The sequence below is a fragment of the Solea senegalensis genome, linkage group LG7 (assembly GCF_019176455.1).
Source record: "Solea senegalensis isolate Sse05_10M linkage group LG7, IFAPA_SoseM_1, whole genome shotgun sequence".
Taxonomy (NCBI): Eukaryota; Metazoa; Chordata; class Actinopteri; order Pleuronectiformes; family Soleidae; genus Solea; species Solea senegalensis.
This window is the reverse complement of record NC_058027.1, coordinates 7176554-7424803: the sequence shown is the minus strand read 5'-3', so window position 1 is coordinate 7424803 and position 248250 is coordinate 7176554. Positions and strand designations below refer to the sequence as shown.

Below are 248250 nucleotides of genomic sequence, written 5' to 3'. Positions count from 1 at the left end.
ATTCATTTGGACGGCCTAACCAAAGTATCTAGTACCTATCCCCCTTTTTAACCAAACTACAATTCACATGTTAACCCTAACTAAAACTAGTCACTCAGAATTGAGGTTAGTGTTTATGCTGGTTAATACCAGAAAGGGTCCCAAAGAGGTACACACACACACACACACACACACACACACACAGGTTTGAGCAGCTGTTCTCCAGGACATTAGGCATTTGGACAGCCTAAACAAAGCTTCATCCCTAACCTTAACCATAACCAGTTCAGCCCTAACTTCAGTACCAGGTTTTTGTACCTTATGAGGACTACTGGTCCTGACAAGGTCCTAAAGAGGTCACAAATACACACTCACACACACACACACACACACACACACACACACACACACACACACACACACACACACCCTTCCTCTTCCTACCCCTCCCCCCACTCAACACTCTACATGTCAGAGAATCAGGATGCAATGAAATATAAGCAGGGACTGGCCTCAGCTGGAGGTCACAGTCTCCCTGTAAAGCCAACTATATGGGTGAGAGTGGATTAACACATACACACACACGCAAAAAAAGACCATATACACACACACATATATATATATATATAAACACTTACATACATATATGTATATCTATTTTGTATTTTCATGTCTCATAACTCCTTTACTTTTCATTTAAATGAAGCCCACTGTGACCGTCACAATCTCATAAACCCCTAAATATTTTTTTTCCACTTTCATTCGTGAGATCGATTTGTCAGAGTGTCAAACAGCGCGCGTCCATTCACATTTGGCACATAAATAAATAGTGGGTCGTGCACAAAGAGGAAGTGTGTAGTTTTCTGGTTTCTCTCTCTCTGGTGCTTCCAGAATCAATTATAAGGTGGAGCAGTTGCTTATTTATGCTTTAGAATCACTACACCACTACATGTCTGATTTGCGTTTGACCCCTTCGCTTTGTCAAACACAGGCTTGAAAAAGAAAAAAAAGGGCTTTTGCTTGTTGCGCCCAGAGTGAGGAACAGCCTCCCTAATTACACCAGGTCCACCCCTTCAATAGAATTTGAATTGGTTATGTTCCAGGTCTATTCACTCTCTGTTTACTGACCTGGTTGCAAGTTTGTGTTGTTGTGTGAGGCTTTGTGTGTGTGTGTGTGTGTGTGTGTGTGTGTGTTCAAAGCTGTAATCATTATCATATGTTGAGCAGAAGCTCAATATATTCTAAAATAATCTTTGTTATTGATACATTTTTAAAAATCTGACTCGGTCAACGAAAGTCAATTGTGAATCTTTTATTTCCATTGTGTAAATTAACTTAATTAGGTATGACGATACAAAATAATAACATCACTATAGTTAGTAAAGTGTAACTAGTTAGTTAGTTAGTAACTACCAAACCTTACATTCAGCATGTCGGCTCAGTCAGGCTTTGTTTAAACACATAATTCTTTATTTTAGATACCACATTTCTTGAATTCATGTAGCACATTCTGAATAATTAACAATGCAAAAAAGGAAAAGATTGATTCTTGGGATTGAATGTTTAAGGATTTTTCTTCAAGGAGTTTTTTGTTAAGTAAACATACAATACAAAGGGATTCAAATGACAGCTTTTGCATCACAGTATGTTTGAGCATGCTACAGAGTTTAGGTTTATTTAAGCTGAACTGGCTGACGCAGATGCAGTGGAGCACATTCAGACTCCACTGACGTACTGTGTTTGTGACCCTGGAGGTGTTGTGGCTTAACTGTCTGCTGTCATTCACTTTTCACCTAATTAGACTCATTTTATATACACATACAAACACGTTTAGGGACTCAAAGCAGTGTTGCTTGCAGCTCCTGCTGGAGATTTATAGAGCAGAGCTAAATCCAAATTCCAGCAGGGTGCAGAGAAGCTCTTAAAGCATCAGATTTCTCCTCCGTATTTCCTCTGCTGGTAGGATTAAGGTTTCATGCCGGTGTTGTGTTACAAGCTGCCTCTGATGTTCCTCAAAAAGTCATTCCTATCTAAATAATCGGCAGCAATAGTCTTTATACGGATGACATCCTGTGCTTGCTTGTTGTTTCCCAGCTTGGCTGCTCATGGGGACAATTTATTGATCACGAAATCCATCACATCAAATGTGGCAGCAGATGAGGGATTTGAATGTGAATATATTACAAAAACACACATCTAACCTGCTTTGTTTCAAACTCATCAATCCACTGTTTGTCCCGGTCATTTACAAATGACCTCTCTGCAACAACATGAATAGGTTTTGGGATTGAACCACTGGGAAGGTGTCAACCAATCATAATCAGCGTAGTATTCAATGAAATAACCCGGTCAGCAATAACGATTCACTAACAGAAAACAATCCATCTCCGAGGGGGAAATAACGACAGACCTCCTCGTGTATTGTCTGAACTCATCCACTTATTGCTTACATAATATCCTTCAGTGGTGCGTGTCGCCTTTTTAAGTGTCATTATAAGAGGCGACAAGAGTTAGATAAACAATGACGCCTCTGAATTTGGAGGCAGCATTAATAATACATGCCTTAATAACGTAGGCTGAATCAAATGGAGAAGCAGTGCAGTCCATCGAGAGGAAGTACATCCCTGGTTTAAACACAACAGACATTGTATATATATATACATATATATTGAATTGTGATGAGGTGCAGCAGGAGGTCGTGTGGGGTGTGGATTGGCTGGGACTGAGGAATGTGGATGATTATCTGCACCAAAGAATTAGCCTGCCAGCTGACCCATCTGGCAGCAACACTGCTGGGTGAGATTATTGAAGAGTTGCTCTGCAGGATTGGCAACTATCTAATGCATGAAACCAAAGAGAGCTCCTCCACAACACCAGTGATGATGATTGTGGTGGTTCGGCGCAGAGTTTGTGGCTCCTCTGGGAATAATGAAATGCTTGGATGTTGAAATATGAGAAACCACGCAGACATCACAGCAACGCTCATTCTTTTTTGGTATTAAAAGGGAGGCAAGACCAAGAGGTGTGTTTTTACACTCAGTTCATTTTTATAATGTGTAGCTAATCGCTCTAACCTTATATTGACTTACAAATGAGGGAGCGCAGAGAACTGATACAAGACTTTCTGCGGATTCACCTCCAGAACACTCACTCTCTCATGGTCTACCACTTTATCCTCCACACAAGAGCTGCGAGGGCCAATTCCAGCTGACATAGAGCAAAAGGTGGGGTTCACCCTGGACGCGGTGTCTTCATAGAGACGAACCATTCACACCTACCAAATTTGCATGTTTTTTGATTGTGGGAGGAACCTGGAGAAAACCCACACATGCACACACAGGGAGAACATAAAACTAAAGAACTGGTGGTGGATGTTCTCGTAGGAGGAGCCATCCAAGGAATGGATTCTGTGATGGTGACATCTTATAAGCACCTGGGTGTTCACCTGAACAATAGACCTGGACTGACCATGCTGATGCTGCCCCCTACAGGTAGTGTCAGAGCTGACTCTGGCAATCTGTTGTGGAACCCGAGGTCTTTTGGAGTGCAGCGGGAGCCCTCTTTACGACTCTGTGGTGACATCTGCCATCTCTTCTGGAGTGGTCTGCTGGAGCGGTGCCATGTCGATAGCAGACAGAAAGAGGATGGACAGACTGATAACACCCCACCCCCATAAAAAAAACTAGATTGGTCCTGGGATGACCCCTTGACCCAGAGGAGGCGGAGAGGAGAATGATAGCCAAGCTATCATCTATGATGGACAACCTGTCCCGCCCCCTGAAGGACACCATCACAGCACTGGGCAGCTCCTTCACTCCTTCAGTGGCAGACTGAAACAGCCCCCCCTGCTGCTGTTGGACGGTACAACAAGCACTGCTCTCAACATGTAACATGCAATGATAACCATTGTAATTATATTACAATATATATATATTTTTTTGTTGGCTATACTGTGTATTATATTCTATTTTCTATAATCTTTATGTTACATTTTAGATGTGAAAATGCACATTTATTATTTATTACAGTTACCTTGACTGCCTTCGCTGCTGTGACAGTAAATTCCCCCCACAGTGGGATCTTATCTTATCTTATCTTATCTTATCTTATCTTATCTTGTCTGGTGGTACTTGGAGGAAAATCACTACCAGGGTATATGAGTGGAGCTGAGGAGTTTTGACCAGAGTGTGTAGAAAGCTAAACAAAAAACGAAATAATATTAATTAGAGTCACCTTATCTCTCACTCCATTTCAATCTAATTTCACTTTTCCAGTGTGTGAAGTATATGTGAGAAAGAGGAGGATGATGAGAGAGCAAATCCAGAATAAATCTGCCTACTTTTTATTAGTTTCAAAATGAAAAGACATTATAGAAGTAAAAAGATTTTAAGATTAATTTTCTTTTTCAAAAACTGTGATATTTTTATGATGTTAAAAACTGCTCAGCCACTCCTGCTTCATCTTAATCCTGTGCATAATGTGGTTAATAATCCCTTGCACATAATTAAAATTTTATGGCTGTTTTAAGATAAATCTATAATATTTGTTTTTTTTTTCTTTTTTCAAATCTTTTGGAAGGCAAATTGAATGACACCCTATATGTAGTTTATAATTTAAAAAAATTATAAACTAATTATACACGTCTATACAATTACATTGATAAAAAAAGGAAAACATTAAATATCTGCCATTAAAAAGACCAGATACTGTGAAATATTATTATTAGTGGTATTCATATTCTTATTAGTATTGTTGTTGCCTTCATGACTCCTTGTGTCTTATTTATTTATTTTTGAATGGTATAATATTATAGCTATTATAATTGCAGCACATATGGAACAAGGGATGTGAACATCATGAAAATAAATAATCACATTTAAAGAGAAAAAAATGTGAAAGTAAAGGGAAACAATATTAAACTTCTTTTTTTATTATTAATTAATTAATTCACTGGTGGGAGAGAGAGTGTTGTTGATGTTTGTAGGGTTCAGGACAGGCATGTTTTGTGCGCCTCCCTGTGTCTGGATCTGGATCTATGGATGTGTTCACAAGAACAAGAACTAGAGCTCCGCCCCCTCTACCTTTCTCTGCATTTCCCCCCAGTGGCCACTCGTGGTACCGCAACAAAAATACTAATGCGGCCCAAAAAGCATTTTTTCCCATTGAACAAAGATGCCTGTAGAACTGTTCACAGGACACATCGAAACATGGACACAAGCATTTATAGAGTCACTTCACCAGTGAATTCTAGGGAGGCTGCTTGTCTTATCATCTCTATCAGTTCATAGAGTTACTGATAAATATGATGAACACATGAATCAGAGTCGAACATAAACACGTTAAGTGAAAGAATGTGGGACTATAAAACTATAAAACTACTTTTGACGACGTTGTTATTGTTCTTAATAATTGGATCGTCCATAAATACATCCATGTTTTGTTTTTGTTTTTTTTACAAAAATGCTTTATTGAAGTATAGAATAACAAAATAAAATCATTCACGAAAACAGCTTATACTTGTGAACATAACAAAAAATAAAGAGCACCGGGGGAGTATTTTACAAGGAAAATACAACATTTTAATACAAATCTTATAAAGTTTACAAAGGTTATATGTTTTGACAGTTTGAAGAGACATATACAATACAATATAGTTATACAATACAGTTCCAAAAAAAATGTTTTTTTGCTTCAAACTGAAATTGTGAATATAAAAGTTGGTTAGTATAATAGATAAATGAATCAAATAGACTCCAAAGTCTTTTTGTAAATTGGCAGGACCAAAAAAAAGAACCAGCGTTTCTCGAGCTTATCCATGCAGCTTACATCAATGTCTATTTTAAGTTTTCGCACCAAACACTTCCCCAACGCACATTTTCAGTAAAGGTGTATTTACAATGTCTTGTAGAAAATGTTCTTATTTAAAAGTTCTTATAATACACCCATATCTGGGTCAGTCGTGACGTAATGGAAGCGACGGAAGCTGTTTTTTCTTCACATTATATTCTTCTTCTCATAATAATTTCCGGCAGTCTGAAAGGTGCGATGCTGCCCTCCACAGTTTAAAGTTATTAACCAGCAGTTCGAGGAAAAAGAAGGACTTTGATCTGCGATGAGGAACTTTGTACAGTACATTACACCTCTCATTATACAGCCTAATTAATATTATCAATATGATTATTATTGTTGAAAGAAGATATTGAAAAACGGCGAGAACTGTGATAAAGAACTGTGACTGTTGAGACAGCTTCGAACTGTGGGGGCAGCATTACACCTCTTAATGTACAGCCTGCCGGAAATTATCATTAGAAGAAGAAGACATCCCTGGCTGATTCATTGTTGTCAGTCAATTTAACGCCGCTTCACACAGAAAAACACACTTTTCGGGACGCCGGATAGTTTTGAAAAACAGGTACGTGGCGTCAGGTGTTTTAGATAGGCAACAGGTTTCGTTAAACTGCGGTGAGACGGAACCAATGCTAGTAAAAGTCGCCTCTGTGGTGCAAGATGACACAGGCTAAATTAGCACGAGTAAGCTAACAGCACGCTAACACTGCTTTCTCTGACAGTTGATATTAACTCATTGAATCGAGTGAGTTAGTGTCAATCGGTTATTGATAAGTTAATCTTCTGTTATTATATTGCAGCTAAACACATACATTGTCATTTGTATAAATTGTTAAGAACAAAATCTGGATATTTATGCTGAATTGAAGCTAACTAGCAGTTTGGTTGCTAATTTCACTTCAATTAAAGATTCCCTATGACCCTTCACTGTCACAATAATATGTCATCTTTGAATGTTTGGCTCTAAAAGAGACGCAACTTAATACGGTTGTTAAAACAATTGTACGACAAGAGATGCATTGTATGCTAATCTAACTTTAAATAAGCCTTCAAAAAGTACAGTGTTAAGTTTGTATCAAAAATAGTTGACTCATCTGCACATAATATCCTTTTTTAAACTAGATTATTTCGATTATCTATTATCTATCTCGTTTACTTCAGTACTCATAGGATAAATATTGTATCAAAACAACCATGCTTCATAGTAAATGTATCTGCATCACTAACTACATGTACCGTTCATACAGTGATTTATGCATTCATTGCAGTAAAAATAGGTAAATCACTGTACAATAGTACAGATATAAATAGTAGTATATAACTTAGTTTCATGCAAATAGTGTAATATCTTATAGAAAAACAGCAGAAAGGACAAATCCTCTACATAGCTGCTCCAATTCCCGCAATGTTGGTACAGATCAAGATGCATTTGACCGGTTAAAAATGTATTGTTAATAACAAGGAACAACAAGAATGGTGGGAAAGTGCAATTTTTGAAAACCAATACAACTCAAGAGCCAAATCTACAGGTACATATCTACTGAGATTATTTATTATCCTAAAGAGATGTGATAGTTCTGGAAGTGTGTGTCAAGATTACAGTATTCAATAAATATGTCTGATACCTTCTGGTTGCTGATCAGCTGTATAGTTTATAGATGGGCTGATGGTTTACTTTTGTCTTTTTAACAGATACTGAAATGGATCGGCTTCTGAGGCTTGGAGGTGGAATGCCGGGGCTTGGTCAGGTAAGATATGCTCTAACCTTATCATACATAAAATAAAACCACCTGTTTTTAGCTTTTACTAAATGACTGCCAACATTTTTGCTAAGATTACAACCAACTGCACACGCCTGTGCTTTCATTTTGCTTTATTTATTTATTTTTAATTTACAGAATTGCAGGTTTGAGACAAACCCGCAACTCAGTAACTTTTGTTGATATGCAGTCTCACATTTTGATCTTATGGTTTAGCGCAGTCACAGAGTTTGAAAGATTTAAAGGTACAACTCAACCCAGTAAATTATATGTGTATAAATTCTACGCAACACTTGGATTGTAGCGTTTGATCTGAGAAACTACTGTGTTTTAAAGGCCTGAACGACCTGTAAATAAAGTCTGTTTTGACTTCTCAGGGCCCCCCAACAGATGCACCTGCTGTGGACACAGCAGAGCAGGTGTACATCTCTTCTTTGGCCCTGCTCAAGGTAATTACTTTTTATCTGCAATCACAAAATGTTTCTATTTATGTTCATTTTTGCTTATTTAATGACTCCTTTGTGACTGCTTGTTCATTAGATGTTGAAGCATGGGCGTGCAGGTGTACCAATGGAAGTCATGGGACTGATGCTGGGAGAGTTTGTTGATGATTACACAGTGCGAGTGATTGATGTGTTTGCCATGCCTCAGTCAGGAACGGTATGTATCCTCCCTAATGTCAGCAATTTGAACACGAAAATGAGTTTAGGTGAATCCACTGAAGTTTAAATACTTTACTTTGTGAAAATGATGACGTTATAGTCCCATCTCTCTTGTGCTTGCATTTATCTTTGTGTTCGCCACCTTCCTCTTATGTCTGGAGATTATTTGGTCTGTTCGCTTTATTATAACTTTTATTTTCTTTCCTTAGTCGCCCTGACTTTCTTTAATTCGTCTCGGTTTGTGTGATTGTGTTAATTAATGTATACTTGATCGAATAAAGCTTTGTTGACAATAAAGTTTGTACATGGTGCGCATGTTCAACATCTTCTACTCCAGTTTTGGTGTATTTTAGTTGCACTGCTACAGCACCATGTACAGGCCTGGTATATCTACAGTATTAAGAAGCAGCTCTAGAAAATACCTGATCCATATGTCTCATGTAACATGCTGTACTGCATTAGGCTTTGCTAATGATACGTTGTTGGATAATACATTATTTGTACATATGTGTGTTTGTGTGTAGGATGATATGTTTATGTTTACGTCTGTTCTGTTAAAGTTGGACTTTGCTACATGTCCTAACATAATGATTCTGATCCTCACAGGGTGTGAGTGTTGAAGCAGTGGATCCTGTGTTCCAGGCCAAGATGTTGGACATGCTGAAGCAGACCGGCAGGTAAAACTGACGCCGCTCTCAGATTTGCATTTAATATTGATACATTTTCAGAAATTGTTTGAAAATATGCCTCTTAAGTCTCTCCCTTGACATTTAATGCAAAATTCAGACTGTGCCCACATTTCAAGTGTCCTTACTGAAAATACTGCAGTAAAATCTCTCATGAGTGGATGTCCTGCTTCCTGTGTGCTTAATGCAGGGGGCGTCTCTCATACATTGCAATACATTTTTTTTATCACAACAAATAACATGAACCACATTTGTGGTTTCCTCATCAGACCAGAGATGGTGGTTGGGTGGTACCACAGTCACCCTGGCTTTGGCTGTTGGTTGTCCGGCGTTGACATCAATACGCAACAGAGCTTCGAGGCCCTGTCAGAGCGAGCCGTCGCAGTGGTGGTGGATCCCATCCAGAGTGTCAAAGGAAAGGTAAAGATGTTCGGGCGCTGCTGCTGAAGCCTGTAAATCAGTAACCCTTATTTTAGATACACTACACAATATTAATGATTAATTGTGACACAGTCATGTTTAGTAAACTTGTATGTTCTGTTGTTAGGTTGTTATCGATGCCTTCAGATTGATCAACGCCAACATGATGGTTTTGGGTCATGAACCAAGACAAACCACGTCCAACCTGGGGCATTTGAACAAGCCCTCAATCCAGGTAACACATTGTACATGGCACTACAGCTGAGCAATATGGCTTTTACATAATATATGGATATTTTTAGTCTATATCCTGATATATGGGATAAATGGGGGTTATTAAGCTGCACACAGGTTGTTTCTCTGGACTCATCAAAAGTTTTCTTTTGAGATGTTTGTGCTTTTCAGAGAATGATAGTGACTAAGAGTAAATATTCTCTAAATTAAAATGGCTACTGTTTTTACATGATCTTAAAATAGGCTTTCATTCAGGTAATACCTGGTTTATTTCTTTGGCTTTTTAATGCTAAAAGAAGGATATTTTCGTTTTGACCATATTTACTACAAATGCGGTCTCCCATAACACACGATTTGGCCTAAAATTAAACAAATGTTATAAAGTGACTTTGTAAAAATAATCTTGTCAATTCCATTTATGTTTTAATAAATATATATAATATTTAGTGTATTTCAGAATTTCACAAATGTATTCACTGGAGATGGCTGTGAGGTAATATAGGAGGACACTGCTCTAGTTTGCCGACAAATACGAGGAGTTTTGTTAAATGTTTGTTGTTTGAAATGAGATGATAACTGGATTTATTCTGTTTTTCTAAGCTGTTGGTGAATATTATAAGGTACAAATTGATGATGTGCACATCAGCAATTGCTGCAATGATAATCTTGATACTTCAACACTGGGTGGCAGCAGAGGTCAATTTAAATGGTGCAGGTCCAATTCCCTGATTCTCAAAGTTTAATAAAGCAGCTTTTGTAGTAAAGTCTGTGTCGTCTGTATTCAAAACAACTGTGTAATGTAATATGGGTTGTGTTGTGGTCTCTGTATAGGATGATTTATAGGATATATCCAGCTATTGTCTCTGTCTTCTCCTCTCACATATTCAAACATAAATGATCAAAAGTTGTTGAACATTAACACTTGTGTTTAAAGTGATGGTCATTCTCAGGTCAGAGTAAAGATTAACTAAGTGTTTCTTTTGGTTTTTTTAGGCTCTGATTCATGGACTTAACAGACATTACTATTCCATCACCATCAATTACAGGAAAAACGAGCTTGAGCAAAAGGTTTGATGATTCTCTATTCATATTTCACTCACTGTAACATATAATACATGTTTTTGTTTTTACTGGAAAAAATAACAACATGTCTTTTGCTGTTGTGCAGATGCTGCTGAACCTGCATAAGAAGAGCTGGATGGAAGGGCTCACCCTGCAGGACTACAGTGAGCACTGCAAGCTCAATGAGACAATTGTCAAAGAAATGCTGGAGCTGACAAAGAACTACAATAAGGTGTGTTTGATGGATCTCATATATGATGAATAATCAGTATGAGTGTTTTTTTTTTAGTCTTTAAAACAAGCTCTTAAAAGTGAATCATTTCATTAAAACCTTTTAAAGTTGTGTGGCCCAGACAAAGTGTCCCCACAGAGAGACACACACGCACACGACATTGTGCTTTGAGATGTTGACACTGTTGTGTTTTTAAACTCAGGCGGTTGAAGAAGAAGATAAGATGACCCCAGAGCAGCTGGCAATCAAGAATGTTGGAAAACAGGTAAAAAACAGCAACCAAAAAACTGTCAGGTTGCACCGACACTACATCGAAATAGAAATTTAATGTAAAATTGAATTGAGCCAGGTTACTTTGTGATTAATCCCAACGTCCCTATCTTTTGTTTCTGTTCAGGATCCCAAGAGGCACTTGGAGGAGCACGTGGATGTTCTAATGACATCTAACATTGTCCAGTGCCTAGCAGCCATGTTGGATACTGTCGTTTTCCAGTGATGATTCCAGTTAAAAAACAAAAACAAAGGATGTATCATTTAGGTTCAGTGTCTCTACATGCTACATACTTTGCACCTGTAATGTTCAGTAAACCGACATCATGACGTTAGAGGTGAGCAAATGAGCCGCGAGCACGACGTAAGAGGAGTTTCATTCTAAATAATTTCCACACAAATGCACCGAGTGCAGCTTTAGTTATTTTTTACTTTCACAAAGACGTTATAAACCCCCGGTGTTTGGTCTGAACAAAAGACGCTGAGTAATTGTCTGGATGCACAAAGACGTGTATCATCTGTTACTAAAAAAAGAAGCATTTACAGATTGTTGACAATAAAACTGTCTGAATTCTCATTCAGATTTCTTGTTCTGAGCCTTAATACGAAAAAGTTTATCACAGGGAGAGGAAAAGCAGCTCAATAATGGGTTTGCAGGATCTCAGCCAGAGAAGCAGCTTGTGTTGCAGTGACTCCAGTGAGCATATGGTCTTTCTCCTCTCTCGAGTATACACTAACTTGACGCAGAGTTATGACCGATGAGGCCTTCTGCCATTATATTGACGTCGGGAGGCTTCAGGTTACATCATTTCTGTTCCTGCCTGAAATCCCTGCAAACAACTCGGCATGTGAGGCTGTGATATGAAATGAAACACCTTCCTCTGGTGATTTGGGGGAGTGTGATTCCTTCATAGGTTATAAAGAATGATGACCTCAAACTGAACTCTTGCTGTAAAGAATTTATTGAGCTAACCCAGCCATTACTAAAGAATTTAAACTTTTAAAAATCTACAGCCCACCATATCTTTAATTATATGACTTCATAAACACTCAGAAAATAACGTTTCAATTTACATATTTGATGTTTTGATGGGTTCATTTAACTGAAAATAAATCTAGGAAAGTGATTGCTGTAAATACGCTATGTTTACTTTATACCTACTTGTTGAGTTTGATCAACTAAAGAGTTTGTAAAGCTTTACAACTTGACTAGTTTTCAACTACATTTGTGGTACAAAACATGGTACTCTTAACAGTACACTTAACAGTCTGCAAAGCAGCTTTTTAAAAATGAATTCTTAATATTGTATCATCATTTCAAGCTCAGAAATAATAAAAAAAAGATTTCTTGCTGCCCATGTGCAATACCTTTACTGTGCACCAGGGGGGCATGACCCACACTTTCGGAATCACTAACCTGATCCAGCTAATTTAAGACTTTATCAGAAGGATCCAACAATAAAATCAAGTGTTTTTATAGCTAAAGTGGAAGAAATCAGAGAAACGCCCTTTAAAATACAGTTTTTGTCATGAAAAATACTCATTGTCAAACCAGTGTTAATGAATAATACTGTGTGTAGATTACAGGTAGAGTTTCCAGCTTTAAAACACTGTCTAATGTCTAATTATATTTTTTATATTTGTACCCATTTTTGTTACACACAGTAGTGAACACACAAACTGGGTGCAGGAGAAATGGGCAAAACATCTGCTACCCGGGAGCAGTGGGGTTATGTACCTTGCACCTGAGCCCTGGGATAAGAACTGACAAAGAACAAGCGTTGATTGTATAAGGCAGCCATATTTTCAATGAAAACCATTGATGCTCATACTAAAACAAAAACTTCAACTGTCCCTTTAAGTGTCTTTCCTTGTATGTGCATTGTTGTTACTTCCCCAAAGTTCCTAAAAGCTAAAAGAAGGCATTACAAAATGCATAAAATGTACCCAAACATATGAGAATAATCAGAAATTATAATTATTCGTCGTTGTATTCATACGATCCATGAAACTCCTTTTATAATCCTTTTATTGCAGTTATTTCAAAGATATCCCATTCTCATACCACGTTAAACCACTTCCAACAGGCAGATAAACTCAGTGGGGGCGGCTGTAAACAAGCTTTAATAGCTTTAATTAAAGCCGGTGTTGCTTGGTGTGGCTGAAGTGGACAGATCACTCCCATGAGGCTGCAGCCAAGTACACAACAGTCTGTCCTGGATCCTCAGCACTCTCACAGACCAGTGTTGCACATACGTAAACAATAGCAACACAAAAATGCATATGAATCAACTTTCTTGTTTTTGTGTATGCGAACCGCTTTAAATTCTTTATTGTTGAATCACTGAGTTATAAAATAAGACGAGAAGACGACGAGTGTTTAAACCCCCAGAATCATTTGCTTTAGAACTATAAAGTTCCAGTTCATTACTGACCTTTAGACTCAGGTTTTGAGGAAACCAAATTCCACTTCATGGCCCATTTATTAGCTTTTATGCAGTTTTTTTATCCTGTGAATGATGGGATGTTTGTTGTCAGTCCAGCACATTTTGTACAGACTGAAATATCTTGTGTAGATCTGCTGGTTGAGGCCAATCAGGAAGTGAGAACACACTGTTTATCCACCAGGGGGCCACTCTGCAAAAAAGAGTTCAGTTTAACCCTCAAAATGTCCATCTGACTTTCTTTTGTTTATTTTAACCATAAAAGGACCAGAAAATGTCCTGTAACTAAGTGTTTTTGCCCATTTTTCCAGAACAATATCCAATATCTGGTGGTTATTTTCAATTTACTGCATGTTAAAATACTGTTTTAACTATTTAAAATGAAGAACAACAAAAAGGTTTATTTGGAAATACACTGCAGGTATATCTAAACAACAGATTTTGCGTGTTAAATTTGAAATTTGAACAGTATATAACATAATTACAATAACTACAATAACAATAGAAAGTGAAATTACCATAATAACCACATGATGGCTTTGACGTGCAACTACTTTTTTCCATTACCACAAACTGTGGCGTAACTACGGTAATTAAAAGAACTTCTATGGGCAAAAAAGGAGCTTTAACTTCTCACTTGAATTGTAATGTCTGTCAACAGTTTCCTGAGCACTTTATAGTCTCAGTCAATAAGATTTAGCTCATTTTCAATAGAACCTGATGTCAATTTTGTAAATCTATGTTCCCAATTAGCTCAAGATGAGTGGACACCAGTGTGATTGACAGCTGGGATCGTCCAATGGGAGCCTGGTTGTGGGAGACATCTGTGAATTTCCATTTCAAAAAGCTCAAAATGCAACTTGTTGTCATTCCAAAATCATTCTAATTAGACACTTAAGTTAAGGTTAGGGAAAATACATCTAACACTGCTCATTTATGGGAAAATTAGCCTAATTTTCACTTGATTTATAATGTCAGTAAACATTTCCCGAGGACCTGGAACAGTGGTTAGCACTGATGCTTAGCAGGTGCTGGGTTTGCATCCTGGTCTGGGACCTGTCTCTGTGGAGTTTGCATGTTGTTGCATGCAAATTGTGGGTGTATAATGACAAAAAGAACATTTCTGTTCCTAATGTACTTAGTAACTGTAATATTATCACTGTTTTGTAAACATAATCCCTTGTTACTGGGTGTGCGATATGGCCAAACAATAATACCTCAATATTATGCATAATATGCAAACTCCATGCAGAAAGGTCCTTGTTCAAAACTCGGGTCTTTTAGCTGCAAAGGCAAGAATGCTAAACACTCCACCAACCGTGTGGCCCAAAATTTTGATTTTAATTGCTTAAATTGATTTAAATGAAATGTTTCTGGAAAACTACCTTCATTTTCTTTCAACTTTCAAGTAAAAAATTTAAAGACTTGAACTGAATAACTGAACTAGAAACATTGAACTCTGGGTAAACATTCAGATGCTCTGCTTTATTGAGGTAAATTGCGCTGTGTGTATAATAGCGAGAGGTCATGTGATCATGTCGGCGCACTAGTGGTCATGTGACACTGTATCCTGCTCACATTCTGCTGCTCCTCCACCCAAACTGTACTTCACCTCTCCTCACTGCCTATTAAAGACAGCTGTGTTCTATCACTATAGAGTCTTCACTCCCCTCCAGTAAACCCTGCCCCGCACGTTCTACCTGCAACGATCCTTGTTCTCTAAACACTAGCTATGAAATAAACAGGGAAGCTCATACCCACAGTGTTTTCTGGCAAATACTGGAATATATATATATATATATATATATATATATATATACAGTGTACATGAATGAAAAATGGTGCCTGCTACGGTCATAAATAAACGGCAGAGATGGTAAAGCAGTCATTCCGCCTCCGGCATGCCAGTGCAACCACATGTTACCTCAGGAATATTTGTGGTGCGACTGAATTTGTTCCATAAAAGAGATTTACTGGAGCAGAATATTTTATATGGTTTTAATTCATCAGAAAACGTGGGAATATAACGAGTGCATGTGTTTGTGTTTAATATAAACAATGTTCGGGGAGGTCGGGGTCACGAAGCCGCGGAAAGTTGTTTGTTTCCTCAGTGATGGGGGAGGAGTGGGAGAGCGGGTCGTCTTTCAACTGGGAAGTTGGTGGTTTGATTCCTGGCCCCGTTGGTCGTCATGCCGACGTGTCCCTGGGCAAGAAACGTATCCCTGAGTTTACGTGTGTGGCAGAAAAAATCTGAAGTATGAGGCAGCTTTAAGTGATCGTCAACGTCATGTAAATACAGACGGTTTTCCATTTGAATGAATTAATATTCTACACGAGCAAATTGTGGATATAAAACAGCCGACTTTCCCTTTTGCCTTTTGACTTTACACTTTATTTGTGAGATTAACACAGACAATCATCAGTCATCTTAACTGATGACCTGAAAATACATCAGATTTCGCTTTACTTGACTACAGTACCAGACGGATGTGGTTTGGAAATTATTATTGTTGTTGTTGTTCTTGTTCTTCTTCTTAATAATAATAATAATAATAATAATAATAATAACAATAATAATGATAAAATAATCATAATAATAACAATAATAATAATAATAATAATAATAACAATAATAATAATACTATTAATAATAATAATAATAATAATAATAATAACAATAAAAGTTTTGTTATTATTTATCTATTGAAACTGAAGGAATTCTTCTTATTAATATTTTTCTCTCAAGTTAATCATGTTTTTGAGGGCCTGGTGAAAATTGACGTCAAAAGTCAAAGTAATTCGTTGAAACAGTGTGGGGGAAATTGGTGTCCGAAAATTAAAATTCAGCTTTCACTTTTTGTCGTGTTTTCGCGTAAAGTTGGTCCACATGTCAATCACGTCCAAAAAGTCAATGACGACTTTGCCGTATGTCCTTCAGGAAGGCCGCCATCTTAAACTGAATGGCCATTTTTGGCCATTTTTAATAATATTATTATATTAAAAGTGATGAAAAACTGCAAGCTTTTGGTTATAATTATAAATATATAAACCCCCCCCCCTTGTATCACAGAGAGAAGGAGAACAGGGAGAGAATTCTCCTGCTGTTTCCATCATGCGCCTGTCACTCCTGATATCAACACTGTCAAAAGAAATGCATACGATATTTAGCACTCTGCTTGTTGCTCCAGGGTTTCAGTGCTGCGTATATCATTTTCTAAACAGCCGCTTTTGGGCTAATGCATACAAAAAGTTTCATTTTCAACAGCCTACTCAATCATTCTGTGCTGGTGCCAGGCTGGAACAGTCTTCCTCATTCCTTCTCCTCTGCACAAGCATAATTATGTGTAACATTAGGCCCTTTTCCTGACCAGACTGTTCGCTGTTATGGCCTTATAAGACAGGGTGACCTGCTATGACCCATTTCTTGACAACATGATTCACGGCACTGTCGTACGTGTGTTTTGTTTTCCAGACTGAGTCAGACTGAGTAGAGCCAACAAGACAAACGTCGCGAGATGAGCCGATACCATGCTTAGTATCGGTCGGATGCTGGTCTCAATCACTGGCTCGGCTATAAGAAAGATGAGAATTTAAACTGTTTATCTCATGCTTCACTATGCACAGACTATAAACATGTAACAGCATTTTAGCTGAGTCATGATGTGGAGTGTTTATTCCATTGGATGATAAGAAGAATATTTGTGACACAGGAGAATTGTGTCTTTAAAATTGCATGGAATGGCTGTAGATTTGTAATACTGTACCTAAGCAGAAATGTGAACCAACGCTGGAATTTAAAACATGTGAAATGACTGTATTGGACCGTTATATATCAAAAAAGTGACATTTGTTGACAAGGAAAAATTCTGTGAATCAATCTCAGGGTCTCATGAGTGAAGGAACAATGTAGCGTGAGATTGGCATGAGCAGTAGCGGTCCTTGGCTTGAATGACGTCCCTTCTTGGTTTGGTTTCATCCACTTCATGTGAGCAGTGAGGGCCCCAGCATCCAGCCTTGTGGTGCCCCCCAGCAACTTCTACAACTGCTGCATCACCGCGTGGTACAGCAGCACTACTGCTATGGACCGCGTGCGCTTACAGAGATGCTGAGCAGTGGGGCCCCAGCATCCAGCCTTGTGGTGCCCCCCAGCAACTTCTACAACTGCTGCATCACCGCGTGGTACAGCAGCACTACTGCTATGGACCGCGTGCGCTTACAGAGAGTGCTGAAGACTGCCGGGGAAGATCATCAGAACTCCACAGAGTCCACAGAAGAGCTCCCTCATGCTCAGAGACCCCCAACATGGACTGTTCACACTTCTGCCCTCAGAACGGAGGTACAGGAGTGTGAAATGTATAACCTCCAGCCTCAAGAACTCCTTCTTTTCCACTGCCACCAGCCTCCTAAACAGCAGAGTTAGAATTATGGACCCGTACTCTAATTTTGCACTTTGAGGTTCTTTTGCACATCTACTTCGGTTGGCACAGTTTGCACAAGGATAAAGCAGCAGATAGTGAATGAGAGATAGGTGAGTGTAATGACTGTGTGGAACGCTATTTGTTGATCAGTCAGTCAGTCAGTCAGTCATCATCTACCAATTTATCCTCCACCAGAGGGTCCCGGGGGTGCTGTGCCAATCTCATCGGGCGATAGGCGGGGTACACCCTGGATAGTTCGCCATTCCATCGCAGGGCCACACACAGATAGAGACAAACAACCATTCACTCTCACACTCACTCCTATGGTCAATTTAGAGTGTCCAATTCACCTAATTCCCACATTGCATGTTTACGGACTGTGGGAGGAAGCCGGAGAACCCGGAGAGAACCCACGCACACACGGGGAGAACATGCAAACTCCATGCAGAAAGGCCCTTGTTCCAACCGGGGATCGAACATGGGTCTCACCCCCAGGCGAGTGCTAACCACTACACCACCGTGTGGCCCCTATTTATTGATCAGCTCTTTGAAAATTTAAATCCCTTGTTTTTGTCTATTCATTATTCAAACCCTGTTGTTTGCAGAATTAAGTGGGAGTGATTCGATGAGGAACTATTTGTCCTCCGTGCTGTCAGTCGGAAAACTGCTGATTGCTGGGAAAAGGAAACACTGACTAAGACCCCGTTTGTTTTCAGGCATGTGCAAAAGAGCTCGGGGTGTGCAGCGGAAGGCCACTGGCCAGAAATCAAACCTGTGGCCATGCAGAGGATCGAGCCACCAGTCAATTCTTTATAATCACGTGAAGTCATTTCTCCTCATGTTATGCAACATGCAGCCATATGCTTCCAATCCACAGGAGAAAGTAGAGAGCAAATATAAGCACAAGAATTTACCAGAAACTCTTATCTAAATACAGATAAATGAATCGGGGCATAGACCCCCGCACCCCTCCCCTCTATCTCACTGTGTTTGTTTAAAAGTAGATTTGGAGACATTGGATTGTCAGATGATAGGAAGGGAGGACATAATTGTGAGCGAGTACACAACGACTATCCGGTGCAGCCCATGCACAACATGTCATTTAAGTTCATGGGATGACTCATCGCTTAATGTTTTGTATTCTGGTGCCACATTTTTTTGGAGAGCAGAAAACAATTTAAACCCTAATTGAGTTCCTCTTTGCATTTCATATGTGGGTGTGTTTGTTCCAGGTTGTACTCATGTTGTGGGGACCGACATCTGTTCACACAGTCACATTATGGGGAAATTGTCATCAAATCAAGTCCTCATAATGTCATTTATTACATTCTAAAGTGAAGACATGTTGTGTGGTTAGGGTTAGGCCAGTATTAGTTATGGAAATGAACGTAAATGTAATCTAAATGTCGTCTGAAGTCATGGAAACCAGACCTTGTCAGGACCAAAACCTGGTCCTAAAGAGGCAGAAATTATATTCTGAGAAACTGTTTAAGTTTAGGTCTAAGGTTATGGTTAATGCTAGAGTGTCCTCAGCAGAATAGCTGCACTCTGTGTGTGTGTGTGTTTTGTGGGTTTCCAGTATTGTTGTGTTTCTCGGTCTCGCATCCTGTGCTTCAAAGGCTGCGGTAGTTTTAACGGCCGTGAATGTGCCGCCGATGTTGTGATGTTACCGGTTGCCTGGGACTACATTTCCACTCTTGCCCGATGATGTCACTGTCCACAGAGTTTCCGCCACAGCAAAGGGGTCTGCACTTCACAGATGAAGTGTGTGTGTGTGTGTGTGGGGGCGTGTGCGTCTGTGACTGCGTTTGCACAGGGGAGAGGGTCAGCACCACAAAACAGAGGCGGTATTTTCATGGGTCTGGTCAGTGTGGGACTCGTCGTCTGGGTCTGGTTTCAGTCAATAAGGAACTCTGTAACACACACACACACACACAGGGAAATATGCAATTTTCTAGTAAAAGTCCATTGTGTAAGAATTAGCGACATCTGACGATGAGACTGCAAACTGCAACTGACAATCACCTCTACATTTCCAAAGCTATTTTCTATGTTCTCCTTCTTCTTTGTTGGCTTATGCATCTGATTAAGAGCAGAACTTTAAATCTTTCTGGTCGCTTTTTCAACCTTTTGAGTGTAGTGTCATAAAGACTTCAGGAGGAACTCTGGGTCAGCGGCCCTGGTCTCGCAAGGTTGGTTTTCCACTCACAGACAGTAGGGGGCAGTGGAGACAGACTCCAATCTCCCCGCTACAAGACATTTAACCATCACAATGACTCCGAAGCTGTTAAATTAGTAATAAATCCTAAATAGGTCCGCTTTTAAGCCATTCATGCAAAATGCAGATTGTGGTTGGTTTAGTTTGTGTTTATTGTAGACACACAAACAGCATCAAATACAGAATAAAATGATTGAGAAGAGGTAAAGAATCCGCAGGTTTATAATGGACTTAACATCTCTTTAAAATAAACAAAGTAACACAAATTAGGGAAACTATAGTCGCAAAGAAATAACACAATATAATGAAATAAATAGCAAAAAACAAACCAACACGTCTTACACAGTATATGCCCATAAAACTCCTAAATGTTACACATAGGAGCTTTAAAAATGGGTTACATGCTGACTCTTACTAAGGTTTGGTAAGTGAGGAGATATGAATATTGTATAGCGCACGGGTAATAAAAATAATTACATAACTGACTTTAAGAATGCTCACTTATAGTGAGACACCCCTCTGTTTTTATCGTTGCATTACTGCTTTATTTTCAGAGGAAAGGCGATTATTTTCAAAAGAGTTTGGCAAGGAGTGTTAAAACAATAAAAGCACATGCTACACATAATGCTGGATAAGAATCATAACACTTTGAGAAGGCTGTATGTGCTTAGTTTGACACTAACGGCGACAAAAGGAGCTGCATATTGTCAAAGACGGTTCTACAGCTTTTCCACATCCTTATGATGAGATATGTGTTGTGCAACAGTGATGTAAGAAGTACTTTATCAGTAACTACAGCTAACTTTAACATTTAAATAGGATCATACCAATTATTAGCATTAAATACACAGTATTTAAAGAAGACTTTAAAAGCAAAGTATAACGTTTTTCTCTTTTCCTCTGACATTTTCTATTCTTTATTCTATACAACAATTTTTGTAATTTTTTTTTTATCATTCCGAGCCTATTTTCCCCTTATTTTACAGTTAGATAATTATTTTGTTAATCAAAGTTATAGAACTCCGAATGCATGTGACAGTTTGCTTAAATCACCATGTATGTGTGGCCCTTTAATAAAAATGATGACACCGAACCCTGGAGCCCTCCTAAAAGTTGCACACTAGACCTAAATATAAAAACTGACTTTCACGCATCTAACTTCCTATTTTCACATTTGTCGTACGTAAGAAACCTCTAGACTTCTCCTTTGGCTCTGAGACACTCACTTTTGACCCAAACATCTCCACAACAAATATAATAACCCCCCCTCCGTTTGGAAAAGCAGAACTCGTATTTAGATTTCATTTCTGCAATGCGTAGGTCAAGCTTAGTTCGAGCTGATATGCTGTATCTGCATAAATATCAGGGCTAAAGTTTGTTCTAGGCAGGTATTGTGTGCTGGTTAATCACTGATTTGCTACTTCCTTTACCTGTGTGTGCACTTCACAGCCTCCAGAGAGCCGGATGATGAGCTAGGCCAGCAATCGGCCAGCAATTTGATTTTGCTTTGCAGACATGCCTGGCAAGTTTGCTGTTTTAGCCAACGACGGTCTCTGAAAAAAGGGAACAAATCATTAATGGGTGGCGATGACAACAGAAAATCAGCTTTTGAAAACATCCAACACAGCAGCCAACGAAGATAGATAGTCATCGCTCCTAGAAAAGTACAACAAGCTTGTTTGTTGACCGGTTTTATGTCGATCTGCATGTCATGTGGATGGTTTTAGGTCTATCCAATAGCGTACAACTGAGAACAGTACCTTTGCTTGGTAGGCGGGGTGTGGTTTTCTGCGGCAGTCCCATGTGGATTTTGCGAGTCAATTCTATTTGCTTGTACATTATACACTGTAAATAAAAACAGTATTAAAGCATTTCCCTTTTGCAGGAAATGCCACTGTTCCAGACCCACACGCTAACACTTATCAGTCCATGCGACGTGTGAACACCTGAAAATATTCCAGCGTTGCACCTTTAAACAATTGACTGGCTTGTGGTGCATGTGATGTCATGTGCTGGATTCCTGCAGGGTATGATGCGCTGTGTAATTACAGGACATAAAAAATGGAGAGAGAGAGAGAGAGAGAGATCAAACACACACATGCATGCCCATAAACACTGCGATGATGTCATGCTTATTTCATGCCCCGGGATGAGATCGTTCACCCTGCAATGACAGTCTGTGTTTTGTCTGACAAAAGTCGGCCAAAGTGAATGTGAGGCGCGGGGGGGGGGCCAGCTTTTTGGATTTTTGTAGCCTCGCTCTCCTTGATTTTAGCATTTTCTCGTCACAAACCAGACATTTCATTTACCGGCACAGCTCAGTGACGATAGAGAAAGTTACACACCAACATATTGTGGCTTCATTCCACGGCCGTTTTGATTTCGGGGAGTATGAGGATGTTTTTGACAGGCTTGTAACTCTGTAAGTCTCATACAACAGTGTTGTGCCTGTTTTAAAGCTTTGGGAATATCCTTTCCGTACATTCTTGATGTTTTCTCCATGCACTTCTAAGTAATCTGCTGGGAAATCATTTAATACGGTTTACCAGTGTGCCTGTGAGTCATTCTCCCACAGATTGGGGTTTTTTGTGCGTGCATGTGTGTGTGTGTGTGTGTGTGCTGCACTGCATTACATGTAAGTCATAGAGTCTGAGGTATTGTTAGAGCCATAATCAAATGAGCCCCGGGGTTTCATTTTACGGTAAGTTTGCTTCATTCCGCTGTCCATCTGGGAAGTCATAGGTATCCTCCACTGTTGGAAGTCACATTCAAGCAGCAAATACTCTGAAGTGATGTGGTCATGCTGTTTGGTTTTCTGTGGCACATTCAGTAAAACATTCTGGCACTTCCCTCAGAAAACAGCACTGTAGTCTCACATTGGGCCAATTGGAGAGACGTTTCAGACCAAAAAAGGTAGTAGAGAGAAGTGCGGGGGATGAATAAATGTGAAAAAATGAAAAGAAATTATACATGACAAGGTGGAATGATATCCATATTAACTTATTCTTTGATGCTGCTGCTGTGTAGTAACCAGCTCCAATTCCCCTTTGCCTTAAAACGTTTTAACTTGTTTTTACTATTAATACAAAAAGAGATTAATTGATCATTTGACATCAACGTCTAAACAACTCATTGAGGCTTAAACGTGTAGAAAGTGAAAGTAAATATTGTAAAAATGTAGTTTTCTATTATTTTTGTTAACAAATTGCTAATATTACCACAATATAACATGTCTATATACCACAGGTGTATAGCAGAGTCGTACCAACGGGGTTGGTAATCTACCTAAGACCTGAGAGGACAACTGATACAGTCCCACAATCCGGTTTATATGGGTGTCCAGTAATGGTATGTGCTGGTCTAGGCACAAATCTTCAGTTTATGGTCAGTAATTGAAATTATACATCTGGAAGTAGGAAGTAGATACAAAAATCCGTGTATCTATTTCCTCTCTCTGGTCAAACAGCGGCTACTGCATTCAAATTTTGCAATTTATTTGTCCATGCTTGCATCACTGGTGCGCTCTTATATTACCCTCTTGTCCAACCAGTACAAAGTGTACTGTCCCAGACTCCTCCCCCTTTCATAAATGCCAGAGGTGATGCTTCATTGCCTTTCTCTTTTCATTGTTGGAAGTGCGGTGTGAGTGACTGAGATACTGGTCTCACTGAACACCTCAGATTTCACTACCGGACCACTTGCCCCACTCAGCTCTCAACCCACTTCTTGGCATTTTTAACCACAGTCCTACAAGACACAAATTTACTTTACTTTTTAAAATATGACAAACCACCATGTCCCAATTCACAATATAAACTGTGAAAAGAGTATTTCTTATTTTTGTGACTGTGCTGAAATATGAGCATGCTCCCTCGTGTGGTTTTAAAGTAAAAGTAGCAGTGCCTTTATGTTGTCCGCCATCTTGGCATGCCATGTCAGGTTTGGTGAGTTTGCTCAGAGTTTGACTTGGAAATTCTGAGTTCCGACTACAAATGGAACACACCATGGGCCACACGGCAGGATTGGGGTGGAGTGGCTCAGTGGTTAAGACCCTACCTTGTGTACCAAAGACATCATGGTCGTAAGTTCGATTCCACCCCTGGCTAATTGTACTTGATTCCATTGTAAGTCGCTTTGGATAAAAGCGTCTGCTAAATGACATGTAATGTCATGTAATGATAGTGGCGAGCCCTTTTGCCTTGCTGCAAAAAGACCAAGTCTGCCTGAGGGCCGTTCTGCATGTTCTCCCTGTGTGTGCATGGGTTTTCTCTGGGTTCTCTGGCTTCCTCCCATAGTCCAAAAGCATGCAGAGGTTAATTGGACGCTCTAGAGTGACTGCAGGTGTGAAAGCAACTGCAGGTGTGAAAGCAACTGCAAGCGACCTGTCCAGTGTGTATGTACCCCTCCTTTTGCCCTATGTCAGTTGGGACTGGCTCCAGTGGCCTACGCCCCCCTCATCTCGACAATAAAGTCGTAAATTAATGAATGAAAACAAGTCATAAAGGGCTTGAAAAAAATCAGCAGAATTATTTGGGCACCCAATTTGGGCACCCAATTTGGGCACCCAAAAAAATTCTCTGGGAATGAATGGCCTCCCCTTGTCTTCTACTTCTACTTATCACAATCACAAGCTTTCCCTCTCATGAACTGTCCAATAGTTGCAGTCAGGCAGTTAAGAATATATTATTATAAAAGAAAGGCTAATTATCCAGTGTTCTTGTCTGCTGACAGGTTTTTGATATCAACGCCCATTTGTCTTCATAGGAGAGATCAAACTTTACAGCCTCAACATCATCACCATCCTACCAATGCTAAAGAAATGCCATTATAGCCCTCCTGTTAGCCACCACGAGCATCATTGTCTGGGTGCGAACTGTGACCCATCGTTCACTCAGCAGACTGCAGCCCTCCCTCCACAGTGGCAGCCTCTGAATCAAACCTCCCCATCCCTGCCGTGCACATCACAGCACGGCCAATCATTTCTCGTAGATGTGTCAAAGCAGGATCCTAACATGAGTGTGTCTGCCAGATCAGAGCCAGAGAGTAAAGATTCTGCTATGGTCTTCTTAACATTTGAGCGAAATCCTTTGGTGACCTCCTGCAACACACAAATATGTGGCAGCGGCTGAGAACAAACATCCCTGTCACTTGCTGGCTGTGTTTGTTGAGGTGTCTGTGTATTTATGTGCATGGGCATATTTGTGGAGATGTCTGACTCTGTGTGTGTTGAAGGGGCCGTGCTGGTCTGCACACGAGCACTTTCCTTTTTCCTGTTTTCTTTCAGTCAATCATGAATTTCTACTAAGCAATAAAGTGAAGAGAATCAGTGGGTCTTGTAACGCATTTCCCAAAACTGTCTGACTTCACCTGGGATGGATCAGGTGGGCCCTGTCCTCTGTACAGGCCCAGGTGAGCTGGCAAATCCATGTCATCAGCTGTAGACGGGAAGGAATGAGTAATGTTGCTGCCTGCAGCAAGGTACACAATTAGGGATATTTCTCTTGTGGAAAATGCCTATAGGCTCAGTTGCAGAAAATATTTAGGGGGGTAGCAGGAATTGCACGTATGTTAATGTGTTACAAAGTGGGTGATTTTTGAGAAAGGTTTGCAGCTTTGGCAGGAAAAATTTTGGTTTTTATTGGCAAAAAAAAAAGAAGAGAAAAGTAAACTTGGCTTGTGAGTCGAGTCCCTGCCAGTTCAAAGGATGGGGTACCCCTGGGCAACTCCCCTGGGTTCTCCTGGTGCTGGTCCCAAACCCAGATAAATGCGGAACAGCACTCGGCGTAAAAATCTGCCAAATCAAATATGGGGACCATTCCTTATATTAAATGTAGACAGTATGTTTAGATGATAGTATAGATATCGCTGTATATAAAAAAACTCATGTTGAGTTCTGCCTCCCTTCTGAACAGGAAGCCACCAGGGGGCAACTTCAGTAAAATTTTTACAGTTTTTACAGTACTCTCAATCACAAGTCTTCATTCGTAGGATTCCCATTTAGAGGAAAATAGATGATAAAGTGCTGCATTTATGAGATGAGAATAAAGAACTACAACTCTTTGTGTATGAAGATTACTATTAGAGGAAGAAAAAGTGTGATTGACTACTAGTTCACAGGTGAGGTCATGAATCTGAAGTCTTCAAAACGGGAGATGGTATTTCTCAGGGTGAGATCACAACCGGCTGTTATTGTGACAGTCTGACTTCAGTCAGAACATGTAAACATGTACGTCTGGTTGAAATTGCACTAACATAAATTTCCAAATGTCCCAGCTAATGAGACTGGGGGACAAATTACCGTTGCATTTAATCAGACCCAGATTAAACGCTTTGCGTATTTTCCACAGTTCCCGATTCTGGACTGCGACCCAGAAATAAAACAAGAAGCTGTTTCACAGGAGAGGACAACAGTGAGAAAAACATAGCAACATGCAGACCAGTACAAGTACAGACATCAAGTTTATGCTCTGCCAGCTTAAATAAATACATATTTTAAAGTTCTGGGAGAGTAGAAAGATTTGGAATAGCACTTGATATGCTAACAACTAGCCAGCTAAACTGGAAACCACGTAATGCAAACAAGCGTCTTGCCATGTAGCATAGGTGGAAGACACTTCTTTCAATTCCTTGCTAGTGCTTGTATACTAGGACAGTCTAATAGTCTAATTATACACAGAAGCTTGTTTTATTTGTGCATGGAAACAAACTGTGTGTCTGGATAACCTGGGCTGAGTTGGAAAAGATATTTAGGGACGTAGACTTGCACAAGGCTCCGACAAAACACTCCTGCTTTGGCAGGGAAAAGGTTTTGTTTTTAGTCCTTACATGTGCGAACTGGCAAAAAGAGAGGAAAAAAAAAAATAGACGTCTCATAAACCTTTATTCTGCTTCACATGAGGTCACTGCTCTGAAAGTCTGCTTTATGTTGCTTATGTCGTCAGGCAGGAGAACTCTAATATAACCCTTCTCTGAGATCCTGTTATTGAACAATCGCCGCTATTGCTATCCAAAAAAAAGAGCCTATTGTGTAATAAAATAAAAATGGTAAAAGAAAGCATAATGGAAAATGCACAGCTGAGAGTACTGAAGCTATGATGCGGAGCCAGATTGGCTCAACATTCTGGGCACAACAACTTTTACTGCACAATTTACTGGAATTAATTAATCCAGTGGACCGTATGTTGTGTTTTCCTGTTTATGTCTATTTTTTTGTGGCATTCATTTGAGATCTTTTGGAAACTTTTACTTTTTCTCGATGGCCAGTAAAAGGTGTGGCCTCCAGGAGCTCGACCAGGAGGGATGACCAGGCAGGCGGATTGTGGTGACGGGATGCACGTCGCAGACACACACCAAAAGTATGAGTAACAAGGTTGTCAAGGGTCAGCTCAGAATGATTCTCTACCTCAGTGCCTTTGGAGCTTCCCCAAGGTGTTTTGGAAATGTGCCCTGTCTGTGTGAAGATTATCACCCCTCCAGTGGCAGCTTAATCAGAAATTCATTAACGAGAAGAGCCGTAGACGCAGTTTTATAAGACAATCAGTCATAGTCGCCGTGACAGCAGGAAAAGTCCCAGACGTTTTCACGTGGGGACCAAATTCTGTGCGTGTCTGTGAAGCTCTTTTTGCATCGCTAACAAAGTAGCTCGTTTTTCGTTCCAGTGAGTAAACAAGTTGCAGACTGGATTCCTCTACTTCTCCCATTTGACTTTTTAAAACCATGTTATGTGAGTACATGAGCGTGTGTGTGTGTGTGTGTGTGTTTGAGGGCAAAAGTTAAAGAAAGTCTCACACCACAGCAGAGAAAGAAAAACACACGTTACCCCCTTAAGGTCACACTTATTTACGCCTCATGTCATGGTGTGAAAACCCAGACGAGGTTTCCAAATCCCTGACTTCAGACGGAGAGCCACAAGCGATTGCTGTCCAGGAAATGGACGTACAGCTATGCTGTCAGGTTTAAATTGTGGAGTTATAAACCGTGTCTGAGCCGAGGTCACACAGATGTCTGCAGAGGTGGCGGCCGTCGGTCAGCACGCACATCGCTTTGCAATGACAGTGCTTGTCTCGGATCAGGGTGGAAAAAAAGCTCAAAAAGGTGGAGGAAGTTCTTAATATTCCAGCAACATACAAACAACCTCCAGAGAAAATCAAGATTTGGCCATGAACTGCTTTTAGATATATATTAGCACTGAAATCTCATACTACTACTACTTACTACCAAAATAACCAGTCCCAACCATTCTTTGGCACCCTTCCCTGGGCTTCCAGAGTAAATTCTCATACAAAGCTTGACGTTTTGTAAATCGAGCTGAAAATAAGTGCTGTTGGATGTCCTCCTTTGTTGTCTGTTGTGTCGCATTTGATGTTGTAGTTTGTACCAAACTGAAACACAGCATTAAAGTGGTTCCGGATATTATCTGAAACCACTGTTGCCAGCTTCCAGTCACTGGGGGAGCCACATCTGGCATACTCCTAATGCCATGTCCCAAGGTCGAATAAATGGGGAGGGCATCCAGTGTAAAACCTTTACCAAATCAAATATGCGGATCACTGAGGACAATTTCTCATGGACGTTGGTGAGAACAGAAGAGGACACAAGGGACAGGGCAAGATGGAGGCAGATCATCTGCTGTGACGACCCCCAAACGGAGACGTTGCAAAAAGAGGAAGTCAGAGAGAGTGAGTAGAAGCACAGCTGGAAAAGAACGTGGATAATTCACAGCAAACAACTGTCCTCCCTGCATCAAACCAGGTGCCACCCCATGCTGAATGTTTCAGACGTTCTACTGCTGATGGTGCTGCGTTTATGGTATGTGAATGGCAAAGGCTGGAGTCCAGACCCAGTTCATTTTCCAGAGTGTATGCCTTAAATCCTTTTTAACAAGCCAGAGAAGCATATACTGCTCAAGCAGTACTCTCTGAACAGAAAAGAAGAAATACATTTTTTCACCCAATACAGCTAATTATTTTCGGCTCAAAATTCACTGCATATGACCTGCCTGAAGGCCCTGGTGTACTTGCGCACACATGGCGCGATATACGCCAGAGTGCGCGACGAATTGCGGGGTGTCAGCCAATTCGAGGGTTGCCAGGTCGAGGCTCGGATGACTATCCTTTGTTTTTCTTTTGAAATCCTGCATTTGGACTTACCAAACGAGGCAGAGAGTAGAACAGTAGCTACTGTATCCCCTTGAGATAAAAATGCAGATTTTCTCAATGGACCTTGGTACGGCAGAGTGAGCTGTCTAACGACAAGATAGGGACGTTATCCTATTCTTCAGATAAGCAGACTTTATTTGGTTATCCTTTTGTTTAGTGGCTAAAATCGTGCTTTTCTTTGTGTTAAACGTGAGCATTTGCAGGCCTGAAGGATAAACTTGATTTGCTTACGAACAAACGTCAACAGCTGATTTGCATGTCTGATCACTCTGCTCCCTCTGCGCTCCTCACCCATGCCGTGAGCTCATCTCCAGGGTGTGAGAGCGCCTCGCTTGACTCAGCGCGTAATTCCGTCGATGAAGCACCGCCATCAGCACTCGTCCGCCTCCGTCCTTCGCTTGTCAAGTCAAACCCCCGCTGTCACTCCTCAGCAGACCACACCCAACCCGGTTTCCACGGCGACCCTGTATTGTAGCACGCTGTTGTGGAATCTTTTGAGACATGAGTGTTCGTCTCAGTGACCTCTAGCCTTTGTCGTCAGCCGAGAAGCAGATGCTCTTCACATCCTGTGCAGAGAATTCAGACTGATTCAGACCTGACAAGCAGTGCTGACTGAGAATGCTGACAACCTCAAATTATCTTGCTCAACCGTTCTCCCTGTGGCAGTCTGCAGAAAGAACATTAATACATGTTTATTGGCGTCTTCTTATCAAGCCAGTGTTGCTTGTTCAATTGTTTTCATGTCATCGTTTTATATATCTTCTGTATTTTCACATTACTGCATTGAACCTTGTAAAGCACTTTGTAAGTGCTATAATGTGTATGATTATTGTCATTATTGTAATAGCAGGGAGATGGAGTGGAGCATAAGTGGAACAGCCAGACATGGGTGTGACGGTCATGGTGTTCATCCTGCTCTCTGCTCTTTCCCCACTTTTCTAACTCCGTTCTTCCAACTGTCTTTTCACCTATTACCTCACACATTCCCCAGTCTCCCACTCCCTGCCCCAGTTATTTCATCCAGCTGTGGCCATCTGGCGGCTCTCGCTCTCCAAACTGCCTATCCAACGTTTGGTGAAGCCAGGGTGGAGTAACACAAATTAAAAACAAGCATGTGTGTGTGTGTGTGTGTGTGTGAAACCTGGTACACATTGCACTACACGACAACATCTTTTTATAAACTGATTAAAGAGTTTAAAAGATTAAAGCCGCTTACTGGTTTCCCTGCTGCCATAAATATCTGGAGAACTTAAGTCACATTAAGTCACATTAAGTCAACCCTAACATAAGGTTAGGGTTAAGATTAAAAAACATAGGGGGTGAGGACATTTTGGGAACGTGAGGACATTTTGGCTGGTCCTCACCAGTGAAAAGGGCTTTTTGAAGGTTAAGAATAGGTTTTAGGGTTAAGTTTAGAATTGGGTTTAAGTTAGGGTTAGGCAACATGTTTATAAAAAGACAGTTTGCCTAACCCTAACCTAAACCGGACCAGGACCAGCCAAAATGTCCTCACGTTCCCAAAATGTCCTCACTCGCTATAGTTTTTAACCTTAACCCTAAACCCAGAACCCAAACACTTTAAATGTGGGGCTCAAACAAAAATGTCCCCACAAGGTCAACATGTCCTCACAAAGATGGGTTTGCTCATGTTTTGGACCTCACATAATTAATCGGTTCCTCAGAAATATGATTATGGCTCATTTAAAAGGTTTAAAAGGCTTATGTAGAAACGTGGTGGCACAAAATGGTGGCCAGGCCCTTTGCCTTAAATCAGGGGTGTCAAACTCATTTTTGTTCAGGGGCCACATACAGCACAATTTGATCTCAAGGGGGCTGGACCAGTAAAAATAGTAAAATAATTGCATAATAACCTATGAACAACAAGAACTCTTTTGTTTTTTCTCCTTTGTTTTACATTTAATGAAGGATAATTTTACAAAACATGAAATTTCTTGAGAAATATAAGTGCAATTGCAACAATATCATGCCTAAATTTACTATTTACACAGCATACTGGATCTATAAAGGCACAAACATTTAGTCACGGGTCTCTGGAGCATTTGACATTACGTTTAGATCAGTGTGAAATTTTAACAAATTCATCCTGTGGGCCGGATTGGACCCTCTGGCGGGCCGGTTCTGGCCCCCGGGCCGTATGTTTGACACCCCTGCCTTGAATATACATACGAAAGGCTGATTCTAAGGCTACAAAAACCAAATAACAAACAATTTAAATTGAATATACACTTATACAAACTTACTTATGTTTGATATATTCACTTTCTTCACGTTCTCAACTTCTTTCACGTTACTGTATCAATTTTTACAGGTAAGTTATATATTATCAAACTCTGAGAAAACAAATACTGCATATATCCAGATGCGATTGAAATTATTCAGCTCCAAATTTATTGCATACCATGATACAACGTGCAGAGTAAACATCGCGTTCTCCTTGCAGATCTGTCAAATCTGTGTAACTCGCTGCAGTAATGTCATTTCCAGGTCTCACATCAGGATGTTCAGGTTTCACTATTCTGAGCTTCCAAATACAAATCACTTCGAGTAAAACGGGAGTTGCTATTTTTGAAAGAAAAAGAAAGAAAGAAAACAGATAAGGTGAATAACCGTGATTGAAGCCAGGCTCTCTCACGGAGGCTTCGACAGAGACGGCTCGTAAATCTGACCGTGAGAGCTAACAGGCCAGGAAATTAAGTCATAGAAGTGAGAACACAATTCTAGTGGGGAACCCAGCGTCTCCTTTGTTCGCAGATCTGCAGTCGTTGTTGTACAGCAGTTCCTTCACTGAACTGCATGAGCGAAAGTCTCAGGAAACATCTGCGTGTACAGATGTTGCACTGTTACAAAAATAATAGTGATCCGTGCAGTGTTGTGATCCTCCACACTCTGGTGCCTCTGAATGGAAACTCTGTGGATGTGTTTTTTCCACACGGCACATGTTGGTGACTCAGTTGCACTCACTTTAAAAAACAACAACATTTTTTCGGTGCTGTGTTCGTCCTCTGTTTCTGTTCCCGAAAACTGTCTGCTCACTGTTCGCTGTCAGGCACGACTCATTCCTAGAGTCCTGTGACAGGAATTACTGAACCACAGTCTCTCCCTCTCTCCCTCTCTCTCTCTCCCTCACTCTCTCACAGTAGCTGCTTTCCAAAACCAGACCCATGAGTAAGTTCTGTGCGAGCAGCGACTTCTCCTCTGTGGTACTTTGTTTATACTCCCCCTTTTTTTTCATGTCCACAGAGAAATTAAGTTTGTATAAATTAACGCCACGTTTTGCTTTGTGGGCACTTACCACCAGCTTGTATAGTTCGAGTCACTTTAACAAGCCAATAAAATGGTTATAAATAGTGCCAAAAATACAAGGTAAAGTGTATAAATTGTACCTGCACTTGTCGGTTAAATGCAAAAGTGCAGCCAACAAAAACTGCGTGTTTTTCTTGCACTTTTACAACATATTTCCTGCTTTATCGCACCATTAGACAATGGAAAATGAAGTTTGTAAAGTGTTAACGCTCCTGCACCAAAGACACATGAGATGAGACATGAGGTCACTTTGTGTCCCTTTGGGAAATGTGAACAAAGGATTTCAAACACCAAAGACACGAGATGGCACATTTGGACTCGGTGATGGAAGCAGCAGATAACGCACTGAAAAAATACCTGTGTGCCTTGATGTGAAAAATGCTGGGGTTTGTTTTTTTATATGGAAAAGGCTGTTAAACAGTGTGATAACGTGGGAAAAAATATTCATAAGATATCATAGAAATAAGCAGGTGTACAGGCTGGTGTTGATAATGTGTGAAAACCTCATATAACGACACATTAAAACACCTGAACTATACCTTTAATCCTCTTAAATATCATAAAGCTCTATTTTTTTATCGACTCAAAAACACAAATATCAACCTTCATATTTAGGTTACACCACTGAATAATAATACTCACTTTATGAGTGGAAATATCTTTTTTTTCTGTTTCCCTGTCCGACATAAAACGTCACACAGGCTAAATGTGAATTACAGACACGAGTAACACACTTGGCTAAACCAGACGGATGACAAATAAAGAAAGGGAAAACTGTGATGAATGTAGAGCAGGTGGAGGCGGAAAGGAGCGAGACTGTGTGTGTGTGTGTGTGTGTTTATACGGTGGGAGATTAATAGGATTGAACTAAGACTTGACCAAATTAACTTAATAGATGTATTATTTTGCGGTATTAAACAAACAGTGGTCATTTCTGTCTTTGGGAATTGGTGGCTGTTAAACAATGACTCGAGAACATCTGGAGAAAAATGATAACTTACGGTGGTGTCTGGACAGTGGGCGATAACAGTCTGGACTGCTCAGTGACCAGCTGCTGTTTTCAGCTCTCAAAGATCTCTTTGTTTTTGCAGCAGTGCGTTTAATGTGCGTGATCTGTTAGTCTCTTTAGTTTATGATCATCTAATCATTAAAGATCCAGCAATGAATCATTAACTAATGATCAAGTAATACACTATCATTAACAAATCATCAACTAATGACTAATTACTGATTAACTTACCATTACCTTGTGATTACTTCACTTTTTTGTAGGGACTAAATGATACACGTTTCATTATCTAATAATCACTAATTAAGCATAACTGACTAATGGTAAGCTTACTATTACCTAGTTAGTTGGTTGCTTGGTTAGTTAATTAACTTTTTTGTAGGGACGCACAATATCTGGTTGACTAAAAAATAAGGAAAACAAAATTCATTACTAATTCTACTAATCTTCATTAACTAATGACTTGATGATTTACCTTTTACCATTTCGTAGTTAGTTAGTTAAAATGTTGGTAGGTACGCAGGAAATGATTAATGACTAAAACAAAAGGCTGCTTCCTCCTCTACAACTATCTTTTTTGTTTTTATTTATTTCACTTCATGATGAAATCTGAGTGTAAAAAACATGATGTTATTATTTATTTTTTTGCTTTTGCAGCAGCATCATGAAGCCAGACTTGTTTTGTAAACCTCTGACCCTGTTTGACCCTTTTTTTTTTGAACGCCCTTTGACCTCGTCTTTTTAATCTGACCTCTGGGATTCTCCTCTTTCATCTCCATAACTTGATGTTTGCGTCTGTCTTGGTTCACTTTTCTTTTCTTCATATCTTAAAAGTTTCCAGTGTCAGCATTGCTCACACTCAGCCCCGCCCTCCACTCGGCTGTGGCGGTGTGCGCGGGTATAAAAGCAGCGCGCTCCCCTCTCCTCAGCCTGGTACACCAGCTGCAAGGAGCAGCGCAGGAGGGACACAAACCAAACCTCACTTGTTTTTGTTTTTTTCCACCCCAAGCAAAAGTCCAGTCCTCCTTCTTTCATAACTAACAATCCTCAAGTTTCCTTTGTAAGATCCTTGTTTTCCTCCCCTCACAATGACCGGTAGCCCGCTCACGGGGCTGCTGGTTGCGCTGTGCGTAAGCAGCGCAGTCCACTGCGTGCCAAGCAAGAACAAGAGACAAACTGGACAATATCGCGTGTATCCTGAGCTCCAAGACCCAGCGGCCCTCGCTCCAGGTTAGTACATACACTTCACTGCACATCTGGAAACATCATTGGACATGATTTTATTTCTAATGCGTGTTTTACCCACACTAATGTCACGAAAATGACTTCATTCTGCAATAGATCTAACATTTCCTTTAAGATCAATCAATCAAGGCAAGCATTTTATTGTGGATCCAAACAAATTTGCAGAATGAACACACACACATTAAATGTTATGTAAACTTTCCTGACACCGCTATATTCCTTATGTTATTTAATTGTATTAAATGCCATTATATGCCATTACTATTACACTTTTATATTATGTATGTTATTGCTTTATTATGGTATTTTAATAGCTATGTTCTTTGTTTCTGTGCATTGAGCCACACAACAACATTGTTTACTCTTTTGAGCATTGAAACAGGTTAATATGATACAAATGGTTATCATGACATCATTTGACCAAAAGTAAATTCAAGTAAATAAAAGTCTGGTTATGATTAACTGTAAGAAAAACAAAACAATTAAGTCTATAAACAAGAATAAAAGATTACATTTGGTTTAATCAGAGAAAGATGGCTGAAGAGGAAGAGTAAAGTCATTTTTTGGCACCGCTCTGTCCAGCTTCAGTACTTGTTGTATTTGGCTCCACTTATTTGCTGTTGTTTTGTGTTCGTCTGTAGTCGGCTGTGAGGAAAACGGTCGATCATACAGGCTGAACGAGCAGTGGGAGAAGCCTTACCTCGGCAGTACACTGGTGTGCACCTGCACTGCGGCCTCGGACATCAAATGCAAATCCAAGCCTGACGGTCAGTGAGCCCTCCCCTCCTTACTTCAGGGCCATTGTTTCACGCACAAAAACACCACATGTAGTGACTTAAGTGGCTATTCAAAACATCTGGGGACTCATTTAGCCTGTACTTGTTCTCATCATTGTGTCCTTAAGCAGCCACAGAGAAAGCCACAGTGCGTTGACCTTTGGCTGTTTCCTCTGTTTCTAATCTCAGTGGTAGAGTCCTGTTATGACAAGTACAATGACCGCACATACCGGGTCGGTGAAACCTACGAGAGGCCAAAGGATGGAATGATTTGGGACTGCACCTGCATCGGCTCCGGTCGAGGCAAGATCAGCTGCACCATCGCAAGTGAGTTAAAAAGAAAATGCACTTTTTTAATATAAGATAGTGAGTGAAAGACAAGTGGATTTAAGCTCCGTCCGTGTGTGCCATTCACAGATCGCTGCCATGAAGGTGGGAGGTCGTACAAAATCGGAGACACCTGGCAGAGGCCTCACGATACCGCCGACTACATGCTGGAGTGCGTGTGTCTTGGGAATGGCAAAGGAGAGTGGACCTGCAAACCTGTGGGTGAGTGATCAACTTTATACCTCACGGCTGCCACCACACACACACACACACACACACACCCGCACTTGGGCTACAGTGTCACCGTGTTTGACATCATTCTAAATATTTGACAGCAGTTAAAGCAAACAAAGTGTGTGAGTGCACTCTTTCCTCTTAGGCCACATTTTTATTGATTGTTTCTCGTGTAATCGTCCAGAGTGACTCAGACTTAACAGAATAAAAAGAAAAGAATCAATGTTTTTAGGCAAATATTAGGAGCTATAGTCAGAAAAGTTTGAAATAGACGATGTAGGCTTTTCATTACTGCAGTATTGTTTGCTTCTTGCACTAATTGGAGAAATGTTGTAGCCACACATTCCTCCTCTCGTCCACAGTTTCCCACATTTTTCTCCTTGTAAAAGTCATCCTTTATTCACTGAATCTGTTTCCACTGCTCTTTCTATCATTTTTCAAGGGTTTTTTCCAATTTACTATTTCCATAACATTTTTTATGCACCAAAAATGTGCCTAAAAACAGGCGAATGGAAACCCATCTTGTTTTGTTTTATATAGAAACAGCTGCTGCACAAAGAGTTTATATCCCAGTCCCTAGTTTGCCTTTTATATTGTTAAATACACTATTTAAAAACCGAGATTGTCCAAACGTAGATTGTGAAAACCTAGATTGTCCAAATGCAGATTGTCCAAATGTAGATAGTCCAAACACAGATTGTCCAAACCCAGATAGTCCAAACACAGATTGTAAAATTTAGATTGTCCAAACCTAGATTGTCCAAACCTAGATTGTCCAAAATAGATCGTCCAAATGCAGATTGTCCAAACGTAGAACGTCCAAATGTAGATCGTCCAAACGTAGATTGTCCAAAAGTAGACTGTCCAAACGTAGATCGTCCAAACCTACATCGTCCAAACACAGATTGTCCAAATGCAGACTGTCCAAACCTACATCGTCCAGACTTAGATTGTCCAAACGTAGATTGTCCAAATATAGAACGTCCAAACACAGATTGTCCAAACGTAGACTGTCCAAACACAGATTGTCCATACGTAGACTGTCCAAGCGTAGATTGTCCAAACACAGACTGTCCGGATGATTGTCCAAATGTAGATCGTCCAGACTTAGATTGTCCAAATGTAGATTGTCCAAATGCAGACTGTCCAAACGTTGATTGTCCAAACCTACATCGTCCAGACTTAGATTGTCCAAGCGTAGATTGTCCAAACACAGATTGTCCAAATGCAGACTGTCCAATCGTAGACTGTCCAAACGTAGATTTTCCAATCGTAGACTGTCCAAACATAGATTGTCCAAACGCAGATTGTCCAAATGTAGACTGTCCAAACGTAGACTGACCAAACGCAGAGTGTCCAAACGTAGACTGACCAAACGCAGACTGTCCAAACGTAGACTGACCAACGCATTGTCCAAACACAGATTGTCCAAACTTAGACTGTCCAAACGCAGACCGTCCAAGCGTAGATCGTGTAATTGTAGATTGTCCAAACATAGATTATCCAAACGTAGACTGTCCAAACGTAGACTGACCAAATGCAGACTGTCCAAACTTAGACTGACCAAACGTAGACTGACCAAACGTACATTGTCCAAACGTTTTGTCACATTTGACAGGATCAGTGATCTTGCGTCAGTGACAGTTGCGTTGAATGACATTGTGCCGCGTTCTCTGCGCAGCTGAGCGTTGCTACGACACCACCGCTGCATCATCGTATGTCGTGGGGGAGACCTGGGAGAAACCGTACCAAGGCTGGATGATGCTGGACTGCACCTGCCTGGGCGAAGGAAACGGACGCATCACGTGTACCTCCAGGAGTAAGCAGATACATAAACACTCACACGCGTAGAGAATGAACGCGCGTACAATTTACATCCATAATCAACCATTTCTGTTCCCCCAATCAGACCGCTGCAATGACCAGGACACCAGGACGTCCTACCGTATCGGAGACTCGTGGACAAAGACTGATGCAAGTGGACAATTCCTGCAGTGTCTGTGCTTAGGAAACGGCCGTGGAGAGTGGAAATGTGAAAGACACAACACAGGCCGAAGTGAGTCCTAAAGCTTGTGTTGAAAGTGTTAACTAAATGTCAGTAATCATGAATCAGACCCTCTCAGTCCTGACATCCACGCACTGCTCGCTGTTGTTCAGCCACAGGTGTAGTCGCGGTGAATACCGCCCACACCGCGACCCAGAAGCAGATCGATCCCCCCATTGAAGGAACCTGCCGCACGGACTCTGGAGCCAGCTACTTTGACGAGCAGCGCTGGATTAGGACGCAGGGCAACAAGCAGATGCTTTGTACCTGCCTGGGAAACGGCATCAGCTGTCAGGAATGGGGTGAGTTCAGGGGAGAAAGGGAAAAAAAGCAGGATCCAGACTGGAATTTTTCATTCCTTCTTGCTTAAACAACACTCCTCCCTCTTTTGTCTGTGTAGAAGCCAGAAGCCAGGTTTACGGTGGTAACTCTGATGGACGGCCGTGTGTTTTCCCCTTCGTCTTCATGGGAAAGACCTACTACTCCTGCACCTCAGACGGACGCACAGATGGACAGCTCTGGTGCTCTACAACCTCAGACTATGAGACGGACAAGCAGTACTCTTTCTGTACTGAGAAGAACGGTGAGATGTTCACTTGAGCTCAACCATTTTATTAGTTTCTGCAACAACATTTATCATTTCAACCTTTTTTTTTGTCTCCTCCTCAATTGTAGCCATCGTGGCAACACGCGGCGGGAACTCCAACGGCGCCCTGTGCCACTTCCCCTTCCTCTACAGCGGCCGCAACTACACCGACTGCACCGCCGACGGACGCCGCGACAACATGAGGTGGTGCGGCACCACGCACAACTACGACGGAGAGCAGCGGTTCGGATTCTGCCCCATGGCTGGTGAGCACATGGCCACTGATTTGACTTGCTCCACCTCATGCAGTGATGAATGGGAGAGAAATGTTATATTAGCATTATTTATATTGTGAATGGCAATGATCTTTAAAGAGTTGGTGACCATGAAAGACGTTGGTCAAACCAGGCTGTGAACCATCAACCTTTTTAAACATTTTGAGCCGTATCTTGCTCTCGTGGGTGATTGCGTTTAATGGTTTCACGGCTCATTTGTTGACACTTTGGGTCTAAATAAGTGGGTTTGGTCACGGGAGAGTTAAAAAGTCTATTGAGGGTGTTACATAACACCATCACACACACACACACACACACACACATTCTCATGCTCATAGACATAATGCATTCCCTAGCCTGGGGGTCGCCAACAGGTCGTCCTAACTTGTTAAATCATTGTTAATAATTATTAATGAATCAGACAGTGTCTTCACGTGAATATCCTAAATCAATAACAATAGTGATAATAATATTGATAATATATAATTAAAGATAGACCGTGCAACTTTGTTATTTCAGAAAGTGACCCCTGGCCTTACCCTCACAACTAAATGCCTAACCCTTAACCTAAACCTTAACCATAACCAGTTAATGATTAACTCTAACCTTAACCATAACTACAGGTCAAAATCTTAGCCCTAAACTTAAACCAGTTCCTCAGAAATGAGGTTGTGCCGAATTAGGACCAGGTGTCAGTGTTTATGACAGAAAAGGTCCCGAAAGAGATTACACACACACAAATTAAGAGAGACGAAATCTAACAGTTTTTCTTCGTCTGTCTGTGCTCATGCAGCCCACGAGGAGGTGTGCACCACCAACGACGGCGTGATGCACCGTGTGAACGACAAGTGGGACAAGCGCCACGACACCAACGGTCACATGATGGAGTGCACGTGTCTGGGGAACGGCCGCGGCGAGTGGAGCTGCATTGCGCACTCACAGCTGCGAGGTCAGAGGGAGAACTCCAAGAAAATAGTCGTATGACGGGACAGTAACACGGAGGAGTGTGTGTCATTTTCACTCTCTTTTCTCTCCTTCCCGTGTGCAGACCAGTGCATTGTGGACGGCTTGACCTATGAAGTAAACCAGGAGTTCTCCAAGCGCCACGACGAGGGCTACATGATGAACTGCACCTGCTTCGGGCAGGGACGCGGACGCTGGAAGTGTGATGCTCTCGGTGCGTTTGTTGGACAAATACATTTATTATTGTTGTTAATATAAAATCATCCTATCGTCTGTGCTGTTGTCTCACTGTGTGCCTTCTATCACAGATCAGTGTCAGGAGCCGCAAACCAGAGCCTTCTATCAGATCGGAGACTCGTGGGACAAAGCCATCCACGGCATCCGTTACCGCTGCTCCTGCTACGGCCACGGCATCGGTGAGCTGCGGTGTGAGCCCCAGCAGACCTACCAAGGTAAGACATATAATCTATATATAATCTAACATCATTTCACGTGCATCCAGTGCTGCGTTCACTTTGAAAGTCCAGTGTTTAGGAATTAGTGGCATCTAATGGTGAGACTGCAGATTGCAACAGATGGAGTTTTTCTCAAGCACATAAGGGAACTATGTTGGATTTAGAAAGTGTCTTCTTAATTTTGGTAGAAAGCTTCTGCTTCAAAATGCCAAGTGCTAACTCTGGCCGGTTTTGTCTACTGTGGATACACGACGACACAAGATAGCGGGCTTCATTAAAGATCGGCCGAGACGCCCAAAACCAAATGATTTTTTATTTAAAGCCATTAAAAACATAGTTCCTAAATGTTACACACTGTTACGTTTAATCTGTGCCAGAGTGATGCAGCTTCTTAGAAAATCAAAATAACAGTCCTGCACAGGTCAAATCTAAAAACACTGACACACTTTTTAGCATTTGCTTCACTCTCGCTCTAATATATATGTATATATATATATATATATATAAATATACATATATATTATATTATATATATTATATATATTATTATTATTATATTATTAATATCACATGTATATATATATATATATATATATGTATAATTATTTTCATTATTTTCATCTTCTTAGATATGTTACTTATGACGTCAGATCCTCCGGGTTCAGATTTTTAAATTTTCTTCAAAATTAATTTAATTTCTTTTAATCCTTGATTTTAAATGAGTCAGTTGAATGGCTGTTTGTGTTCCAGAGCAAACAGGACCATGTCATGAAACCTTTCATGGTGCAAATCTGTTAAAATGTGTAAAAAAAAGCAAGTAAAAAATATAGAAATGTGATGACTGCCAGTTGTTTGGCTCAATCAAGGGCTCAATCCGTGCTCACTGCAAGATAAAGCTGCAATTATTATGTTTTCACAACCAAATAAGGTCAATTGTCTCAAACAAGACAAACATCTTGCAGCTGCTAGAGCTTTGTTTGTGTTTGATTTATTTATTTATTCTTTCATTCATTTATTTATTTATTCATTTATTTATTTTTTATTTAACTTTCTGATGACATGCTCCCTCACTCCACCCCTCCCTCACCTCCTGTCACACGTCAGTGAAAATGAAACGTCCACCTCAGCTCGGGTTGCCGGGAATCAGGGGGTCGGGTCCAGGTCGCGGGGGTCTTTGCGACTTTGAAGTGAAGTGAATGACGAACTGTCCTTTATGAGTCTTGTTGTTGGGTGTTGTTGTGCCGGGGTGAAAGGGATGCTGGGGTTAGTTTGGTTAGCTTTAAACACACACACACACACACACACACACACACAGTCTCCAGTATCTCCCTGCTGGTTGGGTAAATGTTGCTTAATGTGATACTTTGCTCTGTGTGTGTGTGTGTGTGTGTGTGTGTGTCCTGAAATATTGACCTGAAAAGTTACAGTTGCAACCTTTATCTCACCGTGGTGAGCCACAGACGAGTGTGTTGTGTGTGTGTTCTGTGACAAAGTGTGATGAATATAGTGCTGTGGTGTTATTTCACACTGTCAGATGTCAGTGGGTGTTTGAGCTGTTTCAGCACCGTCTGGTGGTTTGGTTTTATCCCAAGACAATCAATCGCTTTAACACCCCCCCACTAAAAGAGCAGCCCGACTCTCGCCCCCACACCGTCTCCAGGTAACACTGTCGTATTATACGTCTTGGACAAAGTGTGAGTCTTTGTTTCCTTTGTGTCCTTTTTCTCCCACCTGAATCCTCAGACGGCCACAGACCAGTCCAGGTGATCATCACGGAGGCGGGAAAACAGCCAGACTCACACCCCATCCAGTGGAATGCGCCTTCATCTGTTCCCATCACCCAGTACATCCTCAAGTGGAGAATTGTGAGTCATTCTCGAGTCATTAAAGGGACAGTTCACACTCGTTTAAGCCACTTGGAATACTCACATAATAAAATCTACGTCCGCTTAGGTCTAGAATATCGATGGAACCTGACATGTGACATGTGTCCAATCAATCAATCGTGGTCGATTTTCCCGAGCTTCCTTTGTCAATGACGCACAGTACAGACATTTATCACAGCAGCAGCTTGTGAATGTGTTTGTTTCCCAAAACCCTGCTCTTTTTAATAATTCAATTCACTTTTATTTATTTTATTTATATATCAAATCACAATATACACTAGTAACGTGTGCGGTTCTGAACGGGTTCGAGCCGACTAGTTATTTTCAGCGGCGTCCCCGCGCATGTCGTTCCAAATTTCGAGGGGGATTGGGCAGCGTATGGCAACGTTATAGGGCACTTCCTGTTTAAAATGGCAGACTTCCTGTTCAGTCAAATGCGTGTCCGTAAACCTGTTCAGGGAAGTTCCCTTGCCTTACATATCAAGTTTTGTGCATCTTAGAGTTTACTTCCTGTTTCGGGCATTCCACTTCCTGTTGGGAGGTCATCTTTTGCAGACATGCTCAGGACAGGTCCCTGGTGTCACATATAAGGTTTTGTGCAGATCGGACAACGTATGGCAAAGTTAGAGGGCACTTCCTGTTTAAAATGGCCGACTTCCTGTTCGGTCAATGGCGTCTCCGTAAACATATTCAGGGAAGGTCCCTTATCTCAAGAGCAGAGAAACCCAACATTTCACACAATGGGGGACAGAGGAGAGGTGGAGGACAGAAAAGGGGGGCAGAATAAATAATAAACAAGAAAAAAATATAAAACATCTCGTCAGGTGTGCAAACACCTTTACAGTCAGACAGCTTTTTTCTGGCTGAAAACATAAGTTTTGTAAACCGTTCACTCAATTGCACCAAAGTCCACACAGGAGTTGTTCATCCACAGTTGCCCGGGGGTTCAAATCTGTCTTTTTTGTAACCTTAATGACACAAACTCACCAAATGAGGTGGCAGCAGAACAGCCACTCCTGTGTCACTATGAGCTTAAAAACGCTTATTTTGTCTATGGTGCTGGGTGTGGTAGAGGGAGTGGCTTACAGAGGCTTAAAGAGCTGTGTAACTGTGGGAAACATATTCTTAAAATACCGTACACTTGATCAGACTGAGATTTTATTCCATGAGCATTTTGTGAAGGCTCAGTAGTTGACCTTATGTATTCATATTATTGCTATAAATGTGTTGGCTGGCAGCGTCACAGAATGTGGGCAAAGAGACTGAATGAGGGCAAAGACCTTTGAGTGCTGTTGACTGAAGTCTGAGCGTGGACCAACAGGAAGATTAGAGGACGCATAAATACCGTCATTTACACTGTGCCGTCTTTAGATACTCCAAGGAAAACATCCTCCTCCCTTTCATTTGCATGTTTTTGCTCCCGAGGCTTCAAAAACAAACTGGTTGAAAGGTTTAACCCAATTTAACCCAATCCAAACAGGTTTCCTTTGAAGGGATTTGTACGTTATGTACATCCAATTAATTCAAAGAGTTTTCCAGCTGCACGCAAACACAGCGGGAACACTTCTGAATGAATGAATGAGTCAAAATGAGTTCAGCAGATAAAGATATTCCACTTTTCCAATAGAAAAATGCACGAGCACCCTGGCGTGAGACCGCCATCCCTGGCCACCTCAACTCCTACACCATCGGCGGGCTGCGTCCAGGCGTCACGTACGAAGGTCAGCTGATCAGCCTCCTGCGCTATGGACGCCGCGAGGTCACGCGCTTCGAGTTCACCACCACCCACGGTTCTTGTGAGTAGACGTGGTCTGGCAGACGTTCTCTCGGAGACGAAAGATTCGAAGGAGAATTCACCGGACCGCGACGTCCACTTTTCTTTTGTCTTTTAAAGTGGAGACATCGGAGGGAGAGACGGACCAGCCGGCTCCAGTCGTGGACACATCTGAGTCCGTGACTGAGATCACCTCAAACAGTTTCGTGGTGTCCTGGACGTCGGCCTCTTCTACCATCTCTGGCTTCAGGGTGGAGTATGAGCTCAGCGAGCAGGGGGCAAAGCCCAAAGTCCTGGGTGAGAGTCTTTTACCACCAGCACTGAGACCTCTGTAAATGCCCTGTTTTTGAGTTTGAATCACAGTTTAACCCACGAAAAAACAAGATGGCCCAACAATGCCATGATTGACAGATTGTGAGACAGTTACATTACGATGCGTCATGATATCAGAATACAAAATATTAGCAATCCACAATATTATCGGCACGATATTGGCATTTGGACAATATTGGCCCATAATGAGTGATGGCTAAAACAGGAGGCTGAATTGGCCGCTACCTCTCCAACTATTCTTTTTTATGTTTATTCATTTTAGTAGAGAAAACATTACATTAATTTCACTAGAGCCGAGACAACATTATTATTATTTGTTGTTAGGTGAAGGGAAAATGTATCGGTACTGGTATCGTTATCTGCCCTGGTATCGTTATCTGCCCTGGTGTTTGCGATATATCAACACATCAGATATCGGCACAAAGTCCTACAAACCTCCTTTTCTGTGTCAACCTCCAACTTGACATTGTCCAACTTGGATCAACAAAATTATTGCATCAAAAAAATCATCATCATTCATCAGGCAAAGGCTTATCAACCACAATAATAGAAGTTATCCATGTCAATAAACAGACAAGTTAATGAATTAATATAAGAAAATACAGCATACCTTTTCTGTAAGGTCCAGTGTTTAACATCCAGGAGGGCAAAAATTTAATATGGTACCCATAATTATGTTTTTTCCTGGCATATTCTTGCTTTAAAATGAATAGAATTTGTTTTTGTAGACTTACAATAAACCTTTTATTAGTACTTTAGGGCCAGGGCCTTGCATTATTGAGGTACTAGGTATATTTTGTATTTAAAGTGGAAGTTTAGTACACAAACAAAGTTGAGTGACATTGTTTCTGGTACACAAAGGCCACCGTAGTTGCCTGGGTGAGTAAAACTGGTCTATTTAAGGGAATAGAAATAATAGAAAACATAATGTACTGTACACTGTGCTGTCCCTACTACACTTCAGACAGATGATATACTAACTCGTGGTCTTCATCTCCTCCAGATCTTCCCCGCACAGTCAGCTCCGTCACCATCAGTGATCTCCTGCCAGGACGCAGATACAACGTCAACGTCTACGAGCTTCCGGATCAGGGACAACCGAACCTTATCCTGACCACGTCACAGACCACGGGTAGGCAAAGGAGCTCCTTCCTCCACTTGTGTCATGACGTGAAATGAATCTCAGGATCCTGCAAATTGATTGTCTTTGTTTTCCCCAGCCCCTGACACGCCTGCTCAGCATGTCATCGACGACGTGGGCGAGACCTCCATCCGAATCAGCTGGACCAGACCTCAGGCTCCAATCACTGGTAAGAAAACCACCATCGGAGCTTTCTGTTAGTATATGGGATTCACGGTCAGATTTAGAGGCGTCTTTTACTCTGGCTGCTGTGTGAGCGCGTACTTGTACCTGCCAGGTTACCGCGTGGTGTACACGCCGTCAGTGGAAGGCAGCAGCACTGAGCTGAACCTGCAAGACACAGAGACCTCGGTGAACCTGGTGGACCTTCGCCCCGGTCTGCTCTACAACATCAGCATCTACGCTGTGGAGGGGAACCGGGAGAGCGAGCCTGTCTTTGTGCAGGTCAACACGGCTGGAACTCCTCCTCCTGGTACACGCATTATGACACACACACACACACACACACACACACATTGAAGATAAGACTCAGCTGAGCCAATCAAATTTATATTCAAAGCTGATATTCCTGACTTTTTACTCCTTCAACCTGGCAACGCAAAATACAGATTTATTATTCTTGGAAAAACAAAACCAAAGTGTTGCAGAAGAATACTTTATTTGCACATTTTATGTTATATTATTTAATATGGATTATTAATCATTTACTTATCAATTACTAAATGAATCCTCAACTTTTTTTTTTTAGTAATTAAAACAAATCTGAGATTCTGAGATGTTTAAGATGTTTCTTAAATGTGGATATGTTCTGGTTTCTTTGCTCCATATATCAAATAAATCTGATTCATTTTGGTTTATGGACAAAACAAGACATTGGAGAACATCATCCGAATACTCGATTAATTGAGAAAATAACCGACAGATAAACCGATGATGTAAATAATGGTTAGTTGCAACCCTAATTTAATAACAGATGGAATTCAACAGATACTTGGATTAGCAAAAAATGAATTAAAGTTTTTCCTCATGAAATATGGTGTTGAGCATAGAGAATTTTTATTTTAAAGAGATTATGTACAATATGTGCCTATTCTTTTACTGATATCTCTTGCAAATTTGAGTGATTTCCACTGATATAAGTGGTCAGTGCACACACTGGTGGTCTTAGAAAGTCACCTGGCAAGTTTGAAGCCTGTTTTTCTGCCAATAAACCCTCCGGAAAATGATAAAAATGGAGCTTTAAATGCATGTTGAAAATAGATAACCGACATACAACTCGATACACTAACCCCTGACAATCAATCTATCACTTCCTGTCCACAGAGGAAGTCCCGGCACCCACCGACCTGCAGTTCTATGAGGTTTCCGACGTGAAAATCACCATCACGTGGACCGGTCCACCCAACGAGGTGACCGGTTACAGGGTGATCTTCTCCCCCGTCGGCACTGACGGCACTGACACCAGGCCTCTTCAGCTGCCCATCTCGCCCAACGCGTACGCTGATATCACCCACCTGCAGCCGGGCAAACTCTACCGCTTCTACATCTACGCCATCAGTGGCGGAGTAGAGAGTGAGCCTCTTGTGGGGCAGATGTCCACAAGTGAGTGTCGCTTTGCAATCGTGAGCCTGAATTAGACAAAGGGAGATCACTCAGATTTGTGCCTTACGTTTTTTTCATGTTGCCAGAACCGGACGCACCCTCCGACGTGCGTTTCTCCGACATCGGCCCCGACAGTGCGCTGGTCACCTGGGAGGGTCCTCGTGCCGTTGTCACTGGATACCGTCTCTTACTGAGCATCGAGGGCTCCAGCCCCGTGGAGAAGAGGATTCCAGGCAGGGTCACCCAGTATGCTCTGAGGAATCTGCGGCCAGACACGCAGTACACTGCCATCCTGCACTCTGAGCTGAACAATGACCTCAGTGAGGGTGTCACCAAGTATTTCACGACCGGTCAGTATTCGAAAAAAAACAACCAACAGAACATCTGCACAGAGTATGTTTGAATTTGTTGTTAAAATGATTGTTGTTCCAGCTCCTCAGATGGGAAATGCTCCCGTCTTCAGCACGGAAGTCACTGACTCTGCCATCACCATCTCCTGGATACCTGTCCGCAGGTTCAGCTACAGGGTAAGAGCCTGCGGGGATGTCTAGAGCAGCCCTTACCCAATGTAAGGCGGTTGCTGCTCATTTTGGAAAAATTGAAATATCTTCTGCATTTCACCAAGAGCCTGTAGGGTGATAAAACGTCAGGAAATAACATGTAAACTTTAAGTCAGGCCTTTACCTGCCAAGGGTTTAAATCAGGGTTGTCAAACATACGGCCCGGGGGGCCAGAACCGGCCCGCCAGAGGGTCCAATCCGGCCCATAGGATGAATTTGTTAAAATTTCACACTACGATTACAATCTAAACGTGATGTCAAATACAATATTTTTCACTTCCAGATACCAGTGACTAAATGTTTGTGCCTTTATAGATCCAGATGTGATGTGTAAATTATAAGTTTAGGCATGATATTGTTGAAAAAAACAAAGGAGTTCTTGTTGTTCATAGGTTATTATGCTATTATTTCACTATTTTTACTCGTACGGCCCACTTGAGATTAAATTGTGCTGTATGTGGCCCCTGAACAAAAATGAGTTTGACACCCCTGGTTTAAATAATCAATACACATGAATGTAACTGTTTGGAAAACAAAGAAAAACCTGCAACCAATCAATATTTTAATGCAATTAGTGAGTCAAATAAGCATATGAAATCAACCATGTTCTCGACAGTTAGCAGTTTGGTAACTGATAAAATTGTCATTACCGTGTTTACACTTAGTCGCTCTGCCCCCATGTGGTCAAAAATAACCAATGAGTGTAGCCTGTAAGTGTGTTTTCTTCTAATTTTGTCTGATCTTCGCACGTCTGCCTCCTTCCGTCCCAGCTGTCCGTGCTCCCCAGTCAGCAGGGCGAGTCACCCAGAGAAGAGACCTCCGACTCCGGGCGCATCCATATTCCCGATCTGATTTCTGGAAACCAGTACTCCTACACCGTTCAGCCCATCTTCAATGGCCGCAACCGTGGAAACCCCATCACCCGCACCGTCGTCACATGTGTGTATTGTGTTCAGTTTAACAGAGAGAGAGAGAGAGAGGGAGAGAGAGTTGTCTGCTGAACAAAAGCTTCCAAAAAAACATGTTGTGCAACCAGATTGAGTTCATACTGTCGGCGGCCCACGTAACACTGGACAAGCCATTTGGCCGTGAGCTATGGGAGAAGTTTCTCATGCTTGTATCACGGTCTGCTTCTCTGTCCTCACAGCTGTGTCCCCTCCGACTGACCTCAGAGTGGAGTCCAACCCGAACACAGGAGATCTCACTGTCCACTGGGACGCCTCCAAAACACCAGGTAAATATTGACTGTGCTGCCCACGTACTGGCAGCCCATTGGCTCACACCAAGTCTAGACCTTGGCCTTCAAATGGTTTTCCCCTTTTTATTTATTTAATTTTTTTGACCCTGACAAATGTCTCTTCCCGGTATGTCCTTTCCACTTCTCACAGCGACTCAACCTCTTGACACAATGTTCTAGCTCCTGCATATTTGTCGTGTTCCCACAGGCGTCACAGGCTACCGGGTGACGAGCACGCCCACCAACGGACAGCTCGGAAACTCTTTGGAGGAGTTCGCCCGCGCAGATCAGACCTCCATCATCTTAGAGAACTTGAACTTGGGGATGGAGTACAACATCAGTGTCTTCGCCACAAAGGGTCATTTGGAAAGTGTGCCCATGTCCAGTATTATCACAACAGGTAGGAGCCACCAGGAGGGCAAACAGGCTGCGAATGCACAAAACAGTTAAAAAACTCACCACATTTCAGTCATATTTTCATTATTCCCAAAGTTGCACTGTTTTCCTCGTTATGTCAAAACCTCTCCCCCATTCCCACCAGACAAATTAATTCATGTTTTTAACATTCCTTAATTCTTAAAACTTGGGACCGTCAATCGTATCACGTGAACGGCGTCAGCAAGCGCCGTCAAACTGCATTGTGGGTTCCGTTGCGTCGCTTGATAGAAGTCGAGAGCCAGATATTCAGATTTAAGTCAGCTTACACACAGTCAAGTGCAGCTTTGGAGGTCCGTTGTGTAAGAACTGCTGACATCTACTGGTCAAACTGCAGATTGGTAACGACTGCAGATACGCTAGCCTTCACATACCAGAGAGGGCATCGTCTGTGCAGTTAGTGATTTGTTTGAGTTTTTATTTGAACCCTTTTTAACCCATTACTATGTTAAAACGCACAGTATATACAGATGCTACAAGAATGTGCAATATAAAGTGTCTTATATCCTTTTTTTCAGCACAATCAGTCAATATGATGGAAAAAAAAACAACATTTTCACCAACTATATAAACACACCCAAGCAAAATGTACTTAAAATGTTTAAAATTGGATTGAATTTTGTGACATTTGGAAATACGTGACAGTTTAAAGTTCACTAGGCTAATTTTTATGGTCAAAAAGAAAAGAAAAACGGTCTAATTTTGTCACTTCTGCACAATCATGGTCGCACAAAAATGTCACACACTGGACCTTTAATTATCATCACCTATACTAACATGATCATTGGCTGATGCATGGAGATCATAGATGATAAATGTGTTGCATGCTCAGAACTGCTTTGATTATAATGTGTTTATTTAATTCTGAATGTCTGTTGGACTGAAGTCATTTGGCATCGTCTCTGTCCAGCATGGCTCCTGTTACACCACACTGGCTGCTTCATTTTGGGAATGAAATGAATGTTATTGGTATAGTCACTGTAATTTGTATGGCTTCTGTCTGTCTGACTGTCTGTCTAATTTTTGCTTGCGCTTTACACCTGGCCTAACCCTTCCAGACATTCCCAGACCAAGTCACATTGACTTTGTCGACATAACTGACACCACCATTGGCCTACGCTGGACGCCCCTGAACTATACCGCCATCACTGGTTACCGGATAATGGTAGTCACGTCAGGCCAGAACATGCCCATTTTTCAAGATATGGTGGACGCGTCTGCTGGTTATTACACCGTTCACGGTTTGGAGCCGGGCGTGGACTATGACATCAGTTTGGCCACTGTTACCGAGGAAGGGGAAAGCGAGCCGACCACATACACAAAGCAAACGCAAGCTGGTGATTTAACTCTTTCACTCAATCACTCAATAATTAAGAACAAGAAACAACGTACAGAGGATGATAATATTGATAATAACAATCTATAAAGGAGTGGGAAGAAGAAAATACATGTAATCCCACTCCTCATACCCACAATTAGAGAAAAAAAATGATATAATTCATAATACACTGTAAAAATCGCTTCCTAAAAATAAGCCAAATATTCTTAAATTGATTTAAATCTTGTTTCTTCTCATGGGGCAAACAAAAATACACAAAACTGAACACAATTTAAGAAAGTTCAACTGGTTCTTCCCAATTAAACCATAATAATTTACATCTTAGAATTTCTTATATTTGTACGCACACCAATGTGTGACAGTGATTGTGTTTCACGTGTTTTACTTTATTTTATTATTTGACACTTCATAGACAGCAGTGGTGTTACTGGTAATTAAAGCTCAAAACTAGCTGTGGTTTATTGTATTGAGACAAAGTTTGGTATTTTTTTCTTAAAAGTAGAACAAAGAAAGAAGCAAAATAAAATAATGCAAGAAATAATAAACAATAAACCCTGAAAGTAACTAAAAAAATCATCAATTGTCCCTGTAATCCCTTTGTTTAAAATGATTTAAGCTTGGACGTACAGTATATGAAGATTAGTCATGTATGTCATAATATGCAAAAACTCTTCCTCATAGTGTGTAAGTTGAATTATTCCCTCTCTCTCTATCCTTGCGCATGTTTTCTCTTTATTTTGATATTTCATCAGATCCGTAATTTTGATGTAAAAATATCAATAGAACAAAATTATATTTGAGTGTTTTTAATGTACATTTTCCCCCCAGAACAAAGAATAGATGTTTCAAGTAATTTGGTAAATGGGAGAATGGGCCCACCACTTTGGGAAGCACTGGTACAGCAAACCTCAGAATTGACCACTGAACGACAGTTCTTTGCTGTTTCGATATCAGCTCTTAATATTTAACCCCTTGTCCCTTCCAGCCATTCCAGCTCCCACCAACTTGCAGTTTGGAGGTGTGGGTCCTGACCACATCAGGGTGACCTGGACAGTCCCGCACGTTGCCACGCCGAGCGACATCGCCCGCTTCGTCATCCGCTACCACCCCGTGGCCACGGATGACGACATCAAGGAGGTTAATGTCGGCGGCGCCACCAACACCTTCCTGCTCCAGAGTAAGACCACGGCGAGACCACATTGAGACTGAACTCTGTCCACTCCGGCTGATTAATCCTCTCTCTCCGTATTCCGTTCAGACCTGCTGCCCAACACCGACTACAGGATCAGTGTTGTGTGTGTGTACGCTGAACGAGAAAGTGAACCAGCCTCAGGAACTCAGAGGACGAGTGAGTCTGACTCTGATTTACAGTCTTTGTTGAACATTTGTGTCCAGTTAAAAATAGTGTTCCATCTTTAAAGTGAGAGGATATGCTATGGTATGTATTTCAGTATGACATCGTAAACGGGGATTTTATTGGCCTAATAATGATATCATGAGGATTTAAAAAGTAAAACTGTGATATAGTTGTAAAAAAAAGTTCAATGATTTAAGTAGATTATTTTTTGATTTCGTTAGAATTATATGATTTTGATTATCAGTATTTAGTAGTGCTCTATTTAGCTGTGTTTTTCTTCATGAAATTGCTAGTCCTGTTGAGCCTATTTTAAAGTTTTTGATATTTAAAAAGTTGGGTTTTGGAGGGCGTCACACATTATGTATGTCATTTATTGGATGGGCCTATGTTTTTGTTTTTTTTACCAGAGTGAGAATGCAGGCAGACAGGATTCCTTTGGACAATAAAATCTCACAAAACAGCAAAACTGATAGGACATGGTTCATGGTTCGTTAGTGGTCTTTTGGTTAAGTTTAGTTGGACTTTGATTGGGATTTGATTTAGTTTTCTAGATCTAAATCTAGACATTTCGTCATTGTGCCATTATCTACATCTACATAGAAATTATATCTGAGACCTAATGCAGCAGAAAACAAGGGGTATACTGGCTGGCAGTAATGTACTTTATTTAATTGTCCTTTACAACAACCCATAGGTGACCAAAGTGCTTTACTAATAAGTAAAGAATTAAAATTAAAAGAATAAAAAATAAAGAGAATAAAACTTTGATCTAAATGTTTCCCTGCAGCTCTGGACTCTCCCACTGGTTTGGACTTTTCTGACATCCGCACCAACTCCTTCACCGTCCACTGGCTCGCTCCGACCGCTGTCATCAGCGGCTACCGCATCCGCTATCAGAAGACCAGCGGCGGGCGAGCCAAGGACGAGCGGCTGCCGCCAACCAGGAACTACTTCACCCTGACTGGACTGACGCCAGAGACCGAGTACCGCATCGATGTGTATGCCGTCAACAACAATCAGGAGAGTCAGCCTCTCACTGGCACACAGGCCACCAGTGAGTTTCCATACTGGTCCCCACAATCACCTGCTGAAATCAGACGTCCACTCACACAATAATGCATCTTCTTCTTCTTTTTTTTTGTCAGTCTCTGATGCGCCCACTGATCTGGAGGTGGTATCATCCACCCCCACCAGCATCACCATACGCTGGGACGCCCCCTCTGTCACTGTCAACAACTACAAGATCACCTATGCATCGACAAGTGTGTATTATTCAGTTCCCGAAATGAAATGAAAGCCTTCGTATTCTAAGTTTCCTCTCTTTCTCCAGGCGGCGAGACTCCTCAAGAATTCAATATCCCGGGCACTCAGACCACGGCCACCATTACCGGTCTCAATCCTGGCACCGACTACACCATCACGGTCTACGCTGTCACGGCACGAGGAGACAGTCCTGCCTCCAACACACCGGTCTACATCACACACAAGACCGGTACAGCAGCGTGACAGAACATTTAAAGTTCTTCTTAAAAAAGAAATTGAGAATTTCAACAAAATCTAAAGCTCATTTTGTTCTTCTCTCCTTTAGATATTGAGCCGCCCAACAACATGAAACTGACTGACGTGAGTGACAACGCCCTCACGGTGCGCTGGTCTCCTGCTCAGGGACCAATCAGAGGCTACAGAGTCACCAGTGTACCAAAGAACGGCCGCGGGCCCTCCTACTCTGAGGTGGTGGCGCCTGGTAAGACGGCACAAAAGAACTGCTTTTTTCCATCAACACAAACACCTTCCCCCCGATCCCCTCCATCATCTTCTGCTTCCCTGCTCTTGTGTTCCAGAGCAGACACAGATGACATTCACAGGTCTGATGCCCACTGTGGAATATGTTGTGAGTGTCTACGCACTGGGTAACGACGGACACCCCTCTTCCCCCGCGGTGGAAAACGCAGTCACGGGTGAGTTTGGTCCAAGATTTTGAAAGTTATTTGGTGTTACCAATTTCTAGTTAGTGAAATTCAACGTCTGCATTCAGCCTGTCACACCAGTAGTGAATACACACAAGCAGATAATTGGGATTGGGGATTGGATGCCTTGCTCAGGGGCCCCCCAGCCCTTGGGTCAAGGACCTAGAGGAAACACTTAGAGAATGCAAGTGTCCAACAATGTGACAATCAAACCATTTGATGATGACTCCATCATGATCCATCCTTTTCAAATGACAAACAAACATGGCCATGAACATAAGCTCCTCTTTGGCAAAGGTAATTGTAAACTGAACTCTGAAACTGTCTCACATTTATTTTGGCATTGGGAATTCACTTGCGCAGAAATGTTATATTTGGCTGTTATGATCACAGACTTTTTTGCGTACTTCTTGCTCAATTTCACATTCATAAATGCAAATCCTCAAACAGGAAACCACGTTTTCCTGCTGCTCAAGGCAGAATTGGAGCGGAACATTCCAACTGCCCCTGAAAGAACAACAGTCAACAGTCAATCAAAGACAGTTGATATTTGCAAGAAGTTGAATGTCTTTACTGTCTATTTATTTATTTCTGTGTCCATTTACTTTTGAGTTTATCTTTAGCTTGTGCTTTTCTTTCTGTGCCTTTGTCAAAGTTTGTTTAAAAAATTGTAATGAGAAATGACCCCTTATCTCCTGCAGCTATGGATCGCCCCAAAGACCTGGCGTTCTCTGACATTGACTCCACCTCCATGCGCATCACTTGGGACAGCCCAGACGGCACCGTGACATCATACCGCGTCCTGTACTCCAGCCCAGAGGAGGGCGAGCGGGACTTGCGTCCAGCGCCCAGAGGGGACCAGGACAGTGTCGTGCTGAGAGGCCTTCGCCCCGGGACAGAGTACACCGTAAAAGTCATCGCTCTGCACGGCCAAACAACCAGCACACCTTTGGTGGGAACCCAGGCTACAGGTAGGAATACAGTTGTTTTTTTCTATTTTTGTAATTCTTGACTGATTTTGTTCTCAAAAACTAAACCAGAATAAGTTAGTTTTTGGATTACCTGTTTTAATTCAATTCTATTGTATAGCGCCGGATCACAACATACATTATCTCAAGGCTCTGCCCATAAACAATATCATCAAGAGCAGAGAAACCCAACAATTCACACAATAAGCAAACACTAGGCATCAGTGGCTCAAAGACTCAAAATTGTGGCGGCCATCTGCCTCGACCGGTTGTGGTGAAAGGAAAGATGGGAAACGCTAACCCCAGAAAGGGAGCAGAGAAAGGACAAGATGGAGGACAAGATCGCTCAGTGATGACATATTTATAGAAGTACAATGTCATTTATACAAGCAGCAGCAGAGATTGTTGATAAAAATGATACTGATATCGACTTAATATATGAATGATATAGTAATTATAGCCACGGAACTGGATCTGGATCCTGCAACCTGCAAGATGAGAACACAGAGAGGGTTAATATTTATAGTTTATTTATTATTTTTATTGAAAATATTTAAGTGACAATAAAAAATAAATGCAGGTTAGAGATGTGTTCAGTGAATTTTGATTTAACGCCCATAACTAAAATCAAGGCTTGATATCTGGAAGTTTTAATATTATTTAGAACTAGGAGCAGTGGGCAAAAGTAGGGGAGCAATGGGGGTTGGGTACTTTTCTCAGGGGCACCCAGCCTTTAACCTGTCAGGATTTGAACCAGCAACCCCACCGGGTTACAAGCTGAATTCATTTTCTGCTGAATTTTGACGAATGAGACAAACACTCATACAGTATGTGCTAGTATTTGTTACCTGTTTAGGAGCTTTTCTGTCATCAGCACTGACCTTGGCAGGACCAGTAGTCCTCATGGAGTCCTCAAAACCTGGTCCTAATGAGGCAGAACTTCATTCCTTATGTTTAGGGCTAAATTTGAAATGTGGTTAGACTAAGAGTTCCAAGAATAATTTATGTTTACTTTAGGTTATAGTTGAAGGTTATGAAAGGGTTCCATGTTTGTTTAAAAGCTTTAGTAAACTGCAAAGCTTGAATCCTTGAGTGATGTGGCAGGATTTGTCTTGTGACGACTGTTTTCTCAGCAGCAGAGCGATGAGTGAGGGGTTTTTGGTGTTTTTGTGGGAGGTGAACTTCTGATAAAACACTCAAGAGGCAAAGTGTGGGAGACTTTTAATGGGACCCTGCAGGCCCAGAGGGTGGAAAGTGTCTCGGTGAAAACGATCCAAACAGAGTGAACCCGCTGACATATCCCGATGGCGTGAAGATAAATGTGGTGTCTGTGGTCAGGTGTCTGTGTCTGCCAAACCCTTTTTAAACATTTAACTCTGTTTGATGTGGGTTCTATGAATAGGTTTAGTTTGTATAAGTTTATATTAGTGGTTCATATGAAAGGTGTTAGTGCAACTGTCCGTCCACAAATCCAGGTTGGGAGGGAGAGAGCCAGGTCATTGAACCTCTTTATTTCTGGTAGTGTTTGAAGTTTTGAAAAGTCTTGTGATTATTTATGAGTTCCTTCAGCTCCAACCTTAAACTGTATTATTATCTTGATGTAAAATTCATTTCAACAGTTGGTGTCATGTAAAGTGCTGCACAGCGGCAAAAGATGACACATTTAAAGGTCCAGTGTGTAAACCTTAGGAAATTGAAGAAAAAATTGGACAATGTATTATACACAAAAAAAATAAGTGATTCCTTACTTAACTCAGGCTGCAATGTGTTATTGTCCACCTCTAATATCAACACATGCATGATTTAAGTTATACCAGGATTCCCACACCTTGGTTGTTTAAATTTAAGGACTTTTCAAGGTCTTTCCATGACCAATTTACTCAAAATTCCAGGACTGAATGTGCTGACACAGCTTAAGATGGGAGGGCGTCTTGTAAGAGCTGCTTCGCCCATGGCATCCACTTTTTTTTGCATCTGGACAAGTGATTGTCCTTGATGCAGTCCATGTAACATTCTTTGAATTTTCTTTGTCAGAGATCTTGAAATGTGCAATGTCCTGTCTTGCTATGGAATTACTCTTGCTAGTAATTACAACTTGTTTGTTCTGCGTAGGCCTAGTCTACGTACATCAAGGAACCCTGTTTTACATTCCTTAACTATTGTTTCTGTGCCACAGTGATCCCTGCTCCGACCAACCTGTTGATCTCAGAGGTCGGCCCGTCGACCTTCACTGTGTCGTGGCGGGCGCCCACTGCGCGCCTCACCGGCTACCGCGTGGTGGTCATCCCCAAGAACATCAACAGCCCCACCAAAGAGATGAACGTCGCCCCAGACACCACGCGAGTCATCGTACCAGGCCTCATGGTAAACACGGTTTCCTGTCTCTGTATCGATCCATAGATGGATTCAAAGTCAGCCAGTGAGTGTACATTTCCCTGTATGTGTCTGTATCTTAGGTGGCAACCAACTACCAGATCCATGTGTACGCTCTGAAGAACTCAGTGTCCAGCCGACCACTAGAGGGAGAGGTGACCACACTGGAAGGTAACTATTTCCACACTGGAAAAAAGGCCACTCCAAAAATAAGCAAAAAAAAAATCTGCCAATGGAACAAGTGAAAATTATCTTGGTAAGATTTCTTGAAATAAGACATTATATTTACGCCTTACAAGATAAGAGTGATCTTGAAATTAGCAGGGAAAACACATTTTTAGCTATGTTTTACTAGTATTGTGATGTTCTGTGTCTCAAAGTTCTCAAAGTTAGTTCTATAATAGTGACACTGTTCTAGATTTAAGTCCAACACCTCCTTGAAATTAGATTAGAAACTGGCATTTTGAGACAAAATGTCTTGACGTTAGCATTCCTGACTCGTATTAGGCAGCGTTGGAAAAATAGCCACACTGTGCTGTGCATTGTGAGTTGTGAGCTGGGCATGTTGACCATGCAGTTTTCAATAAAGCAGATTTGTTGTCCCAGTTCAAGTTAAGTCTATGTCTTGAAACAAGACGATTCATCTTTTTACAAATAACACAGCAGCTTAAACACCTTATGACGTGTCAGAAAAGCTTGTTTCATCTGAGATATGACTCAAAACAAGATATTCATATCCATCTAAAACAGAGGTGTCAAACTCATTTTGTTCAGGGGCCACATTCAGCACAATTTGATCTCAAGGGGGCCGGACCAGTAAAAATAGTAAAATAATAGAATAATAACATATGAACAACAAGAACCCCTTTGTTTTTTCTCCTTTGTTTTTACATTTAATGAAGGATAATTTTACAAAACATGAAATTTCTTGAGAAATATAAGTGCAATTTCAACAATATCATGCCTAAATTTACTATTTACACAGCACACTGGATCTATAAAGGCACAAACATTTAGTCACAGGTATCTGGAGCATCTGACATTACATTTAGATTAGTGTGAAATTTTAACAAATTCATCCTGTGGGCCGGATTGGACCCTTTGGCGGGCCGGTTCTGGCCCCCGGGCCGTATGTTTGACACCCCTTGTCTAAAAACAAGCTCCTTTATCTCACTTAAACTTCTCACTTCATGCCAGTTTTTCCTTCTCTTCCTCTCTGCAGACGTGACTCCTCCTCGTCGCGTGCGCATTTCTGACGTGAAGGACACGTCTTTCACGCTGAGCTGGCGCAACAAGATAGAGACCATCACTGGTTTCCTCATTGAGGCCACGCCATTGGGCGGCTCGCAGCCCACCGTCAGCAGGACCATCCCTGGAGAAACGCGCACTTACACTCTCGCAGGTATCCCACGCACCTTTCTGCTAAGCAAACAATTTAAAACAGCAGGAGCAGTTTGTGGATTTGGTTTTGTTTCTCCTCAGGTCTGCAGCCGGGCACCTCATACTCCATAAACATGTACACTCTGAATGGCAACACCAGAAGCGCTCCATTCACCCTCACGATTCAAACAGGTACTACACGAGGTCATACACCCCTGCAATACCTGCATAGCCCACCAGGGGGAGGTTCACAGCCCTCACATTGGGAGTTGCTGCTTGAGAACTAAAACTGATCAAAACTTGATTTCCCTGCACACAGGTCAACCAGTGGTCCAGGCTCCCAGCAGCCTTCGCTTCACATCTCTGACCCCCACCTCCATCTCCTTCACCTGGCAGCCTCCTCCCACACAGATCACAGGATACTATGTCACCTATGAGGAGTCTGGTGGAGCGCCGCGGGAGCTCCTCCCACGACCACATGCTGGTCAAAACTACGCCACCGTATCTGGTATGAGCTTTTTTCAAGCAACACCACACTGCCACTGAGTTTGCTTTACTATACTGCTTTGTATTCATTTGGTGTGTTTTTCTTTAATATTTGCTTGAACCATAACTGAAAAATATGCTGGAATGATTCAATTCAATTCAATTCAATTCAATTCAATTCAATTCAATTCAATTCAATTTTATTTGAATACATTATCTCAAGGCAGTGTACATAGACAACATCAAGGAGAGGAGAGAAACCCAACAGTTCACACTATGAGCAAGCAGGTGTGCGGTCATCTGCCTCGACCGGTTGGGGTGAAAGGAAAATGGGGGACAGCGAAGAGGTGGGGGACAGAAAGGGAAAATAATAATAATAATAATAATAATATTGATAATACATGTTACAAAGTACTTCCCAGTCAAATAAGTTAAGGACAGAATAGAAGACATGGTTTTGTGCTTTTTCTTTTAATTTGTCTGAATAGAAATTAATTAATTCATTCATTCTGCCTTCAGGTCTGAGACCAGCCACCGAGTACATCATCAAGATCATTGCCGTCCAGAACACACAGAGGAGCACACCTCTAGTGGGCCGCATCAGGACCCGTGAGTATAATCACGTTTCTTTACCGTACTGTGGTAAATGCAACGGTGAAGGAGATGCATTCAAATTATTTCAAGGGTAAACATCTCGTTGAATGGATGGCAGCTTTATTCTGCTCAGAGTTTGGCTCAGCAGCTCAGAAGCCCCTCAAATAATAAAGAAATAAAAATAAAATAATAATACCACCTCTACTTATTTTGAATGCCTTCAGAAATGTCATTCAAAATATCCCGTGTGTGTATTATAATGCTGCATTATGACACACTTTGCCACCAAGTAGCGCCACAGCAATGCTGCATAGCCATCGCCCCCTGCTGGCCAAGATGTGTTACAGCAGCTCTGCGCTCAGCCCCCCTCTGTCTTATCTAACCTGCTTGCTTCCCTAACCCCGTCTCTCCCGCCCAGAACCAGACTCCCTGCTTCCCCTGCCGCTGCCCCACTTTCCCGGAGGGGCTGATGACAAGCTGGATGTCCCCGAAACTGACTTGGACAACAGTGTCCAGGTCGTGGGCACCAGTGGCCAGGATGCGCTTGGCGGTCAAGGCCAGAATGTGGAGTACACTGAGTTTAACAACAATGGAGATAACAGGTTGAATGGGAACAGTGGTAACCCACTGTCTCCCTATGGGCAAGTGCGTGAGCCGCTGGTGTTTGTGCCCCTCCCTGACGCAGAGGGACGCAGGCTGCCCATACTGAAGCTGAACGTGCCCGTCGGCACCACCTTTGGTAACGAGACGGGAGTGCCACAGGAGGCCCAAACCCGCACCAGCATCTCCTGGGAGCCTTTAAGGCAGAGCAGCGCCTACCTGGTGTCCTGTCATCCTATCACACACTTAAATGAGAAGATGTTCCAGGTAAGAGACCTACTCAAGTCTCCAGTGCAGGTTATTTATGTTATTAATCATTCACGTGGAGAGGAAACCTCTGATTCCATGTGGACAAACCTCACTGTTTTCTCTCTGTGATGCGTCCCAGGTCCGTCTGCCAGGCACAGCCACCACTGCCACCCTGATAGGACTCACTCCTGGAGCCAACTATAAGGTGCTGGTGGAGGCTCTGAAGGGGGCGCTCAAACAGAAGATTCTGGAGCAGATCGTCACTGCTGGAAACACCAGTGAGTACAGTGAAGAGTGTGAGAAAATTTAACCTTTTAAACTTCACTGAGATCAGTATACAGTATAAATGTCAGCCCATGGCCAAGTGGAAAGAGATCCTGGCTTGTCACCAAAGGGTTACAGGTTCAAATCCTACGTCAAGGGCTTGTGTGAACCTCACTGATCACTTGCTTCTTACTGGTTTTAACATAGAACATCCCATCACTCCAAACATGGCTTCTCTTCACTCTACAGTCTTCTTGTTTTTATTTTTTTGCATTTGGTGTTCTGAATTTCTGAACACTCAGAAATTGTTGATAAAAGTGCTGCATAAATAGATTTTTTTTATTTTTTTTTTTAAACATACTAGTTCAGCAGAAGTCACTTAATTCATCCTTGTGGACTTAAAGGGCTGTTTCGGCCTTTTTTCCCACTTAGTCAAATGAAGAATACACTTAAAATCAATATGATGCTGCTGGGTTTGTTTAATTCACATTCTATCACAGAGTTGGATTAAATTTGACCATTTTTTTTTGTTTTATTTATTAAATGTTTTCAGATCTTTTACTCGTAAAATGTGTTATAATTGACAGAAACACAGTGAAGAGCAGTGCAGGGCTTTTATTTTCTTAGAAGGAAGTAACTTCGACGTCGTCCTTTTGTCAATTTAATTTATTATTTTCAATCCCGACTTCCTCTGTTGTTCAGATCCACTGTCTAATGATCAAATAACACATTTGTCTCTGGAAATTTGGAAAACAAGTACAATTGCTGTGGTTTATCATTCATCTTCACATTTCATTCTCCAGTTCCAGACGGAGTGCCCTCTACTGGGGACACATGTTATGACGCCTTTACTGCAACACACCACGATGTCGGTGCCGAGTGGGAGCGAATGTCCGAGACAGGCTTCAAGCTGTGGTGCAGGTGCCTGGGGCTGGGGAGTGGACACTTCAGATGTGATTCATCAAGTAAGTTTTAAGAGGTTTTTTTTTCTCACAATCATGTTTAATAGTTGAATTCAAATCACTGACTGTTATTTCGTCCGTTGTCAGAGTGGTGCCATGACAACGGCATCAACTATCGCATCGGAGAGAAGTGGGAGCGCCACGCAGACAACGGTCACCTGATGAGCTGCACTTGTTTGGGAAATGGCAAAGGAGAGTTCAAGTGTGAGCCACGTAAGTAACCCAAACTCTTAGGTTATTATAGTTAACGAAAACTAAAATTGAAAAAAACATTTTCGTGAACTGAAATAAAAAATCTAGAGTTAAAAAAAACAGTGCTAACTAACTGAAACTAACTAAAATTGTAGTGAAAATGTGCTGAGTATTCATCTTTGTAAATTTATTTCATACATAATCTTTTTGGGTTCATATAAAGTGTATTTAGTGTTGGTGTAGTGGTTAGCACTCTTACCTTTCCAGCAAGAACACCTGCATTTGAGCCACGGTCAGAACAAGGGCCTTGCAGCATGGAGTTTGCATGTTCTTCCCGTGTGTGCGTGGGTTTTCTCTGGGTTCTCCGGCTTCCTCCCACAGTCCAAAAACATGCAATATGGGGATTAGGTAAATTGGACACTCTAAATTGACCGTAGGTGTGAGAGTGAATGGTTGAATGGTTGTCTCTATATGTGCCCTGCCATGGACTGGCAATCTGTCCAGGGTGTACCCCGGCTATCGCTCTATGTCAGCTGAGATTGGCACAGCACCCCCTGGGACCCTCCTGTGGAGGATAAAGTGGTAGAAAATGGATGAAGTGTATTTATTTTTTCTCTGCCAGCAATTTTGAAAGGTTGTATTTTCATTCATAATGAAGTAATGTTGAGTTGGTTCATCTAGGTGAATCAACCCTCTAGTAATTTATTGGTTTTTTTGATTACCCACAGAGTGTGAGTGAAGTATTGTTTTTGTGGCTCTGTGTGTCTGTCTATGATTCCACACTTCCTTGCACTTGCCAATATGAGCAACAGAAGCCAAAGGAAGGTTGTTAGAATTTGTGACAGACACACATTTACGTACATTGCCCAGTAATTGATTTGAACACACAACCTTCTGATCGGGAGTCAGGCATGCTACCATTGCACCACATGGGCTGTTACATATATAAAACATATCAGGTTTTGTGCTTAGGTCTAAACCCAGAATATTTAACTTTATTTAGTATGTCGTCAAAAATCGGTCAAAAAAGTCATAGTATAGTATGTCGTCCAAAATCACCCATAAATTTCATAGTACAGTATGTCGTCCAAAATCACCCAAATAAGTCATAGTATAGTATGTCGTCCAAAATCACTCAAAATTACGGATATCAGTGTTTCAAGGAATGTGCGTCAAAAAATGGAAGAGGGCGGGGCTAAAAACTGACGCAAAAAACTTCTATTAGGTCATCTGCTCTCGGGTTTAACGTACATGAACGAAACTTGGCACACATGTTCATGAGGTGGGGACGGTCAAAAAAGTCGATGACAACTTCCCTGTGAATCCTACAGGAAGGCCGCCATCTTGGATTGCACGCCAAAACAGAGGCGATTTTGGCCATTTTGCACCATCGGTATTTGAACGAACTTGTCCCAGAGCTTACATGGGATCACGTTCAAACTTGGTGAGGTCACTGTGGACAAGTTGGGGATCTAACGATGCTTATGGTTAGTTGAAATGTCGCATGGCGTAAGAGAAAAGGGCCGGCAAAGTTGGCGAAAATTTGTAATTTCTCGCTACACGCAACGAAACTCTTATAACTTTGTGATGGAAGGTCCGATCGTAACCAAACTTGTGGAGATCGATGATGGGCCCTTGCTGAAGATGCCTATGCAAAAACTGTTAAGTTTGTAAACATCGCCTCCTGGTGGTGGCAGAAAATCTAAAAAAAAAAGTTACTTTTACAATTTCGGGAATAACTTTTACAGAAATGATTGTATCAAACTAAAAATTGGTTAAAAGATTCTAAACACATGGTAGACTATGCGTGCTCAATATGATGGCGTATCGTTACATGATGTTGCCATGGTAATGATGCAAAGTCGGATTTTTGCGACAAAAAAACAAACTGCTACCACTTTGCGAATCCTTGTCCAATCTGAACTAAACTTGCCATGATTGATGATAGTCCGGCCCTGAAGACACCTATATGAAAATATTCACTTTCAAAAACAGCACCCCCTGGTGACGGAGACAATATGACCTCTGGTATTTGAAGGAATTAATCCTAGAGTTCTTGTGCGAGCACCTTTAAACTTGGTCAGGTCACTGTGAACCAGTTGAGGAACTTAAGTTATCAAAAGTTTTTTAAAATGTCTCATGGTGTACGAGATAGGGGGCGCCAAAGTGGGTGTAAATTCCTATTTTTCACAACAAAAAGCTAAACTCTTATAACTTTGTGATGGAAGATCCAATCCCAACCAAACTTCCTATGATTGATAATGGGTAGTTGCTGAAGGCGACTATATTGCCGAAAACAATAAATTTTGAAAACAGCGCCTCCTGGTGGTGGTAGAAAATACAAAAAAAAAAAAACTGTCACAACTTTGCCAATCCTGGTCCAATCTGAGCCAAACTTGCTAGGATTGTTGATGGTCTGGCCCTGAACAAACCTATGTGAAAATATTTCATGTCAAAATCAGCGCCCCCTGGTGAAAGTGGACGGGCCAAAAAACTGCTCCAACCCCTAAAACTTGTGGTCCTGAGGCGCACGTTTAATGTTCATGCACGAAACTTGGTACACGCCTTCCTTAGGTCGGGCCGGTCAAAAAAGTCAGCGTAGCCTATGCTCTAAAACGAACAGGAAAGCCACCATCTTGGATTGAAAGTAAATGCTTTGCTGATTTTGGCCATTTCACACCAATGATATTTGAACAGATTTGTCCTAGATCTTTCATGGGATCACCTTCAAACTTGGTGAGGTCACTTTGGACAAGTTGAGGATCCAAAGGTATCAAAATCATTTCAATAGGTATTATGGCGTAAGAGTAAGGGGCCGGCAAAGTTGGTGAAAATTTTAATGTTTCGCCACAGGCAACAAAACTCTTATAACTTTGCGATAGAAGGTCACATCCCAACCAAATTACCTAGGGTTGATGATGGACCATTGCTGAAGAAGTCTGTGAAAAAAACGCAAATTTTGAGCACAGGGCCTCCTTGTGGTAACAAAATATACAAAAAAAAACAATTTCGGTTATAACTTTTACAGAGTTAATCGTATCAAACTCAAAAATTGGGAAAACATTTAAAACACATGTTCGATGATGCGCGCTTAATATGATAACAAATCGTTCAACGGTGTTGCCACAGCAACACTGCAAAGTCAGATATTTGTGACAAAAAACAAACTGCTACAACTTTACGAATCCGAGTCCGATCTGAACCAAACTTGCTTTGATTGATGATAGTCCGGCCCTGAAGACGCCTATATGAAAATATTCACTTTCAAAAACAGCGCACCCTGGTGACAGCAGACACTATGACACCTGATATTTGAATGAACTAATCCTAGAGTTTTTATGCGATCATCTTGAAAGTTGGTGAGGTCACTGTGAACAAGTTGCCGAGCATAAGTTCCTGAAAGCTTTTAAAAATGTCGCTCGGTGTACGAGATAGGGGGCGCCAAAGTTGGTGTTCATTCATATTTTTCACAACAAAAGGTGAAACTCTTACACCCCGTAAAACTTGTCCTCCTGAGGAGCACGTTGAATGTACATGCACAAAACTTGGTACTCACGCGTTCCTTAGGTCCAGACGGTCAAAAAAGTCAGCGTAGCCGAAGCTCTAAAACGAACAGGAAAGCCGCCATCTTGGATTGAAAGTACATTTTTGGCAGATTTTGGCCATTTTGCACCAATGGTATGTGAACACACTTGTCATAGAGCTTTTATGGGATCACCTTCAAACTAGGTGAGGTCACTGTGGACAAGTTGAGGATCTAAAGTTATTAAAAGTTTTTCAAAATGTCGCATGGTTTTCGAGATAGGGGGCACCAAAGTTGGTGTTCATTCATATTTTTCTCAACAAAAGGCGAACCTCTTACAACCCGTAAAACTTGTCCTCCTGAGGAGCACGTTTAATGTACATGCACTAAACTTGGTACTCACGCGTTCCTTAGGTCAGGACGGTCAAAAAATTCAAAGCAGCCTATGCTCTAAAACGAACGGGAAAGCCGCCATCTTGGATTGAAAGTGAATTTTTTGCAGATTTGGCCATTTCGCACCAATGGTATGTGAACGCACTTGTCATAGAGCTTTCATGGGATCACCTTGAAACTTTGTGAGGTTACTGTGAACAAGTTGAGGATCCAAAGGTATCAAAATCTTTTCATTAAGTATCACGGCGAACAAGAAGAAGGTCAGGAAAGTTGGCGAAAATCACGATGCCTCGCAACACACAACAATCTCTTATAACTTTGCCATGGAAGGTCAGATATTAACCAAACAAGTGACAATCGATGATGGGCCCTTGCTAAAGATGTCTATGCAAAAACTGTAAATTTTGAAAACATCGCCTCCTGGTGGTGGCAAACAATAGGAAGTCTGGTATTTCGCAACACACAACAAACTCTTATAACTTTGCAATTGAAGGTCAGATCTTAACCAAACTTGTGATGATCGATGATGGGCTTTTGCTAAAGATGCCTATGCAAAAACTGTAAATTTTGGAAACAGCGCCACCTGGTGGTAACAGAAAGTACAAGTTCACAATTTCCCTTATAACTTTAACAATTTTCCTTGTATCAAACTCAAAATTTGGGAAAACATTCAAAACACATGGTAGATGATGCGTGCCTAATATGATAACAAATTGTTCAACAGTGTTGCTATGACAACACTGCAAAGTCAGATATTTGCGACAAAAAACAAACTGCTACCACTTTGCGAATACTATTCCAATCTGAACCAAACTTGCTAGGATTGATGATATTCAATCCCTGAAGATGCCTATGTGAAAATATTCACTTTCAAAAACAGTGCCCCCTGTTGACGGCAGACAATATGACGTCTGGTATTTCGCTACAACAACAAACTCTTATAACTTTTCGATGGAAGGTCAGATCTTAACCAAACTCGTGACGACCGATGATGGGATCTTGCTGAAGATGCTTATGCAAAAACTGTACATTTTGAAAACAGCGCCTTCTGGTGGTAACATAAAATACAATTTCACAATTTCCCTTATAACTTTAACAAATGTCATTGTATCATACTCCAAATGAATGAAAACATGTAAAACACATGGTAGATGATGCTTGCTGAATATGATAACAAATCGTTCAACGGTTTTGCCTGGCAAAAATGCAAATGATTCCCTCAACTGAGTGTTTTGTTCATGCAGTAACCATTGTTCGCCACATGATGGAGGCATTTGCCTACAAATCTATCAAATCTAACATTTACAGTTTCTCATGCTGCTCTAATTGGGATTGTTGTATCCACTTGAAACTTCATACGTGAGACCTCAGACCCGTCCGGAACATGTCTGTAAAGCAGTAATGCCAAAGTCAAATACACGGGGGGCCAAAATAAAAAAAATGGTACAGGTGGAGGGTTAAATATTTATTAAACCTTGCAATTACTGCACATATTGAACCAATACCAATACAAAAGCCTATATTGCTCTCAATCATTAAATTAATTTAAATTAAATTAAATTAAATTAAATTAAGCAAAATATAAATAAAATCAGTTGCAATATTTTCTTAAGGCTCTTTCATTAACAAATTGAAAACATTTTTCCTTCTTCTTTTTAACAGGTAAACAGCAAAATGTTATTTTCCTTCAAAGCTCAATGGCAAGATAAATGCAAAAATGAAACAGCATGTTACAAAACAAATCAGTGTGCTGCTCTGATCCTCACCAATGTTTGTCTTTTATAATAAAATTATAAGTTAATGCAAACTTGAAAAGTGCAAAACAGTTGCAAGTTTCATAGTGCCTTCTTAAGTTATATTCTTTCATAACGACACACTGTCTCCACACACAAGACACACAGGCTTTCCTTTTACTTCGGTGAACATTATTCTGCCTCCCACCTCTCTTGAAAACCCTGTTTTCACCGTCTACTTTTCTATTTGTCTATTTGGGGGAGAGGGAGATGAAAAATGACAGCAATGTTTAGTCCTCCACTGTGACTGTGATGCTGTTCATGAATGATGACACGGGAGCGCACTCGCAGTGCATCTTGGGATTTGTAGTATTATGGTGCTGAGGGCACATAATAGTGCAAGCCGGTTTTAATAGTAATTCAAAATCATCCCGCTGGCAGACATAACTCATTCACGGGCCTTGATTCTGACATATGTGCTGTAAAGGATAACCTCCCTACAGGAAGTAGAACTCCCGAAACAGGAAGTCAAGTCTAACATTTTCCAATCTTCACAAAACTTGATATGTGAGGCAAAGGAACGTCCCTGAACACGTTTACGGACACACCTTTCACCAAACAGGAAGTCGGCCATTTTAAACAGGAAGTGCCATCTAACTTAGCACATGGACGCTGAAAATAGTCTAAGCTGAAAATTACTACTGCCGCAAGCGGTGAATGAACGGAAGATGAGCTAGACGGCTCGCACGGCGAGGTGGGCGCAGGGAGACCCGCGAGCCGTCAAGCTCGAACCCGTTGATTACCGCTTGCGGTACTAGTTATTATTATTATTATTCTTATTATTCCCCCAAATGAATCGCATTTTTGAGGCCTTTCCCATACCCCAAAACTCACAGATTTTTGTGACCGCATCAATCCTGGTGTAAATTTACGTCTGAAAAAGGTTCGGGGAATGTGCGTTGAAAATTGAATGTGGGAGGGGCCAATAAGTGCGGCGCCACCTGTCCAAATTCACCATGACCAACACAAATATCGCACATGCACGAAATTCGGTACACATGTGTAGTGGGTCAGGATGAAGAAAAAATTACATTATGACCATGATCCAAACCCAACAGGAATTCCGCCATCTTGGGTTGATTGGCGATTTTTTGGCGATTTTGGCGAATTCGCAGCAATGGTATTTGAACTAACTTCTCCTAGAGTTTTCGTGCGATCACCTTCAAACTTGGTGAGGTCCCTGTGGACCAGTTGAGGAGCTCACGGTATCAAAAGTTTTTTCAAATGTCACATGGCGCGCGAGATAGGGGGCGGCAAAGTTCGTGATGATTCTGATGTTTCGCATCAGAAAAACAAAACTCTTATAACTTTGCGATGGAAGGTCCGATCCAACCCAAACTTGCTATGATTGATGATGGGCCATGGCTGAAGACGTCTATGAAAAAACGGTGAAGTTTGAAAACAGCGCCTCCTTGTGGTGAAAGAAAATACACAAAAAAAAAGTTTTTTTACAATTTCGGGAATAACTTTTACACAGATAATCGTACCGCACTCAAAATTGGTGACAACAGGCAAAACACATGGTAGATGATGCGTGATCAATATGACGACAAATCGTTTAACGGTGTTGCCATGGCAACGACGCAAAGTCGGATTTTTGGGACAAAAAATCAAACTGCTACACCTTCGCGAATCCTGGTCCGATCTGAACCAAACTTGCTAGGATTGATGACAGTCCGGCCCTAAAGACGTCTATATGAAAATATTCAATTTCGAAAACAGCGCCCCCTGGTGACAGCAGACAGTATGACAGCTTGTATTTCAATTATCTCCTCTTAGAGCTTTTGTGCGATCACCTTCAAACTTGGTGAGATCAATGTGGACGAGTTGAGCATCAAAAGTTATCAAAAGCTTTTTAAAATATTGTATGGCGTACGAGATAGGGGGCGCCAAAGTTGGAGATAATAATAATTTTTCACAACAGACAATGAAACTCTTATAACTTTGCAACGGAAGGTCTGATCCCAACCAAACTTGCTATAGTTGATGATGGTTAGTTGCTGAAGACGACTGTGTTGCTGAAACGGTACATTTTGAAAACAGCGCCTCCTGGTGGTGCTAGAAAATTCTAAAAAAACAAACTGTTACAACTTTGCCAATCCTGGTCCGATCTGAACCAAACTTGCAAGGATTGATGACAGTCCTGCCCTGAACACGTCTATATGAAAATATTAATTTTCAAATACAGCGCCCCCTGGTGACAGCAGACAGAATTACATTTATAGTTTTTGATGCTGCTCCAACAGGGATTGTTGTATCCACTTGAAACTTAGTATGTGGGACCCCCGCCCCTTCCTCAACATGTCCGTAAAAGGTCACCTCCCTACAGGAAGTGGAACGCCCGAAACAGGAAGTAAAGTCTTACATTGTCCGATTGACACGAAACTAGATATGTGAGTTACAGGACCTTCCCTGAACATGTTTACGGAGACGCCGTTGACCGAACAGGAAGTCGGCCATTTTAAACAGGAAGTGCCCTCTAACTTTGCAGTACATTGTCCGATCTGCACAAAACCTTATATGTGACACCAGCAACCTGTCCTGAGCATGTCTGTAAAAGGTCACCTCCCTACATGAAGTGGAACGCCCGAAACAGGAAGTAAAGTCTTGCATTGTCCGATTGACACAAAACTAGATATGTGAGTTACGGGACCTTCCCTGAACATGTTTCCAGAGACGAACATTAAGTTGGCCATTTTAAACAGGAAGTGCCCGCTAACTTTGCCGTACGTTGTCCAATTTGCATGAAACCTTATATGTCACACCAGGGACCTGTCCTGAGCATGTCTGCAAAAGATGACCTCCCAACAGGAAGTGGAATGACCGAAACAGGAAGTCAACTCTAAGATTGTCCGATCTGCACAAAACTTGATATGTAAGACAAGGGAACTTCCCTGAACACGTTTACGGACGCGCATTTGACCGAACAGGAAGTCGGCCATTTTAAACAGGAAGTGCCCTATAACTTTGCCATACGTTGCCGATCCCCCCCGAAATTTGGATCGACATGTGCGGGGACGCCGCTGAAAATAACTAGTACTGAAAATAACTAGTACCGCGCGCGGTGAATGAACGGGTGAGAGCGCGAGGCGCGCGGGGAGCCGTGGCACACGGCGACTCGCGCGGGTCGGCTCGAACCCGTTCAGAACCGCGCGCGGTACTAGTTATTTTCAGTACTAGTTATTTTCAGTACTAGTTATTTTTATTATTATTATTCTTATTATTCCTTAAAGTAAATCGCCTTTTTGAGGCCTTTCCCATACCCCAAAACTCACAGATTTTTGTGACCGCATCAATCCTGGTGTAAATTTACGTCTGAAAAAAGGTTCGGGGAATGTGCGTCGAAAATTGAATGTGGGAGGGCCAATAAGTGCGGCGCCACCTGTCCAAATTCACCATGACCAACACAAATATCGCACATGCACGAAATTCGGTACACATGTGTAGTGGGTCAGGATGAAGAAAAAATTACATTATGACCATGATCCAAACCCAACAGGAAATCCGCCATCTTGGGTTGATTGGCGATTTTTTGGCGATTTTGGCGAATTCGCAGCAATGGTATTTGAACTAACTCCTCCTAGAGTTTTCGTGCGATCACCTTCAAACTTGGTGAGGTCCCTGTGGACCAGTTGAGGAGCTCACGGTATCAAAAGTTTTTTCAAATGTCGCATGGCGCGCGAGATAGGAGGCGGCAAAGTCCGTGATGATTCTGATGTTTCGCATCAGAAAAACAAAACTCTTATAACTTTGCGATGGAAGGTCCGATCCAAACCAAACTTGCTACCATTGATGATGGGCCATGGCTGAAGACGTCTATGAAAAAACGGTGAAGTTTGAAAACAGCGCCTCCTTGTGGTGAAAGAAAATACACCAAAAAAAAGTTTTTTTACGATTTCGGGAATAACTTTTACACAGATAATCGTACCGCACTCAAAATTGGTGACAACAGTCAAAACACATGGTAGATGATGCGTGATCAATATGACGACAAATCGTTTAACGGTGTTGCCATGGCAACGACGCAAAGTCGGATTTTTGGGACAAAAAATCAAACTGCTACAACTTCGCGAATCCTGGTCCGATCTGAACCAAACTTGCTAGGATTGATGACAGTCCGGCCCTAAAGACGTCTATATGAAAATATTCAATTTCGAAAACAGCGCCCCCTGGTGACAGTAGACAATATGACAGCTGGTATTTCAATTATCTCCTCCTAGAGCTTTTGTGCGATCACCTTCAAACTTGGTGAGATCCATGTGGACGAGTTGAGCATCAAAAGTTATCAAAAGCTTTTTAAAATATTGTATGGCGTACGAGATAGGGGGCGCCAAAATTGGAGATAATAATAATTTTTCACAACAGACAATGAAACTCTTATAACTTTGCGATGGAAGGTCTGATCCCAACCAAACTTGCTATAGTTGATGATGGTTAGTTCCTGAAGACGACTGTGTTGCTGAAACGGTACATTTTGAAAACAGCGCCTCCTGGTGGTGCTAGAAAATTCTAAAAAAAGAAACTGTTACAACTTTGCCAATCCTGGTCCGATCTGAACCAAACTTGCAAGGATTGATGACAGTCCGGCCCTGAACACGTCTATATGAAAATATTAATTTTCAAATACAGCGCCCCCTGGTGACAGCAGACAGAATTACATTTATAGTTTTTGATGCTGCTCCAACAGGGATTGTTGTATCCACTTGAAACTTAGTATGTGGGACCCCAGACCCTTCCTCAACATGTCCGTAAAAGGTCACCTCCCTACAGGAAGTGGAAGGCCCAAAACAGGAAGTAAAGTCTTACATTGTCCGATTGACACGAAACTGGATATGTGAGTTACGGGACCTTCCCTGAACATGTTTCCGGAGACGAACAGGAAGTCGGCCATTTTAAACAGGAAGTGCCCTCTAACTTTGCCGTGAATTGTCCGATTTGCACAAAACCTTATATGGGACACCAGGGACCTGTCCTGAGCATGTCCGTAAAAGGTCACCTCCCTACAGGAAGTGGAACGCCCGTAACAGGAAGTAAAGTCTTACGTTGTCCGATTGACACGAAACTAGATATGTGAGCTACGGGACCTTCCCTGAACATGTTTACGGAGACGAACAGGAAGTCGGCCATTTTAAACAGGAAGTGCCCTCTAACTTTGCTGTACGTTGTCCGATTTGCACAAAACCTTATATGTGACACCAGGGACCTGTCCTGAGCATGTCCGTAAAAGGTCACCTCCCTACAGGAAGTAAAGTCTTACATTGTCCGATTGACACAAAACTAGATATGTGAGTTACGGGACCTTCCCTGAACATGTTTCCAGAGACGAACAGGAAGTTGGCCATTTTAAACAGGAAGTGCCCTATAACTTTGCCATACGTTGCCGATCCCCCCCGAAATTTGGATCGACATGTGTGAAAATAACTAGCAAGAACTAGCACTGAAACTGGACGGTTATTATTATTAGGGTGAAGCAACAAGGCGCAGCGCGCGGGGAACGGAACATTATTATTAGGGTTCGAGCAACAAGGTTGCAAGAACCCTCGCGCGGTGGAAGGATTATTAGGGTTCGAGCAACAAGGTTGCAAGAACCCTATTGAAACTGGAAGGATTATTAGGGTTCAAGCAACAAGGTTGCAAGAACCCTATTGAAACTGGAAGGATTATTAGGGTTCAAGCAACAAGGTTGCAAGAACCCTATTGAAACTGGAAGGATTATTATTATTATTATTAGCAACAAGGTTGCAAGAACCCTATTGAAACTGGAAGGATTATTATTATTATTATTATTATTATTATTATTATTCCCCCAAATGAATCGCATTTTTGAGGCCTTTCCCATACCCCAAAACTCACTGTAAATTTACGTCTGAAAAAGGTTTGGGGAATGTGCGTCGAAAATTGAATGTGGGAGGGGCCAATAAGTGCGGCGCCACCTGTCCAAATTCACCATGACCAACACAAATATCGCACATGCACGAAATTCGGTACACATGTGTAGTGGGTCAGGATGAAGAAAAAATTACATTATGACCATGATCCAAACCCAACAGGAAATCCGCCATCTTGGGTTGACTGGCCATTTTTTGGCGATTTTGGCGAATTCGCAGCAATGGTATTTGAACTAACTCCTCCTAGAGTTTTCGTGCGATCACCTTCAAACTTGGTGAGGTCCCTGTGGACCAGTTAAGCGGCTTACAGTATCAAAAGTTTTTTCAAATGTCGCATGGCGCAAGAGATAGGGGGCGGCAAAGTTCGTGATGATTCTGATGTTTCGCATCAGAAAAACAAAACTCTTATAACTTTGCGATGGAAGGTCCGATCCAAACCAAACTTGCTACCATTGATGATGGGCTATGGCTGAAGACGTCTATGAAAAAACGGTGAAGTTTGAAAACAGCGCCTCCTTGTGGTGAAAGAAAATACACCAAAAAAAAGTTTTTTTACGATTTCGGGAATAACTTTTACACAGATAATCGCACTGCACTCAAAATTGGTGACAACAGTCAAAACACATGGTAGATGATGCGTGATCAATATGACGACAAATCGTTTAACGGTGTTGCCATGGCAACGACGCAAAGTCAGATTTTTGGGACAAAAAATCAAACCGCTACAACTTCGCAAATCCTGGTCCAATCTGAACCAAACTTGCTAGGATTGATGACAGTCCGGCCCTAAAGAAGTCTATATGAAAATATTCAATTTCGGAAACAGCGCCCCCTGGTGACAGCAGACAATATGACAGCTTGTATTTCAATTATCTCCTCCTAGAGCTTTTGTGCGATCACCTTCAAACTTGGTGAGGTCCATGTGGACGAGTTGAGCATCAAAAGTTATCAAAAGCTTTTTAAAATATTGTATGGCGTACGAGATAGGGGGCGCCAAAATTGGAGATAATAATATTTTTTCACAACAGACAATGAAACTCTTATAACTTTGCGATGGAAGGTCTGATCCCAACCAAACTTGCTATAGTTGATGATGGTTAGTTGCTGAAGACGACTGTGTTGCTGAAACGGTACATTTTGAAAACAGCGCCTCCTGGTGGTGGTAGAAAATTCTAAGAAAAAAAACTGTTACAACTTTGCCAATCTTGGTCCGATCTGAACCAAACTTGCAAGGATTGATGACAGTCCGGCCCTGAACACGTCTATATGAAAATATTAATTTTCAAATACAGCGCCCCCTGGTGACAGCAGACAGAATTACATTTATAGTTTTTGATGCTGCTCCAACAGGGATTGTTGTATCCACTTGAAACTTAGGATGTGGGACCCCAGACCCTTCCTCAACATGTCCGTAAAAGGTCACCTCCCTACAGGAAGTGGAACGCCCGAAACAGGAAGTAAAGTCTTACATTGTCCGATTGACACGAAACTAGATATGTGAGTTACGGGACCTTCCCTGAACATGTTTCTGGAGATGAACAGGAAGTCGGCCATTTTAAACAGGAAGTGCCCTCTAACTTTGCAGTACATTGTCCGATCTGCACAAAACCTTATATGTGACACCAGGGACCTGTCCTGAGCATGTCTGTAAAAGGTCACCTCCCTACAGGAAGTGGAACGCCCGAAACAGGAAGTAAAGTCTTACATTGTCCGATTGACACAAAACTAGATATGTGAGTTACGGGACCTTCCCTGAACATGTTTCCAGAGACGAACAGGAAGTTGGCCATTTTAAACAGGAAGTGCCCACTAACTTTGCCGTACGTTGTCCAATTTGCACGAAACCTTATATGTCACACCAGGGACCTGTCCTGAGCATGTCTGCAAAAGATGACCTCCCAACAGGAAGTGGAATGCCCGAAACAGGAAGTAAACTCTAAGATTGTCCGATCTGCACAAAACTTGATATGTAAGACAAGGGAACTTCCCTGAACACGTTTACGGACGCGCATTTGACCGAACAGGAAGTCGGCCATTTTAAACAGGAAGTGCCCTATAACTTTGCCATACGTTGCCGATCCCCCCCAAAATTTGGATCGACATGTGCGGGGATGCAGCTGAAAATAACTAGTACTGAAAATAACTAGTACTGAAAATAACTAGTACCGCGCGCGGTGAATGAACGGGTGAGGGTCGGCTCGAACCCGTTCAGAACCGCGCGCGGGTCGGCTCGAACCCGTTCAGAACCGCGCGCGGTACTAGTTATTTTCAGTACTCGTTATTTTCAGTACTAGTTATTTTCATTGCTTCTTATGTCTCCTGTGTTTCACCAGCTGGATAGCCAGGGCAGTAATTCACTTCAGCGTTCTTTGGTTTTTTCACCCCATAGGCAGGGCTACATAGGTTATGGGCATCCAACTCTCCTCAGTTTTGTTTCCTGTAGTGAGCAAGTTTATATTTCAAGCTTGTCTTCCAGCTGCCATATCCACTGTCTGAACCGGACTCTTTCAAACATGGATGAGTTTAAATTAGAGCGTCAGCTACATCCTCAAAATCACTATCGGAGGGGTAGGTAGACTTTGCACTGTATAATGGCTTCAGCCAAGCCAACCAGCATACATGATTTAAGATTACAATTAGGGCTCAACAAAGATCTGGTTTCTTTAAAACCAGCGGTGGGCCAGCTGGAGGATCTGGAGGAATTGGACTCTGGAGAGGACAATATGTCGGTATCAAATGAGGTTGAAGATGAGGAAGATGAATCCTCTACAGAGCGTACGGCAGCAGCAGCAGAGGGCAAAGCAAAACCTCCAGGATTGGCAGGGGCAGCAACTGAGTAGGGAGGGGGAGGACAGGATCATCAGACCAGTCGAAGATGACCTTGATGGTACTTTTATCCTGAATGTCCGTTGACGTCAAGTTGGTAAATTGGTTATCAAATTCAGCATCCATGAACTGAAGCCTGAAGTTCCCAGACTCTGGAATCCCATCAGGGAGTAACAACCTCTGCAAACTGTTGACTGCCAGTATAATACGGAGCTTCACTGAGGCAGGAAAAAAAGAAACAAGAATAAACAGTGTTGTTAGTATATGCATATTAAATGAAGCATTGGTAAATATGTGGCACATTCATGGGCGGGGTACACCCTGGACAGGTCGCCAGTCCATCACAGGGCCACATTGAGACAAACAACCATTAACTCTCACATTCAATTTAGAGTGTTCAATTTACCTAATTGTTACCTAAATCTGCATGTATTTGGACTATGGGAGGAAGCTGGAGAACCCGGAGAAACACACAGACACAGGGAAAACATACAAACTCCTTGCAACCACTACACCAACTGTGTGGCCCCAATACAAGACATGTGACACTGAATTTAAAGGGGACATATTATACCCTATTTCTCCAAGTTAAAATAGTTCCTGTGACATGCTTTGGTCAAAATACTGTAAGGATGAAGCACCATAGCAGTTCAACAACCCTGCCAAAACCACCCCTTTCAGAACGCTTCGTTTTGTGCCTGGTAAACACACACACACACTTCTTCTCATTTGTCTTTTTTAATGTGCTCACTCAGCTCCTGTTCCCTCCGCTCCATTCCTCTCCCCCTCCCTCCACTTGTTCTCTGACAATATCAACATGACAGCGTGCGCAGAAAACAGTTTAAGTGCCGTCACAGGATGAGACGTCTGACACAAGGATCAAGCCGAACTGTAAATCAGTTAAAAAGACTTAGGGACAGCACTGCTGATTGCCACCACTGATTGCCAGCGGCGAGCTGCACAAACTGCCACTATATGTGACTGTATCAGACTGAGTCTGTGCTCCAGTCATGGAGGACGTACTGAACAAATATTTTTAATTAGGACGTGTCAGAATGGTCAGTTATGAGCTCAATTTGACCTTTTCTTAAAAATGTGTGTGTTTGTACGTCAGTGAAATATGGCAACCGCTGGCCGCAGTCTGATGCGAAGTGGTGCGAACACACGTTTGCTGACTTTATCGGGCACATTAGTTTCATATATAAAATGTATCCACTGGACACGCAAATCCTCTGAGGCTGGAAGTTTGTGTAAAACACTGTGCTCCACTGTGCAGCCACAATCAGCACACTTGTCCCTCCGTGTTGACATAATACTTCCTTCCTCGCCTGCATTCTCACATTTTATGGGGACAAGGTGGAGCTAAGGTGGAGCTCTCGAAGTAAACTTACTGGTGGGGTGGCAACATACTTGGTGAAATGCGCATGCTGTCGTCATAATGCGCAGGGAATTCAACATCGCATGTTTTATCGCCTATACTTAGGAGACCACGAAAAAAGGACTGAGTATTCTTTTTCCATACTTTGGCGACTGGTAGGGCCACCAGAGTCCCAAATATAAGTATTAAAATTATTAAAAAGTTGATTTTGCATAATATGTCCCCTTTAAAGATGACCTGATCATCCAGGGGTCCAGACTAATATGAAACTACTACTATATTTTCAGTGAAACACATCCCATAATATTTTTTTCTGTTGGCACACATTGCTTAATGTATGGGAAACTCTGGAAAGGATAGGTGCACCAGTTTAACCAATGCACTCTGGAGCTCTGCTATAACTATGTGTGAATGTATGTTTTCAAAGTAAGCATTCTCTGAATTCTCAGCTGCTCCTTTCCACACTGTAGGGCGCACTTAAAAGCCAATTTTTTTTTTCAAAAAACGACAGTGCGCCTTATAATCCGGAGCACCTTATATATAGATTAATTCTGGTTGTGCTTACTGACCTCAAATTGATTCTGTGTGGTACATTACGGCTACCGTAGTCAGGAGAGAAATTTACGTCAAGAGACCGGATGGCTTTTTCCACAAATCACCGTCCCTAATGATCTGCGACTCCATGCGTGCCCATCTCACCGACGCTGTCAAAAACCAAGTGAAGCAAACTAATTCGGAGCTTGCCATTATTCCGGGTGGATTAACTAAAGAACACCAGCAACTAGATATTGGTGTCAACAGGGCGTTCTAAGCTAAACTGCGAGCTGCATGGGAGCAGTGGATGACAGAAGGCGAACACACATTAACCAAGACAGGGAGACAGCGCCGGGCGACTTACGCCACTATCTGCCAATGGATCGTGGATGCCTGGGCTCAGGTATCAGTCTCAACTGTGGTCCGAGCTTTCACGAAGGCCGGAATCACCACTTAACTGCCAGGTAACAGCAACAACACTGACTCGGATAATGACGAGAGGGATCCGGGCATGTTTCATAAAGTTTGACTGACTGACTTATCTGACTGTTTTGTTTTGCTTAAGGCGCCTTATAGTCTGGTGCGCTTTATATATGAAAAAAGTTCGAAAATAGACCATTCATTGACATTGCGCCTTATAATCTAGTGCGCCCCCAATAGTGTGGAAAATACGGTAACTAGAATCTGAAGAATCTCTCCAAAATCAGGCAGTCCACTAGTAGACCCTATTCTACACCTTTGCTGCTTGTCACACATTTACTAAGATGAACTTCTGTTGTATCAGGGAAGTTCTGTTCAATAGTGTGTGCCATTTCTTGTTTCACAGGAACTGTTGCAGCATTTGTGATCTCAAGATCAGTTTTCCCAAAACTAGATAATTTCATGTGATATGAAATAATTAGTTGATGCTTTGAAGCAAGTGCACATTTTTGAAGCAGTTTGTGTGTCGAACCTGTTTAAAAAAAATATGCTTTGCTTCGAATCGCAAAGTCCAGCGTCCGACAAGAGGACCAAATGTCCTAATCAGTTGGGGATAGTGCTCCAAATAATGTTGTTTTGGTCACAATGCCACATCAGGGAAGAGCTCTTGATACTTATGCCTATGCTCTGAAATTTTCCCCTCAAGATAGGCAATGGAGTCATCTGTGAGTGTCGGAGCCACCACAAGCTCCACAATATCTTTCAAGTCTAGCAGAATTTGCCATGCCATTTCACTTTGTGGTACCAAATGTCCAATCATGAATGGCAGCAGTCTTAGCAGAGCCCAATTTTCATGGGCATTCCCATCTATTGATTTTTTCACAGAAAATGTCTTTGGGACCTAAGGCTTATTCGAGGCTTATTGTTCTTGTCTCCCCACTTGTATGGGAAATGCAAGATGGATTTTTTCAGTATTTCAAGAGTGAAATATTTCTTGGATATCAGGTTCAGGTTTTCCAAACAACGAGCAAGCTCTACTGGCACTATACCCTCGAAAATACCATGCATGACATCTGGACGATATCCTGAAAGAACCTTACAGGATATGGCTGATGTACTAGGAAGGAACAACATAGTAAGGAAATCTCAGTGTAACTCAGTGGACACTTGTAACCAAAAGCTGTGTGAGAGAGTTAATTTATTAACATTAGACATGGTAATACATGATCTTGGTAAATAATAATAATAAGATCCACAACATTTCTAGAAATCATTTTGATGTCAACTTTTAGCTACTTTTGTCTGATAAGTCCAAATATGACAGTAACAAGTGGACACTAAAAGAGACAGAAATGGGATGACATGTAAATTATCTCAGCCAAAGGTTTAAATTTAGTTGACTTCTAAGCTTAAATTCTTCAAGCATAAAATAGATGTACAACTTAAGTAAACATAGCAGTGTGCTAAATACTTTTTTTTGGGTGAACCAGTTTTATTATGAAGTTCCTCATTTGTGATTTTGTTGGGTCCGAAGATGTTGCATATGTAACTATGTGTCACAACCGAACAAGGACTTGAACCCAATAGCACGACTCAGAGACAACTTCCAAAAATATTCCAATTTATTGGACAAAGTAACAAATAAAAATCACTCTCAAAAGGAGGAAAAGTATCAACAGAAAATCACTCTATCGAGGAATCACTAGATAAGCAAAAGGCAAAAGTAACAAATTATAATCACTCACTGGGAGGAGATAAAAGGTTTGGGCAAGGTGCCAAATCAAAATCACTCTTCACGAGGAAAAAACTCTGATGGCTCAAAAAGGGACAAAACAAAGTAGCAACTAAGAAAAGCAAAAACCTTACAAACAATTGACGTGGCATGGATTGGCGTGGATTCTCTGGCATGACAGACAAGACGAACTGACGCAGGGCAGAGGGAAGCACAGGCTATATGTAACTCAAAGTAAATGGGGAACAGGTGGAAACAATCAGGGCGGGGAAGATAATCAGACTGGCGGGAAAACTACAGGGGAAGGGCAAGTTATCTGAAACAAGAGGAAAGAGAGATGTCAAAATAAAACAGGAAGTCACAAAACAAATAGAAGGCAAAACTAAACATAACTTAACACAACTTTCTGGATATGACACTATGCATTACAATGTATACAATCATAGAAAAGTGCAAGATGGGGCAGGGGCTATGGCATCATGATCTTCCCAAAATTTTGTACTGGTTATATAGACAAAAAACACAAGGGAGCCATTTTGAAATATTTTTCACTCTGGGACCCATTTCCAAAAATTGCGTTTTAGGGATAAAATGCCAGGGGCCACACAGTTGGTGTAGTGGTTAGTACTCTGGGTTCAAGCCCAGGTTGGAACAAAGGCCTTTCTGCATGGAGTTTGCATGTTCTCCCTGTGTGTGCGTAGGTTTTCTTTCGGGTTCTTCGGCTTCCTACCACAGTCCAAAAACATGCAATATGGGGATAAGGTAAATTGGTCACTCTAAATTGACCATAGGTGTGAATATGAGAGTGAATGGTTGTTCATATCATGGTTTTCTGTTTGGTTATTTTGGATAAATGCATTTATGCACGATTTACAGATTTTTTAAAATCAGATATGCTTAAGGACATGTCATGCTGTTAAGGCCATTTAGATAAAGAACAACAATCATCATGTGAGTTCGTCAGGTAAAGGTCCAGATGAGGCTATATCTGATAATGCAATCATGCAAGAAGTGAAAAAAATGGGGCAGCTTGATTAGGCACATCATTGTAACAACTTAAATCAAAGTGATATGGTATTTTTTAACAGCAAGAGCTTTGCATTTAAACATTTATTTATTTGGCAAAAAAGGTTAACAACTGTTTGCCTTCTAGGTAAGAAAATAAACTATGCTCTATTAAATCTTAAAAGAAGGTTTTCTTGTCACTAAAAAACAGACTGACAAAAATCACTGAACAGACTGAAAGATAAACAGCCCCATTGCTGTAGTTATGGCTTTTTTCAATTTTTGTCCATCTGTCTGTCGCAAACGTTGTCTCCATCACTGCATCACTTTTTTTTTATTTTTCTGTTGTTGTTGATATGGACAATACATCATGAACTGAATGGTGACCAAATGGGACATATTTTTTAAGTGAATCATTCCACCACTAGCCAATACAATACGAGCAAGCATTTGGTTTCAGCTTTTCTGCAGGTTTTGGGTGTGGCATGTAAAACAACACCCAGGGCTATGAATGCCATGGAAAAAGCTCATGCAAATTTATACTGTTCTCTTACAATACACTGCTCGGTCCCTTACCCAAAGTACCAGGGGGTTTGTGTTTCTGTCAGCAGTTTTTCAATGGCATTCAAAGTGACACCTATCTGGGAAAACATTTTAAAAATAGCACTCGATGGTTTTAATTTAGCACTGTGTGAAACAGCCAGGAAAGTCTACTGGTTCCAAAACGTCCTGAAGCTGTGTTTTGGTAGGAGAAATTTAAATGTTGTTTTAGCCAGCTAATAATATAATTCAGGTGTAATTACTTGTCGAAGAAGTGACTAGGACTGTGAGTATAACTCTGCATGTCTGGACAAGTTTTCCCTGAATGTAGGCAGACAAGCAGCTAGACATGCCTATTCAAACTCCCAAGGAGCAACGTGTAGGTCTGGGAGAATAAAATTCCTCACTCATTTGATATCTTCATTCAGGATGCAATTTCTTAAGACCTCCCACACACTCGACTTCAGTAAATACCAAACAAGTTTCAGCTTTTATTTCAAGTTATGCAATATATAGTGCAAGTAATTTCGCATTTTATAGGAAACATCATGTTTTGCTCTCATAAAGCATGTGCAATGCTAAAGGAGATATGATGGAGGGCATTAAAACTAATTTGACCTGATAAACCAGCTCTTAATTAAGTTTTTATCAATTTACCAAACATATCTTGGATAAAATTAGTTAACTAATTCAAAATGGTATTAGGTTTTACACATGGCTGTAAATGGGTCACTAAATTATGCAGAAATGTACTCTTGTCAGGATTGATATTGGGATTGGGTCATGATAGTATGGTAATCTGAATTCTAAATTCATCTTGTTCGAGTCATGGGGGAAGCTGGAGCCAATCCCAGCAAATATAGGGTCAAAGGCTGGTTATATCCTCACCGTCACAGCACTAATAGAGTCAGACGACCATTTACTTTGCTTTGTAAACACACACAAACCTCGTTTGGTAAGTTTGTGCCACTGATGTGTGGGGAATGAGCAGCAGTACAAAGAAACACAAACTCAAGTTTCCGGTTGGAAAAGACTAATGAAAGGATAAAGCGGCAAACAAATTCTATTCTTTTATATAAATATATATGTATATGTATATATGTACATATATGTATATGTATATATACATATATATATATATATATATATATATATATATATATACATACATATATACCTATATATATATATACATACATACATACATTAGGTCACCCTTTTTAATAGGCTAAAATCAGTTTCCTCGTGCCCCCCTGATGGCTGTTTTTTTCTTTTTTTTTAATTCTTCAAATCTTTGTGAAGCTTGTTCTTGGCACAGGGGGCATGCACACACAACACTACATGTCAGTACATGCATACGTTGAATAAGTAAATAAGCATTATGTTAAAGCACTTGGAGCTGTATTGCTGCTTGATTAGTTCAAACTGATTCTATGCTCTGCTGTCTGTCTCTCACTCTGTGTGTGTTTGTGTGTGTGTCCATGCCTAATAAAAGCTCAATGTGTTTGCTTTGTATTGAACTGTGTCTGTGAGAAGAGAGGTAAGTTTGTGTTTCAGAGCCAGGTAACTACAGTCCACTGCAGGTCCACACATGCCTCTCACCTGAGCGGTATTACATTTCTCTGTGTGCTTGCACATAAAACACACATCTCTCTCCCTCTCTTATTGTGAAGATTCAAGATCAACTTTGTCCCTGAGTGCAGTTCCACTGAAGGGCACATTCAATTGAAAAACACATAATCAATCATAGAGAATCTAACAAATTATTTAATTATGCAAGAGCAGCAGCAATTGAGGTGTTTGCATTTGGTTTCCTTGGTGGAATAGTGTATTTAAAATTTGATTTAAAAAAAAAAAATTCTGAAACAAGATAAAAACAGATAAGATGTCAAATTATAGTTATATTCTTGCATTCCTGGGCAGCGAAAAAATAGTTTTAGTGGTTGAATGTTATTCTATATAATTTCTGCCTTCTCAGCGAGTCAGCTCAAATTCTTTGAAAGATTTCTAAAATATTTAAGTTCTCATATTTGTTATGACAGCTGGTGTAATACACATGTTGAGTACTGTATGTGTATGCGTAAGTGTATGTGTGTCACCATAAACCCCCACTCACATGTCCTTGAGTTGCAGTATGTGAGTAGGAGGAGATAATTTACCTGATGCTGGGAGCGCTTCCTCGTCTGGCCAGTCTCACCAGGTAAGGGGGAAGTGTTGCTAGACTTTGTGTACCTGCTGCTACTGGAAGGAGACCGGCTCACTCGGGAGGAACGGTTAGCACTCTTTTCTAATATGTCTTTATTTTACTACGGAATCAACACTTATTGACTCTCTTTTCAACCATGTTTTGAGTTCTGAGCAGAAGTCCTGGGCTTATTTGCCGTTATGGACAGGACAGCACAGTGAGATGAGGTGGGGGTTGGGGGATCAAACCGGCGGCGCAGCCGGACGCCTTACTCGATAGGGCGTCACCATTACCAGCTTCATCTGTGTCACCGTGACTGTTGGACTTTCGGGCAAGTACAGCATCAGCGGCCGGTGTGCTGCTGACAGCAGGTTTTCTTGATGTGCACAGAGAAGCGGAAAGAGGAATCTTTCTCTCTTCCAACTCGCGCGTGGGCGGCACCTGCTGTCGTAGTGATTCTGCGTTCATGTTATATTGCACAAAAGAATAAGGCAGTGTAATTTTTACGTATTTCTGTCAGTAATCACGGAACACTCTCCGCTCTCACCGAAACGTTTGTCTCAAAATACAGTAACCGTTTGTACATGATTGTTGTAAGTTAGAGGTACATGTGGTCAGGGGAGACAGGTGTGGCTCTAAACTCATAATGATAACATGAAATACATGTGCAATACATTTGTTTTCTGTATGATTTATCAGTTGCATAGTCAAAATCACTGAATTTGGACATTTCCTGTTCAAATACAGGGGAGAAATGCAAGGAGTGACCAGCCTCACCTCCACTCGGCACTGTCCCTCGATGAGTGCCTGTTGCTGTGTCTCTGTTTGTCGGCAATATAATGTTTGCAGACACGATTATTATACACCCTGACTTTCCACAGTCTGGCTATTATCTTTAATGAATGTGTCTGTACATAGGGTTTCTGATTGGACATAAAACCACAGTGAAAAGGCACAAGGTGAAGTACACAGTACCTTGTCCACTGTAGGGTATCTGACTATAAAAAAGTAATTAGTTATAGTTACAAATTACTTCTCCCAAAAGGTAATTAAGTTGGGGGGGTGCAAGGCTATTTCAGGGGGTCCACAGACTATGACAATGAATTTGTTTCTCGACCAATGAATTGCAATCTGAGTTTCTTAATGTTAAAATTTACATACTAAGCACACAGGAGATCAGATTTGTGTGAATAATGTATAATGTGCAAAATTACTGAACTGAGCATGTGATTGTGACTACGACTGCTTCTGTAGATGCTCTGATCTGGTGATGATGGACTGTGTTGTGCCTCACATTCTCTCTCCTGACTAGTCCCAGGATCTCAGAGCTGAGTTCTGTCTGTCTGTCTGTCTGCCTCATCTTTGCCTGACTTGCTTCTCTTTAAGAAGAAGTCATGTATCTTGTCCCCGTCTTTTCATTCTCAACTGACCATATGAAAAAATAAGCCAGTCTTGTTACTCCCTAGCATCACTTATATTTGCATAATGTTATTAAATCCCCACTTCAAGCCTAAAAAATGTCAGGAGCAATAGACCACTGTAGATGTAAGTTTAATATTCAAACTTTTCAGCTAGTTAACAGGCTGGCTACCATCTTCACGTTACGTTTTTAATATATTTTATTTTCAGATTTATGTAATGTATACAAACATATCAGTAACGTATACCAACAGTATAGAGACATAACAAAGGGCAAGACGTGAAGGATAAACAGAGCATGAAACAGCATTATTTCATTCCCCGGCCCCCCCTCTAGCTCCGCCTCTGTCTTTAACATCCTACATGACAAAGATGTTTAGAATACCTGAATGAAGAATAAAAACCCTATGTACAGTATTTTAGACATTTGGTATTTATTTGAACTTTGAATTGAAGGGCACACTTGAGTAAACTTGGGTAAAGAGAAACAAAAGAAAAATTTGGCCTTTCAGTAGTGCAAATCTCTGTATCTGTATACCATTGCACAATAAACAGGGCACTATCCAACTCTTAAATATTCAGTAAAGTAACAAAATTAAATATTGAAAATAAACATAGGGCATAGTGTGCATGTTACATATACATTCTTTCCTTTTACCTCGGTAAGGGAGAAGTAGTGTCGATATTTTCACTTAAAAAACGCTACGCTTCCCTGGCTCGTCGCCATTGTCTCTGTCTTAGAGCGTACAGTGAGACAGCGTCAGCAGGGCACCTGTCCACGCAGCCAAGTAACGCACCACTTTACGTTCTCAGTAACGGCAACGGCGTTGCAACGATAGGAAAAGTAATTAATTAGATTATTCTGTTACTGAAAAAATAACGCCATTACATACAACACTGACCTTGCCACACTGAGGGGGGCAAATGAGAGCCCAATAGGTGCTTGTTGCTGTTCTTGGGACAAAAATTTGGCCCTGGACTTTATAAATTATAAATATACAATGCGTTGCTTACTGTACTTGCTCTTAAGAAGGATACTGGAGAAAGGATTTAAGATTCGAGAGTGTTTATTTATCACTCAATATCACACAGCTGGACATGAAAAGTACAGGAGTAGTGTGGAATAGGTTAAGTTTGAACAAGATTACATGCAAAGAACATTGGCTATTTGACTAAAGTATGGAAAACAATAGTCTATAATGATCTGAAAAATGGACAAACACTTAATTTTCAACAGACAGTACAGCTCAACATAATGTACCTATTAAAATATATCTGCATCTTATGTGCAGATGTTTTATTGTCACAGTATTTAATCAGTATGTTATTCATTTTAACTATGTATATAATGTGAAACTGTTGAAAGGACAATAAACTATTAATTTTGTTTGTCAAGATTGTTTCTGCAGCTGCACACAAGAGCATATCCGGTAGTTACTGGAGTAAGCTATGTTTAGTCCAATGAAAGCTCAAAGCCCTCCCCTCGCTCCTCGGCCCACCACTCCCCTTCCCTCCCCAGGTTATCACATTTTGAGTTCGACCGGAGTTGAAGTGAGTGTCTGACGGAAGTCGATAAAAAGCGCAAAGGGGACACAGCAAAACTTAGAGAGAGAGAGCGCGCAAGAGAGAGAGAGAAAGAGAAAGAGAGCGCAAGAGAGAGAGAGATACCCTTATAGCCTTTGTTTTCAAATGCTATGAGTAGACTTGGTGTCCAAATTGCAGTGTAATTTTAGGTTGCCATAAAGTTTGCAGTTATTATTGTCATGTAATATTAGTAAACTAAATTAGTTTGTTAGTAGTACTAAATAGTAGACTAAATTAATTGTCAACTATTTTGATGAACTATTTAAAATATAGTTCATCTCAATAATATTATAATATTTTCTGTTTAATTTGACAAAAAAAGGTTGACACTGATTGACATTTTTCAACATTTTAACTACATTTTATGGACACAATAATACTCAATTAATGAGAAAATAATCGACATGTTAATCATTACAAAAATAAAGAGTAGCTATATTTCATTAAACACTTAAAAGAAAGACTCTGTGTGTAAAATCCCATTAAACGGAGCACATACTCACACAGACAACAGCGACGTGTCTCCGCACAGAATAGATCATGTCACGAGGCAGAATTAATGATAGCTGAAGTAGCTATCATTGACTGTTTCTTGTTGTGCGTGTGTGTGTGTGTGAGAAGAAGCGTTAGATATCCAAGTGTCCGGTGTTTCTATGCAACAGAGGCAGCGACGCTCTTCGCTCTCACGCAGGAATATATAGCCGTGGCTCCGTAGACATTGAAGGAACTGTGCGCCTTTTTTAACCCAATGGAGCGACACGGGGATGGAGGTGAGGCGGCTGGCAACTCACAGCAGCAGGGGAGTGCGCGGGAGCCTGGTAAGAGCGCTTCGTTCTTGAGCCGATACCTCTCTCCATGTTATCAGGAATGCAGGAATGTGATGATGATGTTGATGATGCACCGATGTGTAGCGTAGTGAGAACATACATCAACGCGTGTGTTTGCAGTAGGGTTTCCCTCTGTCCTCATATTTGCTATGTTGGATTTAAGTGAAGTGTAACTGAAGAATTGAAGCCAAGGCTTTCAATAAAAATGATTGTCACAGGAGGATGCTGATGGTGATCGTGATCTGCTTTAACAACACAGATGGAGGTTTGTATGGGGTGCAGTTTGTAAAGCAGCACATGCTGAAAATAACTTCAATCGTTTTGTCACGTTTAGCTTCAACCAATGTATGTAAAGTGGTGTGAATTTTTAGCACATTTACAACACTATTTGTTAACTGTATAAAATTGTTAAATCTAAATATTAAATGTTACACCCAAATATTAAATCTAAATGCTAAACATAAATCTAAATGGTAAATCTTAATGCTAAATATAAATATAAATGTTAAATCTAAATGCTACATTCTAGCGTCCACAGAAAATGAGTACATGACTTATTTCTTGCCTCAAATGATCTTAAAATTGCATTCCAGGACACAGAAAAAATATTTATTGCAGGATTTGTTTTCTCTGCTGCAATGTTCCGGCAAAACGCATTCTGGGATACATGACTTTCCCAAGTGTGCTCAAGTCACCACCCAGTGCATACTTTGTAAAACGGGTTGAGTGAGAACACTTCTGAACATGTTTTTGTTATTTTAGGAAGTTGTTGTCACGTTAATGTATGTTTAAGTGTTTATTTCCCACTAAGGTGATTTTAATGTGTTATTTCATTCTATAAACACAGCCTGATCTCCTCAAGCTTTTATTTTGGTACTGACTGGTTACCGACAGTGTGACAGTTTGCATATTAGCTTAATATTTTGTTTCACCCGAAAGATGTAGATTTATATTCAGCATTTAGATTTAACATTTAGGTTTATATTTAACATTTGCCATGCTGAGGCCAGTCGAGCCGGTGAAAACACGCCAAAACATTCACATTCAGACACACAAAGCAGCACTCTCATGACAGGTGAGACAGAAACATTCACATTCAGACAGAGAATGTGTTTGAGAGCCCAGCTCGTAGCACATCTCCTGTGTTCTCCTTCAAACGTGAATTAATATAAAGATTAGTTGGTTAAAAGATTAGGTATCTGTTTTTATTCAAAAAAATAGATACATACTGTTCATGTGCATTTAATTAATTGAGTCTGAGCATAGACCTCCTTAAAGTGTAAACAGTAGATATTATATTAGAATCATCAATGCCCCATCAGAAAGTTGATCTGGTGAACAAGTTAAAAGGTAAATGGGCTGCAGATACTTTACTATAATCCTAACAAGTGTCTAATAATAATAATTAATATGTAGTAAACTATGAATCACATTCATTAGCGCACATATTTTACAACACTTTGTCACACATACACACCAGTAGCACATCAGTGGTAACTTGGTATTCAATCTTGACCAGGGCACGTAAGGGCATGTGTGTGCTCTTTGTCTGCTTGTGGGAATTTGTGTCTGGGGTGAAATTCCGCCGTGTTGGATACAGAGAGCAGATGAGAATTGTAAACGTGTGACCATAAGGCTATTTAGTTTGTTTAATGAAAGGATAAGGTATAGACCTGTTTATAGGAAAGGTAAACTGGAATGACGTCTGTTGTGATCTGTATAGAAAATAAAATTCTATAAAATTATCTTGACCTTAGGCACTACTTGCCTCTGCGCGGCAATACACGGCACGATTAGGTGGCATCTCTACTACAATAAAGTACCTACTTAACGTGGGCGGAATCATCACTGCATGGCTGCGTGAAACTGCGGTGACTTCATTTTATACGCCACACACGCACACACGAGTGACTAGTGACTTTACACCAGACTTCTGTAGTTGTTGGAGATTAACCCATGTTTTTAGGATTGTTAAATTGTTTTAACTGATCTACAGTTGGGCACTGTTCAGCTCGATTTCTGTCCACACGTCTCTGGAGCACAGCCTCCTACTCCACAGACTACAGTGGCAGCGGTCTGTAATGCAGCTCGCGATCGCTGGCACTGTCCCTGTCCCTAAATACACCAGACTCCTCTGTGAAATATAGAGATTTCCTGGTAGATGTTGGAGATTAACCCACTTTTTTAGGATTGTTACTGTTACTGATTTACAGATCTACGTTTTAACTGATCTACAGTTCGGTGCTGTTTGGCTTGATTTGTGTCCCTAACCCTAACGTCAGCACTCTGGCCAGTCAGTGGCCGGCAGTCTGACCAATCATCGCATAGTACCTACTCAGCACACTTTTGGAACCTCACTGGAAAAGGTACTAAAAATAGTACCTCGTACCATGTACTATGCTAGTGGAAACGCTACTTGCGCTACTCTCTCTCACTGTGCCATGGTGTGGCAAGGCGAGGCGAGTAGAGCTGGTGGAAATATGCCACTAGTAGTCATGTGACTCACTCAGTGCTCACTGCTGCAGTGAGGGGGACTTCTGCTGCAAATTTTCTGCAAATGTGTGGAGTGTACGAGCACATTTCATTAGATTTTGCAAAGTCATTTACATATTTGATAATATCAATTTGCACATCGGTAAAACAAACATTTTGATACTATTGCAAACAATATATCTATATTGCCCACCTCTACGTACTGCATATCCCAGGCCTTCTTTGCTATTTCCTACTGTTTACCGCCTGCCATCAATTTGAACTGCAAGGATGCCAATTTACCCCATCTCCAATTTTTTTTCTCTCTCTCTGTCTCTCTTTCTTTTTTTTCTCTCAGTATTGATTAATAGTTAAGATTTGAAGTCCTGCTTCACCTTAAGAATACCACAATGACTTCTTGTTTTCTCTTTAGTTTGGGAACTTTGTTCTAATAGGAGAAAGGCAGAGGCTCAAGGGCACATTTTATTATAATGGCTACATCACAATGCCTTTGCTACATGCAGACTTGGAAGAAATGTAGAAACATCTCAAAAACTTCATCCGACATTTAAAAACAGGAATAACACACTGGATTAACTGCCACTATCTCTATTCCTCTCTCAGGGTTTCCTCCTCTGGCCTGTGAGCTATCAGATTGTCTGTCACAAGAGGAAGCCACCATGATGAGGAGGAATGACCACTACTGGCCAGTTCCTGGTGAGGAGAAGAATTTGGATATGGACTATGTGAACACCAAGCCCAGCGAGTCCATAGTAAGACATTCCACCCATGTTAAGCAGGATTGATAATTCTCCCAAACTGTTTGATGTTGATGGTCAGATGATATTGTATGTACCCCAGCACACAATGTCAAATATTGGGAAATCTATATCAGACCATTGCTGTCAGTGCTGCTTGGTTATGGATTTTTTTGTTTTATTGCAAACAGTTCATGGTTTTGCACACTTTTCCTGGGAACAGTATACACATATTACTACTAAAATATCAGTAACAATACTGTTCGCGATTAAAAAGTTGATTTTGCATAATATGTCCCCTTTAACAATTTTCTTCTGCTTACAGATTTTATTTTCATTAGTTTCAGGGGAACAGGAATTAATTATTCAGTGGCATGACACCATTTGGATGGATTTGAGAAGTTGTCCTTTACAATTCTGTTTCACTTAGTTCTGTTTGCTTTCAGAACTTCCACACCACTAAGAGGGTCAATAATACGGGTAGTTCATGGCCACGAAACATGAAAGAATATGGTGATCTTCCACAAAAAAATTAAACATATTAAAGAGTATGGTCTACAAGACTGTATAAACCTATTTTGTTATGTGATAAACACAGCTCAAATAACAACTAAATTAATTACTTCATATCAAACTCTACGGCACCTTTCCAACAAAGCCATAAACTGTTATTTTGAACACCAATAGTGATATAAAAGTACATGGGAAAATACAAATGGCACAGATGGTGCCAAAATGTGCCAAATGAGACCTTAATGAGAATAAAACCTCTCTAATTTTGTTTTTGCTTATCAGTAGTAATAGTATTCTTGATTTTAATTCAATTCAATTCAATTTTATTTTATTTGTATAGCACCAGATCACAACAAACATTGTTTATTCAAACAATAAATAGAACTGAATGTCAATGAAAAAGAATGTCAAAAAAAAATGCAACCAAACTGACTCCAAACATTACATTACATTACATTACATGTCATTTAGCAGACGCTTTTATCGAAAGTGACTTACAATAAGTGCATTTAAACATTTGGGTACAAATAAGTAGTAGTAGAAGTAAGTAAGAGCTTCAAGTAAGCCAAACTATGAAGTGCCTGTCATACGTGCGATATAAGTTTTTTTTTTGTCGCCGTCGTCTTAGTCAAGGTAGAGTCGGAAGAAATGTGTTTTTAGTCGGCGGCGGAAGATGTGGAGGCTTTTCGCTGTCCGGATGTTGATGGGGAGCTTGTTCCACCATTTGGTAGCTAGGACAGTGAACAGTCTCGAGTTCTGCGAATGCCTCTGTGATCCTCTCAGTGAGGGGGCAGCAAGCCGGTTTGCCGATGCAGAGCGGAGTGGGCGGGCTGGGGTGTAGGTTTTGATCATGTCCTGGCTGTTGGCTGGACGGATCCGTTTGTAGCATGGAACAAAAGCACTAGAGTCTTGAAGCGGATGCGAGCAGCTACAGGAAGCCAGTGAAGGGAGCACAGGAGTGGTGTAGTGTGGGAGAATTTTGGTAAGTTTAAGACCAGTCAAACTGCTGCATTCTGGATGAGTTGCAGAGGTCATATGGCACACGCAGGGAGACCAGCCAGGAGGGAGTTGCAGTAGTCCAAGCGTGAGATGACAAGAGCCTAGAACCTGTGCCGCCTTCTGGGTTAGAAGAGGCCGTATCCTTCTGATGTTGTGCAACATGTATCTGCAAGATCGAGCTGTTGCAGCAATGTTGGCAGTGAGGGAGAGATGGTCATCAAGTGTCACACCCAGGTTCCTTGCGGTATGAGAAGGACACAGGAGTGTGAAAGACAAACACACAGGAGTTCATCAGGGGCAAGAAGTGGAAGGTTTTAGACGGGCCAAGACAATCTCCACACTTAAACCCTATAGAGCATGCATTTTAACTGTGGAGACTGAAGGGAGTAAACCCCCAAAACAAACAACAACTGAGGCTGCGGTGAAAGCCTGGAAGAGCATCACAGCAGAAGAATGCAAACGTTTGGTAATGTCAGTGGGTCACAGGCTTGATGCAGTTATTATTGAAATCAAATGATTTGCAACTAAATATTAAGTCATATTCACTTAAATTTTTTTCAGTCTATCCATACTATCCAATACTTTTGCTCACATGAAAATGGGTGGGTTCAAACAAAAGATTCTATGTTGTGTATCAGATCCAGATGTAAATACCTGTAAGTAAAAGCTGAAAATAAAGGAATTGGCCTCACTGTTCCAGTGCTATAGGAGGGTACTGTACATTATCTCAAGGAATTGCACATATAGAACATTATCGAGAGCAGAGAAACCCAACAATTCACACAATGAGCAAGCAATAGGCATCAGTGGAGAGAAACACTCCCTTTTAACAGGAAGAAATCTCTGACAGAACCAGACTCAGAGATGTGCAGCCATCTGCCTTGACAGGTTGGGGTGAAAGGAAAAATGAGGGACAGAGTAGAGGGGGGGACATAAACGGGGGAAAGAAAGGTCAAGACGGAGGTGAGGTAGAGACAGAAGAAAGAGACCAGGAGCAGATATACAACAATTGTATCAAGATATAAGTTCAGACAAGACAGTTCTGAGTCAGTGATGACATGTTTATTGAACTACAATGTCATTTATACAAGCAGCAGCAGAGACTGTTGATAAAAATTATACTAAAGTCAACTTTAATTATAGCATAATAATAATAATAATAATGATGATAGGAATTCCCCCAGGAGTTTAGGTCTATAGCAGCCTAACTAGTGAACTGAGCCAGCTCTAACTATAAGCTTTGTCAATAAGGAAGGAAGGCTTTAAGTCTAACTTCAAATACAGATAGAGTGTCCGCCTCCCGAGCTGTCACTGGGAGCTGGTTCCACAGGAGAGGACCCTGGTAACTGAAGGCTCTGCCTCCCATTCTGCTCTTACAGACTCTGGGAACCAAAATGCAGTAAGCCTGCATTTTGGGACCAAAGTGATCTGTTAGTATGACATGGTAAAACTAGTTCTTTCAGGTATGAAAAGGCCTACTCATTAAGTGTTTTGTACTTGAGGAAGAGGAATTTAAATGGAATTCTAAACTGTATGGGGAACCAGTGTAGAGAACTAACACTGGTGTGACATGGTCTCTCTTTCTATTTCCTGTCAGAACTTGTGCTGCAGCATTATGAATTAATTGAAAGGTTTTAACAGACTTGTTGGAAGATCCATGTTTTTTTGTTTGCGGGCGGGCCTTAGGAAGCTGCCTGCTGATTGGCTGGAGTATTGGAGTGACAGCTCAATGGACCAGAAGTCGTCACAGGCTTGGAGTTGCTGTCCGTCTGGAAACCGCTCCCCATCGACATACGACAATCAGCAGATGGCTTCCTAAGGCCCGCTCGCAAACAAAAAACAATGGCGCAAAGAACAAACAGGGATAGGGCTGGACAATATGGACTAAAAGTCATATCTCGATATTTTTTAGCTGAATTGCTGACAAACATGACTAATAAAATAAAAATTGTGTCTGTGAAAACTAATGCTTAATTGGGTTTGAACAATTTTCTCAATTATTTCACATAGATATTTAACACAGCTTGTTGATATGATAATTAAATAACGTCTTATATTTAATTATCAATATTGACTACTTCAGGCTTCCATATGTCCAAAAGTGACTGACAGTAATGGAAAATAAGTCAAAACTCTAGTGTGTGAACCAGCTAGTTCCCACCTCCTCAGCACAAGCTGAACGATAAATCTAACACACCAAGAGAGGCGGGACTTAAGGCAGAACAGCCAATCATGTTTGATGTGTCATGTTTGAGGCAACAACAGGAGAGGAAGGGGGAGAGGAGGCAGCCGCAGCGAGCGCAGAAACAGCGGCCAAAGAAACGGAGCGACTGTCGTGAGGTGTTTGTGCAAAACTGAGGAAAAACTGCAGAAAAAGTGTAGGTGTTTAACCCTCTCACCAGGAAAAGTGCGGGTCGCCCCGGTATGTGTGTGTGTTGGGACGCAGGAAGAGGGAGTAAACTTGCGGCTCATGTATTGTCATTTTAACGCAAAATGAACTATATCGATACAAGCGATATTGTCCCATGTTATATCTCGTTTAGAAATATATTGATATATATTAAAATATCGAGATATCGCCCAGCCCTAACCTGGGACAAACAAATCACAGAGCACAAAGAACAAGTGAGGGAGTGCAAAAAACAAATCAGCGTATTTTCAAACAATCAAATACAATATTTTTGAATGATTAAATTGATTTTTTTTTTGCTTCTTAAAATGTTGTTTGAAAATAAGTGTTGTTTGACTAGTGAAAAGTGTTGTTTGAAAATAAGTGTTGTTAGAAAATATTGACACAACTCTAATTCCATAGGTTAAGAAGTCCAGTATAATTAAACAAGCTTGAATCATCACAGCCATATGACATCTGTATGTCAAATGCTTTGTAACAGAACAGCTCTTTAACATCAACCACATGAGTTCCCTTAGTTGTACACACTACTTTGAATGCATTAAAATGCTCAACAAGACATATTGTTTGTAGTGCAAAAGTAATCTCATCTTTAACAACAACGTTGTGGATTATGTGAAAAACTGGCATCTCACGTTGGACTTTTAAGACAAACAACTAAACCTGCATAATAAATATTTCCATGGTGTTTGGCCCATCTAACTTTCAAAACCTCTATTTTAATTGGTAGGGGTGGGCGGATCGATCCAAATATCGATAGTATTGATAACAAGGTGAGTATTGGTATCGAATCGATACTAGCGTGATGAGATCTTTATTTTTGTTGTAGTTTCTCTTCTAGAAGTTCAGCAAATCACTCAAAAGTTTGTGTGAGAGCAGCATCTCTCTCAGTCCACATGCACAGCGCTCCTCTCCACCTCTCAGTCCGCTCACTCAGGTCCACTAGGCCCCTCCCCTCCTCTCCCTCTCCCCCGCTGCCTGCCAGTCAGAGCAGAGACGGACTGGTGAGATGGCGGAGCGGAAGAGGAGTGCTGTGTGTAGCTATTTTACAGTGTCAGACAGAGAAACTGCTAGCTGTGACATATGCAGTAAAGCTATATATACATTAATTAATATTTAATTAATTTTTTCGAAATATTTAATAAAAAAAATATATATACAGTGCTGTGCAGAAGTCTTAGGCCACCATTAGATTTGTTGTTTTAGCAATGCTATAACGACAATAGAGGATAATTATTTATATTTCACTTTACTGGAACACATCCAGAAGATATGTATGCAGTTTTTTCAAAAATCAAAATCGCAGGATTTGACAAAATTTTATTTTTTATTTTTATCAAACAAATTATTGCCACTATTGTTGATCCCCAACACTAGATGTACTAATTTGCATCAATATGTTTAGGTTTGTGAGGTGTGTGATCAATACAATGTATTTCTAAAAACCCATTTGTGAGAGTGAAACTTCATAATCCAATACACCTTTAAGACTTTAAGACAACTGCAGAAACCCTGCTCATAAGATATAAGAATCAAGGCTTGGACAGTCAGAAAGGAAGGCCAAACATGCAGTTGTCATCAGATGATAAGTAGGATTCAAATGCTTAAAATACACAATTAATAAGAGTGACTAAAACAGTAAGACTGAAAAAAACATTTGCTTATGCAGTAGTTTACATACATACATACATATCATGAGTGGAATCCAAAATTGCACATTCAATTTGATAAGGATTTGATTAGATTTGATAAGGTTTATCTGCTCTTCTGCACCACCCCTTCTCGAACAGTTTCCAGGGGTGGTGCAGAAGAGCAGAGAAACCAAGATAATTTCAAAATATAAAAAATGAGAAAGAAGAAACTCACCATCAGGATTTGGGTCTTGCGGTAAACAAATCTCCAGCACACCAAGGGCTTGTTTTTTTTTACAAGAAACTCAAACACCTCTTTGTCAACTTCAGTCTTTCAATCATTGTAGACTTTTAAGTCCAGAGTTGGGATGTCAAATTTGGTAACTAAAGACAAAAGACAATTGCACAAGCTTACTAACAAATTAGATGTGTATTGTTACAGACATTATAGTGGTAACTATAGGGGAAAAAAATCGCAGACATTTTCTTATGATGGCATTTTAGGGCCATTTTCCACATTTTTGTCTTTTTATAATTCAAATTGCCCTCCTATTTCATTGGGTTTTTAGCCCTAGTTGAACTTTTTTTTAATTTTGATTTGATTTGATTTGATTTGATTTGATTTGATTTCATTTCATTTCATTTCATTTCATTTCATTTCATTGTGCACAAAGACATTGTGTATTACTGCACTATTTTAGTGCTTGGGTCACGGCTTAATGGTCAAGAACTAATCAAGTTGACCTGCAGCTGCTAATTGAATAGCCCAGTTCTATATAGCTCTGTTCAGAGTAAAACACACGTGTTGCACCAGAAAGGGAGCACAATTAACTTCTGGTCCAAATTAATAAATTTAATGCTCAAAATTTAGACCAAACTACAGGTAAAAACGTCTTTCTCCAGCGCTCTGTTTAGAGTAACATAGTGTTTCATCTGCTCAGCAATGCCTGCTAATGTTAGCTACAAACAACTGATACTGCTTTGTGTATAATTTACATTAGTACAGGTGTTACACAGAGTCACCTGGCATTAATACAGTCTATAAAACACTAAAGGCACAATAGTTAATAGTTTTAATTATGTAGACTTACTGCACAATTAGCGTTGTCAAATGCTACCGTTAGCATCTAACGGTGCTTTTCAGCAGGGATGTCAATCAACACTTTCAGCTTACATACAGTAAATTAACTACTTAATGTTACAATGAACTTACCTGACATATGAAACCAAGGAAATATTGCAAACACAAGCTGTCGTTCCTCTCTACTCGTCCGCGTCGTCGCTGCCCGCTTGGTCTGCTCATGGGTCTGCTGCGTAATAAGAGACTTGTAATGGCAGCAAAAAGTGGAACATAAGTGGGTGTGGTTGTATGCTGTTTTACTCCAGTAGAATTTAATCTGTATTTTTGCTCCTACTTTATTGGCTGCAAGTAATAATTGATCGAATAACTGATTAAATACAACTATTTCAGAGGAAAAGTACTCTTCTGTTTTTCCTGTGCCAGTCTAAGTCTTAATATTATTGTCCAATCAGCAGCCTGAATATCGCAGTGAGTGTCACTTTCCAAAAACAAACAAAGAAAACAGTAGCCCCACCCCCTTGGGTCAATATTTTGATCAAAATTCGATTTACTATCGAGATTGTGACACCCCTAACCATTAGATTGTGAAAATGAGATAACTACTGCAATGGAGAATTTAGAATATGCTTTTGGGTTATTTCTTGACCTAAAATGCATTTAATACTGTTGATCACCATTTGTTACTGATAATATTTAATTAGCAAGAAACTGACAACATGCATAGCTTTGGAGGGAAGTCTGAAGAAAGGGGCTTGGACCTTTGAATTTAAAATCGAACATTTTTTCCAGTTCTACAACCCTACCTTTAAATCAACCATCACTATGCACCATGTGCCACTCCTTGATACACCCATGCATGACCTACTGTGTGGATATTCAGGGGAATGCATACAAAACAAACACAGATCCCATCTTCATCCTGTGAAAAAGAGCCATTAGGGCTGCACATAAAACTTCTTACAGAGTACAAATCCAGTCTTTATCCAATCAAAAAGTTCAAGGATCTGGTTGACTACAAAACTTTTAAAAATCATGTACAGCACCATGCGCCAAACTCAAGGCCCCTTTTTTACGTGTCTTTCCTCTTGACTCTTGGACCTCCAGTCCTTACTTGAATCTTCCTGTACACTATTCCAACCAATTGGTTGTAGCATTCCTGCATGCCTTCGAAGCCAGCATCTTACAACCTGTTATGATGTGCTGCACTGTCTCAGGGGCATCTTTACACAACCTACACCTAGGTTCCTTTGTGGTTGCTTACTCACTAAGAACAAACAATAAAACAATAAAATACTGTAGAAAGTAGAAATACAACACAAACTAGTACCGCAAGCAGTTCTGAACGGGCTCGAGCTCGAGGGCTCGCAAGTCTCCGTATGCCCACGTCGCCACACGAGTCATCTAGCTCATCTCCCGTTCATTCACCGCTTGCGGTACTAATTATTTTTAGTCCTAGTTATTTTCAGCAGCATCCCTGCGCAAATTTAGAGGGCACTTCCTGTTTAAACAGTACAGTTTTTGCATAGACGCCTTCAGCCATAGTCCATCATCAATCATAGCAAGTTTTGTTCAGATCGGACCTTCCATTGCAAAAAAATCGCAATTTTCACCAACTTTTGCCCCGTTCTCGTAAGCCATGTGACATTTTTACTAACCATAAGCATCGTAAGCTCCTGAACTTGTGCACAGTGACCGCACCAAGTTTGAAAGTGATTACATGAAAGCTCTAGGACAAGTTTGTTCAAATACCATTGGTGTGAAATGACCTGAGATGAGATGACCTAATAGAAGTTTTTTGTGTCAGTTTTTAGCTCTGCCCACTTTCATTTTTTGACACGCATTCCCCGAACCACTAATATACGTAATTTTGTTTGCGGTTGCAAAAATTTTGGTGTTTTGGGGTATGTTCAGGGCCTCAAAAATGAGCGCCCCCTATCTTGTATGCCATGCAACATTTTCAAAAACTTTCACCAACTTTAGATCTTCAACCTGTCCACAGTGACCTCACCAACTTTGAAGGCGATCGCACAAAAGCCTTAGGAAAAGTTTGTTCATATACCAAATGTCATATTGTCTGCCGTCACCAGTGGGCACTGTTTTCCTAATTTAATATTTTCATATAGACATCTTCAGGGCCGGACTATCGTAAATCCTAGCAAGTTTGGTTCAGCTCAGACCAGGCTTTGCAAAGTGGTAGCAGTTTGTTTTTTTGTCCCAAGAATCCGACTTTGCATCGTTGCATCATTTACCATGTGTTTTGAGTGTTTTCACCAATTTTGAGTTTGATACGATAATCTCTGTAAAAGTTATTCCCGAAATCGTAAAGAAACTGCCATTTTTTGTATTTTCTGTCACCACCAGGAGGCGCCATAGCAAGTTTTATTCAGATCGGACCTTACATTGTGAAGTTATAAGAGTTTCGTCCTCAGCTGCGAAAAATCATAATTTTCCCCAACTTTGCCGCCGCTTTACTAACCATGAGCATCGTAAGCTCTTGAACTTGTCCACAGTGACTGCACCAAGTTTGAAGGTGATCACACAGAAGCTCTAGGACAAGTTTGTTCAAATACCATTGGTGCGAAATGGCCAAAATCGCCTCCAATTTGGCGTTCAATCCAAGATGGTGGCCTTCCTGTACAATTCACAGGAAAGTCGTCATCTACTTTTTTGACAGTCCCCACCTAATGAACGTGTGTACCACGTAGAGTTGTCACGATACCAAAATTAGTAACCACGATACTATACCAGACAAAGTATCACGGTTCCGGGTAGTATCGTGAAACTGCTGCCTTATTATTATTATTTTTATGAACTGCAGTGTATTTGTACAAGTTATAAATACTTATTAATTACTTATAATGTTGTTTGGTGCATTATAAACATAATACTGTATTAGTCAAACTTTGAGGTATATAACTTAAAGGACAGAATTTATGCAAAGGCATATCAAAGGCTACTTCATTGAACTGTAGCCGTGTGCCACGCCTCCTCTCGCGCCTCGCGCTCTCACCCGTTCATTCACCGGGTGCGGTACTAGTTATTTTCAGTACTAGTTAGTTTCAGCGGCATCCCCGCACATGTCATTCCAAATTTCGAGGGGGATCGGCAACGTATGCCAACGTTATAGGGCACTTCCTGTTTAAAATGGCCTACTTCCTGCTCGCTCAAATGCGTGTCCGTAAACGTGTTCAAAGAAGTTCCCTTGTCTTACATATCAAGTTTTGTGCAGATCGGACAATCTTAGAGTTTACATCCTGTTTCAGGCATTCCACTTCCTGTTTGGAGGTCAGCTTTTGCAGACCTGCTCAGGACAGGTCCCTGGTGTCACATATAAGGTTTTGTGCAGATCGGACAACGTATGGCAACGTTAGAGGGCACTTCCTGTTTAAAATGGCCGACTTCCTGTTTGGTCAATGGAGTCTCTGTAAACATATTCAGGGAAGGTCCCATAACTTACATATAACGTTTCGTACAAATCGGACAACGTACGGCAAAGTTAGAGGGAACTTCCTGTTTAAAATGGCCGACTTCCTGTTCGTCTCCTTAAACATGTTCAGGGAAGGTCCCGTAACTCACATATCTAGTTTTGTGTCAATCTGACAATGTAAGACTTTACTTCCTGTTTCGGGCGTTCCACTTCCTGTAGGGAGGTGACCTTTTACCGACATGTTGGGGAAGGGTCTGGGGTCCCATATACTAAGTTTCAAGTGGATACAACAATCCCTGTTGGAGCAGCATCAAAAATTATAAATGTAATTCTGTCTGTTGACACCAGGGGGCGCTGTATTTGAAAATGAATATTTTCATATAGATGTGTTCAGGGCCGGACTACCATCAATCCTTGCAAGTTTGGTTCAGATCGGACCAGGATTGGCAAAGTTGTAACAGTTTGTTTTTTTAGAATTTTCTACCACCACCAGGAGGCGCTGTTTTCAAAATGTACCATTTCAGCAACATAGTCGTCTTCAGCAACTAACCATCATCAACTATAGCAAGTTTAGTTGGGATCAGACCTTCCATCGCGAAGTTAGAAGAGTTTTATTGTCTGTTGTGAAAAATCAAAATTATCTGCAACTTTGGCGCCCCCTATCTCGTACGGCATATAACATTTTCAAAAGCCTTTGATAGCTTTTGATGCTCAACTTGTCCACAGTCATCTCACCAAGTTTGAAGGTGATCGCACAAAAGCTCTAGGAGGAGTTAATTGAAATACCGGCTGTCATATTATCTGCTGTCACCAGGGGGCGCTGTTTTCGAAATTGAAAAAAAAAAAATCCGACTTTGCGTCGTTGCCATGGCAACACCATTAAACGATTTGTCGTCATATTGATTACGCATCATCTACCATGTGTTTTGACTGTTGTCACCAATTTTGTGTGCTGTACGATTATCTGTGTAAAAGTTATTCCCGAAATCGTAAAAAAACTTTCTTTTGGTGTATTTTCTTTCACCACAAGGAGGCGCTGTTTTCAAACTTCACCGTTTTTTCATAGACGTCTTCAGCCATGGCCCATCATCAATCATAGCAAGTTTGGTTCGGATCGGACCTTCCATCGCAAAGTTATAAGAGTTTTGTTTTTCTGATGCGAGACATCAGAATCATCACAAACTTTGCCTCCCCCTATCGCCAAAATCGCCAAAAAATGGCCAATCAACCCAAGATGGCGGATTTCCTGTTGGGTTTGGATTATGGTCATAATGTAATTTTTTCTTCATCCTGACCCACTACACATGTGTACCGAATTTCGGGCATGTGCGATAATTGTGTTGGTCATGGTGAATTTGGACAGGTGGCGCCAAACTTATTGGCCCCTCCCACATAAAATTTTCGACGCACATTCCCCGAACCTTTTTCAGACGTAAATTTAGACCACGATTGATGCAGTCACAACAATCTGTGAGTTTTGGGGTATGAGCTTCAAAAATGCAATTCATTTGGGGGAATAATAATAATAACAATAATAATAATAATATTAATAATCCTTCCAGTTTCAAGAGGGTTCTTGCAACCTTGTTGCTCGAACCCTAATAATCCTTCCAGTTTCAAGAGGGTTCTTGCAACCTTGTTGCTCGAACCCTAATAATAATAATAATAATAATTCCCTACGCGCGCTGTGTGCGTGCCCGGTCCTCGGTCCTTGCACACTTCTGTGTTTGTGCACGGTCCTAGGTTCTTGCACACTGCTCCGTGAGTGCTTGGTCCATGTTGCTCGAATTACAATAGGTCCTCGCACACTGTGTGAGTGCTCGGTCCCTAATTAAAGCTGCAAGCAGCATCGTACGGGACCTCGCGGCCGCCACCCTCTACCGGCATGTCATGTATAATGTGGGCTCTGGCCGGGTTACTTATTTTGCATGTGAAGTTTAGTGCAGATTGGTCGACATATGGCAATGTTACGGGTCACTTCCAGTCTGGGAAGACCTACTTCCTGTGTGCAGATCATGGCTTGCAGACATGTTCAGGGTGGGCCCTTGGTCTCACATATCAAGTTTTGGGCTGATTGGTCAATGTTTGGTGAAGTTACAGGGCACTTCCTGTTTAGCGGCGACACATGCAATTCAAAATGGCTGACATCGCGATGGGGTCAAGTTCGCATTTGTAGACGTGTTCAGGGGCGGTGTCTCGTGTCACATATAAACTTTTGTGCCGATTGGTGAATGTGTGGCGAAGTTATAACACACGTCCTGTTTCGTGGCGAGCCGCCGAAATTCGCCAAAATTCCAATGGCTGCCGTGGCCACGCCCCTTTGAATCTGCAAAAGTTTCCTATAACTTTTGATCTTGGATGGGTCTAGAACAATTTGACGCGTTTTCCGCGTCGCTACGATGAACGCCCTCAGACAAGTTCGTTCAGTTACGAAACTTGTAAAACGCCAAGATGGACACCAAATCCAAGATGGCCGACTTCCTGTTGAGTCGAGGTCATGGTGTGAAGAGGATTTTTTGTTCGGCTTGCGCCGAACAATCGCCCCACCAAGTTTCGGCAATTTAGGTGAAACTTTTTTTTTTTACCTGTGGGGGCGCTACTGAGCCATTTTGCATTGTTTTTTCGCAATTCCACTATTTTATAGAATTTTTCGGCAATTCTGATGTGCGTGCCAATTTTCGTCCGTTTTCACGCAGGTTCAGGTCATGAGCCCTCCAGCAGTGCTGATCTCTGTCATTCTGGTATAGACATCAAGCTCATGTTTGATTTGCTGTGCATTGGTCATCCTTTCCCCAGATCCGGCGGAGCAGGGGGGGGCACTGATCTCTGCTTTTTTTTTTTGTTTTAATGCTTACGAGGAGCCTTTGCATGTCTGTTCTTGGCCGCTTCTCCGGTGAATCTACCTCAACTTCAGGCTTAGTGTGTTACAAAGCCTCCTGCTCCTCGATGTCCTTGATGAGACGTTCTTTCACCTCAGGTTTCATCGCCGCAAAGGTGTCTTTGAAACGAGGATCAAGATATGTGGCACAGTTAAGAATAATCTGTAAATCCTTGTCTGCGTATCTTTTGTTGAGATCCTGTAGAACTTTCTCCTTCATTTCACGGCACAGGGGGGCATCATCTTCAGATGCAGCAAGGCAAGAGAATATGTCCCAAATGACCACTTGAACTGCAGAGATTGTGGGGAGTTTCTCTCCACTGAGAACATCTGTGAACCGTCGCAGTGGTCCAAGCACCTTCTTCACTGTTTCAAGTGCGGTGATGTCACTGTCCTTAGGCATGAGATGCCATTTCTTCCTCTCGGTGGCCAGGGCAGCAGTCTGCTGCTGCTCCAAGAACCTCTCTACCATGTCATAACCAGAGCTCCAGTGTGTTGGTGTATCATGAAGCAGCTTTTTCTGAGGTAGACCCAAGTCCGTCTGTTTTTCTAGCAGTAGCCTGGACATCTTTGTTGACCTGGAAAGAGCAGAGACAGTTTTCCGTAGTCTGGATAAGGCAGATGACACCCTGTCGACAGCCAGCGCTTTGTCAGTGGCCAAATTGAGATTATGTCCAAAACATGGTATCCAGGTGTATCTTTGTGAAAAGGCTTTTATGTTGTTTTTTGTCAGTAGATCAGCTGCTGTAAAACCAACAGCAGACAAGTTTTTTGCGTCATTTTTTAGCGCCGCCCACTTTCATTTTTTGACACGCATTCCCCGAACCACTAATATATGTCATTTTTCACCAGGTCTGATGCAGCTGCAAACATTGGTGAGTTTTGGGGTATGTTTAGGGCCTCAAAAATGCAATTTATTTGGAGGAATAAACTCCTTCAGTTTCAATAGGTTTCTATGCACCTTGTGCTCGAACCCTAATAATTTTAAAATTAACTCTAAAATGCAGGGGCAGCTAGTGGAGTGAGGCTATAATAGGTGTTACGTGCTCCAGTTAAAATATGTGCCGCAGCGTTTTGGATGAGCTGGAGATGTGAGAGGGACATCTGACTGACTCCAAGATAAAGTGCGTTACATTAATCTAGGCGAGACTTAATAAACACATGAATTACAGTCTCACAGTGCTGTGTTGAAAGAAAATGTCTTACCTTTGTTAACTTTCTTAAGTGAAAAAAGCAGTAGATAGTTGAAACACCTCTAAGATATCATGGTTGTCCAGAAATAACTTTAGCTGACCATAAACTATTTTCTCCAAGATTTTGGAGAGAAAGGTTTGCTAAGCTTGTAAACGGGCCTAAAATATGCCAAGACAGAGTTATCAAGACCCGTTTTTTTAATCAGGAGTTGCATGACAAAAAAGTCATCCATCCATCCATCGCTTTATCCTCCACCAGAGTTCTACAGAGAAGGGCAAAATGGCAATATACACACTTGGGCAATATTAATTAGACCATATTATATATTTAAAAAATATTAGACATCAAAGATTGAAACAAGAAAATCTACTAATTGTAACGATATACAGTATGTGCGTGGAGGAGAGAGAGAGAGAGTCTGTGTGTACAGGTCAAATGGTCAAAATTAGATGCCAGGTTAGATGAGAGGTTAGAAGCATGAACATCTAGACCTGAAAGCTAAGAAGCATGGACATCAGTAACATAACATTAACTTAAATCTAGACATTACAATGACACTTTACTGTATATGAGCAAGCTCAATACAACATTTCATCTATGCTTAGCCAAGTAGGATGATGCTATCCTAGGCCCAGTTACTTTACAAAGTCCTTAAAAGATGCAAAAGTGTCCTTCTGAGGTGCTGTCTATTGGTCCAGGAACTGTAGATAGTTGACTGTGTTTCTGTTGCTCAGGTTCCTCCTCACAAGGTTAACTAGTTGGAGCTAACCGGGTTGATCCTTAGGCAGGCTCTGTTGTCACTGCCTCTGATGGGAGGATAGCAGGCTGCTATGAGCAGGCCTGCTTGAAGATCAGAGAGGATTATCTTGCTCCTGGAAGCTTGTTTAGTTCTTGAACACAAGTTTTGAGGATTAGAATCAAGATTTCTTAAGATATTTACAAATGAGACACAATGTAAATTAAATTGAACAAGAGGGGTTGGAGAAAGCAGAAGATGGTATACTGAATGTCTTAGTCAGTCATCAGTCATCATCTACTGCTTTATCCTCCACCAGAGGGTCGTGGGGGGTGCTGTGCCAATCTCAGCTACATCGGGCGATATGCGTGGTACACCCTGGACAGCTCGCCAGTCCATCACAGGGCCTGAATGTCTTTGTATCACTTTATAAATCAGGGAGTGGATGTAAAATAATATCAAGATTATACTGTATAAAGGCTTTCAGAAGTCTTTAAGGGGGCAACACCCTACAAGTTAAAAATACATGGGAAAGAGAGGGAGGAATGCAAATATCAGAAGATGAGTGGGAAAATATATGTAAAGCCCAGTGGATGACTACATATTAACACTGTTGGGGGGAATTTGGGTGGAGGCTGTGTGGGGCAAATGTAGGAAACCATTATGTTCTGGGACTGCACAACAATTACACCGTACAACAGTTTTTCAGATCAATATTCCATTTGATGTATATGGGTACGATAACATAGATTATTAAGACTAAGGTTGACAAATGCTTAATGAAAATATTACTTATTGCAGGGAAAAAAGCTGTGACTAAGAAGTGGTTGCAATTGGATGCTCAGTCATTAGAAGAATGGTTTAAAATTATTTATGAATTTTACATCAACACATGGAGATCTGACTTGATCTGATGGACATTGTCATTACTAGTCATTTATTACAGAGACTGGAAGAACTTGAACTTGCGACCATGAAGTCTTTTGTACACAGTCTTTTGTCATGGTCAAATTGTATTAGATGTAATATCAGCACAACTCTTGCTGTTTCTAAAATCAAATGTCAGTAATTTATTGAGTTCAACCTGTAACTTGCAAAATCATGCAGCTCTCTGTTGCTGTGAAATGCATAATTGAATGGGAAACTGCTGGGTTTATCTCAGCCTTGAACTTGCTACGATTTAGAACTCTCTCTTCTCTCTTTCTCTCACTCCCACTCGCTCTCTCTCTCTCACACTCTCTCTGTGTGGGGAGGAATGGGTAGGTGGGTATCCATGTGCATGTCGAAGTGGAGAACCTCTTTCCCAATGGTTTGATGAGAAAACAGCTCCAATTGGTGGAAGATGCATGCACCACCTCATTCTCATGTGCCCACAGAGAACTGACCTTTGACCTTTTCAGCTATGACTACTTCCCGATGAGAGAGAGCTGAAGATGAACATATTTGTGTGTACATGTTGCTGTGCAGTGCGTTGTTGACTGTGAAGAGACAGAGCTTTTTTGTCTCAGTATAAATGTTTAATACAATGCAGATCTATGAACCTGAAGGACATTCAATTGAGTATATATGTGCATCCAACGGTGGCCAACAGTGGCAAACATACTGCAACAACCCAAAACACATCTGCAGAAGGTGAAACGAGTTGCATATTTACAAACGAAGCAGTTTCAAAAGCACAAACGAAGAACAAAAACACATGCAAAAATCCCAAATCAACTGCAGCACCAGCAGGAGAGAAAACACTAGTATATTCAATAATGGAAGTACTCTAGGCTTGTGGGGGGCGCTGTCATGCAGCTCTACAACCAGCTGTTACGATACTTGAGACTACTTAATTATTACTTTATTAAAATACCTTGTCATGTTGAACAAAAGGATTAAAGTTCTCCTGTAACACCACAGTTTTTTTGATCAGATTTCTTTAAATTTGGTAGTAGTTTGCTCTGGGCGTAGTGAGATTTTGTCCACAAGTGGTAAAGTGGCCTTCACTTGACTGACAGGAGAACGCTAGAGGATGTCTCATTATGGGATGTGGTAGCTCTCATATTGCCAGACAAGCTTATCAAGCGTCTACCAACCCACAGGGAAAAGTACTCTGCTCCTATGAGGAGAGTAAAACCACGCATGCCAGGCACGGAGCGGAAATGTCCAACATATAGAAACAGACAAAAGTGAGAGGCGAGGACCAACTCGCTGCAGCACATGTGTCCTGAACAGAAACCTCCCTGAATAAGGCCCAGGATGTGGCCAAGCCCCGAGTCAAGTGCGCTCGCAGGCCCACAGCTGGCTGCAAACCCTGACTAGAATAGGCCATAGCATCACCAGTGGGACAGGCGCTGCTGTCTCGTGGCAGGTTTCCCCTTATGAGGATCAGCCCAGGAGACGAACAGCTGATCACTCCTCCTGAAAACCCTCGTCCTATCCATGTAAGGACACAGCAGGACAGGACACAGCACCTGTGGCCACTGCCCACCCGGTGAGGTGGCAAAGGCAATAAGGTCAATAGGAGAACACAAGCCCACCACCTTAGGCACAAAGGTTTGGCTTCAAGATCATCCTCAATTCGCCCGGGAAGATCTGAGCGCATGACGGATACACTGAAAGAGCATGAGTGTCACTAGCTTGCTTAGCCGAAGGCAGAGCCAGTAACAACACTGCCTTGAGAGACACGTGTTTCAAGTCTGCCCCCTCCAGTGGCTCAAACCGGGGGGCCTTTAAGCCCCTCCAGAACCACAACCAGATTCCATGGTGGCACCAGTGGTCTCGACATGGGAAGAAGCCTGCACGCCCCCTTCATAAAACGGTAAACCAGCGGGTGCTGGCCTGCAGTTCACTCCTCAAAACCCACATGACAGGCGGCGATAGCTGCCAAGTACACCTTGAGCGTGGAGAAAGCTTTTCGTCAATCAGGTCCTGCAGGATGACAAACTCACTCCCACTGGGCACTGAAAAGGAACATGGCCATTTTCGTGACACCAACTCTCAAACAGCTGACAGATTGAGCCACTCGGGGGCCAAGCCCACAGCGCCATGCGTTCCGGGCGTGGGTGGAATACCGCCTGGAACCGACCTTCTGCCGAGGGGGGACAGCGAGTGTCGCTACTGCGCTGTTTATATTGATCAATTTTGGCTTTTATTAGCTGCGCCCTCGGCACTCAGCCTGGATGCAACAGCGGGACACATTTTCTTTTCTTTATGAAAACAAGGGCGTGTGTGTGTGCGTGCTTGTGGACATATGAGAGGGGTAACCGCTGAACCCTCCGCCGTCAGATGTCCACCTCTCCCGGCTCGTCCTGGCATGGATCGTGGCAGCTGGGAGACAGGGGCGTGGCTGGCCCTTGCCCGTACGCTCGAAAGCCAAACAGGTCAAGCTGGAGAACGGGGAACTTCCAACTGCAACACCAGAGGAGAGAGGGGCTGTCATGCCGCTATCTTCTTGGAAAGTTTCATGTTATGATCAATACTTGGACGTTTGTTGGTCCTGATGTTTCATAAATATGGTGGTTTTGTGCATGTATTGCCTCAGAAAAGCATCTCTATGTAATTAAACTTTCACCTTCATTGCTTCTTCGTAGCTCTCTCTTTTATCTCTGTAATGTATATATAATGTATATAGCTCTCTTTTATAAACCAGAAAACACATATTATTTATGGTAGCTCAATGTTTTTGCTTATCCACCTTTTTGACCAGCAATTACACTGGCTCTGTACCCATAAATAGAGCTACCACCAAAGAACTTCAATGACATCTGCTCTTACTTTTGATAAAGATGATGATGGTCTTGGGTCTTGTGGTATTAAACATGCAAGCAGAACCACCAGCATGTGATTTTCATTTTTTAGCTACCAGGGTTAGGGTTAGGCTTTCTAATAAACAAGCATCCAAAGAGCATATCTACTGCTGAAATAACATAATACATATTTAAAATACAGTTCAAAATACATGTATACAGTGGGTACGGAAAGTATTCAGACCCCCTTAAAATTTTCACTAATTTGCAGCCATTTGCAAAAATCATTTAAGTTGCAGTGTTCCTGTTGGCCATCATAGCATCCATCATGTTTTTGCAACCTTTGAGTAACGCATGTAAAGACAGCTAGTTGACAGGCAGACACAAAAAATACACATAATTTACATGCTGCCAGCACAGCCACCAGGAGCACTTTGGGGTTAAGTGACTTGCCCAGGGACATATTAGCAAATACACTAGAAGAGCTGGGCTCGACCTCAGGCCTTCCAGTTGGAATAAGCTGCAGCTGCCCCAAACACATAAGGGTAGTTTGGGGATTAGGATGACTATTTAAGCATTAAACAAAACACAGTCTGGTGTTCATGTTATTTCCTGTACTGGTACTTGCTACAGAAAAGTTTTATGGAGAAGGTACCTTCATATGCAAGTTCAAATGTGCTATTTTGTGTTATTTGTGTTATTTTGTGATTGAAATTATTTGTTTTAATGTACCTAAGTTACACACCTACTAAGGGAGGCAGCAGTAGACCAGCAGCTGCGGTGTCCCCATGATTGTGGGTTGGGTTGGATTTGAACACAAATAACAAAAGCACGACAGGATTTCGGCTTGGATAGAAAAATTCACCGCAAGCTGCAATGTAGTTTGTGTGTGTTATATATCTCAGTTGTCAGACTATTACAGTGCTTTCAAAGTGACTGCTATAGTCATCTAAGATAAAATGCTTCTGTTTTGCTTCCAGCCAATGAAAAATCTCTACATGGACGATGTCTCGCCCCACTATTCACAGCTGGGCCCATACTTTTCTGATGGGCAGAGGCGGGTGGACTATATCCTGGCATACAACATCCAGAAACCCAGCAGTGACAGGCGTCGGTCATCCAGATTTGGTGAAAACAACTTCATCCGACGGCTTCGCCGCAGCCTGAGTATGAGAGGCAGCCGAGCTCCGCTTCAGCCAAAGGAGGACCCAGAGATTGCGGCCCAGGACCAACAGACAGACTATCATGAAGATGACAAGCGCTTCAGGAGGGAGGAGTTTGAGGAAAACCTCCTGGAGACAGGGCTGGAGCTGGAGAAGGATGAAGGGGTAAGAAATGGGATAGGAGTTTATAAATGGGGAGATTGTCTAGCTGGATATGATAAGGTGTTGAGACATCACAGAAAGGACAGGGATGGGAGACAAAAGCAAGTGTAACATGCAGTGGCCACAAGGCAGGTTCAGCTCATATGACTGAATAGGATTGGAAGCAGCTTAAGCTGTGCTTACCAGTGGGTTCAGAAAAAAATATGGACTTATTTATGATAACAAAATTAATACTACACATCATTTACTCAAGAGAGAAATATTAAAATGTGTGCTAGTGAAGAGAAACAAAAAACAAGTCTATGTGTACCCATGTTCACCACCAACAAAAAGCTACCTAACTTTGGCTGTCCCTCTACACCTAATCTGCATATAGTTGTTATCAGTGGAACGATTGCTACTTTAGCAGTGGCAATAACTGCCTGTGCTGCAAAGAAACCTTTAAAATGGTTTCTGTCATTTGGCTTCTAGCAGTGTGTGTGTTCTGTATTTTGAGGGCAGATCTGTAATGTGAGAGCAGCATGTGTGGAGATGGGGGTGGGGTGTAAGGTATCATAATAGTGTAGTCTGCTATTATTGACACCATTACTGTAGTGGTGAATCAGTAGCATGGAGAGTTGGATTGAGAATATTCGGCAGTGTCTTTTTACAAAGTTGAATTTAACAGCTGTTTGAGCAGTCAAGAACGACATAGGCTTTTACTCACAAAAAGCAAGATAATCTTAAAGACAGACATTTTTAGGCAAGCCACAACAGTAATAATGGCTTGCTTACTTATTGGGGTTCGCCAGATTCATGATTAGTGTTATAAGTCAGTGTCCAGTTTTGTCCAGTTTTGACTCATCCAGACTTTCACCTAGACAAATCCGCGCAGCAACATGAACATGCAGAAACCATGAATCAAATTTTACTAAAGATTTAATGAAAAATACAATTATTTCAATGGAAATTAAGATAATTACTCATGCTGCTGTAGTTTTTATAAAAAAAACTTGACAACCACAGTCCAGAATAACTAATGACAATTAAGATATAGTAACTTGTCTTGTCCCTAGTGGCTCTCTTGGATCAAAAGTGACAATGGCATAGCTTCTCTTGGAAACCCTCTTTTTAGTGACCATGACTGTTTTGCACTGCACCATGGATTTTCACTCATATTTAAACAAAGCTTTAAGGTATAAATACATGATAGATGAAAAAATGTATATGTTTGAGTTTCCAATGATACAATATCATGTTTACCAAGATCTCAGGAGGAAAGCTGTGTCATGGAGATTTATTTCCAGTCAACTAGGTGCAATATAGGGAATATAGTGCAATATAAAAGTTAATGGATGAATTAAAATACAGTGAAAGGGGTTGTGATGCGGCTCACGATTGCCAGCTTTTGGCTGTGCTGTCGCTAAATACACCTGATTCCTCTGTTAAATATTAATAATATACAGTGCCAGTTTGAATTGTACTGTACTATGTATTTCTGTATATACCATAGATGTGTCACTGTGCTGACCTGTGTGGTGTGAAGAGAGTCTAACAATGTAGGAGTGATTTCACAGAAGTGAGAATGCCTGATCTCATATGCAGCAATAAAGACAGGATTTTGTGCTGAAGGGACCCTACCAACTCAGTTTTACATTTACATTTATTGTCCATGTCGGGCTTTTGAAGGTATTTTGGCAAACTTGCAAACCTTATATTTCAGAGTAAAATCCCTGGTATTGGCTTCTTGAAGATCCATGCTCCTTGGAACGTTCTGTGTCGAGAGGCTGAGTTCATGAAGCTCAAGATGCCAACAAAGAAGGTACTTCTTTTTAATTCACTGCCACTTTAAGCCTGGTTTATACCAAACAAACAGTAGATTATGTGACCAAGGATGCACTCAGCAGAAATAAAGCCATTGCATTGACTCACACCTCTCAATAAAAATGTTATTTATCAAACCATGCGCATGCACATTCCACGCCAATTTCTGTTTTTTAATCACATTCAACTCGTAATGTGGCGCAGCTTTGCAGGATTCATGTAATGCCCACACTTATAAACTTATAAATAGTCATACAAATGCCCCGGATTAATATTTATTGATCGAAAGTGACTAGAAAATCATGGAAAAACAGAGAGAAGAGGAAGTTGCCATCATTATCATCACTAATATCAGAAAAAAAGCAAATGCTGTAAATACAGAAGGTCAATGTTGCTTCTCCTCAATAGCACACACTTAAGTCCCGCTCCTCTGCACACTGTGGGTTCAAATGGTGATTTGTACATACACTAATCGCCATATGTAGAAGCCAGTTCCTGTGCGTGCTGACACTGGATCCAGTGCGGCACAGAGATGGTAAATCGCACATTTATATAGTGCTTTTCTAGTCATGATGATCCCTCAAAGCTGTTTTACAATACAGTTTTGCCATTCACCCATTCAAACCCGTTCACTCACACTTTCATACAACGCTTATCTTTCATTACATTACATTACATTACATGTCATTTAGCAGATGCTTTTATCCAAAGCGACTTACAAAAGTGCATTTAAACATTTGGGTACAAATAAGAGCTAGAAGTAAGTAAGAGCTTCAAGTAGATCAAACTATGAAGTGCTAGTCATAAGTGCGATGTACAAGTTTTTTTTTTTGTTTTTTTGTTGTCTTAGTCGAGGCAGAGTCGGAAGAGATGTGTTTTTAGTCGGCGGCGGAAGATGTGGAGGCTTTCAGCTGTCCAGATGTCGATGGGGAGATCGTTCCACCATTTGGGAGCGAGGACAGTGAACAGTCTCGAGTTCTGCGAGTGCCTCTGCGATCCTCTCAGTGAGGGGGCAGCGAGCCGGTTTGTCGATGCAGAGCGGAGTGGGCGGGCTGGGGTGTAGGTTTTGATCATGTCCTGGATGTAGGCTGGACCGGATCCGTTTGTAGCATGGAACGCAAGCACTAGAGTCTTGAAGCGGATGCGAGCAGCTACAGGAAGCCAGTGAAGGGAGCGGAGGAGCGGTGTAGTGTGGGAGAATTTTGGTAAGTTGAAGACCAGTCGAGCTGCTGCATTCTGGATGAGTTGCAGAGGTCGTATGGCACATGCAGGAAGACCAGCCAGGAGGGAGTTGCAGTAATCCAAGCGTGAGATGACAAGAGCCTGGACCAGAACCTGTGCCGCCTTCTGGGTTAGAAGAGGCCGTATCCTTCGGATGTTGTGCAACATGTATCTGCAAGATCTAGCTGTTGCAGCAATGTTGGCAGTGAGGGAGAGATGGTCGTCAAGTGTCACACCCAGGTTCCTTGCGGTATGAGAAGGAGTTACCACAGAGTTGTCGAGGGTGATGGTTAGGTCTGTGGTGGGAGAGCTTTTTCCTGGGAGAAAAAGAAATTCAGTCTTGTCGAGATTGAGTTTCAGGTGATGGTCAGACATCCACTGAGAGATGTCAGTCAGACAAGCGGTGATCCGTTCTGCTACCTGTGTGTCGGAGCTGGGAAAAGAGAGAATGAGTTGGGTGTCATCGGCGTAGCTGTGATAGGAAAAACCATGAGAGCGAATAACCGAACCAAGAGAGTTGGTGTATAGAGAGAAGAGGAGAGGGCCCAAGACAGAACCCTGAGGGACCCCAGTAGATAGAGGACAGGGTTCCGACACGGATCCTCTCCAGGTTACTCTGTATGTTCGGTTTTGAAGATAGGACGAGAGTAGGGTAAGTGCAGACCCTGAGACACCTAGTTCTTGAAGGGAGGAAGTAAGGATCTGGTGGGTAACGGTGTCAAACGCTGCAGAAAGGTCCAAGAGGATGAGCACAGAGGAGAGAGAGGCAGCCCTCGCAGTGTGGAGTTGCTCAGTGACAGCAAGAAGTGCAGTTTCGGTCGAGTGACCTGCTTTAAAACCCGACTGAAGAGGATCAAGAAGGTTGTTCCGGTGAAGGTAGGATGAGCGTTGATTAAAGATAGCGCGCTCCAGAGTTTTGGAGAGAAAAGGAAGAAGAGAGACAGGTCTGAAGTTATTTACTTCAGACGGGTCAAGGGTGGTTTTTTTAAGGAGGGGGGTCACTCTGGCCTCTTTAAGAGAGTCCGGAAAGCAACCAGATGATAGAGATGTGTTAATGAGGTGGGTGAGGAAAGGAAGAAGATCAGAAGCAAATGACTGAAGAAGGTGAGAGGGGATAGGGTCAATGGGGCAGGAGGTGGGGCGGGCAGAGGTTATTAGGGAAAGAACTTGATCCTGAGATAGAGGGGAGAAAGAGAATAGAGAAGGAGCTGAATGTGTGGTTGGTAGAGTGGTGAGATCAGGAGGTGGGGTTGAGAAAGAAGAGCGAATGTCATCTACTTTTTTGTGAAGTAGTTGACAAAGTGAATTGGTAGAAGGGAGGAAGGAGGAGGGGGTGGGGGGAACAAGGAGGTTAGAGAAGATAGAGAAAAGTTTTTTGGGGTTAGAGAAAGAGGATTGAATTTTAGTCTGATAGAAAGATTGTTTGGCTGCAGAGATAGAGGCAGTGAAGGTGGAGAGATGAGAGTGATAGGAAAGCAGTTCATCAGGGTGTTTTGATTTCCTCCATTTTCTTTCTGCTGCCAGTATCTGCTGCCCGAGGACAGAGTAGAGAGGAAGGTGTCTGTGGCAGAGTTGGGATGCATGAGGGAGAAGGAGTCAGCTGAAGGAAGTGTTGATAGAACAGTTGAGGAGAGAGAGGAGGGAGAGAGAGAGCGAATGTTACGACGGACAAGTGCAATATCTGATGAGATGAGATCATCAGATTGGGAGAGAGTAGGAAATGAAGAAATTATCAGAGACATGAAGTGGGGTTACCTTGAGGTCGGAGGTGGAGCAGTTTCTGGTAAAGATGAGGTCAATGTGGTTTCATACCCACTTATACGTTGCTGGCACAGCCATTAGGAGCAACATGGGTTTAAGTGTCAGGACACATTGGCAGTGTTGTAATGTAACAAAGTACAAACACTTCATTACTTTACTTAAGTATAATTTTCACATGTCATTCTTATCTTGAATTATGCAGAAGACTACCAACCAATGCACAAGTGTCTGGCTGCACTCTTGTTCTCTCAACAGAGCGAACACTCAACAACAAGGGGCGTCATGTTTGTTTATGTTTTTTAATTTTGGTTTTGACTTTTTTCCAAAAAGAAATGTGTACTTTTACTCCGATGCATTTCCCTTAACCATCTTCATTACTTAAATACAGCTAAAGCTGCAACAGATTTTGGCTCCAAGTGGACTTAAAACACACCAGCTGTAACGCAGTGTGTGGGGAGCGTGTCGTCCTCGGAGGAGGAGAGACCCTCAGGACTGTCAAAAGAATTGAGATCCATAGGAAGGAGATCGGAGTCAGCTCAGTGTCCAAACAAGGGTTTAATCTTGTACAAGAGGAGCATTCACAAAGCAACACACACAGGCCAGTTACAAAGTGAAGACTCCCTGTCTTGTAGGAATCGCAAGGTATTTATCTGTCTCAATGGGTCAGCTATCACCCTGCCATAAGGTGCAGACCCCCGCCTCTGTGGGTTTGTTATCACCTTGCCCTCAGTCGCAGACCCATTGTCTCTATTCACAAGTTACTTCAAACAGTTCCTAAAACAATACATATGGTCACTGGCCAAAATCGCATCCAACAGTTACATTAACAATACAAAGAGTGAGTGGTCTCAGGTCACATCAAACGGTTGCATTGAGCATTTGTCTTCATGTATTACATGAGGTGCATAATTCCCATAACATATCCCTCCTGTTTATGCTTAAGCATAATTATAACAAATGTTTTAGAGTGTGAGAGCGAAAACCCTATCGAGCAGTTCAAAACATTCCAATTATCAATTTTCCTTCTAGATAGGGAAACTCTCTCACGGTCCCGCTGCCCCGGCAACCACACGCAGGTACTCCATTTGATCAAGGCATAAAAGCATACATTCAAAAACATTTTGATTATATTGTTACCCCAAAATGAATTCAATGGTGACCAATTCAGAACACTACAACTTCTAGATTTCCTGTAGTACCATCATAATCAATAGAGTAAACAGCAATTATCCTTTAAACCATGGTGTTATCTTCATCTAACATGTATCCATATAGATCATCATTTGTCAAATCAGTCGAACATTTCTGGTGCTGCATTCTTGTCGTCCTCTCGGTGGTCATCAGTGGTTGGGACTCTTTCATGCAGCATAGTTGTTTTTTGTTTTGTTTTTTTTCAAAGCGGTGTCCTGAGTCTCTGTAACAGTCCTTCTACATATAGGGTGATTAATCCATTCATTGCCTTAGATGCTGCCATCAGGTGCTGTATTAGGAATAAATGTACAACACATATCTCCAAACATTCTACATTATACAGTATTCCTCCCTTTTCAGCAACATCATGTCTCAAGCCATCCTATTCTGCCATGCCATTAAACTAGTCTTATCTAACTCTTGATGTATGCTTCCAATTGCTTCCTTAGTGAAGTCAAAAATCTCTGTTGATTATAATACACATTTTTATCAATCCACATTTTTATTAACAGTTCCCCATCAAGCCAGGAGTGATCAAACCAACCTGCTGGTGCATTTCTCTTTATAACACTCCTTGAGTATTTTACACATATTTTACACATCTCTTGTTTCCCTCAGGACACAGGGAGGATTCTCGCTCTTGATACCAAACGAGGCAGTCTTTTTCAACCCCCCAAAACTTTATTTTCCAAGGTTTGGATCTCACAAGGCCCCCTGTGACGGCCACAGCTCTAGGCTGCCCCGGAAACTAAATCTAACTTAAACTCACTTAATTGTGACAATAGCACACGCATTGTCACTGCACCTCTCCTAGTGTCTCACCTAGATTGTGTTCCTATTGGTCTATTCCTCATTTTATCATACCTGGCCTTATGTCACTATATTTAAAATAAGGAATGCAATTGTGGTCATACATGAAACAGTTATTAAACACAGCTTTAATTCTGGCATGGTGAATGCTTCTACTTATCTGACTGGCATTTGTGCTCTTTTGAAGTGTGTGATCCACGTCTGTCTTTCAGCTATGTGTACTGCTGTAGGTGTCGACAGTAGTAGTTGATAGGAGCCTTCCCAGCGTGAAGCTGACCACTTTACCAACACCCAATCTCCTGGATTGATTGGCCCTCCTGTGGGTGCTGGATCTGGTTTTTGATGTAGTCTGCCTTGAGCATTGTGCTTAGAATACATTAATCATGAGGCACAAACACATTTTAGTGGTTTTAACATCCATGTAGTCTAGTCTATCATGGATACCATCCCTCCTGTTGAGACATGGGTAATCCCATGACTCAATATTGTAACAAATTTAAACAAATTCTTTTTGTCTTAGATCAGTGTCTCAGATCTCACCTTCATACCATTACAGTGTTGAAGTGGCAATTTACTACCGCCTTCATCTTCTTCAATTATTATTCTGCATGCTTCAGTATCGTTTAGAAAACAAGTTTTACGATTTTTTTAACCAACAGGGTGACTATGGCTTTTGGTCCATACTCAAAAATACTTCAGTGTTTTCTAGTTAACATACTTCTTCTTCCTCATCTTATGTGTCCTGGTATGTATGTGTGTGTGTGAGTGCATGACCTGGTTTATTGACTAGTAGCGCCGATGAATCATCAACTCGTCTGGGTCCTCCATTTCTTCTTTGCTGTGGAATTCCTGAAGAGAACACAACATCCTACGTCTCTCCTCATAACTTCTGATATCTCCTGAGCTAATTGTCAAATACACTTGAGAGATGTCTATGGAAATATACATTTTATATTATTTCAGCCCTATAATGACTTAGTTTATGACCGCTTTAGTTATCTTCTTACCCCAATTACTTTATTTAATGAATATGTTATTTTATTAGTACTGTTGTTTTTATTTCATTTTAGTATTATTATTATTTTTAAACATTTTTATCAATCCGCCAATCTATTCTTTGGTTCTTGGTCATTTCTAGTTCTTCTTTTGACTTTACCTCTATCTTTTCTACCAGTTTTTTACATTCTTCTACCTGTAATTTTCCTCTAAATCCATATTTATTTTCCCATCTTTTTATATATTTTACATTATCTAGTGCCTTTTGGCCCATTCGTTTTGCATCACCTTCATATTGAACCTCGTCAGGTTCACAACAACATTTATAACAACTATTACCATTTCCCATTTTGATATAAAAATTACCTTCAATTTTATTCGTACTTTTATTTTAGAGTTCCTTTTTATTATTATTATTATTATTATTACTATTATTATTATTATTATTATTATTATTATTTTATTTTATATATTTTCCCAACTTTTAATCTGGATTATCAGTGTTTGCCTGTTTTTTTTTGTTTTTTTTTTTCCAAATATTGTACATATAATTTCTGTCCAGACTCTAAATTTCTATTTATTTATCTATTCTTGTTTTTAACAATGCATCCACTATCAGGAACAAATCCCAAATAAAATTTGGTATTTTGATTGTCACTGAAAAGGACCAACACTCTGCAGCCTGAGCCTATGCCACCAGGCACATAAAACAACACAAAGCCATGGCGCACACATTAAAACATCACAAAACACAAAACAACACAAGACAACATTTAACACACAACATATATATGTCGACTTTAAAAGAGTTTGTATCCTAAGTTTTCCAATTTTATGCTACATTTTCACTTCAGTAGAAGAATACCATGACTTACAGCTTCTTTCGTTACTGGCACCGCATATTCAACTAACTGTTGTTACTTATTAGCGGAAATTTGATCTATATATTTTACCGGTTTGTCTAAGAGAGTTCTGCTCCCCCAAGTCCCTGACTTGCTTGGGTCCCGGACCCTGACGCCTGTTGTTTTCTCAGCCCTGAGGGATTAGTTTAAACCTTGTCCTTCCAAAGACAGTAATAATTTTAGGTCCCTGCCCTAAATCTAAGAGAGTCCTGCTCCCCCAAGTCCCTGACTTGCTTTTAAATATAAGAGAGTTCTGCTCCCCCAAGTCCCTGACTTGCTTTTAAATCTAAGAGAGTTCTGCTCCCCCAAGTCCCTGACTTGCTTTTTATCTATTTTAAATGAGCTAGGATCGATCCGTTTCTGTACCGGTTTTTTCACTTCAGTAGAAGAATACCATGACTTACAGCTTCTTTCGTTACTGGCACCGCATATTCAAACTTACTGTTGCTACTTTTTATCTGCCGAATTGCTATGCTCAATTTTCACTTCAGTAGAAGAATACCATGACTTACAGCTTCTTTCGTTACTGGCACCGCATATTCAACTAACTGTTGTTACTTTTGAGCCGAATTTGTTTTAAATTTAGAAATGGTTATTTCTTACCCTTTTGAAGATTTGAGTCCCTGACTCAATGTTTGTCTGGCTGATCCGTCTCCCCTCCTTGGTTGGCCCCGTCACTGTCCCACTCTTCACGGAACCTGGCCTCCCTGACCAAACGGAGCTTTAAGAGCCCTGAGGTGGAGGACTTTTAGGAGGATTTATTTTTCTTACCCCCGCCTTGCAAGGTCTTCAGGTCCGCTGATGTGAAGAGAGCGACAGATATTGGGGCCCCACGTTGGGCGCCAAGTTGTCAAAAGAATTGAGATCCATAGGAAGGAGATCGGAGTCAGCTCAGTGTCCAAACAAGGGTTTAATCTTGTACAAGAGGAGCATTCACAAAGCAACACACACAGGCCAGTTACAAAGTGAAGACTCCCTGTCTTGTAGGAATCGCAAGGTATTTATCTGTCTCAATGGGTCAGCTATCACCCTGCCATAAGGTGCAGACCCCCGCCTCTGTGGGTTTGTTATCACCTTGCCCTCAGTCGCAGACCCATTGTCTCTATTCACAAGTTACTTCAAACAGTTCCTAAAACAATACATATGGTCACTGGCCAAAATCGCATCCAACAGTTACATTAACAATACAAAGAGTGACTGGTCTCAGGTCACATCAAACGGTTGCATTGAGCATTTGTCTTCATGTATTACATGAGGTGCATAATTCCCATAACAAGGACCAATGTCATCAGCATTGGGTGGGCGGAGTGGAGGAGCCCGTGGTTTGGGGGTATGACTGGTACTGGCCGGCTGATCCAGGTGCTGTTGATGGAACTCTCTGATGAGGGTGTGGTCCAATACGTGCCTCGCAGGGACCCAGGACCACCCAGGAAGCTGTTTGCGGGAGTCAGGGGCGGGCCAGCCAGTGACGGTAGAGACCTTGGCAGGATCCATCTCAACGGTCCCCCTTCCCATGACGTACCCCAGAAAGGAGACAGATGAGGTGTGAAACTCACACTTTTCTGCCTTGACAAAGAGTGAATTCTCGAGGAGACGTTGCAGTACAGCCTGGACGTGGTGAACATGCTCAGCTCAGGACCGGGAGAAGATGAGGATATCGTCCAAATAGACAAAAACAAACTTATTGAGCATGTCCCTTAGCACATCATTCACTAAAGCTTGGAAGATGGCAGGAGCATTGGTAAGGCCGAAGGGTATCACCAGATACTCGTAGTGGCCGCATGGGGTGTTGAAAGCCGTCTTCCACTCATCGCCTTCACAAATACAGACCAGGCGGCAAGTGCTTCGAAGATCGAGTCTAGTAAACACAGTGGCCCCCTCCAGAAGCTCAAAGGCTGGGGGGCAGGGGATAGCGGTTCTTAATGGTGATATCATTCAACCCTCTATAGTCGATGCAGGGGCGGAGTGTCTTGTCCTTTTTTCCCACAAAGAAGAAGCCTGCACCTGCCGGAGATGATTCGCCGAAGGATGCCTGCCCCCAGAGAGTTATTTATATACGTGTCCAAAGATTCTCTCTCAGGGGAGGAAAAGGAGTAGAGGCGACCTCTGGGCAGGGTATAGGGCATAGGACCTGTGCAGTTGAGAGGGAGGTCGCTTTAGCCTTACTGAAGACCTTCCGTAAGTCCAGGAACTCGGGAGGGACCCCCATGACGTCTGGTGCTGGGTTAGAGATGGTAGGTGATTCAGGAGCGGAGGCTTGCTTCAGGCAGACCTGGTGGCATGATGAGCTCCTACCCAGTATAGCCCCTGTGGACCAGTCAAGGTGGACGTTGGAGCCAGGGGAAGCCCAGAAGAAGACGATGACGAGGAGAGTGCAGGATGTGAATCTGTGTGGTTTCGTGATGGTTGTGGAATAGCAGTATGTGGCACTGGCTGATGTGTGACTGTCCCCAGGGGGCAACAACCCGGCACATTGGCGGGCACCGGATCAGAACCGACACCTCACTGATGTGCTAGGTCATCGTCGATGATATTACTGTCCGAACCACAGTCTATGAGGATGGCTAGGGTCTGGGAACCCTGGGGCAACAGCAGCCGTGCTTGACACAGGGGACGCATGTTGGAGGAGGGTTTAGCAGTATGGCTCACCAGGACCTCCTCCCTCACTGGTGAGCCCGATTTTTACTGAACACTTGGAGATGAAGTGACTGGCCTGACAGAGGTGACAAAAGCAGAGGTTTGCCATGCAGCGTCTCTCTCGCTCTACTGGGGTGAGACTGGCACGGCCCACCTGCATTGGCTCAGAGTCTCTCGGAGGTTGGCTGACTGGGGAAGACGATGGCTCGGGGTCGTGTGCTGGGTCCATGTCTGGCCAGACAGTACTGTAATGCGTCAGAGTCATATTTGTCCCCCTTTAGTTCATGCTGAGCATCATAAAAGCACTATGAACATATACAATGTGTGAAGACAAGAAATGCTGAATTTAGATATTTGAAAATCTGTTTTTTCTCCTCTGTAGGTCTATGAAGTAAAACAAGGCAGTAATGTGGTAGAGAAGACCCGGCTCTTCATTCACAAAGTTACTGCTCCACTTCATCCAAAGGTTGACACCAACAAACCAGAGACTGCCAAATCCCTCTCTCATCCTTTCTCCAGAGAAAAGCAGCATCTGTGAGTAAAATAAACTGTACTGACTTTATGCTTTTACTTGCACAGACACTATATCTCTCAGATGTGGTGATGTTGATAATCAGGTCAGGTCAGTTTAATTTAGTGGTACCCATAGGTAGATATGTTATACAGCAGAGGTCACTAACAGGCGGACCCTGGTCCGAGTCCGGACCCAGACAATAAATTATTTAAGTGTTTTAAATTTTGACGTGGCGCTACTATTTTGACTGGCACAGCTTCTCTAGACTTTAGGGTACTGGTTTAGCGAATGAGGAAATCCACTGACCCACGTGATGCCACTAAAGCCAATCAAATCTGTGCATTCCGCTAAACCTTGCAACACTGAATATGGACAGATGAAGGAGGTGAGAAGTGAGTGACAGACAGAGAGACGAATACAGGGTACAGGGTGAGAAGACAGAGAGAAGAGTGAGCGATACAGGGAGGAAAGACAGAGAGGTGAGCGCGAGACAGAGAAAAATAACTAAACATGGCACTCTCTAAGAATCCCAGAATGGACAGACCCATTCATGTTCATTCTGTCTGTCTCATATGCTCAGAGACCATGACAACGCGAAATGCCACTTTGAGACAAAGTACAAAGTTTTTTAAGATGGGTTGTGATAGATCTGTTTAAAATTAGTTGAGACTGTTCAAACAAACAAAAAGGGAAACTCATACTGCTACCGTCTTTTATTTTATTTCTCAAAAATTAAATAATTTTTAAATTTATTTTAAGATTATTTTTCTATTTATTTTCACTATTTTAATTTTAAATGCAGCCCTTCTTTTCCTTAAAGAGAGAAGAAAATAATACATGTCTTCAGTATTATCAGTATAATTGTATAAAAGTGACAATAAGAGAGAGGGAGCAATTCTAAGTCTTGATTTAAAGGTGTGAAGGGAGTCAATATTGTGGAAATCATGTGGGAGAGTGTTCCAGGGGCAGGGGGCAGAGTGGCTGAAAGCCCTGGAGCCCATGGTGACAAGACAGGCAGTCCGGTTCTGGTGTGTAGGCGTTCCAGGCAGCGGCCATTGGTTTTGAGTTGTCGTGAGTAAACCAGAGTGTGAGACAGTCACACATCTTTCATAACTATGCACCCGCTGCTGGCACAGCTGTCAGGACCAACGTGGGGTTAGGTGTGTGGCCCTAGGACACATAGGCATGCAAACTAGCAGACCCGAGAATCAAATCCACAACCTTCCAGTTGAAAGATACCTCATTCTACCATTGATTTATCCATCCATCCATTTTCTACCGCTTATCTGAGGTTGGGTCCCGGGAGTAGCAGCTTGAGCAGAAAAGCCCAGACTTCCCTCTCCCCAGCCACTTCGTCCAGGTCTTCCGGGGAATCCCGAGGCATTCCCAAGCCAACCCAGAGACAGAGACTCTCCAACGAGTCCTGGGTCTTCCCCGGGGCCTCCTCCCAATAGGACGTGACCAGAAAACCTCACCAGGAAGGCGTCCATGAGGCATCCTAAACAGATGCCCAAGCTAGCTCATCTGGCCCCACATAAAAAAACCTAGTCTTGCGACTCCAGCTATGTGAACCAGAGCAGCACGTCCAGTCTGCCGAGCAACAGTGAATACTATTTTTTGATTGGTCGCTAATTCAAGACAGCTGTATCTAAATCTTATACTTTATTAATCCCCTTAGGGAAATTATTTCTCTGCATTTGACCCATCCTAGAATCAGGAGCAGTGGGCTGCCCTGGGAGAAATGAGGGTTTGGTACCTTACTCAGGGGTACCGCAGCCCTTTTGACCTGGTGGGGACTTGAACCAGCGACTCTCCAGTTACAAGCCAAGTTCCCTTTCCACATGGCCACGTGCTGTATGTATGAACTACGCAGAGCAATCTGCTTTCGCATCATCGATTCATTCATTACTAATTCATATGCATGACTTTTGTCACTTATCAGAGTGAAAAATATCATGTGTGGTGTGTGAGTGTGTGAATCGCTATTTGCACTTGCTGTCACACGATCATCACGCCCCCAGCGGTGCTCACTCACCCCTCCTTCCCCTCCCCACTCACTGATAACTCCCTGCACACTTTTTGTAGGTTTTCAAAATCAGGCATTGGGCGGAGTCAGTATCAGAACATGGGTTTAGTTCCTCTTAAATTCATAGAGGATATCTATGTGAGTTTGTATGAGAGTATGAGAGTTTGCAGTAGGTCCAGATTGAATTAACCTAAAATTAATTTCACTGCAGCTGCTTTGATGTAGTGTTTCAGAGACCACTCAAGCTAGTATAAAGTGCATGCACAGGCAAAATGGACATATGCTATAGTATTGTAAATTCAATGTTAGGTAACTGAAGGATGAGCCTGTGTGCTTTTTTACAACCATGATGCATTCTATGTCACATCACATCAGTCAAATCAACTTTGTTCCCTGTTCTGATCCTCGGGTTGGACTTCAGCAGGTTGTCTTGTTCAACATCTTGTTTTGTTGCGCTCCAGTACTTTTCCCTCCACCTGTGGGTGAGTAGTGTAGGTCATATGTGAACTATGTTGCTATGTTCCTTATGTTGAGAATAATTGAGAATGAAGTCTTGAAAATCCTCACCAGTTGTTAAACTTGATTTATTGGTCATAAAATGCAATTCCAGATTATTTGAAATCCAAAATTGTTACATCATGTTTCATCTTGTAGAGTATTTTCTCTCAGCTACAGTGACTTCACAGAAATGTGAATTAATATGAAGTCATCTGTTCTGAGCACAGCATTAAAGACATTCCTCCTCTAAGTTGCGTGTACCTCACCTTTCTTAAGCACACAGGGCACAAATCTAAATCCAAACCTACAAAAGTAGTATATAGTTATTATATTATAACATTTGTGTGACCAACTGGTGATTTTGTGTGACTTCCTGTTCAGCCGTAACAAGTAAAAACACCTTTAAAGGCAGTGATTAGAGAACAATGTCTTAGCATAAAAAACAACCTCCTGGGATGTGTGGAGAAGAGAGTGGGCAGTGAATAGCTATATATACCCTGTATACCATGTTTTCAGCTGCTCTGACTAAGAGCTAGCAGAAAATCTCCCTCCATGTCTTTCTCTTTTCTTCATATTTATCCAGAGTACATTCCAGTCAGTCACCTCAAAACAGCCCTGCAGTGCCTCATAGCATGTCCTCAATGTCTTTGTGGTCACAGACAGCCTCTTCGCTAGAGGTACACCAAGTTGTCATCTGCTCCTCCCAGCGGGGGAAGGGACGTGGAGGTGTATGCGTCCTTCACATTAGAATACAGCAGGTCCAGGGTCTTCTCCTCTCTGGTTTTACAGGTCACATACTGGGTGAATTTCAGGAGTGTTTTTTTTAATCGAGACATGGTTGAGGTCACCAGAGATTATAATGAGAGCACTCGGGTGCACATTCTGTAGTCCACATGTCGGGTTAACGGATTGGCGGAATATATAGTAAGTAAGTAGGACGGAGTGCCACAGCTCACAGTTCAATATCCGGGCTGCAGATGCGGTCTTTGATGGTGATGTGCCCAGGATTGCACCACCTGTTGTTCAAATAAACAGCAAGCTTAGTGCAGTCCCTGTCAGCCCGCACAGTGTGGAAACCCTCGGGGGAAACATTGTGGTCAGGAACATCCGTGTGTAGCCATGACTCCGAGAAAATCGTAAAGCTACACAGGGAGACACTTTTATGTCTTCCTCTCCATAAGTCTCCGATGTTTGGCTCCTTTCCTCTGCCATAGTGATCCGTTCCCTCTGCATCCCTGGTGTGTTTTCCTCAGAAGTTCCGCAGGGATGTCCTATGTAACTGTAGCCAAGCCAGCCGGCTTCAGTTTTATCAGCTGATCCTGGGAGTAAACAATGCGGTGATGCTGAGCGACTGTCGAGTGGCAGAGTAAAAGGAGCGATTCCACCACAAACAAAACAACAAAAACTCTCCACATAAGCATGTTTAGAGAGGACGTGGCTTAATAAATAAAGTAAAAACAGGACAAGAAAAAAAAGGTAAAGTTGAAAACAAAGTTAAAGTAAGCAAGAGCGACTAGGACAGGCTACATACGCCGCAAGTTAACATGGTCGTATGTGCTCAAGTTCAGGATAAGGGCAAACAAAGATACAAAGGAAAAGGAGGTAGTGAGAGATGATAAATCTAATGGATAGTGCCAATTCAAGGCAGGGCAATGCAGTTTTATTAGTAAACAGAGATACATTCTAAAATATGTACAGCGTGTTGAAAACAACACAGATAAATCACTTCAAAGCCAAAAAGCAATTAAAAAAAAAATTAAATAAAATGCCTATAAAGTAATACAAATAAAATAGACAAAATACAATATATAGAATGAGAGAATAGAATAAAAGGATGGTAGTAAGTTCGATTTTTTGATAAAGTTCTCAAAAAAGTGTTTAAGCTCCATGTCTATATATTAATACAACTGATAAAATGTATGACATGACTGTGCAGGTGGGCATGTAGGTGCCACTGTAATCAGCAAGCAGGATTTCCTCCTCTACAGTTGTTTCTACTAACAAGAAACAGCAATTGTAAGATAGGGATGTCTGTTATAAGACAGATGAAAAGGTGAAACTGGCCGTTCTTCAAGTTTTTACCATAAAGAACCAGTCAGCAAATGCTGCAACTGCATTCCATTCCTACTAAAACCCCATTCAGACCTAATATTAACATCTATCCCCAGTGATCCCATCACATGTAGATCACACAAAGTTCAAGTCTGAACACATCCAATGCGTTGCAAATGCATAATAATCATAATAATGACTTAAATTTATAAAGTGCCTTTCATGAAACCCAAGGTCGCTGTACAGTTGAAAACAGAAGACAGATCCAAAAACACAAACGCTGACAAACAAACAATCAGGTGGCAAAAACTTGCAGGAACAAGTGTCGATTCAGCAGTAATCTAAATGACTCCAGAGTTGGTGCCTGGCGAATAGCCAGAGGGAGCGAGAGGGTTGGAGCAGTGATACTGAAAGCCCTGTTGCCAAAGCTTTGCCTGCAGGAGTGGGGAATGGAGAGGAGACCGAGGTCAGCAGACCACAGGTTCCGGGAGGGACGGTGCACATGGAGGAGGTCGGACAGATAATGTGGAGTAAGTGAATGGAGAGACTTGTAGCAAAGGAGGAGAAGCCTAAAGGTGATCCGGAACTTAACAGGGAGCCAGTGCAGTTGTTTCAGCATGGGGGTGATGTGTTGCCAAGCATCCTCAGATCAGATCACAAAACAATATTCCACTCGGTCATTAGGTCACGTCAGCTGACATCCTCTTACTGGCATAGTTCCACAGTTTTGTTACACTAATCAGTGTCAGTATGGTAATGTATTTGCAGCCACTGCCACAATATTAACATTGATTAATATGATTTAATCATTGTTAACATTGATTAATATGATTTATTTTGGTTAATATGATTTCTTCTTTCTAATGGTTAAATATAGTTTTTTTTTTAATAGTTTTCAGTGCGAGAAGCTTTCATTCATTTAAGCTCTTTTTTTTTAAGCTCTCTCTCTTTGTCACTTGTGCACTAACATTGAGACTGCAAACAACTATTCGACACTCGACATGTTTACTTAAAACCTGGCCTCTGGCAACCCACATTCAATAACTGCAATTCACTACAGGATGTGAAACAAGAAGGAAGCAGTACAACTGCTCTCTAAACCAACAACAAAGAATTAATAAAATCAAACAGAAACAGGGTTAAATCACAATGACAGCCTCACTGCATGTTATTCCACTATATATTCCAAATGTTCAACTTCAACTTTTTTATTGTCAAATATTCTATTCATGCATGACAAACAGCACAAATGAAATTTCAGTCCTCTCGGAGCAAAATATATAAATAATACAATATAATAAAATAAACACTCTCAGAAAGACATAAAAGGGCCATTCTACCGAATTCGTGCAAAGTCCAGAGTTGGAAACACATTTTCAAAAGTTGTTTTTTTCCAAAAACCTTGTCCATACATATATTGTACCATATTTCTATGGTACATATCTAGTAAAGGCGCAGTCAAATTTCATATATTAATGTCTGCTTGTTCTTGAAATGTTTTTCAACTCCTAAAATTTGTCACTACCGTAACACAGCAACACACTGCAATAAAAACCATTATATTAATCTGTTAATATTGTGTGTCCATACACCCTCTAAAGAATAATTTTAGTAATTTATTATGAAGGGTTTTACAACTAAATCAATTAAAATAATTTTTTTAACAAATTTCAAAGTTTATTTTCTAAGACTCATCAAAATGTAAATGCAATCTTTTTTGTAAAATGAATTACACTGATCATAGAGATCTCAGAGTTCATTAGTTATTACATTGAATGTATATTTAACCAATAGTTATCATAAAATGTTATTTAATGACTCAATTCTTATTTTATTTTACAAAACATTCAGTGTTACGGTAGTGACCGCACTGTTACGGTAGTGACTGCACTGTTTTGCTCATGACCACAGTATTTTGTTTGCAAGGTTGTATTATATCCCCTCAACCTTATTGCTTAATATTAACTCATAACCTGCCTTTTAATGTGAATTTTACAAACACAAATGTTATGTCTCTGATATGTGAACTTTAGATGTGGGTTGTCTGCAGTCGTGTTGAGAGCTGCCTGTGGGAGCTGCCTAGTGTTTCTCTGAGCATAGAAACAAGATTGTATTTTCTGAGCAACCTGCTTGTCAATGCGCTTCTTAATCCATGTTTCTCTTTATAATTGGCAGACTTGTATTTTTTTCTGCAAATTGTGGATGAGTGTGTTATGAAAAAGAAGGGTATTTCTGCTATGCACAGGAACTCTGTGCTTCCATACTTCCTTCTGAGTTTTTGTTCTTGCAGAACATTTTGACTTCTCTGTACACACAACAAAACATAATATTTTGTTTTGAGCCCCCAAAAGTGTATTTACTTGCAGATAATATGTGTACGGTTGTGACAATTATTAATGCAACATGCTGATTTTCAGACTTTGGAACCCATTTACTTAAAAATTATGAGAGGTAATATCTCACCATGCAGCCATGAGGGACAGGGATGCAGTGTCATTTCTTGGTCAGAAATTCTGGGGTGTGACTAAAACCAGGCTCCACCCATGTGGTAAAACAACTCGTGTTACGGTTGTGACGTGAAAGTGTGGGACAGCATTTTTTAAAGCATGTTTTGTAATTTTAAAAAAAACTTTAAAATGAATCTAAATGTTTTACATTCTGTTTAAAAGAAACCAAACATATATTTTAAAATACACTATTGGAAAAAATGACAAAATTCTTTTAAGTATTATTTTCATGGATTGAAATTTAGGGCTTAGAGATTGGGACAACTACTTCCCAATAGAAAGTACCTAGGAAGGTAGCATAAATGATGATTTTGTATATATTTAGCTCAATTACTAAATAGTTACAGTCTTGTGTTTAACTAGATCATAACATCATCTTAGTAAATATTGAAGGTCTGAATTCTTAATTGTTTTGTTAAATAGTTTTTTTATTGTGGGACAGCAATTTGCACGAATTCGGTAGAATGGCCCAAAATAGACAGTCAACAGTCAAGGGCACTAGTGGTATTTACAAGATAACTTAAGATACAAACTTAAGATAAACAGGTCTGTTGCTGTTAAGGTGGGTTAGTGCAGAATAGTGCAAATGAGCAGGGGAAAGTGGAATGTACCGTCCCTGAGATCAGTGTGCGTGTATGTTTTGTGTATGTGTGTGAGGGGCGGGGGTCTATGCTGATGGCTTTTGCAGGTGAGGCGAGTGGTGTAAATATCCATAAGGGAAGGGAGAAAGACAGCAATAATCCTCTCAGCTGCTCTCACGGTGCGCTGCAGAGTCCTGCGGCAGGACACGGTGCAGGCTGGTCATGCTGGTCAGGATGTTTTCGATAGTGGCTCTGTAGAAGGTGTGCATGATGGGAGGTGGGCTTTTGCTTTTCTAAGTTTGCTGAGGAAGTACAGGCACTGTTGGGCTTTTTTGGCCAGTGATAGTTAGTGAAGCATGCCCACATACTTGCATACTTGAGTATTGAGAAAAGGGCCAATGACACGAGTGACAATCTAAAAAAGACACTGGGAAGGGCAGGCATATGTAGAGAGGAAGGTGAGTGGAGAACAGAAATCAGGGCCCGTTCTCAATAGTACTTGTGTACTTGAGAAGTACGACTGGAGTACATACTCACCAAGTACGGGAGTACACAAGTATGATTCTTCAATTGGAACAGCAGCTACTTCCTTGTTCTTCTGTTTGAATGGCAGGTGGCGCCAAGTGCTTAAACCTTATTACCGCCACCTACAGGGTTGATAAATTAACATATGAAATACTATAACAATAATAATAATAATAATAAAGGCATATATATTGTTATTATTTTCACATTTAAAATTTTGAACTTAATTCATTAATTTATATTTATTAAAATATACAGTACCATGTGGAAAATATTACAGCAGTGTAGAGTAGTATATATGTACATATTATATTTAAATACAGATACAACAACATATCTATTGATCACACCAAGCATCTAATAACGTCTGAGCCAATGGATCCCAAGTACACTCAAGTTACCACCCGATGCATACTTGGTAAAACGGGCAGAGCGAGAACACTTCCGGGTATGAGAACCGTACTCGTTGCTCGCGTACTTGAGAATTGTAACAGAACTTGGACTGAGGCTGATGACGTTTCACAAGTACGGACAAAAGTATGGATATTGAGAAAGAGCCCAGGTGTGGCAAATCAGACGCAGGTGAACAGGATGAGGCTCATAAAGAGAACAGGGAAGGGAGGGGGAGTGAGCAGAGACAGCAGGTAAGTGGGAGAAACACAAGCACACACAGGAAGGAGAACTACAAAATAAAGCAGAGAGAGACAAAAGGAGACAGACACACTTTTTACTGACAGTTACTACTTGAACTACTACAATTGTGCAAAATATTTAAAAAGAATTGTTCAGAATATACAAAGCCATCACTTTCCATGGTTTGTATAAAAGTTAAATTGCACTGTTTTCGTGCAGCTGTATTTTCTCCAAAAGTAGTATTAAGTGGATTTAAGTATTTGTTTGTTTGCTTGTTGGTTTTATATTTGCAACTTAACATCAATCAATTTTGCTTTTTGTTGCCAGATTTGATCTGTCTGACAGGAACAAGTTCTTCGACAGCAAGACCAGGAGCTCAATAGTAAGTATTGGCTTTAGTTAATGAGTGGCTGGGAAGTAGTTGCTTCAGCAAGTCACATTGGATCTTAAAAAAAGAAGCACAAACTGTGCTCTTTGTCTTCTCTTTTCTTGCTTCTATGTGACCCTTTAAAGGGACAGTTATTGATTTATTATTGGATTGTGATTGTATAAGGTATCTATTCAGGGGGCACTCCTTGTGAAAACATGGCTGTTCATGGAAACAGATTTACCAGCTTACCTATACTATCTTAAAATAATTATGTGCCACTCCTCACCTTTAGACAGCCTTTAATTCAATCAGATTAAAAGCTTTTAAATACAAACACACATTTTAATTTACTGATGGAGGCAGCAACTACTGCTGTGATGTGACATGAATTTTCTGATTATTTTCTATTAAAATGAATTTACTGAAGTGGAATGATCATGTTGAACTGTCTAAAACAAACAGTTGTGTTTCAGCATTAAGTCTCCCCTATAAAGGCTTGATGCCTGAAATGCATCTCTCTCTTATGGTTCTTAGTTAAAATGTTAAGCATTTTACAGTAGTGGTAAATCAGTTATGTGGTTCAAATATAATATTATGAGGCTGTCGCTTGCTGCTTTTATCACCCTTGTATTAAGTCAAAAAGCAAAGAAATACTCTCTCTGGTGACACAGATGACACACACACAGGAGATGTGAGGAGAGTTTGTCTCAGACAAATTTTTACTTTTGTTTCCGCACTGTTTGATGCATTTGAAAACTAGTGACCTACATGCAGTAGCCTCATGGCTATAGCCACATTGTCCTCTGACCGAGTTGTGGCACTGTGAACCGTAGAAGGAGCAGCTCATCAAAGTTCACTGTATTTTGGTTAAACTAATTTCAGCAAATAATTGATTAATGGTTAAAGCTGTGGTTGGCAGAGTTGCTGGCAAAATGGTTGAGTTTCAAACACAGGTTATTAAAATACTAAAATAACATTTTGGAATTAATGCTCTTCTTACTAGATGGGCATGGGCAGATGTACTTGTTAGTTGCAATCTCTCCATCTCTGGAACGCTCAGCCAATGATTTGTTTATTTTTTTGTCCGATTCTCTTTTACACTCTTCTTTTGTTAGGTTGTTTGGTAGAAAATGCAAAAATATGCAGAGAAGGAGTATTGGAGTGGCCAGTAGGAGTGACCATCAATAGTGTCCCCTCTCCCAGAGTTTTCCTCTTTTCTGGCACAGCAGACATGTGGGGGTTTCTGCTAAGCCCCAGGAGAACCAGTTGGTTTGGCAGGACATCATAAGCTGACAGGATAAGAAATTTGATTTGATTCAGCTCAGTTTTCCATAGGTCTTACAAAGGGATCTTCCCGTTTATTGCCTGCTCCCATCAAGTCTATGCTTCTTGCTGTTTCATTGTGACCATCCTGCTGGTGCGGTTTTCCTCCAACTTGGCTCGGATTTCATCTTGGACAAGGTGGTGTCTTTCCTTAGCCTGATCAACTGCCTACTGAGCCAGTTTATTGGATTGCAGCAGTGTCATTCAGTTCAGATGAAATGGTATTTGTTTGTTATTCTACCTGTAATGGCTAAGCCTAAACTGAAAGCCACTGAAGAGCTGCCATTCAGGTTTACAAGAATAGAAAATGGCTAATGACTTAGCTGATGCGCTCGTTGCTATGTTACACCGCTCCCCGTAATATTTAGAAATAAATCAGTCCCACTTCATCCTCTGCTGCTTTGTGTTTCTTTTATTTCTCACCGCATGCAAGAACCAATTATTGTCCATTTGTTTTTACAACGGACATCGGTCAAAAACTATGTTGCACGTTCATGGCCAAGGAGACCAATATCAGTGAAATAGCTCAGCCAGTGATAAAGCCCTAATCCAGCTGCAATGAGGATGTTACTTTTCCAGAGGTGACTCAAACTTAATCAGCTGTAATAGTCCATAATGAGTCCACCAGCTTGTAAGGGATGAACCTAGGTGTTTGGCTAGGCCAAGCCACACAACTGCCAGGTTACCTCCACAAGCCTCCTGGATAAGCTGGGTGACAACTCCTGTATGCTCAATACATCCTGGCACCTTTGGAATTTGAACTCCCTCTGTCCCTCTGTCTCCACTATTTTGCCACTTTTCCCCTCCTCCAGATGACTGATGATCTTCCATAGTCTTCTCAAGACTCTGGGGCACAACATAGTGCACATCAGTGGTCCAAGATCCTGATCTGTCATGTTGTCACTGTAGCTGGCACTCTGGTACTTGTCAATTGATGCCAACATGTCAACTGATGCCACCATGCCTCTACCATGCCCATGGATTCTTCACGCTCTGTGTTTGCCCCTTCTTCTGTGCCACACAGCTCTCCAAATGTATGTTAGCTTTCTCCTCATGACTCTGCCAGTCCAGCTTTGTCCTCTTCCCATGCCTGCTTGAACTGCCATATAAGCAAACTGAGTTCCTGTGGCAGCTGGCTGATCTGTCATTGTTTTGGACACCCTGACTTACTGGTTGCATGCTGTTCCTTCACACTGAATCTCTCCACTACACTGCCACACCTCTTCTTATTGGCAGCAGGCCATTTAACCTGGTGATATTCTGACCTTGTGGTGCGTGTAGGCCCTGGGCACTATAGGATGACTCCTTTGTCTTACCAGATGGTGAACCTGTGTGTTGCACCACTGGCTTTCCTATCATGCACTTCATTGTGGCATGGTGGCTCTTCGGACTAGGAAGGTTTATGTAGACTTTACGTCTACAGACTCATTGTCCTATATCCAATTGGTCAATACCTGTGTGTCCATCCTGTTTTTTACATTTATACATTAAATGCTGCTGCATTGAGTTACTCACATAAATGTTAACTTTTGTTCCCTTTCCCACCTGCAGCACTTTTCCACAGAATGTCTGTGAGTGACATGATAGAAACATCAACATGCCCACTCGCTCGGTCACTCAATCGTTCACTTGCTCCTTCACTCACTCATTGTTTTAGCTGTTGCATGGGCTCAGTCTATATATTTTAGGGGGCTGGCAGCCTAAATAATGTTTAATGTACAGTGCAACTAGGGCTGTAATCAACCAAATAAATTCAAAATCGACTAGTTGGGGGGCTGGCGGCTCTGAAACTGTTTTGCATCACGTGCATCTGCACAATATCATGAAAATTTACTATATACTGTAATATGTTGATATTGTCTCATTGGTATTGGTTGGTATCGACTTATAAATCGACCAGTCGACTGGGACTGTACAGCAACTGTAGTGCAACTGATGTAGTCTTTTTTTATTCACTCATCCAGCTCCTCCAAGTCTTCTTCATCTTCCGGGTTCTCCCTTTAGGGGTCATCACAGCAGATCAACTGCTTCCATCTTGCTCTATCCCTTATGTTCAGCTCCTCTGAGTGAAGTCTAGAAAAGTCGCAGGGCTGCAATGCGTGTGTGAAAGCTGTGTAAACACTGACACAGCACTTTGAAGTGACTGGCTATTTTCATTGACATCACATTATTAGATGAATCATAACAGTTCCCAGCTCTGTGAAGAGCTTTGTGTTTTATCCTGAATTGATCAGCAGTCTCTCACAAACTTGGTTAATTTTACTCTTAACAACTTCAACACCTGTGCTATTTCACATGTATACAATGACCTGTATCCACCTCTATTTGTCTAGTCTACTGTATACAGTTGCAAGAAAAGTATGTGAACCATGAGAAATTACCTGCATAAATTGGTTATAAAATGGGATCAAAATCGGATCTTCATCTAAGTCACATCAATAGACAAACACAGTCTTATTAAACTAATACCTCACAAACAATTGTATGTTTTCATGTTTTTATTGAACACACAATGTAAACATTCACAGTGCAGGGTGGAAAAAGTATGTGAACCCTTAGGCTAATGACTTCTCCATGAAGTCAGGAGTCAGCCGACCTGGAGTCCAGTTAATGAGACGAGGTTGGAGGTGTTGGTTAAACTTGCCCTGCCCTATAAAAACACACACCAGTTTTGAGGTTGCTATTCTTGTGAATAGCAACCTGACACCCAAAGAGCCTGGGTGTCATCCTCAACAGCAACATCAACCGCCTCCGCCCCTCTCTCACTCCTCATACCACTGCCATCCTGGTCCACAGTCTTGTCACTTCCCATCTGGATTATTGTTATACTCACTTCTGTATGGTCTCCACAAACTACAACTGGTCCAGAACTCTGCTGCCTGTATCATCTCACAAACCCCCTCCATCCATCACATCACACCCTTCCTACAGCAGCTCCACTGGCTCCCCATCACACAACGCATCAATTATAAAATACTGCTCCTCACCTTCAAAACCATACACAACCTTGCAACTCCGTACCTCTCAGATCTCCTCCACATATCCACTCCTGCCCACACCCTCAGATCCTCCTCCTTCACCCACCTCACTGTCCCTCCTGCCTGTCTCGTCATCATGGGGAGCAGAGAATTCTGTATTTTATTCTATTGTTATGTTGTATTTGTGTGTTTTTATGCAAGGTGACCTTCTGTGTCAAAAAGGCGCCAACAAATAAAATGTATTATTGTCAGTCAGTCATCATCTAACCGCTTTATCCTCCACCAGAGGGTCGCGGGGGGTGCTGTGCCAATCTCAGCTACATCGGGCGATAGGCGGGGTACACCCTGGACAGTTCGCCAGTCCATCGCAGGGCCACACACAACTAGAGACAAACAACCATTCACTCTCACTCCTACGGTCAATTTAGAGTGTCCAATTCACCTAATCCCCACATTGCATGTTTTTGGACTGTGGGAGGAAGCCGGAGAACCCGGAGAGAACCCACGGGGAGAACATGCAAACTCCATGCAGAAAGGCCCTTGTTCCAACCGGGGCTCGAACCCGGGTCTTCTCGCTGCAAGGCGAGAGTGCTAACCACTACACCACCGTGTGGCCCATGTATTATTGTTATTATTATTATTATCATCATTATTATTATTGTTATTATTATTATTATTATTATTATTATTATTAATAAGAAGCATTGCATGATGTAAACGATGCCTCGTACAAAAGAGTTCTCAGAAGCCCTACAAGTAAGAATTGTTTACTTGCATACAGCTGGACAGGATTACAAAAGTATCTCTAAAAGCCTTGATGTTCATCAGTCCACGGTAAAACAAATGTAGAAAGTTCAGCACTGTTGCTACTCTCCCTAGGAGTGGCCTTCCTGTAATGATGACTGTAAGAGCACGGCACAGTGTCACAGTGTCAGCTAAGACACAGAAATTTCTGGCACATGCTAACATCTATGTTGACAAATCTACGATACATAAAACATTGAACAAGAATGGAGTTCAAGGAAGGACAACACGGAGGAAGCCACTGCAACAGAATGTCTTCAACAGAAGAAAAACATCTCCTGGAGTGACCCAGTCAGAGTCCTGAACTCAAACCGATTGAGATGCTATGACCTCAAGAGAGCAATTCACACCAGACAGACCAAGAATATTGCTGAACTGAAACAGTTTTTTTAAAGAGGAATGGTTCAAATTCCTCCTGACTGTTGTGCAGGTCTGATCTGCAACTACAGGAAACGTTTGATTGAGGTTATTGCTGCCAAAGAAGGGTCAATCAGTTATGAAATCAAGGGTTCACATACTTTTTCCACCCCGCACTGTGAATGTTTACATTGTGTGTTCAATAAAAACATGAAAACATACAATTGTTTGTGAGGTATTAGTTTAATAAGACAGTGTTTGTCTATTGTTGTGACTTAGATGAAGATACAATTTTGAATTGTATGACCAATTTATGCAGAAATCCAGGTAATTCCAAAGGTTCACATACTTTTCTTGCAACTGTATACTCATATATTAGGACTGAAACTGTTTAGTTATTTATAACATTTTGTTTAATACCTTAGGTCTATGAGGTACTGAAGAGGACAAGATGCACCAGAGCCAAATACTCCATGGGTAAGACACTGTATATACAGTAGCTCTAACACATACACAAGATAACTCAATATTAAGTTAATCTAGAATCTAACCTTATTACTAGCAAAGTAAATCAAAATAAAACTTGATTTGCTTGAAAAGATGTGATCAATGATCCCTCTATCGTTTCCACTATGACAGCATGTTTCGTTCTTGGGCTGTTTCTTTAGCCTCTATCCCGGGACGCATCACATGCACATGCATACATTCCACTTTACAGTACACGGTATGTAAACAAGAATGCCATGAGAGAGCCAACACAATTCAAAGTGGATACTTTCAGAAGAAATGAATAAGAGTCTGTTCGAGCAAGAGTTCACTTTGTGAAGGTTTTCAGTCAATGATAATGTGTGCTTCAAGACGGTCGATGGGTTTGGCTTCTTCCTGCCCTCTGAATTAGTAAGTACATGCTAACTCTACAAGCCGGTATTGCATCAGAGCTGACCATCAGAATTCTGCCTGGTTGATATGGTGCTTTGTTTTGGTTTAAGCAAGAAAATGTAAATTAGTAAATACTGGCAGAGAGAAACAAGGAGCAGCTACTTCCAGTGATATCCACAGCTCTTATTGGGAGGGAACTGGGTCACACCCTTCAGCACATCTTCAACAGGAGCTTGGGACTGGGGAGGGTTCCCCAGCAGTGGAAGATATCGTGCATCATTCCAGTCCCAAAGAAACCCCATCCCAGAAAGATGAACGACTTCAGAACTGTGGCCCTGACGTCGCACGTGATGAAGACCATGGAACGACTGGTGCTTCATCACCTCAGGCCACAGACCTGCCACGCCCTTGACCCCCTACAGTTTGCTTACCGGGAAAAGGTGGGAGTGGAAGATGCCATCGCCTTCCTGCTACACCGATCTCTCTCTCACCTTGACAGAGGCAGCGGTGCTGTGAGAATTACATTTTTGAATTTCTCCAGTGCCTTCAACACCATCCAGCCTCTGTTCCTGAGGGACAAGCTGTCTGGGATGGGAGTGGGTTCCCACCTAGTTGCCTGGATAAGTGACTACCTGACCAGCAGACCTCAGTATGTGAGACTGGGGGACTGCAGGTCTGACACGGTGGTCAGCAACACGGGAGCGCCGCAGGGGACTGTGCTCTCTCCTGTCTTGTTTACCCTGCACACGTCCGACTTTCAGCACAACTCAGACCTCTGCCATGTGCAGAGATTTGCGGACGACACTGCCATTGTTGGCTGTATCAGGAGTGGAAAGGAGGATGAGTACAGGGAGCTTATCCATGACTTTGTCAAATGGTGTGACAGCAATCATCTGCTCCTAAACACCGCCAAGACCAGGGAGATGGTTGTGGATTTCCGGAGATCCAGGGTGCACCCAGAACCAGCTCATCAAAGGGGACTGTGTGGAGGTGGTGCACACCTACAAATACCTGGAGTACAGCTGAATGACAGGCTGGACTGGACCACCAACACAGATGCTCTGTGTAGGAAAGGACAGTCGTCTGTGTAATGTATTGCTGTGAGTTCGCATTTTGCCTTTGAGCTTCCGTACTGTTTACCTGTGTGTCCCTCGCTGCATACTGTATTGTCGTGTGTGTGCGCGCCAACTGGTCAGTAGTAAAACACAAGTTCTCTGCATTACTGCCTCGTTATTGTGTCTCCACATTATATACTCAAAGTGAGTATATCACATGGTGTCAGAAGTCTGTCAAGAACAGTACACGCAGCCATGAACACGCAGTTTGACCACCCGACCACGCGCTGCCACGCGAGTTTCGTTTTTGACGGTCCACTCTCGGCGCTTGAAGCTAAACAGAAAGCCGGCTGGCTGGGAACGTGGATCGGCGAACAAGGCAGAGAAATTTACAAGACACTGACGTGGGCGGAGGGTGAGAGAGAAGACCCGACTAAAGTTTTGGATAAGTTTGCCAACTACATCAGGCCAAGAAAGAATAAAAGAATAGCCAGGCATCGTTTCAAGCAGAGGAAACAAGGTGCAACTGAGAGTTTTGACCGCTTTTTGAAGGATCTTAAGCTACTCCTAATGGACTGTGAGTATGCTGACTCAGATGACATGTTGATTGATGCTATAATAGCAGGAGTTAAAGAAAAACGTGTCCAAGAAAGGCTGTTGGACAAAGGTGAGGATCTGACATTGGCTAAAGCTATTGAAATTCCCCAGCAGTTCGAAATGTCACAAAAGCAAATGAGAATTGTTAGAGAGGAGGACTCACAAGTGTCAGCAGTGGCTATAAGAACAAAACACACAGCTTATGCTAATAAAAAATCACATAGTCACAATGCACCGACAAAGGCCGCTCAAAAACAGACAGGAAGCAAATTCATAAATTGTCCAAAATGCGGGAAACACCCACAACACGCATGGAATCAAGGAAAGTGCCCAGCTAAAGGCTCTGTATGTTCCTGCTGTCACAAGCCAAACCACTGGGCAGCAGTTTGCCGCAGCCGTGGCGTGAGCACAGTGAGTGTGGAGCCAGAGGACACACTGAAAGAAGAAATACTGGAAATAAACCTGACATTAGATGATGTTCCAATGGCAATTGTGGCAGATGACAAGTGGATTGTAGACATTAGTGTTCTGTCCCAGGAAGTGCAGTTTAGAATAGACACAGGTGCAAAGTGTAATACACTGACACTGGACTGTTATCAGTTATTAATGCACACAGGTGAACTGAAGCGCTCGAACAAGGTGCTGCGCTCCTATTCAAACCACAAGGTGAAGCCAGTTGCTGCAGTTGACCTTCCCCTGAAATACAAGGAACGTGAAACAGAAGCAGAGCTGGAAATTGTGGACATTGTTCAGGAAAACGTGCTCAGTGGCACTACAGCTGAGGCCCTTGGTCTGATTGTTCGGCTGGACTCGTTGCAGGATGTTGCTAATGGAAATAAGGTGAGCACTAACACTGAAGCTGCTCTGAACCTCAACACACATGCACCAGCTGGACTGAAGGAGTTTCCTGAACTGACATGCACCACAGGCACTTTACCAGGCAAATACAGCATAAAGATTGATCCAGATGCGAAAGGTGTTGTGCATCCAGTGCGCCGACAACCAGTAGCACTCAGAGCTAAGATAATTGAGAAACTTCATGAGATGATCAAGGACAGTCACATTGTCAAAGTAGACCAACCGACAGAGTGGGTTAGCTCTATGGTCGTTGTCACACGTAATGACAAAATTAGGATTTGCATCGATCCAAGTGATTTAAACAAGGCCATAAAGAGGGAGCATTACCCTATGCGCACCATAGAAGAGGTCATATCCACTATGCCTGGTGCAAAAGTATTCTCAGTTTTGGATGCAAAATCAGGCTTCCTGCAGATAGAGTTAGATGAAGCATCGTCCCTGCTTACAACATTTAACACACCAATAGGCAGGTTTAGATGGCTGAGACTGCCGTTCGGTATAAAATGCGCACCTGAAATTTTTCAGCGCATCATGGACCAAATGCTGGAGAACATTGATGGAGCCACAGGCGTGATGGATGACATCCTAATAGCAGCACCCACGATGCAGGAGCATGACGTGATACTGCGCAAAGTAGTGGAGAGAGCTACAAGCTATAACCTCAAGCTGAACTTCAGCAAGTGTCACATACGCCAGTCAGCTGTGCCATATGTTGGTCACCTGATTACAGCTGATGGGTTAAAGCCAGACCCAGCGAAAACTGAAGCAGTGAGGAACATGCCTCCGCCAACAGACAAGGAAGGTGTTCGTCGCTTCTTAGGGTTTGTGACATACCTGTCAAAGTTCATACCAAACTTAAGTGAAGTGGATGCTCCACTGCGACAACTTGTGAAGGGCGATGTTGAGTTTGCATGGCAACCAGCGCAACAACAGGCGTTCGACAAGCTCAAGCAGCTGTGCACACACCCCCCTGTGCTCAAGTTTTACGATCCAGAAAAACCTGTGGAGATATTTTGTGACGCCAGCAGTATGGGACTAGGAGCCGTGTTACTGCAGGGCAACCAGCCTGTAGCCTTCTCATCCAGATCCCTGACTGATGCAGAGACGCGCTATGCGCAAATTGAAAAGGAAATGCTCTCTATCGTCCATGCCTGCATCAAGTTTCACCACTACATATTTGGTAAGCACGTCACAATATACAACGACCACAAGCCACTTGAGGACATCTACAAGAAGCCGTTGCTGTCTACCCCGATGCGTATACAAAGGATGCGCCTGCGACTACAGTGGTATGACATCACAGTGAAGTACAGGAAAGGAAAGGACATGGAGCTGCCTGACACCCTTTCCAGAGCACAGCTAGCAGACAGCGTGCCAGAGGCAGCTGGCTTAGAGTGTGTTTCCATGCTCAACTTTGTATCAGTGAGTGATCAGAAATATACTGAACTGAAAGAACGCACACAAGAGGAGTTAAGCCTTCTCCAGCGCACAATTCAGCAAGGCTGGCCAGACAACAGACGGGAAGTACCTACTCTGGTTCAACCCTATTGGGACTCAAGAAGCCAGCTAGCTGTGTCTGATGGCATAGTGTATAAGGGACTACGCATAGTGGTGCCACCCTCCATGCAAAAACACATGTTAGAGCTCATACACCAGTCCCATTTAGGAATAGTGAAGAGCAAACAGCGAGCACGTGAAGTGTTATACTGGCCAGGTATGAGCGCTGAAATTGAAGACTTGATCAGAAACTGTTGCAAGTGCGCCGAAATCCAAAACAGACTTCCCAGGCAACCACTTATACCAACAGAAACACCAGAGCTGCCATTTGAGGAAGTTGCCTCTGATCTGTTTGAGTTTGAAGGAAAACGGTACATTGTACTTGTAGATTATTATTCAAAGTACATTGAAGTGGATGAACTGAGAGATCTGCGCAGCCGCACTGCAATAGAAACACTGAAAGTTCAGTTTAGCAGACATGGAATCCCTGTCACCATTAGGACAGATAATGGTCCACAGTATTCATCTGAAGAATTCAAGGAGTTCTGTGAGAGCTATGGCATCCTGCACAAGACATCTTCACCACACACACCACACTCTAATGGTGAAGCAGAGCGTGCAGTGCAAACAGTCAAAAGGCTTTGGAGTAAAGCACCTGACAAACACCTTGCCCTGCTAGACTACAGAACTACACCGCTTGAAGCAGTAGGCCTGTCACCAGCCCAACTGCTCATGGGCAGGAGGCCGCGCAACAAACTGCCCACTGCTCGTGCACTACTTACACCCATAGCTCATGACCCTGACCAAGACCAAGCATACTCAGAAGCTTTACTACGACAGCAAAAGAGCAAGCAAACACAGATCTGCCCTACAGCCTGGAGATGAAGTTAGAATGGCTCCACATCCTGGAAGCCGTAAGTGGATGCCTGGAATTGTAGTTCAGCCACACTGTGCGCCACGGTCCTACATCGTGGAAAGTAGTGGTGTAATGTTTCGCCGTAACAGCCAACACCTCCGTACCAGCACTGCGGCTGCCAATCAGTCACGTCATATGGTGTGTGATGAGCCTTGGCATGAGACCTCTAGACCGCCCACAGTGAGAGAGCAGCAGCCCCCACCAGAACCACACCCTTCATCACATGAGGTAGCACCATGCCCCCCACGAACCCGACCAGGTGAACCTTATACAACCAGACGTGGCAGATTGGTGAAACCCCCTGATAGACTTAACTTGTAATTTGATGGACTACTATATTGTTCAGCTCCTTACTAACACACAGGGACAGGTGTGGTAAAGACGAAGTTGTATTGTTACGTTGAAAGAAAAAAAAAACTGTAGAGGAAGTAAATTTATTATCATTATGTTATAAGGACAAGAGAAGTTTGATGTAATTCACTGTTACATTGTTAATACTAATGAAACAGCGGTGGTAGCAGTTTTCTTTTGTTGAGGAAGGGAGATGTAATGTATTGCTGTGAGTTCGCATTTTGCCTTTGAGCTTCCGTACTGTTTACCTGTGTGTCCCTCGCTGCATACTGTATTGTCGTGTGTGTGCGCGCCAACTGGTCAGTAGTAAAACACAAGTTCTCTGCATTACTGCCTCGTTATTGTGTCTCCACATTATATACTCAAAGTGAGTATATCACAGTCTGTACTTCCTTAGAAGGCTCGCATCCTTCAATGTCTGCAGGAAGCTGCTACAGACCTTCTACCAATCTGTGGTAGCAAGTGCCCTCCTGTACTCAGTGGTGTGCTGGGGGGACAGCCTAAAGAAGAAGGATGCCTGGACAAACTAATAAGGAAGGCAGGCTCTGTTGTAGGCACAGAACTGGACAGTCTGACATCCATAGCTGAGCGACGCACACTCAACAGGCTCCTGTCCATCATAGACAGTCCACACCATCCACTACACAGCACCATACACAGACAGAGGAGCAGCTTCAGTGACAGACTGCTGTCAGTGTCCTGCTCCACAGAAAGACTGAGGAGATCATTCCTCCCCCATGCCATCAGACTCTTCAACCTGCATCATACATGACACAAACACACAAACACACATGTACATGTTCATTTCATTCTTTTCAATGTTCTTTATTCTTTATATTTTTTATATCTTTTTTCTTTTTTTATACATATGTTTCAGTTTATATTTAGACTTGCATGCCTCTTATGTTCTATTTTGTAACATATTCTTGGAGCTGCTGAACTGTGAATTTCTCTGTGAGATGAATAAAGAATCTATCTATCTATTGAAAGCACAGTATTGTTTTTAGTCTTGCAAGTACTGTAAAATATAATCCTGCCGATGATTGTGCAGCAAACACCAGGTAACACGTGTCTATAACCACTCCCATTGTGGAGCAAAGGCCGGGTAACTGATGGATGAGCCTCTGTTGGAGGAATATCCAACTTCAAACTAATTTCACCACAGTCTGCCACCACTGCTTTTGGTAAATAATGAGGTCTCGGTGGTGAGATATTCTGATGGTCACATTTTCTGATAACATTGCTTGTTGTCTTCAGTTGTTTCTCTCACTTGACTTTGGCTGTTAATCAGGTTGGTTTTATTATTCATTTCATGACAACATTACTGTATGTTAGCTGGTGGTTTTTTATTTAGCAAGGTAATTTCTGCTAATGTTATCATCATCAGATAAACATTTAGCTGGCTATAATAATATTGACTGCACAAAACAAAACTTTTTTTTTCATTAAAAAGTTGTTCAAATGTCAGTGAATAGTACTCAAAAATCATAACCAATCTCAACTCAGCTAAAACTCATTGAGAACTGTTTATAGTTTCTATTTTGTAGAATACAGTGTTAAGTGTGAATAAAGAGTCAATAATGGGTACATTTATGACTCAATCTGCTTTAGTGTTGGATGTTCTGTTCCTTGAATTTCATAATACTGTTGGCAATACATTATCCTATAACCTTTAGTAACAATACATACATGTGTCTAATTTTTATTTCTTTATCTTTATTTTTCAATGTCCCAAACTCTCAAATAAATATTGGTAAACACTTGCGGTTAATACCGCATTAAGAAGTAAGATTATTACACTACTAGTTAACAAATGCTGGCACAACAATATAAAATATAATTAATTATATACATTTACTGGCTATAAAAGTTGGATCAGGATATTTATGCCTTATTTTCCATTTTCCACCTTGTGCTGATAGTAATCCTGTGATAAAACCATGAGGAAGAAAGTTGTGAAAGATTCTAACTAGTATTACACCGTAAATTATTAATTTTGAATAAACTACAAATTATAATTGAACACAAGCTCATTTGCAAACTCTACACTCAACTGACATTATCTGTGGCCAATATCTGTAATATGATTAAGTGTCTGAGTAGCATGTACGACAGTGCAATTACAGTCAGCAACTGCTTGTGAGTCGAGAATCTAAAATAATGCCCTTTAATGCCACTGACAACTTGAACATACTCAAACCCAATTGATTGAATTAGCCAAGAAATAGAGGAATTCATACAAACCAAATACTATTGGAAGAACCACTACCAACAACATAAAATGATAATATAATAAAATAAATTAAAAAAAACAATAGTGGACTCAGCACAACATACAGTATAGTAGCAAAGGATGAACCTAAAAGTGTGTGTTCCATGCCCAGTCAGAGTCATTTGTCTGGAGATGGATCATTTTAAGGTCTAAAGTTTAACGTCCTGGCCATTTCCTGAGACCCATAAGCAGCTGCAGCATTTCATGGATGTTTCCAACTTTTACAGACAATTCATCCAGAACTAGAGCTCGTCTCTCCTTTCACCACATCCTCAAAGAGGCCTTCTGGTGGTCCTAGTCTGGGGATGTTGCCTTCCAGACCCTGAAGAATCGCTTTAGTTCTGCACCCATCTGCACACGGAGCAGACGTCTGTTGTGGAGGTGGATGCTTCAGACATAGAAGTGGGGGCTGTCCTGTCCGATGAGCAGCCAATGATCAGAAGCTCCACCCATGTGCCTTTTAGGACATTGGCAACTGGGCGCTTCTGGCCATCAAGCTGGCCCTGGAGGAGTAGCGGCACTGGCTAAAGGGGACCAAGCAGCCCTTCCTGGTGTACACCCTTTTCTTCACCAGGTTTAATTTCACCCTCTCCTACAGAACCAGCCCCTGCAACATCAAGCCTGACTTCTGTCAGTTCCAGAGGGAGGAGGATGACACCAGCACATCAGACACAATCATCCCATCCCTGTGTGTTGTAGCATCCCTGACCTGGGAGATTGTGGAGAGGGTTAGAGGCCCCACCGCCTGTCCTCCTGCCTGTCCTATACGTGCTTGCAGCCCTGAGGTCAGATGTAATCCAGTGCTACAAGGTTGTTTTGCCACACTGGATGTCCTCTAGCAAAATGACTTGTGGTCCACGTTAGAGTAGGAGTATGTCAATGCCTGTCCAACCCTCAGCCAGAACTAACTGTTGTATCAGACCCATCCTCCCTGTGCCACATCGCACAGGACCGGTGCTAGAGCTTACCTCCTGAAGGTGTCACACTGGTACTCCTCACCGGCCAACCATCATCACTCTCAAGTTCCAGAGTACCAGGTGGACCAAAAGGTTTGGCTGTCCACCTGCAAACTTCCTCTGCGTGAGGAGTCCAACACACTGGGCCCCAGGTTGATAGGATCCTTCACCATTGAGAAGGTCATCAGCCCTGTGGCAGTCCAGCACATGCTTCCCTGGTCTCTGAGCGTGAATGCGATCTTCCATGTACCCAGTACCTCAATGATTGGGAGGGCTATGGTCCCTTTCGCCAGCAGCATCCAGACCAGCCCTCCCACGGCAACATTGACAGGGGCCCTCTCCGTAGGACACCTGCTACTGACCCTTCCACTGCACCCGCTCCTCCCCCAGGGGAGGACTCTCTGTCTGAAAAGTCTCCTTGGAGGAGGAGGATCAGTAAGTTAACTGGTCTCCTATGCAGCCCAAGGACATGGAGGTCTCAGATTCTCAAGAATTGTAGTCTATTTGAGTCTTCTGTTCATGACCACAAGTCCTGCCTTTGCCCTCCTGGTTCATGTTTGCCTGTGCCTGTGTTTTACCACAACAGAGGATCTGTTCACTGTAAATTGTGTGTTTGCCAGTGAAAAATACTCCAGGTTTTCTAATAATACAAAGCTTATTGCAAATTGGAATTCCTTTAATTTTTATTGTATATTGTAACAAGAATTAATTTATCTCAAAAAAAACATGTACAATATAACATATCCCCCCTCTTCTGAAAAAAACAAGTCACCTGGAAAGGTTTTCAGCTCTAAACCGCACTCATCAGGTTTATTATTATCATTTTTCACTTTGTCAATTTAAAAAATAAATACATTTCACTGTGGCTGCAGCAGATATTCAGATATTTTTCCTCATTCTGTTTTGATTGGCTCACTGTTTCATAATTATACATGACCTAGCCAACCACTGTTAAAGGTGACATTGAATGCTTGTATCACACATATATGTTAGTTATGGAGGTCTACTTACATATATTAACTTGTTTTCATGATTAAAAACCTCCTAATCGCTGCAAACGAGCCGATCAAAATATCTCCTCACTAACGCTCTCGTCAGCCGCGCTGTTTCAGACCAAAACCACACCCCCAGAATGTGGACTGTGTTGTGATTGGCCAGCCAACGAGAGCTTTCCCACTGTCCTGTGATTGGCCAGGTACCTGGAAGTGACGTAATACATAGGCCATATATAGACCTCTTAGATACACAGCTCCCCCTCTGGCACGGTGGATGCTCTGCATCTCAGCAGCTACGAGAGTAGTTCTTCTTCTTCTGCGGTTGAATGTACGCAACCGGATGTACCCGGACTAGTGCCCGCACCAGGAGGCGCTACGGTGGTGACAGGAGTGGTGAGGATTTCTGATCAAATTAAGGAAGTGCCGATCCGCTTCGCAGAGCCCAGGAAAACAATACAACACTATTTTCTCAGCAGTGGCTGAACTGTTGTTCTGAAACTTTAGGGTTTCATAAACGAGGTAATGACGCAGATACACACACACAAACGCAGCGTTAATTGGAGCTTCCGGTCTATGTGGCCTTTAATGGACTGTAACCCACTACTGTGGCTTGGTAAGTTGAAAAATGAATGATGAATGACTGTGCAGCATTTTCATTATGTTTTGCTGTCGTGGAGCTTTGAGCACTGCACTGGGATCAATGGCTGAAGATGTGTTATTAAAAAAAATAAATGTTTACACTGTGAGTCATGGGACATGCAAGAAGCATGGCGGAGCATGGTGTCTATATACATAAGTTGTCACGGATGACTACAGACACCATGCTGTTCTCTGTGAATTGATGCTTTGGTTGTATTTATATACTTCAGTACATGTATCTGCTTTATTTTAAAAAATAAAGACATTATATCTCATTATGGAACCTGTAACCCTTTGGCTACATTTCTGACTTCTGCTTTTGAGTTTTACATGACTGTATTTTCCAGGCATTACTCACTGGTGACATTAACAAAGTGACATTATGGGGACTTGTCTTCCTTGTCTTCCTTATGGGGATAAAAAGCAATTCTCCATACTGTTTAGTATTTAAGGTTATAGATAAATCTTCAGGAAATTAATGTAAGTCACAGTAATGTCCTCTGAGGTGATGTAAACCAGACTGTGTGTGTGCCTGCCTGGATTGTAATTCCTCTGAATATGCCTTTTTACAGGGATTACCAGTCTACTGGCCAATGGCATCTACACATCTGCTTATCCTTTGCATGATGTAAGTACATCTACATCACATCCCTCTTTCCTGTAGAACTGAGATCAGTTTAATTTTTAATATTGAAATCAGCTACATGTTCTTGATACATGCCAAATATTACTAGTGTGTAGATTACGTTCTGGTTTTTAAATTAAATGCATTATTTGTCCTTGGTGACCACAGTGTATTTACTGATATTAGATATAAAATCTTTGTGGAGGTCAGTCATGTGTGTGCATGTGTGTGTTATAGGGAGACATCGAGGGTGTGAATGCTCAGCCTAATGACAGGAAGGTAAGTGTAATTAGTAAATTGAGGCACGTGTCACCACACCCACAATGCCAGTCCTAACAAATACTGATTCATCAGTCATTGTCAGCTCTTAGAGTGTACCAGCTGCAACTGGAATACTCCACCCTCACATTCAGTTAAGATTTCCCCTTGTTAAATCATGGATGTATATCATTTTTTTTCCCACCCAAAATTTTTATTAACCCAAATAAATTATCCTTTCCTCAATTACACAGTCTAGAGTGAGCAAACACTTCAATCATTCACTGGACAATGGTTATAGCCAGCTAAATGTGAAGTCTGAAATTCTCCGGAAAGTGTGCATTACTAACAAATCTGGCAATTGATTTGTGTATTCCTCTAATCCAGTGACACTACAGTGAAACCTGTGACAGGTCACAGTATGTGTATCAATCTATGGTCTGGATCCTCCTCACTGTGGATTTGGTGTCCGGATGTTGTCTTTGTGCAGAAGCAGAGGGTTGTGTTTTTGTAAACCTTTATTGCAACGAGAATGGGCTTGGTGGAGCCTGGATAATTGTATATGAAACATAAATGCAAAAAACAATAAATAAATAAATTAAATAAACTCTAAAATAATAGCAAAACAAAATGAAGATATACCCCGCCTATTGCCCTATGTCAGCTGAGATTGGCACAGCACCCCCTGCCACCCTCATGTGAAGGATAAAGTGGTAGAAAATGGATTAGTAAGTTAAAAATTTATTTTAACTTACTAACAAGGTACTTACTAAGCAATTTCAACTCATTCTTCATATTATTTAAAAAAGGTTTTATTTTAAGAATTTACATTTGTGTATTTAAAAATGTTCAACTACTTCATATTGAAAATGATCTGCTGTGAATAATTAATAATAATCATAGAGTTGACTAGCTTGGTTGACTAGTTGACTTATATGATGCAAGTTATATTGCAGAAATGTTATTTTTGAACAAAATACAGCTGATTTCTTTGTATCGGTTGTTGACTCTTTACTTTCTTTACAGCTTTTGTATGAGCAGTGGGCCAGCTACAGTGTCTTCTACAAGTACCAGCCCATTGGACTCATCAGGTCAGATCAAAAGCAGTGCTCTTTGCGTCAACTTAATTATAGACACATTCACTACCTCAAATGGCTTTATGGGCTGAGCAGCAAAATGAGTGATGAGGATTTTCACAAGCAGAGTGAGGCTCTAGTACTCACAAAGTAATCATGTGCTGAGAGTGAGACTCAAAATGTGAACTGAATGTAAAGTTGTTTCCTGTTAAACATACTCAGAGTCAGGGAGTTTAGCACTGATGGAACAGGCATACAATGAGCAAGACGACACAAAGAATTACTGTAGAGTCCCTTCACACAGGGAAAAATACTTTGACCTTCTGTGACATGAAATGTGTCTTGTTGTTGTTGACCAGATCACCTCTCATGTCTTATGTCTCCATCCACAGGAAATATTTTGGGGAGAAGGTTGGACTGTATTTTGCCTGGTTAGGCGTTTACACACAGATGCTGATTCCTGCAGCCATTGTTGGAGTCATTGTATTCCTCTACGGCTGTGCCACTGTCGATGATAACATACCAAGGTACACACATATACACACATCTAACAAGGTTTAATTCAACATGTTTTTCAAGGGATAGTTCAGGAATGACACTGCCTGCTCACTCTGCAGAGAAGTAGTTAGGGTCCTGCAGTCACATGCTCACTGAAAACATGACTGAAAGGAAGCAGGAAAACACCAGGAAAACACACATTTACACTGGCTGGTAGACAGCCTTTTCTAACACGAAAATGAAGTGTGTTTCATTATGTGAACCATTCATTTCCATAAATAAAAACAGCTTATTTACATCATGGCATCTTTAAGACTACATCTATGCTACTGCATTTTCATACGTAAACAGTGTTTTCAGATACAAACAAGTGTGTGTAGTGTGTAGACTGTGGGTAGTAGACAAACATTTGTGTCAGACGTAATCTGTGTCCATGCTGATTGTAAAACTGTATTCACAACTGTCTGCAGCACATGTTCTCTTTCATACAGCACAACTATGTGCGGCACATTTTCTATCACACATCTTTTATACCAATTCACACGCTGCCAGCACAGCTGTCAGGATCAACGTGGGGATGAGTGTCTTGCACAAGGACACATCGCATGTAGACTAGTAGAGTCTTGAATTGAAGCATGTGCTAATGTAAACAGAAAGCTGATTTTCTACTCTGTGGTTACACAATTATATTATTACTAATGCAATACAACTATGGTGAAAGGTATGAACAATGGTGTCTGTTATGACACTGTGATAGAAGATGGCTGAATTATAAGAACTAACCAGCAAGTGAATGCGAGTAAGTACATCATCATTGATGAAAAAAGATGATGCAGTTACCCTTTCTGTCATTCCAGTCTAAAAAACAGCACTGCAGTTTTCAAACTGAAACTAAAAGCCAGCAGTGTCTTCAACATTTTCCATGGCTCCAAAAGGTGCCCAGCTATAAAAAGCAGCAACAAGTAGGCCAAGGGACATTTTGAGTTATTTACAGATTAAGTGCCTAAGCTTTCCAGCAATGTAAATATTATAATATTTGAAGTAGATATGGCCATTCGAATGTAGGCACTCCTCAAACTGCTGTAGGGAGAAATTCAATCTGAAAGATTTTGACCTACTTGGGGAGCCAAGGCTGTAGTTGCTCATTTGCATTACATTTACGTAGTCCAACCCCCTCCCACTCTAGCTGTCAGTGACATCTGTGTGGACAGAAACTATTGTAGTAGTTTGACCAAAGGTTATCAATAGCAGGTCTAGGGACCCCAAGGGTTATATGAAGAGGTTCCAGGGGGTTCCCAGAGAAAGGAATGAATGTAGTTGATGTTAATGTAGTGTTATTTTCCTTAAGCACTTCAGTGGACTGATATTAATCAGAATTTACTTTATTGATCCCCAGAGGGAAATTTTTCTGTTTTAAGTGGCTCTGTGGTGTAACGTGGATGGATCAGTCTGTTTTTGAATGAGCTGAATGATGATGTGCCAACTCATAGCTAGTTGCTAAATCATTAGCATCAAAGTCAGTATTTCATACCCAAAGCTGTGTCATTCACACATTATTCAAGGTCTTCAGGTTGGTTGGTTATTCATATTATTAGCCGATGCTCACATGCTCTTCTTACAGCAGGGGTGTTAACAAGGGCCAGATTTCATGATGTGAAGATGTCCGGGGGCCAATAGTCACTTTAGACCTTTGTACATACAATACAATGTTTAATTATGTATTGTATGTATTATTATTATATTATTCAAATTTTCATTGTCACAATTTTTGCATGTCACAGGTGGGTTTCATACACAGGACTTTGGTTCCAAAGGGTGCTAATGTGACTTCAAATGAACACTAACAAAACATAGATTAACAATGTTAATGAAAACTCACCCCATAAGAAGATATGAGGTTAATAAGAGGTTTGGTGTGCTTTCTCATCACTGGCATCATGTCATCATGTGGTCTGGTTGAACACAAGCATGCACCAAACAAATTTTCGGATTTCAAAATATTTCGAGCAGTAACCACGTTAATGCAGAGTGGAACCTGTGGAAAGGATTCCGCTGCATGCATGTTGCATCACATGACGGCTCCGTTACTGCTCTGTTGCTACACTGTTGCCGCGTACATTTCATCCGTTTATTTATTTATCAGGTTTATTTTGAGTGCACTGAAAAAAATAACTCATAAGATTTAGTTAAAAAATATATTGTAAGTATTTGCACGCAAATGATTCAAGTAAAATTTAATGCTGCAATATCAAGATACTTGCCAGTATCAAGTAAATTTTACTTACCATAAAACATAACAGTTGTGGAGATATTAAGTAATATAAACTAAACATAAACATAATTAGTTTTAAGTTTAGATTAGAACAAATATTATTATTAGATTTATTATTATTAGATATTATTAGATTAGAATAAATACTACAGATATATAACATTAGTAAATGTTATATATCTGTAGTATTTATTGTTATGAAGTAATTCAGATTTTAATTATTTTCTCGTGCCTGACATTTTAATTTACTTGGTTGCATTATGTTACAGTCAGTCAGTCATCATTTAACCGCTTTATCCTCCACCAGAGGGTCGCGGGGGGTGCTGTGCCAATCTCAGCTACATCGGGCTATAGGCGGGGTACACCCTGAACAGTTCGCCAGTCCATCGCAGGGCCACACACAGCTAGAGACAAACAACCATTCACTCTCACACTCACTCCTATGGTCAATTTAGAGTGTCCAATTTACCTAATCCCCACATTGCATGTTTTTGGACTCTGGGAGGAAGCCGGAGAACCCGGAGAGAACCCGGAGAGAACCCGGAGAGAACCCAAGCACACACGGGGAGAACATGCAAACTCCATGCAGAAAGGCCCTTGTTCCAACCGGGACTCGAACCCGGGTCTTCTCGCTGCAAGGCAAGAGTGCTAACCACTACATCACCGTGTGACCCCATTATGTTACATTACTCACTAAAATTAGGTAATCATTGCCAGTTTTCTTTTGATAAATGTTACCAAATAAATTAAACCAATACTCTATGCATTTAATATATATTTATCACATATCACACAACTAAATTACAATGCAATCTTTTATTGGGCAGCCATAAATTTAACATTGGCATGACTGACAGAAAAAGAACAAACAGACAGTATTACACAGTATACACTGCCAATATACACTATTGGGGAAAAATTTTAGGAACACTGTCAATATAATGCACTATAATGGTAGACCAGCACCATCCACCACAACTTCAGGAATAAACATAAAGTCAAATGATCACCTTTCTGACAATGTAAATAAAAACTGAGCATGTAGAAACTTAATAAAAGAAAAAGCTGGCAGACTTTTGTACTGGAAATAAATATTGCATTAGATTGTGCAGGTATCCCAATACTTTTTTACATAGATCTGGAATAGTGCTTTTGCAATATGCAGTGAAAAACGTACAACCCTCTGAAACAGAGTTTCAAAATTCATTACAGAAATATAATACTTAGATATTCAAGAATGTTTAACACACACAAACATGCTCAAAACAACTTTGGGGAGAGGGTCAGGATAGAAACAGCCTCTTAAGCTTTGAGCAGTGTTGTAAGGATTATGTATACCCCTATTTAAATGGAAAAAAACCTGAATGTACTGCATTAATAGTAAAAGTGCATTATGTTGTACTGCATTAGAATTTGTAATAACAGTAAATTAAAGATATATCTCCAACAAAAGATATTTAAAGTAAGACTAAGTATATTTTTGAAAGAAAAATATCCAAATTTGAATCATACTACTGAAACGTTGGTATGACTGGTAAACAACAAATACATTATACACCACATCCAACATAGATCTGGTAACATAGTCACTTCTCAAATATGCAATTACAATAATTTGCAAAGATTTTTGATTTAATGAAACATTGTCCGAAAGGTGATAATTCTATTTAATGTTGATTATTGAGGCTGTAAAGAAAGAGTGGTGCTGGTGTGCACTCTGACATCAATAATAAACTTAAAGTAGAACTATCACTTTTGGGCAATGTCAACAAAAACAGAAAATAATATTAATTTGTGTCTGGTGGGTTTTTTTTCCACAAAAAATCCAGTATCTTGTTAAAAAATCTTAAAATGGCATCTGCTTCTGCACAGTGAAGCTCTTACAGTCAACTGAAGAGTAAGAAAAGCAGAAAAACATGTAGGAAGGATTTGGGTTACTTTACCTATAGTTAAGCAGATATGGTGTTTCATAGAAACCATGTGATCGCCTTCCACTGCATAGGTAGCCAATGGGTATGTGTCAGGGAGTTGTGACTGCTCAGTTACTTTGGCAACTCTTGTGGACTCCAACTTGAAACATCTAAAATGCTCAGGGTACCATGCACTTTGTAGTTTCACTACAAACACTAAGGTGTGATGAACAATGATGATTTGTATTATTTCAGCAAAGTCAGGTAACCCAACAGTGGAGCCATATACCAACATCATGTGAACACCTGAAATTCTTCCTGGTTGGTCAAATTAACACCTGTCTCCTCAGGAAATTTCTGTGATAGAAAGTCCTGTACATTCTCATTTACAACTTCAAATGGAACTCTTGACATCTTTGATACAGACACGGCAGGCTTTTTACAACTGAAGCATAGAGATGGCATGTGATCATGGACTGGTGTTTGTTTGCCATAGACTTTAAAATGTTACGAAATCAACTAGTCTGTCTTACAATCTTCTCAAAGAAGCAGTGCTTTCCTTCAAACCTCATTGTCCATAAGGACACTAGTGGGCCAAATGATTTAATAGATTAGATTTCTAGACAAATGTGCATGAAATGCCCCCCAACTTTTAAAGAAACAAGGACAATCTGAGTACAAGCAGGGTAATGACTGGCCTTGACCAGTGTGTGGATGCTTTAACCTATAATGTTTTATGAGCTCTAAATGTTTTGATGACCTAAAATTGCATCTTTTGCATGACCATTCCTAGATCTCAACTCCCACTGTCCACAAAGTCCACTGGCTCCTCCAAAGGGCAAAATGTTTGGTCTTAAAACAATGGTCTAAAATATTCAGCCATAATTTTTATATTACGTTATAATGGATGAATAAGGGAAAATAACAAAACAATATTATAACATGCATACATTATTTTCTACTTGCCTGAATGATGAGAATAATTTTCTGTTCTGATTTGCTTCCTGTTGATGGATAGAAAAATATTTTAATAAGACTTAATAAGAAATAAACTGTATCATGATCAAACGTAAATAAACATTTAGTTTTGTCTATGCTAAATAAAGCAATTAATACATGACAATTCAACAGATTTATTTGCTAGTAGAACTTGTAATGAACAATCGATTCTTTCATTGAACTACAAAAACATGAATGCTGAGTTGCTGTGGACTTCAGACCGCACAGCACAGCCATGCTATTAGCCATGCTAACTCGCTTTTTGTCAGAAAAATAAAAGAAAGAAAACTGCCAGCGAAGTCAAACATTCATCAGTATCTCCCCCTCATTCTCAATGCACAACGTTAATTCACTAACGTAACGTTACTTCAGTGTCGCCACCAAAGTTTTACAGAGAACAAAACCATGTTCTACTTTGCTGACGTCAGTTGATGAACGTTATGTTGGTGTTTTTTTTAATATCCTAACTTTAGTTATTTATTATTTATTTTGTTATTTTAGCTGGAAAAAACTGCAACTTCTAGGCTGTGCTTTTTGTGCTCTGGTGTCTTCAAATGGGTGCGGAACAGCAGTATTTTTATAAAACAGCAGGTGTGTCTTGTTGTTTTAGTGTGATTCATGAAAGCTGGAACTGTAAGTCAGCTATTTGTCTTTTCAGACCACAAATTTGAGACTTGGACTCATCATGTCTGTTACGACCCCAGCGTTGTGACTGCTTTTTCCCTGTGTTCCCTTTCTCAATATCCATACTTGTCCGTACTTGTCCGTACTTGCGCACTCCTATACTTGTGAAATATCATCAGCCTCAGTCCAAGTTATAAATATTTTTCTGTGTCCTGGAACACAGTTTTAAGATCATTTGAGCCAAGAAATTTGTCATTTAGAATTCAAACATGTGGTTTGGGTATTAAGATATTTAATAGATTTATAGTTTGGCAGCGAAGTTTGTCGGCGGTGATCAGCTCTGCTTCTGCGGACGCTGCTGCTCACAGTGCCCGGCACAGAGCAGCGTTACCTCGGCCTGTCCTGATGAAATGATCCACTGGCTCAGATGTCTCTGTCATTAGATGTTTGGTGTGATCGATAGATTTGTTGTTGACACATTATTTTGTTGGTAATGTAAACGTTTTGACCTGATAGTTTGAAAGTTTGTATATTATTAATGTTTTATTTTTTTAATTTTAACTTTGAATTTTAGATTTATATTAAAGTTGCACAGTCATTATCTATATATATGTATATATATATATATATATATATATATATATATATATATATATATATATATATATATATACATATGTATATATATATATATATATATATATATATATATACAGTATATATATACATATGTATATGCTACCTGAGTAAAGTCTTAATCAGTAAATGCCTGGAACATGGATCGACATACAGCTTTGACATCAAACTTATCCTGAGTCACATCTTGCCTGGACATGGTTTGTATCAGTCTGTTCACAGGCTTAACCAGACGACCAAATCTTGACCTGACGTGTACGCGTGAGTCAGAGAGGTCAGAGCGAATGGACGAGGTCTGGTCAAATGTGAGGCAAGTACCTGGGTCAATATCCGAGTCACATGATCAGAAGCAGGGTCTGAGCATCTCAGATGACGTGCAATGGTCACAGCAGTCAAAATTCCAGAGTCACAGGTCACAGACTGATCACCCACATGGTCCGTAGGTGAGATTGAGGCCTCCTGGAGATCAGGGGCCACAGCAGTCACGTCAGTGATGTGCGTTTCTGACAAAGGTGGATCAGACAACTGCGTGACCCACTCTATGGTCCTCATCTATGAATCCACAGGCTCTGGACCAGTTATTGGGGCACGATCTTCGTCCACAGACAAGTCATTGTCATTTCCAGCATCAAGGCATGACCCAGTCTCACAGACAGTCTCCGGAATGGAGACTGTCTGAAGAAAAGGCATTGTCTCCTTTTCACATATACATCAATTTGTTTATGGTCAGATAGTACACCAGCCTCCCTCAATCTCATCTCCACTGTCTTACTAATGCTGTAGGCCATCGAACCACTGTCCATCCAGGTGTGTAAAAGAGACTGTCACTATTTCCAACTCTGTGAACATTCTGATAAACAACTTCAGAGTCAACGCAGGAGTCTCTAGCTGACGTGTAAACAGTTTCAGCATCAGACAAGTCATCAGATAGGGAGTTTGTGTCGAGACCGAATACAGGTCACAGTTTTCCTCAGACTGGGGTTGGGGAGAGCGATTGGCAGTACAGTTCAGTTTGGTTTGGCCAGAGACAAAACAGGCAAAACACATTCTGTCAGACATGCAGTGAGAAATGATGGTGTGGCGTCACTGTAGGGTGTGGAAGTGTGGGATCTCTCCCTCATGAACTCATTAACAGGAGCAAACAGTGGACCTAACCCCATATCTGTACACCCATCAGCTGTAATCCTCGAATGCCCTACCTCCCTACTGTCAGCAATATCAGAAAACAAAACACCCCTACCTCTTGGCAACACAGCGGTAGTAAACTTATCCATTGTCACTTTAGTACATCCCCACAATCATTAAATGTGTCAATACTTGTGTTGTGTAAATATATATAAGAGCAAAAGTTGCCAACCCACTGGCCACACAATAATCATGAACTGTAGATCAGGACAGCAGCGCAGCATCCACGGTGACAGTATCAAGCTGATCTGAAGATCCGAAGGGTCACGGCACCAGTGTAACAATTGTGGGTCGGCTGGGTAGAGCTTTACAGTATTTCATTCCAACTTGCGGGCAACAGTCACACACAAAATGTCGTCATCCGTCTTTTTGGCTCACGCCCTCAGCCATTGTCAACATTTCTGTCAGGGACACATTTTTCTCTAATACTTGGGAAATTACAAAAACAAGAACATAAGGTGTCTGTAAAACATGGGGTGTGTATCGAATTAATAAAGAGTGCCATCCCGTGGCAAAACAAAAACATGCATCATTTACTACAATTAAAACTTGCGGGCAACAGTCACACACAAAATGTCGTCATCCGTCTTTTTGGCTCATGCCTAAACATACAGAATGACACTCGTTACACACACATACACATAGAGCCACAGTCTCTGTATGTAGCTTAAAACGAGGCACCCGTAACATAAAATAGTATCCCAAATAATTTCTGAGCCCAGGAACTAGTGAAAACAACTGACAAACATATTCACATTCCCCGTGCACATCCCTCCCCACACACTCAACGACTCAAAACCCACATTCACATGGAAAACAAACAAAAATATGTCGGCGGCACTTCGCGACCAAACTCACCCTCAGACATTGTTAACATTTATATGAGGGAAGAAGAGAGGGGCTACAGAAACCTGAAGGGCTTCGGAGGCTCAGGAGGGACAAAAAGAAAGCAAAATGTCCTCTCACACATAAAAAGAAAATAAAACTATTAAAATATGATAAAATTCAGAAACCAAATATAAAAATAACTCGTACCGTGCACGGTTCTGAAGGGGTTAGAGCCGACCCGCGCGAGTCGCCATGTGCCACGCCTCCTCGCGCTCTCACCCGTTCATTCACCGCGTGCGGTACTAGTTATTTTCAGTACTAGTTATTTTCAGCGGTGTCCCCGCGTATGTCGTTCCAAATTTCGAGGGGGATCGGCAACGTATGGCAACGTTATAGGGCACTTCCTGTTTAAAATGGCCTACTTCCTGTTCGGTCAAATGCGTGTCCATAAACATGTTCAAAGAAGTTCCCTTGTCTTACATATCAAGTTTTGTGTAGATCGGACAATCTTAGAGTTTACTTCCTGTTTCAGGCATTCCACTTCCTGTTGGGAGGTCAGCTCAAAGTTAGAGGGCACTTCCTTTTTAAAATGGCCGATTTCCTGTTTGGTCAATGGAGTCTCTGTAAACATATTCAGGGAAGGTCCCATAACTTACATATAAGGTTTCATGCAAATCGGACAATGTAAGACTTTACTTCCTGTTTCGGGCGTTCCACTTCCTGTAGGGAGGTGACCTTTTACGGACATGTTGGGGAAGGGTCTGGGGTCCCATATACTAAGTTTTAAGTGGATACAACAATTCCTGTTGGAGCAGCATCAAAAACTATAAATGTAATTCTGTCTGCTGACACCAGGAGGCACTGTATTTGAAAATGAACATTTTCATAAAGATGTGTTCAGGGCCGGACTATCATCAATCCTTGCAAGTTTGGTTCAGATCGCACCAGGATTGGCAAAGTTGTAACAGTTTGTTTTTTTAGAATTTTCTACCACCACCAGGAGGCACTGTTTTCAAAATGTACTGTTTCAGCAACATAGTCGTCTTCAGCAACTAGCCATCATCAACTATAGCAAGTTTAGTTGGGATCAGACCTTCCATCGCGAAGTTATAAGAGTTTTATTGTCTGTTGTGAAAAATCAAAATTATCTGCAACTTTGGCGCCCCCATCTCGTACGCCATATAACATTTTAAAAAGCTTTTGATAGCTTTTGATGCTCAACTTGTCCACAGTCATCTCACCAAGTTTGAAGGTGATCGCACAAAAGCTCTAGGAGGAGTTAATTGAAATACCGGCTGTCATATTGTCTGTGCTGTCACCAGCTGTTGCTGCTGCTGCTGTGGCCAAGCCCTTTTGAATCTGCGAAAGTTTCCTATAAATTTTGATCTTGGATGGGTCTAGAACAATTTGACGCGTTTTCCGCGTCGCTATGATGAACGCTCTCAGACAAGTTAGTTCAGTTATGAAACTAGGGGGCGCTGTTTTCAAAATTGAATATTTTCATATGAACGTCTTTAGGGCCAGACTATCATCAATCCTAGCAAGTGTGGTTCAGATCGGACCAGGATTCGCGAAGTTGTAGCAGTTTGATTTTTTGTCCCAAAAATCTGACTTTGCGTCGCTGCCATGGCAACACCGTTAAACGATTTGTCGTCAAATTGATCACGCATCATCAACCATGTGTTTTGACTGTTGTCACCAATTTTGAGTGCGGTATGATTATCTGTGTAAAAGTTACTTGTTTTTGGTGTATTTTTTTTCACCACAAGGAGGCACTGTTTTCAAACTTCACCGTTTTTTTCATAGACGTCTTCAGCCATGGCCCATCATCAATCATAGCAAGTTTGGTTCAGATCGGACCTTCCATCGCAAAGTTATAAGAGTTTTGTTTTTCTGATGCGATACTGTAAGCTCCTCAACTGGTCCACAGGGACCTCACCAAGTTTGAAGGTGATCGCACCAAAACTCTAGGAGGAGTTAGTTCAAATACCATTGCTGCGAATTCGCCAAAATCGCCAAAAAATGGCCAATCAACCCAAGATGGCGGATTTCCTGTTGGGTTTGGATCATGGTCATAATGTAATTTTTTCTTCATCCTGACCCACTACACATGTGTACTGAATTTCGGGCATGTGCGATAATTTTGTTGGTCATGGTGAATTTGGACAGGTGGCGCCGCACTTATTGGCCCCTCCCACATTCAATTTTCGACGCACATTCCCCGAACCTTTTTCAGACGTAAATTTACACCACGATTGATGCGGTCACAAAAATCTGTGAGTTTTGGGGTATGGGAAAGGCCTCAAAAAGGCGATTCATTTGGGGGAATAATAAGAATAATAATAATAATAATCCTTCCAGTTTCAAGAGGGTTCTTGCAACCCTTGTTGCTCGAACCCTAATAATAATAATCCTTCCAGTTTCAAGAGGGTTCTTGCAACCCTTGTTGCTTGAACCCTAATAATAATCCTTCCAGTTTCAAGAGGGTTCTTGCAACCCTTGTTGCTCGAACCCTAATTAAAGCTGCAAGCAGCATTGTACGGGACCTCGCGGCCGCCACCCTCTACTGGCATATCATGTATAACGTGGGCTCTGGCCGGGTTACTCATCTCGCATGTAAAGTTTAGCGCAGATTGGTCGACGTATGGCAATGTTACGGGTCACTTCCTGTCTGGGAAGACCTACTTCCTGTGTGCAGGTCATGGCTTGCAGACGTGTTCAGGATGGGCCCTTGGTCTCACATATCAAGTTTTGGACCGATTGGTCAATGTTTGGCGGAGTTAAAGGGCACTTCCGGTTTCGGGAGACCTACTTCCTGTGTGCAGGTGATGTCTTGCAGATGTGTTCAGGGCAGGCCCTTGGTACCACATATCAAGTTTTGGGCCGATTGGTCAATGTTTGGCGGAGTTAAAGGGCACTTCCTGTTTAGGGATACCTACTTCCTGTGTGCAGGTCATGGTTTACAAACATGTTCAGGGCGGGCCCTTGGTCTCACATATCAAGTTTTAGAGCTGATTGGTCAATGTACGGGCAAATTACAGGCCACTTCCTGTTTAGGGCTACCTACTTCCTGTGTGCGGGTGATGTCTTACAGACGTGTTCTGGGGCCCTTGGTACCACGTATCAAGTTTCGGGCCGATTGGTCAATGTTTGTTGAAGTTAAAGGGAACTTCCTGTTTCAGAGGATCTACTTCCTGTGGGCAGATGATGTCTTGCAGACGTGTTCAGGGCGGGCCCTTGGTTTCACATATCAAGTTTCGGGCCGATTGGTCAATATTTGGCAGCGTTAAAGGGCACTTCCAATTTCAGGCGACCTACTTCCTGTGTGCAGGTCATGTCTTCCAAACATGTTGAGGGCGGGCCCTTGGTCTCACATATGAACTTTCAGGCCGATTAGTCAATATTTGGCGAAGTTAAAGGGCACTTCCTGTTTCGGATGATTTACTTCCTGTGTGCAGGTGACGTCTTGCAGGTGTGTTCAGGGCGGGCCCATGGTCTCACCCATCAAGTTCGCATTCGTAGACGTGTTCAGGGGCGGGGTCTGGTGTCACGTTTGAAGTTTTGTGCGGAAGTTATAGCGCAGTTCCTGTTTCGTGGCGAATCGTCGAAATTCGCCACAAAATTCACTACGATGAACGGCTCCGTCTTCACCCGCTCAAGCCTCCACCGGCAATTCTCCTTCATCCAGACATCGCGGATCTCGTCGAAGCTTCCACTTTGACAACTCCAAACCAATAAAATCTATCTGGTCCTCCACACAACGCCCTCCACGTAACACCGGCCGGATTGTTGACCACACCGTGTTAGCCAGCCTTGCTAGGTCGGCTAACGCTACTGGAAAATGCAACACCACCCCGGTCCACTTCGGTCTACTAAACATCCGCTCACTTACGAGCAAGGGGCATCTTATCCAGGATCTCCTTACTGACCGTAAGTTTGACTTTCTTTGCTTGACCGAGACATGGCAACAACCGAACGACTTTTCCCAACTCAACGAGCCCACGCCCCCTGGGTTTGTTTACAACTGTCAACCTCGTGGCTCCGGACGCGGTGGAGGTCTCACTATAATTCACCGCGAGAAGTGGAAAGTCCTACCGGTATCTGCTCCCACCTTCAACTCGTTTGAATCAACTGTGTGTCAACTGTCTGGTCCAGTTCCCACCATCGTTGCAACTGTTTACCGCCCCCCTAAAGCAAACAATAACTTCATTAATGATTTTGCTGCTCTACTCACCCACCTAACCACACTTTCCCCAAATGTAATACTGCTGGGGTATTTCAACATACATATGGACAATATCAATCTCCCCCTTACCCGTGACTTTGCATCCTGTCTTGACAGTTTTGGTTTCCAGCAGCATATTGATTTCCCCACTCATTCAAAGGGTCACATTCTGGATTTAGTTTGTTGTTCTGGTCTCATTCCCTGCAACTTTATTGCTGATGAACTTCCTATAACTGATCATTTGCTTCTGTCATTCAATGTCAAACTCTCTCTGTCCTCAACAAAGCCCCCACGTGTTATCTCATTCCGTAACATTAGGAAAATTAATCTTGATGCACTCTGGTATCAGCTGTCTCCTGAACACTCACAGTTCATCCACCCCCGACGACTCGGCCTCACCACCATTCTTAATTCTCTCGCTCCTATGAAAACCAGGTCCGTCTCCTTCACCACCTCGGCCCCTTGGTTCACCTCTGAACTACAGCAAATGAAAGCCAAAGGACGACAGTTCGAGCAACTGTTCAAGAAAACTGGTCTTGTTGTTCACAAAGACATGCACAAAAATCACATTTTACATTATAAGGACTGTATTTCTCAAACAAAACTCAACTACTACTCCAGCATAATCTGTTCAAATGAAGGCAATTCCAAGTCACTGTTTTCTCTTCTCAACAATATCCTCAGACCCCCGGCCTCTTCCCCCCCCATTTGTACTCAACTGCTTCCTGTAACTCCCTGATGTCCTTTTTCAACCAGAAAATTCATCAGATCCACCTGCACCTAGGACCAAGCTCCTCCCTCAGCACCTCTTCAGAACCCTGTCTGACATCTCACTCATTCTCCTTCTTTCAGCTTCCCTCTGACTCACATATCTCAGACCTCATCCTACTGTCCAAGCCCTCCACCTGTCAGCTAGATCCTCTCCCCACAGTTCTGGTGAAAGCCTGCCTACCCTTTCTCCTCCCCCTCATCGCTGCCATCATCCACTCCTGAATCTGCACTAATCAAAATCACAAACAACCTCCTCCTGGCAGCCGACTCTGGTTTACTCGCTATCCTCATCCTCCTCGATCTGAGTGCGGCCTTCGACACCATCTCTCACACTATCCTCCTCAACAGATTCTCCATTGGTATTTCACACACCCCCCTTGACTGGTTTGAATCCTACCTCTCAGGCCGCACTCAGTTCATCCAACTCCAACCCTTCAGTTCCCACCTGTCCCCCGTCACCACTGGCCCCTTCTCTTCATCATTTACTTCCTTCCTCTTGGCAATATCTTCCGTAAATACAGCATTCATTTCCATTGCTATGCGGATGACACCCAGCTCTACCTCTCCTGCAAACCAAATTCCACTCTCCCACCTTCCTCCCTCACTGACTGCTTCACCGAGCTCAAATCTTGGTTCTCCTCCAACTTCCTTAAACTCAACAGTGATAAAACCGAATTCCTTCTAGATTTCTGGTACCAAATCAACCCTCTCAAAAACTAACAGTTTTTCCCTCACTATCGACCACTCCTCTGTCTCCCCCTCCCCCCAGGTTAAGAGTCTGGGTGTCATCCTCGACAGCACATTATCATTCCAATCCCATACATCCCAACATCACCCGGTCTGCATACTTCCACCTACGCAATATTAATCGCCTCCGCCCCTCCCTTTCTCCCCACTCCACTGCCATTCTTGTACACAGCCTTGTCACCTCCCGCATCGACTACTGCAACTCCCTTCTCTTTGATCTACCTCAAAAATACCTCCATAAACTCCAACTGGTTCAGAACTCTGCAGCTCAGATCATCACCAGAATCCCCTCTATCCACCACATCACATTCTGCAGCAACTCCACTGGCTCCCGGTCAAACTCTGCATCGATTTCAAAATCCTCCTGTTTACGTTCAAGGCCATCCACCTTTCCCCTCCTTATCTGTCCGAAATCCTCCACATCGCCACCCCTTCCTGTTCCCTCAGATCTGCCTCCTCTGTCCACCTCTCTGTCCCTTCCGCCCACCTCGTCCCCATGGGGAGCAGGGCTTTCAGCCACTCTGCCCCCCAACTCTGGAATGCACTCCCACCAGACCTCAGGAACTTGGACTCTCTCACACTCTTCAAAACAAGAATAAAAACTCACCTATTCCGAACTGCCTACCCCACTTAACTATCTACATTGTCTTTTCTTATCTGTTTAGTGTTAGTGTTTTTATTTAGTTATGTATTGTACGGTGTCCTCGAGTGCCCAGATAGGCGCCTCCAAATAAAATGTAATATTATTAAAACTACATTCGGTCATTGTCGTTCTCGGTTTACTCTGCAGAGCAAGAGCCAGTTAGCGTAACTGTTAGCAAAGATGGCGGACACCTTGTGTACATTCTGGGAATTAAGTCTCGTCCCCCTAAGTGTGGAACTGGCTTTGTAATTTCAAACCTTGAAACTACAAAGCCTCCCGATGACGCAAATCGTGTCATCGGAGGGCAAAATTGGAAAGGGAAAAACAGATTTTTTACTACTCAGTAGAAAACCGAGGGAGGGAAGAACAATTTAAAAAAAAATACTACTGCTATTCCAGCAATACAAAGCCACACGCAAATAGGTAGAGTATTCCTTTAAGTTTGATTGAACTTAATTTGAGTTGAGATTTGTTTTAGCTTGTCAAGCACTTTCCATCTTAAGTATACTACATAATTAATGATATATCATTTCTATATCTTGCCAGTCTTTTCTGAACCTGGATGATTACTTATATGGTTGTCTAATGGTGCTTTCGCACAAGGGCTTTTTTTGCTTTGCTTCACTCACACAACTGTAGTTGCTGAAAATGTGTATTTTACACAAATAAACACAACCCCTTACTTCTCATCCGGGACTAATGCTAGAGCTGTCTGCTTATAGTAAACTGTAATCAGCTTGAATTAAGTGACACACACACACAAGTTACCAGGAAGTCTAACTTGGTGAACTTGCTGAATGTTGGCCTCTAATTCTCTCCCATATGATACAATAGTAGATAAAAGAAGAATCTCAACACTGAATAGCTTTCATGACCTCACATGTACTGTACATTTCACTGTATTTGAGATATATCAACTCGAACGACTGAAGCAAATTTTACATCTTTACCAGATTCAAGTTTTCTGACTCGTCCAAAGCAAAACTGGCATCTTTGGATTGACTTTTTTATATATATTTTTTATCCTTCTCACATGTTGGGAATCTCAATATACTTTTCCACTTTGAAGCTCTGATTGTATTCTTATGTAATGCAAAGTTATCTGTACCATCAATATACCACATTCTGAATTATTGATCTCTCCATGCATCTCTGTGTTGTCAGTATGGAGATTTGTGATCCAAGGAACAACATTACCATGTGCCCGCTGTGTGACCACGCCTGCAGCTACTGGAAGCTGGTAACTGCGTGTGGTACAGCTCGTGCCAGCCACCTTTTTGACAACCCTGCCACTGTCTTCTTCTCCATCTTCATGGCCCTCTGGGGTGAGGTCACATTCCCATCCGATCATACAAGCAACAACTAAATACCCTACTTCCCTAGCAGTACTTTTCAGTATGGCTGCAACGATTAATACATTACTAAATTAATTAATTATTTTGATAATCATTTTGAGTTTCTTTGATTTTTCATCTTCTTTAATGTCAATATTTTCTGGTGACTGCTCCACGTAACAGAGAAATCATCGAAACTGAATCATTTTGGTTTGTAGAAAAAACAAGATTATTGAGAAAGTTATCATTTTCAGGTTTGGGACAATGATTAATGTTTTTTCCAGATTTGTTTATATTTTATGGACCAAACAACTAATTGATTCATTGAGAATAATCAGCAGATTAACCAATTATGAAAATGATCCTTACTTTGCAGCCCCACTTCTCAGTCAGTTAAGCACAAATAACTAGATATATTAGGATTAAGGCCGTCAATCAATTAATTTTTTTTTTACTAATTAATTTACTCTGTAATTAATCACGATTAATGAAAAAAAAAAAACAGAAGCTTATAACAGATATTTATTTGTATGAAATCATGGAATGAATGTAGAATCAACACAAAAACTGTTTCAATGATTTTTTTAAACTTTAAACACAGTTTCTCTCCTATGAACTACAAATTTGGCACAAAGAGGGCATCGTCATGTTTTAAACATGTTAGTAAATCTTTACACATAATATTTCATCTTTCAGAGCTTTGACTGAAAACCGGCCTGGGCTCTAGCACATGAAATGAACAATAGGAATGTGGAAATGTAATTTGTCAGATGTCACACAGACATACTTCCCCTCGTGTGCTGCCAAACTGCACTGCCATCTGTCAGCAACAGCAGAGTCACATCATGAAAGCCCTCACAATTTTAGTGTTGATAATGTCTTAATTTTTTATAGATTGAGAAACAAGTGTCAACACACTGGTAGTCTAAAGGTGTCTGTTTCATTATGTAGCTGTTCTCTTTATGGAACACTGGAAGAGACGGCAGATGCGACTCAACTACATCTGGGATCTGACAGGCTTTGGGGAGGAGGAGGAGGTGAGACAGCAACACACATCATTATTTTAGTTGCACATGCACGTTTCTGCAAACCTACAGGTGTGAGTTTACTTTTCTGAACCCAGACTAAATTACTTTTTTTTAGATGTCTACACATGTGCATATCGACAAAAAACTGTTTATTCCAGTTGTAGTTGAAACTCATTTTCTGCTTATGAATGTGTTAAGTTTTAGGCGTAGTGAGCGCACCTGGTGAGAGAGAGGTGTTGCAGGGGATAACACACAAGGATGCTGTAAAGCTTGGTCTTGACCTGTGGTCTGCTGTTTTACCGGCATGATGATGCTCATTTTGTCTCAGTGAAAAAATGAGCATCATCATGCCAGTGCAATGTAAGATGCCACATGTTACATGGAGATACTCAAGCTGTGACTTGCCCTAGCTGCTGGTTTCCTTTTTATAAAGTAGATATAATCACTGCATTATAAACTACCTTGCTGTTGTACCCATACACCGACAATCAAGTTATGAGAACTATGGTCACAATCTCCTATGAATTATAGCAGCCAAACCTCAAAGAGAAATTGGTATTGTAGTCGTCAAATCATGCTAGTAACAAAATATGTGGTGCTAATAGTGTGTGGAAGACAGAGAGAAAAGGGTAACAGCCTGTAGTTTAGTTAGGTTCAGGTTTCATACACATGCAGCTTCTTTTGAGGAAATGATGACATTATTTTAAGTTATCTCCTTTTAAAACAATGGATACCCTGGATATTTAAGAAGGCCAAATGAGTGGATGAACAAAAAATTTTTTAAATTAGTAACGTAAAAGGGAAAACAAAAGTGCTCTTTTTTTCATCAGCAGAGCAAACACGTCTAATTGAGCTGTATGAGGAATGCAAACATCCATTATCGCTTTGTCCTCCACCGGAAGGTTGTGGGGGGTGCTGTGCCAATCTCAACTGACATAGGGCGATAGGCGGGGTACACCCTGGACAGTTCGCCAGTCCATCGCAGGGACAGTTCGCAGGGAACAGCCACACATAGAGAGACATAACTACTCTCACATGCACACCTATAGACCAATTGACCTAATCCCCATATTGCATGTTTTTGGACTGTGAGAGGAAGCCGGAGAACCCGGAGAAAACCGACGCACACATGGGGAGAACATGCAAACTCTATGCAGAAAGGCCCAGGGCTCAAACCCGGGTGCTAACCACTACACCAACCGTGTGGCCGGAATGCAAACATATTATCATGAGAAAAGGCCATTACCAATGGTAGGGAGACAATTGTAGACAGACGAAATGTGTCAGTTACAATGGCAGACTTAGCGAAAAAAGCAAGACCTTTAATTTTGTTTCATGGAATACCCCCTTGAAATGGAACAGTACAATGTCTGTTTGTCATTCTTCTAGTTTGTGTTATCTAGAAGTTGTTTTATTGTTCACAGACAGCAACTGCTGACAGACATCTTCTCATTGTTTTTTTTGTTTGTGTGCTGTATTTTGCAGGAGGAACACAAGGTTTGAATCCGTCTTACTTACTTCTTTACCTTTATTCTTTTTACTTACTGATTCAGATGAGCCCGGTGGACACTGCGACTGTGCAACATTGAACTTTTCTCCCTCAAGGTGTCTAACAACCAACCTGAGTTCTTAATGATAGCTTCAACCTTTGCTCTTCTCATAGGTTAATTTTTCTGTCTGAAGCTCATCCCCATACAGTGTGCTGCCTATTCTTATGACTTTTCACCACAGTATAATTTGCTGACCTTCTGGCTTCTCATAGCTCCTCTTTTCCTCAAGTTTTCTTTTTAATGTTCCCTTTTCAGCAGACCAGGGGTGTTGCAACAGGCAAAGCCCCAAGCTGAGAGTGGTCTTCTAAAAACCGCTGATTACTTTAGTCTACAGTCCATGTCACAATTTTGTGAGAGCCCCCTGTTCTGTTTACAGACACACAACTAAATCCATGGCATTAGAGCTTTATAATTTTAAAATCTTGTCAATTAACCCAACAACTTCAAGTCCACCTGTAAGTGAAAGAAAACTAAAACAAATAAATAAATAAGCTAACAAAAGGATACTCTTGTCAGGATGATATCATGTAAGTAAAAGAGCTTGTTGGAGTGGTTTCATCCATACTTTAACGTCGCTGTGAGCATCAAACCGGTACTAAGCAGTCACTGACAAGATAATAAGAAACAGAAATTGGAAGTTTTCTAGAACAACATTCTTTTTAAATTCAATAATGTCTAGAAACAGGCCAAATAGAAATGATACAGTGGTACAGTTCCATTTGTTCCTTTTGGCTTTATAGAACTTTATTGTCCACCAAGGTGGAAATTTGCCTTCAGCTCAACAACATAAAATCGTAAAAGGACACATAGGAAGTCATAAAAACAACACACATTTAAAATAGGATAAGATATAGTCATACAAACAAGATATAGCAAATAGAGTACTGTACAAACTGTGAAAGACATGAAAACGAGATAAGTTCAATTGGCAAACCAAGACTGTACCAAGATATTTACTATGTTCTACAGTTTCTACAAGTTATTTTCCTTAATTCTCCCTCTCAAGGGGTTGCCACAGTGGATCTCCACATTTTATTTGGCATTTGCATTGGCATATTTTTTGACACAACCCTCCCACTTATCCAGGCTTAGGACCAGCACTAGGAGTACACTGCATGTGCCTCAAAGCTAATTCCCTTCTGCTAATAGGAGTAATAATAATTGATTGTCTACCGCTTTATCCTCCATATGAGGGTTGCGGGGCTGTGCCATCACAACTGACATAAGGTGAAAGGGGTACACCATGGACAGTCCACCAGTCCATTACAGGGCAAACATATTGGAGGCACCTTACATTTGTGATTATCAAATCTCCTTTGTCAGACAGAGAGGGGAATGAAGAAGAGTAAATACTGTCAATATAATATATTGACAGTATTTACTGTTCTTTAATACATTTCATAATGTACAATCATTACACTCAGGCCTTTTTAGGTAATTAGGTTTGTTTTATTACTTTATTAGTATATTACTTTCTAACAATACTTTGGGCGTTCCTCTAAAGTTAGAGGGTGGTAAACCTTTAGATAAACACTGACAAAATATCTATAGAGCAGGCTGACTATTACTAGGGCATTAGTGTACTGGTTCAACTTTAATTTACAGTTTGTATTTGGTTTTGATTTTGATTAAAATCAAAACCAAATAAATTAATTAATTTTACAGTCTACATGCTTTTCCCTCTTCCAAAATGGCTAACCTGTGTGTAACAATAACACACCTGGAAATAGCTATACACACAAAAGGTTGTATGTCACATCATTAAACTTTTCTTTGTTGATGCAATTCTCTCTCTTTTCTTGCATGAAGCACTGTATTTACTCATAGCACACCATGTCGTCTTGCAAAACCTATTGGAGGCAGGCTGCTACTTTCATGTCTGTCTTCATTGTTTAATGCAAACAGGATATTCTCTTTAGTTTACTGCTCACTATCACAGTTTGGTATCTCTTCCAGGACCACAACAGAGCAGAATATGAGTTCCGTGTCATGCAGAAGACAATGAGACTGGAACATTCCACCCCAAAGGTAACATTTGTTTGTTTGGGTTATGTTATAGCATTTTATACAAATATGATTATATCACATTTTCCAATATATTAGAAATGTCAACTAACCCTGAAAAAAATTGCAAAAGAATGGTAGTGCTTTAGAGGACAAGATGACTTGAATAACATGGCCTGGCACACAGAAAGCACAAACACTTTTAAACATACTACATGTAAATATTCACGATTTTACTGTTGATGTATTCTAGTTCATCTCAATAAACCTCTCAGAATTCCCCTGTAGATGATAGTTAATCCAATATCCTTTTATTTGATTCACTAATTCATTAGTATTACTTTTACTTCTAAGTCAGTCAGTCAGTCATCATCTAACCGCTTTATCCTCCACCAGAGGGTCGCGGGGGGTGCCGTGCCAATCTCAGCTACATCGGGCGATAGGCGGGGTACACCCTGGACAGTTCGCCAGTCCATCGCAGGGCCACACACAACTAGAGACAAACAACCATTCACTCTCACACTCACTCCTACGGTCAATTTAGAGTGTCCAATTTACCTAATCCCCACATTGCATGTTTTTGGACTGTGGGAGGAAGCCGGAGTACCCGGAGAGAACCCACGCACACACGGGGAGAACATGCAAACTCCTTGCAGAAAGGCCTTTGTTCCAACCGGGGCTCGAAACCCGGGTCTTCTCGCTGCAAGGCGAGAGTGCTAACCACTACACCACCGTGTGGCCTACTTCTAAGTATTATTTAAAATTATTAATTAGGCATTTGATTGTATTATAATCATCACTTCAAAGTTAGAAAGAAAAATGTTAACAAATGTAAAGTTCTAATAATAATTAAGCTTTCTCAAATATTTTCAAATATAAATATTACTTATCTGGTGTGGCTATGGCCGTAATTGTCTAGGCAACCACATTAATGGAAATTTACAGTGCAGTTCAACTCAACATGGTTTAATATGAAACAGTAAACCCGGTCTGGCTTGTGTTTCAACTACAGGATGTATAGGCCATATAATGCTTGATGTGTCAGCTACGTACCAACAACATGCCAGCGTGAATCTGTAACCACCAATTAATTCACGAAAGAAAATAAAGAAAATGACGCAGTAAATACTTCTGCAAGTTGACATTATTTGTCGAAAAAAGGAAACACAAATGGCCTTGTATCCTCTCTGACTTACATCCATCTGGAAAGCCTAAACAAAGCCTTACCCTCAACCATAACCATGACCAGTTAATGCCTAACCATAACTTTAACTTGATCACAATTCAGATCTTAGCCCGATACTCGTTATTCCACAGAAGTGAGGTTCTTCTTCATCAGAACCAGGTTTTGGTCTCCATGAGGACTAATGGTCCTGACAAGGTCAGTGTTCATGCCAGAAAAACCCTAAAGTGGTACACACTGTGACTCCAGCAGAGCACAGCGTAATTCTGCCCTAAACTATCATGCCACATCCAAACATACTAAGAAGTAGGTCAGACTGCCTAACTCAGTGTCACTGCCTAAGTATATAGAGCCTAAAGAGATGCTGTAGCTTTGAGGCTGCTGTTGTAAAACTACACATATTAATGTTACAAAAATAATGTGTTCGCTTTGTCCCTCCTATAACACAACACTATGTGTGTGTGTGTGTGTTTTAGGGCAAGAAGGTGAAGCTGACTTGCACTGATAGACTACCAGCCTACCTAACTACTGTGCTCACAATGGGCTTCCTGGTGAGTCAACATATGTATGATATCTGAGGAAATTATTTTTTATAACCCAGATGGAAAAACTGATTCTGTTTGCTGTCAAATGTTCTATCTCTGCTATTTCTTTTCTCAACATGGAAAAGTAGGGGATTGTTCTTGTACTTTTTTTTAGTCTTTCTCTAGGTGAAGGGTAAAGGTATTTTTGTCAAATGAATGTATGTAGTTGTAATGTATTCCTATAACAATTATCCAGCATAGGGGGAACTTTATTATGGTTGAATACTTGGCATAGGTTCTGGAAATAATCAAGTTCCCATGCCATTGGAGACAATGCCACAATGCCAGACAGCAGTGATGCTCTGTTGCGCCCATCGTCTATCTATGATTGTAAGTAGCTGGTGTGAAGTACAGGTTATAGGCAGGCCATTCCAATATATTTACTTCTCTGTGAATTTGGTTCAATGATTTTTTTACAGTTTCTAACCATAATTTAATTGTATCTAGGGGTGGGGTAGCTCAGTCATCATGGTCGCAAGTTCAATTCCACCCCTGGCAGGTTGTACTCAATTCCATTGTAAGTCACTTTGGATAAAAGCGACTGCAAACATGACATGTAATGTTTCTGAAATTTTAATATTTCTTTACCCATGTCTGGGCAGCCCAGAGTTATTTGTATTGGTGTGTCCATCAGGGAGAACTCTGTTTTTCCATTTAGCTTAATAAGCAGGTTGTTCAAAAATCACTAATGGTCTCAACTGAGGGGATAGCAGGGGCAATTTGACGGTCAGAGCTTTAGAGGGTTAGAACCATTTTTCACACACAAAAAAAATATCTCTATTAAAAAGATCATTTTTTGTCATTCTGACAGAGAAGAGCATCATATCTTGGGGAAAAACTGACCTCATTTTGACCTTATTAATGGCTAGGCAAGTGCTTGGACAAAGAAATCGCCTTTTTTCACATGTCACCTCATTAGTTCAGCTGGTATGGATTTGCATTTTGGAACCAGAGTTGTGGGGGGCAGCCACAGATAACTGTAGAGGGTTTTTTCATTATTTGGAGCACAGCTCCAGTGTTGCAAGTTTGAATCCCACCTCACCCAAATGTAACGTCCTGAATTCCGTTCTAATACTTTGCTACAGTGTGTGTTTATACTTCAAGGGGATTGCAATTAGCATTTAAATTGAATCAGAGTGCAAATTATTATGAGGAAATTATGGGAAAACATAATTATGAGGAAACAATCAAACTTGAAACTTATGATGATACGGAAATAATAGACCTTCATTTACTGCTACTTCATTTATTGTTATTGAATGTTAATATAATAATACTGCCTTTGCATGCTGATTTTGGCAAAGATTGAACTGAATCTTATAATAACAACAATGATAAACTTTCATGAATAAAGTAACACAATGTGTTAAGCTGGTAATCAAGAAAAAAGGCTGACATAGTTCACTATACAAATGAAATACTAGTTTCCAAATAGTATGCTCTAGTTTGATTTATGATGTGTCTATATTGAGGGAAAAAAGGAGTTTTTGTAGAAATAAATATTTGGAACAACTCTAGGTAAAAGAAAAGAAGAGCAACTTACCTGAATTACAACACAACTAAACAGAGCATTGGGCCCATTGAGATACAAGATCTTTTCTTCCAGGGAGTTCCGGATGAAATACTCTGAGAACATGAAAACAATGTCCATCATCTGTGAAAGCTCTAGGGATATAGCAGCTCACTCAGTATTTTGGTATTTATCAAAGGAAATAATTGATAAATTAATAAAAAAATAATAATAACACACACACACACACACATACACACACACACACACACATTCGTAAGTAAAACTGTCGCAGCAAGAATAGTTGCCAACCCCGCTCATTATAAGCTATTTTGAGCTTGTTTTTTCTGTAAAGTCGCTTACATTTTATTGGTCGTCGTGGGTTACGGGTTTTTGGGCTTTTTGTCTAGATGCGTATTTGGGCTTGTTCCCAGGTGCATTTTTTCTTTTAAAAAGAACAGGGTTTTGGGAAGCTCCAATGGTTTTACAGCTTGGTTAGCTGTAAATCCATTGGAAAAGGAAGCTTGTGAACCTGGACCATGATCCAAAAAAATAACAATTTTGTCACAATTTTGCATAATTACTTGGCTGGTGTGATGTTCTAAAAGTACTTCAAACATGCAAATAATTTGCATGAAAAAATGTGTCCCGCACCCATCACATCTATCGCGCCCAGCACTGTTGCACTCTGGTGTTGTGGTTTCACAACACAATCCGTGGCCAGACAAAGCTAGGCAAGTTTTAACATTTACTTCAGGAGCTCTACATGGTGTTGTGAAACCACACAAGTCCTTGGTCTCTTCTCTGCAGACGTTTCCACAAGAGACAGAGGCCCTTTCTCAATATCCATACTTGTCCGTACTTGTCTGTACTTGAGTACTCCCGTATTTGTGAAACGTCATCAGCCTCAGTCCAAGTTCTAAAATTAAGATTGACTCAAAAATGCATTGTATGTTTTTAACACAAAGTAGTCCTCATTTATCCTCATTTATCAAACTTGCGTAAAAACTGGTGCAGATACAGGTGTGATTCACAGTTTCGAGACTTCGCCCCTTCAGTTTAAGACACTGAGATGGGGAATATGACCAAGAAGAGAAAATCCAGAAGCTGAAAATAAGAAGTATAAGGTTGAAATTTCAACATAACAAAGTGATTCTGTTTGTCAGAAAGCAACAGTGTGGAGAGAACGCAACAGCAATCTATGTCTATGGGCTCCACAGAGAGCTCAGAGAGAGGTTTATGTCCTCCACATCCACGTCCGCAACTCCTCTGTGTGGCTCTTAGATATGGCTGCAGTGGACAAGGCTCTGTGGGTATTGGCTCATCTGGCTGTGCTTTTATTTCTTGTCCTTACATTTTACAGAATCTCACAGGCCAAAATGGTGTCACACACTGTCTCAGCTGTTTACAGCAGTTTATTCCCCTGATCACAGACGCAGCCCGCTGCCCTTCAGTTGTCCGGTGCAGCTCTACTGTCAGCCACGTGCGTAATCATGAGCTGAATTATTAACTGATATGTCACCTGTAGTCTGTCAACAAAAAATAGTCCTTCACCTTAAATTACATATTTTTGAGTACTGAGAAATTGCTGTATATTATTAGTATGGTTATAATCATCATTATTTTTAATGATAACAAAATTTAACATTTTTCGTGCATTTTATAGTTTAACTGTAAGTCTGGGAACATCTGCATGAATGGACATTGTATTAGCATGGTTCAATTACAGTTATCCAGTCACTTACTGCACTGCAAGCCCATTGTGATTACAAATTTGCATATACCTGGTTGGAGCTGGCGTGAGATTTGATCGCACACTATGCCAGCATTTATATTGATAAATGCTGATCTTCAAAAATCAGATGTATACACACTTTTTTGGTATATGCACATTTTATAAATGATGGCCAATGTGATGTGTTGAGGGTGTGTCCCCACCTTTCACCCTATGTCAGCTGGGATTGGCTCCAGCTTGCCCATGTGGATAAAACAATAAATGAATGAATGAATGAATGAATGAATGAACATAACAGTTTTATTATCAAAGATGGGTTCAGGATAATGTAATGTAATGGCAGTGCTTTAAAGGGAGTGAGTATTCAGAATATGTTACTCAGACTGAGTAATCTAATGGCATACATTACAAAATATAGTTTAGGGGATGAAGTCTGTATTCTGTAGTAGAAAGTAAAAAAAATGCATTATTTGATATATTTTCATTGTGCCCCTAAATTGTTTGGAAAAAAGTCAGTGTCAAAAGCCCTGCCACTAGGTGGCATTCTAGACTTTGTCTTCCTCTACAGGACATCAGAATTCATAAATTATTTTCCTTCTGACTGCTCAGATGTAAATAAGTGTGGTAAATGTTGTGGGGTAAATTGCTTCATTTTGAAAACATTATTGAAACTTCTACGTCATAGCTTTCGCTACTTCAGAATGTCATCAGGTTTTCAGATTTTGTCTTCTCTATGTTCTTAACTTTAGATTGCCGTGACATTTACCATAGTCTTTGGGGTCATCCTGTTCCGGATCAGCATTAAGGCAGCGCTGCACATGAGCAACTACCCTGCAGCACGGTCCAACGTCAGAGCCACTGTCAAAACCACTGCTGCCATTATCAACCTCATAGTCATCATCATCTTAGATGAAATATATGGAGCCATTGCTCGCTGGCTCACCACACTGGGTGAGACACATTTCATTAAAAGCATGCCTGATTTTATAAACTGACTGAATGTAAACATGTTGTACTGAAACATAAAGCCCAGAGTGTTGCTTGATGTTACCGTAGTAGAGAAGCTGAAGAGGTGAAGTAAAACAGCTGACATGTATTACGTAATCTACGCTTTATCCAACTGCAGGATCTTTCACAGAACTTCAAAGATTAAAAGTAAACAGCAAAATTATCAAAATATAAGCAGTTTGAAAAACGAGGCAACTAGGAAAAAGGTCCGTTTGAAAAGTTCAACAGAGACAGCATATGTTTGTTCAAAACAGATTGAGGTGTGCAAAAGTGATAATATTTGTGTTGGGGTTTAATAATAATAATAATAATAATAATAATAATATTTAATCGAGGAAACAAGGTTTGCAAATGTCAGATGCTCTCATATATAGCCCCACACAGAGGGTTTAGGACAGCAACATAACCCCCCACCCACACACACACACACACACCCTGACAGACTCTGCAACTTTCCTGTATGTTTTCAATAATCAAATTGGATGAGAGGGGAAAGCTGGTCCCTCCCCACCATCGAATCTGTCAGCTCCCATCATCAACTCAGTTGACATAGGATCTTAAGCAAGGATCAACCCATGGGAAGTGGCAGGTCCTGATAACATCTCTGTATGTGTGCTTTGTTTGCAATGATCAACTGAATACTCTTTGTGAAATATTCATCAGTCAAGCCAAAATCCCCAGATGTTTAAAGCTTCCACAATAACACCAGTTGCAAGGAAATAACTTTTGTTGTATCTGAATAACTTTAGCTTTGTCACATTAAACCTATAGTGATGAATGGCATGTCATGGCTTGATCCAGGGACCAGCTCTCTCCCTCATCATCAGGTTGGACGATTCAAAACGTGCACAAAGGTTGTTGAGTCTGTTAGGGGGAATGCATTGCTTTCCTCAATCCCCTGTTTGTATGTGAGAGCCTCAAATAGAAATGTATCAACCTTATTTCCTTTTAACAAACACTACTATAAAGACTTCAAAACTATCACCAATATTCCTGCAACTCCTAATCAGTTTTTTTTAATAAAGATCTGAAGTTTATGTTGAAACATTCAAAATTACTTTTTTCCTAGTATTCTAGTTTCAGTGTGCTTATCATTGTTGTATCCTCCAGTCTGCAGTGGTAGATTTTCAGACTTAGATCAACTGTCAGCAGGTTACTTTATCTTAGTGTTAGTTTGTGTCACTTGCAAAGTCACTCGCACCAAATTCCATAGAATAAATCTGTGATTTTACATCACAGCATACAGCTGTTTATTCACTGCTGTGTTATTCTCTAACTTGTGAGTGTGAAATGTTCCTACCTCCAAACTACCAGGCTTAACAGTGAGATTTGCTTCCCATTCCAGAGCATGACAGAAGCTCCCCCTGGCCTGTATCGTAGATTTACAACCCACCTTCCCTTACTATTAGCTGTATTAAAAATATATATAACAAAAAAGGTGTATAAAAAAAGCTCCAGCAGTCTACTTCAACAATAATGTTACTGGATGTATGTGTATGTGAGACATCATTCCAAGTCTTTATTTTTCAGAGGTTCCAAAGACGGACAAGAGCTTTGAGGAGCGCCTCATCTTCAAAACTTTTATTCTGAAGTTTGTCAATGCCTTCACTCCCATTGTCTATTTAGCCTTTTTCAGGGGCAGGTAGGAGAATACGTTCTTACTGCTTTGTACATGGTTTGTTTCTGTTAGTAATGGATAAAGTCACTCGTTTTTGCACATAATATTTAATATGTTCCACAGACTTGTTGGGCGGCCCGGAAACTACTTGTATGTAGTTGGATCATACAGAATGGAAGAGGTAATTCTGCACTGTACATTAAGATGGTTGTTTATATTCCTTGTTGTCCTACAAAAGCCCCAACTTTACCAGTGAGTGGAGGTTTTGAAATAGCAACTGCAAAATAAGCTAAGTGCAGTGGACAGCTGGGGTGTGGAGGCTTGTTGCTTTGTTACATTTCTTCTGCTTATGTTTTAACAAGCAACTTGTCACACAATGCCATTAAGTTGACTGCATGTTCCCCCCTCTGGAGTGATAATATAAGTAACATATTGTGGTGTTCAAATCTTGTGTTTGAGTTTAGAGATAAATAATCTTTGAAAATGTTCCTCTACAGCATAATGCTAACTCATTTCATAAATGCACAAGCCTTTAAAATTGTAGAGTGAATCCAGCCAGTCACAAAAATACCATTCCATGCTCCAAGATTCCATGCTGACCAAGTGCTAGTTCTGAGAAACAAGTCAGCTTCACATAGTTGATAAATTGAAGGACAATTTTCATTTAATAATTTATTCTATATAATTATAGTGCTGAACAAACTTCACCTCAGTAGCTGTGATCTGCTTAAGTTTGAACTTGTTTTACTCTCACCTTTTATTGTGCATTTGTTTAACCTCTATTTCCCCCTTCTTTTCTCCCTATGTAGTGTGCTCATGCAGGCTGCCTCATGGAGCTTTGTATCCAGTTATGCATCACCATGTTGGGCAAGCAGCTAATCCAGAACAACCTGTTTGAGATTGGCATACCGTGAGTTCAGTGCATACTCACTCACCAATGAAAAGCTGAACAGAACAGAACACAACACAAGTGCTCAGCCAGCCAACAAATTACAAAGAAACAAATTACAAAGAAAGAACTAAGAGTGAAACCTAAGTGTGCCTCCTCTAAGCTGTGTGTTACAATAACACAGACTAATGTGTCTCTAATTATTCAAGGGAAATACTGTGCCATTGTTTGCCATTGGCTCCATTGGCTGGCTGACTTGCCTGTCATTCATGTTACTTAACATCTAGAGCCACACTGCCTTTCCTTTTTTGTCAAAAACCTAAAAGGGTACATTGATTTTAACGATTAAATTTGATGATCCTAACCTTTAAAAAAATTACATTAAAAAGGACATAACTAGTCTTCTTCACAGAACCAAATATTTGTGCCCAATACTGTGGTCTTAGCCTTGGCCGCAGACACTAAGTACATATGAGGGTGGGGCCACAGCTGGAAACTATCCGGCAATCAAGGGAGGCGATCAGACTGGTGACACATGGAGGAAAGGCAAGTGACCTGAAACAAGAGTTCAGGAGAGTTACTCTTTCAAAATAAAACACAGGAAGTCACAAGACAAAGACTAGACAGTCCTCGCCACGGCGTGACACAGCTTAAGTCTACGGTATCTTGAGAATATGTTTAAATCATGACCTTGTGTTTAGACAGCCTCCTTGCAACTGGAAATGGAATTGTTTACCAACGTCAACAGCAAAAATCAGCTCACAGTTCTACTGCTGGCCCTGTTTGGTATGTTTGTCACTAAGGTATAGCAAATCAGTGACAACTAGGGATTTTAAACACCAGCATCACAAAATGACACATTTGAACTTGTTGATGGAGGTATCAATATATTAAGAATTCCTGTATGTTGTTTGTCCAGTTGGGAAACAGTCTAACGGTCTGTGAGCATATTGTGGGGTGGAGTGGTGGAGTGGCTCAGTGGTTAAGTCTGGTACCCTGTGTGTGACCATTGTGTCACAATGGTCGCAAGTTCGTCTCCACCCCTAGCTGATCATACTTAATTCCATTGTAAGTCACTTTGGATAAAAGCGTCTGCAAAATGACATGTAATATTGTAAACTCAATTTTGTGTTGATTTATCAGATTAACCTTGTTTTAGGTTGCTAAAATCTGCTTTTCTTTATGTACACACTGGCAGTTTTGTCTCAGGCTGGTTCTTGCAACACATTTAGTAAACATCATTATTAAAAATATTATGTTCAACAAATCAGTTGATCAGCAGTGGTACCCTGTCTGAAAGAGATGCACCGGGTAGCACATTTAGATGCTCAGAGCAGCTGCCCTGAGTGTCCACCCACACACTTTTATCCAAAGCGACTTAGAAGGGAATTGAGTACAATCGGCCTGGGGTGGAGTTGAACTTGCGACCATGTCTTTTGCACACAGGTTAACCACTGAGCCACTGCACCCCTTTTTGATGATATTGATAAAATAAAATGTGAGTGTGAGCCAGTGGGTTCACATGTGAGTCATTTAAAAGCCCAGAGGATCTTTTTCAGATACAGAAGTGTACCTGGTGTGTCTGTAAGGTGATGCCTAGGGACTTGAGAACAGGTTACATTAGCAGTAGTGTCAGGTTAGATGTTTGTTATCCTTTGGTTGTTTGTTTGTGCAGGAAATTAAAACAAATGCTGCGGAGGAGGAAATCAGATATGGATACAAAGCAAGAGGAGGAGCTGAACAATACCTTGCAGCGGTACGAGAAAGACCACCTTCTGGGTCCATTTGTTGGGATCAACCCAGAGTACATGGAGATGAGTAAGTCTAAATTCAAATACACAAAGTTGTAAGAAAGTGTCTGCAATGTTAATAAGTAATTATTAAAGCTACACTAGGTAGGATCACTGGGAAAATAGTAATTGTTGAGTTTCATCTGCAGTTCATTAAAATATTAAAAATTTTTGATTGCAGCTCTCTGTTCTGAGTAGGATAGATAGATAGATAGATAGATAGATCTTGTGGCTCCTGAGTTAACTAAAACAGCAGTCCCCAACATTTTTTGCGCCACGGACTGGTTTTAATGTCAGACAATATTTTGCCGGTCCGGCCTTTGAGGTGTGGCGGATAAATACAACAAAAGAAAATGATACGACCAGCATAAAAACTGGTATTTTCTAAATATTATAATAATAAACGTGAATCCACGCCATGTCATGCGCACCGGTTGGGGGAAAATATGGCCAAGTCCATCACTGATTTCCACAAAGCTGCAAAATTCCAGTGGCCGAAATTCAACCAGTTGTGGATACTGCCCGCTAACCAAAGCGCAAATGTACAACATGTGAAGTCCCGCCTGTTAACAGGAGATGACGCAAGCCAGGAGGCGGGTGCTGTGTCCACGGCCCGGGGGTTGGGGACCACTGAACTAAAACACTTTGTTCTACAATGGTCAATGTATGTTGTAGAAACTTCTTGAAATGATTAGACATGTACTGAACATATGTTAGAGCAGTACCATATCTGTTATCTGAGCACTCACATTTTGTAACATTTTCATTATAACTAAGTGTCTGTGTTGAAACAATTTGTAGCAGTTTGTATTTCTTTGTTCCATATGTGTGTGTGAATGTGATGCACTACCTAATCTGACCTCACAGACTGGTTTAGCTTGTCAGCTGGAGTCCATCCTTCTCCGACCACCCCCGACCATCCTTAGTCCGATGTGCTTGCTGGAGTTGAGGATGTTGTTGTGGAACAGTCATGTTTCCACTGTGAAAATTGGCCACGGTGGTTGCCAATTCGTCATTGGGAAACTTACTAGCTCTCCCAGTTCCTGTCTTAGTCATGTCTTCTCTCACTATGTCCATGACTTGGTTGTCCATATTCCCGGATTGTGTTAAACATGGTTATTGCTGGCATGTGAAGCTTTTTCTGTATTGTCTCTTCTTTATTCTTTTTCCTGGAGAGAAGTTGGTTACGGCATGTCGGCAAAGTTTGTGCATCGTCAGGCGTGCATCATTCCAACCAATGTATTTTCACAGCTGAAGCAATGTCTGGTTTCAATTACAAAGATGAATTTCCCACACATCTCGAGTGTTGTAGACTTGTATGGAGGTGGAACTGAAGGATGAATCTGTGGGTTGCCATCGAGGTCTTGTTCTAGCTTCAAATTGCCAACTGTGAAAACAAACAAGAAATCTGCGAGTATGGTGTTCTTTGTGTGTGTAAATTGCGCTCTTCATTTGTTTAAATTTTTTCACAAGAAAAAGGTAATTGTTTCTGCACCTCTGCTTCCCCTTTCCACATCTCATAACATCCACAGGATGTACTTGTACTAGAACTAGTACTTTCAGGTATGAAGGGGCCTGACCATTAAGTGCTTTGTATGTGAGGAGGAGGATTTTAAATTTAATTCTAAACTGTACGGAGAGCCAGTGTAGAGAAGCTAGCACTGGAGTGATATGGTCTCTCTTTCTAGTTCCTGTCAGAACTCGTGCTGCAGCATTTAGTATTAACTGAAGGGTTTTAACAGACTTGTTGGAACATGATGATAATAAGGAGTTACAATAATCTAATCTAGATGTAACAAAAGCATGAACTAGTTTTTCAGTGCCTGCCCTTAAGAACATAATGTTTCTAATTGTCATAATGTTCTGCAGGTGGAAGAAGGATGTTCTGGAAATTAGTTTTATGTGTGAATCAATGGGCAGGTCCTGGTCAAAAATAACTCCAAGGTTCCTCACAGTGTAACTGGAAGCCATGGTAATGTCATCTAAAGTGACAATGTGGTCGGAACGTTTTTCCCTAAGGTGTTTAGGGCCGAGTATGATGACCTCAGTCTTAAAGTAGAAAGTTACAGGTCATCCAGGACTTAATGTCTCTGAGACATTCCTGGAGTTGAACAACCTGATTTATTTTATCCAGCCTCATTGATAAATAAAGCTGCATGTCATCAACAATGAATGTGTATGTTGTGCTCCCTAATAATGTTCCCCAAAAGGAAACATAAGGTCAAAATATAGGCCCAAGCACTGAGCCTTGTGGAACTCCACAATTAACTTTTGTTTGCAATGAGGCTGTATCATTAACATGGACAAACTGGAATCTATCAGATAAGTATGATTTAAACCAACAGAGGGCAGCACCTGTCATCCTAAGAGTCTGCTCCAGTCTCTGCAATAGAATATTATGATAAGTAGTCTTGAATGCAGCACTAACATCTAACAGGACAGAGAGAGACTAGACCACTATCTTAGGCCAAGAGAAGGCTGTTACTAACTTTGACTAGTGTTGTTTCTGTGCTATGGTGTAATCTAATACCTGACTGAAAATCTGCAAACTGGTCATTAATGCGCAAATATTTATATAATTGATTAGCAATTGCCTTTTCTAATATTTTAGAAATTAAGCGCATGTTTGTTTATTAGAGGAAACACATCTTTAAACAGTTTAGTGGGGATGGGTTCTAACTGACAGGTTGATGGTTTGGATGATGAAACTAATGATGTTAAGTCAGGGAAATCTATAGAGGAGAAATTGTCTAACTGTGCACCTCGTGCTTCTGAAGCTCTTATGCTAAAAGATGAGTCAGTGCCACTATGAGGGAGGAGATGATCAATTTTTTCTCTAATTGATGTTATTTTATTCACAAAGAAGTTCATAAAGTTGTCATGCTCAGTGTTAAAGAAATAGATGGTACAGAGGAGCTGTGACTCTGTGTCAGTCTGGCTACAGTGCTGAAAAGAGAAAATAATCTTATTTTCTTCAATTAAAGAAGGATGATAGGCAGCTCTAGCTTTATGTGGGGCCTGTTTGTATGCTAGAAAACCATCTTTCCAGGCTATTTGAAATTCCAGGACATTTATGCCATATTGCCACTGGCTCTATTCGCCTCACCTCGGCACGGCACGACACGGCGCGATTAGGTTGCTAATCGTGTCATCATAACAGTCATCACTACACGGCTGAGTGAAACTGTGGTGACTTTGTTTTATACACGTGACACACACGTCTGACCTTAGTGCATTTGTACACCTTGAGCTAGAGCAGGTGGAGAACTCTCTCAGGTAACACTGTCGATTCTGACATGATATAAATATGCACGAGAAGAGACTGTTGTCTTCTTTCAGTGTTTGCAATGTTTCTTTGTTTTTTCGAAATACTAGGTTGGGATTTTCAATTGAAGAGGGACACTTTGTTATTTCTAATTGGGGCATAAAACCTGCTTAGGTTGAGTTGCTGTTTGAATTATGTAAACTGTGTCTTTACAAGTGTTTCAAGAAGTCCACCTTTCTTCCAAAAGACCAATGGCTCCATCATCTCCGTTCGCATGAGCATTGTCCTGTTCATGTGCTTGGTTTATAGGGTTCAGGTCAACAGATGTGTCTCATATCTCTCAAATGAACTGAAAGCCATATTGCATAGTGAACTTTATCCAGGGCAAACAAAAGAAAGGAGTTCTTGCAGGGCATCTTTGTTAAGGGTGACCTCATGAAAAGGAGAAGCACAAGGTTCCAAAAATGTAATTGTGGAGACTCTGACTGGCACCTTGAGATCCATTCTTCAAAACTCTTACACAACTAGTAAAGATGGCAAACTGTGACCCGGTGTGCTAGGGGATTTTGAAAACTTTTGGGCCATCTTGTAAAATGGGGAAATTCTACATAACCCAAGGTTGATTTTCAATTCGGGTGATATAAAGGTCATCTGTGCCAAAATTCTCTTATCACCATTTGCACTTTTCTTTTGTATATCTGCAATTTCCCGCCTGACTATAAGTTCAGGTGACATTTTTCGCTCCATCTATGCATACATCAACACAAAATTACCAATTCAGTTTTCCTGATATGCATTCATTCAAAAACTTAAATACATCTGCATATAGTATTATAGTTTAATTCCTTTACTAAGAAGTGTGTGTCCTGACAGTCATGTTGCAACTCCTGCTCCATCACCCCTTTATTCTCTGTTTCTAGTCATCCAGTTTGGAATGGTGACTCTTTTCGTGGCCTCCTTCCCTCTGGCTCCCCTCTTTGCTCTCCTGAATAACATCATCGAGATTCGCCTGGATGCCAAGAAGTTTGTAAGAGACCTGCGCAGGCCAGTCGCAGCCAAAGCAAAGGACATTGGTAAGTGTTCACTCTCTGCCCCAACTTAAGTGAAGCGCACAATTTTTTGATCTAGATTGGCTTCATTCGGATGAAGAACATGGGGATGTAAGCTCTACTAAATCACAGTACCTCAGACAAAACAGGTCTCATAATCAATATTTCACTGCACCCAACAAAATTGTTTCTGAAGGTATGTAAAAGGTAAGTATCTGCTTGTATTTCTTAGACCAAATCCCCAACTCTATTTGCACAAATGCAGCCTCAAATTTGCAAGGAACCTCCACCTGTCTGCACTGTTGCCTGCAGACAGTCATTATTGGACCACTCTCCAAACACTTGTCAAAGAAACTGCCTTCTGCTACAGAGAAATATTTAAATGTTTGACTCATCAGAGCAGAGCACACCAGTTCTTATGTTTTTGTGCAAAGTTGAATCGCTTGGCCTTTATATATCTGACTTGTGTATGGTTTTGTGTTTCCCATTTCTTTGTTCTTCCTCAAAAGAGCTTGAACAGCACATCTTGAGACCCCAGTCTGCTATGAAATCTTGATGTAATATAATTATCTTGTGTCTTGCCATGGTGTATGACCTGTGACATGAAACTGTCTTCTATAAACTGACCTTGTAAGCAGAGTGCAAATTGGTGGAATCTTCCTGTCTGACCTCACTACTTAACTTCAACTCTGTTTGAATGATCTGTATTGCAACTGTTTTGCTACGAAAAATTGCCCCATTATTTTTTTCTTTTTCCCCTTACCTTCTTTTTTGACTATTCTGCACAACTAATATTGATTTGATTTAGGTTTTTCTCCTCAGAAGAATTCATTTTGGCTTTTGTAATACACACACAGACATGCACATATACAGTGCCTTTCCTATAGCATTGGAACAGTGAGGCCAATTGCTTTATTTTTGCCATAGACTAAAAACATTTGGGTTTGAAGATGAATATGGGACAAAAAATGAACATTTCAGCTTTTACTTCCAGGTATTTACAGCTGCATATGATACACAACATAGAAGATAGCATCTTTTGTTTGAATGTCCTGAAGAAGAAAGAAACCACTGGTGTACTGAGCAACAGATGTCAAACAGGTAGAAAATTACATTACATTACATGTCATTTAGCAGACACTTTTATCCAAAGTGACTTACAAAAGTGCATTTAAACATTTGGGTACAAATAAGAGCTAGAAGTAAGTAAGAGCTTCAAGTAGAACAAACTATGAAGTGCTACAAGTTTACAAGTTTTTTTTTGTTTTGTTTTTTTGTCGTCTTAGTCGAGGTAGAGTCGGAAGAAATGTGTTTTTAGTCGGCGTCGGAAGATGTGGAGGCTTTCAGCTGTCCGGATGTCGATGGGGAGATCATTCCACCATTGGGAGCGAGGACAATATCAGCAGTTAATGACAGAAACATTGTGAGAGCTGTAAAGAAAGACCCTAAAACATCAGCAACTTCAGCAACAACCTCCAGCAGGAGTGAAGGTATCACAATCTACTGTTCACAGAAGACTTCATGAACAAATGTACAGAGGCTACACCAGAAGATGCAAACCACTCATTAGCAAGAGGAATAGAAAGGCCAGGCTGGAATTTGCCAGTAACACAAAAAAACAAGCCTCAAAAATGCTGGGAAAATATTTTATGGACTGATGAGGCAAAGATTAACTTGTGGAAAGGCTAAAGTTTGGTGAAGAAATGATCTGCTCATGATCCCAAACATTCAAGCTCATCTGTGAAACACAGTGGATGTCATGGCTTGGGCTTGCATGGCTTCATCTGGGATGGGCTCATTAATCTTCATTGATGATGTAACACATGATGGCAGCAGCAAAATGAACTCAGAAGTCTACAGAAAAATGCAACCAAACTGAGTGGGAGCTCCTTCATCATGCAGCAAGATAACGACTCCAAACCCAGGAGTTCATCAGGGGCAAAAAGTGGAAGGTTTTAGACTGGCCAAGTCACCCTCCACTCTTAAAGGCGACATAGACCGGAAGCTCCAATTAACGCTGCATTTGTGTGTGTGTGTATCTGCGTCATTACCTCGTTTATGAAACCCTAAAGTTTCAGAACAAACAGTTCAGCCACTGCTGAGAAAATAGGGTTTTCTTGTTTTCCTGGGCTCTGCGAAGCGGATCGGCACTTCCGTAATTTGATGTTGTCATCAGAAATCCTCACCACTCCTCTCACAACTGTAGCGCCTCCTGGTGTGGGCACTAGTCTGGGCACATCCGGTTGCGTACATTCAACCGCAGAAGAAGAAGAACTACTCTCGTTGTAGCTGCTGAGATGCAGAGCATCCACCGAGCCAGAGGGGGAGCTGTGTATCTGAGAGCTAGCCTATCTATTACGTCACTTCCAGGTACCTGGCCAATCACAGGACAGTGGGAAAGCTCTCGTTGGCTGGCCAATCACAACACAGTCCACATTCTGGGGGTGTGATATTGCTCTGAAACAGCATGGCTGACGACAGTGTCAGTGAGGAGATATTTTGATCGGCTCGTTTGCAGCGACTAGTAGGTTTTTAACCATGAAAACAAGTTAGTATATGTAAGTAGACCTCCATAACTAACATATATGTGATATACAAGCATTCGATGTCACCTTTAAACCCTATAGAGCATGCATTTTATCTGCTAAGCCTGGAAGAGCATCACAGCAGAATAATGCAAAAGTTTGGTGATGTCAGTGAGTCACAGGCTTGATGTAGTTATTGAAATCAAAGGATTTGCAAATAAATATTAAGGCCTCTTCACTTGAATCCTTCTTAAGTATATCTGTTCCAATACTTTTGCTCACATGAAACATTAGTGGGTTTAAACAAACGGTGCTATCTTCTATGTTATGTAACAGATTCAGATGTTGGAAGTGTCTCATATTCATCTTCATCTTTTAATGTCAAACCCAAATGTTTTCAGTCTATGGTAAAAATAAAAGAATTGGCCTCACTGTTCCAATACTATAGAATGGCACTGTATATAAAGACAGAGTGAGAGAGATTTTATGCAAAAAAACCAAAAAACTTTATTTACAGCAGCAAGAAGACGTGTGATCGAGCCCCGGCCGGAACAAGGACCTTTCTGCATGGAGTTTGCATGTTCTCCCTCTGTGGGCGTGGGTTCTCTCTGGGTTCACTGGCTTCCTCTCACAGTCCAGAAACATGCAATATGCAATATGGGGATTAGGTAAATTGGTCACTCTAAATTGATGATGTGAGAGATAATGGTTGTTAGTATGTGTGGCCCTGCGATGGACTGGCAAACAGGATGTACCCTGCCTATTGCCCTATATCAGTATGTTAATACTTATATTCATATTCATACTCATATTTCCTTAGCTTATTTCTATTTCTACCTTGTTGTGAATATTGCCTGTAACACTATATGGGACAAATAAATAAATATCCTGTCTTATTTTATGGTATTGAAAATACTTGTACGCATAAGTAGTATGGAGTACTTTTGTACTTGTGTACTGTTTACAGTGCTGGCACTGGACAATAAAAAATAAGAAGTGCTGGTACTGGACAGTACACAGTCTCAAAACACAGTGGAGTCTCATCACCTCTCACTAAGGCTGCTTGTGCCATCCACAGGTGGCTGATGTGTTCCCTAATGACAGTTGTGTCTTCCTACAGGTATCTGGTACAACCTCCTGAGAGGCCTCAGCAAGGTGGCAGTCATTGTTAATGTAAGTCTGTATAATATACTTGTCATTGACTTTAATTGAAGAAACCATCTCTGTAGTTTGCACTGTACCCACTGTACACTAGCACTAATGGGAACAGTGGTGTTGGACTGGCCTGTCACGTCAGCTGTAGTGGTGGAGATTCAGAGCTAGACAAACTAGCTATTTAGACCTATGTACAAACCTCTAAACCTCCTCCTATTGGTCTCTTCATGCAAGTGTATAATAAGTTTAAAAATAAAGCTAGTTTGGGTTTCATAGCCTTAGAATAAGCTTTTTCCACACATGCCTGTGAAGGCCACCATAGTTCCCTGGCATGTTTGGGAAAGTGAGTAAATCAATTTGTTACAATTTGCAGTCTTATTGTTAGATTTTACTGATTCTAACACACTATATGAAAATCTGTATTATGTAGACTGAGCATGCAAGCATTATTTATACCAGGGGTAGGCAACCTTTGGCACTTGTGCCACGTGTGGCATAAACACTGGCACGCTGGCACCTCATTGTTCCTCACTTTGTGTGTCCTTACTTCATGGGTTTGAGTGACAGCTCCCACCGTGGCAGATACAGGCTTTAAGACAAGGTATTGTAGTCTCAGTTTTGGTTTGGTCTAACTTCCCAGACAGAGCAATATGTTTATTAAACAGTGGTTTTTTTCGGACTTACAGAATGACTCCCAAATACCTAAAACCCCCTTTTGACCACCTGAATTTTTTCTGTCTGTCCAAGTACGTAGGCCAGCGTCCTGTTACCATTATTGTTTCTGATTTCCCCTCATTAACCTTGTACCCTGAAACCTCCCCATAGTCCCCAATGCATTGCATAAAAACAGGTATAGACGACTATGGATTTCTTATAAACAAAAGAACGTCATCTGCGAACAATGAAGTTTTATGCATCTCACCTCCCTCATCCTGCCATCCAATCAATTCAATATTAATTTTGATATGGCTTTTAGTTAGAGCTGGGCATAGATTAATTTTTTTAATCTAGATTAATCTCACTGCAATCTTGGAGTTAATCTAGATTAATCTAGATTAAAATGGCTCATTTGAATTCTTCTTCTGCTAAGTGGCGCTCCTCTGTTTTCATCACACCTAACATTAGGAGTAGGACAGAAAAAGTATATCAGAGTAAGATTGCTAGTAGTAGTAGGCAACTATCAGCAACTAATCAGCAAAACGTTGATAACGTTAGCTAAAGCTATACAGCGTGAAGTTAGTTTCAGGTTGGATATTCATTCAGACAGTTGTCGGACGCGACGGTTGGATATCCAACCTGAAACCATTTTCACCGTGGTAAATTACATAGACCGTTATAAAACAAAAAATGACAATAAATTACATAACGTAACGTTACCTACATCCGCGCTCAGCCAGGTCAGAGCCTTCTGGGCCAGGTATACATCCGCGCTAACATATCAAAGTGAAATTCATAGCTTGCTCACTATGTGGACCCAGGTCCCAGACCCAACTTTGAAAATAGATTAACGGCGATAATTTTCTTATCGCGCGATAAGAGTCTCGCGTTAACGCAGCACGTTAACGCCGTTAACGGCCCAGCACTACTTTTAGTACTCTATAGTAAGCTGAGTACAGTGGGTAGCCAGGATTCAAAAACTGTATTGGACATTTTCCTAAAAGTCGATAACAATCAGTTCATCCACTGCTGAGATGACGGCACTTCCGTTGACTAATTACGTAACTACTCTTGCTACAACGAGAGAACTTCTTCTTCTTCTACGGTTGAAAGTAGCAATATAAAGCAGGACACGGCACCAAACTTCACCTAAAAGAAGGAGAAGTGCCAACAACGTATATTACAATTTTAATAAACTGGAAAACTGTCTTTGTGTGCTTGTTTTGTTGTTTAGCATAAGTAATAGCCTAAGCTACAGGCTAAGCTACACGCTCATTTGCATGTATGTGTGTTAATCATCTCGGTAAACACAACGTTATCCAAGCTACAGGCGTCCTGCAGCAGTCGTTGCGATAGAGTTGGTTCACTTGTCACAGTGTCTTCTGACTCTGGGTCAGACTCCGGATCAAATGCGTAATGGATTACAGTGAGGAGTCGTGACGAGGGCATTACTCAATGTTTTGATGATAACTAGCGGTGCATCCGCCTTTCCAGTGGGGGAGGGGGAGCTGCGGGTCTGAGAGCTGACGTGCCAATGACGTCACTTCCAGGTAACTGGCCAATCACAAGACAGTCTGTGTTCTGCGGGTGTGTTTTTGGTCTAAAACAGCACATCTGACAAGAGCGTCAGTGATGAGACATTTACATCGGCTCGTTTGCAGCGATTAGGAGGGTTTTGACCATAAAACGACTTCATGTTTGTAAGTATACCTCCATATCTCACATATAAGTGAGATAGGACCATGCTATGGCCCCTTTAACAATCCTAAAAACTTGAGTTAATCTCCAACAATTACAGAGGTCTAAAATCTCATCATTCAAGAGAGGACTCTGGTGTATTTAGTAACAGCACGATCTCAGGAGCTGCTTTATTATGTACATCAAAGAGAAGTGGGAGAAGGAACTAAATATCAACATCACTGTAGATGTTTTTGTTTTCATGAAAACATACATTTTTAATAGATTTTCTCTCCTTCAGGCCTTTGTCATCTCTTTCACATCTGACTTCATCCCTCGGTTGGTCTACCAGTACAAGTACAGCCCTGATGGTACCATGCATGGCTTCATCAATCACACAATGTCTTACTTTAATGTCAGTGACTTTCAGCCAGGCACAGACCCACTGCATCCCATGCATCTTGGCTACAAGGTTCAAATCTGCAGGTAAGCTTTGACTTTCAAGAACACACAAATCCTTGCACCCTCAATTTACCACAGTTTACATTGTACTGTATTTCACCATTGGTTCATAACATTTACAGTATGTTTTAGACAGCAGTAAAACCAGTAAAATGGACATATTTAAATTTCCAGATTTGTTTTCCAATTTGTTTTTCCAGATATAAGGACTACAGAGAGCCTCCGTGGTCCAGCACTCCATATGAACTCTCAAAGGAGTTCTGGGCCATTCTGGCAGCACGCCTTGCCTTTGTCATCATCTTTCAGGTTCATTACAACACAGTAATAATATCAAGGCACTCATGCTGTACCATCTTCCTCTACATGCTTTCGAATAGTCCCTCTCTTCATGTCCCTCACCTGTGTCACATTTAGCCTAAGCAAACAATGGTTTACGTGTTAAATTAAATATGAGACTATTAAAATGTTGAGTTCAGGTTAGTGGCCTGAAACACAGCATATTAAATATGCGCAGTAGGCAGAGAAACGACAACCACAGCAATATTCTTCAGCATCCAACATAAATTATCAAAAAGATTGTAATACTGGGTGGCCACATTCACCACACAAAGATCTACTGATCTGAGGAGTTACTTCCAACCCATACACATAAGTAGGTCCCAACACAACTATTTTTGCCACAATACAAAAAACTGTAATATTTGGTGACAGTACACATCACATATTACTAGAATTAGACAAATTGACTAAACGATGTTTCCCAAACAATAAACCAAGGATCACCAGTAACATCAAAGTACTACTTATCCAGAAAAAGGCCTTTCTGCCTTTGAAATTGAGACAAGGAGATGCTCAAGCAAGTTCAGTGTGAGCCGAGGAGGTGACTAAAGCAGGCAAAAAGAACTACAGAAGAACTGGAGAAAAAACTGCAGCACAACATCAGATAGGTGTGAAAGTGAGTGAAGACGGATGTGATGTGGACAGTGACAATTAGCTTAACCAGTTTTTTAACATGTTCAATTCAGCATCTGTCTCTACCTGACTAGCTCACCTACACTTCTTGAACAACAACCTCCCCACATATGTTGACTGGCTGGTAAGCCTCGAGAACCGTGTGTAGTGCCTCTCTAGTGTGTCCAACTATGACGAGAGGTGACTAACCTGAGCTCTTTTCTCTATGAAGTTTTTAGCTGGGGTTTCTCTAATGAACTTAGTCTATTAAATGTAAATGTTATCATTTTTAAGTGCTGTGACTTTTAACTCAATATTTAAACATTTTACTCTTTTAACAGTTTCAAATTAAAATTGCTCTTAACCTTAGTAAACTTAAAATATCAACGTCAGTAACCACAACCGTTTTTATATATAATTAAAAGAAAAGGGATTGTTTACTCAACAAAGAAATTCAGCAGTTAAACATTTTCTTCACAGAACTTTTCAAATGAAACATGTGTTAACCTAAACATTAAACTTTATGGGCCCAAAGAAAAGAAAATAACCGGCAATAAAATAAACCCAGTTCAAATGATGCCGGCCTGAATGTAGCTCGGGTGTGTTGTGGCCAAAAATACGATGGCCGCTTCACCACAAGGGCCAAAACAAAGAAACCGTACATTAATCTCCCTCTCCCTCTCTCTCTCTCTCTCTCTCTCTCTACATAGTTAAACATGTTAATAAATATTCTTAAACAACAAATTAACATATTGAATGCAACTTTCAATGAACATTACCCAATACTGATTTACTGAATAACTTTAACTTTATTTTTACATTACATAGCAGACACTTTTATCCAAAGCGACTTACAATAAGTGCATTTCAACACTTTACCATGTACTGATGATGAACTTAAACTGTTTTTAACCTTTATTAGCAAATTAACTTATTTATTCAAAATGTATATAATTTTACTTTCTGAATGAATTTCCATGTGTTACTGAGATGGTGGTGATTAGTGTGAGAGTTTCACAATGGAATATTTTAGCTTCATTCCTGTTCACATAGTACACAGCACACTTATACAAACAAAATACAACTTTGATACCTGAAATACTCTCCATCTTATAAAGGAATTAAACATACTGTAGCAGTTTAATTAAGGGTTTACATTTGTGGTTCTTAAAGAGATGTTGATTTCTAAGGTGTTCCAATCTGCTCTTTGTTCCCTCTTTCTGTCCAGAACATGGTCATGCTCATGAGTGACTTTGTGGACTGGCTTATCCCAGACATCCCCAAGGACATCAGCCTCCAGATCCACAAGGAGAAGATCCTCATGGTGGAGCTTTTCATGAAGGAGGAGAAGGGCAAAAGGATTGCAGCGCAGGACAACCACAACCAGGACAACCACACTGCACCTTCATCACCCAATCAGAGCCCACCACAGCCACGCTCACGTCTCAAGTAAACCCCACAAATAAATATAAATTAAGCATTAGAATGTCTAACAAGTGAATTTGTGACATTAAACAACAAGAAAATTACAAAATTAGCCATTATTCCAAAAACTAGCAGGGAACAGGTTTAGTGATAAAGGACAGTACTAGATTTATGGACATACATCGTTAGTTGTTGGATGTAATTAAAAGGAACAAGCCATTTGTTTATCATTTCATTTTGTATTGCAAGCTGCAATAGTTACCTAGTATACTGAGTAGCAAAACTTTAAAATTGTTTTATTGTTTTATCCAAAATAAGTGTGCTGACAGATGTATGGCTGTGCAGAGAAATTGTTGTGTTTTGTGTGTTTGACATCATACTTGTGCAACATGAGAAAGCAACTGAAATGGAATAATCTTGCCTTAACGTAAAGGAAGTATGCATTTTAATTTAACTGAAGCAGGAGTTTCTTGATGTATGTAGAAAGTAGCAGCAGTATGATACTCATGTGCACATCATTTTGTTTTGATCGTTGTTTAGTGGGTAAACTGTGCTTCTAACTCTCTGACCCTGCCTTATCCAGGCTGCTCCAAGGGCTTGAACTGATTACCTTCTCTGAACCACCTGTTACTCATATATCTTCATTTTGCTGTTTTTAAACAAAGAAAGATATTGCATTAATATTACTATCTTTTCTTAAATTAACCAAATCAACTATTTGGCATTTTCTTAAAAGATTGTATAATAACTAATCAGTTTTTATGCTGGAAAATGTGAGGGTGTGACAGAATATAATTTTGAATTGCATAATTGTCCTGTAGACTGAAATATGCTGTCACAGTTACTGCCAGTCTGTGTCAAATCTTTTCCCCTGCTGTAATTTTTTTTATCTATCTAGAATGAAAGAATTTATTGTTACATTTATAATTTTTAGTGATGTATAACCACGTTTAAATCAACATTTTATCAAGATGTGTGTTGTGTTGTTGCTTGTCATTTCTATGTCCATCTAACATATAGTGGGACCAGTGATTTATCAACTTGACATTTAAAAGTACCCGTCCTCTGAACTTCATCATACACTGTTTTCCACTCCTGTTTTAACCATTCTGTACAGCACTTTGGTCCACTGTGTTTGTTTTAAAGTGCTTTACAAATAAAGTTGGATTGGATTGGATAATTTCAAAATATAAGTAGTTGTTTTAATATGCAACAATAAAAAAAATTATATTTATGATGCAAAATTCATCTATTAATTTAAAAATAAAAACATATAGAAATGACTCATTACAATTACATTAAGTAACAGCTAACAATGCATCTACTAATCATTCGCTATATGGTGTACATGTTACCTGGATGAGCAATAATAAACAATGAATGTATGTCTTAACTAATCATGCCTGTGCTGTGCTGTGTATGTCATCAGATAACTCTTACCTATATATACCTGAGTTTTACTTGACATTAGTAACCTGACCTTAATAAGTACCTCATAAGCATTAATTAACCATAGTTTATCATTATTTAATGCTTTTTGGACTCTTATTGTAAAGTGTAAACATGTATCCCTTAGGAAACGCATAACAGTGATAAATAAGCATTACTTAACCACTATTAGTTGAAATGTAGTTGAAGAAATCACATATAAAGCATTTTACACATTTTCTTTAAAACATATTTACAGATAACATCTCAACTGGCACAGAGGAGAACTTTGAGCAAACATGCACATCTGATCTCTTATTTAGTTAAGAACATGGAACAAAAATAACAATATGGTGAAGGGGCCTCTGTCAACCCGTCTGTCTATCTAACCAATGTGTCTTCCTGTATGTCAGTTAGTCTACCCCTGTCGGTCTCCACACTGTCTCCAACCTGTCTGTCAGTCTCCCAATGGATGTCATTCTCCACACTGTCTATCAGTCTACCTTTCTGTTAATAACTCTACCATTAAATAAATGGACTCTACTAGGCAGACTGTATTTTTTGGGAATTTTTGGGAATTGAATCTGAAACTTAACAAAGTTACTAATAAAAGTTAATTCACATTTTACATAGGGTAGTCTTTGGTTACGACTTGGTTCTTTGTATGCCAAAATAAGTCATGTGTTGTATATTATTAAACAGTCAATCAGACTATTTTCTGATTTATATTACCGTATTTATACATTACTACAAGGCTCTATTAAATGCTATTAAATTATCCTTATCTTATCCATTGCGAGTGTCATTGTTAAGGCAGTAGTACCAGTAAATCACCAATAGGTGTCAGCATTGCTATGTAAACAGAGCAAATAAGATAAATGTTGTAAGCTATTGCATTTTGCAGAAAATCTTAATTAAATGTGTTGATTAAATTGAATAGTTGAATAAGTAGTCAAATATACAAAGACCAATAAAATTTGCAGTAAGAGAAACTGTGCTGTAGTGGTAAAGAGGTTTATTTTCATGGACAAGCATCACCTCGCTTTCATTTTCTGGTATTCAACACTCAGCAGCTCAGCTGCTGGTCTGGACTGTTCAGCAGTTTTCTCCACTGGTCTGGATGTTTCTCTGGATGGTGTACTGTGCAGTGTTGTTTTTGGAAGCCATTCTAGATTTAGTCGCAGTTTTAGTCTTTTGGACTAAAACGCTTATTAGTTTATTAGTTTTAGTCACGTTTCAGTCATTTCTATATGTGATAGTTTTAGTCCAGTTTTAGACGACGAAAGCTCGGGGCGAAGGCCGTGGACATGTGCACTCACTGCGGCTTGTCCCGCCCACCTGCCCCCGGCGCGACTGTCGATCGGAGCAGACTGTCCTCAGTACGCCCTGACAGCGTTCTGAGGACGTCATCAGGACGAGGAGCGTAAATCGTCTTGAAACGCGGACCAAGTCATTTTTAGGTTTTGATTGTCCCTCTGTCTGGGCCCCCTGCCAATCAGGCCCTAGGCACATACCCTCCCCTTGTCAGTCTATCTGTCTGTCTCCCCACTGTATGTCAGTCTAAAGTTCCTTCATTATGCGCAGGAGCTTTCTATCATCCTTCATTTTATTAATTGTAGCAGAAATGACTTGGTTGGCCTTTATAACCTCCTCACATCTTTTAGCAAATTCTCAGATGTATCATTAAAGGTCAAAGATGTCAAAATGCTACATATTGCATTGTTGGGGGCCACCCACGATGTCCGCACCTGAGTCGACATCTCTCTCCGAACCTCAGACGCAGAGAATCATCAGCTGTCTGCTGTGATCCACACCACGGCCCGTCCACGCTCCGCGAACCCAACGAACTGGATCAGAACCAACGACGGATCGTACTTGTTATCGGCTCACAGTAAGAGGCAAAGTGTTCTGGGCAGAGTTAGATTAAGGTTCTGTGTTTTATGAACTTCCCTTTGTGTTGAACGTGTTGGATTGCGCACCGTATTTGTTCGTATTCGCTCTCCCGCTCTCTCTCTTTCTCTCTCACTCATTCACTCACTCACTTTCACTCATTAATGAGTCTCTTCATAGGCGCCACCTTGCGTTGAACACGCGCCTCTACATGTTAATGTGTTTCTGGCGCCATCTTCGGTGGAGGCGTGCGTCTGCAGTCACTGCTACTGCGCATGCCTCCTCCACTTTGGTGTCAGAAGTGGGAGTGGCCTAGCTCGGCCAACCGCGTCACTCCCCTGTCTTATCTTTGTCTCATGTTACACACACACATCTCACACACACACTCACACATTGGTGTTTATGTTGTATATAGCCTGTGTTGTTGAAGTTAAGCAAGTGATATTTGTTGATTCAACTAAGAGATGTTCGTTATGCATTAATGTTCACTTTTAGTGAATATGATTGTTTAATTAATTTCGTTCTTTGGTTTAATAAATTATTACTTTTATAACTTGAAGGAATGCTCTGTGTCTTTTGTACATGAATACTGTGACAAATGGGGGTTGAAAGAGTCTGTGCTCGGATTCATACTTTCAATACTGTTAAATTGGGAAAAATATTTATTTAAAAAAAAAAAACAAAAAAAAACATTTTATTATTTTATTTTGTCAATTTTTATTTTCATCAATCAAATTATTGCCACCAGACTGGAAAACGAATTATATTATATTTTCACTGATATATACACTACCGTTCAAAAGTTTGGGGTCACATTGAAATGTCCTTATTTTTGAAGGAAAAGCACTGTACTTTTCAATGAAGATAACTTTAAAGTAGTCTTAACTTTAAAGAAATACACTCTTTACATTGCTAATGTGGTAAATGACTATTCCAGCTGCAAATGTCTGTTTTTTGGTGCAATATCTACATAGGTGTATAGAGGCCCATTTCCAGCAACTATCACTCCAGTGTTCTAATGGTACAATGTGTTTGCTCATTGGCTTAGAAGGCTAATTGATGATTAGAAAACCCTTGTGCAATCATGTTCGGACATCTGAAAACAGTTTAGCTTGTTACAGAAGCTACAAAACTGACCTTCCTTTGAGCAGATTGAGTTTCTGGAGCATCACATTTGTGGGGTCAATTAAACGCTCAAAATGGCCAGAAAAAGAGAACTTCCGTCTGAAACTCGACAGTCTGTTGTTGTTCTTAGAAATGAAGGCTATTCCATGCGAGAAATTGCTAAGAAATTGAAGATTTCCTACAACGATGTGTACTACTCCCTTCAGAGGACAGCACAAACAGGCTCTAACCAGAGTAGAAAAAGAAGTGGGAGGCCGCATTGCACAACTGAGCAAGAAGAATAAGTACATTAGAGTCTCTAGTTTGAGAAACAGACGCCTCACAGGTCCCCAACTGGCATCTTCATTAAATAGTACCCGCAAAACACCAGTGTCAACATCTACAGTGAAGAGGCGGCTGCGGGATTCTGGGCTTCAGGGCAGAGTGGCAAAGAAAAAGCCATATCTGAGACTGGCCAATAAAAGAAAAAGATTAAGATGGGCAAAAGAACACAGACATTGGATAGAGGAAGACTGGAAAAAAGTGTTGTGGACAGATGAATCCAAGTTTGAGGTGTTTGGATCACAAAGAAGAATGTTTGTGAGACGCAGAACAAATGAAAAGATGCTGAAAGAATGCCTGACACCATCTGTTAAGCATGGTGGAGGTAATGTGATGGTCTGGGGTTGCTTTGGTGCTGGTAAGGTGGGAGATTTGTACAGGGTAAAAGGGATTCTGAATAAGTAAGGCTATCACTCCATTTTGCAACGCCATGCCATACCCAGTGGACAGCGCTTTATTGGAGCCAATTTCATCCTACAACAGGACAATGACCCTAAACACACCTCCAAATTGTGCAAGAACTATTTAGAGCAGAAGCAGGCAGCTGGTATTCTATCGGTAATGGAGTGGCCAGCGCAGTCACCAGATCTGAACCCCATTGAGCTGTTGTGGGAGCAGCTTGACCGTATGGTACGCAAGAAGTGCCCATCCAACCAATCCAACTTGTGGGAGCTGCTTCTGGAAGCGTGGGGTGCAATTTCTCCAGATTACCTCAACAAATTAACAGCTAGAATGCCAAAGGTCTGCAATGCTGTAATTGCTGCATATGGAGGATTCTTTGACGAAAGCAAAGTTTGATGGGAAAAAAATCGTATTTCAAATACAAATCATTATTTCTAACCTTGTCAATGTCTTGACTCTATTTTCTATTCATTTCACAACATATGGTGGTGAATAAGTGTGACTTTTCATGGAAAACACAAAATTGTTTGGGTGACCCCAAACTTTTGAACGGTAGTGTATATATACATATATATATATATATATATACATGATTCCATCATTTTCTGAAACATTTTAAAGGGACAGTGTGATTTTAGTGACATCTTGCGAGTGTTCCATTGACTTGGGTTGAATTAATGAAAACTGAAAGCATCAATTACACAATATATGGCTCTGACTGGACAGAGAGTCTACAGCTTGCAAATGCTGGACAAAATAAAAACAAAGACATGGTGAGAAAATAAGATCCATTTATTAAAGTGCAAACTGTAGTTTACAAGCCTCTTAAAAGTAAATAAAGTGCAGTATTAAAAAGAACAATCAAGACTCAAAAAGTGCAACAAGTGGCCTGTTCTGAACAGATTCTTAACATATCATAACAACATAACAATCTAGCCAACAGGAAAGTAAAATAAACCATGGTAGGTGAAGTAGACGGGAACTTGTAGGAACAACCGCCATCGCTATCCAGCATGGTTTGTTTTGGGTCACGCCACAGCTTCTTGGGTCCCTCAGTTAGCGTTACCTTTTCCGGGTGGTGACGTTTTAGGTGGGCTCGTAGGTTGGTGGTATTTCCACTATATTTCACATTTGTGTGACACAGCTTGCAAACCGCAATACTTTTATCCAAGTGCTCGCTCTCCTTTTTTTTTTTAAACCTAAATGCTCCCACACATCTGCTTTTAAATATAATGGTGCTGGACTTATAATACTACCCGCCATTTTCTTGAATCTCCTCGGGTAAACAGGAAGATGAACACGTCTGCGTCTGCAATTTCTAGATAAGAAAGCAGCTCCATCCATAGCAGGATAGATGCCGTCTCTACTCGTGAGACCTGGTTTTCCCCAGATAGTTATTATTCCACTCGACTGAAGGATTGCACATTTGGACTTCAGAGCTACTGATCTGCACAGAAGGTCATTGGGGTACAGACTGAGAAGGATGCCACTGGATCTTGGGCACAACCTCAATGGAACAACAATGAGGAACACTCCTAAAGGCCAAGAGATGTTTCTCTCTACTTTTCCAGTTTTCTAAATTAACATTATGTTAGGTAAGCCTCAGCACATAAGTTTTGTATGTTATGTTTTTATATTTTTTGTCTCATTTATCATTATTTTGACATTATTGCTGATGAGCTTTTCACTGTTCGATTTAAAATTTTCATAAAATTGTAGATTCAGATTATTATTCTTTCAAATATTTGAACGCAGTAAAACTCGTATCCCTGGGATAGAGTTCTAGTAACGGGTCGGGCCAGAAACCTGCATTTCTTGCAGGTTGGAAATGATATGTTGTTTGTTGTGAATCATTGCTGTTAACGTGTGGTGAAAAGTAAATCTGGCTGCCTGCTTGATGGAGAGGGGCAGACGCTGTTGTGTGTGTAACTCCCGACACTTCAGGCATCTTAGTGTCATTTTTGGAACCCTTTTATCATGCTCAGCATGAACTGGAGGGGAACAACTATCCTACTCTGCATCTTGTGCTGCTATGGGCAGAATGACTCATGCATCACTGCCACCAAAATGCCAACGATACTGCACAGCTTGCAGCCGTGCTTCAATGGCAGGCCTGGACTGGCCATCGGGAATACTGGGCCGTTGCCCAGTGGGTCAACACATTTCAGGCACATTTTGACGTCATAATTTAACCATAAAAATTGTATTTGAAATAATTTTTATTGACTGCAATGGTATTTGACGCTGCACATTGGTTGATTTTCAGTGAAAGCTCTCAGCTCTGAGAATTGGGCCCACTCGCCCTGCTCATCTGTGCATTCCTCCCAGTCCAAAAACATGCAGTTTGGTGATTAGATTAATTGGACACTGGTGTGAATGTGAGGATCAATCATTGTTTGCCTCTGTATGATGGCCCTGTGATGGACTTCTGATCTGTCCAGGGTGTACCACGTGAGCTTGTATTAGCTCCATGAATTTCATGAATTTTCAAAACACAAAAATATGCTTGAGGTAATTAGTACTTATACAATTTCCGGTGATGTTTTCTATTTTAGTGCACCATTATTTTGAGGTAAATACGTTTGTTATTGGTTTGTAAAATACAGTCCAACTGGTATTATCATGTGATCCAAAAAGAAAAAATGTGTTCATGTAATACATGTATAAAAAGACCCGAGTTAATAATAGTTGATCCCAATTAATGCAGCACATTAAATAAATTATATAAAATGTACTGGTCTTAAAAAAAAATTATTTCAAAAAGATAACTTTACCAATGAGATACTAGTATTACGGATATCTCTGCTAAGTTTTGATGAAAATCATTCTTTAGTGATAAATTGACTTAAAAGAAATTGTTTAAAATGTCCACATTTTCCTCTTCAGCTTCCTTTTTTGCGGAGTGTGGGAGCACACAGCACAACAACTCTTTGATTCTACATCAAACTACACACTTAATATGATTAAATAACACAACTGGATACAAAGACTGGATACTATTTAATTGCAATTTTTCTTTTCCTAAACAATCAAAATCAAACACGAATGACATTTTAATTTTCCTGTGTCACAAACAAATTTAGAAACGAGTAGAACATCCTCATTGTCCTTCACCAGGTCTGATGTTGCTGACACTATGGGATGCTCTTCAGTCTGTAGACACACACAGACACAGACACAGACACACACACACAGGTGCGCGCGGGGCCCACACACACACATTTGGACAATTTTTTTTTAAATTAAAGAAAGATTTAGATGAGTAAAAAAAATTTGTGACCTCTGACCTTTTCAGCAGCTCCTCTGTAGAAACATGTCCCTCACTGTCCTCATCACTGCTTTCTTCCTCCTTACTCTTTTTCTGATGCTTTTCTTTGTGTTTATGTTTCTTTTGTTTTTTTTTCTGGAAAACAATGTTTAAATTTCAATCTATGACAAGAGTATTAGGACCATACTGAAGAAAGAAAAAAAAAAAAGCTTTCGAGAATGAAATTATTATATTGTGAAAAAAAAGAGATTAAAGTTGTAATATTATATTCAAGCAAAATCCGAGATGATCAGAAAAACAAGGTACCAGGTACCAGACTGGGAAACTCAATATATTTTCACTGAAATATATGTATATGTATATGTATATATGTATACACATATATATATAAATATATATACACACATAAATGCCTGAGCTTTTATACATTCAATAATGTAATAAAGTTGTTGAGCCAATAACGTAATAACATTACGTTTTTGGCTGGTTATTACGTTATTGGCCTTGCATTAAAAATATCCTATGATAATCGAATAACTGAGCCAATAATGTAATAACTGAGGTATCACTTTATTTTATTTTCAATTTCTGGTGAGAAAGTGTCACACTTAGCCTTAATATTGCATCTTGCAACAGATGCTTAAAGAGGCCATAGCCTGGAAGTGCCAATTAACGCTGAGTTTGGGTGTGTATCTGAATCGTTACCTCGTCTATGAAGCCCTAAAAGTCCTAAAAAACTCCTAAAACAAACAGCAGTGCCTCCGGGCACATCAAGTGACATACTTTCAACCGTAGAAGAAGAACTACTCTCGTTCAACAAGTGTTTTCTCTGTTCTGGGTTGTGATAAACAATACCAGACGCTCCAGAAGCTCCCCGAAAAAGGAGCAAAGAAAAGCTCAGTGGATATCTTTCATATTTGATAGGAATATCCCTGCTACATTTCCCAAATACCTCCATGTATGCAGTAACCATACATGGAGGACTGTTACACAAACTTCAGGCAATATAAAGCAGGACACAGCACCAAACTTCACCTAAAGGAAGGAGCAGTGCCAACAATATTTACAAACCGTAAAACTGTCTTTGTGTGCTTGTTCTGTTGTTTAGCATTAGCAATAGTCAGCTACAGGCTAAGCTACACACGTTCGCTCGTGTTTAATTTTCATGTGTGTTTATCATCTCAGTAAACACAATGTTTTCCAAGCTACAGGCGTCCTGCAGCTGTCTTTGTGATAGAGATGGTTCACTTGTCACAGTGTCTTCTGACTCTCGGTCAGACTCCGGATCAAATGCGGCGAGGGGTTGTTACGAGGACATTATTCAATGTTTTGATAATTGCTAGCGGTGCATCCGCCTTTCCAGAGGGGGAGCTGTGGGTCTGAGAGCTGACGTGCCAATTACGTCACTTCCAGGTAACTGGCCAATCACAAGACAGTCCGTGTTCTGCGGGTGTGGATTTGGTCTGAAACAGCGTAGCTGACGAGAGCGTCAGTGATAAGACATTTACATCGGCTCGTTTGCAGCGACTAGGAGGTTTTTGACCGTGAAAACAACTTCATATCTCACATAACTGCGCCTCTAGCGTTCTGGCGGCGAATTGCAATACCATACTGAAAACTGCAACGCAGTACCCCGTCAAAGCGTCCGTATGGTCACGGAGTTGGATACACGGAGGACTATAACGGAACTCTAAGAGTGACATATAAATCCAAGTTGACTCTTAATTGCGCCTTTAGGCCTCCTGTGGAGGAGGGTTTGAGGGTGGAGGGGTATCTATAAGGTCGGATATTTAAGCATCTGTTGCAAGATTCAATATTAAGGCTAATTGTGATACTTTCTCTCCAAAATTTGAAAATAAAACAAAGTGATACCTCAGTTATTACATTATTGGCTCAGTTATTAGATTATCAAATGATTTTTTTAATGCAAGGCCAATAACTTGATAACCAGTAATAAGTTATTACGTTATTGGTAAAAAGTTATTACGTTATTGGCTCAACAACTTTATTACATTATTGGCAATTTATTATGTTATTGGTTTTATTACATTTAAATTATTACGTTATTGGCCGTTATTACGTTATCGGTTGCTACAGGGTTGTTGTCAACGATGACGACATTATTTCGTCGTCGCCCCTTGTTTCATGACGATAACGAGACGGTGACGAAATGCAAAACAAGGTACATGGAGCATCTTGTTAAGTTATACTTAAAGAGACTTTTAAAAAAAGAATCACACAGATTGGAGGAAATCCTCTTTTGTGGAGGAGGAAATGGCTGGTAGTGGTCGACTGCAAGGCTACAGCTGGTTATATCGGTGCACTACTTAAAGAACTCTGGCGAGTAGGGCATCTAATGTCCTCAGTACAACAGAGGGCCCAACGCTAAATAAAGCTGTATAACATTGCAATTAATGGCTGCTTGGACGGATTTAGCTGTTACATCATGTGGACGGAGGCAAGTAATAAAGTGAAAAAGTATAGAAATATAATAGACTTCATTCTTGAAAGCTTAAATATCTTTTCCTTCAGTATGGCCCTAATACCCCATCATACAATTCAACAATTTCCCTTAATCTTCGTCTTTTTCTCCTTTGTATTTTTCATTGTTTACCTTCTTGTCTTTCTTGTGTTTGCCTTCCTTTTTCTTGACTTTCTTCTCTTTGTTCTTCTTTCTTTGTTTGTCTTCTGTACTGGAGGAGTAGTGGGAGGTGGCACCTCCTCTGGCTGAACACAGAAGGAGCAGGTATAGTTATTCAGCTGAGTCTTTGTCTTTTTTACATCCTCTCAAATCTAAGGGAAGCAAACAATGTGCCACTGAAAAGACTCAGACACACTTAATACCGTTTCATGCAGCTGATCATTGACTCCACTATTCTATACCATCAACAATTCACTCGACATATAGAATAATCAATGACTGCTGATTTCAGCACTAACTTAATGACAGATATTTAAGTTACTGCTAATTTATTATGTAAAAAAAAATAAATTGTCATTACAGCAGTTTTATGTTGTTGTTTTTTGTTTGTTTTTGTTTTTTAATGGAGCTTTTATGTCCAACACTCACTGTCAGTACCTGAAGGGGGTGGCAGGCTTGGGCCAAACTCTTCCTGCATCGATGTCTGAGAGAAAACCACTGGTGTGAATTCAAGAGAAAAGAAACTGCGTTACAATCGCATGTCCACATTGACATCACATTGCATCATGTATGTAAAAAACAGTTTTTTACATTTGGCCAATCAGAGTAAGAGGTTGAACCTACAGCAGAGACACAACCACGGAGCCATGAGAGCTGTGAGGTTACCTGTTTTCTGGGAGGAACAGGAGGTGATGGAGGAGGTCACAGATGTTGAGGGGACGTTGAAGAGGTTCAGAGGGTGGAGGTCATTTTTTCCTTCACCCTCCTTTGTGTCCTCCTCCTCACTCTCTACTTCTGATGAAGAGGAGTCATCATCAGAGGAGGCAAAGATGGCCTTAAACAGATCCATAGGAGGCCGACTCACCACCACCTCCTCCTCCTCCTCCTCCTCCTTCTGCTGCTCCTCTTTATCATCTTCTTTCCTCTTCTGAGCCTGAAGATAACAAAAGTGTGTGACATTTCTCTGATTTTCATGAAAAGTTCGAAACACTTTCAGAGTTTATACCTGAGTCTGATCACTGATGCTGTTCGGTGAAGCAGTTGAAGCAGAAGTTGGCAGTTCATCCTCTTTGTCCAGCTCCTCTTGTTCTGAAACATCCCATCTGGACTTCTTCCTCATCTCTGGAGGCTTTAGGGGAGCTGAGTGCAAGAAGTGACAGTGAAGATGGATCTCACGTTGTAATGTTGGGTCAAAAAGCAGCACAGTGGCTAAAATTGTTGCCTCGCAAGAAAAAGCTCTGAGTTCGCAAACAATAAAACCACATGCTAACAGGGCCCTTCCTGTGTGGAGTTTGCATGCTCTCCCCGTGCAGACATGCAGAGGTCAAGTGGACACTAAATTGACTGTAGGTGTGAATGGATGGTTGTTAGTCTACATATGTTGGCCCTGTGATGGACTGGCGACCTGTCCAGGGTGTGACCCCTTTTTTCTCCCTACGTCAGCTGGGATTGGCTCCCCACGACCCATATGTGGAGGATAAAGCAATTGACAATGAATGAATAAATATGATTCAGTTGGAAGTGGAGAACTGTAATGTGTCCAAACTAATGAAAGCATCAGTGATAAAAAAAAAAAAAAATCAGATCAGTATTTGTAAAAATGTTAACATTTTTGTTGCTGTTTATTTTCTGTAACAGTCCCCGCTGTATGATAGCATCCATGCATGCTGCTCCCTTTCGGTGAGTGTATCTACCTGTCATCTCTCTACTTTCTGTGACATTCAGGAAGTTAAAGACTGAAAACTTGTCTCTCTTCACCTTTGGCAGACCAACCACACCTGACCTAGAAGAGTGATGACAGACAGAGTTACAGAAGTAAAGTGATGCCATAACTATGGTACTGGGCGGGTGGGGATTGGTGGGGTCTGGATTGTTAGGTCATACCCAGGGTAGGCGTCAGGGACATTGAACCTCTTGCAGAGCAGTTTGTCTGGATGCCATTCAAACATTTCTCTGGTCAGTTTTCCAAACATCTTCATCTTGACAGCAGCTTGTTTGTTGTCAACAGCTCCCTGACAAAACAAAACCATCAATTAATCAAAAAAACAAAGCTCCAGTGTGTAACTTCTGTTGCCAAAACTGTACCATACCAGCCATGCTTCACGTGAGCCTGCAAAGCTTACTGGAAGAATGATGCTAAGACCAAATGTACTCTTTCAAAATTAGTGTGGATGTGTTTACAATGAAGAGAATGTTACACACTAGAGGTTTATTTAAAATGGTAAAACCCAAAGGCTCCAATTGTGAAGGTGACGCATCATGTCGTGTGGTAACACAAATTAAATTTGTGTGCAAGGTTTTAATGTTCAAATACAGATCCGGACAAGACTGAGCTCTACCTCCTCGTCCCGACAGACTTCCACTGCATCATCATCTTCCTGGTGCTGCGCTACAGTGAAACGGGAGGAGAGCGAGGAGGAGGTGGGTTGGTACAGGATGGAAGCCCGGACAAATTCGTCCCTCTCCCGGCTGCGTTCCCACTCTGTCATCCCTGGGTCCAGACTCTGCTCCACAGCATCTGACATACAAATCAGTTCCATTTTTGGTTAAGGTTTAGCCGGCTGCAATGCATGATGGAAGGACAGGTGCTCTTACCTTTGTCTCCGTGTTTGAGGCGGGACAGGAACTGCTCATAGCGTGCTTGTTTGCTGGGGTTCTTCACAAATGGTCTGAATGTGTGTGTTGATGATTGGACACCTCTCCAAGATGCAAGAGAGTCTTCCTGGAGGCTGGAGGAGGGGGTGCTGCAGCTCTGAGGCAAAGGCTGCGTCAATGACACAACTGTTGACCTGGTCACTGACCCACTTGGGTGAATGGCATTCTGGCATTTGGCAGAGGTGGTCTTGGAGTCATTATGGAGGTTGTAGAGTCGCTGTCTATCTTCAGGCCTCAGCAGCTCCATCACTGAACTGGAACCTGATTTTTGAATACTGATTTGATTATTGATTATTGAAAAATTAAAACGGACATCCCCACATATTTTGACTACACCAAACTAAACAGTTCTATGATATTTTATGATCAGTTTGATTCAATACAAACTTTAAAAAAAGCAGTAGTTGTATCAAATGTATCATTACAGGTGATACATTTTTAAATACTTTAATAACAGATTAGTGATTTGTGTGATTTCCATTTCCTTGAATGAGGAAGTGTGATCAAACTTTTTACTGGTAGTGTACATGTGTGAGAAACTGTTCTCTACAATGAACTTTAATAAAAGCAAGTACAGGACAAGGTTTACAGATGCTCATTTTGAGGCTGTACTCGGAGTTTCAACTGCAACCTTCATCAGAGTAAATATGGCTCAGCTATGTGAACAGAAGCACTGCCAGGTGTCTGGTAAGAAATGAAGTGCAAATGGAATGATTTTTCTGTGGAGTGAAATCTTAAAATAAGTTATTTAAGGGAAACAATAATTGCACTGACTTTTTTTGATTTTTTTTTTGGTTATTTAATATGAAGACAGTATGAACAGAAGTGCTTAGTTCCTGAGAGGCTTTGAATAGTTATTTAAGAATGAGAGAAATAACATTTGCACTCACTGTTAATTTAATAGTTTTCTAATATTATCATACAATATTTGAAAATAAACTCAGTTTCAGAAATATTTGTGCTTTTATTTGTGGCCCCAGGCCCCTGGCCAAGAATATCATAAATGGGAGGGTTGTGTCAGGATGGCCATCCAGTGTAAAAATCCCTAAAATCCACAACACCCTGTGTCCTGTGCTAATCCTGTCTGTGTCAAAGGTGACAGGTGCATTACTTAAAATGTGTCTGTCACAAAGAAATGTTAACAACTTGCTTCAGTAAAGATCCATGTGTCCATGTGTATTGTAATCTAAAGGAGATTTGAAAGGAAGCAATGAAGCCCCTTTAAAGTGCATTTAAAGGAACAGCTCTTATCATGGTTACGACTTGAGAAATGTGGGATATTTAATTCAGTTAGGAACCTTCCATAGCAAAAAAGACTTAATCCTGACTTACTGTGCAGGACATCCTCTCCCAGCAGTGCCCTCCTCTGGCTGGAGTCCAATTGGTGCCGTCCTCCTTGTTGTGGCTCCTCTTTCACCATGTGACCTCTGGAGGTTGCCAGAGCTTGCCGCAACGCAGGACTAACTGCAGTGGTGCCCAAAAGTGATGGATGGAAGCCATGGACAGGTCTAAAATCAGGGGGCAACACGGGGGGTGGAAAAATCTGCAGACAGAGTGTGTTTACCTCTTTACTTGGCTTTTTAATACGTCATTAGGATTAGGAATTATCCAAGCGTCAACAGTATCCAAGTATGAATGCAATAAAGTCAATTAAAGTTTAACTTTCTAATGACACAATGTGTGACCTCTCAAACATACATAATCAAAATGAACAACGTCTGCCCCATCACAACCATGAACCCTCAGAGGTTTAGATGATGTCACCTGCTCAGAGGGCTGAAATTAAATCAACATTGTCGTACACTGAATAGTGCTTTAGGGCTTTATATGCTGAGTTCAGGAAATGTTATTTTATGTTGTTTGTGAAGTCAACATTAGGGATGTAATAGTACTGCGAATTTCATGATATGACAAATTTTCTCGATATGATTGTGGACCTGTGACAGTTTCAAATGACAGGTCCTTCCACACAGAGGAAAGAGTCCATCTCACACACAGCTACTCACAGCTTTCTTACCTGGTGTTATTTTTGATATTGTTACATCCCCAGTCTACATCTTTTATAGGGTTATTGCTAATTTATAGTATATAATTGGTCTATAGTAAACATCAGTTAGCATCATTACGTCTATGAAGTTTTTTCATTTCATTGGTTGCTGATTGGTTTGTTAATGAAATGGAATGTGGATAAATCCCTCAGAAACAAATCAGTCATAATTTGCTCCAAAAGGGCACAAGAGTGCCCTCACACGTGATATCACAGTGGGATAGCTATAAGCCTTCACTGACCGACAATGAACGCAGCTCAAAGTCTGTGAGTCTGTGAGGGTGTACACTCAGACTTTGCCAGTACAGAGTCAGACTCAGCCATTACAACACTGATATCAAAACTACCACACAGACCGTACAAACTTAACAAAACTAAAACTAAAGCTCAGAGGGAGTTAAATGAACATTACTGAAACACAGAATTGTCTCACCATTTTCTCCTTGGTGTGTTTTAGAGCCACTGTAAATCCCTCCGGGATTTTGCCGAGGTATGACAAAGCTTTACTTGTGTCTACAAACAAGAGAAAAATATGACACATTCCACAACTACATCTGTGACACTTTGTAGAAACATTATAATCAGCGCTAAACCAATAATCTACTGATGACATCACAGCTGTTTCAGAGTTAGGGGACAACTTCACTCTCTTCCTACTCTTCATGCTATATGCTTGTGATGACATCTTAACTTTGTTAGAATATTTGTTTTTGTTACATTCCTAATATTCTTATATTAGTTTGTTTCCTTCAATAACCTTGTTATAGAGAGACATGAAGGAGGAAATTACATCACAGGCTGCTCAACCATTTCTACTGCAGAGCTAAAAGTTAAATAATAATGATTTTGGAGTGTTATAATAATTGAGGACAGGACTCAAACTAGAGTCCTAGTCAAGAGCTGATGATCTGTGAAAGTTACTGTTCATCAGTGGTTGTAAAGAATAAATGTGAACGCACCAATAGTGGATATTCACTTGCTCACATCATGAGTCTGCTCTTTTTTCTGTTCTTCCTTATTTTTAGGAATTTTAAATAAAGTAGCAGAGCTTTTGTGTGCGTCTCTGAGGGAAGATGCATGTTCAAGACAAAGACATCTCAGCTAGCTAGCAAAACCACAGTCAGCAGTATAGAAGCAGATGTAGTTACTCATGAGTAAAACATGCTGATAAAATGCACAGCGTTTGAGGATAAACTATTGCTTCAGTCGGCCAAAAAAAATCAGGTGTATGCTCCTTTCATGTTAACTTTACATTAATTATGTGATTTTACATCTAAACATCAGTTAATATAAGCGTCAATATTTTTTGTATGTCCGCCAATTAAATCTGTAACTTAAACTCATACTTTGAACATCGAAGGCTCAACACTGAGGACACAACCCAAAAAATGGGAATTTGTATCTGATTTTTATAAGAAAAAACATTTATTTCTAATTTTTAAGTCTGGATCCTTCAGGTCTTTTATAGGACCCTCTTTCCAGGAAGCGTTACCTCTTCTGTTGTTGTACTGCTGCGGTGCCGTCCAGCCATACAGTCCATCCCCGGGCTCCTCCCCTCCCAGGACTGTGTCGTATCTTGTCATGGAGTCTTTATGATAGACATCATCATCATTATCCTCCAGAGCGCCCACCCCAAATGCCTGCAGATTAAATGGATTGTAAAGCAGCATATAGACAATATGCATATATATAATATAGTGTACTAACACAAAGAAAAAAAATCACACCTGTCCAGAGATTCTACCCTTACGAGATGTTTTTTGTGCATTTCCAAACAGTTGACTCCTTGTCTCAGACTCAGGGTTAAATAGATTTATGTGTTCAGCAGCTCCATGGCCCAGCAGTGCCAGACCTGGGTTCAGACCGCGATACCCCAGACCCTGAACTCCTGACCTAGGGCTGAAGTCCACTGGTGTCACATCCACCGGAGCAAAGGTCACGTTCTCTGGAGCAAATTCCTCATCGTCATCGTCCTGTCAAGTATTTACTTTTACTATCATTTCCAAAATCACCAGAATATGCAACCAAGGCTATGTGATTAAAATAAACTGGTGTTTAATCAGTCAATTTAACCTGAACCAATAAAGCCATTTTATGTTATGAAGATGTGAGTAACAAAGAGCTGAAGTTCAGTGCAATTTTATCCCCACCAACCTCTGACCCCTCTGAACCAATATGGGGCAGAGCACAGCTGTAAACTCTAGCTCCACCTTCTGTGAGGACAAAAGAAAAAAGTATCTTTTATTCAATGAGTTCATCCAGACAGGTGAAAATAACAGCTGATTTAAAATAATTATTACTATTTTTTTTTTCACAAACCCTTTTGCCGTTGTCGAAGTTTTCTCTTCACACGAGGCCCAATGCCCTGACCCTCTTTCCATCCCATCCTCCTCAGCAGCTCCACTCCGATGGACAACCTGGATTAAAAATCCATCACAACTCAGAACAGAGGTAAATATGGTGTCCATGCACTCTGTTCCTTTCATCTGCATTTGTTCACATCTTCTGAAACAAAAGAGATGGAGTAGTAGTGCTGGAAATTATGGGGTGGGGACATAGCCAATTGTTCAAGTGAGATGACCAGAGGACACAAAACAACATTTGAATGCGACACTCACTCTCCTCCACTGTCTACATGATTGCTGTTGTGAGATAATGACAACAATATGTGCTTCTGACACTGATCACACATGATGTACATCACATGCCAAGAATAGTTAATCTGTGCAAAGCTGCAGACCACATGGCATCCCAAGACAGGTTCCTGGGGAATGCTTAACAACTAGTTTAAAATTTTTTATGGATCAGTTTATCCAAGATGGCAGCATATCCATTTGTTTGTCTTTTTTAAAATCATTTTTAATTGTATTTAAGTGCTCTTAGATTCACAGAGACTGCAGCTATGTTTACATGTGTTTACATCTATGATTCCATCAGTTACATGGACGCAAAATAATGCATCAAGCGTTCAGTTGGAAATGACTATTTTGGCATGCACAGTGTTGTCCAATTCTCGCCCCTCGCTGTCTGCTATCTAGGGCTGTAAGTCCCGTTCGACTGGTTGATTAATCAGTCGATAACTACTACTTAGCAAACTACTTATGTCCCAGCCGCGAAGCTGAGCTCCTATGTTCAGTGTCGCTCTGTGTGAGGACATGCACAGAGACAAATCATCAAAATATTCCTCACAGTTCCAACAGTTGATATCGCGCTGATATCAACGTAGTATAGTATAGTATATTTTCGGAAATCATGCGCTATGATATTGCGCAGATGCACGAGATGCAAAACGCTTTCAGAACCGTCAGCCCCTGCCCTGGACTAGCCGTTTTTGCGTCGAAATTTCAGGGCTTCAGTCGACCATGAATTTCTTTGGTTGATTACAGCCCTACTGCTATCTGTCTCACTTTCCTCCTCATCTGTGTCTGTGACTTTCATGTCTGTTCACAGCAGTAACAAAATGGAAGTACGTCAAATTTACGTGGATCAATCACGTGATCAGATTGACTGTTTATATGAATGCCGATCTGAATGACGAATGAAATGTCTTTCCGAATAGGCTGTATTGGAGCAGAATTTGTGTATCCCCATGTTCACATGAAAACAATAATACATATGGGAAGTATTGATCTAGTCTCGTCTGTTGAGTTTAAAGTGGGCCCACACACACTCTTAAATGAATATTGTTCTATTGTACTCTAAGGTCTGTTCTGCCACCTAGTTAATATGTTGCTTAACATCTATGCCAAAAAAAATTAAGTAGCAAAGCTTTTCTATGCCAAAAAGCACACAGTGTGTGAGATAGATAATAGCGTCTCTTTTAGAGAGTTCTATATTGTGCATTTGTTGTGCAAGATTTGTCATCTGATGACAGCAAACAGTACCTGGCAGGTGTGATTAACTCCTCCAGAAGATTGTCTCCCGGGATCAGCGCCATCTGAGAAATGACAGCTCTTGTCTTCTCTCTGACCTCATCTCTGCAGCCGGACGAGAACTCCTGACTGGTGGTGATTTGAGAGGGAGCAATGCCGTGCTCACTGAAGTCCTGATGCACAACAACAACAACAACAACAACAACAATAATAAAAACTAGATTTTAATGAGGGCATCAGTAAGTCCAGCTTCAGAAATACTGTTTGTACTGTTTTATCTACATTATCCTTTGTCCTTATTTTATTATTATATTATTATTTTATATTATTTTATTTTTCACTGTCTTCAGTCTGTCCAGGGTGAAGTGTTGCCTTCGTCAACGAAAATGATGACGAAATATTGCCGTCAACGAATGTGACGCGACGAAACGCAAATGATGGTTATGTGACGATACCTATAATAAAATACCTAATGATAAAATATTGACGAGACGAAATGTGGTTTAGAAAATAAAAACTCTGCTAAAATGTCTTTTCGTTGACCAAAACGAGCCAAGACGAAATAATGTTTATAATAACCCTTTATAATGTCCTAAACTGCGTGTCTCACTGCGCTGGCCCAGGCAATGTTACTTCCTGAATCCCCACTCGCGGCATTATTTAGATGCAGCTGCGGTGGGATTATGGCCAAGCAGCTGGGGAGAAAACAAAGAAATTATATACAGGGCTTTAGTCACGCACTCCCGCCACACAATGTATTTCTCACACTGAAAATATTACAATATACATTTCTGTGGCGCGCCGGTATCGCTATGGACCTGGGAGGAAACTGTTCTCATACACTTGTGCTTGCCTTGTTTACTGAGCAGTGCTCACTTTAGCAGATCCTCCACCTTGTGGCCAAAAGGGGAAATCACACCTCTCTGTATGTGTTACTTCTAATCACAGAAACTGGAGCACAGATAATATTTTGTAGCTACTGCTACACAGAACAATACATACAAAACTGGACATAATAACCTCTAAATATTTGAAATGAAATAACTTAATAATAAATATAGGAAGGGGGGTGACTTATTCTGTTATAATTTCTTGTCCTTGCACTAGTATAGTCAACTTGACTAGAGAAAAAGAGTATGAAAGTGAAAACAAATAAAAACTAAAATGACAGTTTGACACAAAGACTAGACTAAAACCAAAACAGGCCGCCAAAAACAACACTACCAGGGTGTACCCCGTCTAAAGCTTCAAACCGATGAATCGATTATCAAAAAAGAATCGATTAATTTAGTAATTGATTAACAATCGATTAATTAATTGATTCATTGTTTCAGCTCTAATACAATCAGAATCCATATTAATGTCTCTTATTCCTGTTTGTTTCCTACTTTATTCTCCACATGAGGGTTGCGGGGCCACTGGAATCAATCCCAGCTGACAAGGGACGAAAGGGTCGTCAGGCCATTGCAGGCCCAACACACAGAGACAAACAACCAATCACTCTCATATTCACACCAATGGTCATTTTTGAGTGTCCAGTTCACCACTGCATGTTTTTGGACTGCCGGAGGAAAGCAGATACAAACTCCAGGCCTCATATACATTACATGTCATTTAGCAGACGCTTTTATCCAAAGCGACTTACAATGGAATTGAGTACAATCAGCGAGGGGTGGAATCGAACTTGCGACCATTGCGACCATGATGTTTTTTCGCACATAGGGTACCGGTCTTAACCACTGAGCCACTCCACCCCCTGTATACATATACAAAAAGCGGGCATGTGCTTGCATTCATGCACAGAACAGCATGTATAAATGTATGGCGTGAAACTTTGCGGATCGCAGTGCAAACTCTCGAGCTGCCGTGAGAATTTGCACTACACTACCCAATCTCTTGTCAGGCTGTCAGGTCGAGATACTGCAATATTAAAGAGGAGGTAGCACGGTCGAACTAAAAATCTAACTAAAAATATGAGTTATGGAGTAATCACAAGTAACGCTGCCATGTTGATATTGTCAGAGAACTAGTGGAATGAGGGGGAGAGGAATGGAGAGGAGGGAACAGGAGCAGAGTGAGCACAGTAAAAAGGACAAATCAGAAACCCCCTGGAAGAAGTAGGTGTGTGTTTGCCTGTGTCTCATTTGCATGTAAAGGGACCAGGCACAAAACCGAGCGTTCTGAAAGGGGCAGGTTTAGCAGGGTTATTGAACTGCTATGGTGCTTCATCCTCATGGTATTTTGACCAAAGCACGTCACAGACATGTTCATTATGACACCAGGGAACTATTTTAACTTGGGGAAATAGGGTATAATATGTCTCCTTTAAACAGTCCAAAATAAAGTTATAGGAATAATTTGTTGTAAGACAAATGGGACTTAAAGTTGAGTAGAACATTGATACAATAACGAAATAATCGCAAAGACGTTATTCCGCCACCGTTGCGCCTTCGCACGTCACAACACAATCAGTGACAATAATGAATATTTACATGGTGTAACTCAGTGACCTCTGTCTGCTTATTCTGTGTGTAATGTGTGTGTAAGTGGATCATGAAATGTGACACTGAAAGATTCAGATTGTGGAAATGATCTGTAAATTCATCTCACACCGATAAGTCATGTCTAAACATACATGTTTATATCAGAAAACAACCAACCACAGAATCAACAATCAATGCACAGCCAGTTTTTTAAGCATCAATATTAATATGAGAGCAGTCACTGTGACCCTGACATTTATGGCGCATTTCCACCGGCTCTACTCGCCTCGACACGATTAGGTTGCATCTCCACTACAAAAAAGTACCTACTTGAACTAGTGAAACTGAGTACAGCCTCCTACTCCACAGACGGCAGCGGTCTGTGGCTTGTGATCAGCGGCGCTGTCCCTAAATACACCACTCCACTTTAAAAGACTCCTGTTAAATATAGAGGTTTCCCTGGTAGTTGTTGGAGATTAACCCACGTTGTTAGGATTGTTAAGTAGTTTTAAGTGATCTACAGTTTGCCGCTTTTCAGCTTGATTTGTGTGTGGGAGGTCTCTTCCTGTGACGGGACTCAGCGGCCATCAGTCTGAACAATCATCGCATAGTACCTACTTTTAAGCACGCTCGGAACCTCACCTCAGGTACCAGGTACAAGGCTAGTGGAAACGCTACTTAAACCGTGCCGTGGCGAGGCAAGTAGAGCCGGTGGAAATGCGCCATTAGTTACTGTGCGTTTATCACCAATTCCAAACAAAACATCATAGATTAATGCACTGATCGCACAGTTTTCCTTCTGTTGTTTTTACTTTCCTCCTTTGCTGCTGCATTTGCCACTGTACAGGAAGAATGCTTCAGAGAGGACGTTTTAGAGTCATTTGTAGTGATGGTGAGATGAAGCCTCATGAGGCATTGAACCACTTGAGCCAATTGGTTCGCGAAAGGGTTAATTTCTCCAAGCTTCATGTGCACATGAAACCACCTACTGGCCAAGTGTATAATCACAGGCAGCTGTATCTGAACCACATAATGTGTGATGAATTGAATTTTTGTGTCTGTTAGAAATTACTATGAATTACAAAAAATGTATGACCAAATAATTTCTGTACATATGTGTTTAATACAGGCTTCGGACGTCATAATTTTTGGCTCCTCCCCTAAATGAAGCAAGCATCCCCTACTCGGCACACGCTTTGAAGCCTCGATGCGGAACGTCACATCACTAGTTATTTGTATATATGTTATTCATTGCATAAAGAAAATGTGCACAGGACTCTGCGCATGCATGGTTTTATAAATCTGAGAATTTCTTTGCGTGCATACTTTTCAAAGTTTGTGGGTACTTTCAGTATGAAAGCTGTGCACTCTTTTATATACGAGGCCCAGGTTTTCAAAATGTTCATAGACTTAGAGACTAGAGTTTTAAACTCATTCTCTCACCTCCTCATCCATGAAGTCTTCTGGCCTTGCATTGTGATTTTCAGCTTTCTGTTGCCGTGATGAAATAAAGGTTGATGGGGTCCAGCCTAAAAATAAAAACACAAAATAACTCACACGTGCAATACACAGTTACAGGTTTGAGTCCTGAGAAGAACATTGATTTATTTATCCTATAAACCTCACCAGCACTGAGGCAACAAGATCAGAGGTAATAAAATAATCAACATCATATTTTAACTGTTTATCTCTACTGACATACCGTATATATCATTATAATATAATACAACATAATATATTGCATTATATTAGTAATACACTGATACCACATTTTTCAGACGGAGTACGAGAGTACTTGCTGTCCGACAGTACTTAATTATGGTAATACATACAGCAAAAAATTATCTTGAAAATAAATTTTATTTGCCTCACTTTGACGATGAAAAACAACCATTACATACTATTTAAACATTTACAGTCTCATCCAAAAGTGTTGGAAGAGTGAGGACAATTCCCATTTTTTTGCCATTCACTTTAAACATTTGGGTTTGACTGTAACAGATGAATAAGACAAGAGATCATAATTTCAGCTTTTATTTCCAGGTATTTACATCGAACTTGGAAGATAGCCTCATTTGTAATGGAACACCACATTTCTAGGTGCATTACAGTATATTAACAGATGGACCTGAATTAAATTGAAATTAATATTTAATATTTAGTGGCAAATCCTTTTCTTCATACGTTGTTGAAGGAGCTACTTTTCTCCTCCTCTTGACAGTATGGCAGAGCACAGGTTACAGTCTGCTCTACTTGTGTTGTCATTGCTTATCTTAAAGTATTTCCAAACTACTGGCATTTCGACACATCCAATTACTGCCACTTTATACTATATGTCAACTAAGACATGACTCACCTTCTTTAGAACCAACAGTGTTGAAGTATCCAGCTGAGAATCCTCCAGTGAATGCACCATGGAACCTTTGGTATCGTCCCTTCTCGTCTTTCACTGTCTGCTCATGGAGTGGTATGGGCTTCTTCAGTGGCTCATCTATTCCACAAAAACATACACAACATGTCACAAATGTAGACTTGGGACATTTCACGCATCATGCATTTTTGAAAAATATTTCAGATCCTTTGCTTCAGAAGATAAAAGACCAACACGAATGCATGATGACAGAATATCACTGATGTTGAAATGATTCACCACTAACACAATCAACAGAAAAATGCAATTGGTCATTCAAATCCGTATATTGATCTGACTTTCGAAAGAAAGCATTTCAACATCAATTGAAACATAAATACGACAAAATGAAAGAATATTTGTTGAACAATTTACAATAACAAATAAGAATGAAGAAGCTTACAATGTGTTGATAACAAAGAATAATTGCATGGTTTGACAGTGTCAATAATGTGAAACATCGAAATGTTGATACGTTTTATGTTTACCGTATTAATAGAATATAGAAAAAGTTTTGTATTTGAATAAAAAAGTAAACTCCGCAGATGATTCAGATTCAAATTAACAGTGTATTTAAGTAAATTTTAAACTTGACAACTGATTTATTTTTTTATTATTAATTTTAAATTCAAATAAGCAACACGATACATAAAAGTCTTATAATGTCGTCCCTGAAACTAGTAAAGATACTTGTACGTGAACTCAGCAGTTCGGACAGGCTATGCTAATAGCTCCGAACCTAATGTTAGCTACCTGGTCGTTCACTTAGCTTCTTGTAGTGACCGCTGGAAAAGTCGCGTCTCGATTATTCACTAACCCAACATCAGCCTTAGCTGTGGTGCAGGTGAAACGTACCTTCATCCAGCGGCTCCAACGGCGTACCATAAACCACGAAGTCTTCTTCGCTGTCGGACGCCATTGGTTTACTACAACTACGGAACCCGCAGAAGGCGAAGCGTTACGTCTGTGAAAAAAGTCCCGACTTCACAGAGGGGGTGTCTAGTTATCCCCGACAGGATTTGTATCCCCTGCTGCGGGAGCAGTCTGCCAAAATCTATTTCCCCTGTAACTTTGACATGGAGTCACGTAACTTCTCCAAATTCAGAAATGTTTTTGCAGGCAAATGTCTTGTCTATGGAAGCCTATTTCCGCCATTGACAGTCCGTCACTCGAAGACGTCCGTGCACAACATGAACAATGACAACCATTCCCATTGTTACAGAAAGGGAAAAAGGCCATTACAAACGTTGCCGTTGAGACGCATGCCCACGTCTTATCTCATAATTTTGACTTTTTATCTAATATTTTTGACTTTTTATCTAATAGTTTTGACTTTTTATCTAATAGTTTTGACTTTTTATCTCATAATTTCGACTTTTTATCTCATAATTATGACTGTGTCTCACAATTATGACTTTTTATCTCGTAATTATGGCTTTTTATCTCGTAATTTCGACTTACTTTTATTGTTTTATGAAGGCTAAGTTGTACATCTTTTTTTCTTGCGGAAATGGGCTTCTATACATATCCATACGTGCGCGCTCGGCGACCAGCTTCGTCGTAATGCACGGAGCCAAAAGGGGCGGTGCTCTATCCAGTTCTTATAATACATCCATGAATAGAGGGCGCCGTAAACACATTTCTGCTGGTATACTCTACATCAACTAACACGAACCCATCATCTGCAGCTTGTTTCATATACATACATTACGTATGTATAGCTGTGTATTTAATAAAACAATAGGAAGCCTCTTTTAGTGAACACATTCTTTACACACAGTCTTTAACTTGTAAGGCTCGCTTTCTCTCTCTCTCTCTCTCTCTCGCTCTCTCTCTCACTCGCCCTCTCTCTCTCTCGCTCTGAGGATGATAAGGCAGACGAAGTTGCACCTGTGTGAGCTCAAACTCGTCTGTGCTAAAACTGATGTAAAATAATTTATTGATCTACTATATGTTTGACTTATAATTAAACTGTTTCTTCGTGGAGGATGAAGACTTTGTTTTAAATCAATAAGACAAGAAAATACTTAAAACGTCGCTTCAGCTGCCTGCTCGATTTTTTTAATCATTCATTAGTATTATATTTTATTTTGATTATTATTTTCGAACGTATCACCCAGAGTGAGTGGACATGCAGCAGCCTGAGAGCCAACAGACAACTCCAGCGGCAGCAACAACAGAAATACTGGATCCAGCAGGTAGGCTACAGTTTGAACGAGGCTCTGCTAAATACTCATAATGATAATGTTGAATTGCTTTGTAGCCTGGCACTTTTCACTATTATAATGTATAACAGATATATATATATATATCTTTATGAAATTATTAAAGCTTCCTGTTTAATCAAAATAGATGAAATTATGCATTTCCACAACCTGACAATACTGCAATTATTTACAATGAATTGCTAACATTGCTGACAATATTATTTACTAGTAAATGTTTTATTAAGTCATAATAAAATGAAATAAAAGCTTATAACACCTTACCAGTGGTAATTATTTTTCTAGTTTAGTTTAACAGGTTATTTTTTCACAGCAGACCTTTTGACCTGTCATGGTAGGAAAAGCTCAGGTGTCACTGAATGCATTAATGATGAATGATGTTCAATACAGTCACCCTGTTATGCAATAATATAACATGGTCTGTAACCCTGTATTAGTCCCACTATAGGGGAATTCATAATGTTACAGCAGCAACTGTAGTAAAGAATAGTAAAGCTATGAAGTAAACATGCTTTATAAATACTAGGAATAAATACTCAGAATAATATATGCAATATGTTGGTAAACAGAGTATGTACAATATGGACATAAACAGTATGTATGGTTTAAAGGATTATATGTAAGATATTGCATAATTAAGTGGATTAACATAAATTATAGTGTATTTGTTGTACTGAGAGTATAGAGGTGGTTGTACAGTCTAACAGCAGCAGGGAGGAACCACCTATGTTACCTTTTCTTCAGACATTTGGATTATGAGCAAAATGTTGCAATTACTGCAAACCTTTCCAGAAACATCTATTATTGAGGACTAAGGTGGAATCCCTGACTACATGTCATGCTAGATAATTGCATTAATGGTACCTTAGACAACTTGAGAGCTATCACATTAAAAGTAGCACTCCTCAGTCCTGAAATGTAGTTTTTTGGATTTATGGTAATCCATGTGAATACATTTTCAATTGTTTATCAGAAAAAAGTCAAAGATGAAAGATGAGGTCAGTAAAAAATATTTCACTCTGTGCAGCTTGACAATGGAGAATTAGGGCCATACTAAAGAAAAGAATAAATATTTGAGCTTTGGAGAATAAAGTTGTAATATTATGAGAAGCTTTAGAGAATAAAGCCGGAATATTATGAGAAAAAAGGTCATAATATTATTACTTTTTTCACTTTTTTGGTGGTGTATGTCTACATCCACATGATGTGACAGCTGAATCTGTCTATGTCGCCATTAACTGCAATGCAACGCTTCAGTTCATCATAAGAATCCATATGCCATAAAGTGTTGGGCCCTGTGTTGTTGTACTGATGACACTGAGAGTTGCAGTGCATGCCAACGTTCTACTCCTTCTGGAACCGACATGTTATTTATTAATCAAATAGTTTCTTCAGGAACTGTAAAAACCTCTTTCAATAGCACACAGATTTTACCAGCAGTAAACCTTTATTCTGATGCTAATGTATTGCTGATGTATTTATAAAGTCTAAACCAAAATACAGCCCTACAAGATGCTCTATGATCCTCATTTTGTTGCATATTGCAGTTGATCACCTGAGATTTTGCTTAAAAAGGATATTAAGATTTTTTTCTCATAATATTACCACTGTACTGTTCTTCAGTAAGGCCCTAATACTCCTTTGTACCTCAGCAAAAAGCAGGTTAGAAATGGAGATTTAGATGTCATAGCTCAGAATGAGACAGAACGGGTTTACTAGTTTACTTACGTGTTCCTTCTCTCATCTATCTCCCTCATGTTTGTCCTCAGATCAGTACCAGCGTCGGAGGACAACTGCTCTGTGGTTGTCCATGTCTCTGCTGTTTCTGTCTGTGCTGGTGCTCACTGTGGGAATCATCTCCTCGACTCGCACTGACAATGTGCCTGTAGCTGGATATTTCCCTGGCATCGCTGTGAGGCATCTCCTCTCTCACCCTTTATTTCTCTTTGCCCGAATAATAGAAAAAGAAAGTTGTAAACACTCACTACTTAAACCTCTGATCTAAAGCCTTCTATTCCTGCTCTCTGTATCTCTAGCTGAGTTTTGGAGCTTTCCTGGGCATTGTTGGCATCCACCTGGTGGAAAACCGCAAACCCATGGTGAGTCTATAACATACTTTTAAAATCATGATTTAATGTGTTCAACTCATTTCACCGACACCCCACATTATCCAACCTCAGGAACTGTTTGTGTTGTTGGCACATACAGTAATGTTTGACATGGCAGCTTTTATGGGATGAAACTTGTCTAATCACTGCAGGTAGATGAATGAACAAATCCCTGTAGATAAAGAAGCACAAGTGGAAACGTAGAGAGGAAGGGAGAGAGGGAGAGAGAGACTGGACCAACAGTTGGTGTTTATGATTTTAATAACAGAGAAAAGTAATCATTATGTTAATGTCTGTATTTATATAGCACGTTCCTAGTCTTGATGAATAAATGTAATGTTAGAAATGTAATGTAATGTACATTAAATTACTGCAGAACAAGATGTTGCAGTGAGATTATCTCATAAAAAATGTGGTGGAAAGTTAGTCTCTGTATTGCTCCACATTTTTTTTTCATCTGCAACCATCTTTGGACAGATGCTTTTAATAAGTCTGTTGTCATTGCACTTGTTAAATTTTGATTTAATGTCTACTTCATAGAGATGCACATTTAAGAATGAGCATCTAAAATTAAAATGACAAAAGCTAGTGAATATAAATATAAATTAAAAAATGGTTTTGAAGTCCAAAGATTTGTAGTCCAATATGACTTAAAACATGACATTGACTGTCAGAACATGCTATATAAATGTTCTTTCCCTGCCTTTCTCTGATTGTCTGTTTCTGTTCCTTTTCATTTTCCCCTGTGTGTTTTATCACTCACTGGCTCTGGCCCTGTGCATAAAAACGGGTTCTGAATTTCCTCTGAAGGCTACAAAAGCAGCAAGTTAAAATAAGTTAAAATACAGCTGTGTCCTCATTTGATTTAGAGAAATACATTTACCTGATACACTAAAACATGATTCTAAATGAACAATAATGTTAACAATAATCTTAATTTGGAGTCATAGTATTTGATAATAACATGTTTTAGAAGTGGCCACATGGTTGGTGTAGTGGTTAGCAAGAACACACAGGTTCGAGAACTTATCGGAACAAAGGCCTTTCTGCATGGAACATCTACAGCCAGATGTTTCGGCCTCCAGGTCATCCAATTTGCCCTTCAATGAGACCAACTCATTTTGTTTCAAAGTTTTCTGTAACATGTTCCAGGCAGAGGGAGCAGCAAACCGAAACGCTTTCTTTCCCAGTTCAGTTTTGACTTTTGGGACAGACAGCAAGAACAAATGCAGAGACTTTAGACTGTAAGTCCCAGTATTATTTTGGTTAATGTAGGAAAAAAGATAAGAAGGATGTAAACCTAAGATTGCCTTGTAAATGAGAATATGCAGGTGTCTGAGTCTACATATTGATAAGGAGGACCATCATACCGATACAGTGTACAGTGATGATCCATGATAGACAGTGTCAAGAGCCTGTAAGCTTTGAGACGCGGCTTACATATATACAATAGTAGTACAATCTGTAGTCCAGAACATATGTAAAAGTGGCAGCAACCAGTCTTTTTTGATTTAAAAGAAAGGCAGGATTTCATCCAAAGGCTGACTTTCAGATACAAGGTACTATATAATATGGGGATTATAGGTAAATTGGGCACTCTAAATTGACTGAGAGTATGAGAGTGAATGTTTTAAAGGTGATATGGCTGACAAATATACATATATACTGTACACATATATATGTGTATATATATATATATATATATATATATACATATATATGTATATATATATAAATATTTATCACGGTTATGGCACATTTTTGTTTATACAATTGTTTGTTTAAAACTATAGACCTCTGTTTTCTCTCAAGGTGACTTTTATTTTTAAGCTGTATTAACATTCAATTCTAAAACAAGGTAGTGTTCCTGGAAAACAGGACATACGTCATAAATTATAGGATTATGTTACAGACTGTAAAATGGCTATTGCTCTGCAAGGAGCAAATCCATTTATGATGGCAGTGTAATGTGTTCTTGGTGGCTGAGGGAAGTTGGCTCTCGATTTTAGTGACAGGATGAGGGAACGACATTAGTATTGGCCAGTTACTAACAGAGGTACACAAATACCAATCTCTGTACAACACAAGGCTTAAGATATAATCACATTTGTGTCTCTAGAGTAGATACACTTAGAGGAATAACAAGACGACCATTCTGAAAAGGTCATTGATCTGTCTTTAAAACTGATGACCCAAACCCTCCACCAGTTTAGGATAACAAATACAAATGAAACATAAGTGCCAGTGAGAAACTGAAACTTCTGTGTAATATAAGCAGTATGGCTGCTATCAAGTTCTCAGTTTATCAAACCCAGCATGAGACTAACTGTGTTAAGTTCCCTGAAGAAGACACCACTGACACGAAACTTCAGATGACTGCCAGTCTTCATTTGTTACTTCTGGATTTGTCCTAATTATGGTTTCTTTGCAACAGTAGCCATTTGACACGTTTTAGCAGGAAAAGCACATGTGCTACTGATCGTGTGTGTAAGACAGACCAGTGTGACTGTGAACTAGCATGCACACTGAAACATTTTATTATACACATCTAACATTGCTTGAAGTTGTCTGACATATCACAATCTGCCCTCTGTCTTGCAAGGTTAACAACTGTCAAAAAATCCTGAATTTCAATCCATGGGCCATATACTGTATGGCTATGATCCTACAATCCAAATTATTTCCAAAATTCCACAGGGGTTTCATACAGCCTTTATCTGTGATATTTGACTTTATAATACTGTATTTTTGCATAGGTGAGGTTATAAGAGGAAACTCATCAGTGTTATTTACTAACAAGTATTTCAACAGAGAAATACCAAATCATAGTAATATGGCATAACATACAGTAAGAAAACAATATTTTTACTGGAAGATATTGCAAGATCACAGTTACATTCTGTGTGACATAATTACTGTGAAGTTGCAATAAAACACAGTATTCATACAGTAAAACAAACAGCTAAATCACAGTAATAAATGGTTTTAGAATAAAAATAACTGTTAAATTATGTTATATAATATATTTATGTCATATACTGTATGACATAACTACTGCAAAGTAGTCCAGTATTCATGAAGGAAAATATTGTAAAGTCATGGTAAAATATGGCATAACTGTGAAGTCACAATAATAAAAACTAACTACTTACTGAGAAGTAACATGTCAGTGTGTCTAGTTAATTTTCCATGTGGTGTTCAGGGTGTCATGTGTCTGCTCACCTTTTTTGTGCTGTTCACAGAATGTGGAAAGATGAACACACATGTGTGGGTGTGTGTGTGTGTGTGTGTTTTGTTACATCTTCTTCATCATAAACACTGATTTTGTCAGCACCAGTAGTCCTCATGGAGATTAAAACCTGGTCCTAATTAGGCAGAACCTCATTTCTGAGGAACTGGTTAAGTTTAGATCTAAGATTTGAATTGTGGTTAGGTTAGGGTTAGTCATTAACTGATTAACTGGTCTAAGGTTTCACAAATCAGAGACTGTGTTTTTATGAGTCCTCAGGGCCTGTAGGATAATCTAGGGCAGATTTGAGAAGGCTAGGTACAGTTGTTTTTGATCAGGACCTGGTCTAATAAGGTCTAGGTATAAAAACGGGGAAATCTCCCCTTTAGCATTTTCACAAATAAAATAAAAGTTTCACAAATACAATAGTGGGTGTCAGGCAAAGTTAATGTCTTACCTAAAATGTCTAAAATGTTTTTCACATCAAGAAGTGTCACAAAAAACAGACAATCAGTGTCACACTGCAGTCACACTGCACATTAAGTTCATTTTCCCTTAACTTTCACCTTAAGTGCCGAATCGAAAGCTAATTTCAGCATCGTGTTTTGTGGCTTGAAAGATCAGGATTTCTCCTCAGATGAGTAGTGGACAGACTCAGTATCAGACTTCTACTGATTCTGATACAGATATACCATCATTCTTGCAGTAGGTTGCTGTTAAACTTGTATTCCACAACTACATCTACATTTACAGTATTAAACTCTATTCATGAATAACATTCAATTTGTTACAGTGAACCATTACTGGAGAGCCAAAATATCCCGCTGAATAAGTGGGAGCCCTGAGCTTGTTTCATGTGACTTCATAGCCTCATTCACATATTATGCAGAGTGGTCTTGGTGCGTGAGAATCACCTGTAGTGATAAACCTGTATTTTAAGTAGGAATCCTGAAATTGCCTATTTAATGCAACTTTTTCTTTGAAGTTGGAGGCTCTTCTTCTTCTGTCTCCTCCTTGGGCCTTTTTCCCTTTCCAAAGAAGCTCTCCAAAGACAATCGTATTTTTTTTTTACAAATTTTTGCTAGCTTGTAAGCTAAATTTTTGACGTACCATATCAAGTGACCTAGACAAGCCTTTTTTTCAAACTAAAAGATCTGATAATCAATAAAACATTTTTTTATTCAGTCTTTTGGTGGGCCCGGTACCAAATGAGGGCCCAGTGGTTGGGGACCTCTGGTCTAAAACACCAATCAGCCTCCTACAATACTGTCCTGAGTTCTACAGACGCTAAATACCTGGATGCCTCTTGGATAAGAGGTGAAATATCTTCAGTTTAAGTCAAGCAAGATGCGTTCAGCTAACTCCTGAAGGTGCAATGATGTGGATGACTGAAAACCTTCACAGACTTCTTTTTTTGGCTTCTTCCCTGAGGGCCTTGCCACAGTGGATCATCTGCCACCATCTTGTCATCTCCTTGTGTCCTCTTCTGTCACATCAGCTATACTCATATCCTCTTTCACAATATCCATGAACCTTCTCTGTGGTCTTCCTCTTTTCCTTCTGCCTGGCAACTCCATCTTCAACATCCTTTGTCCAATATAATCACTATCCCTCCTCTGCACATGACCAAACCATATCAACTTTGACTCTATGACTTTATTTCCAATTACTAAAGAAAATAATTATAGTTATTTTACTTGTAATGAAAACGCTGGGTGGCTAAAGCAACATAGATTACTTTGAGGAGTTCAGTATATATATGGAACTCATTCCTCTTAAAGGCAAGAACCTTAAGCTGGAGGGTGCAGGATCTGACAGCATTGATATTTTACTACTTATCTGGTACAAAACCTGGGGCTTTTAGGGGTCCTGGGCATTTGTACAGTTTTGCTTGGTTGATGAACATTTTGCTGTAACTGCAACTGTCCTCTTTTCTGGCATGACCCTCAGTTCTTTGTGTTTTAAACTTTATTGGTGTGACTGTAGCCACACCTCCACTGCTTGCGTGTCTTGTCCTTTGGCTATGACATAGGTGTTCTCTTCCCTTCTGTGTCTGAGACTCAGTGCTGTAACATGAGCTCCAGCTGGCAGAGCCAGGTCACTCATAAAATAACAACCAAGCATGGACCACAATGCCATGGACATTTGAGAGTTCTGAAGCTTCTACTGCTCCCTCAAATTCAAAGCACCTTTGTCTTCTTACCTTGTGAAGTATCGATGGATGGTTTGATAGTGGTGGAACAACAGATGATGAGAGAAGTGGCAAGTTGATTTCCTGCTGCCAAAGAGAAAAGCTGTTTGACTCTTAAGTTGAGAAAACATAATACAGGATAGAATATACTTTTAAGTTGGAGTGGGCAACATCATTGCAACAGAATGGCACTGACTTACTCTTAAGATTTAAAAGGTGTTGGAAACATTTGGGCTATTGTAAGTACAATACTTACCAAAACATATAACATTAATATGTATTTATTTTAATGTGGAATGTTACATATGATATATTTAAAAACATTTCGGGAGAGGTTTAATTTGTAGATTTGCATGTCATGACCACCTGGATTATTCAACATAAACGTTCATGTTATGGCATAATAAATGTAGAGCAGCTCAATGAAAAATACACATACACTGAGCTTTTAATTGTTTCAAAAAACTGGAATGGGAAAACAAATCAGGTGGAAAATCACCCTCTCTCCTCCTTCTCAGGCTTCTCTGCCCTGATGCACTCTTTTCTTTATGACTCTTTTTTAATTCCAGCTTTTTGCTCCAGCAGCCTCCACTGTGAAGTTGCTATCTCTATGTCACACAGACTGGTGTCCTTTACTTCACCTTGCAGCTCAGAGAGCAGAACAGTGAACCTTTGAAAGCCCATATTTTACCCCACAGGACATGAGATGATCAGTTCTTATTATGCATCCGTCTAGCTGTCATGATTGCTCACTGGACCACTAACCAGGAGCTGACCATGCACCGCTCAGCGACTTGTGAGGTTTCTTTACACAGGCTGTAAAGGCTGATGTGTTCTTTATTTGTCTAAACCTTTTATCATATTTCTTTTTCATTTGTGTTTGTATCCTGAAAAGATTGGCATCATCTGTAGTTAGCTGTAGGTGACTGAATTTGCTTGACTTAAGTTGAAGCCTATAAGGAATAGTTCTGTTTTCAGTCAGCACTGTCTAAGATGTGCATGCTCCTGCTGGCCCACTGCACTGAGAACCAGCAAAAGATAGGCATGCATGGTCTTAATTTAAAATATGGCTAAAATAGATTTTAGCCTCTTAGCAAATTACCCACTGAATAAAATCTTAACCAGATAAGTCTATGAAGTTTTAATTATATGTTGTGCTTTATGTCACCGTTAGACTTTTCTGACTTGAAACAAGTTAGGGTCTCTTTGTAAACTGCTCACTCTTTCACACCAAAGTCAAGTGAAATTAGGTCAAGTTTAATAATGCTAGATGTGCCTTACAAAAAATGTAATTATGCTTTGACAAACTAGAACCAAAAGAATACCATAGAAAAAATAAATTGCTTTGCATCACGGCACACATGATTTGTTGATCCACGATGCCTCCATCAGTAATTTCAAATGCCTCAATTTATGACTTTGCTGTTTGAAATCTTTCAATTGGGTTTACTGAAGTAACAAACTTATCAAATGAGGCAGCAGTCGAGCAGCAGCACCTGAATACCCATGAACTAAATTGAAGATTTTGCTCTATGGACTCTAGGGCAGTAGTAGCCCAGATTGCAGTTTGGAAAGGGTGCATCTCACTTTCAAGTGATCAACAGAAACTGGATAGACACAATTAGATGTACAAACAATCAGACTAATGGTCTGGATGATGCATGCAGAGTTATGGAAAACATGTCAACTAACATGCTGGTTGTAGTTTTCCTCATAATGATGGCTATCTAGTCATTAAGGTTTAAGGTTTCATTTTATTAATCCCCTAGGATTAGGAGCAGTGGGCTGCCACACTGAGTAGCGCCCGGGGAGCATTGGGGGTTGGGTACCTTGCTCAGGGGTACCCCAGCGCTTTCTTGGCCGGGTGGGGATTTGAACCAGCGACCCTTTGGTTACAAGTCAAGTTCCCTTTCCACTTGGCCACGGACTGCCATGTATCATTATACAACCACAATTCAAATTACCTGAACTATCCTTGTAAAGCAACTATATCATTATAAAGTAGCTTTGAGAAAGAAGCTCCCCATACCTTAACAGAGCTTTATAGTAATGTTCGTTGTTGACAGTGAAAACCCTTCTAAACAGAAGACAGACATGAAACAAGCTTGTGAACATAGTAGAATGTTTAGCAGCTACAGAGCCAGATATTTCTTTCAGGCAAGGCAGAGATCAAAAACAGCTAGTCCTATAGATTTAACAACTAAATAGTGAACATTGCCTTTGAAACTTAATTCAATTTAATTTTATTTGTATAGCACCAAATCATTACATACATTATCTCAAGACACTGTACACAGACAACATCAAGGAGAGCAGAGAAACCCAACAGTTCACATAATGAGCAAGCACTAGGCATCAGTGGAGAGAAAAAACTCCCTTTTAACAGGAAGAAATCAAAAAAGTCAGACAGAAATGTGGGACAGAAAGGAGAGGGAGACGAGGAGCAGATACACAACAACTGTTTCAAGTTACAAGTTTATACAGTACAGTTCTGAGTCAGTGATGACATGTTTATAGAACTACAATGTAATTTATATATTAATTAATTATTATACAGTTATATAATAACAGACTGCTGATAAAAATTATACTGATATCGACTTTTAATTATAGTACAATAATAATAATGGTGATGATATGTATGATAATAATAGCTTTGAATCTGGATCCTGCAACCTGCAAGATGAGGACATACAGAGAGCGAGAGGAAAGGAAGAAAAGACACAAACTAGGGAGAGAAAGAACAAGGTTAATGACATATAGAAAGTCATATTCATACATATTCATGTGGTGTGCATGTACCACAGCAAAATCCCCCAGCAGTCTAGGTCTATAGCAGCATAACTAAAAGATGGTCCAGGTTTCCCTGAACCTGCTCTAATTACAAGCTTTATCAAAAAGGAAAGTTTTTAGTCTAACTTTAAATACAGAGCGAGTCATTGGAAGCTGGTTCCACAGGAGAGGAGCCTAGTAACTGAAGGTTCTGTCTCCCATTCTGCTCTTACAGACACTGGGAACCACAAGTAAGCCTGTATATTGGGACCTAAGAGATCTGTTGATGAAGTAAGATAAAGTAAGACTAGGTCTTTCAGGTATAAAGGGGCCTGACCATTAAGTACTTTGGACGTGAGGAGGAGGATCATCATCATCATCATCATCTAACCGCTTTATCCTCCACCAGAGGGTCGCGGGGGGTGCTGTGCCAATCTCAGCTACATCGGGCGATAGGCGGGGTACACCCTGGTCAGTTCGCCAGTCCATCGCAGGGTCACACACAACTAGAGACAAACAACCATTCACTCTCACACTCACTCCTACGGTCAATTTAGAGTGTCCAATTTACCTAATCCCCACATTGCATGTTTTTGGACTGTGGGAGGAAGCCGGAGAACCCGGAGAGAACCCACGCACACACGGGGAGAACATGCAAACTCCATGCAGAAAGGCCCTTGTTCCAACCGGGGCTCGAACCCGGGTCTTCTCACTGCAAGGCGAGAGTGCTAACCACTACCCCACCGTGTGGCCCCGTGAGGAGGAGGATTTTAAATTTAATTTTAAACTGTACAGGGAGCCAGTGTAGAGAAGCTAACAGCTAACTTAGGATCATTTATACCCAAAACACACATAATTCAGACAAAAAAATACAACCCCATCATCTCTGTTTGTGCTTAGATTAGCGCTCTGGGGAGAACTATACAAAGAGACTGTTGGGGCACCCTGTGGCCAAATGGAAAGGGAACTTGACTTGTAACTGGAGGGTTGCTGGGTCAAATCCCCACCCGGCCAAAAAGGGCTGGGGTACTCCTGAGCAAGGTACCCAACCCCCAATGCTCTCCAGGTGCTACTCAGTGTGGCAGCCCACTGCTCCTAATTCTAGAATGGGTCAAATGCAGAGGAATACTTTCCCTAAGGGGATTAATAAAATTTATCTTTAAATACAGGCCTCACATTTCAGTTTTACTCCTTCACATTAATAGCATTTAACTAGTGCAACACTGCCAGACTTTTATTTTGAAATAGCCAAAGGAAAGGAAATGTATACATGAGGTTACATATCAAAGCTAACTGTGTCCTTTTAAAATGTAAATTCTATGGATGTTGCATATAAAGATGGGTTTAATGATTATTATTTCTTTAAAAACATGTATTTGAGGCTCTTCGGTTGCTTAATTTATGTCAGTGTGGTCCTCTGGGGGAAAAAAATCACCACTGATCTAGGTCTTAGTATCTTTAGGATTTGTTTATAAAATAGCCAACTGGATTTGCTTGGGTTTCCAAAATACATATATTGGTCCTGGGGTTTATTTGGGGATGGTGAGCTGTTAAAACTGTGGGAGGTAACCCTTTATTTTATTTGTCCAATAATTACCTGGTATTTACTATGAAACTAGATGATAACAAGATGTAAACTACCAAGAAACTAGATGTAATACAATTTATTTACTAAGAAAGTACCCATACGGAACGGATGTAAGTACTAAGTTATAACATACTAAGTACATGGAAACATACTAGAAAAATAGATTGTATTTTAATATACATGTTAACAAAGTACCAGAAAGAAAGATTACAGTACAAAGTTATTACCAAGTAAGTACATGGAAACATACTAGGAAATTAGATGGTAATACAATACACCTACTTCCGGTATGTTAGCCTTTCAAAAGAAAAGCATCACTTTTGCACAGATGACCTACCACAATAAAAGTAAGACAAACTTTATGTCATTTTAGATAACTTGTTCTCCAATTAAAGTAACGCAAACTACTATAAGTTGCCCCACAATGTAATACAATTCCGATATTATTAAAATATTTCAACTAACAGTTAATGTTTTGCAGATTCTTCTGGGTTTGGCTCACTTTTACAACAATTAGCTTCGAAGTTCAAAGTTGGCGGATCCAGAGCACTGTAAATAGAGCGTTGCCTCATCACCGTTCTGCATTTTGAACTTTTGTTGACGCAATCACGTACTTAGTATGTTATAACTTAGTACTTACATCCATTCCATATGGGTTCTTTCTCAGTACGTAGATTGTATTACCATCTAGTTTCCTTGAAGGTTGTAATGGGCTTACTAAGTAATAACTTAGTACTTACTATGCTTTCCGATGGGTACTTTCTTAGTACTTTCATAGAATGTAATACATCTTGTTTCGTGGTAGTTTTTCATGTACTTACTAAGTAATAACATAGTACTGTATGGTGTACTGTATGGGTACTTTCTTAATACATAGATTGTATTACCATCTAGTTTCCTAGTATGTTTCCATGTACTTATTAGGTACTAACTTAGTAATTACCTAAAGTTATTTTGGAACTTTCCTATTAACTATGTTTTGTTACCATCTAGTTTCTGAGTAAATACCTGGTAATTAGTGCTGTAAAATAAAGGGTTACCGAAAAAGGTTTATTTTCTTAATGTTTCCTAAACAAATCCGTAACCTGTTTTTGTGAGCAGTCAGTTTAAACATGTTTGGAAAATTATATTTCATATTTTTACATAACAAGCAGAAAAGTAAGCAGTAAAACTAGCTGGTATAGCAATATACAAATGGAAGTATATAATTTCTCTCATATATTAATTAGACTATAAATAAAGTATAAAGTAGGATAAAATGAAAATAATGAAATGAATGTACTTAGTCACTGCTGTCTTTGTAATATTTCCTGACTGACTCGACTCCTGACTGTGTCTTCAGATTTTTACTGTATTTGATTTCCCTTCCTGTCGCAGTTGTATTGGGGGAGGTTTGGGCATTTGTGCGACAGAGTGTGTTGAGGTGTTTTATGTGCCGGCAGCTGCTGCTAATGTGAAGTAATGCAGTTGTCAGGCACTATTGTCTCTGCTGCTGGCCTCATCTCCCACTTGCTGTCTATAAAATCAGAGTCATTTAAAGCGCTAATGAAGTGGAGAGTCTGGACCAGTGGCAGATAAAACCTACTTAGAAAAAAATACTTGATTCTTACTTGACATTATTTCTTGTGTTTTGTACCCACTTCCCCATCCATGATGTTGTTTTCATATACAATATACAGCTAAGCGGTTAACTTGACCACTATGTTTGATAAATTTTCATATTTGATCCCATTCCTCTCCTGTTAATGGTGGCATTCACCAGGGATCTGTTTTTAAGTCACCTGCTATGTGTCTGTGTTTGTGTTTCCACACTTGCACTTGGACAAATTAGGACTTTTATTTCATCATTACACTGATGACAGTTTTGTCTAAGCTCTCCCACCCACTCATCATCAGTCATCATCTACCACTTTATCCTCCAGCGGGGGTGTGCTTTGCCAATCTCAGCTACATCGGGAGAAAAAAGTGTTATCTAATGTTTCAGTGTGAGAGGTTTTTGATTCATGAAGAGCGATATAACAGACAGGAAACAGTGTTCAGTGTATGTGCTCCACTGCTGTGTGCACATTGTTCAAATGTTATTGTTGTGATCATTGCTCGATGATCAGCTTCTCAGGCTTAATTTATAGAGCTGTTTTTTCTTTATGTGTTTGTTCTTGTATTTGTTACCTCTTGTTGCCTCCTTTTCTGTCATAAACACTGACTGAATGCTGGTCCACTGACACGGACGAGCATTCTTTGCAGAGACCAAAACTTGGTCCTAATGAGGCAGAACCTAATTTCTGAGGAATTGGTTAAGTTTAGGGCCAAGATTTTGAGTTATGTGTAGTCATGAACTGGTTATGGTTATGGTTGGAGATAGGCTGTCCAAATGATTTGAAGTCAATGCAGCATGCAAAGAAAAATACCTGCGCGAACCTGTATGTGTGCATCCACGTTTGTGTTTCACTTGGTCAAATTAGATTGACCTTGCTGTTACGGAAGGCCTTCCCTCTGTCCTCTCTTGCCTTCTTGCCTATAATTTACCCACAAAGCACCTCTGTGTTGGCAGAACAAGCAGCTGTACATTTCCTTTATCGTTTTGCAGTCCTGACACTGCAGAGAAGGACACACCCCAGCAGAGATACTTACACAGGCTTTGACTTAAAATTTGCATTTTACCTTCATGTGATACAATTTGCAAAATATTATGTAATATAAGTTCTATCTGAAAGATGTGAATGAATATGGAGGGCACGAAAAGCAATTAAGTTACTTTTATACAATATCAAAATTCACTGCGATAAAAGTTCTGTTCTTTTTTGCTCATTCAAACCATAACCATAGAATGTAATAAAAAGGAAGACAAGTCACCATAATGTCACAGTGTAAAGACATTTAGACCCCACAATATGAGTTATAACTGGAACACACACATATTGACTTGTATTTGGAGACATGTTAGACGTGTGTACATAATGCATCATACGTTCCCCAGTGTGCGACTCGTATAGCTTTCCTTCATTGTGTGCGTCAATGTGTTGGCGTTAACTGTTGCTCATTGTTAAGGCTGGCTGAAAGTTATGTAGATGTGGTGAGCTGCAAATGAATTGTCCTTTGGGGATCAATAAAGTCTAAATCTGAATAAAATAACAAAACACAAGTTGATCATTTCATGAATGTTTTGCTAACTTTATCTTATTTCCTACATTCTCTCCATCCTCTGCCTTTTCTCTTGAAGCTCATTGCAGCGATCATCTTCATCAGTATCGGAGTCATCGTGTCTTTCCTCTGCTCCATTGTAGATGGGATCATCGCTTCAGAATTCATTGTAAGTTTTGCATGCACTTTCATGTGTAGTGGCAAAAATACACACACACATATCGCACAGAGTCTGGTTTCCATGACCTCAGAAGTTACTGGTGTAACCCATTGCATGTGGTAGTATATGTATATACAGTATATGTGTGTATGTGTGTGACAATTACTTATTAACAACCCCCTTTTTGTCCCTTAAGGTAGCTAGAATAAGTGATACTGAATCAAAATTGAATGCTGCCACTGTGATAAAAGTTCTGGTCTTTTTTTTGCTCGTTCTCACCAATACATGTATTCACCTTAAAATGTAATAAAAATGACTGTGACTGTGTAAACAGATTTAGGTCCCCACAATATGAGTAATATCTGAAACACACACATTTAATAACACATGCTAACTTTGCTGATGTAATCAGACAGTGAACAGGTAAAAGGTAAGCCCAGAAGAACTCATCTCAGTGTTGACCTGCACTGAGCCGCTTGGTCAACAGCTGAAGAGCTGTAAACACGGCTGATTAAAAGTGAACACGTTACCAATAACTCTTGTGTTATGACACAAACCAATTCATAGCAAGTATGCAACAAACAAAGATGAGTAGAAATACAGTTTTTCCCAAAAAGTGGATTTAATTTTACAGATAATCTGCGTGATGTCTGATTTGATTTATAAAGACACAGTATTTGGTTACAAAATAGTCTGTGCTTTACAGGTCAAATTAATTATGTGAACAAGGTACCAAAATATAGTTCCTCACTTATAATGTTTTAACTTATAATAATTACAGGACTCAGTAACCAGAAAGAACAGTGAAAAAGAGACCATTGCTGTGTTATAACATACAGTACACCTTCATTTAACTGAGTCACTGCACATAGTACAACACAACATAAATGAACACATTTCTAAATTAATGTGATGTAATTTAATGTAATGTGATTTTAAATATGATCAAGGAAACTTGGAGAACTATGACCTGTACACATGGTCAGGCATTTGTTTCACGTACCTATTAACAAGAGATCTATATACTGTAGGTGTGTATTTTCACCTTTTGTTTCAACCCACCCATTTTTCATGTGAGCTAAAGTATTGGAACAGGTGTGTCATATTACATTATTTATTCAAACAATAAATAGCACTAAATATCTATAGTCAGTTTCAGATTAGGTAGGATAGGTTTTGCATGTGCAGACTGCATTTAGTAGCGGAACCAACATGAACACCAGAGAGCTGTCTATGGGTGAAAAACAAGCAATTGTGAATTTGAGAGAAGATAGAAAATCAATCAGAGCCATTGCAAAAGCATTGGCCATAGCCAGTACAACCATTTGGAATGTCCTGAAGAAGAAAGAAACCACTGGTATACTGAGCAACAGATGACAAACAGGTAGACACAGGAAAACATCAGCAGATGATGACAGAAACATTGTGAGAGCTGTAAAGAAAGACCCTAAAACTGTTGGTGACATCAGCAGCAACCTCCAGAGGGCAGGAGTGACGGTATCACAATCTACTGTTCGCAGAAGACTTCATGAACAAATGTACAGAGGCTACACCAGAAGATGCAAACCACTCATTAGCAAGAAGAATAGGAAGGCCAGGCTGGAATTTGCCTTTAATTTAACTTTTGTGATGAAGTGATGAAGAAATGATCTGCTCATGATCCCAAACATACAAGCTCATCCACTGTGAAACACAGTGGATGTCATGGCTTGGGCTTGCATGGCTTCATCTGGGATGGGCTCATTAATCTTCATTGATGATGTAACACATGATGGCAGCAGCAAAATGAACTCAGTCATTGAGTCTGAGAACTGAGTCTACAGAAACATTTTGTCTGCCAATTTAAAGAAAAATGCAACCAAACTGAGTGAGAGCTCCTTCATCATGCAGCAAGATAAAGACTCCAAACATACAAAGGAGTTCATCAGGGTCAACTAAAGGCTGCAGTGAAAGCATCAGAGCAGAAAAATGCAAAAGTTTGGTGATGCCAGTGGGTCACAGGCTTGATGCAGTTACATTACATTACATGTCATTTAGCAGACGCTTTTATCCAAAGCGACTTACAAAAGTGCATTTAAACATTTGGGTACAAATAAGAGCTAGAAGTAAGTTTTGTTTTTTTTTGTCGTCTTAGTCGAGGTAGAAGTTATTGAAATCAAAGGATTTGCAACTAAAAATGAAGTCTTATTCACTTCCTTTTTAAGTCTATCTGTTCCAATACCTTTGCACACCTATAAACATTGCGTTCCATTCCAAATAATGCTATTTTCTAAAATGTGTATCAGATCCAGATGTACCTGGAAATAAAAACTGAAATGTTGATCTCTTGTCACATATTCATCTTTTGATGTCAAACCCAATTGTTTTCAGGTTACGGCAAAAATAAAAAAGAAATTGGCTTCAGTGTTCCAATACTTTTGGAGGGCACTGTAACTTTTTATACCATATAAAATAGGGCAGAGCCGATACAATCCTCAGTGTCGCTACTGATCTAAAACTAGTCAAAATCACTGAATTGGATACGTAACATGAGGGATGATCCGCAAAAACCCTACATATGACATAAATGCTTCACTAAACAAAGGCAACATGATGTAAAGAGAATATCCATCACACAGGGTTTTTTTTTTTGGTTTTTTTTTTAAATGGCTGCTTATAGTTAGGTGGTAAATGCATTAGTACATAAAGTGTGTCTTAATAATAGCTAAGTTGTTTATATGAGGCAAAAGACTATACTGCCATCCCCAGTATAAACTATGTGGAATAATATGTGTGTTTGTTGATATGAAAAAGGTCAGAAATGCCTCCTCACTGTAAGTTGTGCATGTTTTGACACATTAGACCAATTCATTTTTAAGAGTATATTAATGAGTATGAAGCTGGAGAGAGCTAGACCTCTCAGCACCTGCGGCTCACAGTCGCTGATATTGATCAACAGTGCTATCAAGCCTCTGCAGATATATTCTGTTTGGGCTCACTGGACAGTAAAATTCACATTTATTGCACCTTTCAGCATCTGACGATAAAAATCATTGTTTTACCTTTCATTCTATATAAATGCTGGTGAGGTTTAGTGCAAGAGGATTTTGGAGTTTGAAGGTGCAGTGGGAGCGCTCTTGCCTTTGCAGCAAGAAGACCTGGGTTGAAGCCCCGGTTGGAACAAACTCCATGCCTTTCTGCATGAAGTTTGCATGTTCTCCCCGTGTGTGCGTGGGTTTTCTCCAGGTTCTCCAGCTTCCTCCCACCGTCCACAAACATTCAATATGGGGATTAGATCAATTGGTCACTCTAAATTGACCATAGATGGTTGCAATGGACTAGCAAACTGTCCATGGTGTACCCCACCTATCGCCCTATGTCAGCTGAGATTGGTACAGTGATCCTCCTGTGGTAGAAGATAGAAGGTGCAGTTTGAGAGCATGTGTTGTAAAACTTAACTGCTGCAGTGATACAGATACAGCAGGAGGATGGAGACACAAGTTAAAAAGCATGTACTTAAATCATGGTGCATTATTTTTACAATTGAAAGATAAAATGGTTAAATCACACATAAGCTGAATGATGAGTGCATTTAACAAATCCCTCTGATTTTTCCAACACACAGGACATACGACCACTGCAGGAGGACATGTGTGACTTCTACTCCAGTGGATCAGGCTATGCTTATGACAGCTACTACACAGAGGTGGTTCTCATTCGTGACATATATAATAAGACTCCACAGAACCCTGTGATTCAAAACTAATGTTATTTGGAGTAAAAGCTGCTGAAACCAACTCATGTCATGTCCAGAGACTGGAAATTTTTTTTCCAGCCTTTTCTCTGGTTTTTGAGAGAGTAAAAACATTTAGAAACATTGTAACATGCCCAAATGTGATTTTGTCATGATGATTTACATTGTTATCAGTCATGGTAGTCTTTATAAAGTGTGCTCAGCTCTTCAGTTTCACAAGTGTGTAACGACATCTAGTGGTCAAATGATGTTTCTGCTTAGATTTACCAGATGCAACAAAAGCAAAAAGATGTTCTGGGTTTGACGTGCTGTCCTGCTGACACTTACCGTCAGTTTATATGTTTCTTTGTCTAAACTGATTGGCTGGCTGCTGCATCAGATTCAAAATAAAACTTTTATATCAGTTAAAGGTCTGAGTGCATTCTACTCATCTGCAGGTGACGTGCCGCTCATTCAACAAAGAATGCAAGCTCAAACTGAGGAGCAACACCTGCTACTGCTGCTACCTGTACAACTGTGAGAGGTGAGACTTTCTCTACATGTGAAGGAATCACAAATATAGTATACGGCAGGCTGACATCTGCTATATTTGACATTATTTTTAAAGATTTTCACTCAGTTCACTCATTGTTAATCTGCATGAACGGAATCACCAACCTATAGATTTTCGATTTTCTTCTGGTAGCTCACTGTGCATTTTGTGACTTAATAAAAAGAAACAATTAAAATGTATATTTGCTCACCTTACAGCATTTTTCATACTATATACTGTACATATATGTAACCGTTGTGTATATGTATATGTATATGTATTTGTACATATATGTAACATGGACTGCGTTGTGAAGAATTCACCATACAATGAATATCTTTTGGAGGTAGAAACACCCATCAGCATGTGAAACACAGGGAAACGTGCCCTCTATAAAATAAACATGTACAGCGTGTCAAATTTAACATGATAATCTCCATATGTGCATAATGACAATGCTAAACAATACAGAAATCACACAAGCGCACATCACGTACCTCTCCCACAGTATGCAGCAGCAGAAGGGGAGAGGTGAGGGCCAGACACACCCTTAAATACCAGGTGGGCACCCCAAAAGTGAACGCGGGGGGGCAGAAAATCACAAAGGTTCACATGACAACTTAACCTTCTCAGGGTAAAATATAAACACTAAAAACTTAACATACATTTTGTGTAATTCTAACATGAAAAGGCAAAATAAAATAAATATCAGGTGTTTAATAAATTGCAGTACCTTACAAATATGCTGTAGTAACTGACCATGCATATATATATTTATACATATATATGTATATATATATATATATATATATATATATATATATATATATATATATATATATATATATATATATATATATATATATATATATACATATATGTATATATATATATATATATATATATACCTATATACAGTACATATATTGTGTGATATTCACTAGTGAGGGCTAACTAATGAATGAACAAAATAAACTGACCTCATGCCGTTTTCCTCCTCCAGGACAGACTATCACACTCAGTACTATGAGTTCACTGGTGTCAGCAGCTGCTGGGATGTGATCCACCTCTACCGTCTGATGTGGACCTCAGTGGTACTCAACATTCTTGGCGTGTTCCTGGGCATCATCACTGCTGCCATCCTTGGCGCATACAAGGACATAGTGAGTTGAGCCAGAGTCCACAAAATGTCCCACCCCATTAAAGAAGATTTAATCTCTCACCATGTTTTTCCCAAACTTCCTCCTTGCAGCAAAAGCCGACTCCTCAGATGCCTTCCAGCCCAGCGCCTCCACCTCATATCCTGTACAACCCGACCCAGCACATGCTCACGTACAGTGGCTTCTGTCCTTCAGGACAGACACTGCCTGCCTACCCCAACTACCCAGTAGCCATGCAGGTAGGAAGAAGGAAGAATGCAAACAAGGTCAAAGCCCTGTATTTATATAGAGCTTTAATAGAAGCCCCATTCATCAGAACAGTGCAGACAGTTACTGCCTTGGATCACAAGACTTAGGTTCTTATTGTCAAAAAAAGGCATTTTAACACACGGCTCTTTCTTCCTGGAACAAATTACATTGTCTGAAACTGAAAAATCTGCTCTCGTTGGACACTTTTAAAATATTTTTAAATTAATTGGAGATAGAATCATATGGCTGTAGATGTTTTGCCTAAATGCATTTTATTGAATAATTATGTGATTTTATATCATACTTATATCATACTTTTTAAGTAATTTTTATGTATATTGTATCTTATTTTATCTATTTTCTTTGTGTATGCTGTATGCTTGAATGGTTATATCTGTGCCCTGTCTTGGTCTGGACACAAAGGATGTTTTTAATTACTTCAATTACATTTTTATTTCTGGATAAATAAAATATATATATATATATATATATATACACAGTGCCTTGTGAAAGTATCCGGCCCCCTTGAACTTTTCAACCTTTTGCCACATTTGAGGCTTCAAACATAAAGATATAAAATTTTAATTTTTTGTCAAGAATCAACAACAAGTGGGAGACAATCGTGAAGTGGAACCAAATTTATTGGATAATTTAAACTTTTTTAACAAATAAAAAACTGAAAAGTGGGGCGTGCAATATTATTCGGCCCCCTTGCGTTAATACTTTGTAGCGCCACCTTTTGCTGCAATTACGGCTGCAAGTCGCTTGGGATATGTCTGTTTTGCACATCAAGAGACTGGAATTCTTGCCCATTCTTCCTTGCAAAACAGCTGGAGCTCAGTGAGGTTGATGGAGAGTGTTTGTGAACAGCAGTCTTCAGCTCTTTCCACAGATTCTCGATTGGATTCAGGTCTGGACTTTGACTGGGCCATTCTATCACCTGGATACGTTTATTTGTGAACCATTCCATTGTAGATTTGGCTTTATGTTTAGGATCATTGTCGTGTTGGAAGATAAATCTCCGTCCCAGTCTCAGATCTTTTGCAGACAACAACAGGTTTTCTTCCAGAATGGTCCTGTATTTGGCTTCATCCATCTTCCCATCAATTTTAACCATCTTCCCTGTCCCTGCTGAAGAAAAGCAGGCCCAAACCATGATGCTGCCGCCACCATGTTTGACAGTGGGGATGGTGTGTTCAGGGTGATGAGCTGTGTTGCTTTTATGCCAAACATATCGTTTTGCATTGTGGCCAAAGTGTTCAATTTTGGTGTCATCTGACCAGAGCACCTTCTTCCACATGTTTGGTGTGTCTCCCAGGTGGCTTGTGGCAAACATTAAACAAGACTTTTTATGGATTTCTTTGAGAAATCGCTTTCTTCTTGCCACTCTTCCATAAAGGCCAGATTTGTGCAGTGTACGACTGATTGTTGTCCTATGGACAGACTCTCCCACCTCAGCTGTAGATCTCTGCAGTTCATCTAGAGTGATCATGGGCCTCTTGGCTGCATCTCTGATCAGTCTTCTCCTTGTTCGAGATGAAAGTTTGGAGGGACGGCCGGGTCTTGGTAGATTTGCAGTGGTCTGATACTCCTTCCATTTCAATATGATTGCTTGCACAGTGCTCCTTGCAATGTTTAAAGCTTGGGAAATCTTTTTGTATCCAAATCCAGCTTTAAACCTCTCCACAACAGTATCTCGGACCTGCCTGGTGTGTTCCTTGGTCTTCATGATGCTCTCTGCTCTTTAAACAGAATCCTGAGACTATCACAGAGCAGGTGCATTTATACAGAGACCTGATTACACACAGGTGGATTCTATTTATCATCATCAGTCATTTAGGACAACATTGGATCATTCAGAGATCCTCACTGAACTTCTGGAGTGAGTTTGCTGCACTGAAAGTAAAGGGGCCGAATAATGTTGCACGCCCCACTTCAGTTTTTTATTTGTTAAAAAAGTATAAATTATCCAATGAATTTCGTTCCACTTCACAATTGTGTCCCACTTGTTGTTGATTCTTGACAAAAAATTTCAATTTTATAACTTTATGTTTGAAGCCTCAAATGTGGCAAGTTCAAGGGGGCCGGATACTTTCACAAGGCACTGTATATGTATGTATGTATATATATATATATATATATATATATATATATATATATATATATATATATATATATATATATATACATATATATATTTATATATATATATACACACACATATATACCTATATATACATACATGTATATATATATATAAACATATATATATAAATAGAGAGAGTCATATACAGTATTTTGATTACTTGAAAATAAGTGCACCAGCTGCATTTTGTAATAATCACTTCAATATGTAATAACATGCAGCAGATTATTACATAATGAAGTGAAAATGTCTTACATTATTACCTTACGCAGTTTTACACTAATAATGTTTTTAAACAAACCACCAACTTGCACCTAAATTGAAAGCAGTAGGTTTAAGTGTTGAACGAGTGTACAGACAAATTAACATTTCTTTGTTATGGTTCAACTGTCATTAGGTGTTACAGAAACACCAGTAAAAATCCATAATCAAAAATCCAACATTATATTATGAAAGAAAACTAAACCTAAGAATGGAAGGAAATAACCTCCTCTCCCACAGCATAACAGCAACTACCAGGGTCCTACAACTCCCCAGCTGATCCCTGACGGAGGCCTCTCCTCCACCTCCTGCCCATCTGAGGAGAACCAGCAGCCTCCTCACACCTCCACCCATCCACAGTCTCAGGGAGGAACCCAGAAACCAGGAGGCTTCACGTCGACTCCCAATGCTCCCGTCCTCTATGGATCCTCCTTCAGCGCCTTTGAAAAACCACCTCCTTATGCCTGCTGAAAACTTACACCAACATGTGTTGACATTGTCAAACAGAATGTAGCACACTTAAGTTATTTCATAAATGTGACCATTTAGACAGATAACACTCCAGAGAACTTCAACAATTATTTATTTAAATGCTATTTAAAAATTAAAAATGATTTTTAAATGCTATTTAAAAATCAGGCAAGCCTGATTTATCTGTTATTAGGCCTGGGCAATATGGCCAAAAACCTTGAAAAACATTTTTAAGAAAAGAGCAGTTAATATTATCTATACTATACTAAAATAATTATCATGACAAAATGACAGATAATTAAATATTAAAAGTTGTAGAAAACAGTTCATTATGGTTTCAAAAATGTTCATGGTCAGAAAAGAACACTTTTAAAACGTGTGTGTGTGTGTATATATACACATATCTTCTTCTTTTCCTTTCGGCTGCTCCCTTCAGGGGTCGCCACCTTGAATCAACCTCCTCCATCTCACCCTGTTCTCTGTATCCCCCTCTCTCACACCAACTAACTTAATGTCCTCTTTCATTACATCCATAAACCTTCTCTTTGGTCTTCCTCTAGACCTCCTGCCTGGCAGTTCCAACCCCAGCATCCTTCTACCAATATACTCACTATCCCTCCTCTGTACATGACCAAACCATCTCATTCTGGCCTCTCTGACCTTATCTCCAAAACATCTAACATGTGCTGTTCCTCTGATTGACTCATTCCTGATACTATTCATCTTCGTCACTCCCAAAGAGAACCTCAACATCTTCATCTCTGCTACCTCCAGCTCCTTCCTATCAATACCATAGTAGTACAACTTAAAACCTGCACCTAAGCTTCTCACCTTGCTACCTTTCCACCTGGTCTCCTGGACACACAGTATGTCCACCTTACTTCTCTGCATCATGTCAATCAACTCTCTAGCTTTACCCATCATCGTCCCAATATTCAAAGTCCCTACTCTCAGTCCCAGACTCTTGCCTTTCCTCTCTGTTTCTGAACCCGCCTTCCTCCTGTCCTCCTTCGACTTCGACCCACAGTAGCCCAATTTCCACTGTTACCCTGTAGGTTATCGGCACCAATGGCGGTCGTTGTTAACCCGGGCCTCGACCGATCCGGTATGGAAGTCATAGGTTCGATTTGCATATTTGGTTTTGTTTTACACTGGATGCCCTTTCTGACGCAATCCTTTACATTTATCCGGGCTTGGGACCGGCTCAAAAGCTCACTGGCTTGTGACCTCCTAAGGCTGCATTGTGTGTATATATACATATATATACACAGAGCTGTGTTATTGTTCAAGTGTATGTGTGTGTATATACACAATGTGTGTGTTATATGAACAATAACACAGCTCTGTTAATACTGGAGTGGAACCTTAATTAATGTTACTGGTAAATCTTGTGTTTGTCCTACTATTTAATTTAAAGAAATATCTGCAGTAAAAAACGTCTATTACGCCAGGTTTATTCAAGACAAGCTTTACATGTTGCATGAGTTCAACTCATTGACAGCTCGCTAATATATAAGAGCAGCTTTAAGTTGCATCACTTCATTCCAAATTCCAATGATCACAGAATTTGACAGACAGAAAAAACAGAGCTGGGGGTGCCTAAAACCTTTGCACAGTACTGTATACATATATACACACACATATGTGTATATATACACATGTTTATATGCTAAATTATTGCCCAGCCCTAATTATTAGGTGGTTTGATATTGACAGTTATTTAATGTGCATCGATGAGCAAATTAATTCTGGAAACAATCCTAACTGGTTCCATAGTTTGATTGGTAGATATGAAGTTAGAGCCAGCTGCTGTTTAGTTTAGCTTAGCTTAACATGGATAAGGATAAAGCAATGGAAGACAGGGAAACAGGCAGCTGTGCTGTCCATAAATGAAAAAAATACATCCATACCTGCGGGGAAATGAATACATACATATATATTTCCCAATTCTCCATCATTTAAACCTAAAGCTAATTTTCAGATGCTAACACAAACAGTATACAGCATATCACA

The 248250-nt window shown here is 40.7% G+C and overlaps 6 protein-coding genes and 1 long non-coding RNA gene across 10 annotated transcripts; 5 read left to right on the top strand and 2 right to left on the bottom strand.

Moving 5' to 3' along the window:
* The first annotated feature begins 6270 nt into the window (after positions 1–6270).
* On the top strand, positions 6271–12095 carry psmd14 (proteasome 26S subunit, non-ATPase 14). The gene is made up of 11 exons (XM_044031231.1): positions 6271–6391; positions 7519–7574; positions 7964–8035; positions 8127–8246; positions 8855–8925; positions 9204–9354; positions 9482–9589; positions 10582–10656; positions 10757–10882; positions 11085–11147; positions 11280–12095. The coding sequence occupies exons 2-11, from the start codon at positions 7527–7529 to the stop codon at positions 11376–11378; spliced, it is 933 nt and encodes a 310-aa protein (XP_043887166.1). The 5' UTR covers positions 6271–6391; positions 7519–7526; the 3' UTR covers positions 11379–12095.
* A 22571-nt stretch (positions 12096–34666) lies between these two features.
* On the top strand, positions 34667–62356 carry LOC122772612 (fibronectin-like). The gene is made up of 43 exons (XM_044030795.1): positions 34667–34953; positions 35610–35735; positions 35934–36071; positions 36162–36293; positions 37987–38124; positions 38215–38361; positions 38463–38651; positions 38750–38932; positions 39025–39201; positions 40004–40159; positions 40259–40387; positions 40482–40625; positions 42372–42493; positions 44142–44310; positions 44409–44585; positions 45625–45753; positions 45842–45931; positions 46040–46234; positions 47086–47364; positions 47451–47714; positions 47797–47891; positions 48695–48863; positions 49072–49158; positions 49370–49561; positions 50655–50933; positions 51921–52112; positions 52194–52283; positions 53080–53346; positions 53438–53554; positions 53623–53784; positions 53881–54036; positions 54134–54250; positions 54961–55230; positions 57404–57591; positions 57684–57771; positions 58823–59002; positions 59083–59172; positions 59300–59488; positions 59986–60075; positions 60479–60927; positions 61049–61187; positions 61977–62138; positions 62223–62356. Exons 1-43 carry the CDS (start codon positions 34812–34814, stop codon positions 62354–62356), a joined length of 7128 nt encoding a protein of 2375 aa, XP_043886730.1. The 5' UTR covers positions 34667–34811.
* Positions 62357–84546: 22190 nt separating this feature from the next.
* Positions 84547–196699, top strand: ano1a (anoctamin 1, calcium activated chloride channel a). 3 transcript variants are annotated; one of them, XM_044029579.1, is made up of 26 exons: positions 84547–84632; positions 91471–91619; positions 111185–111532; positions 113232–113330; positions 123233–123384; positions 132514–132568; positions 138444–138495; positions 149606–149661; positions 149896–149937; positions 150943–151007; positions 151385–151519; positions 167495–167655; positions 168616–168701; positions 170178–170189; positions 172199–172270; positions 173906–173980; positions 178008–178209; positions 179797–179908; positions 180008–180065; positions 180694–180794; positions 182449–182591; positions 186749–186901; positions 190523–190575; positions 193193–193377; positions 193554–193659; positions 195533–196699. In XM_044029579.1, the coding sequence occupies exons 2-26, from the start codon at positions 91527–91529 to the stop codon at positions 195755–195757; spliced, it is 2841 nt and encodes a 946-aa protein (XP_043885514.1). In that variant the 5' UTR covers positions 84547–84632; positions 91471–91526; the 3' UTR covers positions 195758–196699. The 3 variants fall into 3 exon arrangements, with proteins under 3 accessions (XP_043885514.1, XP_043885512.1, XP_043885513.1); XM_044029577.1 differs by lacking the exon at positions 84547–84632 and adding an exon at positions 88007–88365; XM_044029578.1 differs by lacking the exons at positions 84547–84632; positions 170178–170189 and adding an exon at positions 88007–88365.
* Positions 117338–121115, bottom strand: LOC122771979. Its single transcript, XR_006360723.1, has 2 exons — positions 120817–121115; positions 117338–119164 (listed from the first exon to the last, which is right to left on the bottom strand). It is a non-coding gene; the product is annotated as an uncharacterized LOC122771979 (long non-coding RNA).
* LOC122771978 lies at positions 138502–144985 on the top strand. The gene is made up of 2 exons (XM_044029581.1): positions 138502–139984; positions 144559–144985. The coding sequence occupies exons 1-2, from the start codon at positions 139209–139211 to the stop codon at positions 144566–144568; spliced, it is 786 nt and encodes a 261-aa protein (XP_043885516.1). The 5' UTR covers positions 138502–139208; the 3' UTR covers positions 144569–144985.
* A 4970-nt stretch (positions 196700–201669) lies between the features above and the next one.
* Positions 201670–221471, bottom strand: gpatch1 (G patch domain containing 1). 2 transcript variants are annotated; one of them, XM_044030104.1, is made up of 20 exons: positions 221127–221471; positions 220218–220352; positions 219305–219390; positions 215391–215551; positions 213826–213923; positions 213661–213719; positions 213234–213479; positions 212999–213146; positions 211940–212019; positions 210792–211002; positions 209400–209720; positions 209144–209322; positions 208689–208816; positions 208499–208587; positions 207811–207944; positions 207471–207738; positions 207234–207302; positions 206778–206890; positions 204183–204298; positions 201670–204048 (listed from the first exon to the last, which is right to left on the bottom strand). In XM_044030104.1, exons 1-20 carry the CDS (start codon positions 221188–221190, stop codon positions 204030–204032), a joined length of 2724 nt encoding a protein of 907 aa, XP_043886039.1. In that variant the 5' UTR covers positions 221191–221471; the 3' UTR covers positions 201670–204029. The 2 variants fall into 2 exon arrangements, with proteins under 2 accessions (XP_043886039.1, XP_043886038.1); XM_044030103.1 differs by lacking the exons at positions 201670–204048; positions 204183–204298 and having other exon boundaries at positions 206227–206890; positions 207243–207302; positions 221127–221470.
* A 916-nt stretch (positions 221472–222387) lies between these two features.
* On the top strand, positions 222388–246237 carry LOC122772605 (transmembrane protein 255B). The gene is made up of 9 exons (XM_044030787.1): positions 222388–222469; positions 224266–224408; positions 224533–224595; positions 237605–237694; positions 241290–241373; positions 241856–241941; positions 242954–243113; positions 243203–243349; positions 246007–246237. The coding sequence occupies exons 1-9, from the start codon at positions 222403–222405 to the stop codon at positions 246235–246237; spliced, it is 1071 nt and encodes a 356-aa protein (XP_043886722.1). The 5' UTR covers positions 222388–222402.
* Positions 246238–248250: the final 2013 nt, after the last annotated feature.

Excerpts from the sequence above, each read along its gene's own strand:
- gpatch1 (XM_044030104.1), bottom strand. The coding sequence starts at position 221,190 with ATGGCGTCCGACAGCGAAGAAGACTTCGTGGTTTATGGTACGCCGTTG. Across the intron at positions 209,323-209,399 it reads CCTCAAACACGGAGACAAAG|ATGCTGTGGAGCAGAGTCTG; the intron begins GTAAGAGCACCT and ends TTTGTATGTCAG. Across the intron at positions 208,588-208,688 it reads GTCCCTGACGCCTACCCTGG|GTCAGGTGTGGTTGGTCTGC; the intron begins GTATGACCTAAC and ends TCACTCTTCTAG.
- ano1a (XM_044029577.1), top strand. The coding sequence starts at position 88,296 with ATGGAGCGACACGGGGATGGAGGTGAGGCGGCTGGCAACTCACAGCAG. Across the intron at positions 123,385-132,513 it reads TCCAGAGAAAAGCAGCATCT|ATTTGATCTGTCTGACAGGA; the intron begins GTGAGTAAAATA and ends TTTTGTTGCCAG. Across the intron at positions 132,569-138,443 it reads GCAAGACCAGGAGCTCAATA|GTCTATGAGGTACTGAAGAG; the intron begins GTAAGTATTGGC and ends TTAATACCTTAG.
- LOC122771978 (XM_044029581.1), top strand. The coding sequence starts at position 139,209 with ATGAACGACTTCAGAACTGTGGCCCTGACGTCGCACGTGATGAAGACC.
- LOC122772612 (XM_044030795.1), top strand. The coding sequence starts at position 34,812 with ATGACCGGTAGCCCGCTCACGGGGCTGCTGGTTGCGCTGTGCGTAAGC. Across the intron at positions 38,933-39,024 it reads TTTCTGTACTGAGAAGAACG|CCATCGTGGCAACACGCGGC; the intron begins GTGAGATGTTCA and ends CCTCAATTGTAG. Across the intron at positions 59,003-59,082 it reads GCGCACTTACACTCTCGCAG|GTCTGCAGCCGGGCACCTCA; the intron begins GTATCCCACGCA and ends GTTTCTCCTCAG.
- LOC122772605 (XM_044030787.1), top strand. The coding sequence starts at position 222,403 with ATGCAGCAGCCTGAGAGCCAACAGACAACTCCAGCGGCAGCAACAACA. Across the intron at positions 224,409-224,532 it reads GATATTTCCCTGGCATCGCT|CTGAGTTTTGGAGCTTTCCT; the intron begins GTGAGGCATCTC and ends CTGTATCTCTAG. Across the intron at positions 241,942-242,953 it reads TACCTGTACAACTGTGAGAG|GACAGACTATCACACTCAGT; the intron begins GTGAGACTTTCT and ends TTCCTCCTCCAG.
- psmd14 (XM_044031231.1), top strand. The coding sequence starts at position 7,527 with ATGGATCGGCTTCTGAGGCTTGGAGGTGGAATGCCGGGGCTTGGTCAG. Across the intron at positions 7,575-7,963 it reads GAATGCCGGGGCTTGGTCAG|GGCCCCCCAACAGATGCACC; the intron begins GTAAGATATGCT and ends TTGACTTCTCAG. Across the intron at positions 8,247-8,854 it reads CCATGCCTCAGTCAGGAACG|GGTGTGAGTGTTGAAGCAGT; the intron begins GTATGTATCCTC and ends TGATCCTCACAG.